Here is a 246,066-nt window from a genome sequence, read left to right as displayed (position 1 = left end):
TCTCCTCAGCATTTTGTTAGCTTAGGTGGCTCCCTGCTCAGCATGCTGGCTTTGGTGAATCTCATTTTTAGGCACCTAAATTTCCCCATACATTGTACAGGGAGCCTGGGTGCCACACTTAGCATTGCAAATTCTGCTAGGCAGCAGGGTGCCTAGAAGTTAGGGGCTGAAGTGCTGTGTGAGTGGCAGCACCTGTGGCCTACTTGTGAATTTACTTCAACGGGCATTGGATCAGGCCCTAGGAAAGAAACGGGATTGAAGCCACCAGCTCATTTCACCAACCAGAGGTCAGATTGCAACTACTTTCAGTCTTTACTGACATTGGCTGAATTCAAACCAGAGGTGAGAGGCCCTGTGCCCCCTGCACAGAGCCACCCAAAACCATATTCATCTTTAATCTGACTGCCATTCTAATCCACAGAAAGCGGCTCAAGAGATGAATCCATTCCATGTGTGCGGTGTTTGTTTTTTTTTAATTTACCTAACTCTCCTTTGCTCTCCTGTATCTCTGGGTTTAATTATGTCGTCTGAATGAACTCCCAGCTACTATATCTCCTGCTGTACTTTGCTCTGTTTTTTGTGGCCTAATGAAGGGCTGTGATTCTTGGAAGCTTTCACTTCATTTTTAACATGGTTAGAACAACAGTAGGGAATCACCTTCAATTGCTCCTTGTCTTTTGACCTTTGAAAAAAGAAATAGATGGGGAAGGACGGAGTTACCAGTTTTCCTGATCAAAGGTTCTTTTAGATTCATAGATTTTAAGGCCAAAAGGGACTCTTATGGCCATCTAGAACATGAAACTCTTGGCAATAATCCATGTTAAGCACAACTGCAGCACTTTTAACTTTTCCTTTGTTATTGAAAAAAATCAACACATGAGAAGTTAAAGCCAGTGCAGTAATGACTGTGAGTTCAAAATGGCTTGGCCGCAGATGAAAAGCCAAAGAAAGCTGCAGCAATGCTCACACCAGACAAGCAGTCAAGAGCAGTAAGGGAGATCAAAAGGAGCTTCTGTGCAATTGTTGGCTGAACAGGCGGAGCAAAGAAGAGTAAATTAAACAGGTAGACATGCCTAAAAATGTACCTTGCATTACCTCCCATCTCCCCCTACTCTTCTGGGTATATGTTGTCTATTTAGATTGTAAGTTCTATATGGCTCTGGCCTCTTCCATATATTTTCAGCTAGTACACTCTGGGATACAGTGATGATAATAATGTTGATTGTGGCAGTGTTGAATTGCCATGCAGGGATCATTGTTGGGTTCCTAGACATAGATCTTTTCTCTCAGCTGAAGGGGAAATCCTCTGCTGGATCCTTACGCCACTATTAAGTCTGCTTGTGACACTGGAGCACCACAAAGCAGATTTAGCTGGGTTGAGGATCTGGCCTATAGGATTGGAGTTTGACTTAAGTAAACACCACAGACTAGTTTTCAATACAGCATCAGTCTTCATGTGTTAGATTGTGGCTGAGATTTTTCAAAAATACCTATGACTTAAGAGCACAAGTCCCATTGCCTTTCAATACAATTGGTGCTTCTAAGTCATTTAGATGCTTTCAAAAATCCCGTGTGTCCTCATGACACTGAGATTGACAAATGAGGGGTCCTCTAGTTCATGAAGGCAAATTTGATATCTAAAATTAAGTTATTACATAAACTATGTATGGGGAGACATTGAAAGTGAGCCGTAATGACATACAAATCATGAAAAATTTCTAATGCTGTACAAAGTACTGACATGTTTAACTCTATATTTCAGTAGTATGCCCTAGAATGCTATGGCAATGAAAACTGTGGGCTTTAATGGGGCTGTTATGAACCATCCCTGCTGGAGGATTACAGCTAGAGAGCCATTAGGGATGTCCAAACTGTAAGGTTGCTGGAGTGACAGCATCCAGGAAACCTCATACTGTGGAATGAGTTGTTAATTCCATACTACAATCTAACTTTGCCTATTCTGTTTTTAAGGTAATATTGAAGCTCAGTGTTGCCTCATAGAAGCAGAGCGTGGGATCACTGGGGTCCAGTGAACTCCAGGGTTCACACAGCAAAGGCATGAAACAGTTGTAGGTACTAAAGAATTTTATTGAAGACTATGTGTGAGGTCACTAACTGCTTGGTGCCCCCTCATGGCCAGGTGTGGCATTGCAGCTCTTTTGATTGGCTAACGCCCCATGCTGACAGCTGCTCTGGCGCTGTGGCAGTTATCTGCTTGATAACTAGCCCACTGGCTGGATCACCATCTTTAATCCCAGTGTCCCAAACTAGAAGTCCAAAAATTTCTTTGAAAGAAACAAAAATCTTTCTGTCCTCTCTGAGGCTCTTCCTCAGCCAGCCTTTGGGTCAGTCTGCTGCCTCCTTTCTGGGCTAGACAACCTTTACAATGGGCTTGTAAACCCCCTTCCCTGGTAGGGGAACCCAGTCCCACTGTCTACTCTGGGTTCCAGCCCAGGGCCCTGTACTGAACAGCTAGGTCTGCTCTTCTCCCTGTGCTGTGGTTTTCCCTGCACCAGGCCACTTCCTACCTCTCTTCTCAACTTCCTTTCCCAACCCTCCCCAACATAGCCAGGGTCTCTCCCAGGCTTTCCTACCTGGAAAGCTTTTCTTGCTTACTGTGTTCGCTGAAGCTTTCTTTCCTGTTCTAAGCTTCTTCCCTGCTGACTTGGGAACCCTACAGGAGATGCCTTCTTCTTTTTGAGTTTTATGGAGAAACGGACTCACTTGCTGAGTCTATGCCCACCAAGCACTGGCCACCACAGCTAATTCAAGAATTAAGTCTTTTCCCTCTCCCAGTATTCTGAAAGAATTGCTGTATTTCCCCTCCCTCCCCCAGTACCCCATTGTCCTGATGCTCTTACTAGGTGTTGCAGTGGACAAAATTTTTTTTCATAAATATCCCCTTTAAATGGTACACTCTTTACACTCCCACAGGAGATGATTAACTGTTTCCTGGACCTTGCATGTCTCACATAACCCATCTTTATGTTTATTAGAAACAAATTACTATTTAAGCCACCATGGGCAGTTAAAATTCTAAATAGAGCCACTTCGCTCTCTCACTGAGGGTGTGGACTATATCAGCAATTTCATGGAATCTTTTCCCCTTCATTTCTTTTGCCCATAGTTCCTGCCATTCCTCTCAACTCATTTTTAATGAGATTTTTAAGATAGCTTACTTAAAGAGTTTCTAGATCAACTTGCTTTCACAGCATTTTTTGCCACTTTATCTCCCAACTCATTGCCTATTACCCCCACGTACACTGGGATCCATGTTATTACTATGATTCTGACCAGCTGCATCAATTCTGTTAACGGTAATATTTCATTATGTATATCATGTCTTTTATCTGAAGTGCCGTTTCTGATTGCAAGTAGTCCTGATAAGGAATCAAACAGGATGACCACGGCGGCTGGGTGCACATCTGTGACTCAATTTAATGCCAACATTATCCTTGCCAGTTCAGCCATGAAAATGGCTACAACATTTCTTAGCCTTACAACTTTCTTGATTCCAAGCGAAGGAACACAGAATGATGTTCCCACTCTTCCTGTTCTTACATCTTTGGAGCTGTCAGTATACATTTGCCAGTAGCATTCCCACTTATCACAAACATATTGATTTGCTATATCTTGCATTTTTAAATACTCCTTTTCCTCTTTTAATTTCATTATATAACTCCATATCTACCTCAGAAGGTATATTTTTCCAATTATGATGCATTTTCCTAAAGGTATGGATTTTAACCTCTTAGGTTTTTCCCCCCACTAAAATCCTTTGTCCATATTTAACTCTCCTTATATGAGGCATTTTGAGTTTTTGCGCTACATGTTGACCACTTAATTCCCAGCATTCATCATATATTAGCTTCGTATTTCTATCTTCACTGTTTCCAATGTCTTTAGCCCAAAAGTTTAAGTCTACAAGTAATAGGCATTTCACCTGCAGCTATCTGCAGTACACATAGCAGTATTATGATGAAGGCACCACATCCAATTCACAACACCTGAGTGTGGATTGAGTCAAGCTTTCTCAAATTTGTTTTTGATTGCAAACTGAAAGCCTGGCAGCCATCCTCAATGGTCTTATTAATGTTCTGCATAGCATCACTGCTTTCTTAGCCATACCCCAAGGAGTTCTAGAAATACTTTTAAAGTAAGTTCATTTTGCCTTTTCTTTTCTCTAAAATTTTCAGTATGATCCTTCCAAATATCAAACTCCTAAACATTTGAAGCTTTTAACTATACTTATTTGCTGTCCATTTGGACACAATTTATATATTTTTTAAATTTTCTTTTTTGTGAACATCATTCCCTTAGTTTTGTCAATTGAGACTTTAAAGCCCCTAATTTTCCTTATTCCACACCTTCCTTAGAGCTTCACAGTACTCTTGCCAGCAAGTTAAAGAAGTATGAATTGGATGAATGGACTATAAGGTAGATAGAAAGCTGACTAGACTGTCGGGCTTAATGGGTAGTGATCAATGGCTCCATGTCTAGGACGTGCACCTGGGGTTGGTCCTGGGGCTGGTTTTGTTCAACATCTTTATTAAATGATCTGGATCATAGGTACTAACTCTGTGGGTGCTCCAGGGCTGGAGCACCCATGGAGAAAAATTAGTGGGTGCTGAGCACCCACCGGCAGCTCCCCATGGCCCCACCCTGCCCCAGGGCCCGCGCTTCCAGTAGGCGACCCAAGGCGGTCACCTAGGGTGCCAGGATTCGGGGGGAGGCGTTTTGTGTGCTCCCCATGGGGCGCGTGGGAGCTTCCGGTTCCACTCCCGTCGCGCCGCCGAAGAAGGACCTTCTGCCAACGTGCCGCAGAAAACAGCGGCAGGCAATTGAGCAGCTCAATGACTGCCGCTGTCGCCTGCGGCATTTCGGCGGAGGGTCCTTCTTCAGTGGCGTGATGGGAGTGGAACTGGAAGCTCCCGCACGCCCCGTGGGGAGCGCACAAAATGCCGCCCCCTGAATTCTGCCTAGGGCGCCAGAAACTCTGGCACCGCTCCTGCCCTGCCCCCCGCTCCAGCTCACCTCTGCCTTCTCCGTGAGCCTGCCGCCGCGTCCTGCTTCTCCTCCCTCCCTCCCAACACTTGTGCCACGAAACAGCTGTTTTGCAGGCCAGGGAGGGAGGGGGGAGGTGGGGGAATGAGGTGCGCTGGGGGAAGAGGCGGGACTGGGGCGGGGATTTGGGGAAGAGATCCAATAGGGGCAGGGAGGGGACTTTGGGGAAGGGGTTGGAATGGGGGCGGGACCAGGGACAGGGAAAGGGTGGAGTTGGAGTGGGGCGCGAGCACCCACTGGCGCTGGAGAAAGTTGGCGCCTATGAGCTGGATGATGGGATGGATTGCACCCTCAGCAAGTTCGCAGATGACACTAAGATGGGGGGGAGAGGTAGATACTCTGGAGGGTAGGGATAGGGTCCAAAGTGACCTAGACAAATTGGAGGATTGTCCCAAAAGAAGTCTGATGAAGTTCAACAAGGACAAGTGCAGAGTCCTGCACTTAGGAAGGAAGAATCCCTTCCTACAGACTGGGGACCAACTGGCTAAGCAGCAGTTCTGCAGAAAAGGACATGGGGATTACAGTGGACAAGAAGCTGGATATGAGTCAATGGTGTGCCCTTGTTGCAAAGACGGCCAATGGCATATTGGGCTGTATTAGTAGGAGCACTGCCAGCAGATTCCCGTCTATTTGGCACTGGTGAGGCCACATCTGGAGTATTGCGTCCAATTTTAGTCCCCTCACTACAGAAAGGATGTGGACAAATTGGAGAGAGTCCAGCAGAGGGCAATGAAAATGATAGGGGCTGGGACACATGATTTATGAGCAGAGGCTGAGGGAACTGGAGTTATTTAGTCTGCAGAAGAGAAGAGTGAGGGGGGATTTGATAGCAGCCTTCAATTACCTGAAGGGGGGTTCCAAAGAGGATGGAGCTTGGCTGTTCTCAGTGGTGGCAGATGACAGAATAAGAAGCAATGGTCTTAAGTTGCAGTGGGAGAGGTCTGGGTTGGATATTAGGAAACACTACTTCACTAGGAAGGTGGTGAAGCACTGGAATGGGTTACCTAGGGAGGTGGTAGAATCTCCATCCTAGGAGGTTTTTAAGGCCTGGCTTGACAAAGCCCTGGCTGGGATGATTTAGTTGGTGTTGGTCCTGCTTTGAGCAGGTCATTGGACTAGATGACCTTCTGAGGTCTCTTCCAACCCTAATATTCTATGATTCTATAATACTCTTTTAGCTGCTATTTCAACGTTTCTGTTTTGGCCTATATGACACAGCCGTCCGCAAATAAAGTGATGCCCATTCCTGCACTCATCGTCCTTTGGAAAATCATTAATCATGACCTTGAATAAAGTAGTACTGAAGACACTCCCCTATGGAGTGCCATTTATAAGTGTATATATACACTGTTGTAGGCTTTCCCTATTCTGACCTGCATAATTCTTTTACTTAAGGAATTCCTTATCCACCTAGACATTCTTCCTTTTATCCCCAAGCCCTCTCTTCAGATCATACATAAGCTTTTGAATATCCAGAAAAGTTACTTTCATATTTTTTGTGTGCTTCCATTTCTATCTTTACAATATGATCACACTCCTCCTCCTCCTAAACCTACTCTGTGTGCTGAATCTAATTCTCTAAGTATGAAACCCATCTCTAGGTTACCATTTTCCCCTGACTTTATCTACACATGCTGTCAAGGCTGATTCCGCACTTTGGTACTTCGAGTGCAGAAGGTGGGGGCCCGCAAGGATTCTAAAAATTAATACAGGCCACTGCAGGCTTGTATTAAACTTCCAAGGATTTTTCTCTGAGCTTTTCTCTGACCTTGGATGCGTAGATGCTGCCAACACCCAAGTGCAAAAAATCCCCCTTTGAGAACTCAGGAAGGAACACTTGGAGAATTCCTTCCTGTGGGGTACCCTCAAGCCCCTTCACTGAGCTGAGAAAGAAAACAAAGAAAATCAGCTGTTGACACCAGCTAATTAAACAATATGTGCACAAAACTCTTAGGACACAAAAATCCAATCCTGTTCTTAAAAAAAGGCAAATTTTATTAAAAACAAAAAGAAAGAAATTACATCCAAAAACTCAGACTATTGCTAGATTTAAAAAAGAACCACTTATAAGGATTAAGCATCAAAATAACTTTCTTGAGGTCCAGCTTAAAGGTTACAAGCAAAACAAAAGCACCCGGGTTTAGGACAGAGGAGTCCACAAGCCTTACAGAAATAAGAGAGATAAACATAATCAGGTCTTCTTAAACATTTCCTGATCTACTTACATATCTGGGGTTTCAAATTAGTAGTTTCTAGGTATGATTTGATACCTGGCACAAGCTTCTTGCAGCATTGCTGCTCTGTCTCCTCTCCAGAGAGAACAACCACAAAGAGACAAAAGGGGAGTCTTGTTTCCATTTTAAAGAGTTCTAGCCTTCCCATTGGCTCTTTTGGCCAGATGCCCACTCACTTCCTTTTACCTATGCATAGCAGTGAGACTTTTTAACCCTTTACTAGTAAAGCAAGTAGAGAACAGCTACCAAGAGGAATTTTATAGCTAACTGTCTGACTGGGTTTCCAGGGAGCTACCCCTCCACCCTTCATTTATCACACATGTTATAAGGGCAATCGGCCTATATGCATCAATTGTTGATCACAGCTTGTTTGGATTCCTTACTGGAACAATAACCACATGCTTCCAGTCCATTGTCATCTCACCTTTTTCCCTATATGCTATTGTACAAGATTAGTACGACCCTCAGCCTCCCTTCGGCTAGGAATTAAAGCATTTCAAAGCTTACACCACACTTGCCTGGAGCCAAATTTTTGCTCTTTATTATAGCTTTGTGAAGTTCCCTCATACCAACTTTTTTATTTAAAATAGTTTCCCCATCGTCCTCCCACCTCTCCCATATCTCACTTTTCTTCACTGAATTTTCTTTTCCTCTCACAGATCTCTATACTCTGATTCTCATCATTATTAACTCTCAGACATTTCTGCCAGGGTTTCCGCTTCTCTTACATTGGAGCATCTTTCTCCATGGCCTTCCACGATGAAACTCTTACACCATATGTCATTCGTTTTCCTAGTCACCTATACACCTCCGATCTCCATTAATTTTTCCACAGTATTTTCCCTAGCTTTTTATTTTTGCCCTTTTTATAGTCCATTGGCCAACTGCCTTACTACTTTTATATTTCACTAAGTCCTCATTATTCATCATAGTTTTTGCTTGTTTATATGCCTTATTCCTTTCCTTAGTTGCCATTTTACACACACATTCCACCATGGTACACATCTCCTATCTTTAGGTTAAGTCAGTATTCTAGGTATAGCTGGGCTTGCTGCCTTTAGAATTCCCTTTGTGACATTACTACTGAACTCCTCGGTGTCCTCACTTATACACTGCTCATTTACATATTCCAAACTTTTTGTTTGTAAAGAGTTCCTAAACAGCTCTTTTTAGATCCCAGGTAAGGAGACAATCGACGTCTTCAACCCTTTGCTTGACATAGAATGAGCACTGGGAAGTGGTCACTTCCTATTCTCTCCTCTTTAGAGATTTCCCAGCTACATTTGCTTGCTATTCCCAGGTCTAGACAGGAGAAACTTCCATCAGCTGCATTAAACCTGGTAGGTGCTCCATCATTCAGAATTACTAATCAATGACTTGTTGTGGACATTTTTCCTTATTATTAATTTTCCTACCACCCCACAATCTGTTATGGCTGTTTAGATCCCCACATATTATATGCCGGCTTGTGGTACGTGCAATTATCTCTTTCAGTTCCTTGGACACTAGTTTTCTGCATGGATTGTACATGTTATATATTCTTAGTTACACAGAATTATTTTGCATTGGCATCTCAATAGTGTTATACTCAATATTAAACCTTTTCACCTCTACTTCAAAATAATTTAGATTCTCCTTAATGAAGATACACCCCTTCCTACTTCTCTATCCGGCCTATATCCACCATATCCACCAGGGATTCTATAGTCTAGATTCCCTATTAGCCATGTCTCTTGAATGCATATGTCAGGATTAGTTTTCATAAACAATATTTTTCCTTGACTCCTGCCCATGAGCTATCAGGCTGTGTGCATTCCAACCTAAAATTGTCACCATTATTCAATTACCCATGAACATGTTCTTTGTTTAAGACAGCATGGAATTATTCTACTGATAGGCTGCTAACATGTACATATTTTTCAGCTGGTGTAATTGAAACTTTCTCTTTTCTGTCTGAGATGTGCATTTTATTGCTTCAATCATAAACGCTATTAACCTCTTTCTCCATAAACAGCATTTCATCTCGGCTATCACTCTTATCACCCATATCACTGATAACAAAGCAACAAAATAATGGAAAGGGCGTTATTTCTTGTTGGGCTTCCTTTCTTCGTCCTTTTTAATTTGATGTCCTCTAACAGTGTCTGCATATGTCAGTAATGATTTTAGGGGTTCTTTTGTATTTCCCTAGGCTGCTTTGCTAAGGTACATTCCCCCAAATGCTGACCTGTTTTCCTCCCCAGTTGCTACACTTGAATGTTGCCTCTTCCACACAGTTGTCATAGGAATGCTGTCTGCACACTTCCTGCACCTCATTTTCCCTTTATGACTACTTGACTCATGTCCAAACCTTTGGCATCTGTAGCATCTCAAAGGGGGATGAAGATAAGGTTTATCCAGCAAGTGTGGTACCAGATTGTCACGCTGATTGTCACATACTCTCCTTTACATGTGACTGAGACTGTTGTTGAGGGCTTTCTTTCACCTCCTCTCCGCCGGTTAGCTACTTAGCATAAGTCACCTTATCGCCTATGCCTTGTTTTATTTCACCTTAGTCATTTCAGGCAGGACACCATCATCTACTCCTCTTGTTTCTGTCAGAAATTTGGGCAGCTGAGAGCTTAGCTTCAGTTTTCCTACAACCTTAGGCCATAAGTAGTTTCCCCATTTGTTCTTTGTTTGTACATTCCACTAATAAATCACCACCTTGTAATTTCCTAGCTCTTACTATATCACCAGCACATTTTCTGATCCACTTTGCTACTCCCAGGGGATTAATATTCCCTGTCTTCATATCTTTTGCCAGTGATTTCACAATTATAAAGTTTTCCCCACTGCTCATTCCTGTGCTCCTACTTGTTACTCCTTCTTCCGAGTCAGGCAGATCCACCCTTTTCTTTTTCCTAACCTGTAACTAGTCTTCCTGCCAGCCCTATCATCATTTTCTAAACTAGCTTCAGTATCATCCATTAAATCCACCATCTCTATTTATCTTCCCTCCTAGTCCTGTGGCCCAGCAGCCTCCTTCTGCCTCTTCAGCCAGGTGCCTTCTTGTTCCCTGAAGGATCCTCTTATACAGGGACCACCTGATTCTTCTCAGGTGGGGCTCATCTTGTAATCAGGGTTGGCTTAGCCCCCTGGCTCTGCAGCCCACAGGGCAAGTTACCCTGTTACAATGAACTCCCAAACTCCTTGTTTCTCCAGGGGCCCTAGAACCACAGTCCCGGGAGTCTAGAGCAGACCCTCTGTGCCTATTGGCAGAGGTCCTCTAGGTTCAGGCAAGATAGGATCTTCTCCCATTATTTGGGCACTTGGTTCAAAAAACCTGTTTCCTTAATGGCTCCTACTGCCAGCTCATGCAGTCCCTCTGCGGTGAGGCGAGTGTTTTTCCTCCTGCAAAAGGAAGTGCAATGACCCTTCCCACTCCTTGTGGAGGGGGAGAGGGTATATAAACCCCGTCACAGGCATCTTTTCCATATCACTGTGCTTTCAAACACAGTATGGATATGGAGCACTGCCATTCCCTGATCTTTTGGGTGATATAATCCCATATATGCGAATGTTTGCAAAGACTGAATAAAAAGGGCATAAATGTGCTCAGATTCAAACAGCTGTTTGAACAAACACACATACCAAAGGCGCTTTATATGGAGTATTTGACCAAGTGCGAGCATTTGGTTTTTTGCTAGTAAACAAAACGGAAACTTCTCTTATAGAAGCTGCAAAAAACCCACTGCACTGGTTTGTCTATTGTGATCAACAGTTCTCCATAATTATTTACATTTATTATGCAGGGTGCTTACAAACATGTACCTTTTTCTTTACTTTGGTAAACAGTGCATGAGCCAGGGATGTCGAAAGGAAAATAAAAAGTGAAGCTGCTTTATGTGCTGCAATAGGATTTACACTGTCATTCAGGCTTAATTGACTGACTCATTATTTTTATTCATTACCAAGAAAGCATAATAGTGATCCAAGGACATCTGCTAAAACTCCTCAGTGCAAAGAAGAAATACAGCAGTATGTGTGTATGAAGCAAAACTGGCTTTTTCCTGGGGATTTTTCTTCACTATTAATCATAGCAAAGGCCTGATCAAAACAATGATTTACATTATACAGTCTCCAAAGCAATTCCACAACTGGTCCAAGTCTCCCCTTTCTACCAACATCTTGATTAGACACAGTGATCCTTGATAGACTGGAGCAGCATGAACACCCCTTCATTCTTGCTGCCGTCTTTGCAAATCTCATAATCTATAATTGCATATGCTCCAGACTCATTCACGTCACTTGTAGCGCTGCACACTGATTGACCAATTAGTGACATAAGCTCATTCTGTAACCTAGGAGATGAGAAGGCAGCTTTTTTAGAAGATTCAGAGACATTTATTAACCCATTGGCTCTATTTAACACACTAAAATATCAGCAGATTTGCAGCATAACCAGTGAAAGCTAGGTATGTATCTTGCACTATCTTTCTATGTATTACTAATGTTGCCCCCGTTACCATAGTATCTGAGTGCCTTACAACATAGATAAATTTATCCTCACGACAACCTGTGAGCAAGGGAAGTGTTATCCCTGTTTTACAGATGGGTTGCTGAGGCACAGATAAATTAAATGACTGGCCCAAGATCAAACAGGAAGGCTGCTGCTCAGAGCCAGGTGTTAAACCACATTTTTTGAGTCCCAGTCGAGTGCCTTACCCAGCCAGGCGGCCATCCTTCCTCTCTGCAAAGAGGATTGGTTCAACCAGGCTTCAGGTTAAACCAAAATTTCCACAAAACTATTCTTCTCCAATGGTCAGAGAGGGCAATGAACCCCGGGGTAACTTATTGTGATGATGTTGTCAGGGCATCCTGACTTCACTACATTAATATGTAATAAATCATGTAAGAAAAGATTATTGACAATTTCAGTTGTATAAATTTGTATGCATATAGTGTATAACTGTGTGAAGCACTCAGAGGTTTCCAAACAACATTATATAAATCCATTATAACAGTGAATGATTTAATCAATTAATTTTATTTAGTTAATTAAAATTCCTGTTTATTTCTGTAATTCTGTATGGCTGGAGCTATGCTGACAATGGGTTAAAAAAAGCAAACACTACATCTGTAGTAAAAATGGTAATACGCTTGTTTCACAATTAAAAACTTCAGCTGAGCAAAATGTTCAACCACACAGTGCCATTACTTTATATTACTGTCCATACTCTTCTCTTTTCCTAGTTCAACACAAGCCTTTCTTCACTAAACATAGTGCTAGATTCTATACCCTGCCCTAGTAGGGTCTGCTATGTGCAGGGAGGGGAAGGATAGGTTCAGCCAAGGGGATGCAAAGGATGGTTGGGCTTACACTGCAGGAAGCAGTTTTTGTCCATGCTGAGATGTTTATAGATAACTCGCCAGTGGTGGCAACATGCTGAATCAGCACATCCCCTGGCTATGCTACCTACTGGTCATTTGTCAGGCTTTGCTGGGGCGCCTGAAAGCTCCTGGCGGAGGCTGCCTTGCACCAACAGAATCTTCCTCCAGTGGCTTCTGCTGGTAGAAAGCCCAAAGTAAAGCAAGGTTGAATGCAGACAAGGATCTGTGAACCGGAGGCCAGGGTGCTAAGGGCTCCTGTTCTCCTGAGAAGACAACACCACTATGGTGCTACAAGGTAGACTTGTTCTGTGCAAGAGAAAAGAGAAGCCTTACGTTCTAGGATTTTTTTCTTCATTGTATTTGAAAATAGCTATTACAATATGTTGCTATTTTGATTACAGAGTTCCTAGAAAACAGGCAAACCACCCTGTCCCACAGATTGCTTAACTGCAATTACTGCATAGTGACTTCAATGGATGGGAACTGATGTTCTCATTATTATTATTCTCCACTTGTGGCCACATTGTGCTTCCAACAATCAGTGAAGGCAGAGTCTCCAAGGCCATCAGTCTGACATTTCGAGAGAGTGCACCACACACAGCATATTTAAAACAGCAGTGACTGGACACGTCAGAAGCTCACTGACTTTTGCTTAGAGCCCAAGACTTGCTTTCCACGCACAGTGACCTATAGCATATGTCGTGGGTCACTTTGATCCCACCTGCATATTTCATTCGACATGGTCAGGAACCCTAGTGATCCTCACTCCAGGGAGGAAGGGCTCTCTATGGCAGAGTGGCAGCAGATTATACCTGAAGAGATCCTTGAAGGATAAGATATGAATTTATAAATCTTTGAAGATAAAACTAGGTGTTTGAGCCTAGCTTCTCAGTGAAATAAGACTGCCCTAGATTTCTATAGGAGCAGAGTGATCGAGTCCTTATTGTTAATCACTGAGTGGGGAAGCAACTCCAGTGGTAAGAAAACCTCATTGATGGGAAGATGCTGTTTTGTTTTTTTTAATGTCCTCTCCCTGGAGAATGGGGCTGATGTTTTGGAAAATTTCTTGTTAGGATCCAGGAAGAAGTGGAAACAATTAAATCATCCCATAAAGTGCTGGCCAATGAACTGGCTAGTGTATGTGTGTCCCACTGCCCTCTATTGGATAGAATTAGAATGGCTCAATGATGTGCCCTACGCCCTATGGAGGTTCTCCTTTTGGAGCCAGAGGACCTGCATATTATGATCACCCCTGCTGCAGTTAAGACCAACATGACCATGATATACACAATAAAAAAACCACCATGAAGTCCTATGTGGCCACAGATTTGTTCCTACAGCCAAATTCTTAATGGTATTTCAAAGGCCAGGGAGTTTGCATCTTTAGTGAAAGTGAAGTCAAAATCATAGGCAACGATTGATGTTAACCTCAACCGGGTGTCCTGTCAAGTATTTGCTCTTATAGCGCAGTGGGGAACAGCATCCAAGTGGCTGGAATTGATCATAAATCATTTCCATTTGACTGCCATGAAAAACCCTTGGCTAAATACCAAAGTAGGCAGATTCCAGTCTTTGGTGGGCCCATGCGCCTTTATTCTGCCATTTTGGGCACCCTGGGGGACATCTCACTTCCTTCTCCATGGACACAGAGGGCACCTGAGCTGCAGAACCAGTGTGGCCCCATTGCTCAAGGGAGGGACTGGATGTGGGGTAGAGGAGGGGGAGAGGATAGGGGAATGTACTGGATAAGGATGAACCAGGGGAGGGAGATCCACTGCCAGGTGTATCTTCATGTGCACTGGAGAAGCCTCCCAGAAACAGGAGGTTGGGGAGATCCAGCTCATCCAGCACATTGCCCAGCTATTCAGGCTGGATACTGGGCTTTTGCTTTCAGCCTCAGTATTTATTTAACAAAATAGGAGTGCCCTGCAGTTTATAAAATTCAAGGTGATGAACCAATTCTTCATGAGCATTTATATATATACTCCTTAGAATAAGCCACATCATGTACTCATGCTTATATTTTACTCTGACATACATAGGAGCCCTAGGCAAATGCTCCTATATTATACCCCTATGGAGAAGTGGACAAATTATTTGTGTTTTCAGTTCAAGCACACAGGAATAGAAATGTCTAGGAAGTGTTGGGTTTTTAATGGGTTTTCTTTAAGTAATGTCATGGGAAAGATTGCAAATTTGGACCTTTATTTTTAGAGATTAGATTTTGTTCTATAAGGTAGAATTTATTTCAATAATGCTAACAAACCCAGACAACACATGAATAAACTTTTGAAAGTAACTTATCTGTCTGCACAATAAAACTCCTGAATAGGATACAAAACAGGATCAAACAGAGCGACTTCACTAATAACAGACATGGTTATGTCAGCCAATTGGTTAGACAGGACTAATCCATGCGTCTCAGGCCAAATTTATTCACCTCAGCTTAATATTCATTGTTGATCATGGCGAGAAGCTATGATCCTGAGAGACACTTTCTGGGCATTTATGTGCATTACTAGTACTCTGCAGAGGGACACATTAAATTCTGAGGAGTTTTTGGCAGCTAAGGAAATGAAAAGAATAATGAGCCACTTTTGTTATTCAGAGGTTCACTCGCCCGTGGGATACGTATTGTTTGAACTGCCTGTGTTGTTGCTGTTTAACTAATATTTTATTGACTCTTATAGCTCTTTTGTACTGAGCAATCCTTCTACTGATTTCTAGTGTTATTTATGCTTTGTATGAGGATAGTGCCTAGCGGCCCCAGCTGAGATCAGGGCCTCACTGTATTAGACACACCCATAAGAAGATCTAGTCTCTCCCTGCCGCAGAGCTCTAACAGATGGCCCAGACAAAGGGTGGGAAGGAAAAAGGAAGCACAGAGAGGAGAAGGTGAAGGTCCATGCCAGAACTAGGAATAGAGCCTAGGGCACTTGAGTCCCGGTCCAGTTCCCTAAACTCTAGACTGCACTGCCTCAAAGATTCTGAGATTAAAGTATATTTGCTTTATTTTTTTAGGAAATCAATAAAGATTAAAAATAATATTGCTTCTGCTTGTACTAGCCACAATCTTCAACAATGATGCAACAGGTTTCTGAATTACGGGAAAATATCCCGGTACATTCTGCATTAGGGTAAATAAATGTGGCATAACAGAAGCCAGATGTATTAAGCAGGATTTTGAGAGGATTTGAACTAAATGAAGCTATTTTCTTGAGTAAGGGTAGCAGAGTTGGGCTCTAATATATTTTAACAGGTGAATTAAAATATTTCCAGTACTCTACATTAGAACATCCCAAACTTTTTCCACAATCAAGACCAGAGCTTAATAGAGAGGATGTCTCATGGATTTCCCCCCTCCTATTCATGACTACACAAACCTCTTCCCCTCCCATTCACAACAGCAGCAATTGGAAAGCTATATTAGGAATCTCCATGGATCATTGTTTCAGGGCCATCACCCGGCACCAAACATACATCCTTAGAGGGCTTTGTTCTTAATTCAAAGATTGGAGTTTTAGCCTGACTGCTCCCATTACTACAAATGGAAGCTACATCTCTGCATTGAGCTACGTCTCTGCGTTGAGCTGAGACTACATGCCACAGGGTTTTCCCTATACCGTAACCACTCGCTTCACAATGAAGCTAACATGAGATCAGATGAAAACCAGAATCCTGAGGGGTGGTCAGAGCATGTGATACTGTTATAGGGCCTGGGCCAAGCCGCACTAAAGTAAATGGGAGCCTCACCCTGGATCTTAATGGGAATTGGAGCTAGCTCATAATTAAAGACCTATTGAAAAAGATTCATTACAGAATATTTTGACTTCTACTCCAGTGTCTTTTGTTCATACTAATAACTGTGGTTTTATTAAAAATTTCTACCATCCATCACACAACGCACACTGATAACACCACTCCATACATTACAGAAATACAAGGATATTGCAGCTTAAGTGAGCATGTAAAATGACTACCAGATGTAACTCTTGGATACTGACATCATGGGCTGCTTCATAGCTCTTCGCAAGTGACCATGCCTAGAGAGAGAGGTAAAGCATTACCTGCTCCATGTGTATAGTGACCGGTCTTGCTTGGCCCAATGCAGTGGTTTTGCAAAACAAAGCCTGGGGCAGGGTACCATTCACATTGCTGCTGATTAGCTGGATCAAGTCATCATTCTTGGTAATAAGCCATGAGTTTATGGGTTTCAGCTGTTTTGGCATTTGTTTTAGGGAAGGAGAGAAACATCTGCCATCACCATGAATGACTTCTCAGTTGTGTTCAGCAGAATAGACTTTAAGTTGTTCAGTGATATTCTGGTCTATTGAGATTCATGGTTTTGATTAAAATGGGAAATCCTGAGATATAGTAGTTCAAGAAAATATATTTAATCTCACACACTCTGTTAAACATTAACAAGGCACTGAGATGGTTTGATATTTTCCTTACCTCGTGCAGGAATGACCTCACACCCTGAGGTGGTATTTCAGTTTCTACAGCTCATCCATTCCTCTGCCTCCTTGCTGAAAATGCCAACAGGAGCAATGCTCTTAATGTGTGGACGCTTGTCCATAAGGAACTAGACTAAGCCATTTACATTTCACAGAGATGCAAACACAGCCTTCAGATGGCAATGACTCCACTAGCTATCATCCTAAGACACATTTGAACCAGAGACGTACAAGTGAAAGGCTTCATATCCCTGTGTCATCCTGTCTCCATCAACACTCTTCTAAAAATTGAACATTACAAAAAGTGTGCAACCCCTCCCCCCCACCCAAGAATTAAAAATCTAGTTGGTAATTGCCTCCTTTTGCCTTCTGGGAGTGGAGGAGGAGGAGGAAAGAAAGCAAGTGAGCCTACAGAATCATCACTGAATTTTCCAGTGAATGTTCATGGCAGCCAGACACTTAAAAAAGCCATAGCCAAGTCCCCATCCCTCTCATTTTGAGGCTGGACCATACTTACTGCAGGCTAAGTTCTCTGCAGGTTTATGCAGTCTTCCACCAAACTAACCAAGGCACAGGGCTCCTGCTGCTAGAACTCTGCCCTGGGAGAGGTTGGTGTCAGTGCACTGTCCTTCTAGCTGGGTCCTGTAGGCTGTAAGTGCAACCCTAACAGTGAGTGATGATATCAGGGATGGAAGTCTGACCAGTGTCTAGGGGCAGTACTCATTCAGTGCAGCAATACTGTAGCTCCACTAACAGGGCCTCTGAACACATCACTTGCCTTCCCCCCTAAGGGTTAATCTCTCCAGAGAAGAGCAGGCCCATCTAGCACTGGGAAGTGGAATTTGCACCTTTCTGCACCAGGAAGAGTGAATCCACCTGCATCCCCAGCAGTCTATTGAAGAAGCGTCTGCTCGGACTCAGGCAGGGAGAAGTGTGGAGGCAGTAACTGGACCTCAAAACAGTCCTTGATTCTCTTATATCCAGTATTTTAAAAGTCTCCAGAGAGTCCTAGCAGGTTACAAAGTCACACTTTACCTTACACAAAGATATTTATTTAATTGCATAAACAAGCAGCCCCTCCTGAGGTAATCTCTTTTATTGGACCAACTTCTGTTGGTGAGAGAGACAAGCTTGTCTCTCGAATATCCTGGGACTAACACAGCTACAAGAACTCTGCACACAGACCCTTAAAGTGACAGCAGAGACCTGGAAAACACAAAATTAGAGACTAGTACAGTTAAAGTTGGAGTCATGAGCTGACACTTGTTCATTTGTGGGGTTTTTTTTGTTCTCTCTTGCTAAAGCAGCATGCGTCAAGGCCAGATTCAGTCTAATGCTGCCTTACTCTGTTTGAGCCATGAAGAGGTGGGGATGTAAACAGTGCCTGATTCCTCCCATGAGTCAATCCTGCCCCCACCCCAGATGCAGCCTTTCCTGCTAACGTAAGGGGTAATTTGCACCTGACCCTCCACTACACCAGTATGGGTGATTCAATTAATTCAAGCTTGTGCTGTTGACCTGTGAGAACATTGTGGCTCCTTTTGTCTTCTCTCTGCTGCCTGGAAGAATTTTTAGTTCACAGATCAGTGACCCAGATAGATTGTAACAAGAGCTTCTATGGTAATTCCTCATGCTAGAGCTCCTTACAATGCCTCCAAAAGTCACTGCACATATTGGAGACTCAAGTGCAGATTCTGGGCAGCAGCACTAGGAACTTCTGTGGTTTAGTATTCATTGTGCGTATCTCCCAACATGTCAGCATGTACTATAAAGAATTTTCTTCATATTTTGGAGTCTCTGGCTCCTCATGAAGCATCTGATTTAAAAAAGAATCAGACACTATCTGACAGTGTCAAAAGGAGACAGATTAATGAGGAGGACTATGGAACAGAGAGCCTTAGAGTTACGAAGGAAGGCATCATTAGTGAGTTTGTGAGCGCAGTTGCAGTGGTAGAGAGATGGTGGAATCCAGAGTGGAGTGGATCTAGGAAGGAGTTGAAGGAGAGGAAATTGGAGCCTTGAGCATATCCAGCCTATTCAAAGAACTTGGGGATAAAGGGGGAAAATGTGATGGGACAATAAAGGGAGGCATGGGGTCAAGTTAGGACTTCATCAGGATACAGAAAACAGCCTACTTGGATTCAGAAGGATGGAAACCAGAGGGAGTTTCCAGCTATCCCTCCCCCAGCATCTTGGGAGGGATAGCTCAGTGGTTTGAGCACTTGCCTGCTAAGCCCAGGGTTGTGAGCTCAATCCTTGAGGAGGCCATTTAGGGATCTGGGGCAAAAATCTGTCTGAGGATTGGTCTGGCTCTGAGCAGGGGGTTGGACTAGATGACCTCCTGAGGTCCCTTCCAACCCTGATATTCTATGAGTGACTGAATGAGAGGGGGGTGGAAGGGAGACTAGGAGCTGGAGGAGTATGAGAGAGTTGACAAGGTGAGATGCTTGCTGTGGGTACAAACTTGGGGACCTCAATGTAGAACACAGGTTTAGATGAAGTATCAAGAGAGAGCACACAAGAGAACTGTAACAAAAGAATGGCTCCCATCAGCAAATCTTAGAACAGATTTGAGTGAGTCTGACTTGCTTCTATGCCATGGAGAGAAGGGGGGAAATTCTATAGTTCACATATCTTAGCCAATACACCAAAGCTTTTGTGCTGATTTTTATGCAGTCTTGTCTTACATCATCCAACTGCTGTATCTTGTCTGATTCCCACCTTGGGGAAACACACATGCACTAGCTCCACTCAAGCTAATGTGCTAAAAATAGCTGTGGTGGCCAGGGCAGCAGCTGAGGCTAGCCACCCGAGTACGTACCCAAGGGATCGGACGGGATTGTACTTGGGTGACTTGTCCAAGCTACCACCTGTCAGTCATGGCCACCCTGCCATTTTTAGCATGCTTGGTCAAGTAGAGCTAGCGTGTATATGTTTACCCAGGCTGGGAATCACACCTCCCAGCTGTGGTGTAGATGTACTCTTAGATAGTAACTTCTTGGGGCAGGGACTGTCTTTTTGTTCTGTGTTTGTTCAGTGCCTACCACACGACTTGGACTCCTAGGTGATACAGTCACACAAATAATAATTTGGGGGAATGTTTAATTTAAATTGTCATTCCAGTAGCGCTGCTCACGGATGTACAAAAGAGACTACATTTGAGAAGTGAGGGGACAGGCAGGAAGAGGAGGAAGATTTGTCCCAGGTGCTTATTATCATTTTGTTTTTTCTGTCCTGTGACAGGGAGGTTTCAGCTAGTATCCAGTTTCATGTGTTCACTAGCTTGTAATACAGTTATTTTCAAACTTATATAATTTCAAAACAATTTGATTTTTCATATAAATTAATTTCCCAGTTGCAGATCTGGTCTCACCAGAGCTGGGTCACCACTGTCAGGGGTTTTTGGTCAAACACTATTTTAGCTATCATGAGACATTTTATATAGGAGCAAATCCTATTCCCTTTAGTTCATTTGCATTAGGGGAGACAGGATTTAATGGAAGCGCTACAGGTGGTGTATGACCTCTGCATGGTGCGCAGCTCTGCTCTTTGGAAGCTTCCAGAATACCAGCACACAGGGAAGGGGCAGGGTAGGAGAAGCCTACTTGTGATAGGGTGTATTAGAGCCACGCCACAGGAGCCACTGTTGTAGTGGCAGCCATGGAGTGGCTTTGCAGCCACTCTATTTGGGGAGGATTCCTTCCCTTTCACCTGCCACTTATCCCCAGCATTTGAGCTCTGTGCTGGATGGGAGGATTTGGGCCTCACAATAAGCATAAGTAAAGCTGCGTGTCTGTCATGGAGATCACGGAAAGTCATGATTCCATGACCTCAGTGACTTCTGCAGCGGCCGGTGCTGGCTCAGGGGCTGACCTCAGGCAGCCCCTGGAACAGCAGCAGCAGTTTGGATGTGGGAGGGGGCTCAGGGCTAGGGGCAGGGTGTTGGGGTGCAGGGGGGTACTTACCTTGTGGTGGGGGGCTCCCTGGCTCCCACCGGCATGTCCCTGCAGCTCCTAGGCGGAAGGGCCAGGTGGCTCCACGTGCTGCCTGTGCCCACAAGTGCCAGCCCTGCAGCTCCCACTGGCTGAGGTTCCCGGCCAATGGCAGCTGTGGAGCTGGTGCTTGGGGCAGGAACAGCACATGGACCTCCCCCATCCAGCCCTCCCCTAGGAGCTGCAGGGACACATGGAGCCAGGTAGGGCACCTGCCAGCCCTGCCAACCCTCTCTCCCAGCACCTGGCCCTGCCCTGCACTCCCTCCCTCCCAGAGCCAGCAGGGGTCCTGGGCCATGTGATGCTGCCAGACCACCCATCCCAGCACCCGTAGTGTCCCCAGATCGCCACCCCAGAGCACCCATGCCCCCCACCCCCTGCCCAAGTTTTAGTCAGGGGCATATAGTAAAAGTCACAGACAGGTCACAGGCCGTGAATTTTTGTTTACTGCCCGTGACCTGTCCATGACTTTTACTAAAAATACCCATGACTAAAATGTAGCCTTAAGCATAAGGAATAGGCATGAAGTGGGATCACAGATGCTAACTGCAATATACATGTGTGTGGAAGAGAGTATGTAGTAGAGAGATTACTTGGCACTCATGCAGAGCCACACTGGGTACTACAGTAGTTTGAACAGAACAGAAATACTTTTCAGCACTAAACAGATTGTTTTGCCTTTTAAGAGACTATCCCTGTCAAGAGGTGCTACACTCACCACTGGACTGGCACCTCCTCCTGGTCCCTCCTGAGATAGACACCCTCATCTGTGGTTGGCATGTCATCACTCTGACTCTGGTCTGCAGTGCCTCTCACTCCAGGACTCGCAGCATTTCCTTCATGACTTAGCCCCCCAGCTAGGTCACTCAGCATTCCCCCTTCCACGGTACCGTCCATCAGTAGCCCTAGGCAGTCTCCCATTCACTGCCTCTAGTCTATGCCACACCCTCAGTGGCTGGTAGAGGAACCTGGACCCACACTCTTCCCTGGGTTCCAGTCCAAGGACCCTCAGTTTAGCAGTTCAGTGCTTCCTTTCTGCCCTCACTGCTTCTTCCCTGATTGATTCCTACCTTCTGGTTCCCCTTCTCTCTCTGGGTGTACCAGCTCCAAAATCCTTCTCCCTCTTCCCAGAGAGAGACTGCTGTCTACCTTCCTGTTACCTTTCCCAGCCACCTAGTCTGTAGATCCTCTGCTCTTCAGCCTGTGCCTGTTCCTGCCATGATCCTTTGTTCAACCAGCTGCTGGCAGCCTGCCCTGGCTCCCAGCTCCTGTAGCAATTGGCTGCTGCTGCCTGCCTAACCCAGCCCTCCCCCAGTGCAGAGAGGGTCTCCTCCCTCACACTCCCTCCTCTGCAAGACTGCAGCCCAGGGGCGAGCAGGTATTCTCCCACTCTGAATCACCTACCCTACACCTGCCGCAGATGGGCTCTCAGGTCATCCCTCGCTTGTCTCAAGTTCCTGATCATGCGCTGCAGACTGTCCTGTTCCAAAACTGGCTAGATAGTCAGGCACAATGGGTAGTGATCAAAAGCTCAATGTCTAGTTGGCAGCTGGTATCAAGCGGAGTACCCCAGGGGTCAGTCCTGGGGCTGGTTTTGTTCAACATCTTCATTAATGATCTGGATGATGGGATGAATTGCAGCCTCAGCAAGTTCGCAGATGACACTAAGCTGGGGGGAGAGATAAATAGGCTGGAGGGTAGGGGTAGGGTCCAGAGCAGTGGTGGGCAACCTGCGGCCCGTGGGCCACATGTAGCCCGTCAGGGTAATACACTGGCGGGCCGTGAGACAGTTTGTTTACATTGACCGTCCACAGGCACAGCCACCCGCAGCTCCCAGTGGCTGCAGTTTGCCGTTCCCAGCCAACGGGAGCTGCGGGAAGCAGAGCAGGCTGGTCAGTTTTCACAATGGAAAGAGGTAAATAGCAGGGACTTGCAAGGATCTGTAATGGGGCCAGACATATTCAACATACTCATAAATGATCTGGAAAAGGAAGTATTAACAATGAGGTGGTAAAGTTTGCAGATGATACTAAATTACTGAAGATTGTTACATCCTAAACTGACTGTGAAGAGTTACAAACAGATTTCACAGAACAGGATGACTTAGTCTTTATATTATCATATCTCTTATCTCTTTTTCTTTGAAAAGTCCCAGTCTTTTTTTTCTCTCTATATTATAGCTGTTCCATAACCCTAATCATTTTTGTTGCCCCTCTCTGTACTTTTTCCAATTCTAATACATCCTTTTTAAAATGATGGAACCAGAACTGCACACAGTTTTGAAAACAGGGCAACAAAATGGCAGATGAAATTCAATGTTGATAAATGCAAAGTAATGCACATTGGAAAACATAATCCCAACTATGCACATAAAATAATGGGGTCTAAATTAGTTGTTACCACTCAAGAAAGAGATCTTGGAGTCATTGTAGATAGTTCCCTGAAAACTTCCACTCAATGTGCAGCGGCAGTCAAAAAAAGTGAACAGAATGTTAGCAACCATTAGGAGAGGGAAAGATAATAAGCCAGAAGGTATCATAATGCCACAATATAAATCTAAACAGCTTGAAAACTGTGTGCAGTTCTGGTTCCATCATTTTAAAAAGGATGTATTAGAATTGGAAAAAGTACAGAGAGGGGCAACAAAAATGATTAGGGTTATGGAACAGCTTCCATATAAGGAGAGATTTAAAAGACTGGGACTATTCACTTGGAAAAGAGATGACTAAGGAGAGATATGATAAAGACCTATAAAATCCTCCTCCCAGTTTCACCTCACATCTTTATCTCCCTCTTGGGCTTCTCCACCATTCTTCTGGGCTCCTTATGGGCCTCTATGCTTTTCCTGGCTCTCTTTCTTTTCCCCGTGGAGGCAATGCCTCTTTATATGGCCCTTTTCCCCACACCAAAAGCAGGTCCTCCTCCGACCCAATTGCATATTGGATGTGACTCTCTGGGCCCTTGTCTTAGTGCTTGCTTTCTAGTAAGCTTCTTTCGTTTGTAAATAAGGGCACTCCCTCTTCATGTCCCGTGTCCCCCCCCATCCCGACTCCCTAAGCCATAGCACCTTCGGGGTTGGGCCTCTGGCCTCCTAGTCCTGAGTACCTTTCCCATTCCTGGTCCTTACGTCTCTTCCTGCTTCTTTCCTGCAGGATTCTGTACAGCTGCTGCTGTTGAGCAGCCACCCACACCATACAGTCTTGCAAATACACTTGGGCTTCCCATAGTCTCTGCTGGTTCTCTAATATCTGTCCCCACATAGCATGGACTCATCCCTCTGCTTTACTCTGTGGGAGCAGAAACTCTGGCATCCACCCTAGTAGGGGACATTTTCCCTCAATAAAGAAAATCTGTACTGTAGGCATCTCTGTCTTCAATTCCCTTGTATCAGGGCTGATCACATTATGCAGTCCTTCACAGTACCTCCCCTCGGGGACAACCGAATGCCCACATTCTCCACCAAGTTGTCACAGGGTGCTCCACTCACCGCTGGCCGGTGCCTCCTCCTAGTCACTCTGGGGATTAGCTTCAAAGGTAGATACCTTTGATGTGGTTAGCATGCCATTACTCTGACTTAGGTCTGCACCTCCTCTCGCTCCAGGACCTGCAATGTCTCCTTTGTGACTTAGCCCTCCGGCTAGGTCACTCAGCGTGCCCCCTTCCATGGTACAGTCCATCAGTAGTCCTAGGCGGTCTTCCCATTCACTGCTTCAGTTCTATGCCACACGCTTGGTAGCTGGCAGGCAAACCAATCCTCTTCTACGGGTTCCAGTTCAGGGACCCTCAGCTCAGCAGTACTGGGCTGCCTCTCTGCCCCCCCCCCCCGCTCCTTCCCTGCACTGCTTCCTACCATGTTGGTTCCCCTTCTCTCTCTGGGTGTACCAGCTCCAAAATGTTTCTCCCTCCTCCCAGAGTGACTGTTGCCTGCCTTTCTGTTACTTTTCCCAGCTGCCTAATCTGTAGGTCCACTACCTGGCTTTCTAGGTCCCACCTGTTCGTGCACAAGTGAGCCTTGTTCCAACCAGCTGCCTCTGGCCTAAAACTCTCCTGTTTGCAGCCTAATTAGTTGAATGGGCCCACCTAGCTCTTTGAGGGCTAGTGTGAGAAACTCACCCCATCCCAGCCCCTTTCTACATTTTATACTAGTGTTGATAGTTAAGATTTAGCTTCCTATGGCCCAGTGTGGTACCTTTTGAAGTCAATGGAAGTTTTGCCATTGGCTAAAATGGGAACAAGCTCAGTGCATTAAGTAAAATTGTCCCATATCGCAGCTCTGGTCTGTTGCAGTGGGTAATTTAGCAAATAGATGGTTCCCATCTTTTTCAGACCAGCCTATTGTCCTGATGCCATAGACCCAGTTATTGCTCTTTTAAATTGGTGTTTGAGGGCACCTACCAATTGCTGTACATTGAGATACCATCTCTCCATCAAGGAACAAACCAGGCTTGGGGCTGGTCTACATGGGCGTGTGGGGGTGGAATCGATGTAAGATATGCAACTTCAGCTACGAGAATATCGTAGCTGAAGTCGACATATCTTAGATCGACTTACCTCCCGTCCTCACGGCACGGGATCGACGGCCACGGCTCCCTGTTGACTCCGCTTCCGCCTCTCGCCCAGGTGGAGTTCCGAAGTCAACGGGAGCGTGTTCGGGGATCGATTTATCGCATCTAGACAAGACGCAATAAATCAATTCCCAATAGATCGATCACTACCCGCCGATCCGGCGGGTAGTGTGGACGTACCCAAAGTCAGACTTTTGACATTTCTTGTACTCAGTTAACAGAAACAGGTTTTCAATGAGATTTATATCTCTATATGGACCATAATTTACTCTCTCCCCTTACAGAAGGCCTGGGAGCTTACTTTAATTGTGAGCTGGTTTGTTAAGATGGCTTAGCAGGATAATTACATTTTCCTTTTGGCATGTTTATCTATTAATCTATCATATGAATGGCAATGGGTAACTTTGCTGGAAAGAAGAGATGTTTTCAAAGTATTTATAAAATAAATGTAAAGACAATTTCCAGTTAAACAAAACAATATGCTTTTCCGTATGTATGTTAGCTAGTAAAATGCTTTCACTAATGCTTGAGGCAAATAAAAAGTATCATTAATGTGAAAGAAATTTGTTGAAGCAACAAGTGTTCAATACACAGGTGAAGAAGTGTGGGCAGATGGTAGAAGTCCCAAATTGCAAAGCAGAATGTACATGGTCAAAGGAGCAAAATGGCTACAACAAATCCACAAGAGAGGCTTAGAACAAGTTTAATATATTCAAAAGATAGCTCTCAGATAGAAGAATTCATCAGAAAGAATATAAAATATAGGTACTCAGGTGTTAGTGAACTATATAGATACAAAATTACGTATTTCCAGCTCAACTGTAGTGTTTGAATTGAGAACTGTTAACTACTTCAGTTAATGATGGTCTTTCCTTTGACTATATCCTTTACCATTTTAGTATTATACATTTGGATAATTTAATATATCTATATACACAAACACACTATTTGTTCTGTGTATCAAGTTTGATGGTTTGTTTTGACACAAACAGTTCTGTTTTAATATAATGGGAACTGTTTTATCATAGGATGCAAGAATATATTTGCCTCTAATGATTATTTACCTAATTAAGGGTACATGGCATTAATTTATTCAGACTGCAATTGATGGAGGTTACAGAAACTTTGATAGAAATAGATGCAGCTAGACACTGGTTGTAAAATATCATTGATGTTTAGGATACAATTTTTTATGAATAAGGTATTCAAGCTTTTAAGTACAGGGGCTTGTGAAGTGGCAAAAATAAGCTGGTTTGGGTACTGGTCACTAAGAGTTTTCTGTTTAATGGTGTAGCTGCATACTCATATATGCATGTATGATTTGGAGGTTAGGCTAATGCCAGAATTTATTTAATCATTGTTATGTTTTTCCATTGTTTTTAATGTTTGTGTTTTGTTTCTCAACAGCACCTCTCAAATGGCCCTTAGTAAATTTAGCTGTAAAGTAACAAAGTTTTTGTTTTGCAAATTCCTTTGTTTTATGAAAATATCTAATTTAATGATGCCAGACTTCTGTTGCTTCATGTGAAAAACTGTCTGCTGTCCAGAAGAAGCCTGAGCATTGGGTAGAGCTTTCTGTGTCAGGTACGCAAAGTCTTTTCCCCCCAGAATAATAATTAACAAATAAATAAATACCTAACTTACATAATGCTTTTTGTCAGTAGATCTCAAAGCACTTCACAAAGTAGCTCTGATTGTTTAACCAGCTACCTGCTGGCTCTAATCTGCTTTGCCTACTAATGGTCTGAAGAGGTTGAAATAGCAGCCAAAGGTAATGCAGTGTAGGGGTATTCTGGCCATGCTTTTTTCCCCTCTAGTCCCATTCCCTATGTCAGTAACAAGAAAGGAAATGATTTAAGGAGTTTCTATGCTGGCTGCACTCTACTCGAACAAATGTCTTATACTGGGGTGATCCTTCTGATGCTGGGCATGCTTCCTTTATAGCTAAAACCCACTGGCAGTGAAGCCCAAAGTAGCTGTACTGAAGTCCAGCAGCTGACCCTTCTGTATTAGCATTTTTAGAAAATGTTTCAGTTTTACTCCATTTGTTCATTTCTAACTAATTTCCCACACCCACACTTTGTTTGTCACTTCACTACAAATGGACAGTTCATCATATAAGCAAATCAAAAGATGTAATGAATAGAAGACAAACAAAATTATAATATAATTATATTATGATACAGTTGTGACCAATACCTATGTCCACAAATGTCAATGTTATTAATACAGTAATGCCGGTAGGTTCTGAATTACATGCAACTACTACAACTAGCATGTACATTAAAGAGCCAGACTCTGCTTCTGATATGGTATACAGCTGCCACTAACACCAGTGGAAGTTGTGTATGCACATCTGAAGGCCAAATTTGGTCCCTAAAGTGTCAGCTCAAGCAAAAACAAGTAATCAGCACTATAATATATATATATATATATATATATATATATATATATATATATAGTGAGAGAGAGAGAGAGAGAGAGTTCATTTTAACTTTTAGCTATAATATATGGGACCTGCCCAATCCTTGGTAAATATTGTTTCAAAATAAGTTCCAAAGAATATTTTCCCCAGGTTTTTGCTATTATTCTTTGTGAAGAGAACATACAGAACATATAATATTGTTATAATATCTTCTCAGAGCAGAAAGCTGAAAATTAAACTTTTATTGCTCTCACTGAAGTAAAATGCATACATTAACCTCTCAGTATACAAGAGGAGCTGTTTAAGAACTACAGGTAATAACTTGCTTCACTATTGATGAATAAAAAACGGTTACCCACCTTTTAGTAACTGTTGTTCTTCGAGATGTTGTTCATGTCCATTCAAAGTAGGTGTGCACGTGCTGCGTGCATGCCAGCCGGAAGATTTTCCCTAGCAGCATCCGTAGGGTCGGCCCGGGCGCCCCCTGGAGTGGTGCCACTGCGGCGCCCTATAAAGGGGCCCGCCAACCCTCCACCCCCTCAGTTCCTTCTTGCCGTCTCTCCGACAGAAGGGTAGGAGGGTGGGTGTTGGAATGGACATGAACAACACATCTCGAAGAACAACAGTTACTAAAAGGTGGGCAACCGTTTTTTCTTCTTCGAGTGGTTGTTCATATCCATTCAAAGTAGGTGACTCACAAGCCTAACCTTAGGAGGAGGGGTCGGAGATCACTGCTGACTGGAGAACTGTACGAGCAAAGGCTGCATCATTCCTCGCCTGGTGTGTGATGGCGTAGTGAGCCGAGAATGTGTGGATGGAGGACCACGTGGCCGCTCTACAAATCTCCTGAGTCGGGACCTGAGCCAGGAATGCCGCAGTGGAGGCCTGCGCCCTAGTGGAGTGGGCCGTGACCGGAGGGACAGGGGTCTTAGCCATACGGTAGCATTCCCGGATGCAGGTCGTGATCCACAAAGAGATTCGCTGAGAAGAGACTGGGAGCCCCTTCATCCTCTCCGCTACCGCGACGAAGAGCTGAGTTGAGCGTCTGAAGGGCTTGATACGCTCTATGTAAAAAGCCAAGGCCCTGCGGACATCCAGGGAATGGAGCCTCCGCTCCTCACTGGAGGAGTGTGGTTTAGCATAAAACACCGGGAGAAATATATCTTGGCCCATGTGGAACTGGGAAACGACCTTATGTAGAAAGTCCGGGTGAGGTCTAAGTTGGACCTTGTCCTTGCAGAAGACAGTGTACGGGGGCTCAGATGTTAGCGCCCGAAGCTCCGACACCCTTCTGGCCGAGGTGATCACCACCAGGAAGGCGGTCTTGTACGACAGGTACAGCAGGGAGCACGAAGCCAGAGGCTCAAAGGGAGGCCCCGAGAGGACGGAGAGGACCAGGTTCAGGTCCCAGGCGGGGGCCGGCTGACGAACATGCAGGAAGAGTCTGTCCATGCCCTTCAGGAAACGCCCAACCAGTGGGTTCGCAAACACCGAGGTACCCCCTTCTCCCGGATGAAAGGCGGATATAGCCGCCAAGTGAACGTGAATGGAGGAAAGGGAGAGGCCCAGATGTCTTAGGTGGAGCAAATAGTCTAGGACAACTGGGATTGGGACCCCCAGCGGGTCGTGACCCGCTGACCCGACCATATGGAGAAGCGTTTCCATTTTGCCAGGTAGGGGGCCCTAGTAGACGGTTTCCTGCTACCTAGCAGCACCTGCCTGACCTGCTGGGAGCACTGCAACTCCACCGGGTTCAGCCATGGAGCATCCAGGCGGTGAGGTGGAGGGATTCGAGGTTCGGATGGCGGAGGGAGCCCTGATCCTGCGTGAGCAGGTCCGGCAGCAGGGCCAGTGTCAGGGGCGCCTGAACTGACATGTGCAGGAGTGATGTGTACCAATGCTGGCGCGGCCACGCCAGAGCTATCAGGATCACCCTCGCGTGGTCCCTGCGAACCTTCAAGAGCACCCTGTGTATCAGGGGGAACGGAGGGAAGGCGTAGAGCAGACCGACCACCCAAGACCATAGGAAGGCGTCCGACAGAGACCCCCGAGTGCGGCCCAGGAGGGAGCAGAACCATTGGCACTTCTTGTTTTCCCTCGAAGCAAACAGGTCTAACTGGGGAAAGCCCCAGAGCTGGAAAATTGAGCGTGCCGCATCCCGCCGGAGGGACCACTCGTGACCCCGGAACGAGCGGCTGAGGGTGTCTGCCAAACCGTTCTGCTCCCCTGGAAGGTAGAACGCCGTCAGGTGGGTAGCATTGAGAATGGAGAAATCCCACAGCGCGAGGGCTTCCCTGCACAGGGGAGAGGAGCGTGCACCCCCGTTTGTTGATATAGAAAACTGTCGTTGTGTTGTCCGAGAGGACTGAAACACATCTGCTGGCCAGGTGGGACCGGAAGGTCAGACATGCCAGGCGCACCGCTCTCAGCTCCCTGACATTGATATGCAACTCGAGGTCCTCCAGCGACCACAAGCCCTGCGTCTTGAGGTGACCCAGGTGCGCTCCCCAACCTCGATCCAAGGCGTCTATCACCAGGGAGAGGGAGGGCTGCGGGGCAGCGAAGGGGACACCCATGCAGCCTTCCCACGGGTCGAGCCACCACCGCAGCGAGCTTAGCACCAAACGGGGAATGGACACCACTAAGTCCAGGGAGTCCCTGGCCGGGCGATAAACTGTCGCTAACCAGGACTGTAGCGGGCGAAGCCGGAGTCTGGCGTGGACCACCACATAGGTGCACGCCGCCATGTGGCCCAACAGCCGGAGGCACGCTTGCGCTGTGGTTACCGGGGCGTGGCGCAGACCAAGGATAAGCTCGGAAATCGCCTGGAAGCTGGATTCCGGCAGATACGCTTTGGCGTGAGTAGAGTCCAGAACCGCTCCTATGAACTCTATGCGTTGCGTCGGAGACAGGGTGGACTTGGCTTCGTTCAAGAGGAGGCTGAGGTTGAGAAAGGTCCACCTGATGGACGACACCTGTGTCTCTACCTGCTCCTTGGAGCGGCCCTTTATGAGCCAGTCATCCAGGTAGGGGAATACCTGGATGCCCCTCCTGCGCAGAAGGGCAGCCACGACTGCCATGCACTTCGTGAATACCCTGGGAGCGGCTGACAGGCCGAACGGGAGCACTGTGAACTGCAGATGGGCGTCGGCCACGATGAACCAGAGGTACTGATGGTGTCGGGGAATTATGGCAATGTGGAAATAGGCGTCCTTTAAGTCGAGGGCGGCATACCAATCTCCTGGATCCAGGGAGGGAATAATGGAGGACAGGGAGACCATGCGGAACTTGAGTTTCCGTACAAACTTGTTCAGCCGCCGCAGGTCTAGGATGGGCCTTAGGCCCCCTTTCACCTTCAGTATTAGGAAATATCGGGAGTAGAAGCCTTTGCCCCTGAACTCCCGAGGGACTTCCTCCACCACCCCTGCCTCCATGAGGGACTTCACTTCTTGAGTTAGAAGATGCTCGTGAGATGGGTCCCTGAAGAGGGATGGGGAAGGGGTTTGGTGGGGCGGAAGGGAGGAGAACTGGATAGAATATCCCCTCTCTACCGTGCGGAGCACCCATTTGTCCGACGTGATTCGGGACCAGGCACGGTAGAAGGGGAACAGACGTGACCCAAAGGTAGGGGTGGAAGGATCCAGAGTCTCGATTGGTAGGTCTCCCTCGACCGTACCATCAAATAGGGGGTCTAGGCCCTGATGGTGGCCTCGACTGACCCGACGCCTGGTCGGAGGAGTGGCATTGGTGACGCCTTCTGCCATTCCTGCCCCGCCTGTGCCCCGGCTCCTGGCGAGTCTGTGTTTGCTATGGGCGAGGGGCCGTCTGCGGCCTAAACTGTCTGCGCTGGGTCGCAGGGGTATGCAGGCCCAGCGAGCGAAGCGTGGCCCTCGAGTCCTTTAGGCTGTGCAGACGTTTGTCCGTCTTCTCCGAAAACAGCAGCTGCCCCTGGAAGGGGAGGTCTTGAATCGTCTGCTGGACCTCATAGGGCAGGCCCGAGACCTGGAGCCAGGCTCCCCGCCGCATGACCAGGCCCGTGGCCATGGTGCGCGAGGCTGAGTCCGCTAAATCCAAGGCAGCCTAGAGGGAGGCTCGGGAAATCGGCTTCCCCTCCTCCACCAGGGCCGAAAACTCTGACCTCGAGTCCTGGGGAAGGAGCTCCGTAAACTTCGACATGGCCGAACACGTGTTATGACCATATCAGCCTGTTGGTTGGCAATGCGGAGTTGTAGGCCAGCCATGGAGTACACCTTTCTGCCAAAGAGCTTGGGTCTTTTCTCGTCCCTGTTCTTTGGCGTTGACCCTTGAAACCCCTGACGCTCCCGCTGGTTGGCCGCATCCACTACCAGGGAGTCCGGGGGTGGGTGGGTGTACAGGTGTTCACGCCCTTTAGAGGGGACGAAATAGCGCCGCTCCGTCCTCTTGGCAGTAGGGGCCAACGAGGCTGGCATTTGCCATAGGGTGCGGGACGTATCCGCTATAGTCTTTATCAGCGGGAGAGCCACCCTGGATGGCCCTGAGGGGGCCAGGATGTCCACAACAGGGTCCGGGTCCACCTCGATTTCCTCTGCCTGGATTGCGAGGCGCTGAGCTGCTCGCCGGAGCAATTGCTGGAGGATACGAGTGTCCTCTAGGGCCGGTGCCGCAGCCGTGCCCGAGACCGCTTCGTCTGGGGAGGATGACGAGGAGAGTACCTGGAGCGGCCCTTCCTGCAGTGCATGCAGTCCCTCAGGGTCCTGCGGCACACGGTACTGTGGTTGCGGTGCCAGTTCCGAGTCTAAATGCGGCACCGCGACTGGTACCGGGGTCGCCAGTGAGCGGCTTGGCGTATCATGCGGTGCCTGCGGAGCCCAACCTGAAGCCGCTGCCGGTGCCGCTGCCCTGCTAGGGGGTGCTGAACTTGGAAATGGCAAACCCCTGCCCGGCGCCGGTGGAGGAGGCAGCTGCACCGGGGACACCGAGGTCGAGGACACCGAGGCTGACCTCGATCGAGGGCCCAACGCCTGGCCTACCGACTGATGGTAGGCCCAGGGAGTCCAAAACGGCCACTGCGAGGGTGGTTGCCATTGTTGCTGCCACTGCGGGTAACAGTGGTGGCTCGCCCCTGACACCGATCTCCTGCTCCACGACCTGCTGGAGCGATAGGAGTCTGCCTCCGAGTCTGAGGTCTCCGAGTATGAGGACCTGGGGGGAGCAGCACCCGGTGCCGATGGAGAGCGGTGCGGAGGCGGCGGGCCTCTTGTCTGGTCCGGTGCCGTCCTCGTGGTGCAGTGTTGGGAGGGAGGCGACAGCATGGCCGGCTTGCCCCTTCATGCACTGAGGGACGGACCACCGTAGGCAACTCCTTGTGGTGTGGGGAGGCCGGCGCCGATAGTCCCATCAGACCTGAGGCCGCCTTGAACACCTCTGGTCTCGAAGGGGGGCGTAAGTCTCCGCTAAGGTCCGGGGAATTAGGCCGGTCCAGACTCGACCACCCTCTCTGCGGTGCGGGAGTTGACGGAGCCGCCGAGGGCTGCAGCCCGGCCTGCCCGCTTGCAGTCGCGGACGGTGTCGGCCTCGGATCCTGGTGGGGTGACCTATCCCTCACCGGCTTCCTACTCTTGGCGGGCACCGGCGAAGGTGAGTGGTGCCGCACGGAGGCCGACTTCCTATGACCCCACTCCGTCCGGTGCCGGGTCTTTGACGACTTGGGCTGGGCCCTAAGTCCTGATGCCAGTGCCGGGGCGCTCCGCACCGAAAAAGACGTGCTGGGCACCGCCTCGGCCGGCTCCAGGTCCGAGGGTGGCTGTAGGGCCGCCTCCATCAGGAGGACTCTAAGTCTTTGAGCCCTGTCCTTGAGTGTTCGTGGGCGGAAGCCTCTACAGATAGAGCACCAGTCCTTTTGGTGGCTCTCTCCGAGGCACCTTAAACACGCAGAGTGTGGGTCACTCTTGGGCATGAATTTCCCGCAATCCTTGCAAAGTTTGAATCCAGGGGACCCGGGCATGCCCCAGCGGGCAACGAAAAATCGGGAGGGGGACCCCCCAACTATCTAAGAACTATATACAGAGAACTAATCAGCTAACTTTAATACAACTTTATACACGGACTGAGCGGTAAGGATAGGACACTGCCAACTTGCTATGCGCAAGAGAAGTTCCAGCTAGCCTTCACCGGCGGTAAGAAGGAACTGAGGGGGTGGAGGGTCAGCGGGCCCCTTTATAGGGTGCCGCGGTGGCGCCACTCCAGGGGGCACCTGGGCTGACCCTACGGACACTGCTAGGGAAAATCCTTCGGCTGGCGTGCATGCAGCGTGCACAAACCTACTTTGAATGGACATGAACAACCACTCGAAGAACTACTGTAGGTTATAACTCAAGCCTAAACTTTCTGTGTTTCCCTAAGAGTGTAACTGGGAGAATTCTTACTGGAAAAATTAAGACGATGCAGCATGAAAAAAAATAGGGAAATAGTCCAATCAATAAAAGTTTACCCATCAGTCTCTGGATTAATGGATTTTCTCTAGTATTGGGGAAAAGTGTATAGTAATTCAGATTTCTTTTGCATTTTTGACGTGTGACACACTCAGACAAGAACAGCAGCACAAGTCTGTAAGAAAATACCTGTCCTCCTTGCTCCCAAAAAGAAAGAAAGGGTTTACTCCAAAATTGTCCTTGTTAACTGTTTAGAGTGGCAATACACATTATTTTTGCATTCCTGTAGGCTATAGCAAATTCTCTCTCTTGACTGCCATTGTTTCCTATGGAAGCACAATGGTTTCCATTTATCACAAGCTGACACCATATGGTGTGTGAAATCATACCCTACACTGCAGCATCCAAGGAGATAATGCATGTCACAACTATATATGTTAAAATAACAGCAATAAAACCAAATATTGTAACTGGTGTTTCTATTATTGAAAAAAAAGTACATTTTCAAGAATCATAATCACTTCCACACCCAAAAGTGTTAATTAACTCAAACTCAGACTTAATACAGAATATATATGATCAAGATGATTGTGTTCAGCCTAACAAGAAAATCAATTCCACCTTAAAAAACCAACCCATAATTCTTATAGGCATATAGTTTTCTACAAACATCAAAGTACAGTGCAGCTGTTGTGTTGTCAAAGGAGTACTGTGTTCCCGCTGACACCAGTGAATTGTTAGCTTGTGTTTAGTATTATTGATATTAGACCAAGCAAATGCATTAGCTTGCACAGTGATTCTAGGCTCTCTTCATTTTAGTGACTGATGGTGGTATCAGTGATTCATATGTTTTTATGTGCGGGAGGTAACTTATCCAGAGATTTATCTAGAGGACCTTTCATTGCTGGACATAAGGACTCTTCCCCAGCAGGACGGATAACATCCACTTCAGTTGCCTGAGAAATGTCTGAACTCTTCTGTGCTCTCACAGGGATTCTGGGATATGCCTTGGCTGCTTCTCTGACGTCTGGTTTTGATAAGTGAGTTTCACAGCCTAATGTCTCCTGGGAATTCTGCAGGCAGAGACTGGGTGAGGTCATTTGGCTTTCCACTGAGTTTCCTTTCTCTGTTTTTGGCTGCTCCAGTGAGCCTGACCCTCTAGCACTCAGGAAAACTTCTGTTCCCTGAGGAACTATTGGTCCACTCACTGGTTTTATCTCTGTCCACACAAAAGCTCCATGTCGCTGGAAAGGGAAACAAGGTTGACGTTAACCAGGGGAGCATAAACAGTTAGTAAAAACAGCTGTGATCTGAGTTCATTTATTAGCTCAACTGCTGGCAAAACATCCATCTATTTCTTGGTCTCTCTACTGGCCATCAGCCTAGGTCCCTTCCCAATAGCTGCAGGCAATGGAATAGTGACTAGCCTGTTGGCCTTTTTTATTCATGAAATGGGGCACAGCAGGAAAACTTGGAGAGAAACAACAAATAAAAGAAAAAATGCATCTTATTTTCTCTGGTTCACAACCATTCTGTCACTCTGAGTGTGTGACTTGCATATAGCTCTCCTGTGCAAGTCTAATCAGATCAGATTTCATTTCTTGCTACATGGGTTGCTATGGATACAATTCTAAACTGCTGCTTTTGTAGGCCAGGAGATTTATGATTGGAACCCAAATGACTTTGTCCATTAAGGTCGCACAGAAAGGTTCTCTTTTTTATAAACAGAAGTGGGAACAAACAATAGGCTGTACTCTTCAAAATGTTTCCAACAATGGAATTCTGCATTTTGGGCCTGATTCAAAGCCTACTGAAGTCACTGCAAGTCTTTCCATTGATTTCAGTTGCTTTTGGATCAGGCCCCTACACAGTTAATTATTGATTTGTAAGAATCACACACAGAAAAAACTTGTAGCAACAAAGACTGACATAACTTTTGGACATTTACTTATGGAATGGCTTCAAAATACACATTGGGCCTGGTTCCGGCGGCACATCATTTTTACTCCACTGACCTCAGATGTAAGTGAGAGCGGACACAGACCTACTGCAAATCCAAACTGTGTCATATATCATTTGGGCATTTATTATTATTATAGGTGCCGGAAACCACAGTGTTATGATGCACATAAACACAAAATGACATGTTTATGTTATAATATTAATGACACTTTTTAATAAAACCTGGCAATTCTAAAGCATGTGACAGTATTTCTTAACTTTAAAACAGTCGGAAGTTTGGGAATAAACGTACTCCTCCAGCTTCCTGCATGCTATTAATCATACAGGATGCACATTGTCTTACCTTTCCTCGGATGGGTTCATTAGGAGATTTTCTGGCATTGTACTGATGAATAAAGGAGGTCCGCTCCTGTAAAATTTTTGGAAGGCTTGTTGATGTTCTAGGCATTGCAAGTGGAACTGGGGAAAAAAAAACAACAATATTGTTGTAAAGTCAGGGCAATGAGTATGGCGTGGCCTCATGTTGGACAGCACAGAATCACTGTTTAACAGCACTTACAAATGTACTAGATGTTGCACAGAAACACAAAAGAAAAAGAAAAAAAAAAGACAGATGCCTGTCCTGAATTGCTTAAAAAATAAATGATGGGCTTGACAGACAAGTGAAGATGTAACATATATCAGGAAAGGCAGGCGCAAAGAGAGGCATGAATTAGTTACGTGACTGTATGGACACTCCGTTTTACATGCATACATCCATCATGTTGATTCAAGGCTTTTTGGAGTGGAAACGAACTCATTTTTCAAAGGCAATGCTGCATAAGTGTTTTGTTTTGTTTTTAAATGAGTGATTTGGATGAGGTGACAATGGACGCCAGACAAATAGAAATTGGAAGGGCATTCTGAGTATAAGAATTATCAAAGTGAGATATAGAAAACACTTGTTAGATCACCTAGTACGTACAGGACTGTTCCTGACAATACAGTTCCTCGTGCTTAATATTAAAAAGTCCCAAGTGAAGTTATAATTCTGTATCACAAGAACAATCTTGGGCACAGATTGCAACTGGCCTGCCTGTGGGTGGGTGTCAGGAGGGAATGCAAAGAAGCCTTCCTCTCCTGGTGAGTCCTCATGAAGGGGAAAAAATGGACCTGCCCCTCTTCACACTGAAACACAGAGTGGGCCTGGCACATCCAGGAAGCAGTCAGCCCCTTAAAAATAAATAAATAAATAAATAATGGTGCATACTGTAAACTCCTCCGGTGCACCAGAGTACCAAGACCAGATATCTCACAGATCTCTGGGTACCTGTTTAGACACTTGCCCACAATTAGATATATTGCCATTTAATTTTACTCTTTATTGGATTCTGTCCAAGCTAACTGGAATACATTTTGCAGTTATTACTTCATGACACAGACTAAAATGCTATACTGAAATATGCTGCATGTGTACAGTATAAATGCATAATTTTAAAGCATAATTCAATTAAACACACCCTAAATTTTCAAATAGGACTACAGATTTTGAGTGCCCAACTTGATACAATTTAAAGGGGCCTGATTTTCTGTGAACAAATGCTTCATACTTTGGGCAAATCAGGCTCCTTAAAGGTATCCCAAATTGGGCACCCAAAATCACTAGTCACTTCTGAAAAATACAGACCATATGTGCTTTCATTTGCACAGTGTTAACAAATCTAAATTGCTGCAACAGTTAGGGCACACATTTTGAAAATAGCGACAAAGAGTCCTGTGGCACCTTATAGACTAACAGACGTATTGGAGCATAAGCTTTCTCCAATACGTCTGTTAGTCTATAAGACTCTTTTTGTAACTTTTTACAGATCCAGACTAACACAGCTACCCCTCTGATATTTTGAAAATAAACACTAAATATGGAGCGAAGAGCTGAAATCTTATGTTTACAGCAAAGACCCTTATCATGTGACTTGTACCATATGGGCAGATATGGACTTCATGCTATACGTTACAGGATCAAGGCCTAAATTTGGCGGAAATTCAATTATTCTTAAAGGGTATAAGTTAAAAATGATTTTGTTCTTTGTGTTAAGAAAAATTTAAAGACAATTGGTTAATTGGCCCTACCTATTGATAACAACATTTAGCTCTTATATAGCACTTTTTGTTTAATGATCTCAAATATCGACATTTTACAGACGAGGAAACTGAGGCACAGTGGTGAGCTGGCTAGGATCTTTGTTGCATATCAAGTCAATGGAGAGCTGGGAACAGAACCCAATATTTTCCCATTGTGCCAAGATGTCTGAAGTTGCTAATGTTCCATCTTCTATTTCATCCAGTTTTTACTTGGATATACTCATAAGAGAACACAACACATAATTTAAAATATTTTTAAAATATCCTCCATATAACTGTCTGATAAAACAGAATGATACAGAAGTTTCACAACAATAAAGGACCTGATCAACTTTTTCTAACATCAATGGAAAGACTCCCGTGGACTTTGGAGGGAGATGGATTGGGCCTTTAATCATTAAAAGGAAAACAGTAAAGAGGTCAGGCAAGGAATAAAGGGGCCAATGGGGGCTGAACTATCCTCTCCACCCTAGAGATGGTCCCTTCTCATCACGGCCCAAGCACACTAGCAGGAAAGTGTGAACAAGTTTATGTTAATGTTGCCCATGCTGTGTCTGTTCTGGGGATAAACAGAGAAACCGAGTCAGCTGGGCACTGGTCATGAGCACTAAAATTCACATAAATACACTGAGGAAATTGTACCCAAAAATGTCAGTACACCAATGAATACATCAATACATTCACCCTGAGGGCCTGTCTACATTACCTGCTGGACTTATGGGCAGCGATGGATCCAGCAGGGGTCGATTTATCATGTCTAGTCTAGATGCAATAAATTGATTGCCAAGCGCTCTCCCGTCGACTCCAGTACTCTACCAGGGCGAGGTGGAGTCGACGGGAGAGCGTCAGACGTCGACTTACCGCAGTGAAGACACCGCGGTAAGTAGATCTAAGTATGTCAACTTCAGCTACGTTATTCATGTAGCTAAAGTTGCGTAACTTAGATCAATTCCCCACTCTAGTGTAGACCAGGCCTAACTCAGAATACATGAACACAGTGTACAAACAGTGTTCACAGGCACCATACAGAGGCAAAGGGCAAATCAGGCACAAAGATGATAACCTACTGAGTTTTGGTAGAATCATATTCGAGGAAACAAAATACATCCCTGAGTAGACATGGAAACAGAGGTCAATAATGTGTTCTGGAAGATCAGCATAAGGTGGATTTTGAGTCTATGTTTAAGTGCTTTGATGCCAAATATATCAAGTTTAGATCAATAGGCAGACCACTTTGTAAAATTAATCTTCCACTCTTTTTGAAAGTTGCAAACTCTTTCAACTAGTTTTTAGTTACTGGAGGTTTAGGATCCAGCTAGTATTTAGCAGTACATTGTTCTGGCACAAGCTATCAGTATTACATTTTGCTGATGTGTTAAAAGTGGCAAGTTAGCACTCAAAAGATTCTGAAGAGGAATCAATTGCACTATTTGAGGGAGCAGTTTCCAGTGATTAAAACTTGGGACTGGGAGTCTTGCTTGGTTGCTGCTTTGCTGTGAGACTTTGTGTAGGAAATGTAACCTCTTGTGCCTCAGTTTCCCTATCCACAAAGGGGGAGTAATGATACCTACCTTCCCCACAGAAATGTTATGAAGCTTTGTGAATTGTCATTGTGGTTGTAAGGTGCATTGAGGGTTTGAGTGAAAAGAGCTATAGAAATATTGCTATTATTTTTCTGATACATTTCACTTAAGAAGCCTGGAAACATGTTACTTTAGGACAATTGCAAAAATATGCATTGAAGTGTCCATAATATATTTGTGGGGCATGTAGTGGTGTTGCAGTCGTCTCCCACTTCTGGGTCAGAGGGAGGCCACACCACCTCACTACATAGTTATGATTGCTGCCTAGTATCAGTGGAAATTAGCAGACCAGATGTTAGCATCCTGACTGGTCTAGTGAGGCTGAACCCCAAATAGTCTATAGGCTCCGGGCCCTTAGGCAGGGGCAGAGAAAACACCAACAGTCTATAGGCTACAGCCCTCAAGCAGGGTAGAGCTAGCAAGTAGCCTGTCATCCGAGTTCTGGCAGATGGTAGGTGAACCCCAGCCACCTGGCCTACAGTGGGGAGGCTCCCACCCTAAGGGTGGGGTGGCAAGGGTTAGGGGGACCCAGGCCCACCAGACTCCACCGGGTCCCAGCCCAGGGCCCTAACAGTGGCAGAGTGGTCCACCACTGGGTCAGTGGGGAATCCAGCCACAATTCAGTGACTGTTTCAGGCAGCACTACAGCCAGACTGGAGTTGGCTGCCCCTGGGCCACTTCCTCCCCTTCCTTGGGGATGTATCTGGATCAAAGGGGTGTCCTCCATCTCCCCAGGGTAGGTGGCCAGCGCCAGTCCCAGCAGCTGCCCTGCAGACACAGGTTCCTCTGCAAGGAGGGCATCTCTGGGCTTGGCAGCAAAGTCAGTCAGGAGCAAGCAGGATGCATCCATCTCCCTCAGTGTTCCAGACCCAACTGAGTTAGTGGCTCTGCCTTTTATACTACTTGTCCCACCTATCTACTTTCAGTGGGAGGGATGAGGCTGGTCTGACTCCGCCTACCTGGGCACAGAGGGTGATTCCTCCCCTTCTGGGTCAGAGGGAAGCCACAATGCCTCACTACAGGCACCACAAATACATCTGTAGCTATCCTCAGATGCCATGATTTTAAGATTGACTGGGACACACTATAAGCTGCTATGCTATTTTCTGTGTAATGCACCAGCAATCTGTTCAGGTAAAGAATATAGGTATGAACTGCATATCTAGCTTCCACTTTCAGTACTTCATAACTGGATCTGGGAATTCTATGAATGGAGATTTTATTGTAAGTCTGAAAAATAAACTTATACAAAGAATTACATTACTTCATGAGTTTTTTACTGGAATATAAAATAGCAGCACATTCATACAAAATGTGCTAGAAGTTGTGAATAACATCATTTTAAATTCTGTAGATTGTGTTCTTGTTACAACTGAGCAAAGGTTATACTAGTTCCCTACAGAATTTCTTGCAAAGAAAAAAAAAAGATTCTCTCAATGTTTAATTTCTGGTCAATTAAATATGGATGGTATATTTTTATTGGAACCCTGAACAGTGGTATTTTCTAGTGATAAGATAGAATTTGAATTGGCCAAATAATTCAAATGAATATCTCCACTGATTTTTTTTTCTTGTCAATCCTCAAATAAATTAGTGATCATTTTTCTCAGTATGTGACCACCTCTATAGGTGAACAATAATGTTTGTCAAATATTCACAAATTATTTCTCTAAATTGATGAATTATTCACAAATAATTTGGTTCAGCATAAGTCTATCAATAAATTCAATAAAGTGATATTAGTTCATGAGTTTTCTACTTGATTATTAGATAACAGAAGCACACTCATAATAGATTATATAATATTCCAGTAGAAAACTCAATAATAATAATCCCAATTTTTTCCTTCATGTGACAGAAGAGAAGAGAACCAAATTTAAGACTCACTTGTAATTTAGCAACATGTGATCTGATCCCACAAACACAGATATGCTTTACTTTAAGCAGGTGAGTAGTTCTGTTGTATGTGTGTGAGCGTTCTGCGGGATAAGGGCCATGATGATGACGACCACAGTAGTATTTCTGTAAGTGCTCAGATACTGCCATGGTAAAATGCCTAGACAAAGTTTTAGAATACTAAACCATCTACTTCTCTGGATTTGTGAGCTATCCGAATATAGCATGCCTGACAGTCATTTGATGGAGTCTTTGAGTCAGATCCCCAGCGACTGTAAATAGGTGTACACAAATAAAACTCACAAATAGGACAAATTAGCTCTAAAGTTATAAATTATAGCCAAAAATCGCTGTTGTCAACCTTAGCTGCTGAAATGGCTGTAGGAGACAGTGTAAGGAGGAGGATCCTTACACGGTTCAACAGGCAACAGTTAGTGCAGTTATGTAGCACATAGGAATACACTAGCTTTTTTATTATTATTCTTTTACGTGGCAAAACTAAGGTATGCATAAAAATCCCCCCCTATTTTTTATCTCTGTAAAGTCAAACAGAAAGGAACCATACATTACTTCCCAGAGAATATCTCGGCATTTATAACCTTTTAAGGAATTGAGCCATTTAACACACCAATTCCAAGGCATAATCTTCCATCACTTACAGAAGCCTAATGCCAAAAGACAACTGGCTCAACCTCAAAATGGCAAACATGCCAACACACGGAAACCATCACTTTCCTTATTAATGGAATGGCATGATGTGAAATTAGATGATCTGGGTTTGTGAGCAATATCCCCACAATCAATCGTCCAAAATAAACTGCTTCATTATTTGTATTTAAATATACAGGAGGAGTATTCCGAAGGCAGAACTCTAGATCCACCTATGGGGAGAAGCAGAGGTACTGGCACTCCCCAGGAAGGAGAGAGGTTTCTGCCAGCACTGGCTCTGTTATACCAATATAATAAAAACCAGCAGATCTTATTAAGAGGGATAAGGCAAAGAAACAGTTAGCCAGCTCTATAACTGAAAAATACCTGGAGATGGCTTGCACCTTTTGGATGACTTGTGTCATATCTGCCACGATGGGGGCCATGGGTATACTTTTTTTGTTGATTTTCCTATAATTAATGGTTAGTCTTCAGGATTGCCCGTCTGCTTTCATGATTGGCCAGACAGGGAAGTTAAAAGAGGAGTTAGTTTTTTAAATCACTCCCTGCTCTTCCAGATCCTGAATGATTTGGATGACCTGTGTCTTTGCTTTCCTGGGATACCAATATTGCTTTTGTGGGGACACCAGTTTACCTACAATTTTAACACAAGCGTTATTTGCTGCCAACCTCCAGGAGCATCAGGTGCATCGGACACAGACTCGACTCCATCCTCATGACCAAGATACCTGGCCAGTAACTTGGCATGAGCAACTTCTAGGCTGGTAACTATAACACCTATAGAGAACTTAAATAAATAATTGTGTGAATTAATATGTGTGTGTGTGTGTGTGTGTGTGTGTGTGTGTGTGTGTATAAAAATAAGTAGTAATAAAAATAAGTAGTCAAACAATGTTGTTTACTTTTATCTTTTGCTTTATTATTATATTTACAATAAATGTGGCAGCTTTGCCTTATCCCTCTTAATAAGATCCTGCTGGTTTTTATTATATTGGTATAACAGCTCTTCAGGCCACATTAAATACCCTACCTCACCTGACCTAGCAGAAGATTGCATTCCATGCACCAGCTCCGATGCTGCTCTACTGTTTAATACACCCTCAGTAGTGAAAGTGGCTGAAGTGTTGGCTTCCCACCCTGCTCTTTGAGGCTTACACAGCGAGGTTCTGCCAGCTGCTTCTCAAAGTTGGGACTAAAGGGAGCCCTACAAATCAAGCATCTTGGCAAGTGAAGGGGGTAGGAGAGAGGGTTCAATAATAAATAATGGGGCCAAGCCTCCACTCTGTGATACTGGTGTGATGGCAATGTTACTCCATTGGCTTTAATGAATTTACACTGATATAAAACCTGTGTAACCTTCTATTGTTAAAGCACTGCTAACACAGACATCCTTGTGCTCTGTCTGTATATAAAAGGGAGCAGAAGCTGCTAATGCAAGGACAAAGCCTTGTGATAAAAAGACAGGGAAATCTCATTTTTTTAAATTGTTTAACTCAAACAGGGTGCTCAGCACTACAGTACAAGAAACAAAGGCAGCCTTTGCACCAAAAAGTTTACAGTGTAAAAGGGAAAACTTGCAGTGCCTGGTTCTGAACCCATTCACACCAGTAGTAACTCTGTTGCATTCAATGGAGTTATTCTTGATCAACAGTGGTGTGAGCTCAGAACTCGACCCACGCAGGATAAGGGATGAAAACCTGACTCTACTGAGGTCAAGGAATGTTTTTCCATTTATTTCAATAGGGCCAGGTTTTCACTCAGGAAGTACGTGAAATCCAGTTGTGGGGATGGCTCAGTATTTTGTTGTGTTTCAAATTCTAAATTCATTTCTTGTGGGCTTCACAGAAGTGAGTTTTTCATTTGAATGAAGACAAGGTAGAAGCATAGTCCGGCAGTAATATATGGCAGACAGAGGAACAAACAGTCATGCGATGAAGGATGACTTTCAGTGAGACTTAAACTCTTCAGTCACTTTTAGGCGCTTCTGAAAAAGTTAGTTACCCAAAGTCTACTACCTCAAGAGTCCGTGCTATATTCACTCACTAAGGCCTTGTCTATACTACAAAGTTTTGCGGACAACAGCTGCCTTTTGTCGACAAAACAGTGAATGTGTAAACCCTGCGATGTGACTTTTGTCAGCAAAAATACCCTGTTTCGGCGACAAAATACAACCACCCCAACAAGAGACACAAATCTTTTTCCTCTAAATTTTTGTCAACAAAGTGCCAGTGTAAACACCACGCTTGATTTCATCCCTTTAATTAGCTTCCACGAGGTGTTCCACAATATCCATTGTGACCGCTCTGGTCAGCAATTTGAACTCCGCTGCCCTGCAGCCAAGTAAATGACCATCCACCCCTCCCCCTTAGAAGCCCCAGGGATTTTTGAAATTCCATTTCCTGCTGGCTCTGCATGGAGAGGTCTCATCGCATCTTCCCAGGTGACCATGGCATGTTATAGCAGCAAACACTCTCCTGCTTGGACCACTATGGAGCTGGTGGATCTGCTCAGTATATGGGGAGAAGGCTGTGCAGTCATAGCTGCGCTTGAGCCATAGGATTTGGGATACCCACAGGTACATTTCTGAGGCTTGTACGAGAAGGGCTATGATTTGGACACACTGCAGTGCACAGCGAAGATAAAGGAGTTGAGGCAGGCGTATCATAAGGTAAGGGAGGCAAACTGTCATTCCTGCTAAGACCTGCCAGTTCTATAAGGAGCTGGACACTATCCCCGGTGGTGACCCCACCTCCACCGCCGAGAGTCCTGTAGATACTTCGGCGGGCCTGGAGGCGGTGGAGAGGACCTAACCTGGAGGATGAAGTAACTGATGAAGAGGTGGAGTTAGATGCCAGTGGGACAGGCAGCCAGGAACTGTTCTCCACTCCAGAGGTGTCCAGCCAGTCTCAGCAGTTGCTCTCCGGCAAGCAAGAAACAGGAGATGAGACTCCTGGTAAGTGGCTGTGGCTTATGTAGTGCGGAGGTAGGTGCAGGGCATAGAAATGTGGGATGCTGGATGCGTTTCTGTGAGCTGGACATTTCTCTGTGTAGCTAATCAGCACGTCAGAACAGGGTGTTGATGCATTCCGAGATCTCACAGGAATCCTCCAGCGAGATCTGTTTCCTGGAGGTACTTGGTAATCCTCTGCCGCAGGTTCCATGGCAGAGCATCTTTGTTCCTTCCCCCATGGTACAAAACTTTCCTGCGCCATTTGGCAATCACTTCTGCAGGGACCAAAGAGTCACATAGGCAAGAAGCATAGGGAGCAGGGTGGAAGCCATAAGCATGGAGTATATGTACCCTGGTTTCCCTGCTTACCCTCAGCAGTGAGATATCTGCTAGAATGACCCTCACCTGTGGAAAAGTGTGGGAAATTTTAAATTTTTTCCCTTAATCAGCTGTACCACAATCCTTGCAGATTGCATGTTCTTTTCCCCATGTGGAGCGCCCCACCCTCCACCCCCACCACTCACCATGCTTTGGGTGTTTGCAGAGATTTGTGCTTCCCAAGGGTCAGTGAGAAAGTGATTGTTATGTTGCAAAAGATGTATTTAACTGAAATGTTTCAAAGCTACGTGTGAATTTAACAATCCTGCTTCTGTACATTGTCACTTGTGCTTCAGCAGATGTGGCCTTCAAGAACACCCCCCCCCCCCCGCACACACCAGCCGAGCATCGTCGCCAGATAAGAAAGTGCCCAAGACGCAGCAAAGACAACATGTTCCAGGAGGTACTGAACTGCTCCAATGCAGAGAAAAGGGAATGCAAGAAGTGCTAGGAAACCAAACGGCAGGACAGAAAAGAGAATCAGGAGTTTGTTAAGGACGCTACCGAGAGGATGATTAAAGTAATGGAGGAGCAAACGCAGATGCTGAAGTCCTTAATAATGTTGCAGACTGAGCAGATCTGTGCTGGCACCCCGCTGCAGCACATTCAGAACTCTTTTCCATGCCATTCCTCCCCCATCACCCCCAAATCTGCCCACACATTCCTTTCCACTTTCCAGGACTTCTCAGTTTTCCCTTCACTCCACCCACTCGGACAACTTTCACAATGATAGCTGGATCTACACACAGCTCCGAAAGTCTGCCCTTCCCTGGATTCTCCTTTCCCACCAAGCATCTTTGTGTGTATTGGTTTTTGTGCAATAAAAGCAAAGTTTTTGAATGGTAACTCATCTTTATTTGTTTTCTACAAATTGAGATAGCAGGCACTACATACTCAGGCAGTTTATTCATGTGCTTGCTGGATTGTAAGGCCCAAATGTCACCATTACTTCCTAGGAAAACATGTAATGTAACACTGCAGCACCAAACACAGATATACGTTACTGCTTCTCATTTTCAAAAAGTGTTGCCTCAAAGCCTCCCTGATTTGAATTGTCCCCCTCTGGGCTCCTCTGATAGCCCCTTCACCCTTTGCTTCACAGAGATTATACAACATAAAACATGCAACTATGACCATCAGAATATTATCCTTATAAAGATCTAACCTGACATAAAGGCATCGCCAGTGCACCTTTAATCTGCCAAAGAAACATTCAACTGTCATCAGGCACCTACTCAGCCTGTTGCTGAACCGCTCCTTACTGCTGTCCAAGTGTCCCGTGTAAGGTTTCATGAGCCACGGCTGTGAAGGGTACGCCAGGTCTCCGAGGATCACTGTGGGCATTTCAATATCCCACACTGTAATCTTCTGGTTTGGAGAAAAAGTCCCCCTTGTAGCTTTCTATAGAGGCCAGTGTTCCCAAAGATCCATGCATCATGCACCACTCCACGTTGATGTCAGTGAAATGTCCATAGTGATCCACAAGTACCCCTCCCTATTGATGTAATCCGTTGCAAGGTGGTCTGGTGCCAAAATTGGAATGTGTGTGCCATCTATTGCCCATCCACAGTTAGGGAAATCCATTTCTGCAAACCCATTCACTATTTGACACACATTTCCCACAGTCACAGTCCTTCATAGCAGGATGTGATTTATTGCCCTGCATTATGCATTAACACAGCCCCAACGGTCAACTTCCTGACTCCAAATTGATTCTCAACTGACCAGTAGCAGTTTGGAGTCACCAGCTTCCACACAGCGATCACCATACACTTCTCTACCGACAGAGCGGAACTCTCATTATGGTGTCCTTGCGCCACAGTGCTAGGGCGAGCTCCGCACACAGATCCAGGCAGGTTCTGTAGCCACTGCTCATCATGCCACACCTGCATGACGATATGATCCCACCATTCAGTGCTTGTTTCCTGAGCCCAAAAGCAACAGTCTACCCTATGCAGCTCTTCTGTGAATACCAAAAGCAATCTAAAGTTGCTCCTATCAATATCACACAGCATGTCAGGTGACTGGGAGTCTTTTTCAGTTAGGAACTTTATGATTAACTGCACTGCCATCCACAATGTCTTCATGACAGTTAACAGAGCACAGAAGAGCAGTGCAGGATCCTCCCTTCTCACAAAGATGCCGGGGTGCACAGCAAAGAAGGGCCATTGAAAAATGCCGCAAAATGCTGGGAGCCCATGGAGCACTGGGACAGAAAGCAATGCATCATGGCACATTGAGCCCGGTCCCAGGATGTGGGATAGGTACCCACAGTGCACTGCTCACACTATCAATGATAGTGCCCCAACTGTGGACGCCCTCTGCTGACAGAGGGAGCAAGTGTGAACATGATATTCCAATTTTCATTAGGCTGATTTTTGAGTGTCGGCATAACCTTTGTCGACAAAACTTGTGTGTTAGACCTTGTCTACACTACCAACTACTGAACTCATTTTTGCTCTTTCTAAAATTTTGAAAAGTAGAAAATAATGAGGGGAGAAGGAGGGGGAACACTTAGCACTAACTGAAACAATGGCAAGAACACCAACAAGGCTGGACTGGGGTTCAGGAGACCTTGGTTCCATTCCCAGTTCTGCCACAGACTTCCTGTGAGACCATGGGCAAGTCACTTAGGTGCCTAAATACTTTTTTAAATCTGGTCCTAATGAAACAGATATGCACCTAGTGGCATTAATAAATAAATAAATAAATAAATAAATAAATAAAGTGTATCTTAGCAGGTTAGGTCCCTCATCCTATGTCTTTCAATAGGAGTTAGGCCCTACCCTGCTTAGGTGCTTTTGTAAATCCCACTAAGTATCTATATGAATCTTTGTGCGCCTAAATACCTTTGTAAATCTGTCCCTTAATCTCTCGTTTCAGTTCCCAATCAGTAAAATAGGAACAATAGTACTTCCTTTGTCTTATCTATTTAGACTGCAAACTCTTTTAAGGCAGGGCGGTTTCTTGATGTTCGTCCATCGTTGTCGATGAAGACCTCAACAACTCATTCTTTCGATGACCAGACTCTGTGCGTCCGAAGATGACTCATCAGTCCGATTCGGGCATGGAACGTCCTGTCACACGTTGGGCAGACATGTGATGGCACTGTCGATGATGTGCGGGCAGCTCTGGACTTGCGCAGCTCACGCTTTCTTTCAGCCTCAGCAATACGCCTCACCTCAGAGGTATTACTGCCTGTGTGAATGAGGCTGTGCCATGCTGGACGGTTCAGTGCGAGGGTTTCCCATGTGGCGGTGTTAATCTCAAAGGACTTCAGAGAGGTCTTCAGCGTGTCCTTGAACCGCTTCTTTTGTCCTCCATGGGAGCGCTTTCCCTGGGCGAGTTCTCCGTAGAAGAGCTGTTTAGGAATGCGCTCATCTGACATTCTCATGACATGTCCAGCCCATCTGGTCTGGGCTCTCATCAGCAGTGTGTGAACTGACGGCAGACTGGCTCTGATAAGGACTTCAGTATCGGGCACTTTGTCCTGCCATCTGATTTTTAGAAGCTTAGGAAGTGTGGAAGTGATTGAGCCCATGACTCCGATAGACAGTCCACGTCTCGCAGGCGTACAGCAGAGTTGGAAGCACCACTGCTCGGTAGACCTTCAGCCTCGTTGGTAGTCTGATCCCTCGACGTTCCCAGACGTTGGAGCGCAATCGGCCAAATGCAGAGCTGGCTTTAGCAATTCTGCACTTTACTTCTTCATCGATTGACACTGCTCGAGAAACGGTACTGCCCAGGTACGTGAAGTGGTCCACTGCCTGAAGTCTCTGTCCATTTACAATGATGGACGGTTCTGAGTACAGAGTGTGGGGAGCTGGCTGGTGCATGACCTCAGTCTTCTTGATATTAATGGTGAGGCCGAAGCTGTTGCATGCAGATGAAAACTTGTCCATACTGGCTTGCATTTCTGGCTCTGTACTAGCATTCAGAGCACAATCATTGGCAAAGAGAAAGTCTCGAAGTACAGTTTCCTTCACCTTGGTGATGGCACGCAGTCGCCTCAGATTGAATAGTTTCCCATCGGTTCTGTACTTCAGGCCTACTCCTTCAGTGCAGTGTTGGAAGGCATCAGTAAGAGTGGCAGAGAATATCATGCTAAACAAAGGCCTGGTCTACACTAGGACTTTAATTTGAATTTAGCAGCGTTAATTCGAATTAACCGTGCACCCGTCCACACCAGGAAGCCATTTAATTCGACATAGAGGGCTCTTTAGTTCGAATTCTGTCCTCCTCCCCGACATGGCCATGTCGAATTAGGCTAGGTGTGGATGCAAATCGAACTTAGTAGCTCCGGGAGCTATCCCACAGTGCACCACTCTGTTGATGCTCTGGACAGCAGTCCGAGCTTCGATGTTCTGACCAGCCACACAGGAAAAGCCCCGGGAAAATTTGAATTCCTTTTCCTGTCTGGACAGTTTGAATCTCATTTCGTGGTTGGACATTGGGGCGAGCTCAGCAGCACCGGCAGCAATGCAGAGCTCTCCAGCAGAGGAGTTCATGTAATCTCTGAATAGAAAGAGGGCCCCAGCATAGACTGACCGGGAAGTCTTGGATCTGATCGGTGTGTGGCGCGAGGAGTCTGTGCTTTTGGAGCTGCGCTCCAAAAACGGAATGCAAAGACCTACGAGAAGGTCTCCAAAGCCATGAGAGACAGAGGATACAGGCGGGATGCCGTGAAAATCAAGGACCCCAGACAAGGCTACCAAAAAATCAAAGCAGCAAACAGACACTACGGAGCCTGCCAGCACTGCCCCACCAGTGACCATGGACTCTGACGATGGGACAGTGTCGACGGACAGTTCCTCGGCGATGTTCACGGACGGGGAAGATGAGGAAGGGTTTGTGGAGAACAAGGCAGGCGACAGCGCTTACAACGCTGGTTTCCCCGACAGCCAGGATCTCTTCATCACCGTCACGGAGATCCCCTACCAACCCTCCCCGGCCATTAACCCGGACCCTGAATCAGGGGAAGGAGCATTCGGTAAGTGCTTTAAACATGTAAACTTTTATTCTTAATATAACAGGAATCTGAAGTATGTGAAAAGGAGGTCTCTATATATCTGGGGATAGAACAGAAATCCTCCTAGGAGATCTCCACGAAGCTCTCCTGGAGGTAATCGAAAGCCTCCGCAGGAGGTTCCTGGGGACAGCTGCCTTATTGGGTGCTCCGTGGTAGCACACTTTTCCGCGCCAGGCTTTCATGAGGTACTCAGGGAGCATTGCCTCCCCGAGCACGGCTGCATAGGGCCCTGGTTTGTGCTGGCTTTCACGCAGCATGCGCTCTCTATCTCCTTCAGTGACTGTCCTCAGGGTGATCTCGCTCGGAGACTCCTGCATCTAATTAGGGGAATTACTGTAATGTTACGCCTGGTCCAAAGTATTTTTAAAAAATCTCCGGACAGACGGCATAGCAGAGACTCAGCACGCTGCTGCATGACAAGCGTAACGGAAAGCCAAAGAATCAAATGGACGCTCATGGAGGGAGGGGGGACTGAGGATGCAAGGTATCCCACAGTTCCTGCAGTCTCCGAAAAGCATTTGCATTCTTGGCTGAGTTCCCAATACCTGTACGGTCAAACACATTGTCCGCGGCGGTTCAGGGTATAGCTCGTCAATGTACAACCACCCCCCACCCCCAGAAGGAAAAGGAAAAAAAAACGTCTCTTGACTCTTTTAAATGTCACCCTATGTGTACTGAATGCTGCTGGTAGACGCGATGCTGTGGCACTGTACTGTAGCATCCTCCCCCCCCATGGGTGGCTGACGGTGCAATATGACTGATATCCGTCATCATCATCATCAGCCTTGCTGTAGATGGTGTAGGGCAATACGACTGGTACCCGTCCTCGTCATCAGCCCATAAGTAGACGGCCTGCTAACCGTCTTCATCATAGCAACAGGGGGCTGAGCTCCATCAGCCCCCACCCTTCATGTGTAAAGAAAAGTTTCTGTACTGCCTGGACTGTCATAGCAGCAGGATGCTGTTTTCCTCTCCCACACACTGCTTAATGTCCTGTCTGGACAATCATAGCAGCTGGAGGCTGCCTTCCCCTTATTTCATTTCAGTAACAAGTCACTGTTTCTTATTCCTGCATTCTGTATTACTTCAGCACACAAATCAGGGGACACTGCAACGGTAGCCCGGAAAGGCTGGGGGAGGAGGGAAAGAACAGGTGGGGTTGTTGCAGGAGCACCCCCTCTGAATGTCATGCAGCTCATCATTCCTGAATAATCTGACATGGAGCGGCTGTGCTCTCTGGTTCTCTGAAACACTGGATCTTTACTACACTAGCCCCATATTCTATGCAGGAATTATTCTATTTTTAGATACCATAAAGGAGGGATTGACTCGGGGAGTCATTCCCAGTTTTGTCTTTTGCACCCCCGGCTGATCTCAGCCAGGGGCACCTATGACAGCAGCAGAAGGTATAATGCAATACGACTGGTAACCATCATCACCTTGCCAATTTACAATGGCATGGTAGATGGTACAGTATGGCTGATAACCATCTCTGCTGTCATGCAAAAGCAAATGAATGCTGCTGTGTAGCGCTGCTGAATCGCCTCTGTCCGCGGCATCTAGTACACATACGGTGACAGTGACAAATGGCAAAACAGGCTCCATGGTTGCCACGCTATGGCGTATGCCAGGGCAATCCAGGGAAAACGGGCTCAAAATGTTTGTCTGGCGGTGCTTTCCCGGAGGAAGGAATGACTGACTACATTTACCCAGAACCACCCGCGACAATGAAATTTGCACCATCAGGCACTGGGATCTCAACCCAGAAGTGCAAGGGTCGGGGGACACTGCGATGGGGTAGAACAGGGGCAGAGTTTATGCTTTCAGGATTGCCTGCAGCAGGAGTGCGCACGAGATAGGTGCTGTGCATGCTCTTGTTCACAGACACGGACTAGACTGTGTTCATTGTTCGCAAAAATGTATCTTTGCAAGGAATTCACTCCCTTTTTCCCATCACACAGCTTCGACTGTCTCCAGACCTGCCACAGCATCCCCCTCACAGAGGCTGGCAAAGATTAGGCGGCGAAAGAAAAAGACACGGGACGAGATGATCGCTGAAGTTATGGGGTGCTCCCGAGCCGAGGCGGACCAGCAGAGGGAGACCCTCTCTCTGTACCAGCGCTCACACAACGAACGGGAGGAGAGGTGGCGTGAGGAAGACAAGCAGGCGACTCAAACGCTGCTTGGACTAATGAGGGAGCAAACGGACACGCTCCGGCGCCTTGTGGATGTTCTGCAGGACCGCAGCCAGGAGGACAGAGCCCCCCCGCAGTGTATCTGCAACCGCCCTCCCCCGCCACAAAGTCCCATACCTCCCGTCACCCAAAGTAACCAGAAGGAGTGGCGCCAGGGGCCGTGAAAACTGTCACTGCACCCCAGCAGAGTGCTCAAGTACCCAAAAGCTCTCATACCCTAATTTTTGAGAATTCCTTCCCTTCCTGACTCACCCAGGCCCCAATCCCAGTTTCATCCCCTGACTGTCTGGTTAATTATTAAAAATACTTTACTGTTAATTACTGTTTCCGTCATGCTTTTTTACACAACGCTGTGTTTCAAGGGGTGGGTGGGTGGGTGGGTGGGGAAGGGGGTAGGGTATTGCATAGGACAGTCACCTTTAGCAGGGTACAGAGATGGGGGCAGGATCAGCAGCAGGTCACACACACAGTGCAGTCAGTAGGCACCCTGGTCGGTATGGGAGGTGGTTTGCAGGTTCTGTGTGGGTGGGGGGGTTCGTGACTTTGTAGCGGGGAAGGGGGGTTACAGATCTCATGCAACGGTCCCTGTCCTGGACCACAGAGCCACGCAGCAGAGGAATCTGTATCCGTCCTCCCCCGCCGCAAGGCCACATAGCCCCCGCACACAGAGTCCCAAAAAGGAGGGATGGCAGGCTCCGTTGAAACAACCAGTCCGGCACTGCGGACCGCTCTGGGAGCAGGAGCCTGTCATTCCTCGAGTTTAGAGGCGGTCTTTACATCACCGCACACCCTACCCAGCACAGTCTGAGTCCCAGTTTCAACCCTTTAACGCAAAGTCATCAATAAAGAAACCTTTGTAAAAGTCACAGTGGAACATGTGTTTTATTTTTAAACATGTGTTGGAAGTGGGGGAAGCGGGGTGGACGGGGTATGTAACTGCAGATGCTAGTCAACAGTAACTTGGTAAAGAAACAGGGGCAGATTCAGCTTCTCTGTAAAGAAACTGAACAGTCACAGGTCACGCTGCTCGCTGGTACTTGAAGAGTTCCTTGTCGCTGTGCAAGGCGCCTGCACAGAGCTTCACGAGCCAGGGCATTAGCGGGTAGGCTGGGTCCCCGAGGATCACTATAGGCATCTGCACATCCCCAAGAGTTATTTTGTGGTCCGGGAAGAAACTACCTTCCTGCAGGCGTCTAAACAGACGAGATTTCCTGAAAACACGCGTGTCATGAACCTTGTCCGGCCACCTGACGTTGATGTTGGTAAAACGTCCCCCATGGTCCACCAGTGCTCGCAGCACCATTGAAAAGTAGCCCGATTTCTCAGCAGCTGACTGTGGAAGAGGTGGACGATAAGGTGCGAGGAGTTGACAACGGCCATAACTGCAGCGGGCTCCGTGCTCGCAGTGCTGTGGCGCCCACGCTGTCACTGAGCAGAAAAGTGCACGAACAGATTGCCCGCAGGCGCTTTCGGGGAGGGAGGGAGGGCGTGATTGACGGTTCAATGATGACAGTTACCCAAAACCACCCTCGACACATTTTTCCCCCCAGCATGCATTGGGGGGAAATCCCAGAATTCCAATGGGCAGCGGGGAGTGCGGGAACTGTGGGATAGCTTCCCACAGTGCACCGCTTTCAAAGTCGACGCTTGCCCCGTTACTGTGGACTCACACAGTCGAATTGGCGTATTTAGTGTGGATACACAAATTCGACTTCATAAGGACGATTCCACAAATTCGACTTAAGTTGATTTGAAATAGTCTTGTAGTGTAGACATACCCAAAGTGGGTGCTAAAACACACCCTTTCTTGACGCCGTTGGTGACTGGGAAGGCCTCAGATGTTTCACCGTTATCCAGGACACGAGCCATCATACCGTGATGAAATTGATGTACCATTTGTATGACTCGCTCTGGACAGCCGAATTTCGACATGATCCTCCACAGGCTCTGGCGACTGACAGAGTCAAACGCTTTCGTGAGGTCCACAAAAGTTGTGTAGAGTTCACGGTTCTGCTCTTGACATTTCTCCTGTAGCTGACGCACAGCGAAGATCATGTCAATAGTCCTACGCCCCTTGCGTGCCGTGATGTTATCCAGTAGCGTGCGCATATTCCATGTGCCAATGGTGATCGGTGTCACTCAAAGTTTTGTTTTTGTTCGACCGCTTTTATGGGATCCCCGCCAGCCGCGGTATGCTGGCCAGGGTAAGATGAAGCAAGCAATGTTTAGGGCACCTTTTCTAGCCCCCTCCTCGTTCTATGGAGGTGAGCAGTGCAATCCTGAATAGGGCTGCTCAGTCGCTCAAGAAGATGCCGAGCTCCACCGCTGCTTCGGTCAGTGAGGAATGACCATTATACCTGAGCCGCCTGTGTGCAGGTCCGCGGCTACAGCTCCCAGTGTATCCACACCTGCTGCTTCGTTGCTCGCCCATCGCCACAGGACTGGATATGATGTGATATATGATATGATATGATGTCGAGACTTGCGCGTGAATTGGATTAAAGTGAGGGAGAGTTGCGCAACGTCAACCTCACTCTCTCTTCCCAGTTCCTATCTGTATCCAGTGGCAGGACAAGAGTCGAGACTGCTGGAGATAGGGCAGGGCGCAGTGGATGACCAGGACACCTATGTGTCTTGTCGTGCTCTTGAGCGTTCCACAACGCTTGCTGTCACCGCCTTCCTGACCATTGAACCAGGTTTCCTCAGTCAGCCGGATCCAGCCTTCGTGTGCAATGGGTAGACAGGCCCTAACTCACCGAGGGTCTTAGACTCATTGGCTACCCTCACCTGGTTTAGCCCGCCAGTCGAGACGGTTTCTGGGGTGTGGCCGCTGTCGCATGCTGATAGCTACTTGGAGCCACAGGTGAGAGCTGGGTGTCAAGTGGGGACCAAAGTGGATGAGCTACTCCTAGGAGTACGACTGCTCCCCTATCAGAGGTACTACCCCTCCCTGACAACCCCATACACCCCAGTTTCTTACTATTTGTCTGTACAGCACTTAGCACAATAGAGCCCAAATGTTAGTTGGGGGTCTCTAGGCGCTACTGTAATCAAACTACAAAATCAGATTCTGCTCTCTGTCACACACCCAACACTTCCATGTAAGTAAATGGGAGTTGTGAGCACACATCTAAGTGCAGGATTAAGCCCCCCGAACAGTAATAGGAAAGAATGTGCTGCATGACCAAAATAGGCAGAGTGCCCTGTCATGTCTGACAAATGCTTTGAATCTATTTTCTGGTAACTCTGATAACACAGAAAAGTTTCTAATATGTATACTGCCTAAGCTGATGTCCAGCCATGGATGACTGTTTTCACAGTGGCAAAAGGGGTCTTTGCTTCAGTGGGATCCATACAGTTTATCTGCCCTATACTACAGAAGCCACTGCTTAAAATAAACTTGTCAATAAACATTTCCAGGCTAGATTCTGCAAACCTTATTCATGTTGGCCAGCACTTACTCATAAGACTAACACCATTGAAGTGAGCAAGAAATTCCTACCCAATGAGAATAGGGGTTGCAAAATCAGGCACTTTGCTGGTAAAAACAAAGCATGATTATCTCAGTGCATTCCTTGGTTTTGGTTGTGTTCTTTAATATAAAATAAAATTAGAGGGCCAGATCCAGAGCCGATGTAAATTACTGCAGATCAATTAAAACCAACAGACCCAGGCCCATTTATACCACATGAGATGTGGTTTGCAGATTTGACTCATCACTACCTCCAATTTACTGTACTATTTCATTTATGCTATTAAAATATATAATTTTCAATCTTACAAATCTACCTTTTAATAGAGTGATTATATTACCAAACCACATTCTAGCAAATGTGCTCTCTCTGTGTATATGAGTCAAAAGAAACCTGAAAGAGAGCTGAGAAGCCAACTTGCATATGACATATCAAATGCTAACTGCACAGGATGAAAAGAATATGGCTTTTAACTCATCTTGGTTTAAAAAAACCAGAAGTGAATAATTATTTTCCAGTAGATACAGCTCTGCTGCCTGAGAAATATTTGTTGATTTTACAACGGATAGCAGGCAGACAGTTGTTGGGTGGTGTACTACACAAAGAACACTTTCATTCTTGACATGGCATGGCATAGCATAGCTGAAATACCAGAGTCCATGGCTAATTAAGTGGGTTGATGAACGAATGATTAGATAAGATTTAATTGGTATGAACATTCTTATAGACTGGTTATTGTATCTGTCTTTGAGGGCCAGACCCTCAGTCGCAGCTGAGCAATACTCAGTGCAACTGAAGGGACATAGGGGCACAGTGGTGCCCTTTGCACTCCTTTGATCTTGGGACTGCCATACACCAGCCTGGGCCCTTGGCACAACTTATTGTAGACTGAGGCTACTCTAACTTGTGCCAGCTCCCAATGGCCCCAAGGAGCTGTTACAACCAGAACACAGGGGAACCCCAGTCACATTATTTTGCTCTAGTTATGCCCCCTCCCCCCATTGGCAGCTGGGGATGAGAGAGTTACACAGGAGCAGCTGTAGCAGCTCTGCCCCACCCAATGAACTTCAGAGGGGAGATTTTCCAAGGACCAGACCCACCAACCTTAGGGCCACTTTGGAGCAACAAAGAGCAGATGAAGCAGGGCCCACGATCAAACATTTAATCTAAGCTCTGTTGCCTTTAGTTGTTTATTGTCTTTTACACTTAAGAGTTGAGTATCTTAATAATAAAATAACACCTTCATTTTTCATTTAATATTTGCGTTTGGACACTACCACTTGGAACTGAAGAAAGTGCAAGTTGTTTTAGTGTTTTGCTAATGCAGTGGGGCAGATTCTCTGTCCTGATCTGGTCCCTTTGCACCACCTGGGAGCAGAAAATTCCCACAAATTCCAGACCTTGGGCTAGGAAGCTCCAGCAGTCCCCAGCTAGTTATGGGGAATTACAGTTGGCTGGTATAAATTTGAGCAGCTCCCCAGGCTGCTTCTAAGCTCCCTGACAGTTCTCTCAGCTCTCAGCAGAAGCTGTATGCAGCAGAGACTCTGTTCTTCGATATTCCATCACAAAAGCTAAACTATACACAGTAACCTTTAAACAATTTTTAAAATAAATAAATCCTTTTATGATTTACTTTGGGGTTTGTATTCAGTGCAAAGCTGTCTACACCATCAAAAAACTGAAGCTGTCAATGATAGGAGCTATCTGACAACTTAACATCATGGTATTAAAATTAAAGTCTATAATTTAAAAGTACCTAAGAGCACTTGGCCAACTGTATTACCTTCAGTCATACCATCTTGGGCTGTGATCTTAGCTCTTATAAGCTAAGTATGGTCAAGTGGACAGTATTTGGCTAGAACAACTCCAGGAACAGCCACAGTGTTGGGGATACCACAGTCCCAACACAAGGCTAGGAGGAGATTCTCTCTTTTGGGTGGACACTAAAACTGAGGTCCTGAGCATCTGTAGTCAACAAAACACCCACGGTGCTTTTTTGCAATAACAGGGGCATTCGTGGTCAAATTCTAATGCGGTAATAACAATATGCCTATCTAAATTAGAGTGCCTTTGCAGTTTCCGTTGGATATATCATCTATTCTCATTTCCAGTCCTGAAAGGTTGTATTACATTGCTGTGCTTTGTAATATAGCTACTGTTCCACACCAAAGTTGAATGCACTATAATGGTTGGGAACAGGGGTTAAAGAAGTTCAAACTAGTCAGAGAAACTCATCACTTCTGGTGGATGCCATCATGGGTTTTGATGACACTTGGGGATGCAATGCAGCGAAGAGAAGAGAATGGAGACAAGAAATGTATCCCAAAGGAATTCACATCCCAAGCAGGTACATAGCCAGCCAAAAAGAACGTGTGTGCATGTGTTTGCAAGCATGACACACAGCAGCACACTCCATTTTCCTCCTACCCCTATTCCAACAGATGCAAGAGTTTAGACTTGACAAGGACAGAGAATGTGTACCAAAAACTAAACAGAAGTTGGAGGTTTGGCAGCTTCTTGCCTCCAACAGTTTGCAATACCCGATGCAATTTCCTGTAAGTTGAAAGTTGCAGGATTTAAAAGATTTTGAATATATGTATTATGTGCTACTTTTCTATGTTTCCCCAGAGGTGGAAGAAAGCCAGCAGTTGCAGGTGTCTTTCCCCTCTCACCTTTGAAGGAGAAGAGTCAGCAGGGGCATAGATCTTGCTGCAGAGGAGAGGAAATATATAGGGAACTGGGACACCTTCTTCCCTCAGGTGCTGTTGCTACTGCATGGGCTGCTAGAAAGATTGTGAGCACCACATTCTGCCCAGCCAACTACTAGCTTCTACTGCTCTGACTTCAGATTCTCTTGCTGAGTGTGCCCCCCTCACCAACTAAAGAGGAGAGAGCCCCAAGTGTGCAGCATTGTCTCAAGCTAAACCAAAGACAGTGAATTTTTCCTCTGCTCTTAACAGAGAAGGCGAGCTGTGCTTGCCCCGTTCCCATTTTTAATGCCAGGTAGAGAAGTGACACCTATGCATACAATAGCTACAATGATTTGGAGTTTTTCAGCACTACATAAACCTAAGAGTCTCTGGCCTGTTCTACTATCTTTGTGCTACTCAGGCTCTATAGAGAACAGGAACTAGTTAAACTCTCCAACTGGGTAGTCCCCTTGCCACATTTTAAAAATTGTCCATGTCCAGGCTCGCTGTTGGCTTGTGGGAACTCAGTACAGCAGAGCATCTGGGCCAATATATTTTTATTTCAATGATATCATTTCACTAATTGTACCAAAGATAGTAGAAAAAAATGCTGGGTTGTTAAACAGAAAATACTTTGTTGCATTCGGTCATGTTTTCTGACATTTAAATAGTCACTAAAGTGATACATCGTTTTTTGGTGGAGAACCATGCAACTCACAAGTAGTACACTGACAATACTATTCTTCATGACTGCTGCTAAGTTCTTGTCATTGCAGTATTCTTGGATACCATAAAGTGGTAAGTAACAATCCTGGCATATCCAACAAGGGTGTTGATCTGAGGACCAGTTGCCCCCTTAGAAGAAATATGTATGGAATCAGAAAATGCAGCACGGCAGCTGCTATTGAATGAATTATCACAGTAGCATGAGGACAGCCCTGCTTGCTGGTACCACAGTTCAAGAGAGAATGTAGAGAGATCCAGGCATGAGACTATCACTAATGCAGATGATATGGCCAGTTAGCTCACTCCAGGCCCCTCCCACATATATGTGCACACTGCTGGTTGCCTCATGCCTCTCTATTTGATTTTATGGAGGGTAAGAATCCTAAGAAGTCCTGTTGCCAGGGTTAAAGTTCCAGTCATTATTATAACATTGCATGACGGAGGTTCAGCTCCCACTTGGGCAGTTTTAACAAATTTGGCGAAGGCTCACTTTTATTACTTTGTTCTACAACACAGCTGGGGGAAAGGTAAGGGGGTTACTTTACACCTGTTTTGGGGAACAGCTCAGACAATTTTCAATCTTATTCATTCTTTACCTGACTGAACCTTTTTAACAAAAGAACAATCAATGAGTAGAAACACCGCCACTTAGGTGACGAACCACAAAACAAAGGGAGAACAGTCAGAGCAAATAGCTTCTTTCTGATTGAAAGTATTCACCCAAAATATCTGCAGAACAATTATGAATACCAAATACATTTGCAACTGATGGAAATAGTTCAAGGATTGTTTGCAATTCACTCTCCAGCTATATTAAAAAATTAGACATTTCCATAATTTGTATAATCTGAATTTGTTTGCAAACTGCAGAAGAGGGGGAGCCAATAGGAAGTATTTGTATGTATTCTATACAGTGGTTGTTATTAAATGGACAACATTTACCAAGTGTTCAGACATCATAATGATAAGTGCAAGAAAGATGGATGGATAGTTAGCTAGAGACTCAGCTCTTAGTCTGGATTTACAACAATGCAACTAACTCAACTGACTTTAATGGAGTTACTCCAAATGTACACTGGTGCAACTGAGATCAAAACTTGATCCAAAGTCAGACAGCAAAAGATCCCATACGAAAGTACCTGAATTACCAGTTATTGTTTATTCTGAATAGAGAGAAAAAAAACTACACCTGCCTTGGTGTATGGGGGGGGGGGAGAGAAAGGGGGAGGGGAAAAAAGAGCTTCCCTACAGGTTCTTACCTATTCCACAGGAAGGCTGTAGTTTACTGCTGTATTTAGTTGGAGAAGACAATGTACAGGTTGGCTTCTGGAAATCATTTCTTTGAGTGCTCTGTCTGTCGTAAGGTGGACTATAATGATATACACATGGTTCCCCACTTGGCCACCAATGATGCTTTAAAGTCAAAGGGAAGAAAAATGTATGTCTATCCAAACTGTTAGGTATAAAGCAAGTACTGATAGAATGCTTCTCCAACTCTCCAACTCCCCCCGCCCCCCAATCTACTCTCACTATTGCTTAGCACATTCTGACTCCTAAATAGGAGAAAAATCAGCCTAGTCTGAAGTTTGATTAACATGACTCCACTGACATCCAGCATCTTTATTCCCCCTTCTTCTGTCCTGCACTGAAATTCTTCTCTCCCCCCTTACTGTGTCAAGCAAAGGCTCCGGCAAGGGGGAGGCAACGGAGAAAGGCTCTGTCAGCAGGGAGTCTCCCCCCGCTGCAGCCTTTACCTGCTGCTGGAGCCTTTTATTACTGTGGAGAAAGGCTCCAGCAGTGGGACATTACACTGCTAAAAATAGCCATGTGGACATGGGAGGCACTACTTGGGTGTGTCGAGAGCTATGTATATCTATGCCCTGGGGGTTCAGGCCTGTAGAGCACTGTACTCTAAGCCAGCATTTCTCAAATGCAGCCACCATGGTCACATGTGACCACCAGGGGCTTTTCTTGCGGCCACAGCCTCCTGTGATGGGGGGGAGGGGGGAAGTAGCGGCCCCTCCCCCTCTCTGTTGCTCCTGGATGCACTGCCTTGGTATTGATTGCTGGGGGCCGCCATCAAGGGTTGTGCCCTGTCCCCCCGGAAACACCTGGGGGACAATGCTGTAGGAGCAGGCAGGCAGTGAGTTCCCCCTCTTCCCAGAGGCAGTTGGGCTCAGGCTTTGGGCTTCAGCCCTGGGTTGGTGGGGCGGCAGGCTCTGTCCACACAACTTCAAGCTCCGCCCCAAGGCCCTGTCCCCTTGCTGCCAGGCTTCGGGCTCTGGCTGTGGGGCTTCAGGCTCCAGCCCCCTGCTGCCTCCCCTGGCCCCCAATCCCAGGCTTAAGTTGTCCCCAGGCTTGTCAGGGCTGAGCAAGTGTGCTGTGAAAAGTGATACTTCTATGTTTATTAATATCACTTTTCACAACAGACTTACTAGCTAGCAATAAATAAATTACAATGATTTGGACATGTATTATGTGCATATTTATTTGTTTTTCTCTAAAGCTAATTAAGTATTTTAGGAAAAAGTGTGAGAGCAGCCACTAGCAAGAATTGGTGGCCGCACTCTAAGGCCACCAAAATATGTCTCGAGAACCCTTGCTCTAAGCTATGTCTCACTGTCTACACTGCTATTTATACCTGCTACAGCTGGGCATGCAGTGTCTGCACTCCGCATGCCGCCACAAGTGTAGGTGTAGCCACAGAAATGAGATATACAAACACCCTTTTTAAGAATCACTGTTCTCTTTTAATACTAGTACACAAAAAGAATCAAATTAAATTACAAACTAGTGTGCTAAAGTAAATCCAAGAATCTGACTTAAACTTACAAAAGCAAGGACAGTCAGAGTTTAGCAACTTGCCACATTGTGCCTGGCTAATACAAGTATCCTCACACAGTGAATGATTTTACATGGCATATATGCTGCAATACCTAGGCACAACAGAGTAAGTTAAGCAGAGATTTTAAGGCGTAATACTCTATTTCCTTACTAGTGAGGGATTCATTCAGATCCTTAAGATTAGTTCATTTAGTTCTTTTATACAACATACATGTACATATTATTTAGAATGTTACCTTAATTTGAAAGATAATGCAAAATGGTCCTACCTTTTTAGCCACTGTGCCTTCTGTTTCCATATAGTATATTGGTTCATTTAAGAACCTTACATTGGTGTTAATTAATTTTGCATAACGTGGTTGGGGATTATTGCGCCACTCTGGTAAATACGAGTGCTGGAAAGACTGTTTATTCTTTTTAGGTATATATTCACTGTTGACCTTTTCTATTCTCATGTTTACTTCTGGTATATCAGTATTAAATATTCTATAAGTATTTGGGCTGAAAGACATAACATGACGAAGATTGATTATTTCCATGCATATATACCAATATTTGTTGATGGTATAATAGCTATATCACATAGAAGAGGATAATAAAATACCTGCTAAGAACTTAGTAGGCCTGATTCTGATTTCACTCACTACTTTCCAAATCCAAAATAAAACTGATTTCAATGGAGTTACTCTAAATTCACATGGTCAAAGGACAGCAGAGCTTAACCCTAAATCCTGATTAGGATCACTCTCACTAATGTATCTACTACCTTCAATGGTGTTACTCATGATAAATACATGTGCAGGTGAAATCAGGATGAGGCTGTACAAATAAAAAGAACGAGGAGTACTTGTGGCACCTTAGAGACTAACAAATTTATTTGATCATAAGCTTTCATGGAATAAAACTCACTTCATCGGATGCATGCAGTGAAAAACACAGTAGGAAGATACACACACAGGAAATGAAAAAATGGGTGTTGCCATACTAACTATAACAAGAGTAATCAATTAAGGTGGGCTATTATCGGCAGGAGAAAAAAAACCTTTGTAGTGATAATCAGGATGGCCCATTTCCAACAGTTGACAAGAAGGTATGAGTAACAGTAGGGGGAAAAAATAGCATGGGGAAATGGGGAAATAGGTTTTACTTTGCGTAATGACCCATCCACTCCAAATTAGGCTTGAATAAAGACTGGGTATGGATGGGTCATTACACAAAGTAAAACCTATTTCCCCATGCAGGACTCTGATCCCCTTTAAATAAACTTGTATCAGACTTACGGATGTATTTTACTTGATAATTGAGAGCTCAAGACCATTTCACACTCTAAATTCTTGAGCTGGGATGCCTATTTTCAAATTCTTCCTCATTATGTCCAGCATTCTATTCCTGATCCTTCATAATCCAGTTTTTGCCATGGACATTTTACCAACACAATCCTCCCTAGAATTATTAATGACTTACTTGTATCAAATTTCCAAATTCTCACTTCTTTTCTGATCTTCCTTGACTTATTAGCTCCTTTTGGCACTGTGGATCCCTCACATCTCTATCACCTTGGCACATATGGTTTTTCTGACTGGATCTCCAATGTGTTTCTTCCAACTTATCTAATAAATCTTTCACATCATACTAGGATAATAACCTTTTTTTCCTTCATCCTCTCTCAGCTGGTGTCCCCAAGGGATCTGTTCTTAGTCGCCTCCTCTTGTCTTTATATTTTGCCTACATTATCTCTGATCACAGTTGACAATATTATCATTCGCACATTAATGACACTCAAAATGTCTCCTTTCCTTCTTTTTTTCCTGCAATCTCTCATTCAGGCTTGTCTCCATTTCCATGAAATGGAATAATAAGTTGAATATTCCAGTTACAAAGAAAACACCCCAATTCAAAAAACCCAGACTACCTCAGAAGTATTTCTATGTGAATAATGAATAAAGGGAATAAATACTTTATTAGAAAAATAAATAATAAATAGAACAGATAATTAACATAAAAGATATAGCTAGTGTTTCAACAAAAAGTGTCTTCCTCAGAACCAAACATGCCCATAGCGTATAGGAAGAAATTTCTTATTTATGCAATAGCTTCAAATCATGAACAGGAAATAAACCACCACATAATACTACCAATGGATATCAATCACTTATCTCATACTAATAATTGCTGGATTCAGAGCAATTAACAAATAAGGAGTCATTGAGGAGCCTTGGCTCTGACAAGACACTTTTGTATGCAAACATTAATAACAACTTTATTAGCATGATAGTAATGCCTAGAGGCCTGATCAGGATAAGGACCTATTGTGGGGAAGCTGTACAAACACACAGTAGAAAGACACAAATGACAATCTTTCCATTGACTTCAGTTGAAACGGCTCAGCTCTCTGAGGAGTTTACAATTTCATTTTGTGCTAAACATCATTTCTGTTCACTAATACAATAGTCTTTATTTCAAGATATTTTGTTGGACTGGAAAAGTTACCAAACAAAAGGTAACTTTTACCTGTAGCAGCACTTGGCAGGATATCCCAGGATATTAGAGAGACAAGGTAGGTGAGGTAATATATTTTATTGGACTAACTTCTGTTGGTGAGAGAAGATTTTGAGCCATACAGAGCTCTTTTTCTGGTCTGGGAATGGTGAGCATCATAGTTAAATACAAGGTGGAACAGATTGTTTAGCATAGGTAGATAGCACGTAGTCTAAGGACCCATTCAAAGTGGAGTGGCCTATTAACTCCACCTTGAATGGTCCCTTGGAATATGTACTAACTACCTATGCTAATCAATCTGTTCCACCCTGTATTTAGCTGTGATGCTCAGGGCATGTCTACACTACAAAATTAAGCCAACCTAATTTATGCCAGCATACAGTTGCTGCAATAGTTACATTACTTGTGCGTGTCTACACTTTGCTTCTTGTGTTGGCAGTGCGTGTCCTCACGAGGAGCACTTCCACCAACTGAACTGTCAGTGTCGGGCACTATGGGACAGCTTCTGAAAGCCAGCAACAGTTGATGTCAGTCTAACTCAGGGATGGGCAAACTTTTTGGCCTGAGGGCCACATCTGGGTATGGAAATTGTATGGCGGGCCATGAATGCTCACAAAATTGGGGGCTGGGGTGCAGGCTCTTGGGTGGGGCCAGAAATGAGGAGTTCAGGGCTGGGGTGCGGGGGCGGAGAGGGCTCCAGCTGGGGGAGAGGCATTGGGGGTGCAGGAGATTGCTCTAGGCTGGGACGGAGAGGGTTAGAGGTGCAGACTCCAGGCAGCGCTTACCTCAAGCAGCTCCCAGAAGCAGCAGCATGTCCCGCCTCCAGCTCCTACGTGCAGGTGCAGCCAGGCAGCTTTGCATGCTGCCTTGTCCACAGGCGCCGCCCCTGCAGCTCCCATTGGCCATGACCACACAAGCCACGTTAAAGCACTACCACGCTGTGCTTTAACGTTGCCAGTGTAGACTAGCCCCAACTCTGTAGAGTACACCAGGGCCCAGAATACCTTTTGCAGACCTGAAGATCTCAGTGTAGCTTCAAAGCTTGTCTTGTTCAGCAACAGAATTTGGTCCAGTAAAAGATATTACCTCACCTACCTTGTCTCTCTAATATCCTGGGACCAACACAGCTACAACACTGCATACAACAACAGAAATTAAAAGGAACAATCACAAGGGTGAAATGCTGCAAACTGCATGGGAATTATTTAAAAATACCATAATAGTGGCTCAAATGAAATGTATACCCCCAAAAAATTTAACCAAACAAGCAAAAAAAAAAAAAAGCCACCATAGCTAAGCAGCAGAATAAAAGAGGTGTTTAGAGACAAAAAGACATCCTTTTAAAATGGTTGTAAAATCCTACCGAGGGAAATAAAAAGGAAACATAATTCTTCAGACCATAAGACCTAAGGAAGTGTAAAAGCATAATTAGGTCATCCAAAAAAGGACGCAAAAGACAAAAACTAACAGCAAAACCATTTTAATAAGGACATCAGCAACAGGAAGCCTGCCAATCAGTGGGGCTATGAGACAATCAAAGAGGTAAAGGAGCACTCAAGGAAGACAAGCTGTTGCAGAGAATCTGAGGAACTGAACCAGACAGAGGCACCAATAGAGGAGGTTTTGGAACAAACGGATAAATTAAACAGCCATAAGATAGCACTGACCCAAGAGTTCTGAAGAAATTGCAGAACTGTGGTATGTAACTTACTGCTTAAAATCAATCTCTGTATCAGATGACTAGAGGATAGCTAATGTACCACTGATTTTTAAATAAGGGTCCAGTGGCAATCTTGGCAATTACAGGCTGGTAAGGCTAACTTCAGTACCAGGCAAATTAGTTGTAATTAGAATGATCAGACATAGATAAATGCAGTATGTTTAGGAAGAGTCAACATAATTTTGTAAAGAGACATCATGCGTCACCAATCTATTAGAATTCTCGGAGGGTATCAACAAATGTGGACAAGACGATCCAGTGGATATAGCATACTTGGACTTTCAGAAAGCCTTTGACAAGATCCCACACCAAAAGCTCTTAAGCAAAGTAAGCTGTCATGAGGTAAGATCCTTTCATGGATCAGTAACTGGTTAAAAGATAGGAAACTAAGGGCAAGAATAAATGGTCAGTTTTCACAACAAAAAGAGGTAAATAGCAGGGACCTGCAAGGATCTGTAATGGGACCAGTCCTATTCAACATATTCATAAATGATCTGGAAAAGGGGGTATAGTGGTAAAGTTTGCAGATGAAACTAAATTACTCAAGATTGTAACTCTTCAGTCATCTTAGGATGTAACTAATAGATTTCATAGAACTAGGAGACTGGGCAACAAAATGGAAGATGAAATTCAATGTTGATAAATGCAAAGTAATGTACATTGGAAAACATAATCCCAATTTTGCATATAAAATAATGGTGTCTAAATTAGCTGTTACCACTCAAGAAAGATCTTGGAGTCATTGTGAATAGTTCCCTGAAAACATCCGTGCAGCGGCAGTCAAAAAAGTGAACAGAATGTTAGGGACCATTAGGAGAGGGATAGATAATAAGCCAGAAAGTATCGTAATGCCACAGTATAAATCTAAACACCTTGAAAATTCTGTGCAGTTTTGGTTGCATCATCTTAAAAAGAATGTATTAGAATTGGAAAAAGTACAGAGGGGGCAACAAAAATGATTAGGGTTATGGAACAGCTTCCATATAAGGGGAGATTAAAAAGAATGGGACTGTTTGCTTGGAAAAGAAATGACTAAGGAAAGATATGATAAAGAGCTATAAAATCATGAATGGTGTGGAGAAAGTGAATAGGGAAGTGTTGTTTACCCTTTCACATAACACAAAAACCAGGGGTCATCCAATGAAGTTAATAGGCAACAGGTTTAAAACAAACATAAGAAACTAGTTCTACACACACACACACACTCACACTCTTAACCAGTGAAATTCATCGTATGGGGTTGTTGTGAAGGCCAAAAGTATAACTAGGTTAAAAAAAGAACTGGGTAAGTTCATGAAGGATAGGTGTACCGATGGCTGTTAGCCAAGATGGTCAGGGACACAACCCTATGGTATGGGTGTCTCTAAACCTGACTGCCAGAAGCTGGGACTGGATGACATAGGATGGATCATGATCTCTTCATTTCTTCTGAAGGATACTGGGCCAGATGGACCATTGGTCTGATCCAGTGTGGCATTGTGTGTCTACAGCCTCCTAAGGTGCACACATGATTGTAGGCACATAGCACAGGGTGCAGTGAGACAGAAAGATCAAGCAGTTCAGCTAAATACTTGGGTCCCATTCCTGCAAATATTTACTTATTTGAGGAATACTTGGCTCCCAATCAGAAGACTGCAGGAATGGTGGCTACTCAGGTGAGCGAAGGCTGGCAGCATCAGACCCTGGGGACAGAAGGTCATTAAGGGCTCAGTCCCCAGGGCCCTGAGCCCATGGCAGGACAACACCCAATAGCACAGGACCAGGTGCTACCCCCTCCAGCACCCACTGAGGGCCAAGTTTCTGCAAGGACTGTCCCTCAGGGCTGGCCCCCTTGGGCCTTGCACATCCAGAGAGCCCATAGCAAAGGCAGCACTTACAGCTGGGGCCGGGGCGCCTTCTTCCTGGAATGCATGCTGTCCTGTGGAGTCTGGCGCATGGTGCCTAGGGGAAGAGGGGGAATGGGGCAGTGAGAGGGTACGGAGGGGGTGCGTGTGGGGAGTGGGCAGAGGGCATCCAGAGGGTGCATGTGGGGTAAAGGGGATGCACGTGGTGGCAGAAACACGGGGCAGGGCACAACCAGAGGGTGCACCTGGGGGCAGAGGGTGCATGTGGGGGAGGGTGGAAGCACTTGAGAGCGTGTGTGGGGCAAAGGGGAAGGAAGAGGGGGTGGGGAGCCAGGAGGAGTATGCGGGGGACAGGAGGCAGGGGCGCAGCCGGAGGGGCTGGGGTGAAGCAGGCCAGGGCCGCAGGGGCGGGGGGCAGCGAGAGGGGGGAGAGGGGGCGGGGGTGAAACAGGCCGACGCAGGGGGTGCGCGGGGCGCAGCAGGCAGGCGCAGGAGCTACGAGGGGAGCAGCCGGAGGGGGAGGGGGCGGGGACGCACCGAGCAGAGGCAGCGGGCGCGCGGGGGACGCTCCGAAGCCCCAGCCCGGCTATTCTGTTGCCGCGTGGTTGCTAGGAGACGCGGGCGGGGGCACGAGGGCAGGGGCGGCTCTTGAGCCTTCTTCCGCCCTGCGGCCCCGCCTGGGCCCCTCGCTCCGGGGGAATCCCCCCCCCCCGGCTCCCCGCTGGTTCCTCTCGCAGGCGCCGGCCGAGCCCATCTCGCCCAGGCTGCTGCCCCAGCCCCAGCCCCGTTGTTGGCGGCGCTCTCACTCAGCGGGCCTGCACCCCCCTCCCGCCGCCAGGTGCTGCAGCCTGGTTTGCTGTGGGAAGCCCACCCGGGCTCCCGGTGCAGCCGGGGAATTGCTTTGTCGATTTCTGCAGCGTAGGCAAAGCCCCAGGCAGATCAGACCTGCCAAAACCAGACAGCGCTGGGCGGGCCAGAGCAGAACTAGGTCCTGGCTACGGTCAGAAGCTGAGCAGGTTCCCTGAGCTGGTATTGAAAAGTGTTTAAAAAACAGTATAAACAAAATGTTTTTCCGTTCCATTCCCGCTAATAATCCTCGCTCGGTTTTATAAAGCCTGGCAAGAGCTGCGGTTGAAAAGGGCTCCAAACTAACTTATTTCAACACCAGTTTAAGGGAGCCCAGAGCTGAAAACCATTTTCCAAAGCCCTTCAAGTGCCTGTCACGGGTGGGTGACAACAACACAACATCTACGGTACTTTTTGAATTATTTGCCCTTTTTAAAACGAGGGCATTCAAGTTTGTCTGCCTTCTTCTCCGAAAATTAAAAATGTAAATTCTGGAAATTGTAAATCTGCACATTGTATGAATTCAGTAACTTGACCGATGTAGAAGAGACATTTATTTTAACTGTGGTTTTTAACCATGAGTTAAAATTAAATTAAGAACTTTTTACGATTGTTTGATGAAAGGTTTTGGATATTCTGGTTAGACTGATACAGAGATTACGTCCTAAAGTCAAAGGATGATAGTAACGAGGTGGGACACTTGGTTTTCCAATTGTTTACTATAAATCCTTTCAAGAACAATTGGATTTTAGGAGTTATCTAGAGAAGGATTTTTCATTATTTTAAGTTTAGAGATCTCCCTGAAACTAAATTAGGTAGCAGGTAGCATTGCATTTAGTTACCACAAAGTGGCTTAAGAAAGGGATAAAATTGATTTAAATTTAATCCAAGAAAAGTAGACTACAGATCTCCTAAATCAACCAACCTATGTCCTTAAACCAGTTTAATCTGATTGGTCAATTCAAAAGCTTCATTTTTCCCTTCCATGTGTGTAAAACATTTTTTTTAAAATCCTAATGTTAAATGTTTATAGTGAGAGGAATTATCTGATCTATTAAAAATCATTATCTGCCTCTAGGGAAAAAAAAATCAAACAAACTTTTACGCAAAGACTTCCATACGGAAGTGAACTACCTCTAGTCAATAAACGTTAACTTCACTAATTTCAAATAGCTGGAAAGGTTGACTCTTCCTCGTGTGCCATTGCAAACAGTGCTCACTCAACTCATCACTTGCAGACTTATTACCCAGCACTTCTCCTTATATTTACATAATTATAGTTGTGGCACATGTGCTGCTATAGTGATGGCCATGCCATCACTTTCCCTATAAACTTGGTGTTTAAAGGATTTATAATTTGTCCCTTACAATTTGCCCCTGGATAGAACTTGCTCCACAAGGTCTCAGGCTGGAAGAAGGAGAAAGTGTTCCATGCCACTGAATGTGAGAAGGAGAAGCACTGGTACAACTAGGGCTGTTATATCCCAGCATTTTCCTGTAGCCGTCAGCTAAAGCTACAAGACCGGTGTGGAAATAAAGAATGTTTTAAATATTCCTATGCAGGAAAGGACTTTAACGTGAAGGGAAAACAGCACTTTAGGATCAGTGAAGTTAACCCAATCTCCACCTCCAACTGGTATTTTACAACACTTTCTCTTTTCTGCATGCCTGGTTAAGAGAATCCCCTAGGGCCTTACACTGTCAGAGAACATACTTCACCTTCTGGATCAGTGGCAGTGCTAGCCCATTGGGGGCCCTATGCAAGAATGTTCCCCCCTGCCTCCACACAATACAAAGTGAATAGGGGCCCCCTTTGAGCTGCTAGGGGACCTAAGCAATTGCTTAGTCTGCTTAAGCCCGGTACTGTCTTTACACTAGATTGTAGAATAAAAGCAGGAACTCCATAGAGAAGCCCTGACTACATTATAGTGAGATGCCAAAGCCATCCACTGTTGCTACCAGCTACAGCTGAGCAGCTAGAAAAGAGGAAGGAGCGGAAAAAAGCCAAAACAAACAACCAAAAAAACCCCAGAAGCTGTGCCTAGAGCAGCATTATAAGAGAAGCTGCATCCTGATCAGCTGTGAAGCTTAAATGAAAATTCAGAGGCAAATCCCAGAAGGAAAGGAGAGAGCTGCAAGGGCTTCTGGGCATTTGCAGACTAAAACTCTGGCTGACCTCAGACTCAAGGGACTTGAGAGAAAGTCAGTGGGAAGAGAAGTGCCTTGGCACAGGCAGTTGGGTGGCTAAACCTTAAGTGGGGAGGGGGAAGAAGTGCCAAAGAATTGAAAGAAGCCTGAGGGTGCTGAACATTCTGTCTTTTGGAATGAGATGTTGTAGTTATCCACATTTCCATTGTGTGTAATAAGCTACCAGGGTCTGAGAACTCCCATCTGATTTCAGGGCTCTCTAATCCCCCACACCCAAGCTTTGTCATGCTCTCTGGCGTGGCTCACAGCCGTGAGTGCCAACCTCAGGGTAGAAAGCAGGGCAGAAACTCCAAACTGGCTGTATGGTCTACAATTAGATTTCACCAAGCCAGTAACAGGTGTAAATGCCTAAAGCACTATAACAGTCTTACCATGGAGTCACAGACAGGTAGGGCTGCTACAAAGTAGGCTGCCGGCGCGCCGCCGCCTCCCCCCCGCCGCCCGGTCCGTCCCGCTTCCCCCTCCTCCTGGGGGGGGGGGAGCTGGGAGGGCTCCCGCCTCGCGCCGCGCCCGGCATGCCGTCCACCCGGCGCGCCGGAGCGGACCTGCCGCGCGCCGCCGCCGCGCGGGACCGGAGCGCCAAGCGGCGGGACGGACCGCGCGCAGGCGCGACGGCGGCCGCGCAGGTCCCCGGCCCGTGGACCTGCGCGCCGCGCATGCGGCGAGCTCCACCGAGCCAAATGACGCCCCTCCCAGGGATGCGCGCGGCGGGCGGCCGCCGCTGGTGCCTAGAGCCGCCCCTGGTCACAGACCGTCCCCTTGAGCCAGGGCCGGCTCCAGACCCCAGCGCGCCAAGCGCGTGCTTGGGGCGGCATTTTGCCGGGAGGGCGGCAGGCGGCTCCGGCAGACCTCCCACAGGCATGACTGCAGAGGGTCCGCTGGTCCCACGGCTCTGGGGGAGCATCCATAGGCATGCCTGCGGGAGGTCCACTGGAGCCGCGGGACCAGCGGACCCTCCGCAGGCACGTCTGCAGGAGGTCCCCTGGAGCTGCGGGACTGGCGACCGCCAGAGCACGCCCCGCGGCGTGCCGCCCTGCTTGGGGCGGCGGAATTCCTAGAGCCACCCCTGCCTTGAGCACACCAGTCTGTCTTGCCAACCAGGCAAGCTGGGCTATATGATAGATTGTCATTTTAAACCAAAAATCATAACAATATTCAGGTTACTCCCCATCCCAAAGGACCAGTCATTTTTTGGAATATGTTGAGTCAGACATATGTAAATTATACCAGTAGAAAGAAAAGTAGGTGCTGCAGAAGTACAGCCTACCCCTTTATATAAGATGTGGAGTGGCCAGGTAAAATCCTGTCTCTGAGTCTGAATCCAAACCAAGTTTCTGGATGGCAAGCTATCACTTGCCTCTGTATGGTTTAGGCATTACTGGTCTTGGGCTCAACTGAAGTTTAAGTCCAGCGATATGTTGTGAGGCAGAGGTGAGGCGGGGGGGAGTGGAGTTGTACCACATAGTGGAAGCTCCAGTGGGGATTGTGCCTCCCTGGATCTTAAAGGAAACAGGAGGAGGATCTTCTGCCCCAGCCCTTAGGGTGCTGCAGCCTATTCCCCACCATGCACTGGGCTAACTCTTCTGGCAGGTGTAAGGTGGAGAGATGTCCATGGGCCCACCTCCTCCCTGCCTCCCCCCTTTCAGAGGTGGCTAGTGCAGATAATCAGGAATGGACTGTCATAGAGCTGGAAGGGGAAGAAGGATACCTACAAGCCAGTGGGGAGGGGATCTCTATTAAATACATAAATGTATGCTTTCACAACACTTTGCAGAAGCAACTTCCCATTAATGTAAAGAATTACAGTTTACTAGGGTTACCAACTGTCTATCACACAAACCCCGCCCCCTCCCTGTCCCTTCTCTGAGGCCCCACCCTGCTCACTCCATCCTCTCTCCCTCTGTCACTCACTCTCTCCACTCTCACCAGACTGGGGCAGGGGGCTGGGGCATAGGAGGAGTTGCAAGATCAGGGCTGGAGCCAAGGGGTTTGGAGCATGGGAGGGGGCTCTGGGCTGATCCTGGGGCAGGAGGTTGGGGTTCAGGAGGGGATGTGGGGTGAAAGCTCTGGGAGGGTGTTTGGGTGCAGGAGGGAGGTCAGGGCTGGGGCAGAGGTAAGGTATGGGAGGGGGTTCAGCATGCAGTAGGGGGTTTGGGGTGCTGGCTCCCGAAGGGGGCTGGGGCAGGGGGTTGGGGTATGGGAGAGGTGAGGAGTCTGGTCTCCCCCGGGTGGTGACACAGCAGGGCTAAGGTAGGCTCCCTGCCTGGCCTGGCCTCGTGCCACTCCCGGAAGCAGCTGACATGTCCCTGCGGCCCCTGGGAGAGAGCTGCAGTTCCTGGCCAATGGGAGCTGCAGAGTCAGCATTCAGGGTAGGAGCAGCATGTGGAGCCACTCTTGCTCTTGCCCTCCCTCCCGAGGCCGCAGGGATGTGCCGGCTGCTTCTGGAAGCGGCACAGAGCCGGGACAGGTAGGGAGCCTGCCTTAGCTCTGCTGTGGCCTGAAAATCTCCTGGTTTGGCTTTTGTAGCCTTCGGGTGATAGAGCCTGATTCCAGGAGACTCCTGGTGTAACTGGGAGGGTTGGCAACCCTAACAACAGCCACTAGTTAAGCCAGGCCAGAGCCAGAGAGAAAGGGTGACTGCCTGACTTTCCTTTGATGTCTCAATCTCACTGAGGAGGATGGGGATCCCAGAAGGAGAGAGAAGAAAAAGGGAGATGGGGGGAGGGGAATCTACCTCAATTCTCACCAACACATTTTTCATTGAGTTGCAGCAGAGGAAGGGGAAGAGGGAGACCTCACCAATCATATCTATCCATAGATGACTACCAGCTGGGGGATGTAGGGGGGGGGAAGGGTGAGAGAGGAGGTGAGCAGGTATCCAGTGACTAGGGCATTGGATTGAGAGATGGAACACCTACCTTCTGTTTCCAGCACTGTCACTGACTCAGCTAATGAATTCTCTGTGCCTCAGTTTCTTATCTATAAAATGGGCATAATAATTCTACCCTCTTTTGTAAAATGGTTACAGGTGAAAAGTGTTGTGCAACTGCTAAGTCCTGTATATTTGATATAAAGGATTTACCGGCTTGTGTTTGAGATGACCTTATTACACCAAACAGATCAACTGAAACAAATGCCAATCAACTCCTCACACCCCACCATTCTGTATTTTGATTTAACCACATTTCTGAAGGAAACAGTCTTAGAAATGCTATAAGATGTTTATTGATACTATTTTTCATATCACTCCACTTGAAATTCCAAGTTGTCATAGTATCATGAGCCCAACTGTGTAGGATTTGGGTGGAGAAAAATGATAACTAAGATCATAACTGAAATTCCACACTGGTGTGGAAATAAGTTTTAGTGGCAGATTGTCTGAAAGGAGTTCAAAGGTTTGAAATATGAAGTAGTTCCAGCAGAGATGAATTAGTGGGCAAAGTGCACAAATGAAGCAGTCAAAGCAGAAAGACAAATGCAGTTTATCCCAGGGATATAAACACCATCTGCGTATTAAGATAATGTACATATAAATTAGTCCCCTATCTAGCATCAGATGTCCATAGATATATAGTTATCCTAAAGCATAATAGATATGACAGTAGAGTAATTTGGAAACATCAGGACAGCAGTTCACATTAGATTTGTTCACCTATTTTTTCACCAGGCAGCAGTAAGATTTTTTCTGTCTTTGTTAATATTTGTTTGAATTCTTTTAATTGGTTGTGTCAGGCTATTTATTAGCAGGACTTTATCCCAAGTAACTTGTCAGATAGCTGTAGGTCCTGGATCTGTTGTTTTCTTTATGTTTGCGGCCTTAATTAAGTCATATGCTTTTTGACTATCACTTATGCATTCTTTTTTGTTGACCTTCTCTGAGGCTATTTGCCCTTACATCCAGCTAGATAGATATATCAGAGCTTTCAGAGTCTAAATATGCATACAATTGATTTTTTGTGTGTGTGTGGCTGTTTCAGTAATTTACTCTCAACTCTGATTCCTAGTTTCCTAAATTGTGATGCAGGATGAAAACTATTATTTACGTCTCTTATCAGCTCGACTGACAGATCTTGCAATTTTTTCTTGTTGAATTCATCAGAATTCCAGCTTTCTAGTTCATGTTTTGATGAAATTTTGCTTTTTGGTATTACCTCCATTCGGGGATCTCAATGAACTTTACAAATAAATTAAGCCTCAGAGTACATGTATGATGTAAATAAAAAGTATCACCCCCTTTGGGCAGATAGTGAAACTGAAGCACAAAGATTAAGTATGGGATTTTCAGACACACTTAAGTGATTTAGGTATTCAAGTTCCATTGAGAGTTTGTGGGGTCAAATGAGCCTAAGAGAGTTAGGCACCCAAATGTCATTAAGTTTCAATGGTATTTGGGCACCTAGCTCCTTAGGCTCATTTAAAATTCCTAGCTTATGCTACTAACTCACATTTGGAAAAGCCCACCTGATGTTACTTCTCCCCAGATTCCATGGGCCCTTTCATTATATTGTTCTACTGCTCACTTGGGACCAATTTATTAGAATTTTTTTCTTATTACTATGAGAAAAAAAACATGCTGTGTGCTTTAAATCAGTGCTTCTCAAAGTCGGGCCACCGCTTGTTCAGGGAAAGCCCCTGGCGTCCGCAGGTTTGGCCAATCGCAGGTCCCACTGACCGCGGTTCGCCGCTCCAGGCCTATCGGGGCTGCGGGAAGGGCGGCCAGCACATCCCTCGGCCTGCGCCACTTCCTGCAGCCCCCATTGGCCTGGAGCAGCGAACCGCGGCCAGTGGGAGCCGCGATCGTCCGAACCTGTGGATGCGGCAGGTAAACAAACCAGCCCGGACCGCCAGGGGCTTTCCATGAACAAGCGGCGGACCAGCTTTGAGAAGCAAATAACAATAAGACATGTCCTGTAGGACATCTGTACAACTAATTCTTCCAGTTCTTTTGAATCTAGACTTAAAATTTCTATTTTAATTACATTTAGACAGCATTGTTTTGTCTGATGGGTATTTTTCTGCTATGCTACTAATTTCTTTGATGGCATTTATTTGTTACTGATTTGTTACTTTGATGCCTGTTCCAGAAAACAATTAAAACCTCAAGCTTCTTTTCGTGCTGTGCAAGCAAGTTTTCAGTCTTAGACTAAAAAGTATGTTGTTGGTTTTCTGATGCTTGTTTCTTTGGGGCAGCTCTGGCAAGCAATGAGGGAGTTTACACTCTGCCACAGGTATGTCTATATGTCCAGCGGTGCAACTGTACCAATACACATCTGGTGAAGATGATGTATACTGAAGCGAGAGAGTTCTCCTGTTGGCATAAAAAAACCCACCTCTCCAAGCGGCATATGCTACATCAGCAGGAGAAGCTCTCCCACCAACGTAGCGGTGTGCACATGAATGCTTATGTTGGTGTAATTTATGTCACTCAGAGGGATGGATTATTCACCCCCCCCCAGTGACATAAGTTTTGCCAACATAGGCTGTAGTGTAGACATAGCTTTAGTCTATCTAATTAAAGTTATTGAGGGAGACTTGCTCCCTGAGAACCAGATGTTGGTATTTTGGCTGAGATTGCCAAAGAAGGGATTGCCTGCAGGCTGCGTCTAACCATCTCTGTTCAAGGACTGGTGTATGTAATGTAAAACAAACAAGCTGTACTAAGAATATATTCAAAATTCATGTAAAAGATTTCTCCTCCAAGGGGAAGGTAACCTGCAATGCCATGACCTCAGTTACCCCTCAACAAAGAGGCTGCAATACAAATGCAGAAGAGTGCCTGCCCTGAAGGCAATTTGTATGTTCCATTGAATTTAATTGGTGTTTTGCCATTTACTTCAGAGAGAAAAGCAAGTTCAGGGCAGGGACTATTCTGCATTTGTATTGCCTCAAGAACTGAGATGACTCCACAAAGCAAGAAGTGCACAAGTAAATAGACACCGTCACAGAAGTTAGAGTAAAAACTGACATGCAGTGTCTTTATCTTGTACTCTAGAAAGCTATCACTACGATTCCAGTCATGTGTAACATTTGTCATAGCACCAAGTTAACCACAGAGGCCCACCTGGCCTATCATGCAACCCATTGTAAACAAACCAGTGAACAGGTGCTATCTTAAAGTGTGTTCATCAACCAGTAGGTGTAGGTTATGGGGTTCTTTAGCTAAGCAGTGGGAGCAGAGATCTGGGATTGTGTACCTGTAAGTTAGACACTGCTAGGAAGCATTCAGAGGAAGGAGGCAAAGCAATGTTAGGTGATGCACAGGTGGGGTGGATAGAGCAATAAGACAGGTGGGGCAGGATTTTCAGAACATCCACAATTCTAGCTGACATCAATGGGATCTACGGGTGATCAACACTATTCAAAATTAGGCCCTGGGTTGAAAGGGTGAGCAGCAGGAACAAAACATGGTAAGAGGGCTAGCTTGAGAAGGTCTTAGTAAGAGTGTCTTCAAGGCATTTTTGAGCTGGAGAAGATATTCCCAGGAGCAAAGGCACTGGATATATGGTTAGAGTAGGCAGGGGGGAGCATTATAGCATATAAAATTAAAGAAAGAAACTAATAAGAGATACAGGCCTCTCAGTGTTCTGGGCATATTACACTCAGTGAACACTTAGGGCTTATTATAAGGTCCTTGTAATGTGCTATCATTTATCATTGGTATTTTGTAGTGGCTTTTTCCCTCCAATTCAGACACAACTAAAGTCATAACATTCCCAGGGAAAACGGTGCTTAACTGTATAACTTATGCATGAATGGACAGTTTAACTACGTCAGTTATTCAGGAGGAAAATACAGTGTGTTGATTATATGGCACATCTCTAGATTAAGAAGGTATTATAATTGTAGCATCTTTCTTTTGCCTATGAGAAATATCTGTATGCACATTAGCAAATATGCAGACGAAAGATTCTGCAGATGCAGTTAAAATCCAATAATGAGCCACTGTGTAACTCAAAGAGAAAAAAACCTGTGCAGTTATCTAAGGCTGCTGACACTTTCAAAACAAAATGATGACTAAATAGTAATGTGTACTCAAAACAATGAGTGATATAGCAAGATCAATAGGACTTTAGGCACTATTTAACACAGTAAAGCCATAGCCTGAATACCATAATGCTGATTACTTAAATTTATTATGCAGACAGTATAATCTAGCAGTCAGTAATATGTCTGTGAGGAGGAAGACACTTATTCTATCATTTTAAACTGAGTTTCAGGCAGAGTGATTTACAAGATCACACTTTTTCTAATTGCCCAGATAGATTACCTACATTTGTTTGTAATTATATATTATTCATCTTAACTGAGGTTTATTAAACTGATTTTATTTGCCAGTTGGCTAAAATGATAAAAGGCTCAGCTTTTGGCCCAATGTCAACCTCCCCTCTTTTAACAGAGTAATGGCATTGTCATGGTGTTGAATGAAATTCTCATGACCCAGAAATGAGTGTAGATTTCAGATATATTTCTGAGCATCCACTGCTTTCAGTTACAAATGTCACACCAAATCTGCCTTTCCTAGTGCCATGATGCTAATAATTAAGCACTTTACACTTATAGTGTCTTTCATCTTAGAATCAAAATGGTGTATGAGGGTGGATAAGCATTGTTATATCCCTACTTTATACATGTGGAAGCCACAGCAGAGAGGTAAAATGCCTCACCACAGTCACAGACCAGCCATGCAAAGGGATCTATAAAACCATGCTGAGTTCTGCTGAAGTAGATGGGACTGTGCTCAGGCATAAGTGTGAACATGGTGGCTCCCTCTGCAGAATGTGGGCATAAGTCAGAGAGAGGACTGGAACAGAACCTAGGTGTCCCCATTCTTGTCCCTTGGTTGAACCACTGTGTGTTTGGAAACAGTAGAAACAAGAAAGTCACCATGGAAATGAAAGGCATGAATAAATATAAGCCCAGTCTCCACAGCCTAAGTATGTGCAAGGCACGCACTGTCTGCTTCCCTTCTAGCAACCCCAGCCTGGTCCTGGAGAGAGTATTTTTCTGTGGAGGTAATAGTTCCATTTCCATGGTATTTATAATGCTCAGGCCTAAGACTCTCTTCACTTACACATGATGTTTTTATGTATAAGATATTCAATAGACCACTTTAGCATAAACTTGCATGGCATCATGACAGGGGAAAAGGGACCTGCACCAGCAAGCTCCTTTGCTCTTTTCTTTTTAGAAATTAGTTGTTTTAGGCAAATGAAGATTTTAGGAAAAGGAAGTCAGCCAGGCAAGAAAATAAAAAACAAACAAACAAAAAAACCCAGAGCTTGCAAGTTTCTTAGCTAAGAACAAAGACACTTTAAAAACACATCTTCTGATTAAAGGCATGTAAAGGGGAAGCCAAAACAAAACAATGTCCCCTTTAAGCAGGTCTGAGGGTATGTCTTCACTACCCGCTGTATCGGCGGGTAGCAATCAATTTCTCGGGGATCGATATATCGTGTCTCATCTAGACGCGATATATCGATCCCCGAACGCGCTCCTGTTGACTCCGTAACTCCACCAACCCGAACGACGGTAGCGGAGTCGACATGGGGAGCCGCGGACATCGATCCTGCGCCGTGAGGACGGTAGGTAATTCGATATAAGATACTTTGACTTCAGCTACGTTATTCACGTAGCTGAAGTTGCGTATCTTATATCGATTTTCCCCCGTAGTGTAGACCTGCCCTCAGAGAAGGAGCAATCTTCGCATTCATAAGGTCCTGACCTCAGAGCCCTAGTTCAGAGCTCCTAAACTGAGAGGCAGCAAGCAAAAATCTCTGGGCTCACCCAGGCTAGTCCCACTGGAGAACACAAGCAGACCAGGCAACCTACATAGCCATTAACACCCTCTCTTAATCCACTTCCTTTTCCTGTTTAGATAGACCCGGCTTAGGGTGGGAGAGGGGTTTCCTTGATTACACCCAGGCTGTTTTGGTTGTAGGCTCCAGCATGTCCCTTAAAGGGGTACTACACGTCTTCACAAGGCCCACTGTCAACCTTAATTCCTTAAATAATGTCTAGATTTTAGAGGTCCACCAGTATAGAGCCACTTGTGGCACTGGAGCCTGAAAAGGGTTTGATCCATCGTTCTCAGCCTATTTAGCATTGTAGGCCTCATATGCAGCTCTGTGTTATATGGGCTGCATCCACACAATATATACATAAAATTAGGGTTGCCAACTTTCTAATCACACAAAACTGAACACCCTTGCCAGGCCCCTTCCTCAAGGCCCCTCTCCTGCCCTGCACCTTCTCCAAGGCACCACCCCCACTCACTTCATCTGCCCTCCCTCCGTCACTTGCTCTCCCCCACTGTCACTCACTTTCATCAGGCTGGAGCAGGGGGTTGGTGTATGGTAGGGGGTGAGAACTCTGGCTGGGGGTGTGGACTCTGGGGTTGGGGCAGGGATGAGGGGTTTGGGGTGCAGGAGAGGACTCTGGGCTGGGGCAGAGGAGTTGGGGTGTGGGAGGGGGTGCAGGAGGGGGCTCAGGGGGTTGTGGTGTGTGGGGGGGTGGAGGTGGGGGTGAAGGCTCTAGGAGGGAGTTAGGGTGCAGGAGGGGGTTCGGGGTGCAGGCTCCGGCCAGCCGGCATGTCCCTGCAGTTGCTAGGCACGGGCGGCCAGTGGACTCTGCGCGCTGCCCACGCCTGCAGCTCCCATTGGCTGTGATTCCTGGCCAATGGGAGCTGCAGAGCCTGCACTCGAGGCAGAGGTAGCGCGCAGAGCCCCATGGTTGCCCCTGTGCCTAGGAGCCAGACATGCCGGCTGCTCTCAGGAACCATGCAGAGCCACGGCAGTCAGGGAGCCTGCCTTAGCCCCGCCACACCACTGACTGGACGTTTAACAGCCTGGTCAGCAGTGCAGACTAAAGTCCCTTTTCGACTGGGACCCTGGTGGCTACAAAAAAAAAGTGTAGTATTTGTTATATGACAGCACTGCCATTCAAATCGATATAGTACCTTTCAATTCAACAGTGGTAAATGTCTACCAGAGCATTTTAAATTAGCAAAATAAGTCAAAACATTAACTGTTCAAATTAATTAATTTACTCTAAGGATGGCATGGCATGGTATATTGCCACCCTCACTTCCATGCTGCTGTTGGCAGCGCAGCTGGGCTGAGTGCCCAGAGAGCACAGCTACAGAGCCTGCCTGCAAAGATGGGGAGCCCTGCTGGGTGCAGGATAAACCCCCAGCCAGGGATTGCCCCCCCCATGTACCTAGCCCCCCCGCCTGCGGCTGCCCCCCCAGCCAGGGACTGTCCCCACCCCCCCATGCACCCAGGCCTCCAGCCAAGGGCTGCCCCCCATGCACCCAGCCTCTCCCCAAACTGCCCCCGGCCAGGGAATGCCCCCATCACACAACCCTCCTGGGACTGTCCTCCCAGCATTCAGACCTCCCAACACTGGGCTAGCACACATGTCTGCCCTGCATAGACAGGATGCCCTGTCCAGGGCAGAACAGCCTCCCAGGATCTGCCCTCTCCGGCACCCAGTCCCCCACCTAGGGACTCCTCCCAGTTCAGAACCCAACCCCCTTAAAGACTGCCCTGATCTGGGGATTGTGCCCCAGTATGGAGCCCCCCCATCCACCAGTAGCCCACCTAGAGTCTGTCACCCATGCACCAATTGCATCTTCAGCCCCATGCCCCAGCCACCTGCACCCTCCTCCCAGTGCCTGCTGGTCTCCCACCTTGGCTGCAGGTAGCTCAGCCATGCACCCTGCCCTGCGATACCAATGCTGGGGAGCCTGCTTCAGCCAAGGTCACCACAAACCCATTGGGGGTGGGGGGCTGAGCACCCTGGTCTCCTGCTGCTGGGGGATGGAGCTGACACTGATGGGCCCAAGCCTGCTGGGGGCTAATACTGGGCCTGATCCTGCACCACCCCATTTCCCCTCTCCCCTGGCTCTGTGCCTGGGACAGATGCCCCGCCTGCCCTGCCCTATATATGGCCCTGAGGCTAGCACATGGGCCCCAGCTGTGTGCTGATGGAGATGCAGGTTGAGAACACTGACTTTGATTCTGCATTCCTTACTGAGACAAAACTCACAGTGATTTTGCTCAACTAGGGACTGCAGGACAAGTCTGCTCCTGCTTTCTAATACTCTACTAAATGAACCAGACCAGTAAAGTGTTTGGTTTCACTGCGCTTTCTTTTGGACAAGACACTTGAAGTCATCAGTGCTCTATGAAGGTGCAGGGACTGCTTGCAAGATTGGCCACCATGTGTAAAGGGAGGCTAGGAGCTTTGAACCTTTCAGATCGTTCTAAAGCATGAACTAGTTCAGTGCTTGACACAAAGGCCAATCAATCTTTGTTGTATTACAGCTGCACAAACAGCATCAGGTTAAACACAGTGGGGAAAATTCTGTTGTCATTTGTATCTGTGGAAGTCCATTGACCTCAGTGCAGCAGGGCAGAATGTAGTCTTCTGCCTTCAGCTTCTAGTTGGTGGTGTGCTCTATTCCCTAAACCATTTACTCCTGTTGATTAGTCACACACATTTTATCCTTTTCACCAGGGTAACTAGAAAGAAAAGTTAGAAAGGGCAAACAGAAAGATTACTTACTGGTTGCCTTTATGCTCTATTTATATGACATTTGTACGGTTGGCAGTGCAGTCAGGTTAAGTGTGCACCACGTGTGCACAGCTGGTCATTAAAGCAAAGGAAAACACACAGGAGAAAAGACAATTTTTAAATGCTTAGTTGCCTTTGTTTTTAACCCTAGTGTTTCTATTTATTTATTTTCATTTTAAAAATACTGCCTTGAGCATGCACAGAGACTAATAGTCGTAGTAATCTGTAATCGCTCTGATAAGGAACATAGTTTAATTTTGCTTAATACAAACTCGCCCCATAACAAATATTGGAATAAATGTAACTCCCCTCTCATCCCACAGGTAAAATTCTGAATAAAAAGCTGGGCTTTGCACCATGCCCTGAAGGTTAACACACTCCTGCTCTGTTGGAGCAAAGAAGGAACAGATTCCAGCGTTTGAGAGCCTTCCACTGAAAATGGCCCTGAAGTATTGAATCTTAGCAATGTTACTAAGAGCATATCAGCCAATGTCAGTGCCACTGTCACAGGTGTAAAAGTGGTTTTAGGGAGCTAAACCTTAATACTGCCAGCTTGAATTACACCTGAAAGCAAATAGGAAAGTCTATTGAGCATTGGTGTATCATACTCTCAACTCTACTAAGCATTCTGGCCAATACAAGCCACAACAGCTATAGCTTCTGAGTACAGCTGGTTGGAACATTTTGACTAAATATATTTTTATCAAAAATGCTGTTCTGGCAAAGCTGAAACATTTTGTGGAGACTTATTGATTTCAGCAGAATCTTCAATGGGAAGGTTTCTGAAGTGTAGGGTGGAATAGCTGATTGCTTCTGATGAGAGAGAGAGAGAAGAATAAAAAAGCTGATCATTTCTATCCAAAAATGGACAGGTTGACACAATTCTATTGTTCATTCCAGTGTGGAACAAAAAACAAATGTAGAAACAAAAAAGAAGTCACACAATGGAATTGTTGTTCCTCAGCCAGTTCTACTTCTGAGCAAGTACAAGAATCCAATCAAGTGTCAAAGAGACATCAGTAATTGTGGCAAGGTACACAACCAAGAGAAATGACTGAATTCTTCTCACCAAACACAGATGAAAATGTCAACAAGGTCTCCATCCTTCAGTGGAAAATGAATCACGTACCATACAGTTTACGCATGGGAGTCTTTCAATTGATACCTGTCATGGAAGATCCCAATGTGCACCGTCATGGAAGATCCAGCGGCATATTATCGCCTAGGCCAACAAGGCCTAGGCCTAGGGCGGCAAATTTGCAGGGGCGGCAAATTTGCTCACACCCCCTCCCCAACTCCACCCCTTCCCCAAATCCTTGGCCCACCTCCTCCCCCAGGTGCGCTGCGCTTCCCTCCTTCCACCCTCCCTCCCAGGCTTGCTGCGCGAAAGCGCTGGGAGGGAGGGAGAAGCAAGTAGCGGCACTCGGAGGAGACAAAGCAGAGGTGAGCTGGGGCCCGCAGGCGCGGGGAGTCACCTGGGGGGGCTGGGAACCAGCTCACCTCCGCTCCACCTCTGCCATCTCCCGAGTGCGCCGCAACTCCCCTTCTCCCCACTCCCTCCCAGGCTTGCTGCGTGAAAGCGCTGGGAGGGAGGGAAAAGCGAATAGCGGCATGCTCGGGGGATAGCAGAGGTGACCTGCCGCTCCCTGCCCCAGCTCACCATCACTCCACCTCCGCCATCCCCCGAGCGTGCCACAACTCCCCTTCCCCCGCCCCCAGGCTTGCTGCGGGGGAGCGGAGGTGAGCTGGGGGGGTGGGGCAGCAACTTTTTGAAGGCCTAGGGCTGGCAAATTTGTTAATCCGCCACTGGGAAGATCCCAATGTGCTTTTTAAAGAGCATGTATTTGCCCGTGTCCTTAGACAACATTTCCCATTCCCATTCATAAATGTTGTCTAGTGTGAGGAGAATGGGAAATTGTGGCCAAGGACACTGAGGAAAATACCCACTCTTTAAAAAAGCACCATGGGATTTTCTATGGTTGGCAAATCAGATGGCTGCTATGCTCCATTCTAGAGGTGGCTGCATTTCAAAGCTGGTGTGTAGTTTATTGATTTGGAATACAAGGCACTATATATATAAATATAAAATATTGGTAGTAGAAGCAGCCTCCCTAATTGTGGAAGCAAACCGTTAACATGTTCACAAGTATCCAGGAGTTCATTCTTGCCAGACTTGGATATTTACATGATTTTTAAAACTAGCGAGATCCCATAGTCTAGAAAACCAGCTACTTCATCATCCTTTGAGAACAGCTATTTTAGCCAAAATAGCTTTCTTCTACCATGACCTTGCATGGTAAACCTTATTCAGCTATGTTTGCATCTGTGCAATATATTCTAATTCTGAGGTAGGAATAATAGAATCACTTCTGACCCCTGAAGTAAATGCTAGTGTTAGATACGTACCACACAAGGGTGTGGTGAGGATTAATTAGTTAATAATGTTAATGTAGTGCTTTGAATCTGCCCAGTGCTAAAGGAATGCTAAGTACAGTATTGCTATTCTGTACAGCATGCAGTAGTTTTTTAATTATGGCCCCTTTAGGGCTGTTTCCTCTTTTCTTTCAGTACATGCCAACGTCCCTCTCAAATCAGTATCACAGTACTTTTCAGCTTGTAGTAGTGTGCAACTATGTATTAAGCAGTAAGCTGTTTTGACTGATCTGGTCCTCTCTGACTAGTAAGAAGATTCTACCAGCAAACATGCATACAGTAGTCTAAGAATAAAGAATGCTGGGAAAGGCAGCTCCAAAGGACATCAGGAAAATAACAAGTGACAGATTGGTGTCACGTAAGAGAAAGTATGACAGTGAATACCATCATGCTTTCTGTGTAACATGGCTGAAGACTGATCAGGTGCAACATAATATTCATATTATCTCTGATAATAGTACACAGTAAGGACTGACAATAAGCAGCATAATAGAAGATTACTCCATCTTCCATCTGCTAAAATGCTTTCTCACTTTGAGTCCAGAGCTTAATGGTGTTTGTTATTCCCTAATCCTGTATATCAACATTATCTCTGTATTGGAAGTATTAATAGTGGCATTTGCACATCTCTGGCTAACATGACTGGTCGATATTTCCATTTGGCACCCTCTTTTTTCAAGTGTTTATACTTTAGTAATGAGAATACTCCCTGAGCTAAATTGTGCATACAAAAATCTCTCTGCATATATATATGTTTGTGTGTGTGTTCTGGCTATTTAGCAGGACGCTCCCATTTTCATTAACACAGAGCTCATAATTTATTTTTTAGTTTAGTCCTTAGAGTTTCATGGTACATATATGAATCCATTATGAAAGAACACAAATAGAACTAGAGCCAGAATTATGTGAAGAAAATTAACACTTTGCAGAGAACTTTGCTGTAAATTGTAAATAGGGAGGGCAGACTTTAAAACAGTTCTAACACCATTTAAATAGTACCAATTTCCAGGGTATGGAGATTTTTTAAAGTTATATGTATATGTACTCAGCCATTATCTACTTTCTGGATTTTCAGAGCTGCTGAGAGAACCCATGGCTCACATGGCCAGTGATGGAGTTTTTGGGTGCTCTAAAAATCAAGCCTTATAATTTTTTTATACGAGTGAATGGAATTGTGAGGAAAACTGGGGTAGGCTCTTGAACTCTATGTATCTAATCTAATCTAATCTAATCTAATCTAATCTAATCTGTGTTTTATATCACTGCCCATCACTGCAGTACCTGAGCAATTTATAAAATCGAGTAACAATAGTGAAGTCATTAAAATCCACAGTTTCCAACATACATGTAGGCTGCGATTTTCAAAAGCACTAACTGCTCCCACTAAAGTCAAAGATAAAATTGCTACTGAAGTCCATGGGAGCAGAGTTAGGCCAATGCTGAACACTTGAAAAATCCTACCCAAACGGAGCCCTGGCAGACTTCCAGCGACAGGCAACCACCTCCTCAGGGCAGGGCCGGCTCCAGGCACCAGCTCAGCAAGCAGGTGCTTGTGGCTGCCAAGGGGAAGGGGCGGCACATCGGGCTCTTCGGCGGCAATTTGGCAGCGGGTGCCTGGGTCCCTCTCAGAGGGAAGGACCTGCCACCGAATTGCCACCGAAGAAGAATGCGGCGCAGTGGATCTGCCGCCGATTGCGAGCGCGGCTTTTTTTTTTTTCTGCTGCTTGGGGCGGCAAAAACCCTGGAGCCGGCCCTACCTCAGGGGGCCCTCCTCAGGGTTCCAGTGATGGGCCACAGCCTCGCAAGGGGGAGAAGGGAACCCCACAGCTCTTAGCCACCAGGGTGGCAGGAGAAACCATGGAGCAGCAGCAGCAAAAGTCACAGACTGGTCACGGCTTCTGTGAATTTTTGTTTATTGCCCATGACCTGTCTGTGGCCTATACTAAAAATAACCATGACAAAATCTTAGCCTTAATAATAAGCCATGTTAACAAAGACAGAGAATTTTTGAAAAATCATTCTTTGGTAGGCCCAGCTCTTCATCTGGCATAAACAGATGTAGCTCTATTGACTTTAATGGAACTATACTCACATCTGCTGAGAATCTGTCTTAAATATATGTCAAATTTCTTGTTGCCACATACAGCATCTTTATCAAACAAACTGTGTAAAAATAAGCATTTTTAATTTTAACTGAGTGTGATCTTAGGTCCATGCAAGTCATACATAGGCCTCCGTTCAGCATTTGATTAACTAATTAGCAGTTGTCCTTGATTTTCTGGGGTTATCGCTATCTCTGATTTCTTTGGTTCTCAAGGTCACTGCTGTTTTCAGTAACCCTCTGATTAATACAATGCAAGCCTTCTCTGGTATTATACACACTGTATAGCTCATACTTCTGAAGGTTTTGGAGGACATCTGAAATATTCAGACAATTCAGGGATTAGATAACTGAGATCTATAGGAACTATATATGGACATTGGGGGCTGTGACTGCACTTTGGATACCTGAAGATGTTGGTTAACTGACATGTGGAATAACAGAGTTTGTGTGACCCATTCCACTCAGTTTGGCTGCATAGACTACTACAAAAAGTAATCCAGTAGTCTGTAATTGTTACAGTAGCAGTAGCTTTCTTCCTTTCTCATAGGGCAAGGTAAGTAAAGGTGACAGAGAATGTGAGAGTTGTGAACTATATTTATTAGGCAACTTTTTGCACAGTGCTGTTCATTTTAATGTTTTTCACAGATTATGCAAATATTTTGTTAGCATCAGGGTGTGCTAAGCAGGGCCCAGATCCACCAAAATTTGGAGGCCACTTTTCCAGACTTTTCCAGCCCCCTGAATGGATCTTAGAATCATAGGACTAGACGGGACCTAGAGAAGTTTTCTAGTCCAGTCCCCTGCACTCAAGGCAGGACTAAGTATTATCTAGACCATCCCTGACAGGTGTTTGCCCGACCTGCTCTTAAAAATATTAAATGACGGAGATTCCACAACCTTTCTAGACAATTTATTCTAGAGCTTAACTACCCTGACAGTTAGGAGGTTTTTCCTAATATCCAACATAAACCGCCCTTGCTGCAATTTAAGCCCATTGCTTCTTATTCTAGCCTCAGTGGTTAAAAAGAACAAATTTTCTCCCTCCTCCTTGTAATAACCTTTTATGTACTAGTGACACAGGGCCAGAAAGGGTTAAGCAAGTTGCAGGCTAAATGACCCAAATTCTACCGCTAAAGACATATTAGGAAAGTATATAAATAGTAATTAGGGCAATTTCTTATAAATAGCTAGCAAAGCCATGTTAGATAGACTAGAGCTTTGCAATGTAGACTTGTATTGTTAAAGAATTGGAAGAAGGTAGTGATTGTAGTAGTCTATGTTTACCTATATCTTGTTAGAGGTTAATAATGTAACCAGACAGTTCCTGTCTGTCACTATGTTCTAATGATTCAAAGATCAAAAGGAAATATTGACATTTAGATGAACTGTGAATGTAGTAATAGCATTGTCTTCCTTGCTCTTCAAAGTATGTAATAAATTACCTGTAAATGGTGGGAGATGGGCAGTGGCCTCATGCCAATCCATGTAGCTAATTACGGGTGGTGTTTAGGAAATAGGTCTTGCTTCAAGCCACGATGATTGCCTATTGTTCACCCAAAGACAGCACGCTGTCAAAAGGGTGCCATAGAACTTTAAAAAGAACTCTTGGGCCCTGATCCTGTTACCTCAGATCTGCTTAAACTTCATCAGGGGAAGTTTGAGTCACAAGACTGAGCTTCCAGTTCCATTCTGGATCATCCTGATATTGGTCATTGGACTATAACTTGATGAACTGATGCTGGAAAGGACTCTTTGCAACTCTAAAGCTCACCATCTCTACTATGAAACTGACCTAAGAATGGTATTCATGTCTGTATGTATAATGATCTTTCAACCATACTCTTTCTTTTTTAGTACATCTTAGTTTAGTTAATAATTGGCTGTAAGTGTGTATTTGGGTAAGATCTGAAATATTCATTAACTTGGTGGGTAATGTGTCCAATCCTTTGGGATTGTAGAATTTTTTATATGAAGAGCAAGATTTTCAGTAATCCTCATCATATTTGAGTTGGCTGTCTGAGTGGGAGCCCAGAGCTGGGTTGCTTTAAGGGAACTGTATTTCTAGTTTCTGGGTAACCAGGAAGGTATTGTAGAAGCTGTTTTGTTGCTGGTTTGGTGAATCTAATTATTAGAATAAATACCTGTGTTGGGGAACATCTGCCACATTCTTTGCAGTTTGCCCAGATTTTGAGCAATCTCAGTGTGGCCACAGTTACAGCACTTGAAAACTGTTATCAGGTCCCTCCTCAGTCTTCTCTTTTCCAGACTAAACAAACTCATTTTTTTCAGTCTTCCCTCACAGATCATGTTTTCCAGACCTTTAATCATTTTTGTTCCTCTTCTCTGGACTCTCTCCAATTTGTCCACATCTTTCCTGAAATGTGGCACTCAGAACTGGACACAATACTCCAGTTGACGCCTAATCAGTACGGGGTACAGCAAAAGAATTGCTTCTTGTGGCTTGCTTACAACACTCCTGCTAATACATCCCAGAATGATGTTTGCTTTGTTTGCAACAGTGGGTACGTCTACACTACGGAATTATTCCGATTTTACATAAACCGGTTTAGCAAAACAGATTGTATAAAATCAAGTGCATGCAGCCACACTAAACACATTAAATCGGTGGTGTGCATCCACGGTCCGAGGCTAGCATCGATTTCTGGAGCGTTGCACTGTGGGTAGCTATCCCGTAGCTATCCCATAGTTCCCGCAGCCTCCCCCACCCCTTGGAATTTCCGGGTTGAGATCCCAGTGCCTGATGGGGCAAAAATCATTGTTGCGGGTGGTTCTGGGTACAGCCTCACCCCTCCCTCCCTGAAAGCAGCAGACAACCGTTTCGCGCCTTTTTTGCTTGGTGAACTGTGCAGACGCCATAACACAGCAAGCATGGACCCTGCTCAGCTCAATACCACAATCGTGGATGTTTTAAACACCTCGCGCACTCTCGTGCAGTTTATGGTGAACCAGGACCTTCAATCCGAGGCGAGGAGGAGGCGGATACGGCAGCGCGGCGATGACAGTGATGAGGACGTAGACACAGAATTCTCTCAAACTGCGGGCCCCTGCACTTTGGAGATCCTGATGGTAATGGGGCAGATTCTATCCATTGAACGCCGATTTTGGGTCCGGGAAACAAGCACTGACTGGTGGGACCGCATTGTGTTGCAGGTGTGGGACGATTCCCAGTGGCTGCAAAACTTTCGCATGCGTAAGGGCACTTTCATGGAACTTTGTGACTTGCTTGCCCCTGCCCTGAAACGCCATAATACCAAGATGAGAGCAGCCCTCACAGTAGAGAAGCGAGTGGTTATAGCCCTGTGGAAGCTTGCAACGCCAGACAGCTACCGGTCAGTCGGGAATCAATTTGGAGTTGGAAAATCTACTGTGGGGGCTGCTGTGATGCAAGTAGCCAAAGCAATCACTAAGCTGCTGCTACGAAAGGTTGTGACTCTGGGAAACGTGCAGGCCATAGTGGATGGCTTTGCTGCACTGGGATTCCCTAACTGTGGGGGGGCGATAGATGGAACCCATATCGCTATCTTGGCACTGGAGCACCAGGGCACCCAGTACGTAAACTGGAAGCGGTACTTTTCAATGGTGCTGCAAGCACTGGTGGATCACAAGGGACATTTCACCAACATCCATGTGGGATGGCCAGGGAGGGTTCATGACGCTCGCGTATTCAGAAGCACTACTCTGTTTAAACGGCTGCAGCAAAGGAATTACTTCCCAGACCAGAAATTAACAGTTGGGGATGTTGAAATGCCTGTCGTTATCCTGGGGGACCCAGCCTACCCCTTGATGCCATGGCTCATGAAGCCATACACAGGCAGCCTGGACAGTGGTCAGGATCTGTTCAATTACAGGCTGAGCAAGTGCAGAATGGTGGTGGAATGTGCATTTGGCCGTTTAAAGGCGCGCTGGCGCACATTACTGACTCGCTCAGACCTCAGCCAAACCAATGTCCCCTGTGTTATTGCTGCTTGCTGTATTCTCCACAATCTCTTTGAGAGTAAGGGGGAGACCTTTATGGTGGGGTGGGAGGCTGAGGCAAATCACCTGGCCGCTGATTACGCGCAGCCAGACACCAGGGAGATTAGAAGAGCACACCAGGAAGCGGTGCGCATCAGAGAAGCTTTGAAAATGAGCTTCATCAATGGCCAGGGTACAGTGTGACTGCTGTGTTTGTTGATGAACACCCACCCCCCTTGATTGACTCATTCCCTGTAAGCAACTCACCCTCCCCCTTCGAGTACAGCTTACTTATGCAAATAAAGGCACTATATTTTAAAAATCATGATTTATTTATTAATTCATTATAAAAAGAGGGAGAGAAGTAAGGGTGTGGTTTGGGAGGAGGATAGGAGGGATGGAGAAGGGCAGTAAAAACATTTCACAGTAACGACAGCCTTCTGGTTGGGCTGTCCACGGGGGTGGAGTGGGCGGGTGCAGGCCTCCCCACGCGTTCTTACACGTCTGGGTGAGGAGGATGTGGAACATGGTGAGGGTTGAGGGTGGTTATACAGGGGCTGCAGCGGCACTCTGTGATCCTGCTGCCATTCCTGAAGCTCCACCAGGCGGAGCATGTCAGTTTGATCACGCAGCAGCCCCAGAGTTGCATCCCGCCACCGCTGATTTTCCTGCCGGTCTTCCTGCCGCCACCTCTCATCTCGGGTGTCTCTCCTGTCCTCACGTTCACTGGCATCTTTCCTGTAATTTGATACCACGTCCTTCCACTCATTCAGATGAGCTCTTTCCTTGCGTGTAACTTCCATAATATCCGAGAACATTTCATCTTGCGTCTTCTTTTTCCTCCGCCTTATCTGGGCTAGCCTTTGGGATGGAGCAGGGAGGCTTGAAAAATTGCAGCTGCATGAGGGAGAGAAGTATTTAAAAGATACATTTTACAGAACAATGGCTATACTCTTTCACAGTGAACAGCACTATTCACCTTACATAGCACATGTGATTTCCCTACAAGGTCGCATTTTTCATCTTAATACTGAGTGCCTGCAGCTCTGGGGTTACAGATCTCACAGACACAGGTCCGGGCATCAGAATTCAGCTTGCATGCGGCCATGGTAAGCCACTGTCTTTCGGCTTCTGCAGTGATTTACCCCTCCCCCCAATGCATGGCTAATACCATGCTAGCTCCTGCTAATCAACACCCTTCCCCACTGCCTGTCTGGTAGCTTGGGGAAGATCCCCACTGACCAAACACGAAAAAGATCATCGGCATTTCACTCCTCCCCTCCCCCCGCTTGGCTACGTGCAGGAAAGGGTTTTCTTTTAAGGTGCTGCAGTCCACGAACCCAGTAGGAAAATGGCCATCCCCCTTACTTAAATTCCTGATTTTCAACCAGGTTACCCTGAACGATATCACTTTGCTGAGGATAACACAGCGAGATAAAGAGCGGATGCTTCTTGAATGCCAGCAATCACCGGGACCATACGCAGCTATACTTTGCCATGCAATGATACCTGATTACTTGCTACATGCATGGCGTGGTAAAGTGTCCTACCATGGTGGACGGAACAAGGCTGCCTTGCCCAGAAACCTTCTGAAAAGGCTTCTGGAGTACCTCCAGGAACGCTTCATCGAGATGTCCCTGGAGGCTTTCCGCTCAATCCCCAGACATGTTAACAAACTTTTCTAATTAACTATACTGTCAGTGAATGCATCCCAAGTCCTCAGGGCAAATCAATCATTAAAAAACGCTTGCTTAAAAAACAATCTTTGATATTTGCAAAGGTACACTCACCAGAGGTCCCTTCCATGGCTTCATTGTCTGGGGTAGTGGGTTGGGAGGGTAATTCTGTCAGGGTGAGAAAAAGCTCCTGGCTGTTGGGGCTCACGGAGTGCTGTGTGCTCTCTGCAAGGTCGTCCTCCTCACCTTCTTCATCATCATCTTCCCCATCCGCATAATCCTCAGCCATGGCAGAGATTACAACCCCCACCTCAGAATCCACGGACAGGGGTTGGGTACTTGTGGCGCAGCCCCCTAAAATAGCATGCAGCTCAGCGTAGAAGCGGCATGTTTTTGGCCCTGCCCCGGACCTTCCGTTTGCTTCTTTGGGTTTCTGGTAGGCTTGTCTGAGCTCCTTGACTTTCACTCTGCATTGCAGTGAGTCCCTGGTGTGGCCTTTATCCATCATAGACCTTGCAATTCTTTCAAATACTTTTTCATTTTGTCTTTTTGAATGCAGTTCTGTTAGCACTGAATCCTCTCCCCAGATAGCGATCAGATCCAGTACCTCCCGTGCAGTCCATGCTGGGGCTCTTTTTCGATTCTCAGGAGACTGCATTGTTACCTGTGCTGATGAGCTCTTCGTGGTCACCTGTGCTGATGAGCTCTCCACACTGGGGAAGCAGGAAATGAATTTCAAAACTTCGCGGGCTTTTCCTGTTTATCTGGCCAGTGCATCAGAGTTCAGAATGCTGTCCAGAGCGGTCACAGTGGTGCACTGTGGGATACTGCCCGGAGGCCAATACCGTCGATTTGCGGCCACACTAACCCTATTCTGATATGTTAATCCCGATATTAGCGCTACTCCTCTCATCAGGGAGGAGTACAGAAACCGATTTAAAGAGCCATTAAAATCAATATAAGGGGCCTCTTAGTGTGGACGGGTGTGGCGTTAAATCGGTTTAACGCTCCTAAAACCGGTTTAAACGCATAGTGTAGACCAGGCCAGTGTTACATTGTTGACTCATATTTAGCTTGTGATCCACAAGCTCTTCGTCCATCTCTAGAGTCCTTGAACTTAATATCCCATGTGCCAGCCCAGCCAAACTTTGCAGGAAGCTAGTAGGCAGAAATTGCCACCACCTTGCTGCCTTGCCTCAAGCCTGCTGTTAAGTCTGCACCTGTTTTAACTATTGGCTCATATCTTAAACAACCCAGTTTTGAAAGATATTTCTGACTAGAAGTCAGGGAACAGTAGTTATTTTAACAGTCTTTGGGTAGCTATCATGGAAAAGGTCAACCACCCAATTAAAAAACCAAATGGCAGCCCTCTTCTCCAAGCTTTTCAGGGTCCCGTAATAACAAAAGGTATACAATCTATTTTCCACATCATCCATTTTTTCATGTTTAACTGCTTCGCATAACCTGCAACCTGTTCATCTTCTGCATCCAAACAGCACTAGGCTCCATTTGTGTGCAGACTTTCCCATGCATATTAGAACTGAATCCCATCTGTTTGTTAACTCTGATATCTGATATCTTGGGCCAGATTTTCAAAGTTCCACATGCTTGTGTTTGTGCTTACCTACCATATATGTGTTGGTGTGCACAAATATGAGGAAATTAGTTAAATAGAAATTAAAAGGTACAGTGCCAAAAGTGAAATCCTTGCAAGCTATATGGAAACTTTTTAGACACCAGAATAGAGGTTCAACTTAAATGTATACCTCAAATTAAAAAAAAAAAGTGCCACCATGGCTAAACAACAAATAAAAAAAGCAGTGAGAGACAAAAAGGCATCCTTTAAAAAGAGCATGTTAAATCCTGTTGAGGAAAATAGAAAGGAGCATAAACTCTGGCAATGAAGTGTAAAAATATAATAAGGAAGGCCTAAAAAGAAGTTGAAGAACCGCTAGCCAAAGACTGAAAAAGTAATAGCAAATTTTTTTAAGTACATCAGAAGCAGGAATTCTGCTAAACAACCAGTGGGGGCTGGACGATCGAGATGCTAAAGGAGCACTCAAGGATGAAAAGGCCATTGTGGAGAAACTAAATTAATTCTTTGCATCAGTCTTCACGGCTGACGATGTGACGGAGATTCCCAAACCGGAGCCATTTTTTTTAGGTGACAAATCTGAGGAACTGTCCCAGATTGAGGTGTCATTAGAGGAGATTTTGGAACAAACCGATAAATTAAACAGTAATTAGCCATGGGGACCAGATGGTTTTCACCCAAGAGTTCTAAAGGAACTCAAATGTGAAATTTCAGAACTAATAACTGTGGTTTGTAACCAATCATTTAAATCAGCTTCTGTACCAAATGACTGGAGGAGAGCTAATGTAATGCCAATTTTTAAAACGGGATCCAGAGGTGATCAGTCAGTAAGCCTGACTTCAGTACTGGGCAAACTGGTTGAAACTATAATAAAGAACAAAATTGTCAGACACATAGATGAACATAATTTGTTGGGGAAGAGTCAACATGGTTATTGTAAAGGGAAATCATGCCTCACAAATCTAGTAGTATTCTTTAAGGGGGGCAATAAGCATGTAGACAAGGGGGATCCACTGGATTTTTCCCACTCCCTCCAAACTGCTACTTTTTGTTAATTTTACACCCAGCTCATTCTTCTTTTTTAAAACAACTAACAAAATCATCCAAACACAGGACTTGGTGGTGATGCGGGACTTCAACTACTCAGACAGCTGTTGGGACAATAACACAGCAGGGCACAGATTATTTGACAATTCCCACATGTATCTCCTGTCCTTTCTGCTCTCTGTCCTTCTCTCCATAACTTTGCTCAACACAATAATAAAGCAATCCAGCTGAAAATGCTTTGACCTGTGTGGTGTATCAGTGTAATAGGTATTGTCATAGAAGTTGTAAATCTTTAAGGGCTTGGAAATGCAAGATATACTCATCAGACAGAGGATGTATCAGCTATTGAACTGATATTACACTTGGACTTTGCCATTTACAATTTGAATTGAACAAGGATTATTCATGATGGCTTCAACAAAGAGTGCTTGTGGACAATCACAAAAGCCGTGTGTAGTTTGAACTATAATAATCTATAAATAACTCTTGCAACACTAGAATGAAATCTTCAGAGACTTATGTACAAAAGACCCAGTGAAAATAAATCTAGTTGTCAGCAGAAATACAAAGTTCTATATACATCTTGTGGTTCACGTGATAGACAATCTCAAATATGCTGTGTTATGAAATAAAAAAATGAATTTAATGCTTGATGATGGTGGTGTATCAATGCCATCAGGACTGACTCTATATATCTCTAGAACATGTATGGATCAGCCAGTGGAGATGGATTGTAAATTTCCACACAAAGCCTGCCAGTATGTTTTACTCCTGATTTAGAAGGACCATATCTAGGATTGAGGAGAGTTCAGTCTCTGTAACAATGTATTTCTTGGCCTCTTTGCCTTAAATACCAAAAAAGATGAGAATTAGGCATCAGTCCTACCAAGACTTATTCAAGTGCTTAACTTTAAGCATATGAGCCTTAACTTCAGTGGGACTATCGATGCTCAATATGACGTACTTGGCTAAGTCTGTGCAGGATCAGGTCTTAAGTGATAACCCTAGTTAGTGGTGATTTTTGTGATGCAAATGCTTGGCCATTAGCTATCAGACTAAAGCCATTAACTAATATCATATAGGTCACCATAAAGAAATCAGATGGAAGAAACTTAGTCAATACTGATCGTGGCTGGGATTGAACAAAAGATCTATGAAAGACTATATATCTCTATGTCCCATATCCTGAGCTACCCAGACATCATTATGGAAAGTTTTTAATCAGACTTGACTGGGTATGTTTTATAGGGCAAAACACATTTATTTTAGAACACTTGCTACAGCATTAACTAATTATTACAAATAATACAAGAGAACTTTACAATTCATAGCATATAGGATATACTCCTGAACGTTGCTGTGATCCTGTTTAAAGATTACTTAAAGTATTTAAACATTTTTAATTATGTCACAGTGAAATTTAAGTTGTTTTTTATTTGTTTGTTTTTTAATATATATAAATCAAATATTTTATTGGGCAAAGACTAGGTTCTGTATGATCATGTCTTACAAATTTCACTGTGCAGTAGTATTTTCTGATTTTGCAGTTGTATGTTTTTATTGATTTTTTATACTTCCTTCTAAGTAAATTATATATAAATTGGCAATGTTGGTAAAGATTTACATTGTGAAATTTCTAATAGAGTAACTGACAGTCCTGCATTATGTAAAAGGGGTATTTTTATACTTTAGTATGAAGCAGACATCAAAAAAGTGCTGTCGTGCTATTTTACGGAGACACATAAATTACTATGCAGCTGAAGCATTATAATTTTGTGCTTAAAGATTTCTTCCTCCATTAGTATCTAGTGCTAAATCCTGAGAAATCAAGCTTGGAGATCTCCTTTTCATTAAAAAAGTTGGTTCGGTCTATGCGAGAACTGGGACTTCCAACTTTACTCAGCCAGGCCTTCCTGAAAAATAAAATAAAAATAAAAGCATGTTAGAATAAAATGAACTGTATGTGTGGCATTTGCTCTTCTGTCATGCTTTCTATTTAAAGGGCTTATGAAGCTCAGCTTTTCAAAGAGGAAATTAGTCCTGATAAATGGTTTCCAAATATGTTATCTCCCTCAGCAGTTTTTCCCCTTTTCTCTTTACAAGCAAGATAAAATTATTTAAATAGTAAATAAAATTGTCAGTGTTTCAAAATATATTGTAGAATATTACATAGAATTAAATCTTGACTCTGAACAAAATTTTAGCTGAAGTAGGCTCCTTAAAGGTGCATTATTAAAACGAGTACTCAGTTTTACCTACTTTAATTATGTCATTCATTATAATAGTATGTGTTTACAAAGTTAATAGAGTACTCATTGCAAGCACCCGAGCACTATATACAACAACAACAAAAAACAGTAACAAGAAAGGATTATAATACCCTGGAATGTTTGAGGGGGTCAGAGAAACCTTACATCAAACTGCAACTCAATAACGTTCTCTTAATGTAGTTTGTATGCTAAGTCAAGTATTAAAAAGTTAGGAAATGCCAGAATTTAGGCTGTCTGTGCAACATTAATTCTGCCCTTGCATGCATGTGCATAATGAACAGTCTTTAATTACATAAACACATTGTTTTTCCTTCACATGACACTGAAATTAAAGGACTACTCCTGGAGTAAGGCACTACTCAGTGTGAGTAAGAGTGGCAGAATCTGGCCTTTAGTTAATACTTTGTTCCAGATAAGAATTAGCAAACCTTTCCAATTTGCTATTTTCACAATACACTGTATAAATATGGTGCAGAAAAGTTTTCTAACTTATCCTTCTCAGCATCACTCACGGTAAATGGATCTGCAATGATTTATCAGCACTTAAACTTCCTAAGGGTTTAATTTCTCTTATTTATTTGAGGGAATAAAATATGTTAAAGTATTTTTATTTGTTGTTTATTTTTTTTAACCTTGCTATCAGATACCTGTGACACTGCACTCCATATTCTTCATAATGATATTCTTATAATATGATTATAGCATAATTATGATGCATTTTATGCAAGACAGGTCACATGAGATGTCATTGAAAATGTTGTTATTTGCTGAATATTTTTATCCTATTTGTATGCAAGTATCATTTTTCTATCTGAAGTTATGAATATTGACTATGTATCTGTATTTCAAATGTAGTTACATTTGGGTAATGCTCACTAGGCAAGATGTTTTCAGTCTAGCTAGCTGGTTGGGAAAGGCGTATTCAGGGTAATGAGCCATTAGGGAAAACAATAGGCCTTAGGAAAAGCTTATTCCCCACCTGGTAAGCCTTCCTGAGAGTACTCCAGACAGCCTGTAAGTAATGGCTGCTATGACTCCACAGGGTCATGTGACCAGGCCACATGACTCTGGACTTCATTTTGGGGCGTCAGTGTTTTTCCTTAGTTTGGGACAAAGGATTCCCGGCATATGCTAAAGCTATGTAAGGCAGGGAATGACGTCATCTGCTGCTCTTCACTCCCCACACAAGAAGACTCCTGGAAACACCTGAGGAATAAAGACTGAACTGGGGGAAGTGCTGGACACAGACTAAAGGGATTTCTAGCTTGCATATGAAAAACCTGGGGATTCTAAGCTGTAAAGCAAGTGCAGCTCGTCCCTTAAGAATCTGCAAGCCTGCTTGTACCCCAGCAGTCAGGGTGAGAAACTGCTAATTCATATCCAATCTATCTAGTATGTTAAGTTTACTTAGCAAATAAACAAAAAACGCAAACTAATCTGCTTTGAGCTGTTTGATATCACTTATAATCACTTAAAATCTATCTTTTTGGAATTAATAAACTTATTTTATGCTTTAATCTAAACCAGTTAAGTTTGGAGTGAAGTGCTTGGGAATCTTAGCTCGGGGGCCTGTTACATTTCATCTCCACATTGAGGGAGGGATGAACTCTATGAGCTCATACTGTACAGTTTCCTGTGCAGTGCAAGATGGTATAATTTTGGGTTTATACTCCAGTGGGAGGCTGCGTACCTGGGTTATCTTGGCTGTAGCCTCTCTATTGTTGGTCAGCAGTACAGTGTGAGAGGCAGGGCCGACTCCAGGGGTTTTGCCGCCCCAAGCAGCCCCCCTCCCCCCCAAAAAAGCCGTGATTGCGATCTGCGGCAATTCAGCAGGAGGTCCTTCGCTCCGAGCGGGAGTGAGGGACCCTCTGCCCAATTGCCACCAAATACCTGAACGTGCCGCCCCGCTCTGGAGTGGCCGCCACAAGCACCTGCTTGCTAAGCTGGTGCCTGGAGCCGGCCCTGGTGAGAGCCAGGCTGGTGGGTCACAGGGCTCAGTGGTACCCCAGTTCCAGGTGGCACCCAGGGGCGGGCGGGGCGGAAGCCTGTCACAGTACCTGTTACAGCAAACTCCTGTAAAGTGTAAGCTGACTTTAACCAGAGCTTCAGGCCACACATTGTATAGTATTGTAAAAGCAGCAAAGAGTCCTGTGGCACCTTATAGACTAATAGACGTTTTGGAGCATGAGCTTTCGTGGGTGAATACCCACTTCGTCAGATGCATGACATGCATCCGATGAAGTGGATATTCACCCATGAAAGCTCATGCTCCAAAATGTCTGTTAGTCTATAAGGTGCCACAGGACTCTTTGCTGCTTTTACAGATCCAGACTAACACCGCTACCCCTCTGATAATTGTATAGTATTGTGCTTTTTGTCTAAAAATGAACACCTGTGCTCCACAAAGTACAATACATCCTGTGTGCACACTGACAGGATATAAAGATAGGTGACTGACTGTTTTTTAGGAACTTACAGACATGAAAATAATGCAGATAACTGATGTGAGATTTAATAATCAGTTTGGGTTTTACTGCTAGAATGGCTCTACAAAAATTTACTTAAGGATCAAATTATTTCTCAAGATTCTAGATCATAATAGAATGCACTAAAGCAAATGCAATAAAAAAGTAGAATTCATTTTCTGTGTACTGCTTCTAAAGAGGAATGCATTTTACATACATTTTTATCCATGACTAAGACTGTCTTAATTAAGTAATTGTTCACTTAACAATGCAGTTAAAATATAAGATTTTATTCAATTCTATATGAATTTGAAGAGTTAAAGCAATTAAATTGTTGATTAGTTTTACTGAAAGTTACACTCAGCATTACACAAATAAAATATTCTTGCACTGAGACTTATCTTGATATCTCCACCATGAGAACCACAAATCCATGGAGGCTTTAGACCTTGAGCCAACACATGAAATACACCTGGGACATAGGCCACTTTTTATTATAGCCCTATCAAGAACCTGGGAAAAGTGCTGATAGGAGATCTTTTTATGTTGAATTTCTGACAATTCAATGTAATAGCTGAAAGTGCCTCAGAGACCTTTGCTGGCTGTATGGAACAAGAAACGAGTTTTCCATTACTTGTATTACAGCTGTAGAAACACTTCAGTGTTGCCACCAAAATGGTTAAATCAATGCTTGTATTAATGGCCCGGCTCTGGACAAATAAACGTTATCCTTGAGGGCAAGTGTACAGATTCCTGGTTAGTTAGGAATCTCTATTTCTAAAGTTTAGTTATGAAAGCAACTGTGTGCCTAGACCTCAAGTGTTTTGGGATATAACTGTCGGAGCTGTAAGAATGCACTTGGTGGGTTAGTGAAGCATGCATCCAAGATAGAAGTGCCCTTATAGGAAGGCTCAAGCGAGGCTAAGTGGAAAGGGAAAGATCCCTTACAAAATACCACACAGAACTAGGGAGGAGTATGTGTGTTCAGAAGGAACTAGCTGTGAAGGCAAAAGCCTACATTTGGTCTATAACTGTTTATTGTAGATCAAATTAATATCCAATTTCTACTAAATGTTTACACACATTTAGACCCAAAAGAGATTGCTCCCAAGGAGCTATGTGGGTTGTTAATTGTGTGACTCCAGTGTGGTCAGAACGTGTTTACACTGCCACCCTGCATAAGCCTTGAAAAATTTACTTTGAACCAGTGTTTGTAACGCATAGGTTTTGGTGCCCAGAGGAGGACTCTGTAGGACCTTCCTATCTGCTATGCTTCATTTCAAAATCCAATGGTATCTTTCGTTATTTTTTATAAAATAACTGTTTGTTCTTTCAGCCCTTTGCCAAGCCACCTATCTTTAATTAAAATTAACCATAATCTAGGGAGCAGACCCTGGGAATCCCTACAATTGTCAGACATATGAAGTGTACAGAATCTTTGATTTTTTTTAAAGATCTCCTTCAAACCCTTTATACGTAACTATAATATCATGTATTCATTTGTAAAACACATTTGACTAGTATCAAAGTGCTTTGTAGAAAGACCCACGGTAATGCAAATGTGTAACAAGAATAATCGAATAAGATGGGGGGGGGGAAATATTTTCAAAGGGACTTTAAAAATGGAAAGAGACATGATAACATGTATATTGGCTAGTTTGGTGAATTGTTGGAGCTCATGGCCAGTCTGACTGGGCAAGAAGCAGCGTGCATGAGTCTGGTTATTAATGCAGATAAAACTAAGTCCCTGGTCATTACTATCACAGTCTCCAGCTCCAGATTACAACCAGCTCAGTATTAACCTATCCAGATGCAATAGTGAGCAGATGGCAACTGTCAAATACTAGGGCAGCATCACAGACGAGTGCTGGAGGGTGCTTGAAAGATGTGGACACTTGTGTAGCAGCAGCTGCTGTCAGGCTTTAGGCCCTTTGGTGGCCTTTGTGGCACGTTATAACATCAAGCTTGCTTTGAAGCTGCAGACCTGTGAGCCATGGTTACATCACCTTTATTGTATGGCAGTGAAACAGGAATGTGAGGAAGGCTGAGGAGTGGCCACTTGGTGTTTACAATTCTCATCGTCTTTGTCAGCTGCTCCATATTAAGTGACAGGACAAGATTCACAATGAGGTTGTTCATAGCTAAACCCGCTAACCATCTCCATCAACACTGCTTTGGTTTTAGCAACTTTCTTGATATGGACACGTCTCATTTAGTAGGATGGAAGACCAATGAATTAAAATGTGCTTACCAAGGAATACCGCTACATAGCCAGCGGTCATGTGGTCACCAAAAGATTCAGTGGATTCCAGTAAGATCACCAATTATGAACATTGTGACCAAAAACCTCTTAATGACCATTGTCAAGGGGGTTACAGGAATATCCAGATTGTGTTATGTACTCTCTGGTTCACCAAAGAATGTCATATGAGGCTCAAATGAAAGCCAGTGTCACACTGGTTATTAGTATCATTGTGAAATTTATGTACAAATACCATGTATTATGCCCCAAATTGATGTCCATAGAAGAGGTTTTAGAACAAATTGATAAACTGAACAGTAATAAGTCACAAGGACCTGATGGTATTCACCCAAGAGTTCTGAAGGAACTCAAATATAAAATTGCAGAATTACTATTGGTAATATGTAACCTATCACTGAAATCAGCCTCTGTACCAGATGACTGGAAGGTAGTTAATGTAATTTTAAAAATGAGACTAACTTCAGTAGTGGAGACATTGGTTGAAATTATAGTAAAGAATAGAATTATCAGAAATATAGATAATCATGATTTGATGTCAAGTATCAGAGGGGTAGCCGTGTTAGTCTGGATCTGTAAAAGCAGCAAAGAGTCTTGTGGCACCTTATAGACTAACAGACGTTTGGGAGCATGAGCTTTCGTGGGTGAATACCCACTTCGTCGGATGATTTGATGGGGGAAGACTCAACACAGCTTTTATCATGAGAAGTCATACCTCATTAACCTATTCAGATTCTTTGACGGAGTCAACAAGCATGTGGGTAAGAGTGATCACTGTATTGACTGGTACTTGGATTTTCAGAAAGTCTTTGACAAGGTCCATCACCACAGACTCTTAAGGAAACTAAGTAGCCATGGGATAAGAGGGAAGGTCCTCTCATGGATCAGTAATTGGTTGAAACATAGGAAACAAAGATTAGGAATAAATGGTGAGTTTTCACAATGGAGACAGGAGAACAGTGGAGTTCTGTACTGGGGCATATGCTGTTCAACATATTTATTAGTGATCTGGAAAAGAGGATGGAAGTTAAATCCTAGTGAGGAAAATAGAAAGGATCATAAACTCTGGCAAGTGAAGTGCAAAAATATAATGAGAAAGGCCACAAAAGAATTTGAAGAACAGCTAGCCAAAGACTCAAAAAATACTAGCAATTTTTTTTAAGTACACCAGAAGCAGGCAGCCTGCTAAACAACCAGTGGGGTCCCTGGATGACTGAGATACTAAAGGAGCACACATGGGCAGTGTGTGCATCACCGGCTGGGGGAGGTTAGCTCCCAGCCCCACCCCTTCATCCCGAGACCCTTCCGTGCCCCCACCTGAGCCCAGAGGTCCCCCCACTGCAGCGGCCAGCCCCTGCCCCAGGCTAGTGCTCCCAGCTCCAGAGCACCCCCCAGCCTCTCCCCCCGCAACCCCAGAGCAGGCAGGATGGCCTCAGTCTCCCCAGCCCTGGAGTGCAGGGAGGGTGGGCGGAGCGGCCCAGGCCACCCTGGGAGACTGGAGCCGTGCCGAGTGGAAGCAGGATGGGGGACACGTGGGGGCAGAGCATGGGCGGGCCACACCTGGCTGTTTGGAGAGGCACAGCCTCCCCCAGTTTATGATATCCACTGCCCATGGAAGCACTCACGGATAATAAGGTCATTGCGGAGAAACTAAATGAATTCTTTGCATCGGTCTTCATGGCTGAGGATGTGAGGGAGATTCCCAAACTGGAGCCATTCTTTTTAGGTGACAAATCTGAGGAACTGTCCCAGATTGAGGTGTCATTAGAGGAGATTTTGGAACAAACTGATAAACTAAACAGTAATAAGTCATCAGGACCCAGATGGTTTTCACCCAAGAGTTCTGAAGGAACTCAAATGTGAAATTGCATAACTACTAACTGTAATTTGTAACCTATCATTTAAATCAGCTTCTGTACCAAATGACTGGAGATAGCTAATGTTACGCCTATTTTTAAAAAGGGCTCCAGAGGTGACCCCGGCAATTACAGGCCGGTAAGCCTGACTTCAGTACCGGGCAAACTGGCTGAAACTATAGTAAAGAACAAAATTGTCAGACACATAGATGAATATAATTTGTTAGGGAAGAGTCAACACAGTTTTTGTAAAGATAAATCATGCCTCACAAATGTACTAGAATTCTTTGAGGGGGTCAACAAGCATGTGGACAAGGAGGATCCATTGGATACAGTGTACTTAGATTTTCAGAAAGTCTTTGACAAGGTCCCTCACCAAAGGCTCTTAAGCAAAGTAAGCTGCCACGGGATAAGAGGGAAGGTCCTCTCTTGGATTGGTAACTGGCTAAAAGATAGGAAACTAAGGGTAGGGCTAAATGGTCAGTTTTCAGACTGGAGAGAGAGGTAAATAGTGGTGTTCTGTACTGGAATCAGTCCTAGTCAACATATTAATAAATTATCTGGAAAAAGGGGTAAACAGTGAGGTGGCAAAATTTGCAGATGATACAAAATTACTCAAGTTAGTTAAGTCCACAGCATACTGCGAAGAGCTACAAAGGGATCTCACAAAACTGGGTGACTGGGCAACAAAATAGCAGATGAAATTCAATGTTGATAAATGCAAAGTAATGCACACTGGAAAACATATTCCCAACTATACAAACAAAATGATGGGGTTAGCTGTTACCACTCAAGAAAGAGATCTTGGAGTCATTGTGGATAGTTCTCTGAAAGCATCCACTCAATGTGCAGCAGCAGTCAAAAAGCTAGAGAAAGGGATAGATAATAAGGCATAAATAGCATATTGCCTCTATATAAATCCATGGTACGCCCACAACTTGAATACTGCGTGCAGATGTGGTCGCCCCATATCAAAAAAGATATATTGGAATTGGAAAAGGTTGAGAAAAGGGCATCAAAAATTATTAGGCATATGGAAGAGCTTCCGTACAAGTAGAGATTAATAAGATTGGGAATTTTCAGCTTGGAAAAGAGAAGACTAAGGGGGGATATGATGGAGGTCTATAAAACCATGACCGGTGTGGAGAAAGTAAATAAGGAAGTGTTATTTGCTCTTTCTCATAACACAAGAATGAGGTCATCACCAAATGAAATTAATAGGCAGTAGGTTTAAAACAAAACAAAAGGAAGTATTTCTTCACACAATGCACAGTCAACCTGTGGAACTCCTTGTCAACCTGTGGAACTCCATGTTGTGAAGGCCAAGACTATAACGGGGTACAAAAAAGAACTAGATAAATTCAAGGAGGATAAGTCCATCAATGGCTATTAGCCAGGATGGGCAGGGATAGTGTCCCTAGCCTCTGTTTGCCAGAATCTGGGAATGGGCAACAGGGGATGGGTCACTTGATGATGACCTGTTCCCTTCATTCCCTCTGGGGCACCGGGCCTTGGCCACTGTCAGAAGACAGGATACTGGGCTAGAGGGACCTTTGGTCTGACCCAGTATGGCTGGTCTTATGTTATGATGAATAGTGAAGGCGCAAAGTTTGCAGACAATACAAAACTTTTCAAGATAGCAATGGAGTGAAACTTTAGACATCTGCCCTGGCATGTGGTTAATGCACAAAATCATGATTTGCAATAAGATAATGGAATTGACGTATGTTATTAGAGTGTCTTTAGAACTCAGTTTGTACTAGAACACTGATCCAAAAGGCAATATCTCCAGGGTATGGCAATGGGTTATGTACCCTTTTATCTCTAGGTCTCTGGTTCAAGTCCAGGCTAGATCAGTAAGGACTGATGGCTCATCCATGGCTCAAGTGAGAGGAATTGGTGGTGTCCACATAATAAAAAAAGAACACAACTGGTGGACTCAGAGGCATACAGCATGGAGGTCGAACTTCCCTCTTATGCCTTTAGGTGGCCCTTCTGGACATGGGTTGAAACATGCTTATGGAGTGGTAGGAGTTGTGATATTGGGGACTGCCTGTAAGGGCTGTGTATCCCAGACAGAGTCTGGGCAGCATGCTATGAACCTCTTAGTGTCATGCACAGCCAATTGGAACCAGATATAGAATAAAGCAAAGCTCTTGCAAGCACTTTAAACACTGAGTGATCAATGAACACTGCAGGAGGGAGGAACACTTAAATTTCAGCCGCATGTGTTGTACTTGCTTCAGGGACACAGGGCTTCTCCAGGCCTTGCAGCCTAACATCTTTCAGGAATCTTATGGTCACTTACAATTAAAAAGAAAATGAATCTATCAAACGTGGGAGAGGTTGTGGGCAGATCAAATTTCAGATATATATATAGTGCATTTGTCCCATGATGAAACAAGCATGGAGGCATTTTCATACCCAGACTGATTTTTACAGTATTTAATCATTGACTTGTAAAAAGAGCCCAGCTCATTTTCATCCTGAGGTTGTGGAGAGAATCCTAAGCCACCTAAGTACTAATGTAAAAGTCTGTGGAATGTAGGGTGACCAGATGTCCCATTTTTAAAGGGACAGTCCCATACTTAAGCCCTCCTGCAAGTATCCTGACTTTTTCTTAAAAACAGGCAAACTGTCCTGTACAGTATTTGTCTCTGCTCCCCATCAGCACTGGCAGTTCCTGCTGCTGGACGGATCCCTGCTTGCCAGGCGCCTATCCACCAGCGGTGAGTGTGTGTGGGGGGAGTCCAGTGGCCAATGAGTGGGGTGGGTGTGCAAGGCTGATGGTGGGGCGAAGGTGCAGCTCGCGAAGCCAGCTGCTCCCCCTGCTGGTCCATCAGCACAGCCCCCGCTGCGTGCCAGCTCTCGGCCAGCAGGCCCCCCGCCCCGTGTCATTTCCAGCCGGCACTGGCTGCACACTGCAAACCCACCCACTGGCCCTTTATGTGCTCCCCCTCTCACTGTCCTCTCCCTGCTTTGCCCCTTCGTCCCACTGTTCCTCCATATCCCCCCTGGCGGGACGCATCCCACTCCCAGTGCTGTGCAGAGAACCAGCCCCTGGTTGGCGCGCTCAGCTCACCAACAGCCTGGCTGGTGGCAGGCTCCTTCCTTTCCCCACTGCCTCTGGCTGGGCCAGCAACCCAGGAAAGCTCAAGACCCTGCGGCCTGGGGCACTGGCCAGGAGGAGCTGAGCCCTGCATGTGCCAAAGGCCCGCACAGCGCTGGCATGGGGAAGTCTCTCCACCCCTCAGCTAAGCTCTAGAGTGGTGGTGGGGAAGCGATTCCCAGCCTGTTTGCACCCCGACCCTGTGGGCTCCACAGCAGCCCCCCAGGCAGGGACTTAGCACCCTCTTCACCCCACTCTGGATCCTGCCCCCAAGGAGCATGGGGCTGATCCATCCTGTCCCCTAGGCACCCTCATCTGCTGAGCCACCTCTCTGGCCGGGTTCGCTGAAGCTCCTGGAGTCAGGTTCCCTGGGCCCTGGTGCACAATGCATCCTTAGGGCTTAACCCCTTCCTGCCCGCACTGTACTCAGGGGACAGGAGGCGGATGGGTTATGTTGATGGCCAGCAGCAGCCTGGAGGTGTTAGCTGCCTTTTGACACTGTGCAGGTAGGAAGGAAAAAGCTGCTTCTAGCCATGGGGGTTGGGGGAGAAGAGATGAGCTCTGCAAAGACACAGGCCAGGTCATCCCTCCCCCCACATCCCTCCGCCCCTTTGGCTGGAAGCAGCTCCCGTCCCCTCCCTCCCGCACAGAGCCAAAAGGCTGCTGCTGGACACATTCTGGTGTGAACCCTGACAGAAATCTGGGGAGGGGGGTCATGTGACCCTATGTAGCCCCCCCACTCCCACCCCGCCACGTGTTGCCTCGGAAAGACGCAGTGCCAGGTACCAGGAGAGGCATGTGGCCCAGCCAGGCATGGAGGGTGGAGAGCACTGGGCAGGGAGGGTTGGGTCAGTCAATCACCACTCCCCGTGTGAGAGAGGGGTGGGGGTGTGGGTGGGTGTGGGTGTGTGTGTGTGTGTGTGTGTGTGTGTGTGTGAGATCTCTCTCTGTGTGAACCTTAAAGATAAGAAGGTAAATAAAAAGAATCCAACTACACAGTATTTCTTTTTAACAGGGGCTCAGCCAATTTGATGTTAATTTGAACATTTGTACTGCATAGTTCTGATGGATTGCTGTTGAATTCACTTGAATATGAGTAATTTTACCAGGTGTCCCATATTCAGTATGGAAATATGGTCACCCCAGTGAAATGAAATGGAACCAGGTTTTGAAGGTGATCTAAGCACAAGGGTTGGGGACTCCAGGCTTTAGAAAGGGCTACCTAGGTGTGATTGTCTCTTTCATGGTAACATGGGTGGCAGGTGAACCCCCACTTTGGGTAGACTAGCCTGCTGGCCACGTCCCTTCCACCTGAGGCCCCGCCCCCGCATGCCAGAGCCCAGAACCATGCTCGCCCTGTAACAGGAGGAGCCCTGAGGGGCCCCCGGCGACTGGAAGAGCCCCGGCCTGCCCACCCCAGCCACGACGGGCACCCCCCCCCAGCTTCAAAGTGCCAGTTCAGTCCCAGCCACACCGAGCCAAGCCACCACCATCACCACCCCAAGCCACTGGGCCAAGCCACCAGCTCCCCTGAGCTGCCAGGCCAGCCCCGGCGCACAGCCGAGCCACCTCACTCCCCCGCCAGACCCTCCCATCCACCGCTGGCTCGCCACGTTCCCTCCTCACTCCCCCGACCTCGAGGAGGGATGTGGCGAGCAATGGCAGGCAGGCAGCAGCAGTAGGCAGTGGGGGCCTTGGGGAAGGGGCAGAGCCAACGCAGCCCAGGTGTCCAGAGGTGGGTTCGTGGCTTAGCCTTCCCTGGCCTACTGTACCCGCTGCCCATGCATGTTAACTACAGTGGTGTTTACTAGCACAACAGTGTAACAAGAGGTAGATATGCACTTTTTTTTAGAATGAGAAATAGAATCGGAAAAAGGGAACACTGAGCTGTTAAACTTTACTCTGTTTCCAATTAGCAAGGATAGAATATTTGAGATTGCATGTTGAAGATTGTATTTTTAAGTGAGTGAGAGAGAAAACCAACATTTCAAATATTTCAGTTCTCCCATAGTGTTGTCTTAATAGAAAACACCATTGCCAACCTCAAGCTTTCAAAATTCATGACTCAGGCCCCCAAATCATGAGATTGGTTTTAAATAATGAGACTTTACAAATAATAAATGTGGGGTTCTTTTTCTTTGCTTTCTGAGTCCTCAGGATGCATTTGGTTCATGTTTGCAGGCTCTTCCCAACACTCCTGCGGGCTAGAAACTTACTTTTATTTTAAATAAGAGTGGAGATTAGCATTTCATCAATAGTCTCCAGGAACTTGGGTTTAAAAAAAATTTTTTTGGAACTCTGACAATAAAGCAGTGAGAGTTAACAGCACTATGATAAGCTTGCTTTCTTTTTTTTTTTAAATGAACATTATGTGTGCATGTGCACACACATACACACACAAAAAATAAGGCAGGACCAAAAGATGTTATGAAACCTTCACATAAATTGAGCATTAATATTTACAAGAATATCTGCATAACAGCTTTTGGTAAAGTTAACATGCTAGAGATGTTGACCCCATCTATACTACAATTCAAACTTGGTCAGAGAGGATCAAGTTTTTAAATACAATTCTTGCCTGCAAACATGGGCAACAGATATAATAGGCCAGAAGAGGCTCTGCCTCCCCTGGCACTTGCTGCAGGACACCCGGTTGCAGGTTTGGTGGGGGAAGTTTTTGCTTTATTATGCTCCATGCAGCTGAGGAGGCCATATGTGCTATTCAGCTTCCTGAGTTCATCAGTAATCTCCCTGGACTCCAGAGAGATTACTGATGGACCCAGGAAGCTGAGTAACACATACTGCCTGCTCAGCTGCCCCAGAATCTGCATGGGACATATCAAAAGCTCAGGTTCTTCTTCAGGAAGAGAGACTGTCATGCTGCAGGTTTTCCCGAGTGACTTGGGGTCTGGGGAGAGGTGGAGAAGGGAGGCGCGGCATGGCTGAAGATGGCTAAGGGATCCCCAGGCAGTTGTGGGGGAGGGTTCGGGGCTCCTCTGGCTGAGTGGAGAGTGCTCGGGGCTCTGGCCCGGGGGAGTGCAGGCAGAAGGATCAGATCTGGGGGCTCCACCTGCCCGAAGGGGGGCTCCACCTGCTGCCCATGCCTGCAAGGCACTAATTTCAATTTCCTGGCCAGAAGGGCAGCGCTTCTCATGGGCCTAGACATCTTCAAATTTTAGTCATCACCTACGCTGAATGCAGCAAGACGGCTGGAGGCTGAGTTGTTACTACACCAAAGACGCTGCTGAGCCAGCTGACATGCATTACTTCCTCTGCCTCCTCCACAGATTCTTCAGGTTTTATATAAAGCGGAGCAGAGGAGGCAGGCGCAGTGCAAATAACACATACCAGCTGGGTCAGCAGTATTGGTGGGTTAAGGATGGGAAATGACGTATAGGCCCCACATAAACTGCCCCAAAAGCTATGCCTCAGAGCAATCCTCTGCCTCCCCCTTCCCCTGGCTCAGGGGCATAGGATATTGAGTCTGCTAACAAAAGAGGAATCTGGGGACAAAGCTGAGAGGATCCAGTGTTGGTGTGAAGAAAGTAGCAGGAGGGAGTGAAGCAGTCAGGGACGTCTCATGGGCAGTAAGCTGGGGAAGACAGACTCTCAAATGCAAAGCATTAGTGAAATCTGGAATGGCTGAGGGGTCCCAAGAGAAAAGCTTGAGGAGAATTATTAATTGCTTGAAAGAGGAGACAGGGCTGGCTCCAGGCACCAGCGCAGCAAGCAAGTGCTTGGGGCAGCCAACGGAGAGGGGCGGCACGTCCGGCTCTTCAGCAGCAATTCAGCGGCAGGTCTCTCACTCCCTCTCAGAGTGAAGGACCTGCCGCTGAATTGCCACCGAAGAATGAAGCGGCAGCAGTAGATCATGGCTTTTTTTTTTTGCTGTTTGGGGCGGCAAAAACCCTGGCCCTGGCCCTGGGAGGAGAGCATGCAGAACAGGGTTCAAGGATCTCCAAAATACACTGAGCCTAGCAACCTTATAAAGTGATTTACAAAACTGTGCTCTAAACTGTGTGGACCTGAAGCCTGTTGAAGCAGAATGCATCTGTCTACAGAGCCTTTGAAACTAAAGTTCCCTCTACTGTTGCTGCCATGGAAACTAATGCATCCGATCAATGAAAGTGGGTCAGGGTAATTTTAAATTACCATGCCTACTGTATTGTAAAAAAAAAAAATTGTTACAAACAGAAAATGCTAGGTCAGGATCAAAGGGCATTATGTAAGTGTGTATGTGTATATCGATCCATACATATAGCACATTATACTGTATATATGGAGAAGGGAGAGGGAAGTGGCAGAGAGAGAGAGAGAGAGAAAGTGATAGAAAGTGCATTACTCCCTGGAGGTGAAATACAATTTTGACACATTTGATCAGGATGACCACATCAGCCACCACTACAAAGCAGAGTCACAAGTCTGGGACTAGATCACCTTAGTGAGTGAAAGGAAAACAAAAAATACAACCACAACTTGGACCAATTGACAGTCCAAGGAGAGAGGCCAAGAACTGTGTGGGCGTGGAAACTGAAGTATTCTCTCATCGGGAGATGGGGTGAGGGGTTCAGTCAGATCCTACTGCAGTTATGGTTGGCACATCTCTATAGACTACCCAGTGAGGAATTTCTTTGAGGTACAATTTGAAAGTAATGTCAACAACAAGGGCAAATGAGCAGAGTCTTTGACATGGCAAGGATATAAATTAGGTGTGACATCCTGAGAGTACTGAATAAACAGCAAGATTATACATATCTATTTAGATGTCACATATCTATTTATAATGTTATGAGAAAAATGACTTCTATGTGCTCATCAAATCCTGTATACGTTACGAATACTGAGCCAAATTTTCTACTGGTGTAAATTAGCATAGCTTTGTTGGTTTCAATGGAGCTGCATCCATTCACATCAGTAGTCTATTACGTACACATTCCTTAGCCCCGGTCTACACTTGGGGGGCGGGGGTCGATCTAAGTTACGCAACTTCATCTACGTGAATAACGTAGCTGAAGTCAACGTCCTTTGATCGACTTACCGTGGTGTCTTCACCGCGGTGAGTCCACTGCTGCCGCTCCCCCATCAACTCTTCCTGCACCTCTCGTGGCGGTGGAGTACAGGAGTTGACAGGAGAGGACTCGAGGGTTGTTTTATCACGTCTAGACTAGACGCAATAAATCAATCCCTGCTGGATCGATCACTGCCCGCCGATCCGGCGGCTAGTGTAGACATATCATTAGAAACCTGCTTCATTAGACACATTTGACCCATATTGAAAGACCATACCTATTGTTAATTCTCAATCAAAAGGGAGCAATTTCTCAGCTAGAAGGAACTTTAAACCTAAGAACAACTTGCTCTGTTCTGATACCCACTGCAGATCTCTGTTTCACACACTGACTAAATTTATTTTTGTAAAGTTTGAGCAAAATTGGTTGACCTGTTTTTGATATGTGAGCAGAAAAAAGCATTTTCCCCATATGTTCTCGTCAGAGATTTTGCTCCGCTTAAATAGCTTCAGCAACAAACTTCAAATTTGTCTTCTTTGACAGATCTCACTGAGATCTTAAAAAGCAAGCTACGTTTGCAGAAAATTAGGTAGTGTTAAAGTCATGTTTTTACACAACGCATAGTCAATCTGTGAAACTCATCACCATAAGAGTTCATTGCGAATGGTAGTGTCCCATTTTGCTCTGGTCTAAATGACTACATGAGGCATTGGGCAACCGAGAATCAGGCCCTAGTAGTGCTTCATGCCCTGCTGCTGTAATGGTACACTATTGGGGCTATCAGGAGAAAGAGGCTTCCTATTAGGGTTGCCAACTTTCTAGTCACACAAAACCGAACACCCTAGCCCCACCCCTTCCCTGAGGCCTTGCTCCCCACTCATTACATTCTCCCTCCCTCAGTGGCTCGCTCTCCCCCACCCTAACTCACTTTCACTGGGCTGGGGCAAGATGTTGGGGTGTGGGAAGGGGTGAGGGCTCTAGCTGGAGGTGTGGGCTCTGGGGTGGGGCTAGGGATAAGGGGTTTGGGGTGCAGGATGGGGCTGCAGGCTAGGGGGTGGGGCCGAGGGATTCAGAGTGCAGGAGGGGGCTGTGGGTTGAGGCAGGGGTTGGGGTGTGGGAGGGGTTGAGGGCTCTGGGCTGGGGGTGCTGACTCTAGGCTGGGGATGAGGGGTTTGGGGTGCACAAGGGAGCTTGAGGCTGGGGGCTGGGAATGAGGGATTTGGAGTGTGGGAGGGGGCTGTGGGCTCTGGGCTGGGGATGAGAGGTTCAGGATGTGGGAGGGGGCTCTGGGCTGGGGCAGGGTGTTGGGTGCAGGGGGGTAAGGGCTCTTTGCTGGGGCAGGGGATGAGGGGTTTGCGGTTCAGGAGAGGGCTCCAGGTTTGTGGGGGGGGGGCTCAGGGATGGGACAGGGGGTTGGCACACGGGGTTGGGGCATGGGCTTAACTCGGGTGGTTCCCAGTTAGCAGCAGACTAAAGCAGGCTGCCTGCCTGTCCTGGCAACGCACTGCGTGCACCCCAGAAACAGCCAGCAGGTCCGGGTCCTAGGTGTGGGGGCCAGGAGGCTCCACGTGCCGCTCTTGCCTGCAGGCACTGTCCCCCCGCACCTTCCATTGGCTGGTGCTTGGAGTGGGGGGAGTGCGCGGAGTCTGTGGCCCCCCCCACCTAGGACGCAGACCTGCTGGCGCAGCCCAGTGCCAGGACAGGAAGGGACTAGCCTGCCTTAGTGCCACAGCACCACCGACAGGATTTTTAACGGACCGGTCGGCAGTGCTCACTGGAGCCGTCAGGGTCCTTTTTCAACCGGGTGTTCTGGTCAAAAACCGGACACCTGGTCACCCTACTTCCTGTGCCCCCTCCCCTTCTAGCACATTTGCTAACTCAAGGTAAGACTTAGGCCCATAGTGCAGACTGAAAAAGGGGTTTGGCTTTCCTCCTCTGATGCTGGGGGCCTGGAATAAATCAGCCCCATTCTGGACAGTGTTTATTCTCCCACTTGGGGGTTTATTTCCAACAATTTCTGGGCAGGCCCAAGGAGTGCCCCTCCGCCAAACAGAAAAAGGAACTAGTTCCAACACAAAACAAAGAGGAATACCTTCCCCTCCGCCACACACACATTCTGAGGCTGTTTGGCTTTGTTATTGACCCTGGGGTGTCAGTCCTTACCCTACTCAGGCAGTTAGTTTATGTAGCTTTCCCTGTAGGCAGGGCCAGTTCCAGGGTTTTTGCTGCCCCAAGCAGCAAAAAAAAAAAAAAAAAAGCTGCGATCTACCACTGCCGCTTCACTCTTCGGCGGCAATTCAGCGGCAGGTCCTTTGCTCTGAGAGGGAGTGAGGGACCTGCTGCTGAATTACCGCTGAAGAGCCGGATGTGCAGCCCCTCTCCATTGGCTGCCCTGAGCACCTGCTTGCTGTGCTGGTACCTGGAGCCGGCCCTGCCTGTAGGGAGGAGAGCAGCCATTCACCCTAGGGCAGCCTTTCTCCCTGCTGCCACTAGCCCTGCAGCAGCTTGTCTCTCCTCCCTCTCACCAGAGGAGCAGTTTTGAAAGATCTCAGGCAGCCCTTAACTGGACTCAAGTGTCCAAAGTAGCCCCTTCTTAGCTTCTAGAGAAAAGGGATTTTATCCTTCTAGGGCTAATAAGAGGCCTGCCACCCACTGTCTTACCACAGTCCAGCCAGACTTTGTCACAGGCTATATTGTCATTTCATGAAATCTGATTACAAATTATTTTTCACATTGAGCCTATTCAATCACAAAAGACAGAACGATGTTTGAATGAGGAGTTTTTATGCCATTAGCTACTGTACCAATCCAAACTGTAGGAAAAGAAAGGAGAGCTCTGACATCTGGATGCTGGTTGATTAGCACATGTCAAAGAACATTAAAAAGTGGATGTGTTTAAAGCAAATGTAATGTGCATAGTTATGCATATTACAGAGCTTGTGCAAAGAGTGAAGTGTAATTATTTCTAACCAAGAATCACATAATTAAGATCCCTATGACTAATTTAGTCAAGGAAAAATAAGTTGGTCAAATCCCCCATTGTAGGCATTTTCAAAACCATCCATGTGGAGGGCCATTCTGAGCCATCAATTATTCATTGATTCAGATGGGGAATTCTGCTTAAAATGAATGTCAAATGGCACCAAGGAAGTAAATCAGCTACTTTCTAGGCAGGAAATACTGTAAGATTGGTCCCAGCAACTACCAATCTGTGCGCCTTACTTCACTCTCAAACAGACTTGTTGAAATGATAGTTAAAAACAGAACTTTAAAGCACCTAGGGAAATGTGGTACAATAAGGAACAAACCAGCACAGCTCTGAAGAAGAGCTCTGTGTAGCTTGAAAACATGTCGCTCTCACCAACTGAAGTTGGTCTAATAAAAAAATATTATGTCACCCACCTTGTCTGTCTGGGACTGACATGGCTACAACTACACTGCATACAAGAATAGGAATTAATAGTCAGTTTTCAGCATTGTAAGAGGTTAATTGTGTGGTGTCCAAATGTTCTGTACTAGGACTTGGGCTAATATATTTATCAGTAGCATGGGAAAAGAGATGAACAATGAGGTGGCAAAATGTGTAGCTGGCATAGTTATTTAATTTAGAAGCTCAGCAAGAACTCACAGCCCAGGGAATGGCGGGGGCTAAGCCACATTTCCACTCTCCTGATACTGAGCTGCTCTTGTGGCTGGAGAGGCCTCCTACGTAACTAAGAGAGCCCTGTGGGCCTGTCTACGTTATGGCACCTCCCTAGGGCTGCCTATGAGCTGCAGCACTGCCCAGAGTTCCCTCAGCATTGTCTGCTGCGCCCCACCCCTGACACATCTGGCTTAGGAGGAGTCCTCCACAGCAGGGAGAATTCTCCCCAGCCAGAACCAGAGCTCTTATGGCCCCTTTATGCTGCTCCAGCCCTTTTACGTGGCATTTAGGGACAGCAGCAAGGATGAGGATTTCTCCTGTTATGTTGTTTGTCCTTGTGCCAGTGCAGTAGATATGGAATTTATACTTCACTGGAAGCTTGTGTGCCTGCAAGATTTGTGTCTTAGGGCTTTAGCCAGATGAAATTAGCCACTGTCTTCCAGGCCAGGGAGGCTCTATATACTAGCTGCACAATGAGATGATCTCTCTAGGGGAGTAGTTGATCAACTACACAAGGCCAAGACATACACACTAAAAAGCTCAGCAACAGGCATTTGCAGTGCCACACCCCAGTAAATGAGCTGCCTCCCTTCTCAACACTGCAGCTCTCTTTGCTGGTTCCTCTCCAAACCTGCTAGTGCAATGTGGCTCAGTGGGAGTTACTGCCATCTTATGGGTGGATTAAAGCTATGTGCCCACGCACAACCCCCTCTGGGGATGGGGGAAGGAGAGAATCATAGGACTGGAAGGGACCTTAAAAGTCCCATTGGTGGTGCTGGCCAGCTAAGGCAGGCTAGCGTGCCTACCTGTTCCCACACCACGCTGTGCCCCGGAAGCGGCCAGCAGCAAGTCCAGCTTCTAGGCAGAGGGGCCATGAGGCTCCGCGTGCTGTCCCCGCCCCGAGGGAGTCAATGGGGGTTGGGGGGGGAGCGATGCCTGTGGGCAAGAGCCACACGGAGCCACTTGTGCGCCTCCACCTAGGAACCAGACTTGCTGCTGGCCGCTTTCAGGGCACAGCATGGTCCTTGGAGCCAGGACAGGCGGGACGCCTGCCTCTGCACCCCAGCTGCACTGCTGACCAGGAGCCATTGAAGGTAAGTCTGCACCCCAACCCTGTGCCCCAATCCCCTGCCCATCCCTGAGCCCCCCCAAACCTGGAGTGCATCCTGCACCCCAAACCTCTCATCCCTGGCCCCAGCCCAGAGCCTGCACTCCCAGCCCAGAGCCCTGACCCCCTCCTGCACCCCAACTCCCTGCCCCAGCCCAGAGATCCCTCCCACACCCTGAACGCCTGATTCCCAGCCCCACCCTGCAGATCTCATCCCCACATCCCAACCCTCTGCCTCAACCCTGAGCCCCTCCCACACCCCAAATCCCTCATCCCCAGCTCCGTTGAGTTGTGGGCATCAACAATCCCCAGAAAAAAGGTTTGAAAACCACTGATTTAGGCTACCACCAAAACACTGATGTTGTGGAGGGTCTTCCTGATCAAAACAGGAAACTCACTCCCTTTACAGTCACTATAGGTCAGGAATTTTTCAGCCTGAAGGACTATGTTTCTCCTTGTTTGGGAATGAGACTGAGCTACATGAACCTTTTGAATTAGTCAGCAAAGGGAGGACCAGCCCTGTATTCACATGCTCAGCACATCCCCAATGTCATTCCCACAAGTCTGACTTCCATAGAAAAGTACAGATTCATTTGTGATACAAGAAGTAAAAACCATTTCTGACTGAAATGCAGTGAATTCTACAAACAGCACTAGGAATTCTGAATATTTTTTCTTAAAAGTCCCCCTTTGTTACAAGTGAAGTGTGATGAGTTAGGTAATAATTGGAGATATGCCAATCTCCTAGAATTGGAAGGGACCTTGAAAGGTCATTGAGTCCAGCCCCCTGCCTTCACTAGCAGGACCAATTTTTGCCCCAGATCCCTAAGTGGCCCCCTCAAGGATTGAACTCACAACCCTGGGTTTAGTAGGCTAATGCTTAAACCACTGAGCTATCCCTCCCCACTTGAAACACAAGAAAAGTAGTAGAGACCAAAGGGTAAGTTTACAGCCACTTCAACTACTTTCCTGGCTGTTTTTCAGCTGATAGCACTAAATATCTTATAAAAGGTAAAATAGAGACTTTTGAAGGGAAAAAAATCCAGAGCTGTATGTAGGAATCAGTTTAAATTCAAGACTGAATGAGAGCTTTTAGTATTCACAAATCTTGCAATGATTTTATATGCTTTAACTTTCCCTCACCATCCCCGTTTTTGAATATTGCATTGACCAACATTTCAGCAGACTTCTAACTAGCCTCCAATTTTGTGCCTGCAAAAACTTACGCACAAATTCTGTCCTGTCAAATTACGTGATCTGTGCATCCACATGTGAGAGCACCAGTTAGGAAGCTGGCAGCCCAACTACTTAATTTTCACATGCAAAGGTATACATATACAAAGCAATGCACAGACATTGTGTAGAAAAAAAAACATGCGTGCTAATGTATGCTGAAATGTTTACTCCGGATATTTTGATTCTTTTAATTTATTTTCTCATCACTTGGCAAACTGATTAATTCACGTTAGTTTTTACAAGGCGTCTTTAAAGAAAAGTAAACTACACTGTGGTGCCTAGGTACTATGACCATGGATACATCACTGATAAACAGACTCACAGAATTTGCTATATCAGAATATCAACAACAAAGTGAGAGAAAGAGAAAACAGAATCTGTAGCAATTGTTCTTTCAAAATGTTTCCACTTAATAAGCAACAAATTAATTTCCTGTAGTTTGACTTCTTTATGTACCATTGATTGACTCTTGCATTACATGATTTACCATTTAAATTAAAAGATTAAATGCTGGCCAAGCAAGACCTATATGTTTAACCTTCAACCTTTACCATTTTTTAAAGCAACTGACACAGAGGATACATTTTAATAATTGATACTCTATTAGAGGATGTAGCTGTTCAGAAAAATACTTATTACAAAAGCACACCACAGTAGATGTCATTGGCAAGCAGCCCCAGCAAACTCCTAAATGAATTTTGCATGATAAAAAACCCTAGCATTGTCAGAACTAATATTAAGCTATATAATATTTCTTTAAATACAGTTACAACACTGAGGCAGCAAAGAACTAATGTGCGCATACATTATACCTATCCTCTTCTGCTCTTTATTGTAAGAATTGTGCATTTCTCATGTAGCCACTAACGCCACTGAAGTGAATTACAGTTGTGTGTCTATACAAGGAAGGTGCATTTGACTGTTATATTCTATATAACAGTCCTTAGATCTGATTAGATTTGTGTCAAGGATTGAGATTCAAGCCTCAAAGAATTCTTTCACACCAATGCTGACACCACCCACATTTATCATATCCCCACAGACAGAAAAATAAATCATCTGACTGGACACTCCACGTTCTTGATCATCACATTGATTGCTTCAGGAAAAAAATTTACTGTGAAATCCTTAACAAACATCACATCCACCACAAGACTTCCAAGAGGTCAGCTATACAGTCCCTGAAATCCAACCACCACACAGTGAGCAAACCAACAGACAAGGAAGGTGCCCTCGTAGTACTCAACCATGATGACTCCATTAATGAGGCCGACCAACAACTTTTTGACATCACCTACTATGAAGAACTCAAAGAACACCCCACATCACAATTTCCCCAGGAATCTAAGGAGATCATCAAATCCTTCCCCAAACAACTCCAAGAGAAACTCTATAACCTCATTCCTCACAAACCCACCTGTAGCAGGGTGGACCCCTGCTCTGGCCCTGAAGGGGTTAAAAACAGCCCTGGGAAGGGGCCGAGGCTTGAGAAAGCAGTTTTTAAGCTGGGCTGATTGGGAAGTGGCTGCAACTGGGCCATGCCCCAATCAGGCCCAGCTGGCCCCTATAAGAAGGCCAGGGAAGCCAGAAGCATAAACAGTCTCTCTCCGCATTCAGAGGGAGATGAGCCTGGCTGCAGGGAGCTAGACTGGGTACCTGAGTGGAGCAGGGCTGGGGAGCTCCAGCCTGGAAAACCCCAGGTTGCTGCCTAGCAGAGGGCTAACAGGTACTGGGGGTTGCACAGGCAGCCCAGGGGTAGGCCAAAGCAGCAGGTCCAAACCCTCCTTGCCAGTGATGAATAGGCTGATACTGCAGTCTGCCCCAGGATGTGGGGCTAGACAATGACTGGCAGTGGCCATACACTGAGGCAAGGTGGGGATAGAGGGTGGGGGTTCCCTGAGAGGGGAAACCCTGGTAGCACCCCATGTAAAAGGGCACTGGGGTCCAGGGAGGGACTCGGGGCCAGAGAACAGGTGGATCACTGGCCTGCAGAGGGCGCTCCGTGCTGGAAACAGAGCTAATTCCCCGGGATCACCAGCAGGAGGCGCCGCAGGGGTGAGTCCGAGCCGTTACACCACCCCAGGGACCTTCTACATGCTTCCCAAGATATACAAACAAGGGAACCCAGGCAGACTCATCATATCTGGACACAGCACTCTTACTGAAGGAATATCGGGACTCTCAGAAACCATCCTCAAACACAAAAACCTTCAAAAGCTGAGCCTGGGAGCTTAAATTCAAAATTTTGCCAGAACTAAAAATCATGGAGTGAACAGAGACACTGGATTAATGATTTATTATGACAATCTGTAACCCACTACCCACCAACCCTCATTTGTTTTCCCCCTCCTTTTCCTTCTATAACTGGAGAGGTGTTAACTGGCCACTTCATCTTGAATGGTTTCAGAGTGTTAGTCTGTATCAGCACAAACAAAGAGGAGTCCTTGTGGCACCTTGGAGACTAACAAATGTATCTGGGCATAAGCTTTTGTGGGCTAAAACCCATGTCATCAGATGCATGGAGTGAAAAATACAATAAGCAGTATATATATTACAGCACATGGAAAGATGGGAGTTGCCTTAGCAAGTGAGGGGGTCACCTTGATTGAATTGGCCTCATTAGCACTGATCCCCCCGCCACGGTCAGTAAGTCAACAGCCGCTAGAAAGTCCTGAGTGGCCCACTACTGTTTTTTACGATTCATATCGCATATTTATAGTATCAACTATTTGTATTACTGAATCTATCATGTCTTGTACCAGTAGCATTTTAATCTCTTGCCTTCACACTTCATCTGACATAGCTCATCAGTGAGCCATGATAGTCTGTGAAGTGATGTGGAGGAAGGGTGTTTAGGAGCCAGCACATTAATGTTTGCAGTCAACAAGTGGTTGTAGTATTGAACCAAACTAATAACATGCTGGTCCCAGAACTGGGCACCATTCTCTCCAAGGCTATTCTGCATTAGGTTTAGGGATGGAGTAAAACACTGGTCCACCTTCCGAACAGGAAGCAACAAAATCTCTGATTTCTGCTCGACACAGGCAGGCTTACAAGTTTTTTTCTGTTTGGGTTTTGCTCAGAGAAGCTAGACTGTGTTTGTTGGGACTGATGGGGTTAATATCCAGAAGTCACTGCTATATGAAACAAACTCTTTAAGTCAATGGAGAGACGTGGGGATCAGAGATCTCTGTATATGAGCAAGTAGTGATTCCCAAGGCAAAATGAAAAAGGCCCCAACCATTCTGTATTTTCCAAGTCCAGAGCAGGAAATCTCCCCCTTAATTCCCAGAAGTTATTAATTTTTCAAGTTATGACTTATTTCTACAGCAGCCTCTGGGACTTTCGTGATGGTAACTGTTCTTTTAAGAATAGGGAAAACGCCTACTCTTAAAAGAAATACCATGAAATCTTTTATGTCCACAAAAGCCCCTGTTTTTATGGCCTTATCCAAAAACATAAAAAACACCCCCACACATTAAACTGCATGGTATACAATTCATCTACTTCAGTAGGACAGAGGGTTCCATTCATTCTGCTGGGATTTGAATATGTTGTTTCAAGGTTCCAATACACTGACTGTGAAGCTACCTGTCTTGCGGAGGGCTTGAACTATATGTGTAAACTGTGGCTAAGCAGAACCTGAATTTCTCACAAGGTTTACTAAGCTAAATAATTTCTTTTGGTTGGTTTCCACTTCATTTTCGGAAGAAGCATGAATAAGGCCCTAACAATTTAGGCTCCAATCTTCTAGTAAAATATTATTTAGAGACAAATTTTTAAAATGAGCAGTAAAAATCAGGTGAAATCAGCTTTCTTCTTTGCTTATTGGTGTAATTAAACATTTATAAACTGTTAGTTTTTCCTGTGGAAAATTGCTCAAGCAATGCCAACTTGCCAAGTATAATTTATGTATTTCAGTAATAATGGCTAATACTACTACAGTAACTGAAAAGTATAATTATCTTTTTTTTCTTAATGTATAGGTTTCTAGTTTTTATGGTTATTTAGTAGTAAATCCTTGATTTTTTTAGAAGTACAGTTACTGGTGAAGTAAATATAAACTTATACCAATACCCACACATTTTACACACATTTTGGCCTTAACTATTCCCCTTCCCTGAAGCTTCACTTGTCTGCCAAAAATCTCATTTGTTTTTCATAACTTATGCCATTTGTTTCCTTTTCCAAATTTCACTCATCTTGGTCAGTAAAATCAGTTTCTAACCAGCTTCACACTGCTGCCGTGATTAAGTAGTTAATATTTGTACTGACTTTGAACTGAAAATGTAAAGCACTACATAAGTGCCACGGACTTACAAACAATGATAGGAATCATTTCATTTTGTTTAAAAGCTGTTTTCACAGATTGTTTTTTAAAGTTATGAATAAACATTTGTAATAAAATGTTTTATAAACCCTACATTTTGGGCCTAATCTACCAGTGCCACATTAATAAATACAAACATGGACCAGTATCATGGCTCACTGTGTTAGTTCATAAACTCCTGAGGATTACAAGTTGTGGAGCAGAGCTCTTGGTTGGCTTGGTATTTTGAGACAAATTTTGGATCTTTTCAGAAAACTTGAGTAAATGGACCTTCACAAAGGTGTAAGTCAGGGAGCTGGAATCATTCCCCATCTCCCCAGGACATGTCATGGAGAACCAACAGAACCACTCTGCTGCAAGAGCTGGGCCTCCTTCATTCAGTATTTTTTTATTTTTTTTGGCTAGCAAATTTGCATAGCCATAGAGCAGCTGGTCGGGTCCCCAGAGCTGCACTCCACCACTTTTGTGCTGACAAGAAGTAACAGCTCTGGCCTGTGAATGCCCCTTGTGCTGCATGCCCTTCCTGCATAGCTGAATCACAGCAGGGCTGCTGAATTTAGATCCTTCCATGCATGTGGCTGTGTGCAGGATTTGGCTCTTTGTGGCTAGTGTTTGCTATAATATGATTTTCAACTCTGCTGGCATTTATCTTGAGATGAAATTTGAAACATATCCACAAAGTTACCAGTTTCTCAAGGAACTAAAGGAATAAGACTGTTTGGAATAGCTAATTTCAAACTAAATTTTCAGTTACTTAGTGCGGCCATCACCAAGAGTTCCATTGTTATTATTCTAAAAGCAAGTATTTAAGATTGACGGGATTTTATGGAATAAAGCCTCTCAGGGAGATGTACTGTAATATACTCTGGTGGAAAGATTTTGCTTGTCTGTTTTCTAGAGTATATTTACATAGAGAATACAATTTTTTTTTCTTTTTGAAAAAAATAGAAATCAGGAGAATAAAATAAAACCAATCATTTTGGGGAAAAGTTATGACATCTCATAACCATCAGAGGAATATGTTTTGATGAGAACAGTTCTAGACCAACTTGAAACACTTAGTCAAGGCTATTCTGTGCTATCACACATTGTATATAACCTAACGTATGCTACATCCTATGCATTTTCAATAAGTAAAAAATAAAATGTATGTATTCAGAACCATTTACGTCAGCTCTGTCAGTTAAATGTGAATTTTAAATTACAACAGCTGCAATGAAATTCAGGATTATACAGTATAATTTACAGCAAATAAAGAGTGTTCACCTCTCAGAAAAAAAGTGGAGTTAGGGAAAAAAAGCAAAGAGTATCGGAGCTCCATTGTTTTCTGTGACACCATCATGACTTTAAGTTTTTAAGCGAAATATGATTTTGACCTTTTACTTTAAAAGAAGTCAAAGTCATAGTCAAGAGATTACATTGAGAGGAATATGAAATAATGATAAACACAACTCTTGAGTTAAAATAGGCCAGGAGCCAAATACTGTACTTTTGTTTAACAAACTGCTCCCAGCATAATCCCTTCTGCTGGCTGAGAAACAGTTTAACATAGGCACCGTCTCAATTTATATATTCATATTACAGACAGAAAACTATGTTAAAAGAACATTATTAAGGTTGTAAAGTCAAGTGTCCAAAAGTTAGGAAATATCAGAATCAAGGTTGCCTAAACTTTGAATGCTTGACTTTACAACCTTAATAATGTTCTTTTAACATAGTTTTCTGTGCATAATTTCCTAGGTTTTTAAAAAAGAAAACTGAAAAAAACAAAATTCCATCATGTGTCATCATATTGACACCACATGGTTCATCAGCAGGTTTGGAACCTTTAGATGCACCTTATAGACCTCTGCCACTTGAGCTAATGGAGTAACAGATAGTTACAGACAGTCATGTAAGTCAGTTGTCATCCTCTTACATGAGGGGTGGGAAAACTTTTTGGCCTGAGGGCCACATATGGGTATGGAAATTGTATGGTGGGCCATGAATGCTCATGAAATTGGGGGTTGGGTTGCAGGAGGACAGGAAGGCTCCAGCTGGCGGTGCAGGCTCTGGGGTGGGGCTGGGGATGAGGGGTTGAGGGTTCAGGAGGATGCTCCAGGCTGGGACTGAGGGGTTCAGAGGGCGAGAGGGGGATCAGGGCTGGGGCAGGGGGTTGGGTCACGGGAAGAGGTCAGGGGGGCAGGCTCTGGGCAGTGCTTACCTCAAGCAGCTCACAGAAAAAGCTGCATGTCCCCCCTCCAGCTGCTACCCGGAGGTGGTTCCCGGCCAATGGGAGCTGTGGGGGCGGCACTCGGGGCGGGGGCAGCATGCAGAGCCGCCTGGCTGCCCCTATGCTGAGGAGCTGTAGGAGGGACATGCTGCTGCTTCTGGGAGCCATGCGGAGTGGGGCAAGACCCCACCCTGCTCCTCGGCTGGAGCGCCAGAGCAGGGCAAGCCCTGGACCCCACTTCCTGGCAGGAGCTTGAGGGCCAGATTAAAACGTCTGGAGGGCTGGATGTGGCCTTTGGGCCATAGTTTGCCCACCCCTGTCTTATATGGACCAGCACTAAAGGGGGATGAGGCACATACTTTGCTAGTGAGTTTGTGATAAATGAAGGGGGGGGCTCCTTTTTATGAACACCCAGCCAGCACCAGCCAGCCAGTTAGCTATAAAATCCTGTTAGTAGCTGTTCTCTACTTGCTTTACCTGTAAAGGGTTAAAAAGTCCACAGGTAAAAGGAAGGGAGTTGGCACCTGACTAGAAGAGCCAATGGGAAGGCTAGAACTTTTTAAAATTGGGAAAAAACTTTCCCTTTGTCTGTCGGGAGAGCAGGGATAGAGCTGGAACTATGCTGTAAAAGCTTGTGCCAGGTATGAAAATCATCAAATCATACCTAGAAAGCACTCATTTGAAACCCCAGATATGTAAGTAGATCAGAAAATTTTTAGGAAGACATGATTAGGCTTATCTCTATTATTTCTTTATGGCTTGTGGACTCCTCTGTGCTAACCCCAGGTCCTTTTTTTCTTGTAACCTTTAAGCTGGACCTCAAAAAGCTATCTTGATGCTTAATCCCTGCAATTGTTTTTTTAAACCTAGCAAAAAGCCCAAGTTCCAGATATATTTTCTTTCTTTTTGTTTTTAATAAAATTTACCTTTTTATAAGAACAGAATTGGATTTTTGTGTCCCTAAGAGGTTTGTGCACGTGTTGTTTAATTAGCTGGTGGCAACAGCTGATTTCCTTTATTTACTTTCTCAGCTCTTCCCCGGAGGGGGTGTGTGAAAGGGCTTGAGGGTATCCCACAGGGAGGAATTCCCAAGTGCGCCTTCCTGGGTTCTAATAGGGCTTTTTTTTTTGCACCTGGGTGGTTGCAGCATCTACGCATCCAAGGTCAGAGAACAGCTGTAATGTTGGGAGCTGTAATGTTGGCCTGGAGTGGCCAGTATTAATTTTTAGAATCCTTGCTGGCCCCCACCTTCTGCACTCGATGTGCCAGAGTGGGGAATCAGCCTTGACATGGTTTCACAAATATTTGCTGATAGCAGTGAAATGGTAAGACTCAAGGATCTTAGGTTCCATTCCAGGCTTTGGAGGAGCATGTATTATAGTGGACACAGACTCCTGAGGTTTACCCCAAAATTGACCCCTTCTGCCCCATCCCCTCCAACCCATCCATTCTCCTTGCCTATCCAATCCCAGCCTCCACTCCTCAAATTTCTCATCCTAATCCCAGACTCTTGCCAGCCAGTCCTAGTCTTGTCCTCTGGGCTCACTGTCCGAGTCCTAGTCTCTTCCCATCCCATTCTATCCCCCTCCCTATACTCAGTCCCACTCTCCTTGTCTAGCCAGTTCCAGTTTCCCCCTCCTGGCTCCTAGTCCGATCTCTTTCTCCCTTCCCTCAGGCTCCCACCTCATTATCCCACTCTTCCCACTCTCCTTGGGTCTTTGTCCCAGCCCCAGTTCTCCACCCACACCCCAATTTATTATCATATCTGTCTCATCTTCCCACCACCATTGTTATCTCCCCACTGGTTTCTAGTTCCAGCTAGTCCCACCCTCACCAACCTCCTCATCCGTTTGCAGTCCCACCCTCAGTCAACTGGCTCCTAGTCCCCCTTCCCACTGTTTCTCTTGTCCTAGTTTACTCTCTCGCATCTCCCAGTCCCAGTATCCTTACCTGACCAGTTCCAGCTGCCCCTCCCCACCCTCTCCTTGCCCACAGAGCATGCTCAGACATTCTATGAGGTTGGCATATGCACAGTCTAATCAGCGCTAAGAGAGGCTCAGAGATGCTCAGTGAGGATGGAATATTCAGAGATTTTAGCTGCTAAAATCAAAGAAGCCTCTACTGAGCACATGCAATATGTGGCTGTTTTTTTTTTCCAGAGGTTTATAACTTGGCCAAATTTCAACAGATTTTCACTGGAATGGCAAAAGGCAAATCCCTGACACAATAATCACCCTATTGCAAAATTTCAAATCCTTGCTTCAAAGAGTGGGGCACTAGAGTATTTTGAAAAAAGGTTACCAGATTTATTTTAACAGGGGCAAAACAATGATTTTTCCCATTTTTGCTGAAATTTTCTAAAATAATTCAGCATAAGATAGGCGACTGATATGGAAAATTTCAACCCAAACCATTTACATTTGCAAAGTTATAAGCAATTGAACACAAGTTTTTTTAAACGGAAGTGTTGGGCAACCTTGCTGTGCTATAAGTTTTTTAATGCAGTTATGTACCAGGCCAACTGATTTTCTTATATGTAACCAGCAGAGCAGATGAGATAATTAACCCTGAAGTAAAAACCCAGACCCCTCAAGTGGGAGCACATCAGGTAGTTGAATAGATATTTCTGAATAACTTTATGCTTAGGCATAAATGGGTTAGATTTTTGTCAGTAAACATCAATTTGACCATACACAGACAAACTGATGAAAAAATATTTCCATCGATAATAATCAAAATTCGCAGGTAGGCAAAGTAAGAAAAATGCTGCTTGAGAACTGCTGTTTGATTTTAGGATATTTACGTTGTATATTTTAACATGTGATATTGACAATTTGTATTTTAACAGTTATAGAGCTTTTAACTTTTTGAATCTCTACATCTACTGTCATTAAATAATTGTCTGACCCTCCCATTGTCTGCAACTGTGAAAATTTAAATTTCTTGCAACTGTGAACATTTAAATCAATAAAAATAAAAAAGTTTAAAACTCATTATTTTGCACAGTTGTGAAATTTAAATAGATTAAAAAAATCTTTAAAATAATCTATTATCCACAGAAGTTATACAAAAATTCTAATTCTGCCAAACCTATATTAAGATAGACAATATCTGTTCACCACAGTCTTTAAAAAGAGTGATTACAGTACGTTTTCTACCTGATAATTCAATCCCAGTGATGGAACCAGTGCGGGGAGGATTCCCCTCCCCGCCCCCAGCAGACTTTAGGTGTATGCATGGGGCCTTTTCAAGCCACTAGATATAACTGAAGGTGGCACCATCAGTGACCCATCACCTCTCACCGCCACTGCTCAAAACCTGGCTCTGCTACGGCTTCCATCCACACAACCAGTGGTGTAGTCCTGAATTTGCAAGTACTGGTACTACTGGAACGGTATGACCCTGCCCCTGCCAGTGTGACCTCACGCCACATGGAGAATGCCATTTTGTAGAGCAAAATGGCATCCTCTGCACAGCATGACCTCGCAAAAGTGAAGGACAGTGTTCTGGCACATTCCAGGTCCACTACACCACTGCACACAACCACAGGCACTGACTTCCCCTCTGCCCCTTGCGTGCTCGAACCTGCTCCCGCCCCTGGCCCCACCCCTGCACTGCCTCTTCCCGCCCCTTCACTGCCCTCAGCCTGCCCCATTCCATCCCTTCCCCAAAGTCCCTGCCCCCTTCCTGCCCCCATTCCACCCCTTCCCCCAAGTCCCCGCCCCTGCCCCGCCTCTTCTCCGCCTCCTCCCTCGAGTGCCCCACATCCCCACTCCTCCCCCTCCCTCCCAGAAAGTCTAAGTGCCGCCAAACAGCTGTTAGGCAGTGGGTGGGTGGGGGCGGGAAGGGGTGGGAGGGATGGGGAGGAGCAGGGATGCGGCACGCTTGGGGAGGGAAAAGAGGTGAGAAAGGGGGAGCTTGGCTGCCAGTGGGTGCAGAGCACCCGCTAATTTTTCCTCATGGGTGCTCCAGCCCCGCAGCACCCACAGAGTAGGCGCCTATGCACACAACTGTATCTCTGTCTATATATCTTAGGGACAAAGTTGGTGTCACTGAGGTGAGACAGTGGGTTTGTCTATGCAGTTTGGCAAAATGTGTTAGAGAGGGTCTGATCAGCGGTGCAGTTAAAATTTGCCTAAGGAGGGAGCCTAAGCTCCACATACACCTTTTGTAGTGACCATTGTTACTTGGCAGGTAAGCCAAGCCAGGTTACTCACCTGTAGGGGGAGATGAGGAGCCCTGGGGCAGCTGAGAACCAGCAGTGTGGGGGCAAAGCGGGAGCTGGGGTGTAATGGGGAGATTTGGGAGAAGGGTAACAGCCCACAGAGCCTCTCCCCTGCCCACCTCCTCTACCTGTTCTCCCTGGGCAGCTGCTCTCACCCAGCTTTTAATATCATCCATCTCTGGCTCCTTCCTGGGCTCCTGACAGCAATGGCCCCTGTGCTACCCTGCCTGGTCCCAGCTGCAGTGTCCCCAGCTCCCACCATACAGACCTGCCATCAAGAGCCCCCAGCACAGGCTCGACACAGACCGACTCGGAGGACGCTCTGCAGCTGGGAGGGAAAGGGCCACCTGGCCTGGAACTGGCTACCCCCACCAAGTACAGGTACCCTGCAGCTGGGGCCTGCTGGTGAAGCGGGTCACTCTGGCCCCATCCCTCCATGGCCCAGTTTGCCCCACTCTGGGCTCTTGCCCCAGAAGCTGCAGGGGGCGGGAGGTGGAGGGAGTGAGAAAGAGGATACAACCCCAGCTACAGAGACAAGGGCACACACTGTACAGGGATATGCAGCATCTCTGGCCTGCCATTGCAACCCTGGGTTGATTAGGGATAAAGCTGGTTTCACTGAGGTGAGATTGTGATGAGTAAGACATCCATCTCCTTGTTACCAGATTTGCCTCTTACTTTGAGATATGCTCATTTATTAGGGTTACTCTTCTGGGGGCAGCAGGGGGGTTCTGTAATTCTATCAATGTACTGCTTGTGTCACTTGTGTTCTCATACAGAGCTCTACTTCTCCCTGCTGCAAGTTCCCTCCCAATGGAGCTATCTATCCTGCAGGACCTAGGTTCCCCAGGGCTGGGTTCTTCCAGCCCCAGAATCAGACAAACACACACACATTAACAGAGTGCGTCTGAGAGGACTGGGTTAATCAGCACTCCCAAACTTATATGTCCCTGGACTCAAGTGGGCTGGGTCGACCTGCACCTCCAAGCTGTCACCTGCATATGCCAGGGGTACGGCACCGGAATAGAGCACGCCTGAGAAGGCTGGGTTGAGCAGCACTTACAATCTGCCACCCTTGTATGTCCCAGGTTCAGCCCGTCCCTAACTCCACTTTCACATTACAATTATTCTGGTAATAACCCACTTGATAAGCAAACTCCACAGGATTTTTGGGTACTGCAGGGATCTTTAGCTTAGGTACGAGGAGCGTTGCTGCAGAGCAAATGGGGAAGCCAAAAAACACCAATGGCGGGGGAGGAGAGAGAGAGAGAGAGAGAAGCAACCAGCTTAACCATGAAAGTTATTTATTGCCAGGTAATAACCATACAAGGGGAGCCAAACAAACAAAACAGTTACAATATTAAATCTAACTTGATTATAAAAGGCAGGTTTAGAAAACTATAACTGAGCACACGAATCAGGGACAGAAGGCTATATCTAGAGAGAGCGAGCGAGCTGGAGTTGATATGGCAAGTAACCAGAACTATGCGTAATATTTTAAATGTGGGATTAGTTCCCACTACAGCACAAGATTAAGTCCCTCCGATTTATAGTCTTCTGTATATTCCAGATTTTTGATTGCTTGTTTTAAACTGCCCTTAATTACTGTGTGTATATATATAAGCAACTTTCCAGATACTAGATCAAACAGTGTTTTGGATAAATAGTGCAACAGTCAGCATCAGTATAGTGAAAATAAAAACTACTTTCTCCTAGACAAATGTAGGAAATGTATCTTTTAAATGTTCACTGTTTTGCTTTCCCTTTCACAAGTGTCCTAAATCTGTCCCTCTAGTCACATAGGCAGATAATGAGAGCAAACTCCTAAAGGGATACGGTTGCTAAAATTACGTTTGAGGTCAGTTGGTCAATAATACTGTGCTGTGCAAAAGGCAACACTAATATACCTTACTAACAGTCTAGGGAATATTGTAAAAGAGTAATGTTCTCATCTTGATGCATGGGGAATTACACAAACAAATATTTGCATGTTGAAAGGAAAATATATCCCAAAGATTTTATTTTAATGATTTTCTGTGGAAGGTGTAGAAGTCCTGCATTAAAAATATTTTTTAATGTTTTTCAGTTAATCATACTTTTTTATTTTAAGACAGAAATATTCTTAACAAAAGTAAGAACCAAAAGACACCACCAAGGAATTCCCTTTTAGTAGATATGTTCTTCTTGTCTCTGAATTACGTATTAAGAATCACCAAGTCAGAAAAAGAGCCATGCCCTTTACTATATATGCAGCACTGCACGTAATGGTGAATCTGATTATTACCATGACAATATTGAACATCAGAACTTTGTTCTTTTGGTTTCATACAGACCTGTCATGTTAACATCCCATGCCAAAAATCATTCTTATATATGGAAAATTTTATAATAAGAATGTAGGTAAATTCTCATTGTTCAACTTACTTTTTCCAGCAAAAAAGTTTAAAAATACAATAAATGTAGTCTTATTTTCATGAAAGTTTGCATAGGCATAGATTTTGGAACAGAAGGGGAACATGCTTTTAAAAAACTTTATGGCCTATTTCTTTTTTATAAGTTTTCCTGCCAGTTCTCCATTGAATGTTTATGTATCTCTTAGGAAGTATTTTGTTGTTGTTGTTTTTGCCATGCTTCAGTCTCTCTCTTTGTTATTACACATTTTATATGTTACAGTTCGAGCTTTATGATATCTTTAATTCGGTTGGACGCCCTTATGGTTGTGATAATAGAAACTTCCAAGCATGAGCCTATTGTAAATCAATGAATTTTTGACTTTCTGAGTCTACAGGCAGCCCGAAATATCAGAAAGAGAAATGTGAACTGCCCCCCCCCCATTAATCTAATGGGAATATTAATGCTGAAGCCTAACAATAACATTGTTCCCATAAAAATGGAACACTGTTGCAGTGCAGTTTATTTTAGTAGAGCGATGAAATAAGGAATGTTGGGGGTTGAGGATGGAATGTGGAGGTAGTATAGTAACTTGTTTCTACCTCCTTCTAACATGCAGCCTGGGTCCTGCAGGGGGGACCACTGAGAGCAGAGCAAGGACAGTCACTCTGTCCTGTTCCTGAGTCCTGAGCCACACCAGCCCCTGGCTGCTGGGAGAAACAACTGCAGGAGTCCTCCTTAATCCCTGTAGCCATGGGGTAGAGCAGCGGTTCTTAAACTGGGGTCCATAGATCCAGAGGGTCCACGACTCATGTCCGGGCCACCAGCCCTGCTGATAATTAACTCCTCCCCCTCCCTCCCAGTGTCTCCTGCACACCATGGAACAGTTGTTCAGCAGCGTGCAGGAGGCACTGGGAGGGAGGGGGAGGAATGGGGATGGGGCATGCTTGGGGGAGGGGGTGGAAAGAGGTGGGGAAGGAGGGGCAGCGGTGGAATGGGGCCGGAATAGGTGGGATAAGAGTGGGACCTTGGAGGAAGGCGTGGAGTGGGGGCGGGGCCTGGGGCTGAGCAGGGGTTGAGAGCCCCTGGGGAAAATTAGAAGCCGTCTTAGGGGGTCTGTGATAAATTTTGAATCAAAATGGGGGTCCTCAGGTTGCTAAAGTTTGGGAACCACTGGGCTAGAGCATCTCCCGTTACCTTGTGGGGATGGTGCATGCACAGTCCAGTTAGCATGTAGGAGCTGTGAGGGGATGGAGAGTGCTCATGTGCAAACTGAGTTTTCCAGAGGCTCATAAATTGGCTGAATTTAAGTGGATTTTCATGGGGCCTGCAATCCCTGACACCAAGGTGACTTCTCTGCTAAATTCGAAGTCCTTGCTTCAAAGCACGTAACTACTAAAGCAGTGGTTCTCAAACTTTTGCATAGGTGACCCCTTTCACACAGCAAATCTCTGAGTATGACCCACCCTTTTAAATTAAAAACACTTTTTTTATATTTAACACTATTATAAATGCTGGAGGCGAAGTGTGGCAAAGCATCACAAAGCCAATTTACTCAGCTGCCCATGGATTCACCCTACACAACTCCTACACTACCTCTTACCAAGTTCCCAGAATAGGGGATGGGTCTGGGGAGCTGCTACTGCCAGTTGATCCCAGGTTGCTGTAATAGTCCCTTGGGAGTTCACAGAATCATAGAATACCAGGGTTGGAACGGACCTCAGGAGGTCATCTAGTCCAACCCCCTTCTCAAAGCAGGATCAACACCAACTAAATCATCCCAGCCAGAGCTTTGGCAAGCTGGGCCTTAAAAACCTCTAAGGATGGAGATTCCACCATCTCCCTAGGTAACCCATTCCAGTGCTTCACCACCCTCCTAGTGAAAAAGCTTATATCCAACCTAAACCTCCCCCACTGCAACTTGAGACCATTACTTCTTTTTCTGTCATCTGCTACAGAACAGTCTAGATCCATCCTCTTTGGAACCCCCTTTCAGGTAGTTGAAGGCTGCTATCAAATCCCCCCTCACTCTTCTCTTCTGCAGACAGGTAGGCGCGTAAAGGCGTTTAAGGCGTAAAACTAGGTTTAAAAAAGATTGGCGATTTAGCAGGCTTTCACACTCTTTACTGGGTTTTTAAACTCCTTTTGCTGTTCTCCTCAGCTTCGAGTGTACCGAGAACTCGCTAGTATCGGTCGGTATTAAGGTTTAGATATCGGACTGATCGCCAGTGTGGGCTGGGTGTGCGGCTAGTATCTCGGATGCAGTGGTCACTCGAACAGACCGCTGTGGCGCCGCAATCTGAACTCGGAAGAAAGCAGGCAAACAGGAAAACAGGAAAAACAGAAGAAGCCCCAGAACGGGTGGCCGGCTGTGCGCTCCGGCGATCCAAAATCAAAAAAAAAAAAAAAAATCAAAAAAAAAAATCATGCGGATGTGATGGGGATCGATCCGCTGGATGGCGCTTCATAAATATCCGTTCTATCTTCTCTATCTCAGACAAAATTTTCCAGACAAGGACAAAAACAGCGCAGCAGCGGCAGCAGGCAGGCAGCGCAGCAAGCGAGCCAAAAAAGCATGGATGCGCATGGGATGGAGGATCAGATGGATCCTGATTCCTGCAGCCTCCTCATGCATGGCTGAAATTATTTGGGCTCTTGGCCTTCTTGGGTCAAACCTCGGGTCAAAACACAGGGTCAGGTGGTCAGGGGCACCCCCACCCCCCACCCCACCCACCCCACCCCACCCCAAACCACTCCGTACTCTTTACCTTTATCTTTTACTGACTCTTGCCTGAAGATATCAGACTGTGCATCCTGCAGCAGCACAGCCATCTATGCTCCCCACCCCCCCCCCCCATGCTTGAATGACAAAAAATGGAATCCCATCCATCATCATCCATCATCTGATCGAATCAAATGAATCAAAAAATCATGAATGAAATGATTCAGCTGATGGGCTGAAGGACTGAAGGACTCATGGTCATCAGCTCATTGGCCTAATTTTTTTTGGTGGGTGATGGATGGCTGGATCTGGGGTGTATCCATCCTCATCAGGGGCTCATCATAGCTCATCAGCTCACCCTTCATGTGCCAAAAAGAAAAGAAACCCTTCAGACTGTTGCCCTGGGGCTGGGCAGCTGGGCCTGCTAGCTCTGGTAATGTCTGTGCTGTCTGTCTAGCTAGCAGCTGCCTGCTTCCACTTTCTCACTCCACTCAAGTCTCACTACTCTGTCAGTGTTCTTTATTATTTCATCATTTATTATTTCATCATCACACAAGTGGGGACAAGCCAAAAAAGGCTGAAGAAGAGGAGACAAGGGAACAAGTAGACAGGGCTGAGGGAGCAGCATACAGATAACATATAGATAATTTCTACAGAGCAGGTGGTGGTTCTAGAGCACTTGCCTCTAGCCTGCATTAGGATATTATTTTTTAGAGAGATTTTAGAAGGGGAAAAGAGGAGGGATGAGTCATGTCATTCCCCTATTTGCTTTGCCCCTGGGGGATCGGCAGAGGGCAGCCAGGCATACATCAATGGTACAGGTACAATATATGGAAGGTAACCACTCTTGGCACTAGCCCCTGGCTGATTGCTGATTGACTGGGGCAGCACACAACAAAAGTACAAAAAGCCATGATCATCCATCCATCTCAGTTCCAATTTATGGAAGGGTTTGGATGGTGCAATATGGCTAGTATCTCTCTGTGCAAAGCAAAAGCAAAAAGCATGCTTCTGTGCGCTGCTGAATGCGCTCTGTGGCATCATCTAGTACACACGGTGTGAGATCACAAACGGCAAAAAAAGCAAAATAATTCCATGCTATGGGCATCTGCAGGGGCAATCCAGAAAAAAAAAAAAAAATGCTTGTCTGTTGTTGCTTTCCCAGAGAAGGTGTGACGACATGACTACCCAACCCCACCCGCGACAATGATTTTTGCCCCATTGCATCAGGAGATCTCAACCGGAAGTTCCAGGGGCGGGGAGGGGGGGGGAACTATGGGGGAACTATGATATAGCTACACAGTAACACTCACAGAAAAAGAATAGAAATCTCGGACCATGGGGACACACCACACACGATTTATTGTGTTGTGTGGTGGTGCGCTTCGATTTTATAAAATCTGTTTTACAAAACCGGTTTATGCAAATTCGGAATAGTCCCGTAGTGTAGACGTACCCTAAATAACCCCAGTTCCCTCAGCCTCTCCTCATAAGTCATGTGCCCCAGCCCCCTGATCATTTTCGTTGCCCTCCGCTGGACTCTCTCCAATTTGTCCACATCCTTTCTGTAGTGGGGGACCCAAAACTGGATGTAATCCTCCAGATGTGGCCTCACCAGTGCCAAATATAGGGGAATAATCACTTCCCTTGATCTGCTGGCAATGCTCCTACTAATGCAGCCTAATATGCCATTAGCTTTCCTTGGTAATAAAGGCACACTGTTGACTCATATCCAGCTTATCATCCACTGTAATCCCCAGGTCCTTTTCTGCAGAACTGTTGCTTAGCCAGTCAGTCCCCAGCCTGTAGCAGTGCATGGGATTCTTCCATCCTAAGTGCAGGACTCTGCACTTGTCCTTGTTGAACCTTATCAGATTTCTTTTGACCCAATCCTCCAATTTCTCTAGGTCACTCTGGACTCTATCCCTACCCTCCAGCGTATCTACCTCTTCCCCCAGTTTAGTATCATCCGCCAAGTTGCTGAGGGTGCAATCCATCCCATCATCCAGATCAGGGGTCCTCAACGCAGTGCCCATAGGCACCATGGCGCCCGCTGGGGCGTCTAAGTGTGCCCGTGTACTGGCCGGCAGACGAGTATCCGCCGAAATGCCACTGAATTTCGGCGGCGACGCCTCTGGATGACACCGCTTGTTGGCGGCATTTCGGCGGATGCTCGTCCACCGCCACGGTCCTCCGTGGCTCGTCATCTGGCGACTGCCAGACGAAAAAGGTTGAGGACCACTGATCCAGATGAGTAATGAAGATGTTGAACAAAACTTGCCCAAGGACCGACCCTTGGGACACTCCACTTGATACCGGCTGCCAACTAGACATCCAGCTGTTGATCACTACCCGTTGAGCTCGACGATCTAGCCAGCTTTCTGTCCACCTTACAGTCCATTTATCTAATCCATACTTCTTTAACTTGCTGGCAAGAATACTGTGGGAGACCATATCAAAAGCTTTGCTGAAGTCAAGGTATATCATGTCCACCACTTTCCCCATATCCACAGAGCCAGTTATCTCATCATAGAAGGCAATCAGGTTGGTCAGGCATGACTTGCCCTTGGTGAATCCATGTTGACTGTTCCTGATCACCTTCCTCTCCTCCAACCCCAAGTTCTTCAAAATGGATTCCTTGAGGACCTGCTCCATGATTTTTCTGGGGACAGAGGTGAGGCTGACCGGTCTGTACTTCCATGGATTCTCCTTCTTCCCTTTTTAAAAGTTGGTTACTATATTTGCCTTTTTCCAATCGTCCGGGACCTCCCCTGATCACCACGAGTTTTCAGCGACAATGGCCAATGGCTCTGCAATCACATCAGCCAACTCCCTCAGCACCCTTGGATGCATTGCATCCGGCCCCATGGACTTGTGCATGTCCAGCTTTTCTAAATAGTCCTTAACCTCTTCTTTCACCACTGAGGGCTGTTCACCTCCTCCCCATACTGTGCTGCCCAGTGCAGCAGTCTGGGAGCTGACCTTGTCTGTGAAGACCAAGGCAAAAAAAGCATTTAGAACGTCAGCTTTTTCCACATTATCTGTCACTAGTTTACCTCCTACCCCCTATTCAGTAAGGGTCCCATATTTTCCTGACCTTTTTCTTGTTGCTAACATACCTGTAGAAACCCTTCTTGTTACCCTTCACATCCCTTGCTAGCTGCAACTCCAATGGTGCTTTGGCCTTCCTGATTACACCCCTGCATGCTCGAGCAATATTTTTATACTCCTCCCTGGTCATCTGTCCAAGTTCTAAGTTGTAGTTAGTTGGTGCAACTTAGAGCTGCCCTGAGGTCTTGGCAGCCCCAGAGCAGAGGATGTGTGAAAGTGGCTTAAAGCATCCTTTTTATCCTCCCCTCCTGAGAGGCAGAAGGGTCAGACATGAAGACTATGATCTATTATTTGTATTGCAGTAGCATCTAGAAGCTCCAACTGAGATTAGACTCCATTGTGCAAAGCAATACAAATGCATATAAGAAGACAGTCACTGTCCTGAAAATCTTACAAGACAAGACAGACACAGCATGGAAGAAAGGAAGGATTACTAAACCCAATTTACATATGGGAAAATGAGGCACAGACATTAAGGGACTTGCCTAAGGTCACACAGGAGGTCTGTGACAGAGCCAACAAATGACCCAGAACTTGAGTCCCAGTCCATTACTTTAGTCACGACCATCCTTTTTGTCTGACTCACAGAGTATATACCCAAATATTTGAACTGTGTGGGCCACACCATGTGTAGCAGGAAAATTTGAAGTCCTGATTATCAGAAGTCAATAGGCAAGAGGAACCAGTCAACAGGAACTTGTGCTGGCAGTTCATTAGATAGTAGGTCTGAAAAATGCATATTCTGTTAATAGGCATTATTCTATACCTACACAATGCTATAAACTATTTAATATATAACTGTGTACTATATTCATAAATGTATATTTTCATAAAAATGCAGGTGATTTAGCTACACATCTTCCATTAAAAGTAAAGTAAAATGTACGACTAACTGCCCTGCACTACTGTAAAAAAATCTCAACCATGTATACTGTACAACAATCTTAAAATAATAAAGCTGAATTATAAACTAATAAAAGCAACGACATTCTAAACTGGTTGCCATGACATTTTAAATTCAGCCCTATTGTTCCCCTGTTTTGCAGCATAAATATAGCATCTAAAGTAAGAGAATAATCTATACTATGAACAAGTTGCCTGAAAAATATAACTTTAAAAATCCCCATCCATTTTTGTGTTATGGGATCATAATATTCCCTCCTATAATCCAAATGGCAAAAAGAATTCTAATTTAATTTAAAAAATAAATCTTTTCTGTCTTAAAATCTAGTACAGGAAGTTATAATCCAGCAAAAATATTTTGTGGCTCAGTTACAAACCTCTATAAGTAAGATTCCAATGCAAGTGATTTACTATTGTGGTAAAAGTGTTCTGCTCTGATTACATCATTTTCCTTTCTATTCCTACTGGAAGAACAGCCTTTATTTATTTATGTTAGGTTGCCTCTTCATGCAGATATTGTATCATAAAAGAAATATAATCTGACTCCGTCCTGAGTCCATTACTGCTTAAATGCTCTTATTTTTTTTCTTTTTGCAAAGCAGAGCAGGAATGGCTTTTAGACATTTCCGTTCTACCTTGAAGGTGTTTATTCCCATAACTTTTCTTTTGTTTTCATAGTTGTGACACAGAGGGTCCATTTGTTGTTCACTACTCTGAGTCATCAAGCCTGACATACTCACTATACCTATCATAATGTTGTCATAATCTATATCTAAAATGGGGCATGTAAGATGATATTGGAAAACTAATAACTCACTGATCATTAATATTCTTGTATGATGTATGCACAGGGTGTTATGAATATGTATCTAGATGGTGCAATTTAGAGCTGTCCTGTTATGAATATGAGCTAGAATTATATTCTTAACATGTGCTTGGCAAGCAATGCATAAGCACAGTCTAAAGCAAATAAAGGAATGTGTATTTGCTTTTCTGACCACTCTGGTTTTCAGGCAGAAACAATGAAAGTCTATTTACATATAAGGTAAACACAGCTATCAAGCTAATAAGTGGGGGAGGACACAGAATGGTGTCTATATCCCAGGAGAAGAGAGAAACTTTATCTGGGCTATAAAGATAGGGGGTCTGAACCTCAAATGATAAGTAATGGAATCAACTGAATATATACAATATTACTGTATTATAAAAGTGTATCCAATAAGGTCTTTTCTGAAAGCTAATGACACTCTGATGATTCATATCACTGTGAAATTTATGTATTAAGGAAATATGGATATTTAATGAGATTATGCTTTAAAGTCTGTGACCAAACACAGGGAGAAAGAGATTCCCTCCCAGATAAGAGGGAAGAGGCTATCTACCTGTCTCCGGTGAAATTAAGCAAGGTGTCGCCAGAAACAATGAGAGCCCCATTTATATAAAAATCAGCAGAGGGATGCAAAGACCACAGGAAGGGAGGAACAGCATGAGGTCATCCTTCCTCTTGAGATAAGGTAATTGAACTTTGGAAGATGCTGTATAAACAAGGACAGAGAACTTGCAAGTTCTCCATCAGTAGACAGGCACGAGGGGCCAGAGCTCTTGCAAGATGAGAAAAATGAGTCCTTCAACGAAGGGCCTGAAGTCTCTGGGAATGGAAGATTGCTAAGGGAACTACCTTAAGCAAAGACTGTAGTTTGTTAAATAAGGCCTTAGCCATTAGAAAGCATATTTTTACTTTTGTTTCTAACCCTTTCTAATTTTATTCCTTCTACTTGCTATCATTTAACATATGTCCTTTTGTTAATAAACTTGTTTTATTTTTACAATAAACCAACTCAGTGCTGTGCTTGAAGGGAAGGGTATATTTACTCATTAAGTCAATAAGCTGTAATTTGTTTTTGTCTATTTAAAGTAGCAAACAAACCTTATTATTTCTCTGAGTATTCCTGGAGATGGCTGGACTCCTCAGGGCCCACAGTTTTGGGAAAATTCAGAACTGGAAGTGTATTGGGGTCAACCTGCAAGTAGTAACCAAGACAGGTGGAAGCCAGGGAGGGGCTGGTGTGCTGGAGGCAGACTGCTGGAGTCAGTGTTGCTAATCCAGGGATGTACTGTGCACATGCACTGCAGGCTCGTAGGCTGGCTGCTGATGTCCAGGTTGTGAGCCATAGCAGCAGTGCGGTCAAGGCATTCAGATTACAGGGCAGGCGGTGACACAACCCCTCACTAGTCTGGACTGCACCCAGAATGTGACAATAGTATTATAATTTTATGCTTTTATTCATGATGTAAAATTCTTAAGTTTATAAGACAAAGCCAGAAATGAATAAATACTGCAAGTTCCCATTTCCATTCTAGTGATTATTGTTAACAGTGCATCATCTGTTAAATCTTTTAAGGATGATGAGTTCAAGTAACATATATGGAACATAGTTATGAAGGGTTAGAATCCACTTAACTAATGTCCTCTTCAGGTGTTAATTTATAGGACTTAATTCTAGAGTCTGATTCATTGCAAAAGTATCTATGCTGCTGGTAGGATATTTATGGCATACTTGATTCACATAGTAAGTGCCTTAAGTAAACAGATGTGCAAGGTTTGGATGTAGCTACTTAGACAAAGAAATCAAACATGGACATGAAGAGGGAACACCCTTTTTAATCTAGACAAAGGCAAATTATATGATCACAGCTGGGACTTGGCAGGGCCTAATTCAATTAAATATTAATATCTACTACTTTGCTTCAGCAGCAGTAAAATAATTTTTTTAATGAACAAAATGCAGCAGGAAGCTGAGAGGAACCTAAAGATTCTCCCACTTATACACTGATTGTAAAGCAGCCAATTTAGTCTTCAATTTATCGTGTTGCTAATCCTTAGATCTGCTCTGTACAGGTTATGTTTGAGGAGCAGGAGGACAGCCCAAAATGCTAAGACTGGTTCTGTCTGACTCCAATAGTAGCAAATATGTTCTATATGCAGGGCTGGATTAACTTTTTGTGGGCCCGGTGCCAAACATATTTGTGGGCCCCCCCTAGGGAATGATTGTAAAAGGGACTGGGGGCAAAAGCACAGTGGGGCGGGAGCTAGGGTTGGTCCCTGGAGCAAGGGAGGGGTCAGGGGTAAACTGCAAGTGCAGCAGGGCTGGGGAGGGGGTAAACAGCCCCCCCCCCCCGCCCCTGACCACATAGAGCGGGTACCTGCCTGGTTCTAGCCCATTCTCTTTGTCTCTCTATGCACTGAGCTGCCCCTCCTCCCGCAGCAGCAGGACAGGTTCTCTTCCAGCCCTCTGGGGTGGGTGTTGGGAGTGGGAGGAGCAGAGGCTAATGTGGTTACTCCTATAACTGGATATTTCGTTTCCAGTCAGCACTGCTAACAGGACATTCAGGTACCGTTTTCTACTGGAGTTTCCAGTCTAAAACTGGATACCTGGCAACAGGGCTGCCAGAAAAGCCTGGGAGTGGGGGGAGGGGCAATCAATCATTTTTAAAAGTGAGAGGGCTAAGCCTTAAGCGGGGGCGGGGGGAGCAAGTGGTGGGTGGGCTAGGGAGTGGAGAGGAGCTAGTGGGCAGGGCCATGTCTGCTGTACTGCCTAGATAGGTTGGAGACTGTGCGGATCAGCTGACACAGTATCCCCAGCCCAGGTGATGTGACAGCCAGTGGTGGATTTAGAGTTAGTGAACCCCCCCCCCCCCGGCCCTGTGCTCAGCTTCATTTTTGGGGCCTCTCCTTGGGACCCAGCCAAGAAAAAGAACATTCTCTCTTATCTCCCCCTGCACCTGTTTTTCATTCTTTTTTTCTTCATCCTCGTCCCATAAGTAATAGACTACAAGAACAATCAAGGTATCTCACTTTATTTTCATTTACTTGCTAACTTATTTTTCTACAGACCACTTGAAAATTGTGGAGGGTCTCGACAGATCACTTAATGATCTTTCCAAATATTGTAAAAAAACGTTGGGGTGCAGGGTCTGCCCAGGAGGTAGGGTGAGGGCTCAGGATTGGGGCAGGAGGTTGGGGTGTGGAGCGCTTACCTGGGGCAGCCCCGTTTGGTCCAAGGGGCACAGGTGGGAATGGGGGGGGGTGCAGGAGCTCCCGTTTGGTGCTCAGGATGGGGGTGAGGATGTGGGGGTGTGTGTGAGGGAGGCTGGGTATGTGGGCGGGGGTGCAGAAGTCAGGGCTGGGGGCTGGGGAGATCTGATGGGGGTGCAGGGGTCAGGGCAGGGGATGGGGGTGTGAGGGGTGCAGGAGTCAGGGCAGGGGATGGGTGTGTGAGGGGATGCAGGAGTCAGGGCAGGGGCCTGGGGAAGTGTGGGGGTGCAGGAGTCAGGGCAGGGGACTGGGGGGTTAATGAGGGGGGTGCAGGAGTCAGGGCAGGGGATGGGGTATGTGATGGGGGTGCAGGGGTCAAGGCAGGGGGCTGGGGGAATGTGTGAGGGGGTGCAGGGGTCAGGGTGGGCAGAGGGCTGGGGGTGTGGGCTGGGGTCGTAGGGGTGCTCATGGCAGGGGGCTGGAGGGGGTATGCCCCGATTCCAGCCCCTTCCCCAAGGCCACGCCCCTGTCTCTTCTCCTCCTCCTCCCCAGAGCGGCAAGCATGCTGAGGCTCTGCTCTTCCCCCTCCCTCCTGCTGGCAAACAGCTGATTGGCGGCAGGGAGAGTGGGAGGGGAGGGAATGTAGAACGCTGGGGGAAGAGGTGGGGGAGGAGCTTGGCTGCCGGCAGAGCCTGCCCTGCTGCAGCAGGAGCCCCAGGAGCTGATAGCATCAAGCTTCTGCCGCCACAGGAGAGAGCAGGGGGTGAGGGTAGAGAAGAGCAGGCTGGGTCGAGGCCTCTTTGGACCGTGGGCCTGGTGCCATGGCGTCAGTGGTGCCATGGTAAATCTGGTACTGCCTATATGTACCAAAAGGTCAATTGTATTTGATAACTGAATATGGGAACCACAGGTTTTCTCTCCTCTCACAGAATTCAAAAGCACGTACTTTGATCAGAAAAAGTATGTTGTGCATTTCTACCAAATAAAGAGTTGAATTATTGATGGCAGTGGTAGTGCATGTATGTGCCAAATAGAAAACATGTAGACAAAGCCATGCAGCAGCAGGGTGCTTGGTGGAAGATAGCCAACTTAATTCTGTCTCTGAAACACATGCAGAGATTCTTTAGGGTTTCAGAAACAAGCATGGTGGAGAGATAATTGGGGGGACAAGGGGAGTAGACCTCATGCATACAAATATGTAACTTGCCAACCCTAGCACTGTACGCTATGCACCATCTCAGCACAAATCACTTCTGTGGTGAGCAAGAGAGATCTGAGAGGTGTGAATCATTATGTTGCTTTAATATAAGCCATATACAGTGCACAAAGTCACTAGGTTTAAAGTGAAGAACAGTGACTGTTCTCATAGGAGCTTGGTTGGGTAAACAGACGCACATGCTGATCTACATCCTGAGCTGCACCCAAGAAACATTTGTCACAGGTGAGAAGTAGGTGTACAAAGGTGGCCTCTCACTGACCTTAGAGCTGTCTTGGCCCTAGTCTGTACCACAACGCAATTTAGAGCTGCATGAAGGCCGATCTAATTTACGACTGCCAGTGGACCCAAGGGGCAATTTTGGCAGTCAGGAGTCACTGTGTTGTAAAGATTCACCAGCCATACCTCTCTTTTCCCCAGGCCAGGCTTGTCCACAGTTCTAGAGGCCAGAAGAGGGGGTAGATCCTGGGCAGAGAGAAAAGAAGGGAACACAAGAGGAAGTGTTTTTCAACAGAATCAAATGTGGCAAAGAGCTGCCAAGGGTCAGATAAATGAGAGTGAATAAGAAAGGACAAATAGGACTGATGAGTCTAGTAAGAGCAAAAGTGAAGAAAGAGGGAACAAATTTACAGGGACACTCTGATAGTCATCAGCATCTTCCCTCATCATCTCTTTCCTCTTCACTGTCTCTTTGAGAGGGATCATAATCTACATGAGCAATGGTGGATATGAATCCCTTAAAAAGAGGACCTCTTCCTCAAACATTTGAGGTGGAGATCTAGGTGGGTCTACAGATAATCTCGCAACTGGTTGGTCCCTAGATGGTTAAACAGAAGAAGACAGTGTATAAAGCCCATCAGGATAACAGACTTGCAGTGGAACCCCATAATGGCGGAACTGTAAGGCAAAACATCCCTAGGGTAATCTGGAGAATCTATAGCTGAAGTGTCAGGTGATGATGAATGAGCCTTTCTTTGGGAGTCGTCCATAGGCTCAAGAGTGGACTCATGAATCTGAGAGCCTCCAGGCTGAGACTCAGACCCAATCACAGATGAAACAGAGACCCGCAATGAAGGACTGCGGTAGAGAATGGTGCCTTGATTGCTGATTCTCCAAGCTCACAGTCACAACTGAGAACACTTAGATCAGCACTGTGAGAGAGAAACAAACACTTTCTGTAATGGATTATGTGGCACCTGCTGTGTCTTCTTGGATCTAAGTAGGGTCATTCATGTAGCTGTAATAGTAATTGATTTCTAGATGGTTCCAATTCATGGCACCAAGTGAAATTCTCCAAAGAGTGCGGATCCACAGATGCAATTCTTGATAAGAAATATCTAGCAACACTCTGCTGGTTAAAGAGATTTAAATACCTGGAGACGTTCAAAAAGTATATTAAACATTTTAACCAATTAGTAAATTGAAGGATTCCAAATGAAAAGAAATTACATGTTATTAACAGACATATCAGTGAATTTCAAAAGCACCCCTGTTTGCTTGTGAACACAAACTCTTAACTCCTGACAGAATCTTTTCAAGTAATGATGAAACTGCACTGTGCTGTCTGCTATGGGATAAAACTATTTCAGTTTTGGAAAGTGGAAATGTAATTTTTTTTTAAAGAAAACCCTATTTGCATGAATAGCTTTATGTACATCTGCTACTTGGCTTTTCTAATATTTGGTCTTTTTTTGATAAATTTATTTTAGATGAATCGTGTTCAAAAGAGATTTTTGTGGTAGGCATCCATGGAATGTGGCCAACATGATTTTTACACTCACCCTCTCAGCTAGAAGGAGCTGACAGAACAGCAGAGGCACCACCACAGATCATTCAGTAGTGTTCCCCTGTGGTTAGATGTTGATAGATGTTTGGCTGCATATGCATGTTCCCTCTGTGTGCCACTCCAGCCCTGTGCAGACAGCTGGCATGGCAGACCTTGAGAAAACCTCCCAATGACCACAAGATCCATTAAGGATGAAGGCACCCAGCCAGGTTTATTGTTGACAAAGCATGGTACTAGTATCCCACAGACTCTAACAGGCTACTAATACATGTAAACCCATAACAATGGACCAGCTCAGTAAACGGTGGGACTTTCTGTTCCTCCCTAGGTCAGACAAAAATACTCCCTCTGAGATACATCTTTATACCCCGATATAATCAAGTTAGTACTGCCCCTCTGACATAGTTAGTTACTGCCCTCTGATGTGGCTAGTTATTATCCACCACCTTGTACATGTTGGTTTAATTAAAACATCTCTATTACGTGCTGTTACCCTGACCTTATCTTTTAGGAAGGCTCAGTGTGTTCCTGTTATCCTTGGGGAATGTTGTTGTACCATCCTTGATATCGTAATGTTCTGGTACCACTTAATATCGGGATGTGTTTGCGAGAGTACTTTGTGACAAGCACTTCTTAGAAATGTGTATTTTTGCAATTTCAGCCCTATTCTTGCCAAATTCTGTGAGCAGGTCCTGCCTCATACCAGGCCTCTGATACAAGGGCCTATGTCTCAGGCTCTCTTCCTACTACATTCCCTTTGGTCAGCCAAAAAGAAACACTGGTGATCCTTACCTGGAGGGGTGATCTGAAAGGGTGTGAAGTGCCTCAGAGAGTAACATTAATAATGAATGAGGCAGAGCTGTGCAGGAGCAACTTCTACAGAACCAGACATTTTAGGGGTGGCTAGCAAAATAGTTACAGAGGTGGAATTTCTTTATAAAAAACTAAGAATTTCTATTCTGAGGGAACATTAAAGGTACTGTTCAGCACTCAAAAGTTAGAAAAAGTTAGACTATGCGAACAATGCATATGCAACCTTACGTTTCCCCCTGTTGCATCTGCATTATGATGCAATCTTTAGACCAGATTCAAAGCCTACTGAAATCAACGGAAAGACTCCCAAAAGATTTGGATCAAGCCCTTTAAGTATAAGCTCACATATTATTTGTCACATAATACAATACATTATCACTTCTTTTCTAAAACCTTATCAGGCATATCTTGTAAGGCAGGCAGTGAATGAGAAAGGGCTCTGCAGGAGACTTTGAAGCATTCAGTTCATATCTAGTGTCTAAATCAATGGGATTACTGACATGCTTGAAGTTAGGCAAATGCTTAAGTACCTTGATGAATCAGGGCCTACGGGCCCAGTCCTCCAAATACTCATGCACGAGTTATTCATTGTGCTCAATAGGTCTAGTAACATTAATAAAGTGTTACTCACATATCTAAGTGTTTGTAGCATTGGGCCCAAAATTGCTAAAGTTTTTAAATTTATTTATTATATCGTTTTAAAATGTTTGCATACAGTTTTTCTAGGAATCTCACAACAAGGATCAAATGGTAAATGTTTGATATGGAAGCTACTTTTACTTTCACTGTCTTACTAATCAAATGGGTGAAATTCTGGGCACACTGAAGTCAATGGGAATTTTTGCCAGTGAATTCATCAGTGGTAGGATTTTCTCCCAATTTCATAGAATCATAGACTATCAGGGTTGGAAGGGACCTCAGGAAGTCATCTAGTCCAACCCCCTGCTCAAAGCAGGACCAATCCCCAACTAAATCATCCCAGCCAGGGCTTTGTCAAGCTGGACCTTAAAAACCTCTAAGGAAGGAGATTCCACCACCTCCCTAGGTAACCCATTCCAGTGCTTCACCACCCTCCTAGTGAAAAAGTTTTTCCTAATATCCAACCTAAACCTCCCCCACTGCAACTTGAGACCATTATTCCTTGTTCTGTCATCTGCTATCACTAAGAACAGCCTAGCTCCATCCTCTTTGGAATCCCCCTTCAGGTAGTTGGAAGCAGCTATCAAATCTCCCCTCATTCTTCTCTTCTGCAGACTAAATAATCCCAGTTCCCTCAGCCTCTCCTCATAAGTCATGTGCTCCAGCCCCCTAATCATTTTTGTTGCCCTCCGCTGGACTCTTTCCAATTTTTCCATATCCTTCTTGCAATGTGGGGCCCAAAACTGGACACAGTAGTCCAGATGAGGCCTCACCAATACCGAATAGAGGGGAATGATCACATCCCTCAATTTGCTGGCAACACTCCTACTTATACAGCCCAAAATGTCATTAGCCTTCTTGGCAACAAGGGCACACTGTTGACTCATATCCAGCATATCGTCCACTGTAACCCCTAGGTCCTTTTCTGCAAAACTGCTGCCTAGCCACTCGGTCCCTAGTCTGTAGCAGTGCATGGGATTCTTCCTTCCTAAGTGCAGGACTCTGCACTTGTCCCTGTTGAACCTCATCAGATTTCTTTTGGCCCAATCCTCTAATTTGTCTAGGTCCTTCTGTATCCCATCCCTACCCTCCAGCATATCTACCACTCCTCCCAGTTTAGTGTTATCTGCAAACTTGCTGAGGGTGCAGTCCATGCCATCCTCCAGATCATTAATGAAGATATTGAACAAAACCGGCCCCAGGATTGACCCTTGGAGCACTCCACTTGATACCGGCTTCCAAATAGATATTGAGCGATTGATCACTACCCATTGAGCTCGATGATCTAGCCAGCTGTCTATCCACCTTATAGTCCATTCATCCAGCCCATACTTCTTTAACTTGCTGGCAAGAATACTGTGGGAGCCCATATCAAGAGCTTTGCTAAAGTCAAGGAATAACACGTCCACTGCTTTCCCCTCAGTCACAGAGCCAGTTATCTTGTCATAGAAGGCAATTAGGTTAGTCAGGCATGACTTGCCCTTGGTGAATCCATGCTGACTGTTCCTGATCACTTTCCTCTCCTCTAAGTGCTTCAGAATTGATTCCTCGAGGACATGCTCCATAATTTTTCCAGGGACCAAGCTGAGGCTAACTGGCCTGTACTTCCTCGAATCCTCCTTCTTCCCTTTTTTAAAGATGGGCACTATATTAGCCTTTTTCCAGTCAGACGGGATTTCTCCTGATCGCCATGAGTTTTCAAAGATAATGGCCAATGGCTCTGCAACCACACCACGCAACTCCTTTAGCATCCTCAGATGCAGCTGGTGCTCATCCAGCTTTTCTAAATAGTCCTGAACCACTTCTTTCTCCACAGAGGGATGGTCACCTCCTCCCCATACTGTGCTTCCCAGTGCAGCAGTCTGGGAGATGACATTGTTCGTGGAGGCAGAGGCAAAAAAAGCATCAAGTACATTAGCTTTTTCCACATCCTCTGTCACTAGGTTGCCTCCCCCATTCAGTAAGGGGCCCACACTTTCCCTGACTTTCTTCTTGTTGCTAACATACCTGTAGAAACCCATCTTGTTACTCTTAACATCCCTTGCTAGCTGCAACTCCAAGTGTGATTTGGCCTTAAATAAATTTTATTTAAATGTTTTAACATAGGGATCTCTGCTCCAAATCTTATAACAGAAGATTACATAAATCCTCAACATATCATGAGCAGTAAGTACACAGGAGGGATTGTGCTAGGAGGTGAATAGAAGCATTTCTGAAATGTTCAGGTACCTCTGGATATGTGGTAGTAATTCCAGAAACACTGATGAGATGGCATTATGAGTGACTGAGTTCCTAAAAGTCTTCCTTTCGCAAAAGGATATCTCAATGCAATGGTTTCAATCTGCTGTTATTCTGATTAGTATTTGTGGGTACCAGGGATTGCTGCTAAAACAAAACAAAAATCCACAATAACTACTGTGTTCTTTAGCCTTAAACTGTCGAGAAGAAAGTTTAATTTCTCTTTCCAGACATTTTATATTCACATCTGGTTTCTTTTATATCTCTGTGAGGTTAGTTCAGGGTACCTATAACACTGCCAGAATGGTGCTTCAAGAGTATTTTAAGTATTCAGCTTTGTAGTTCAAACCTGTTAAGTAATCAGAAGGCATCACTTTGATAGAGTTATTGGTCCCTGAACTAGTCGCACCAAGATATTATATAAAGATATTCCAAGAAACAGCTAGTGTAAGATAATAAATTCTACAGCGATAACATAGGTAGAAATTTAAACTCCACAGATAAAATAAAACACAAGAAATATAATTTAAATTAAAAAACTGCATAGCTTTGATATTCAACCGTTATCCAGCAGTGCAGCATATTATATCTTGTAACTCTTTTTGTTGGTGTAATTTAGGGCACAATTCTGCAAAACTTACTACTGAGCATAATGGTTACTACTATGAGTATGAGGTCATGAAAGTCATGAAGTTATGGAACTTCTGCCAGGAAATGAACTAGTTAAAATGATATATATAATATAGATAGATAGATAGATGTAAAATTAGCCACCAAGGAGTATATCTAAACTAACCAAGTCACTGCATGATTTTATTTATATAGCTCTGTCCTTCCTCATTCCACCCCATTTTCACTTGTTTTTTTCCTCTCTTCTGTGCTCTTTGGAACAAGGATCATCTCTGACTGCTTGGCTTGTGAGGCACCTCCCAAAATTTTGGATGCTGTTCACATAATGAATAAATAATAATACTCAAGGCACCAGTTGAAGCTCCATAGTTGAGTTCCACTTTACATTTAAAGTGGGAATTAAACCTCTGTTATGTATGAAAAATATAATATATCCTTTCCAAATTTAAAGCACTTTCTCTCTGAGCATAGAATGAATTTTCTGAGTGCTTACAAGCAAATCCATTAATAAGTTGATGAGTTAAAGTTATTTAAAATGTAATTCTTTAAGAAATTTAGTATCCATGGTCTTTCTTTAATCTCAAATTATTTTAATAACTGAGTAACAGATTCTTCAAGCTTTCTGTAGAGTTATAATTCTTTGAAATCTTGTGCACAGGTTATAGTTGAAGAATGTAGGTCATAATCAAGCTAAGTTATTAACTGTTGTTGTATCTAAGTGTTATGATTATATAGGCGACAGATAGAGTCAGATCAGCAGCTCAAGTAATTAGAGACATTGGTCCTAATCTCTGAGGTTACAATCACCAACCTTCTTCCACAGCTTATTTGCATGCAACTATCCCATTCACGGTAATGAGCTAGTGTTATGAGAGAGACTGGACACATTTGTCAAAAGTTCTTACTGGTAGAATAATTGGCCTATGTCACTGCACTTTAAATATTCTGTGTGCACATTAACTTGGGCATCAATGGCTGGAAGGAATCCAATGTCACACTGCCTAGGCTCTGCTGTGCACTGAGGTAGTATTGCCAGGGGAGCTGAGATGGGAGCATAGTTAAGGAGGAGTCCTTAAAGTGCAGAGACATAAGCCTTTACATAGTGCCAATTTCTATTACACAATCCACTAAACCAATAAGTAAATTCAAAGTTAAGCGTCACATTCACCAGTACACTCTGCTTGCTTTGAACTGCTGTGGTATACCAGTAAATTTGCTTGTAAAAAATCTGTTTACCTTACTTAAGGTTGATACAACATATCTTCAAATCATTAGATATATGTGGCATTTTTAATAACTATTAAAAAGCCAAGGAAATTCTTAGACAAAAAGTTATATTAAGATACTGATAAGGCTGAGGGTAAATATCGGTAATTTAAGAATAAATATATTACAGGGATGTTGTAATAAATCCAAATCTAATCATTATAAACCCAGGTGTCGTGAGGCGGTGTGGCTCCCCGCCGCCCTGGAGGGGGAAGAGCCCATCCGGAGGCCGGAGTGGGTGGAGCTAGGGAGCTCTGAGCCCGCCCCTCAGAGGGTCAGGCGGCGACCCGGAACTATAAAGGCCGGCCCTCAGAGCTCAGTAGGAGCCCAGCCACCGGAGAAAACAGACATCTGTAGCCGAGCCTGCGACTAGTTGCCCCGACTGGCTGGGCCTGCCCTGCGCCCGCTATCCGGAGGAGTTGCCGGACCTGCCCTGCGCCCGCTATCTGGAGGAGTTGCCGGGCCTGCCCTGCGCCCGCTATCCGGAGGAGTTGCCGGGCCTGCCTATCAACCCTTGCCCCGAAGAACCCATGGTCCTGGATCCCCCAGAGGCCAACACCAGGACCCAGGTATGGCCCAAGGGAGAGCGTGGAAGTAGCCCGGGGGCAGCCGATCCCAGTCTGGCTGCAGCACTGCCAGAGCCCATGTCAGTGTGTTGCGATCCGGATCCCTACTGACTAAGCAGCGGGTCTTCCGCCGCTGCTAGGGCCCCGGGCTGGGACGCAGTGGAGTGGGAGGGCCTGTGTCCCCCCTGCCACCCAACTCCTGGGTGGCAGACACCCCCCCTCCCCGGCCTGAGGAGGCTGGGCCTTGTTATTGCTTAGTCCTGCCTGAGGGCCTGAGTTCCTGAGTTCAGCGTTTGTTGCCTCGCCCTTACCTAGGGTCTGGGCTTAATACTGGTATACTACTATTGCTCCACCCTGACTGAGGGCCAGGACCCTGACTTAGCATTGTTGTCCCACCCTGAGACAGGGCCGGGCTGACCGGGTTCTGCCGGCTACAGCAAGGGCTACCGAGGGAGACCCCACAGTCGGACTAATTCCCCGGGATCAACTGTGGGTAGTGAGCCGATGTGGCTCCCCACCACCCCGGAGAGGGTCGGGCCCTGGCCAACCCTTGTACACCAGGAAATTCAGAGTTAAGATTACATTTAAAAGAAATTAAAATATATTGAGATATGGAGAGACATAAAAAAAAGAACAAAATCTATTGTGTCTTCAAAATTAGTTGTGTCTATCCTGGAACAACAGCACTAAAATGCCTTAATCATTATATGGTTAAATCATATTTAAATCATAATATGGCCTCACTACAGGGCAAAGTTAAGGTTGTTTGTGTACCTCAAATGTACATAATTACAGCATAATTATAAGGTACTGAATTTTCATAGTGGGATTTGATGGAACTTTTATTGCTAATTTCATGATAAATACTATTTACAGGTGAGAGCAGAGACTGAATTTCAGATGCAAGCTGGAATAATGAACAGTTTTTAAAGTCCTGACACTGAAATGTAATTCTACATTTTTTATTGTGGAGACACACTAATGAGCAAACCTCAAAAGGCTTAGTGGTTTAAGTCAGACAGACAAGCAAATATTGTTATTTAGATTATATCTGAATCTCCAAACTTGTACAAGAAACTTACTGCCTCATTTAAACAAAATACACTGAAAAATGCAATGTTTTTACTGAAACCTTGACACAAATGACTGTTTTGTTACTTCCCAAAGATCTTCTCAGATGCCACACTCCTTAACCTTCTAACGAAAGCTAACCTATTACAATCAGCATTTGGCAAAAAATAAAGATTTAAAAATTATTGGTGAGAAAATGAACTTTGTAAGCAGGATTTTGAGTAGTATCGTCTTTCTTTAATGAATTCTGACTCTTGCTTCTCTTCTCTAATAAGCACACACACACTCTTTGCTGGAGGTAGTGAATGAAAAGCTCTGAGAATAGTTCAATCCATTTTAGGATGTGCAATCTACCATCCTGTTAAGATACTAAATAGTGCATTTGCTAGGAAGGACTAATCTGTCACTCTCAGACAAGACAGAAAAGTGATAATGCTTAAATGACCTTTACATTCTTCTTTTTTTCCCTTCCAAGAATTAGAGTCTATGCATCTCTGTGAGAGGCCTGTAGATTACTCCATTTTACTCTGATATATAGCCTCTGTACTAGATTTAATGTGCAGTGCAGCCACCATCATTCTGGCAATGAGCGTTGGCTCACAGCAGAGATAGGCTCAAGGTGCAGAGTTTGAATAAGTAAGTACCCATATCCAAACTTTCACAGTCTTCAGCTGCCCAGGGTCATGAGGGCACAAATGGTAGCTTAGAGTCACTTTAGTACCCCGCCCCCCGGCTCTTACACTGTGAGTTCTGTGTTGTGTTAGTGACACAGCACAGAATCTCACCCCAGTTCTTGTGAAAAATCTCACTACAGTAAAAGCCATGTTATCCGGCACTTTATCAATCAGAAAGCTCTATTAACTGGCATTCCTGATATCTCTCAATACAAATCTTCAATCTAGTAACCGGGACTAGTATTCTGACCAGGAGGTTATGCATTGCACATTCTTCACTCTACTTTTATGCAAAAGAGCCAGAAGACAAGTAAGCCAGCTGATATCCGGGATTTATTCAAAAAAGCACCTTCCAGGATGTGTCATAGGGTCATTACAGGTTCAGCCCACTCTCCTACACTCTCCTAGGGTTACCAACTTTCTACTTGCACAAAACTGAACACCCTTGCCCTGCCCTCTTCCCTGCTCAGTCCATCTCACAGAATATCAGGGATGGAAGGGACCTCAGGAGGTCATCTAGTCCAACCTGCTGCTCAAAGCAGGACCAATCCCCAGACAGATTTTTGCCCCAGAACCCTAAATGGCCCCCTCAAGGATTGAGCTCACAACCCTAGGTTTAGCAAGCCAATGCTTAATCCCCTGAGCAATCCCTCCCCTCTCTCTCTTGCTTGCTCTCCCCACCCTCACTCACTCGCTCTTTTTCACCAGGCTAGCTCAAGAGTTGGGGTGTGGGACGGGGTGAGGGCTCCGGCTGGGGGTGTGGGCTCTGGGGTGGGGCCAGGGATGAGGGGTTTGAGGTGTAGGAGGGTGCCCTGGGCTGGAACTGAGGAGTTCAGAGGGCAGGAGGGGATCAGGGCTGAGGCAGGGGGTTGGGGCATGGGAGTGTGAGGTCTCCATCTGGTGGTGCGGGCTCTGGGTTGGGGCTGGGTATGAGGGGTTCGGGGTGCAGGATGGTGCTCTGGGCTGGGACCCAGGGGTTTGGAGGACGGGAGGAGGATCAGGGCTGGGGCAGGGGGTTGGGGTGCGAGGGGGTGAGGGCTCTGGCTGGGGGTGCAGGCTCTGGGGTCGGGCTGGGGATGAGGGGTTTTGAGGTGCAGGAGGGTGCACCACTGGGATTGAGGGGTTCCAAGGGTGTGAGGGGGATCAGGGCTGGGGCAGGGGGTTGCAGCAGGGTGGGAGTCAGGGGTGCAGGCTCCGGGTAGCACTTACTTCAGGCAGCTCCCGGAAGCAGCGGCATGTCCCACCTTTGGCTCCTATGCGGAGGCATGGCCAGAAGTGGCTCTGCGTGCTACCCCATCCGCAGGTGCCAACCCTGCAGCTCCCATTGGCCGAGAACCATGACCAATGGGAGTTGCAGAGCTGGTGCTTTAGGGTGGGGGCAGCGTGCAGAATCCTCTGGCTGCCTGTACACCTAGGAGCCAGAGGGGGGACATGATGCCACTTCCGGGAGCCACGCGAAACCATGGCAGGGAGCCTGCCTTAGCCCCATTGCGCCACCGACTGGACTTTTAATGGTCTGGTCAGCAGTGCTGACCAGAGCCACCAGGCTCACTTTTTGACCAGGCGTTCTGGTAGAAAACTGGACACCTGGCAACCCTACCTACACCTTCTACATCTACAATGATAATTGATGTTGATAATGATGACCCTGAGGCACTGCAAGACCCTGAAGTGCCTTCTGAATCATCAAACAAAGATTAAATTGTGTTCAGTCTAGTTTTAGTGTTAAGTGTATTTTTAGTGATCTGGGAGTACGCCATGTGCTGCCCATAGTGATATGTAGTGTCATAAGATAACCTACTTTATAGAAAACTTTACTTGTATACACCTAAGTGCTTCAAGAAACCAACCACTCTGCAGTGCAGTACTGCCACTGGATTGGTGAGTACCTATATACTATTTTATACTTCATTCATTTTATTATATTGTAATTCTTTGAAAATTGGTATTCCATTGGTAAGTACCACTCTTAGTTAACCGGAACCCATTTCCCCAACATGCCGGATAAAAAAGCCTTTACTGTGCTTATTCTGGTGCCCAAATAGAGCTGAGTTCTTTTGAAAATCTGGGCTGTAACTGTTGTGCAGTACTACAGTACTAGCTTACCAGGCCAGCTTGAGCCAACACTTTTTGCATATGATATTAACAATAGTTTCCTACCATGCTATATTTATTTGTGTCAAAAGAATTAGGTAAACTATTAGCCCAATAAACTATCTTTTTTTACAGTGCTTAAAAGTACTTCAGGTGCTATTCCAAACAAGCAGATGCCCAAGGAAGCTTGCAAACTAATTTTAGACATGACACAATAAATGAGGGTATGAAGAGTGAGGAAGGACAAGAGTTACGTTAATAAGATCACCATTATTAATGTTGGGCCAGAAACTGAAACTATAACTTGCACTGAGCAGTATCTTACTCCTTAAATAGTTCCACTGATTTCAAAGAAACTATTAATGGAGGGAATACAAAAGGTAAGTAAGGGTGGGAGAACATGGCCTTTGACAGTTTGGTTACCTGTATATATTTATATCTATCTTTTAGCTATATAGGGCCCAATTGAACTAAGGTAACTTTGTACACTGACACTCTAAGAGGCCTTAAAGTGATTGCAAATGTACTTTGCAGTCAGTTTAAGGTCCCTTTGTACTGCCAGAGATGGGTAAAGGGGACTTAGTGTAAATAAGAATCAGGCCCACAAACTTTGTGATGCTTAATCACTTTGAAGTGCCTGAGAATTTTGTTTGCAAATCACAATTTAATAATATTTATATTGAAACCTATGGGGCAGACATTGTGTGTGCATGTTTTAAATACTGTAAGCTTCTTGGGAGAGGATCTTTGCATATGTTTGTACAGTGCCTAGCACAAGCGGCCGAAGTCCTCATTGGAGCTTCTGGATGTTATTGCAACATAAATGCTACATAATGACAACTTCCTTTTTCTTTATGTGTTGAGATGCTTTACAGTCTTTTGAAAGTTACTCTGTTCATTTGCTTTGCCAAGCTGAGTAGCTATTGTGACATTTTGGGGGTCACCCAGATCAGTAAAGGGTTCTGTCACTGCCTGCCCTGCAACCTTGGGGTGCCTTAATGCTGTGTTGCTCTGGCTCGGATCCCGGACACCAGAAACCTGCCCACAAGCACATGCTCTCACCTACTTACACCAGGCTACTTACTCCACGCAGGGTCTCACCAAATCCGTCCTCCCTGAATTCTTAAATATCAGACACTCAGACCATTCCCCTCTGGTTCGTCATCGTCAGAGGCATGAAACCAGCCCCCTGGTTACCAACTCACTTTGGAACCCACACTCCACACAATTTGCACAACAGAGACCACTTGGGGTAAAAATAAACAACAGGTTTATTTCATAGAAAAACCACAGGTTCAAACATGAATGAGCAGGAAAAGCAAATATATACAAGTTAGACAGAAAATAAACAAAGATGCAGGCTTTACTCTTCCACATTAGATAAAAACCCTTTTCTAACAAAAGTTACCTATTTCCTTTGCAGTTTCCCAGTGTACCCCTAGCCATAGCAAGGATCCAGCATGTCACGGACAGCACTCACCAAGTAACTGTCCCTCAGGCCTGGTCCACACTAGGACTTTAATTCGAATTTAGCAGCGTTAATTTGAATTAACCGTGCACCCGTCCACACCACGAAGCTATTTAATTCGACATAGAGGGCTCTTTAGTTCGACTTCTGTACTCCTCCCCGACGAGGGGAGTAGCACTAAATTTGACATGGCCATGTCGAATTAGGCTAGGTGTGGACGGAAATCGACCTTAGTAGCTCCGGGAGCTATCCCACACTGCACCACTCTGTTGACGCTCTGGACAGCAGTCCAAGCTTGGATGTTCTGATCAGGCACACAGGAAAAGCCCCGGGAAAATTTGAATTCCTTTTCCTGTCCGGACAGTTAGAATCTCATTTCCTGGTTGGACATCGGGGCAAGCTCAGCAGCACCGGCAACGATGCAGAGCTCTCCAGCAGAGGAGTTCATGCAATCTCTGAATAGAAAGAGGGCCCCAGCATAGACTGACTGGGAAGTCTTGGATCTGATCGGTGTGTGGGGCGAGGAGTCTGTGCTTTTGGAGCTGCGCTCCAAAAAACTGAATGCAAAGACCTACGAGAAGGTCTCCAAAGCCATGAGAGACAGAGGATACAGGCGGGATGCAACGCAGCGCCGCGTGAAAATCAAGGACCCCAGACAAGGCTACCAAAAAATCAAAGCAGCAAACAGACACTACGGAGCCTGCCACCACTGCCCCACCAGTGACTGTGGACTCTGACGATGGGATAGTGTCGACGGCCAGTTCCTCGGCGATGTTCGCGGACGGGGAAGATGAGGAAGGGTTTGTGGAGGACGAGGCAGGCAACAGCGCTTACAACGCTGGTTTCCCCGACAGCCAGGATCTCTTCATCACCCTCACGGAGATCCCCTACCAAACCTCCCCGGCCGTTAACCCGGACCCTGAATCAGGGGAAGGATCAGTTGGTAAGTGCTTTAAACATGTAAACTTTTATTATTAATGGAACAGGAATCTGAACTATGTGAAAAGGAGGTCTATATATATGGGGATAGAACAGAAATCCTCCTGGGAGATCTCCATGAAGCTCTCCTGGAGGTAATCGAAAAGCCTCCGCAGGAGGTTCCTGGGGAGATCTGCCTTATTGGGTGCTCCGTGGTAGCACACTTTTCCGCGCCAGGCTTTCATGAGGTGTTCAGGGAGCATTGCCTCCCCGAGCACGGCAGCATAGGCCACTGGTTTGTGCTGGCTTTCACGCAGCATGCGCTCTCTATCTCCTTCAGTGACCCTCCTCAGGGTGATCTCGCTCGGAGACTCCTGCATCTAATTAGGGGAATTACTGTAATGTTACGCCTGGTCCAAAGTATTTTTAAAAAATCTCCAGACAGACGGCATAGCAGAGACTCAGCACGCTGCTGCATGACAAGCGTAACGGAAAGCCAAAGAATCAAATGCAAGGAATTCACTCCCTTTTTCCCATCACACAGCTTCGACTGTCTCCAGACCTGCCACAGCATCCCCCTCACAGAGGCTGGCAAAGATTAGGCGGCGAAAGAAAAAGACACGGGACGAGATGTTCGCTGAACTTATGGGCTGCTCCCGAGCCGAGGCGAACCAGCAGAGCCAGTGGAGGGAGACCCTCTCTCTGTACCAGCGCTCACACAGCGAACGGGAGGAGAGGTGGCATGAGGAAGACAAGCAGGCGACTCAAACGCTGCTTGGACTAATGAGGGAGCAAACGGACATGCTCCGGCGCCTTGTGGATGTTCTGCAGGACCTCAGGCAGGAGGACAGAGCCCCCCTGCACTGTATCTGCAACCGCCCTCCCCCGCCACAAAGTCCCATACCCCTCTCACCCAAAATAACCAGAAGGAGGGGTGCCAGGGGCCGTGAAAACTGTCACTGCACCCCAGCAGAGTGCTCAAGTACCCAAAAGCTCTCATACCCTACATTTTGAGAAGTCCTTCCCTTCCTGACTCACCCAAGCCCCAATCCCAGTTTCATCCCCTAACTGTCTAGTTAATTATTAAAAATACTTTGCTGTTAATTACTGTTTCCGTCATGTTTTTTTACAGAAGACTGTGTTTGAAGGGGGGGGAAGGGGGTTGCTAATTGCATAGGACAGTCACCTTTACCAGGGTACAGAAACGGGGGCAGGATCAGCAGCAGGTCACACACACAGTGCAGTCAGTAGGCACCCTGGTTGGTATGGGAGGTGGTTTCCAGGTTCTGTGTGGGTGGGTGGGGGGGACGTGACTTTGTAGCAGGGGAGGGCGGTTACAGATCTTATGCAGCAGTCCTTATCCTGGACCGCAGAGTCACGCAGCAGAGGAATCTGTATCCGTCCTCCTCCACCACAAGGTCACATAGCCCCCGCACACAGAATCCCAAAAAGGAGGGATGGCAGGCTCCGTTGAAACAACCAGTCCGGCACTGCGGACTGCTCTAGGAGCAGGAGCCTGTCATTCCTCGAGTTTAGAGGCGGTCTTTACATCACTGCACACCCTATGCAGCACAGTCTGCGTCCCAGTTTCAACCCTTTAACGCAGAGTCATTAATAAAGAAACCTTTGTTAAGTAACAATGGAACATGTATTTTATTTTTACACGTGTGTTGGAAGTGGGGGAAACGGGGTGAACGGGGTATGTAACTGCAGAGGATAGTCAACAGTAACTAGGTAAAGAAACAGGGGCAGGTTCAGCTTCTCTGTAAAGAAACTGAACAGTCACAGGTCACGCTGCTCGCTGGTACTTGAAGAGTTCCTTGTCGCTGTCCCAGGTGTATAGGGCTTCATGAGCCAGGGCATTAGCAGGTAGGCTGGGTCCCCGAGGATCACTATAGGCATCTTCACATCCCCAACAGTTATTTTGTGGTCCGGGAAGAAACTACCTTCCTGCAGGTGTCTAAACAGACCACAGTTCCTGAAAACACGCGCGTCATGAACCTTGCCTGGCCACCCAACGTTGATGTTGGTAAAACGTCCCCTATGGTCCACCAGTGCTTGCAACACCATTGAAAAGTAGCCTGATTTCTCAGCAGCTGACTGTGGAAGAGGTGGATGATGAGGTGCGAGGAGGTGAAAACGGCCATAACTGCAGCGGGCTCCATGCTCGCAGTGCTGTGGCGTCCGCGCTGTCACTGACCAGAAAAGTGCACAAACAGATTGCCCGCAGGCGCTTTCAGGGAGGGAGGGCGTGATTGATGGTTCAATGATGACAGTTACCCAAAACCACCCTCGACACATTTTTTCCCCCAGCAGGCATTGGGGGCTCTACCCAGCATTCCAATGGGCAGCGGGGACTGCGGGAACTGTGGGATAGCTTCCCACAGTGCACCGCTTCCAAAGTTGACGCTTGCCCCGTTAGTGTGGACTCACAAAGTCGAATTAGTGTCCTTATTGTGGATACACAAATTCGACTTTGTAAGGTCGATTCCACAAATTTGACTTAAGTTGAATCGAACTACTCTTGTAGTGTAGCCATACCCTCAGTTTCTGAATGCAGATTTCAGTTTCAAGTCTCATTTTTAAAAGGGCTTTTTCCTTTTCTTTCCCCCCCCCATCCCACTTCTGGACTAGTGACTCATGGTTATTCAGGGTGGGAAAATTCTAGCTAGGGTGTCTCAGTGTCTTCTCATTAACTCTAATGGCTCATCATTCATCTTTTCCTGGGTTGTAGATGGCTAGGTGGTTGGAGCTAGGCTCATCTCTTTGAGGAGGCAGCCCCACCCTGCCTGACTGTACCACAAATTATAAGCATTCTATATACACGAATACATAAATTCATAACCACTGTCTGTGTATGTATCTCATAAAGACCATTGAGTTCAGCACATTATGAACTTTAATAAAAGACCTTACTCAATATACTTTTATAGTATGATAATACAGTTTGCAATCAGTTGCTTTAACGGTTTATTTTTGGGGGGTTAAAGTGCCTGTTCTCCCCTTGGGGTGTCTGAACGCTGATTGTCATAGCTCTGGTAACAGCAATAAAGGTTTTGCATATTAATGACTAGACAAACAATGCTGTTTCAAGACTTTAAATCCCTGATGTCCTTTTTGAAATACACAGGCTGGAGTTCATCTATTATTTTTGTTTTGGAGCCAGGGGAAGAAGGAGTGGACTTCAGCTAGCAATGAACCATGGCAATGGAAGTTTGTGACATCAGTGGAATATGCAAGATTATTCAAAGAAGAATTTGAAAAATCATGAATTTTAAGGTAATTGGGCAAATGCTTCCCATGAAAATACTTAGAATTTTTTCCAAAAATTGGTGCAAAGTAGCTTAAAGCTTCATCATGTTACATATATTTCCTATAAAATAATTTAACGAACTTACTGTACATCCCTTGAGTTTTATTCTTCTCTTTTCCTCTCCCTTTATCTTCCCTCCTTCCAGGGCCAGCTCCAGGGTTTTTGCCACCCCAAGCAGAAAAAAAAAAATGCGATTGCGATCAGCTCTACCGCCGCCGCTTCAGTCTTCGGCGGCAATTCGGCGGCTGGTCCTTCGCTCCAAGAGGGAGTGAGGAACCCGCTGCCGAATTGCCGCCAAAGAGCCAGATGTGCCGCCCCTCTCCACTGGCTGCCCCAAGCACCAGCAGGATTGGGCCCAGCAGCATCAGGGGTAGGCCAGGGTGCTTAACATCTCCTCCACCCCACAGGATTGCAGGTCCGTCCAGTAATCTTGGCTGGAGCAGGCTCCCCAGCTCTAGGATTGCAGTGGCTGGCAGGCAGGGCAGGCTGCACGGCTGAGCTACATACAGGCAAGGTAGAAGACCAGCAGGCACAGGGAGGGAGGTACAGGGGACTGGGGCATTGCGGGGGGGAATGCAGCCAGTGCCTGGGGAACAGTCTCAGGGGGATTAGGTCATGGCTGGGGGCATTCCCTGGCTGGGAAGGCAGGCTGGGGAGGGGCTAGAGGCAGTCTCTGGGTCGGGAGCTGGGTGCAGTCACACTCTCCGGGTGCTCCGGACAGCCACACCACCAGCAGCAGCGCAGAAGTGAGCATGGGAATACACCATGCCATGCCATTCTTACAGTAAATTCATTAATTTTACTGGTTAATGTTTTGACTTGTTTTGCTAATTTAAAATGCTCTTGGTAGACATTTGCCAGTGTTGAAATGAAAGGTACTATATCAGAGGTCCTCAAAGTGTGGGGCTCGACCCTCTAGGGAGGCGTGGAGGAACGTCCGGGCAGCACAGTGGGGCTCAGGCCCCATGGGACAGGGAGGGAGCGCCGCCCAGCCCCTCCCTGCCCCCAGTGCTGCTCTGGTCCCACCCCCAGCTGCGTCCCCGGCTGCCAACCCCATGCCTGGCCCGGTCCCCAGCCTCAGTGCGGCTCCACTCCCGGGCCCATGCCACACCCCCAGCCTTGGCCCAGGGCTGAGGCTGGGGCAAGGCCAGAGGCAGAGCTGCACCTGCTGTGAGCCCAGCTGTGGCTCCGCTCCCCTCTCCCCTCCCCCAGCCTCGGTTCTGCTCCTGGCCCCAGTCCCACTCCCAGCTGTATCCCAGCCTCATCCCCTTTACCCCGTTAGCATCCGCCTCCCAAGTCGTGGCCCTGATCCTGGCTGTGGCTCCTGGGGGGCAGAGGGGGCATGGACAAGGGTAAGTGGGGGTGCGACCCTCAAAAGTTTGGTTACCAATGCACTATATCGATTTGAATTGCATTGCAGTCTTATAACAAATACTAACCCTTATTTTTTGTGTGCAGATGACCAGAAGTCACAAATGAAATTAATAGGTAGCAGGTTTAAAACAAACATAAGGAAGTGCTTCTTTACACAATGCACAGTCAAACTGTGGAACTCATTGCCAGATTATGTTGTGAAAAACCAAAAGTATAACTGGGTTAAACAAAGAATTAGATAAATTCATGGAGAATAAGTCAATGGCATTAGCCAAAATGGTCAGGGACGCAACCCCATGTTCTGGGTGTCCCTAAACCTCTGACTGCCAGAAGCTGGGATTGAACAACGGGAGATAGATCACTCGATAATTGCTCATTCTGTTCATTCCTTCTGAAGCACCTGGCACTGGCCACTATTGGAAGATGGATACTGGGTTAGATGGACCATTGGTCTTATGTTCTTATGAGAATCCGGAATTTGTTCTTGAAAACCCAAGATTTTCTGAGACAAACAGTACACTGTTAACAGAGATTTGTCCATTTTGCTCAGTTTATCATTCTTTATGTTCACATAGCAAGAAGAAGTTATCAGGAACAGATTTCAACATGAAATTGAAAATTACAGCTGGTCAGAAAATGGAAAAATAAATTCACTAAAAAAATTTCAACATGTAAGTTCCATTTGATGCTGAAATTTAATTTTCAATCAAAATTCTCCAACCAACTTTACTGAAAGTACTTTAATTACATTTGGCAATTCTGAATCAACTACTGGTGACAGCTATCTTGCTAAAAAGTGACATCATATTCAATATTAGCCACCAAAGATGCATATTTGAAACTCTGATTCAGCCCTTGCTCTGCATAGTGATCTAAATCCCTTTCCAAATTAGGGGGGAAATAACAGACAGTCCACTGGGTGAAACAAAAATCCAGAATGCACAAAATATATACACTACCTGCTACATATGCAAGTAGATTGACATCTAGTGTGAAAACAGAGAACTACGCATTCTATACAGCAAACGAAGTAGGATGATTACAACATTAGTTTAAAAATTATAGCCCTTTAAAACATAGATAAAGAGAGACATTTCCCCACGTTTAAACTCTGTTTTTTTAGAAATGATTACAAGGAAGCCTAAATATTATGGCCAAGAAGATTCTTACTTAAGTCCCCATGCAGCAGAGATGATTCAGAGTCTTATATACTTACTTAAAATGGGAAAATGGCTACCTTGCCTGTACACAAACTATTTGGTGTGATGTTCAGTTGGGATATTGAACAGATATTCAGAGAATCTGCAAGCAGCTGGTGAAAATATTAGTGACTATAATGACTATAAAAATCAACATTACTCCAAGTGCATGGAACTGTTCACATGCTCACAATTCCATCAAATTCATAACTATCCTAGCTGATTAATACATTATTACCAAGTAGTCCTTTCAGAACTTTTACTAGGTTTCTGTCATGTTATGCCTGATTCTGCCATATATAATTACATCATCCAACATATGTTCACATATGCCACCACACTATATTTATTGAATTGTCTGTTGATACCATACATCTGATGTGCTGAAAATGTTTAAAGAAATCTTTCACATCTGTAAAATTAAGACAAAATTGATAAGATGCAGTTTTAAGTCAACTGTATTTGTGTTTCCTCCCCTTCCTTCTGTTTTTTGTTTGTTTTGTTTAAGAGTCTCGTATATTTTGCACAGAATATCTCTCTAACAAAGCTACAATAATGACTTACCACATAGCAACACACACAAATATCACCAGTCTTTTGTAACTCTCTTGGAGAGAACTCAGTGTGTCAGACCTTGAAGTTTCTTAATTATGACCACATGCTGAGCTAGCTGCTTTGTCACTTGTCAATGCACATGATACGCATCTTGTGAATTTTCTTTACATCTGGTCGCAGTGGGGGCCAAGATTTATATTTGGAAACCTCTAAGATTACCAGTACCTAAAAAGCACTCTAAGAATTTATTTAAAATATCAGATCTGCTTCTGTGAATTTTGATACAGTTTAGTGTGATTTGCTAATAATAGTCGCAGCTGTATATCCATGTGTCTCACAACTAGAGATTTACTTTTGCCAGCTTCCATACTCATAAAACACCCTGAAAATGGTAATGGACATTGAGTGTTTTTGTTGTTGTTGATATTCAAGGAAAATACAAAAAACAATGCAATGAGCATGACATTTAATTACAACAGGGGTGGCCAACCTAAGCCTGAGAAGGAGCCAGAATTTACCAATGTACATTGCCAAAGAGCCACAGTAATACATCAACAGCCCCCCCATCAGCTCCCTCACCCAATGCCTTCTGCCCACTGGCAGCCCCACCAATCAGCGCCACCTCCTCCATCCACGCACCTCCTGATCAGCTGTTCCGTGGCGTGCAGGGGGAATGGGGAGGAGTGAGAGCACGGCAGGCTCAGGGGAGGGGGCGGGAAGGGGTGGAATGAGGGCAGGGCCAGTGGCAGAGCCAGCGGTTGAGCAGTGAGGACCCCCCAGCATATTGGAAAGTTGGTGCCTGTAGCTCCAGCCCCGGAGTCGCTGCCTGTACAAGGAGCCGCATATTAACCTCTGAAGAGCCGCATGTGGCTCTGGAGCCACAGGTTAGCCACCCCTCAAATACAACAATCATTGTTACTTACATCAAGACCAAGGAATGTAAACATACAACTCCATTGCTTAACACTTTTAGCATTTTGTTTTGTTTTGTTTTGTTGTTTTTTTAAATACAGGAGCCATCTGTAATTTTACACACACAATTTTAGTATGAGCCAAACGTTACTTTCACACTGCCTCATTTGTGTGCACAGGATGAAATCCTGAATCCACTGTAGTCAGTCAGAGTTTTTCAATTAACTTTAATGGGGCCAGGCTTTTACCCACAGCCATTTGCATATAAAATGAGGTATTGTTAGGGAGTGTAGCGAGGAGGTGTGGTCTCCCTCAGAGGCGGATGCAGAGGGAATGCTGCAAGCCGCTTTGTGGGTGGAACTAGGAGGGCCATGACCTGCATGCCACAAGCAGAGGGGCAGGACAGGAAGAGGAAGTAAAACAGCCAGCCCAGCCGCTCAGTTGAGAGGGAGCTGCCGAAGGAGACAGATGTTTCTTCCCCGCTGCTGGAGTGGGACACCAAGGAGAACTGCTGCTGCCCCGAGGACCTGCATGAGGTTCCAGAGGGCCCTGCCACTCCCGACGCTGAGGAGCTACTATTGCTCCCCTTGGCAGTGTATCCCAGAGAGACTGAGGATGAGAGACTGAGGACAACTCCCCCTCAGGTGTTAGGGCCATGGGCTGGGATGTGGTGGAGTTGGGTGGGTCCACATCCCCCTACCCCTGCCACCCCCACCTCTGGGGTGGCAGTACTCCCCCTACTTAGGCCAGGAGGCCTGTGCTCCTCAGGCATCCCTGCCGGAGCCCCACATAGGGTTGCCAGGCATCTGGTTTTCAACCGGAATGTCCAGTCGAAAAGGGACCCTGGCGGCTCCGGTCAGCATTGCTGACTGGGCTGCTAAAAGTCTAGTCAGTGGCACAGCGGGGCTAAGGCAGGCTCCATCTGCCCTGGTTCCACGTGGCTCCTGGAAGCAGCCAGCATGTCTGGCTCCTAGGTGCGGGGGTGACCATGGGACCTCTGCGCACTGCCCCCACCCTGAGCACTGGCTGTGTAGCTCCCATTGGCTGGGAGCTGTTGGCCAATAGGAGCTGTGGGGGTGGAGCCTGCAGGCAGTGCACAGAGCCCCCTGGCCCCTCAGCCTAGGAGCTGGACATGCCAGCTGCTTCTGGGAGCCACCTAAGGTAAGTGCCGACCAGAGCCTGCATCCCACACCCCCTCCTGCACCCCAACCGCCTGCCCCAGCCCTGAGTCCCCTCCCACACTCTGAACCTCTTGGCCCCAGCCCAGAGCCCTCTCCTGCACCCTAAATCCCTCAGTCCCACCCCAGAGCCTGCTCCTGCAGCTGGAGCACTCACCCCCTCCTGCATCCCAACCCCTTGTCCCAGTCTGGTGAAAGTGAGGGAGGGAGGGGGGATTGAGTGAGTGGGAGCAGGGCCTTGGAGAAGGGGCAGGGCAGAGGCGGGGCCTCAGAACAGGGGAGGGGCAGGGCAAGGGTGTTCGGTTTTCTGCAATTAGAAAGTTGGCAAACCTAGCCCCTTAGACTGTGCTTGGTGCTCATCTCTGCTGGGCTCATCCCCTAATTCCCTCTTTCTTTGTTTGTGAGAGTACTCCAGCAGACCAGACTGTGAGAAGACATGGATGCGAAGGGATGGCTACGCACACTTACAGTTATATTCTCTAACAAAATTCTAAATGATATATGTAGGTAGCATTGTCTCTGTTGTATAGGCCTCTGTTTCAGTTGTGGGTTATGACAATTTAGCATAACAGCAGCGACACATAAGACACTGATTTAGACAGAAAACTCCTTTTATAACTTAGCCCTAAATTGTGATATTAAGCACAATTCTGTGGTTGGCAAAGAGCTCCTATGCCCCAGTGCGAGCTCCAGAATACAGGTTCTTACATCCTAACCCCTCACTGATGTATATGAGTACCATCGGCCCTGCTTTGGAGAGGCACTCTGCATCCCAGAGCTCCAGAAGGTTCAGTGTATACTGCCCTCCACATCCATCCATTTCATAGCCAATGGAGAAGGGAAGAGCCTGGCCGTAGCTCTCCTCCTTCCCACCCATTTTACAGAGGCGAGTGATAACCAGAGAGCTAAATCTGCAGAGCCCTCATATATGGCAAAGACTCCCCATGTACCAAGCCAGTGTACAGGGGATACAAAGAGAGAAGAGGATACTGTGCCCTCTTTTCCCCATATGCACAGGAGCCAGGAAAAAAATCTGTCTCAGGGCAGGGATCATGTTTTATTTTGTGCCTTCTACAGTGTCAAGCACACTGTTGGCACTTCCATTATAATTAATAATTGGTAACCTATTACTAACAACTTGTGTATTTTCCTTTCTTTTCACCATACTGACACTTCTGTGCCACTTGCAGGATTCCTCTCAGGGCAGAGGGTCTCTATTATTTTTATCTGAATTATTTACCAATACTAAGAATCTTGAGTTCATTTGGTTTATGTGTGGGAAAGGGATCTGAGAGGCTATGAGATCCCTGCACACAGCTCGTATGTTCCTCATCACACATACCCCCATGATTGAATGAGGCTATCTATGCAAGGATAAGTGAACACAGGGTTTACTTTCACTGTCCTTTGGTGTGTATGTTGTAACTGCTATTTTCCTCTGTGTGTTCCTCTGACTAACCAAGGAGTTAGTAGTATTTTGTTAACTTGCCCTTTTAACCCACTGTGGATCACATCTGCATCATTGGGGTTTTTTCCCCATTGAAAGGGTTTTTTGTAATTTTGTAATTAGATGTTTACCTGTGGAGACAAGCTAGTCTCTTGGAAGAGTGCCTGGATTTTTCTTTGCTTTGTGGGATGATTAGAGGTCTCTTATTACAGATCCAAAGCTGTCCCTCTGAGTAATGAGTCCTTGATTTTTTTTTAAATCCAATCCCTGTGATACTACAATCTACACAGCTGTTGTATGTTTTCCTCTTTTATATCAGTCTGTAGGTCTTTCCTCCTGTTTATATCTTAGAAACCTCCATGACAAAATTTTGTCTCTCTCAGTATTTTTCATTGTATAGATTTAATCATTCCTAATTTTTTGCTTTTGTAAACTAACAGTAAAACAGATGTGTAATTTTGACACCATTTTATAACTTCAGTTTGACACATGCTTTAAGTCTGAGACACTTTATTCCATGACTGCAATGTCCTTCATTAATAAGCTGACAATTTCTCACCCATTATTTCAATACTACTTTCCATTTTTTCCAGCATAGTGTCCAACACTATTGTCAATCTGGCAGAGATTTTCCTGGCCATCTTGATTCTGATTTTCCCACCCATGTGTGTGCAAGTCTGTAGAACTGGTTTCTTTCTTCCCCCCACCCCCTCCTTTCTTCTGATTTTGTCCTGAATTTTCCATTTGTTTTCAGTCACGTCAGAAAGAAGTATTTTTCCTTGTTAAGCACTGATACATTTGATTTGCATGCATTTTACCACATTTAGGATATAAGTGGTAAAAAGGACAGAGAAGCAGCATGCTCAACAGGTGTGACTACTCCTTCAGTGGCATCATGTAAAAAACTCACTTTATAGTCATTTTGAGTCCCAGACAGATAAGGGACAAATTTCCAAAAAATGTTCTCAACAGATGTACCGACATATCCCACATATGTGCACCCAAAAGGAACTGTACTTGCAAATGGGCACTTAAACATGAAGCTTCTTGTCTTGCAGAAAGGATATGACAAGCACAGCAGGTATGATTGTTGTTTGGAACTAGGGTGACCAGAAAGCAAGTGTGAAAAATCAGGACAGGGGGTGGGGGAGTAATAGGAGCCTATAAAAGAAAAAGACCCCAAAATTGGGACTGTCCCTATAAAATCGGGACATCTGGTCACCCTATTTGGAACTAGTAGTTATATAGCTACCAAGGGCAATAAAACAATTCTGAGGTATTTTTGACAGTGCTGTTCCCCCATTAAATCAATGACATCTTATAAACTGAGCTTTTAAAACCTCAACTTTGGATTCAGGAATACTAGATCTGAGGCTTTGGAAAGGAGTATGCCTGCGTGCATAACTCTAGGACCGTCACACACAAAAATAGTAGTAGTGTTTTTTGCTGAGAGAGGAGGAGAAAACGATCAATGTTTTGGGCCTAAACTGTCAGAGCACATGAAAGGTGATTTGTGATTAGTGTTGACTACTGTGATCTGAAGAATTACTAACCTTGATTTAAGGCCCAGTAATGAGTTTTTGGCTGTTTTACTCTATTTTGTGATTATGGATTAAAGCAGATGAAATAAAAGGGTAATACGTTAATGACTCACTATCTTTGTTATTTTTAGCAATTTAAAGGCAGCTTAATTATACTTATTTTTCCCATTGTTTCTTTTTATTGATAGTAGCACACTATTTAGTAACTAAATTTCAGACCTCATGACAGATCTTTGACCACATCTTAGCAACAACCTGGTCAAAAGAGCAAAATTCTGTGAATGGCCTTTCTTAGAGAAATTAAACGTAATGCATTTTACACTTTTGTATCCAGGATGTATACACCTTAGAATGAATAAGGCTGTTAACAACATTGTCAAAACAGTATCAAATGTCTGCCAAATAATTTAATAAACCTTGGGGTGAGGAGTCCTCAGTAATTGGCAGAATAAAACTGCAAATATAATCAGAAAACTGGCAAAAACTTCCAGATGTTTTACTCTTAGAACTTCCAATGTCCTCAAGGACTGTGGATTTTCTAATAGTTTCGTCTTTGTTTTATCTGCACTAAATATTAAAAACTATGATTTGGAGGAGGTCTTTCAGCATAATTACAGTTTCTTTGCATATACTTGGGATGAAGGATTTTACTATATCAATACAAAGCTGGCCCAAATCTTGAAAGGTGCTGAACACTTGCTACTCTCATTTAGCACTTTATATGTAGTCTGGGACTTTTTAAACTGCAAGTTGAGGAATAATTATATTATAACGAATTCCTGTCTATTTGAAAGTTAACTCAAGCACACTGAGAGGAGATTCAATTAGATGTGAGTAATTTTCACAGGAAATAATTCCCAAAGTCTTAGGATTTCTTTTAAAGGCTAACTGACCAAAGTGCAGTCGTATTACAACTCTCAACCTGCTTATGATTCATGTGATGTCTTTTTAACAGTTTTATTACTAAGATTTGGCCCTGTAGCCTTTACATTTTCTCCTAAAGCCAGTTTGGATTAAGTATATTGAATTTCTGAAAGGACGGCTGACTACCCCTTTATTTGAGTCCCCACTCATGTCTGAGAGCCCTGTTTGGCTGATATTTTCTGCAGTGTGACTGAACACTACGTAAACACAATTAGAATTTTTAAATACACTATAGCTGAGATTCGTTGGGAAAATCAGAAAGCAGATGCTTTTCACCAAATTAAAGGCTGATAGTATATGCCTAAAAAACCCACACACAATCCACAAAATCAGTAATGGACTCACAGTTAATAAACTGCCTACTTTGTAGCCACAATTTTTTAAAAAAGCATCCTAATAAATACTACGGAGATTACTTGAATGCCTATTGAAAGTGATGGTAATTATTTTTATTTTTATGCATGAAAAGATATTTCCTGATTCCAAAAAAAATTAACATAAAAATATAAGACCTGCCATGTTGGGTCAGACCATGGTCCATCCTACCCAATATCCTGTCTCCAACGGTGGCTCTTACCAGAGCTTCAGGCAAAGCGTAGGGAACAAAGCAATTATGGAGAGATACACTGCTGTCTTCCACTCTGAGCTTCCAGTAGTCAGAGGTTTAGGGTCACTTTGAGCATGGGGTTGCATCCCTCACCATCTTGGCTAGTGGTCATTGATGGACCTATCCACCATGAATTTATCCAGTTCTTTTTTCAACCCAATTATACTTTTGGCCATCACAACATCCACTGGAAATGTATTCCACAGTTTAGATGTGCATTGTGTGACAAAGGACTTCCTCTTGGTTGTATTGTAACCTGCTGCCTATTATTTCATCAGGTGACACCTGGTTCGTCTCTATTTGCTTTTTCCAAACCGTTTATAATTTTATAGCCTTCTATCATATCCCCTGTAGTCATCTCTCTTCTGAGTTGAACTGCCCTAATCTTTATAGCCTCTCCTCTTATGGCAGCCATTCCATACCCTGGATCATCTTAGTTGCCCTTCTCTGAACCTTTTCTACTTCTAGTATATCCTTTTTTAGATGGGGTGACCAGAACTGGCCACAGAATAGATTAATATAATGGAATTATAATATGTTCTTTTCTATTTTCTATCACTTTTCTAATAGTACCTTACATATTGTTAGCCTTTTGGATTTCTGCTGCATGTTGGGTGGAAGTTTTAGGATTTGACTTCCAAATTTTAAAGACTGCCTTTTTGCCTCTAACAGCCTCCATCGCTCTGCTGTTTAGCCATGGTGGCATTCTTTTGGTCCTCTTTGTCTTTTTTGATTTGCGGTATAGAACCTATATTATGATGTTTTTAAGAAATCTCCATGCTACTTATAGACATTTTACCCTTGTGACTGCTCTTTTTAATGTCCATCTAACGTCCTCATTCTTGTGTAGTTCCTTTTTTTAAAATTAAATGTTACTGTGATCAGGTTTTTTGGTATATTCCCCTCTACAAGGATACTAAGGATCTTGTTTCACAACTAGTTGAAAAGAATGAATATGGTCAAGCAAATTACAAACTATGGACTTGGATTTAAGCTTTATTTTTATTTTTAGTAATGACCAGCAAAAAACTTTAAATTAATATTCTAAGGACCCACACTAGAAATAGTCTGATTTCACTAGTAGTTTTGCTTGGGTAAGGTTTACAGGAACTGGCTGTGAAGTTTTAAAAGGCTATTTATTTCTTATGCCACCAACAGAAAGTCCACACTGAAATGAGAAATTGACGAGTTGTAATGTGAGACAACATGGGTGAGATATCTTTTATGGATCATCTTCTTCTTCAGAGCTCTATGTAGCCTGAAAGTTTGTCCCTCTCACTAACCGAAGCTGGCCCAATAAAATATATTACCTCCCCCACCTTGTCTCTCTGATATGCTGGGATCAACTTGGCTACAACACTGTATATAGTAGTTGAAACAGGAGCCCAGTGGGTGGGCTGACATGGAAACCAGGACCCCTGTGAGAAATATTTAATTGGATGTAAACAGATTTAATTTTTACTACAAAGTTTGCTTTCTATCTAGCAGACTTTTAGTTGCAAATATTAGTTTACATCTAGAAGGAAAACCCTATATGATGTATTATTTATTGCATGTCTTACCAGCATATATAAATGCATTCAGCTTGATTTAAAATGGGTAGGTGATACAGTACAGTCCTGTTAAGTCAAATACACCATGTGCATTATTATTCACTATACCCTCATTCAGTAAGAGCCAGATTCCAGTACACTTACTCTTACTGAGTAGCCCCTTATTCTACCCACTGAGTTAAAAAAAAAGTACTATTCAACACAAATAAAGACATGAGAATCTGGCCTTCTAATCTGAGCCCAATATTTTCTACTTTCATTGTTGTTTTACCTTTTGTACAAATAACTAGTATAAAGACAAGCTCTTTTTAAAAAAAAATCAAACAAATACAAATAATAAATATTTTATGTTTTGGTGTTTCGGGAAGAAATATACAAATTATATACAATTTCTGGAATGTGTTTGAAATAGAAATATCAGATCAATATAAATGCAATGGAATCATGTCATAAGTTATTATTCTGTAACAACTGACATAGGCATGGGATAGTTTTACGTATGTATACTTTTTTATTGACATACCAAGTAATACATGTCACCATGAAATTTATGCCGATTTAACAGGTAATAGCCGGAGCTCAGATTATAGGGTGACTGGGTGGGGGGAACACAGAAAGTATCTAAACAGATTAAATAGAAAAGATGCAAGTCTTACGTTTGACTACAAGCTCTATATCTTTGAAACATGAAAAGTAAAGGATCTAACATGACAGTACAATTGTCAGAGAATGGTATGTTATTTTTAAATACAAATCAAATGTCTAATCTTGCCCTCATTGAAGTTAACAGCAAAACTCCCAATTACGGGCTGTTATTTTCTGAAACTGATATTCAATAATGTTCATTCTTTTTTTCTGGGGTAATCCCCTTAAGAGTTAGATTGAGGACTAACCACCAGGAAACCAGTTCAGCCAACTCAGTTAAGGTTTTTTTTAAAAAAACTCTATGTGCAAATTGGCTGTTTAAACAAATATATTAATGGATCATTTCTATTTTTCTTTTAGATTTTCAGTCAGCTGGTTGTACTGTTGCATGCTCACACGCGCACATGCGCACACACACACCCCACACACAGACACAAAAACAACCCCCAACACTTTAAATTATTATCCCTAGACTCTGGAACTCGCTCCTCCTGCTGGTCTGCAAGTAACCAAAATTGTTAGTTCTTTCATTATTCTCTGATGCCCTATATATTTAATTATGCTTTTGCTTTTGGGGGTTAGATTTCTTATTTTCAGGGGAAATTATTTGGATTTCTTTGCTTGACATTGACTCAATTTATCAACCATTAAACCAATAGCTTAATTAATGTGTTTCTAATTTTGTATATGCAACCAAATCCTTGTTTTTACTCAGGAAAACTGTTGACAACTATGGCATGGGAGTTTTGGCTGATGAGTAAAAAGTGCGTAATGACTACAGTATTTGACCTAGAAATCATAAGTGCATTTAGTAAATCAAATAAACAAATACTTTCAGTGCCATTTTTCAAAGGGTACAGAGCAGAAAACTTAGCCCACATGCTAAAAGATGTAAAACTTTTCTGACATTAACTATGTTTACACACTGCAAGTCAACCAAAAAATAGTTTCTTGGCTATTTAATTTAAATCCTACAACATTTTAAAGAAGAATTTAAAAAGAGATTACTCAACAGCAAAAACGTTGCCAACTCCATACCCGATTTTATTCCCCTAGGAAACTGGGATCCATGCAAAGGAGCACAAGCTGAGAAAAAACATGACTTTTGTAAACCTTTTCCTCTGCTAACACTACAACAATATGAAACTAACTGGATAAATGTCAGTTAACGCAAATCAGATAACAAACCCTTGCTCTCCATCCAGGATAACTACTTTGGAAAAAAGAGAAATGGTGAAAATTACACACGTATACAACCCCAACATTAATCTTGGTACTTATAGTAGAAAGAGAGCCTGAGACATAAGCCCTTGTATAAGAGGCCTGGTATGAGGCCTGAGCTACTTACAGAATCTGGCAAGAACTGGAACAGAACAGAACAGAAATGCATATACCTAAGAAGTGCTCGTCACAGAGTACTCATGCAAACACATCCTGATATCAAGTGGTACCAGAACATCCTGATATCAAGGATGGTACAAAAACATTCCCCAAGGATAACAGGAACATACTGACTCCTCCTAAAAGATAAGGTCAGGATGACAGTACGTAATAGAGATGTTTTGACTGAACCACCATGTACAAAATGGGTGATAAATAGCAACAGAGGACGGTAATTAACTATGTCAAAAGGGCAGTCCTAACTTGTTTGTATCAGGGAATAAAGATGTATCTCGGAGGGCAAGTCTTTGTCTGGCCTTAGGGAGGAATGGAAAGTCCTGCCGTCCACTGAGCTGGTCCATTGTTATGGGAATACATGTATTAGTAGTCCAGTAGAGTCTTCAGGATACTAGTACCATGTTTTGTCGACAATAAACCTGGCTGAGTGCCTTCATCCCTTAGTGGATCTTGTGGTCATGGGTGGTTTGCTCGAGGTCTGCCCTGCCAGCTGTCTGCGCAGGGCTGGGGCAGCACACAGAGGGAAAACACACACACACACCCCTATTAACATCTAACCACAGTTCTCTTATGTATTTGCCAGATCTTGGGACCAAATTTCCCTATATGTACAGAATAAGAAGTGACTCCAGCTAAGAGGCCTTGCACATTCAGAAAGCTAATAGAGTTGACTACGTTACCTGAACAGCTGCAAAAGTAATGTCTTATAAATAGGGCTGTCATGTGATTTAAAAAATTGATTCCACAATTTTAAAAATTGATCACACAATTAATTGTGTAATTAAACAATAATAGAATACTATTATATAAATATATTTGGATGTTTTCCACATTTTCAAATATATTTATTTCAATTACAACACAGAATACAAAGTGTATAGTGCTTTATATTTATATTTTATTTTAAATATTTGCACTGTAAAAATAAAAGAAATAGTATTTTTAAATTCACTTAATAAAAGTACTGTAGAGCAATCTCTTTATCATGAAAATTGAACTTACAAATGTAGAGTTATGTACAAAAAAAACTGCATTAAAAAATAAAACAATGCAAAACTTTAGAGCCTACAAGTCCACTCAGTCCTACTTCTTGTTCAGCCAATCACTCAGACAGACAAGTTTGTTTACTTTTGTAGGAGATAATGCTGCCCACTTCTTGTTTATATGTCCTGAAAGTAGGGTGACCAGATGTCCTGATTTTACAGGGACAGTCCCGATTTTGGGGTCTTTTTCTTATATAGCATCCTATTACCCCTCACCCCCTGTCCTGATTTTTCACATTTGCTGTCTGGTAACCCTACCTGAAAGTGAGAACAGGCGTTTGCACAGCACTGTTGTAGCTGGCGTTGCAAGATATTGATGTGCCAGATGTGCTAAAGATTCACATGTCCTTTCATGCTTCAACCACCATCCACAGGACATGCGTCCATGATGATGATGAATTTTGTTAATAACAATCCAAAGCAGTGCAAACCAACGCATGCTCATTTTCATCATCTGAGTCAGATGTCACCAGCAGAAGGTTGATTTTCTTTTTTGGTGGTTTGGGTTCCATAGTTTCCACATCAGAGTGTTGTTCTTTTAAGACTTCTGAAAGCATGCTCAATGTCTCATCCCTCTCAGATTTTGGAAGGCACTTCAGATTCTTAAATCTTGGGTCAAATGCTGTAGCTATTTTTAGAAAACTCACATTGGTACCTTATTTGCGTTTTGTCAAATCTGCAGTGAAAGTGTTCTTAAAATGAATAACATGCTGGGTCATCATCTAAGACTGCTATAACATGAAATATATGGCAGAATGCAGGTAAAACACAGAGCAGGAGATATACAATTCTCCCCCAAGGAGTTCAGTCACAAATTTAATTAACACTTTTTTTTTTAATGAGCATTGTCAGCATGGAAGCATATCCTCTGGAATGGTGGCCAAAGCATGACGGGACATATGAATAGTTAGCATATCTGGCACGTAATTACCTTGAAATGCCAATTACAGAAGTGTCATGTGAACATCTGTTTTCACTTTCAAGTGACATTGTAAATAAGAAGCAGGCAGCATTATCTCCTGCAAATGTAAACAAACTTGTCTGTCTGAGCGATTGGCTGAACAATAGGACTGAGTGGATATGTAGGCTCTAAAGTTGTACATTGTTTTATTTTTGAATGCAGTTATTTTTGGTACTTAATTCTACATTTGTAAGTTCAACTTTCATGATAAAGAGATTGCACTACAGTACTTGTATTAAGTGAATTGAAAAATACTATCTTTTATTTTTCCAGTGCTAATATTTGTAATAAAAATAATATAATGAGTACAATATACTTTGTATTGCGTATTGTAATTGAAATCAATATATCTGAAAATGTAGAAAAACATCCAAAATATTTAATAAATTTCGATTGTTTAACAGTGTGATTGAAACTGCGATTAATCACGATTAATTTTTTTAATTGTGATTAATTTTGTTGAGTTAATCGTGTGAGTTAACTGCGATTAATCAACAGCCCTACTTATAAAGTTAATTTTTCGAACCAGATCAGTCTGGCTCTGACTGATTCTCTCTGATTCTCCATGTACAGGAGCTCCCATGCTCACAGATCTCCACTAACATCAGTATGCTGTATATACACAGATACCCATTTATGACTGGCATTATAAAGAAAGGTCTAGATATTAAGTGTTGAAAGTCAAAGGAGATTTTGTATGTAACAACTATAGGCCGAAAAAAACCCTGAATGCCATAATGACAGCCTGGGAGAAAGGTGCTGCAGGAAGCCATTTTGATGCCAAAGATTTCTGCAGTGCAAAATAATGTTAATGTGGAAGGCAGGAGGATAATATTTTCCCCATTTATTAGAATAAAAAAGAATGAAGATTATCTGCTTTTTAAGTCCTGGCTTTAGTTTCTATATCTGGCTGGGTCTACATGAAAAAAGAAACCATAACCATAATTAACTGTTCAATCAGATGATCGCACGATAATTTCAATAATCATAACCTCACCTAATTTAAGGGATATCATGTAACTCTTTTAAAATATTTTTATTTTAAATATATTCAGCTGGATTTTATTAATAAAGGAACAATCTTAACCATAAGCACTTTCTCAGGTAAACAGTAACCAGGAAATTAAGGTGATCTGAACTCCATTGCAAAGCCATTCCTTTGAGCCCTCTCTCCACCTCCATGATTTTTTGTGCAATCTTCTCCTACCTACTATACTTCAGAACCATGCCAGATACTGTGTACATGTGTAAAGATTGCAGTTAAATCCCACTGGGTAGATGAGGCAAAAATGTGTCTAGAAGTGGTGCATTCATTTTTCCCTCTGAGGACTTAAGTTTCTACCTAGTGTTCAAATCACGAATCAGTGTATATTGCACACTATACTATACTGGTGTATGAGCAGTAAACATTACACTATCAGGGCTGGTCTACACTAAGGGGAAAAATCGATATAAGATACGCAACTTCAGCTACGTGAGAAGAAGAAGAATATATATATATATATCTTACCCGCCCTCGCCGCCGATCGCGGATCGATGTCGGGCTCTCCCGGCGCCGCCGCCACCCGCCGCGCGGTGGAGTTACGAAATCGATAGAAGCGTTTTCGGATCATATATATCGCAGATAGAGATGCGATATATCGATCGATAAAAAAAAATCGCTCGACGCCCCACGCGGGCGGGGTAGTGTAGACGTAGCCTCAGTTCATTCTGCCTCCTCCCTGCGGCTTCAGGTTTGGCAGCACTTGCTGAACTGACCTCATTACATCCCAGAAGAACAATTCAAAATTCAGTCAAAACTACTTTAAAAAAATCACCTTTGTAAATCTAAACATTATCTCAAGAATTTCACAGGGCCTGATTTAAAACAAAAACAAAAAAACACGAGTCAGGATTGTTATTCCCTAAACATAATTTTAGATGACTTAATACTGAACAAGTATTATCTCCTTTACTCACTCTGTTAACCCTTTTATTTACTAGCCCTAAAAAGGTGTCAAAAGATGCTAGGAATAACAGAGTTCTGATCATCTTGCTATGGATCTGGACAGAAATGGCACAGAACAAGAAAACATTCTAAGTTGCTGGAACCCATTCACAGTAAGTATAAATATTTCCCTTTCAGTACACAGTACTGCCAATTCCATGAGTTCAAATCATGAGATTGGCTAAAAAAAAAAAACCATGAGATTTAAACAAAATAAGGTTAGGGTTTTTTTTTTTATTTGCCTTCTGAGGCTTTGGTGTTCATGTTTTCAGCTTTTCTTTGCAATCAGAAAGGCTAGAAACTAAATGAAAGCCGAGATCCTAGTATAACATCATTCCAAGAACTGGGGCTCTAAGAAAAACATGAGATATTACAAGAGTCATGAAAAAAATGTGAGAATTGGTAACGCTGTCAAAAAGGGCCTGATCATTGAACCCTTACTCAGGCAAAGCTGCCATTGATTTAAATGGTACAAAAATGTCTGAAGAGTGGCCATTGAGGATCCTCATGACACCAGCAAATTTTTTAATCAATTACATCCTTATAATTACTCACCTAAAAGTAAATTCCCTTTTGTTGCAGAGTGCAGGGAGTTAACAGGTAAGCCTGCACTCTGATCACTCTGACACTCTTTAGTTCCCCCACAGAAAGCTGCCTGCGGTAATTACAGGTAATTAGCTAACCAGGATGTTGGGCTGGATGAGACAATTAGCCCATTAGCTCAAGGCTGATAAAGCAGCTCGGGAAGCAAGTGCCACAGGATAGAGGAACAGGGTTGGCTGAACCCAGTCTCTCAGAGCCTACAGGGAAGGAAAATCTCTGGGCCTCTCAGGCCCTTAGGAGAGGGCCAGAAGTACAGAGGATGTTGTAAATAGTTCTATTGCATGGGACTGTAAGGCTGTTAGTGGACAAAATTCAAATAAATGGCACAGTGGATACATAGCCAATGCAGTCTAGGCCAGTTTCTGTGGTGCTAGAAGGCAGGAGCAGACCACACCCTGGTACATCTTTCTATTTACTTTCTAGCTATTCCCCAGCTATAAAGCGTCATAAAAAATGGTTACCTACCTTTTTGTAACTGTTCTCTGAGATGTGTTGCTCATACCCATTCCATTCTAGGTTTGTGTGTGTCCACGTGCAAAGTTGTCAGAATTTTTTTGCCTTCATGGTATCCATAGGGCTGGCTGTGGCACCCTCTGGAGTGCCACACTCATGCGCTGGTATATTAGGTGCCACCACCCCTATGCCCTCTCAGTTCCTTCTTGCCAGCAACTCCAACAGAGGGGTAGGAAGGTGGGTAATGGAATGAACATGAGCAACACATCTAGAAGAACAACAGTTGTGAAAAGGTAGGTAACCATTTTTTCTTCTTCACGTGTTTGCTCATGTTGATTCCATTCTAGGTGATTCACAAGTAGTATCCCTGGAGGTGGGCTTGCAGTTCACATTCATGGGGCTTGCAATACTGCTCTCTTTCTTTTCTCCTAAAGGAGCCTTTCCGAGAAGGCCAAAAACTAGGAGCCGGGGGGTGAACAGAACTGTTTCCTCGCTGTCTGCGGCATATGAAGGCTCTGCAAGCAGAGTGTGGCTCAAGAATCCTTGATTCCATGCAGCCTCGCATCCGTCTGTTCAAAAAAGAGCCCATTATCCTCGAACAGAAGATACTGGATGGAGGACTGCATTTCCTGGAACAGACCCAAGGACTGAAGCCAGGAACTGCTTCTCATTACTATGGCCAAGGTGACGACCCTAGCCACAGAATCGGCTGCATCCCAGGCCATCTGGAGAGAGCCCCTTGCTACAGTGATGCCCTCCTCCAGGATGGTAGTGAACTCCTGGCTCATGTCCGGAGGCAAGAAGTCTTTAAACTTTTTAAGGGAGTTCCACAAATTAAAATTGTATCTCCCGAACAAGGCTATTTTTTTCAATACTAGAAACTGAAGTCCGGCTGTCAAATAAACTTTACGTCCAAAAAGATCCAGCTTCCTAGCATTTTTGTTCTTTGGCGTGGAACTTACTTGCCCTTGCCTGTCCCTCTAATTGGCCAACGACATGACTAGTGACTCTGGCTGTTTGGAGGTGGGAGGAATAGAGGAAGGAGTTTGCCACAGGGCTTTGGCTATTTTTAATACCCCCTCAGGGACAGGCAGCACCACATGCGGGTTGCCGCAGTTAGGACGTCAAACTGGTTGTCCAACTGTTCCGCCAGTTCCTCCACCTCCAAGCTCAAGTTAGATGCCACCCTTCTAAGCAGGGCTTGGTGTTCCTTAAAGTCATCAGGCGGGCTGGCATGTGAGGGTACCACCACCACCTCTTCAGCCAATGAAACTGAGGACTGCACCACGGGGGGTGGGACATGGGGCACTGTCCCCCACAGGGGAGGGCTCCCTCGGAGTGGGTACCCGCACCTCTACCCCAGTGTCAGAGTCTGTGATGTGCAGCGAGTCCAGAGCCAATGGTCTGGGGGTTGCTTCTCCAAAGTGACCTGGCAGAAACGGTGCGAGAAGGGCAGTGGCATCATTGGTATGCCCCATGCATTCCAATAGGGTCGTTGGGCTGGCTACTGGCTCGGCTGCCATGCAGCCACCACAGGAGCTGAGCCCGTCTCTGGTGCCCATGATGTTTGCTGCTGCCAGGGTGAGGGGCTAAAGTCCCGTTCCAAACCCAATGACTCCCTTTCCGGTGACCAAAGTGGGGCAATGGACACTTGCATCTGGCGGATGACTCTAGGTGCGGGGGACCGGTGCCCTGAGCGTGGAGATCGATGCCTCTCCGTAGACTGGTACCAGGGATGTGGGGATCGGTACCGTGGTGGAAAGCAGTCCTGCACCAGCTGGGATCTATGCACTGATGGAGACCTGCCGCCGGGGGAGGGGTCAGCTGGAAAGAGGAGGATCGGTGCCAGGTGTATGGAAATTGGCACCTCGCTGCAGGTGACCCGCACCACGTTGGTGGAGACCAAGAGCACAGTGCCGGCGACCTGGGCTGTCTAGCCAGAGACCGGGGTTGCTGAGCCGGGGATCTCAGTTGCAGAGTCAGGGAACAATGCCTCTGCTAACGGGACCAATGGTGTTTCACCGCTATCTGAGGTGGTCCCCTGGCTGCCTTGCCTTTGGCTGGGGTGCCTTAGTTGTAACAAACACTGTACATGGTGCTGATGGTACTGGAAGGGCTCTCAGGTCCCTAGCCGCCTGGAGAGGCTTGGGTGTCAAAGGCACAACTAGGTGCCATGGTCCCCTACCCCTCCCAGGAGTCAGAGTCAGATCCCTGAGGGAGCTGTGGTGGCCAGCTGGAGAGGTACCCCCTTGAGTATCCAGGGTGGGCGGGTGGCCCAAACTGAGTCCTTCGCCCAACACCCATTGGTGCCAGGGAACATCGCTTTTTCAGGCACTGGTGAAGGGGAGCGGTGCCGGGCAGAGCGGTGGGCTCCTCACCAACACTGAGGTGCTAGGCGTAGAACTGGAGTGGGAAGGCTCCAAAGCCAGACAAAGTGCAGCCTCCATGAGGAGGGCCCTTAAACAAACGTCCCGCTCCTTTTGAGTCCTGGGCCGAAAGTTTTTACAAATTTGACACATCTTTTACGTGCGACTCTTCCAAGCACTTTAGACAGCTGCTATGGGAGGCGCTGACAGGCATAGGCCTGTTGCAAGCTGACCAAAGCTTGAAACCCGGGGACTCTAGCGTGCTAAACTAACACTAACAACTCAGCACCTAATTGCTAATTAACTACTATCAGCAACTATGTACAAAGAGAAGTCAATAGGTGCTGGAAAAACTGCTATCCACTTTTAAGGCAAGGGGAAGGTGCTCTCTGACACACCATTATGGGCAGTAAGAAGGAACTGAGAGGGCGTAGGGCTGGCAGCGGCTCATATACCAGCACACGAGCGCATCACTCCAGAGGGTGCCATAGCTGGTCCTACAGATACAACTAAGGCAAAAAATACTGACAACTGTGCATGTGGGCGCACAAACACCTAGAATGGAATCAACATTAGCAAGCACTCAAAGCAGAACTACACAATCTGGCTCCAATACACTATTACACATACTATTTCTTCAGTTATGCCAGTCTCACTCCAGAGATAAATATACTTCTCTATTTCCTTCTGATCCCATGCCCACCCTTATTCCGCCTTATACTCCCACCCCCCCACCCCTTGAGAATAAGAGGGGAAATGGAATAATTGAGGTCATTTGTCTCCTAAAACCAGACTGCCTCCTAACTCCTAGAACACACTCCCAATGATGGTTTATCAAGCATTCACATCTTCTGCAATGGTCCCAAATGAGTTAATATTTATGATATAAATGATACATAGAGAGAGTGTACACAAAGATATGCACATGCCTATTGGTACCCATGACATTCTTCTCCCCTCTCTATTGTTATTACCCTCACTCATCAACTCATATCTATAGTGTTAGCTCTTCTGGCCGGAGACCAGTCTTTCTGCAAAATAATAAGTAATAAATGGAACAGTTTACTAATCAAATTACAAATGTTTGTATTTTGCTTCTTATATTATGCAGACATTTAGTGTAGTTATAATTTTGCTGCATTTATTACTAGTAATCGTATTTGATATTTCTTTAGCAGCTTTAACTCACTGAAGCCCAAGGCACTTTAAAATAGTCCTGATATTTAAAATGTCACCAGCACACTTTAGAGTGAACATCCCAATTAGATTACATGGGGGTAGAGGAGTACATGCCTCTCAGAGTTACTGTTTCATGCTCTCCGCAGACTTATGAAGACAGCACTGCCTTGGTTCATATTTGGATGGTGATTTTTGCAACCATGAAGGCTGGAAACTTGATTTTTTTAAAAAATGAAAGGTTAGATTCTGCTCTTACATGTATCCCACACACACCGGCAGGCACTCAGAATACTGGCACACACCTTATTCTACAACATTGTGGGGGATAAAAAACAGGAACCGATACAAATTGCTTTGTTATGTCCCTCTCCGTCTCCTCTTAAAAAAATAAACACTTTTACTGAGATTATGCTGATTGGAAAACTATAAATTTGCTATAATTATTTTAAAAGATACAGTACATGCCTAAATAGTTTGAATTCATACAGCCTGATTTCCTAGTGGCCTCTGGTCACCTGGTACCATTCTGGTGGCACAAACAGGGCCGCCCAGAGGACTCTGGGGGCCTGGGGTCTTCGGCGGCGGGGGGCCCCGCTTCGGTGGTAATTCGGCGGTGGGGGGCCCTTCCGTTTCGGGACCCGCTGCCGAAGTGCCCCGAAGACCCGCGGCGGGGGCCCCCTGCCACCAAAGCGGGACCCGCCGCCAAAGTGCAGCCAGGTCTTCGGCGGTAATTCAGCGGCAGGGGGCCCCCGCCGTGGGTCTTCGGGGCACTTCGGCGGCAGGTCCCGGAACGGAAGAGCCCCCCGCCGCCGAATTACCGCCGAAGACCTGGCTGCATTTTGGCGGCAGGTCCCGCTTTGGCGGTAATTCGCCGGCGGGGGGTCCTTCCGCGAAGACCGGGAGCGGAAGAAGCTCCAGGGGCCCGGGCCCCGCAAGAGTTTTCCGGGCTCCCCAGAGCAAGTGAAGGACCCCGCTCCAGGGGCCCCAAAAAACTCTCGTGGGGGCCCCGGCGAGCCTGGGGCAAATTGCCCCTTTTGCCCCCCCCCCTCTGGGCGGCCCTGGGCACAAAACAGCCATAATCCCGGCCTCATTTACCATGGGAGGATTTCCTCTGCATAGAAGAATCTTTTGGGTGATGATGACCCCCCTGCTGAGCTCTATCCCCCCCCCACACCAAGACACCTCCCCCGCTGCACCCCAACCATCTCCACCTGGACCCCACTGCAGAGTCCCATTACCATTGCACCCAGAACCCCCTAACAAGCCCCTGTGCATGCAGATCTCCCCCCCCACCAAGATCCCCCACTGAGCCACCCACACCCAGATTGCCCCACGCAGAACCCTCTCAACCCACACCTGGATCCCCCACACTAAGGCGCTTCACACTTGGATCCTGCCTTGCTGAGCCTGCCTGTCCACATCTGGTGCAGCTGGCATGGAGGGGCAGAGTTTCGGGGGCAAGCCCAGTCCTTGTGCTGTGTCAGGGTTGGGTGCAGCCTCACCACTGAATCTATGTCCTGGGGCAGGGGAGGGAGCTGCACAGTGATTTCCCAGCTCTGTGCAGTCAGTGGCCTGTGCTCCCCAATGCCATGCTGGAGCCTCCACATTTATTTGACAAATAAAATTTGCAGAATTTTAAAATATGATATGCAGAATTTTTTGGTGCAGAATGCCCTCAGGAGTATTAAATGTATGCATTTTAAACCCAGGTAAGAGTCACAAATTATCTTGCCAGACATATCTCTTGGCTCTCTTGAAATACGTGGCAAGAGCAACGTGTTGTTATTGGTCCTACAGCTAAGGGTGTTAAAATGGAAACATTATTCCATAAACTTGAACCATGGTACACAGTGCCTCCCCTGATAGCTGGGAATAGATGGCAGATAGCCCTGCCATTTTGGAGTCTTGCATTTAGATGTGACCTTGAGAGTGGTTCCAAAAGCCACTGATACGTTAGTGTTGATTCACTTTGAGAGAAAGGGAGTGGTTGAGAGAGGGGGTAAGGGGTACCGACCACTATGCTTTAAATGACCAGCATTAACCTGAACTTGGAAAGGACTGTGTGTTCCACCCCCAAGCTAGGCTCTGTCACCTCTATTCGTGTTTATTTCACTGTTCCTAAGTTTCACTTGAGGATTTGCCTAAACTAATCTTGTGACCTGCTGAACATAACTATTCTGAATTGCATTTTAGGAGCTGCAGATGAGAGAACTTATTACCACCTAAAGGCAGCTGTTTAAAATTAACACTTGCTTCCTATCAGATATGGCTAAACTATTTTATTGACATCAGTGCATTATTGAAAGCACTATTAATTCTCTGTCCTTCCTGACTCTGTCCTTTGAGCCTATTCCTGGGGCCAGTAACAACCACCAACTGGCTGCCTACCAGGGGAAACTGCTGCTGCAAACAAATAATACTCTGTGCAACTGCTCACAGCCTTTGAAACACTGGCTCACATTAATCACAGCGAGTTGGTATTTCTTGTCTTCTGTGTTCTGAGAATTCTGTTTCATTTCTTTTAATTGGGTCAGATGGTCCATCACACAGAATGACCATAAAGAATGGGAAAGTTTGTCTTAGGTACAATATCCCACACCACACATCTCAGCGTTCCCATGGCACTGGGTTTGAACAGCAAGTATGAACAGATTAAGGCAAATACCTTTAGTTTTTATGTATACAGTTTAACAATGGTTCATGAAAATAAATGCCCTGATCCTACAACGGGTATCACATGGATGGGGCCCTTATGCCTGTGCTGAATCTCACTGAAGTTAACTCAATGTCACACTGGTGTAAGGATCCATCCATGCAGATCCCATTGCAGGATTAGGGTCATAGTATGCAGTATCCATATTAGCCAGGAAACAGTATTTAAACCATAGTAGTAAGATCTGTTTTTAAACCCTGCTGTAGCATTGCCCCTCTTCTACAGCTTTCTGCAGGGAGTAGATGTTCTCTGTGGAGTGTTCCCCTTGGGACCAGACACATTTCCATGCAGGACTTTACTCTAAAATCACTAACGCCTCCTCACCTTCTATCCCGTATGGAACGGGGGTTTACAGGCATGGAGAGGCAACCAATAGCAGCATGATTACCATAGGAGGAGTATAGTATGCCCTGCTTCATGATGTCAAGCTGGGTCCAGCAGGCATGGTATTCATCCCTGACAGCTGGAAAAAATTTTAAGTGATAGATAATGTGTAACTTTATTTACATAGCACACCCCCAAAGGAAGAGGCAAAGCCTGTGACGTACTTTCAGCTTTTCAAAACCTGTATGATTCATCATTTAGGGCCTGATCCTTCTCTTGGGGTCTACTTGACTGGGGCCAATAGCTAAACTCCATCTGAAAACGCGCTTGAATATTATTTTAACAGACTTATCATTAACACAAATATGGTGAAAAGCTGGCCCTAAATTCAGGCACAAGGATAACTGATAGAGTGTAAGGCATCTCTTTATTTCAGGAGTGGGTGGGTCAACTTTTGTGGCCTGCATCTTGCGGGAGGTCAGACTAGATGATCATAATGGTCCCTTCTGATCTTAAGTTCTATGATTCTGTGATCATTCAATATGCCAGGAAAGGATCAGAGTTTTGTTTTTTTTAAATGTTGGTAACTTATATAGGGATTTCCGATGGTGAGAAATCTGCTGTACAGACAACAGCACGGCAGAGATAAATCCTGTCTGCTGTGTGGGTTCTACACCAAGACCCTTTAAAAAGGATAATGAAGACACTATCACATTTCATAAGAGATCTCCTGAATGCCTGCTGAGCTGACCCTGTTTACAAGTACTCACTGAAATGATTAATTGCTCATATGTGCCATTCTAAACTGCTGTGGTTCAGAATTTACTCCCTATACTATCAGCCAAATGAAATTCTCTATGCAATTATCAGATTTGTTATTATGAATTGTTAGTGTTTGATAACAAGGAAAATGAAAAATTTGCCAGCTGATATACATAAAAAATAACCCCTTTATACAGGTTTCAGAGTAGCAGCCGTGTTAGTCTGTATCCACAAAAACAACAGGAGTACTTGTGGCACCTTAGAGACTAACACACTTATTTGAGCATAAGCTTTCGTAGGCTACATCCGAAGAAGTGGGCTGTAGCCCACGAAAGCTTATGCTCAAATAAATTTGTTAGTCCCTAAGGTGCCACAAGTACCCCTTTATATAGTTCATAACTGCTTTATATCTGTTACTTACTGTACATGTAAGACCATTAAAAAGGCATTCAGTTACTTAGGGATAGATATTCAAATACAGATAAATGCTTATATTTTCTAATATAATTGAGGACAGGTGCAAAGAGAGGAAGGATGATCCTCTGGTTAAAGAACTGGACTGGGATTCAAGAGACATGGGTTGAGTTCACATGCATGCAATAGACTTGTTATGTGACCTTGGCCAACTAATTTCATTTCTCTGTGCTTCAGTTCCCCCTCTGTAAAATGAGACTTATACCTCCCACTTCTTGTCTGTCTTGTCTATTTAGATTATAATCTCTTTGAGGCAGGGGCTGTCTCTTATGAGTTCGTACAGTGCCTAGCATTATGATACCCTGATTTTGGTTGGGCCTTTAAGCACTAAATGTCATACAAATTAATAAGACATATCACGAGGACTATGAGAAACTAATAGTGTTGGGGCATTCTGATATATTTGAACTAGAGCACACTCATGTCTATTTCCCCCACTTTCACATGAAAATACTATTTGTCTAAACAGTTTTCTTACTTGTACCAAATGTACCAAAACACCAAACTTATCATTACTCAAAATAACCCAGACAATACACTGCTAATATAATAATGCAAAAATGATCATTTAATTTGATACAGATACGCAAATGTACTACTGAAAGCTTCAGATGAATAAACATGTTGTCCCATCCTGTAACTTAAATCAATATATTTTTAATAGTAGTAGTAATATTTAGGACTTCTAGAGAATTTTTTTAATTTTCAAAGTGTTTTACCAACATTAGCTAACTAATCCTCACAACTCTAAGTAGCTAAGCAGGGCCGGCTCCAGGGGTTTTGCCGCCCCAAGCAGCCAAAAAAAAAAAAAAAAAAAAGCCGCGATCGCGATCTGTGGCAATTCAGCGGGAGGTCCTTCGCTCCCAGCATGAGTGAGGGACCCTCCGCCGAATTGCCGCCGAATACCTGAAAGTGCCACCCCGCTCCCAGTTGCCGCCCCAAGCACCTGCTTGATAAGCTGGTGCCTGGAGCCGGCCCTGTAGCTAAGGAAGGAGATGTGGTTTAGTGATTAGAGCATGGGATTAGAAGTCAGGAGTTCCTTGTTCTATTCCTAATTCTGCCACAAATCTGCTGTGTGATATTAGCAATTTAAATAATGAACCTCTCTGTGAATCTGTTTCTCCATCTAGAAAATGGGAACAACACATGCACCTCTACCTCGATATAATGCTGCCCTTGGGAGCCAAAATATCTTACCGCGTTATAGGTGAAACAGCGTTGTATCGAACTTGCTTTGATCCACCGGAGTGCACAGCTCCCCCACACACACACCCCAGAGCACTGCTTTACCGTGTTATATCGAGATAGCGGTGTATTTAGCTACTTCACAGGGTTGTTACAAGCTTTAATTAATGTTTGTAATAGGGATTTAAATATCAGATATTTACAAAAATACTCCTTAGCAATCTGTTTCAAAGAAAATATAAATATACAAAATATTTCTGGGGATCTAAGAATCAAACCAAGTTCCATTAACATTTTAAATAAAAAACAAATAAATTATATTTGTGCTCTAATAAGTACAGTAAATAAATAGAGTCAAAAATACTCTTTCTGTGTTTACAAATGTGGGCCAGGACACTGATCTTTGCAGGCAGTCACATGAGCCTGTTGAGAGCCCCACTGGGGTTATATGCCTGGGTAAGAGATCACATGCATGGGTCAGCTTGCAGAACCTGGGTCATAAAATACAGTTCATCATGTTCTTATGAATGATTTTCCAGTAATACTGCTAGTGCATTTAAGGAAAGTTTGGATCATCATTCATGCAACAACAGATCTCCATAGTCTTCTATCCTGGGCACTGCAGTGCCTGTCTGGTGATGTTGGTTGGCTGGTTGTCCTCCAGGTTTCAGCTCCATACAGTAAGACTGATTTCACGTTGGAGTTGAACAGTAGATGTTCTTGAGCTGTATTGATCCTAAGGATCTTGGTCTTGTCCTTGTGGATGTTGAGGCCAACCTGTGAAGGTCATCAAGCTGGGTCCACAATGACCATTGGATTCCATTCGTGGATGTCTTCATAATCGAAGTGGTGACAACAAGCATCCTTGTCTGACTTCCGTGGATCACTCTACAGTGTATGCCGTCGTATGAATTCTTGATCAGGTTGACCACCTTTGCTGGGATGCCATAGTGGGAAACCTGCCTGTTCATCTCGTAGCTGTGGATCAACGGCATCCTTCATTCTCTAGTGTGATTCCTCTATAGTTGGCACAGTTGCTGAGGTCTCCTTTCTTGGGGATTTTGATGAGATATCCGCATTTCCACTGAGGCATCCAGGTCTGCTTTCCTGTTCTTCATCATGGTGATGGCTTTTCTGATCCAATGTCTGGTGGATTTGGTGGTGCTGGTCTGTTCAGGAGTTCCTCAAATCTGTTCATCTGTAGTTCTATTCCTGTTATAGACTTTCCCTGCTTGTCTTGCTGAACTTTCCAGACAGTCGCTTGGTAGTATCGTACAGCTGTTTCATGTTACCGCTGTATGCTGCCTGCTCTGCTTCTGCTGCCAGTCCATCCACATAATCTCTCTTGTCCTTCCTAATATTCCTCTTCACTGCTCTGTGGGCTTCAGCATACTCTTTTTGAGCTTTGGCCTTTGCTGCTCTAGTTCTGCTGTTGTTGACTGCTGCCTTCTTCTTCTTTCTGTCTTCTATCTTTGTCAAGGACTCTGCTGTGATCCACTCTTTCTGCTGGTGTTTCTTAATTCCGAGCACTTCCTGGCATGCTGACCTAAGTGTGTCTCTCACTTTCTGCCATCTGTTGAGTACACTGTCTTCCTCTTCCTCAGACTGATCCTGTAGTACTGAAAACTTATTCTTCAGCGTCAATCCAAAATCTTCCTTGGTCTTATGGTCCTTCAGAAGTTCTTCTTCAGCTTCAGCTTCAATCATCTGGTTTTCTGTCATGCCTGCTGCGATACCCAGGTACTCTTGTGGATCAAAGATGCTGCCTCCTATGACCAGATTGTTAAGTGCACACAGATCCACAAATCTCTCTCCATTCTCACTCATCTCTCCCAGAGCATGGGTCCCCATGACTCATTAAAGTCTCCCATAAGGATGGTAATGTCTTTGTCTGGGAGAGTCTCTAATATTTTCTGGAGTCTGTTGTAAAAGTAGTCTTTGTCCTCCTCTTCACTGTCATTGGTTGGAGCGTAGCACTGAACAACATTCATCTTAATCCTCTTCATTTTAGTTCTGAAGGATGCTGTGATGATCCTGGGACCATGTGCCTCCCAACCAATCAGTGCTCTCTGTGCCTGCTTGTTCATGTCCTGAATATAGCAACAGCTCTCCTGTCAACAGTCGTCTCTGTCCAGCTTGCGTCCATCTTGTCTCGCTAATGCCTAGTAGGGTCAGGTTGTTGCTCCTCATCTCGATGGTAATCCTCCTGGCTGCAAGAAGGGTGATTGACTTGGGACAGGCAGATGGCCCCAAAGGACCTCTCTGGTGGAGTTAAAGTTTGGATACAGCATTTGAATTCTGAAATTATTTTAAAAACCCCACCCACATAAGAAGGGTTTGCAAGATTAGATTCCAGTCAGTAATAGTTTAAACCAGCAGTCAGCATACACCAGAGGAGCTATCCTTATAGGGTCACTCACTTGATATAGATACAAGAGCCACTTATACCAGTTAATCAAATTCCTCTAAAGGAATTTGAAATAAACCATTTTATCACTCAACCTACTCAGAAAGGCATCTCTCTCCTACACTCTTTGAGCAGGGACATAGATTTAAGCTACACTTTGTTTTTAGTAATAATTTTTAATTTTGTGCTATCATTTTTCCCTTTTAAATTCCCTTCCTCTTTCCTCTACTGATTCCTCTAAAGCATTTATTAATTATGATCTAAAGGACAGGAGAGACAGACAATTAATTTAATTATTAATCTGCTAGAGACCACTACGTAATGATGGGACTGCACTCTGTTCTTCCGCAAATCCAAAACAGCTACATCAGAAAGCTTAATCAAGCTTGAAGAACTACAGACTTACAACTGTTCTTCAACCTCTGTTTCCTTCATGTCTCTTCTGTCAAATCCTTCAGAAAAACCATATGGAAGGCAAGTGAACTCTGTCTTTATAACCAGCCAAGCAAATCTGTGTTTATTATTTAGTAGGAATATGTATTATTCTTTTAAAATATACATTTTTCTAGCTTTAAAGGGCAGGATCCAGACTTCCACTCTGTGACACTGCTAATGATCACAAAAGCATTTTAAACAAGGAAAATGTGCTGGGGTAGGAGGTAGACTAATAGACTAAGAGGACCTTGAATCATGACCTGACACTCTTAGCATGCTAACTTCTTTGCTCTTAATATTGAGCAGTGAGTTTCCTCATTTCACTCATGCCAATATTCAGTATTTTTCCTAGGTGAGAGGGAGAAACAGTTCATTAAAGCTACTGGAAATAACTATTGGAATAATAATGACTGAGTTAGCAGAGTTCATCACTGGGACTACTGCATTTGATCAGCTTTGCTCCCACAACATCTTGTGTGGATTACTACTGAGATTTCCTGAGGGCATTGGGATAATATGATAAAACGACAAGTAATACTATAAGAGAGAGATCTGGAAAAGCAGCCAACTGTAATGCAGTTTGTAGCACAGGCTCACTGGAACCCTATTTGCATACAGCTCTTTAAAAAACAGAGCATATCTAGTTTAGACAACGGGTTTTATGATAAACAGACTTAACACATGAACGCCTGTCTGGGACAAACAACAGGAAACAGTGAGCATGTGTTTCGCTATCTCTGAAGTTTAACAGCATTGCTCAGGAGCAATCCCTCTGGCTGATTAAGGAGTGGCATGGATGGTGGAGCTTCCCTCAATGACAGGATAAAAAACCTCTCTATTCCTAGTATGAGTAGGGTGAGGGTGGAAGTGGGGATGGATGGCGGTTGATAAAACAGCATAAAGAGTTTCATTTCCAGAGAGGAAGTGAATTTGATGACAACCTTCACAGGCCAAGCAGCTTTCAATTTACCCCAAGTTCCGAAAAGTGCTGTCATCCATCACATTCCTTTCAGTAGTGCCTCCTTAAGGCAATCCAGCTTTTGCTCTTGCACATTACTGCTGTTTATAAATCCCAGCAAACAACAGTCCTTTCTGTTGGATATGAAAGGAGTATTATTAGCCCTATAAAAATGGAGCTTTCCATCTGGAAGAACTGTATTTCTCTGATTGAGGACAGAATTTAGATAATCAAAGCTTTCTTCAGTTAATATATATGAAAAGTATGGTGTCCTAATATTAAGAGATTAAGGCACCAGGATTTAGAAAGCACTTCCCTCTGAGAAATGCTAACTGGGTGGTAAATGGTAATCAGGAATGAATCCTAGTAATATGTCACAAGATTCAGTATTAAGGGTCCATCTCTGTGAAGGACCCTTAGCTCCCAATGGCTCAGCTCAGTACCTTGCAGGATTGGGCCCAAACTGAAGAGAATTGCGAAATACGTTAAAGAGAGAAGGAGAATCTTTCACACAAAATTTAACTTTTGTATTTAAAAAAATTTTTTTACACAACTAAACAATACATTAAATGCTCATTCTTCCAATGAAAACAATTGTTAAGATTTAGAAACACAGAAATTGCCATATCAGCTAAGAATAGAGTTTCCTCTAGTCCAGAATTCTCTCTCGGACAGTGGCCAGGTCTAGATACTAGAGAAAATCACCACAGACGTTTCTTCCTAACACCAGACAGATAGTGGTTTGCTTACAACCTAAAGCATAAATAGTTGTAATTATTGTACATTTTTATCCTATCTTATGTAACTGTGATGTTCTTATTATCCATATAAATGTCTAATCCTTGTTTTGAATCCTGTTAAACTTTTGGCTTCAAAAATACCTGGTGGCCCTTATTTCCACAGATTAATTAAACATTGTGTGAAAAATTGTGTGAAATTTCCTTCTGTCACTTATTTTGTTGCCTTTCAATCCGATTGACTATTCCCACATTCCTGTATTATGAGAAAGGGTAAACTGAGAACACCTGATTTATTTTCCCTGAGAACACCATTCATAATTGTATATACCTCTATCATATTCCTGTTTATTCATTTCCTCTCTAAATTAAGCAATCTTATGTTTTGTTTCTATGTCATGATTTAGATATTAACCTGCAGCACAGTGCTAATGCATGAAAATAAAGTAGAAAGTGAAACCAAGAAAAATAAGTGAAAATGTCTGGCATGTTTCTATTGGTGAAGTTGAATTAAATATAAAAAGCAAACAAACATCATAAACATGGAACAGCAAGTAAGATTTTTACCATCCTTTACTACTGAACTGTTGCTCACTACTACTTATGCAAAGAGTGTATCGGTTGCACAAAATATTGCAGAGACAATCTTTGTCCTGCAAGCAGCAGCAGTAAGGGCCTTGAACTGGTCTACATTCTACTGTATGAGTGCTAACATCTTCAAACTGGTTCCAGAATGTTTTGAAAACATGACCCAGAAGCATTACATTGGGTCCCAGCAATGTATCAACTGTAAAGAAGATTTTTCAAAGGCACAAATGGCTTTCAGTGGAAGTTAGGAGCCTGACTGACATTTGTGCCTTGTAAATTTGCCACTTGAAAGTTCAACAAAAGCTTTATATAAATACTTCATTCTCAAAATTTAAGGGAGTTCTCAACTTTAAACTAGTTAATGGGGGTTAGAGATTTATTAACTGTTGAAATTAGTATCTTAAGATGTTCAATGTGGGTTAAAGAAAAAATATTTACCCCTTCTAGTTAGCTAAGAAATTTTCTAAATCCAGTTTCCAGATGAACAGCTGCATTATCTATTGTTTACGAGACAGTCTGATTCAGCCTTACAGTACAAATTGCTTTTACCTCTGAAATAGAAATGGGGTGGTCTAAATGTTATTTGTTCAGCTGGTGACTACTACTAAAAAATAATAGTTCACAATTCTACAGCATTTTCAGCTGAGGACCACTTTACAAAATTAATTAACTCTTGCAACATCCCTATAAGGTAAGCATTATCTCCATTTTAACTGGGGAAACTGAAGCACAAAGGCTAAATGACTTGCCCAAGACCACAGAACCAAAGTCTTGTAGAGCTTGGAACAGAACCCGGATTTAGACTGTTTGTTGTAAAATGCTTTGTGATCCTCAGCTGGAAAATGCTGGTCCTTATGTGGGGCGTGACAGCAGAGGCGGATTAAGATTTATTGGTGCCCTGGGCACAAAGAACATTTGGGCCCTCGACACCCTCGGAGCCCAGGGGGGCCAGAACCAGGGGGGGGGCAGAGAGGGTCATGCCTACTCACTTTTTAACATGGGCATAGTAGCCTTGGGCAGAACATCAGCGGTATGGGTGTAGTTTGGGAGTTGGAGGGCATTGCCCCCCCCCCCCAACTGCAAGTCTCAAGCCAAAGGTGACAGGAGGAACAGTGCCTCACATGGTCCCTTGGGGACAAAGCTAAGCCAGCAGTGGGGGCAGCCTGGCAACAGTGAGACCCAGCAGGGCAGCCTGGTAGCGGGAGCCGGAACTAGGCACTGAGCGAGCCCAGGTGGAGTGCAGCAGCCACTGAGGACGAGCCAGTAAGCAGCAGGAGCTATGCCGGGGGAGCCCTTCCGTCTTGGCTTTTCGCGGCCTGTGACCTTCCCGGGGCTCCCCAATTCCTCCCAGGGCCTCCCCTCCCTGCAGAGCGTTTCTGCAGGCCCCAGGGAGAGTACAGGAGGCCGAACCAGAGCCTCCGCTCATAGGTCCCACCGGCAGCCCATAGTCTCCCTGGGCAGCTCTTACCACTGACTAGCTCTGGCTTTTGGCCTGGCCAGAGGGCAGGGCCCAGGGGGAAGAGGAGGAGCATGGCCACAGTTCTGGTGCCGGTGGACCCCCCACTGCTAACCAGATTCCAGCACTCATATAGGGGCCCCCTAATTTCCTGCGTAAAAGGGGTGTGGGGGCCAAAATGAAGAAAGGTTAAAGACTATGCATTCAACCTCCACCTTCCTTTTCCTTCCAAAACATCACTTCCTTCAGCCCATATAATGGGTATTTCCAAGTTATTCTGGAACAAGATCTGTTGTATGCTAGTATAGAATGTGCAGGGCCGGTGCAACCATTTAGGCAAACTAGGCGGCCGCCTAGGGCACCTAGTGGTTGGGGGCACCTAAAAGCGCGCTCAGGCGAGGAGGTGGAGTGGAGGTGAGCTGGGGCAGGGGGGGAAGAGGCGTGGGGAGGGCCGGCCGCAGTAACAGGGCGGGAGCAGGCACAGGGGAACCGCTCCCCGCCCCAGATCACCTCCATTCTGCCTCCTCCACTGAGCACACAGCCCCCGCTCTAAGTCTCCTCCAATCGGCGCCGCAAGCCTGGGAGGGGAGGAGAATTAGAGCGACGCCAGCATGCTCAGAGTAGGAGGCGGAGCCGAGGTGAGCTGGGGCGGGCTCCCCAGGCAGGGTTAGCTGCCGTGGGGGGGGGTCTCCCCAGGCGGGGTTAGCTGCTGCTGGGGGGGGGTCTCCCCAGGCGGGGTTAGCTGCAGAGGGGAGGTAGCTGCTGCAGAGGGGGCTCCCCGGGTGGGGGCCTTGGTTAGCTGCCACGGGGAGTGGGGTTAGCGGGAGGGGCGCAAGATGGAAGTTTCGCCTAGGGCGCGAAACTTCCTTGCACCGGCCCTGAGAATGTGACTCCTTATCAAGCCAGATATAGTTGAAACATAATATGAAATAATAGTTCAGTGCACTATAAGCTTGTAAATAAACTATCATAACATTATGGAAAATGTGTGTTCAGGAAATATTCATTAACCTGTAAAATCTGTAAAAATGAGATGAGTTTTCAGTATCAATGGTAAATGCAATGAACACATTCCCTATACTTCATGTGATAAACAGCAGACATTAATATGGGAATTATTTTAACTGAAAACCAAGTATAACTTGCAACTTCTCTTTCACGCCTGTATGCTTCTGCACTCAACTACTGATTGTCTCCTATTTTCATCTCAGTCCATCCCTTTCTGACTTGGGTATAAAATATAGGAGAAAGATGCTCACTTGTTTGCAGGTTCACAGGGTATAGCGGGGTATAGTAAACCGCACAGGTGTTCAATAAATCATTTGTGGTGTATTTTTCCAATTTTTTAAAGTATAATTTTGATAAACGATACACACACCTGTAAACTCTAAGGCTATTTTAAAGACAATTGCATGTAGTTTTGCAAAACTATAAGATTGCTTCTCACAATCTGCTTGAAAATGTCCTTTAAAAGTACTTACACAAAGACGATATAATCTTTTCCTTGCCAAATCCTCTTTGCTACATTTGACACTATAGATCATCCTTTCCTTTTTGACATGTTATCCTCACTGAGCTTATGAGATATCTCCTCTCCCGATTCTCCTGTCTCTCCAAACATTCCTTTAACGTCTCTTTCTGTGATATCTCCTCCTCCTCCATCTATCACCACCACTCCCCCTTTTTCTGTCATCTCTGTTGATGCCACTGCTGTCTTCCTTGTCATTCAGCTCACAATTGGGAAATTATTTTTACTCCTTCCCTCTCCTTTGCTCACACAGCCAGGCTATTTCCAGACCCTGATTCTCTTCCTCAACATCTTCAAAATCCACCCTTTTCTTTCCAACTTCAGAACCAAATCTATCACTCTGTTCCTTTCTATATCACATCTTGACTACTGAAATATCCTCCTTTCTTACCTCCTAGACACACACATTTGCACCCCTTCAGTCCACACAAATTATAGCCACTAAAGTCTTCTACCTTGCCTGTTGTTTTGATTGTGTCACTCACTCCCCTCTTTGAATCCAGTAGTTTCCCATCCATTATCACATTGCCCTATTTATCCTCCCTAGTCAAGCCCAAATTGCTTTGCCCCCCACCCCTCATTCTCCCTCTATTCTATTTACATTCCCACCCTCATTCACTCTTTTGTCAGCTTTTCAAAAATCACCTCTGAGTCTTCTTTCATGTTCTCCCCTATGTAAGATACAACCTTCCTATACTCATCTCAGTACCTCCTCTGTCCACACAAATTCCTCTTAAAGTCCCATTTCTGCTTTCAGGCCTACAGCAAACTTAACTGATGTGTATAAAATACCTTAGTACTTGTCCTCTTCCCATAATCTGTCTATCTGTTCTTAAACTGAGCTCAAGATAAAAATAGCCCTTCTAAAACTAAGAAAAAATGTCTAAGGGCATGGCTACACTTGCGAGTTAGAGCGCAATAAAGCAGCCCTGTGCGCTCTAACTCACGATGCATCCACACTGGCAAGGCACGTAGAGACTCCGCGGCTAGAACGCTCCTGGTATTCCATCTCAGCAAATGGAATAACATTTGATGCGCCCCCGCTGGAGCACCGCGGCACCAGTGTGGACGCCCTGCTCTGTTAACGTGCTCTGATCGGCCTCCAGAAGTGTCTCACAATGCCTGTTCTAGCCACTCTGGTCATCACTTTGAACTGTACTGCCCTGCCCTCAGATGACCAACCGTCAGACTCGCCCTTTAAATTCTCTGGGAATTTTGAAAATCCCCTTCCTGTTTGCTCAGCCAAGATTGGAGTACTCTCAGTGAATCTTTCCCAGTGACCATGCTCCACGTGCCAGGGAATCCCCAATATGGAGCAATGGTGAGGTGCTGAATCTCATCAGTGTTTGTGGGGAGGAAGCTGTCCAGGAGCTGCGCTCCAGTCATAGGAATTATGATACCTTCGGGCAGATATCAAGGGACATGATGGAAAGGGGCCATGACCAGGATGCACTGCAGTGCAGGGGTAAAGTGAAGGAGCTTCGGATTGCTTACCGCAAAGCTCGCGAGGCAAACTGCCGCTCTGGTGCTGCCCCTGCCCGCAACTTGCCGTTTCTACAAAGAGCTGGACTCAATACTTGGGGATGACCAGGAGCTGTTCTCAAGCCAGAACTTCCAGTTGCGGTGGCCGGTGCTTGGGGAAGAACAAACACCAGAGGAGGTGCCCGGTAAGCGGCTTTTATTTTGGGAAGAAAGTTATTCGGTGCAGGCTCTTGGGGCGAGGAGGGTTAGGGCTGCATGCATGCCTAGATGCAGAACAGGGCATCGTGATAATCGGCCTCAGTGATCTCTTCAAAGGTCTCATCCAGAACTTGGGCAATGCGCTTATGCAGTGGGAGAGCCACTGTGGTCCTTGTCCCAATCAGGCTAACATGTCCATGCCACTGTGCCATGAGGGGCAAGCTGAATATGGGCCAGGGCGGAAGTCGCATTGTAGTAGAAGACCCTCCCTTGCTTCCCAGGTCACCCTCAGCAGCGAGATATCTTCCAGGGCAAACTCCTGTGGAAAATGTGGGGACAGTGTTCAGTATAGGGGCCCTCTGAAGCTGTTGGCTCTCCACAAGGCTCTCCTCCAAAACCAGAGGACAGTACAGCCATGAAACAATCAGTCCCCCTTGACCCTGTGCTTACTCATCATTTGGGGGCTCCTGTGGGTTATGTGCACTTGCTTTGGGATGGGCAAATTATACTATTGTGTAGACTGTGCTTGCCCGTAAGTATGGGGGAATCATTGCTCTGTCTAGTGTGAACAATGTTTCCTCTGTTAAGTGTTGCATTTTGCCTTTACAGATGCAACCTTGCCGTGTTATCACCAGCTGAAAGACTGCAAAGAATTAGGAAAAGAACATTTAGAAACAAAGAAAACATGCTACATGAGTAATGCAGCAGTCACTTAATGAGAATCTAAAAGTGCAGGAGTGGAGGCAGAGTGAAAGGAGGATCCACCAGCAGAATGAGGAGTGCTGGCACAAAAGCGCAGAGCTCTGGCAGCAAAGCACAGATCGGCTGATAAGCATCATGAAGCGCCAAGTGGACTCGATCCAGGTGCTCATAGCCATTCAGGTGGAGCACTACTGCGCCCGCCCCACCCTACAGCCCTTGACCCAAAACTCTTTCCCTTGTGCCCCACGTCACCTCCAATCCTCTTTCCCCAATATCCAGGTTCTTATTGCCACCAGCTGCCTCCAACACCTGTAGCTTCACCACCCAGCCCTGAAAACTATGACTGCACTCAACCCCCATCACCATGCAGTATAGCCATCCTGAAGTGCAGCACGCATTGCACAGCACTCCAGACAGGAAGGCTGAGTATGATACACAACTCTGTGATTGTACCATTCCCCACACCACCCCCTTGCCCTTTCTGTTTCCCAAGCAGCTGTGTTTCTTTTCAATAAATGAATTTTCTTTTCAATAAATGGATTTTTTTGGCTTTGAAAACATTCCTTATTATTGCATAAAGTAAAAGATACCTTAGCCGAGGAAAGCAACAGGCACTGCATGTCAGCATAGCAAACACAGATTTCTACTAACATTGGAACCATTGCATTTCACTCCTGTGCAGGGCACCAAACATTGCTGGTGGCTTTCAGCCTCAAATTGTTCCCTCAAGGTATCCCTAATCCTTGCAGCCCTGTGCTGGGCCCCTCTAATAGCCCTGCTCTCTGGCTGTTCAAATTCAGCCTCCAGGTGTTGAAACTCCGAGTTCCATGCCTGAGTGAATCTTTCACCCTTCACTTCACAAATGTTATGGAGGTTACAGCACGCGGATATAACCGTGGGGATGCTGTCATTGGCCAGGTGCAGCTTCCCATACAGAGAGCGTCAGCGGCCCTTTAAACAGCCAAAAGCACACTCCACAGTCATTCTGCACCAGCTCAGCCTGTTCTTGAACTGCTCCCTGCTGCTGTCAAGGCTCCCTGTGTAAGGTTTCATAAGCCATGGCATTAAAGGGTAAGCGGGGTCTCCAAGGATCACAATGGGCATTTTGACTTCCCCTACGGTGATCTTCTGGTCTGGGAAAAAAGTCTCAGCTTGCAGCTTTCTGAACAGGCCAGTGTTCTGAAAGATGCATGTGTCATGCACCTTTCCGGGCCAGCCTGTGTTAATGTCAATGAAATGTCCACAGTGATCCACAAGCACCTGGAGAACCATAAATACCCTTTCCAATTAATGTACTCGGAGGCTAGGTGGGCTAGTTCCAGAATTGGAATATGCATCCCATCTATCTCCCCTCTGCAGTTAGGGAAACCCATTTGTGCAAAGCCAGCCACAATGTCATGCATGTTACCCAGAATCACGATTCTTCTGAGCAGGATGAGATTAACGGCCCTGCAAACTTGCACCAACATGATTCTAACAGTTGACTTTCCCACTCCAAACTGGTTAGCGACTGATCAGTAGCTCTCTGGAGTTGCCAGCTTCCAGATTGCAACAGCCACCTGCTTCTCCACCATCAGGGCATCTCTCAATCTCATGTCCTTGTGCCACAGGGTGGGGGCAAACTCATCACACAGTCCCATGAAAGTGGCTTTTTTCATCCGAAAGTTCTGCAGCTCTGTGATCCCACCACTTAGTGCTTGTTTCCCGAGCCCAAAAGCAGCTTTCCATGGTGGTGAGCATGTCTGTGAATGCCATAAGCAATCTCGTGTCGTATGCGTTACTCGAGTTGATATCGTTGTTGGAGTCCTCACTGTCAGTTTGGATCTTAAGGAGTAACTCGACTGCCAAACATGACGTGCTGGCGAGATCCATCAGCCTATTCCTCAGCAGTTCAGGTTCCATTCCCGCAGACCGAAAGGGAAGACAGAACGCACAGTACAAAAAACATTGAAAGATGGCGCCAAATGTGGACGGAAGCACAGGGAGTGCTGGGATGCAAACCAATGCATCACAGGGCATTGGGACAGGACCCAGAATGCCCCGCACTCCTTGCCCCCTTCCCACAAGCCACAGAGCCAGAATGGGAAGAGGTGCTCTTTAGGATAGCTGCCCAAAATGCACCGCTCCCAATGTCAGTGCGCTTGCAGCTGTCAGTGTGGACAGACTGCAGCACTTTCCCTACTGCGCTCTCCAAAGGCTAGTTTAACTCAAAGCGCTCTACATCTGCAAGTGTAGCCATGCCCTAAATGTCCTCAAAATATAGATTGGAATTTCCATTCACTTTATTTCACACCTCCAACTAAAACAAATGAGGAATAGGAGTCTGAATTAATACCAGAGATGTTGCCTTACTTAGGAAAATTAATATTACATAAATTTGGAGATTTCAATCATTTAGTCAATATTTTGCACACGGTGATGGAACTCATTCATGGCTTAAATATGACACTTAATAAAAACCATAACCAATGGCTTTCAACCAACACTCAGATCTATTTCAGACTACTCTGGCTATTGTTTGGGAATGTATTCAAAATGTTAATACAGTAAAAACATGCCTACTTTTCAAGGTATGGTTTTCAAGATATCAAAAGTCTGTTATTTTTTGGAAGAAAGGATTTACTCTAAATGACAAAATGATAAATAGCACTTTGTTACCTGGCATCTGTGGAATGCATCTATGGAATACTGTCAACATTCCAATACTTCCCTGAACTCCAAACACCTGACATCTAAGTTGACTAACTCATATCTAGCTAAATACAGACAGAATGGGAACAAATATACTTATCTTCCCCTGAACCCTCCTTCCCCATTTTCGTTATTGTAAGGTAAAAAAATCTAGATACTCTTGATAAGGGCACATACTGAAATTTTACCTAAGTAGCTCTTGTGTTGTTTGTACTAAGTGTATATCCGATTTTCTCTCTTCTTAATACTCATTAGTATTTTTACTGAAAACTTCAAATATTAAAAATAATTGTGAATTCAGTTTACACCATTTTTATCTATTAAAAAATCCATCGTTCCAGGACAGGGAATATTATACTTAATACAACACTCTCCCCTCTCCACAGGAAGGAAAAATATTTAAATACTATTGTTATTTACTAATGGTAGTTGCTATTTAAAAATTTATATCAGGTATTATTTCTTAAGAGTATGTCAATTCCTTTAACCTACTTTAACAAGGCATCATAATTTTTAATAAATTCTAAGTTTAGCCATCCACATACGCTTATCTTTACTCTTTTTTGTAAATTAATAATTGCAAATGAGTAATGTTATAATTCAAACTTGAAAAAATCCACTAAGAAAAAGAACTATTCTGTCGCTGTAAGTTGCTATGGCAACAACTACAATGTCTATAAAGACTTTAGCTTCATTTTATGAATAAAGAAGAAGGATCACAAGATACTGTAAGGAAACATATTGTGTTTATACAGTTCTCTTTTGTGCAAAAGGAACAATAGATGTTTTTATCTCATTTTTTAAAATAACATATTTTGGACTGGTAGGAAATCCTTCAATCTGTTTTAAAACTGTGTAACATTGTGTCTCAGTTATTCATTGCTATAGGTCTAACTTGGCTTTGAAAGTGACCTTACTATTCTTGATTCACAGGCTCAATGACAGGTGAAAACTCTGTGAAATGAAGCTTTTTGTGACTAAGGGTAATGGTATGCTGTCCATGTGGACATGTAATAACATGGGGAAACAGGATTATAAAATATTGTGGAGGAAAAAGCCCCTAACTAATGGAAGGGATTCTACAGAATAGTCTAAAAATAGCCTTACAGGATTTCAAATGAGGCATGAACAGTTGAAAAGTACAAATATCTACAAAACAAACAGCTCCACCTAGAGTTTAAAAAGTAGGCGTTATTAAATAAAAGAACAACATACTATTAGCAGGGTCTTATGTACAAGACTCGTATAAAACTGCCAATGCACCTGTAGCTACAATAAATGCTAGTGTTAAACAACGATGCCTTTTATATAATACAAAATGCTGTTATCTAATAATAGGCATCAATAAAAATATTTATTTTCAAGGATACTTTGCACAAATATTTAACCCAATGATATAAGGTTTTGGTATATTACCATCTGGAAATGGTTCATAAGGTTTTCCACTTAAATTAAAATATATTTTAAAAATACATACTTTTTAAAGACTACCCTGCAATATAGAAATTACTTAATCTTTTTCTTCTGAGAATTTTTTAAAACTTAATTCTCAGAAAATAAACACGGATGATCAGACTACAATAATGCATGAACGGTAAAATCCTGCCCTCATTCACACCCTGCTAATCCCACAGATTTCAGCAAAGATATGCAGGGCAAAATCCTGGGAATTTCACCATTGATTTCAATAAGGGCATGATTTCACCCACAGGGTGTAAAACAGGGAAGAATTTAGCCCTAAAGCCCTAATCCTGCTAAGATTTACACACACATTAAACTTTAAGCAAATGAATAGTCCAACTGAATACCCTGGGTCTTCTCACATGCTTAAAATAAAGCACATGCACAAGTATTTGTAGTAATGGGGACCTGAAAAACCAGTTAATTATTTTCACCTAGTTCTATTAAATGGCCTGATCCTGGAAGCAGTTACACCCATGAGAAGTGCCATTGTGCAGGAGCAACCATTTGTCACATTGGTCTCAAAGTTTGTTTCTTTATATGAACTTTCCTGTTCTGTTTTTTTAGAGTGCTGGGAGAGCTGCGCCATGACCACACAAGCCATGTTAAAGTGCTGCCGCGGCAGCGCTTTAGTGTTGCCAGTGTAGACTAGCCCTAAGTGTCAAGTTCTCAGCTTGCCTGGTTGAACTCCCTCACCTCGGGCCCTTTTTGCTTTCTTTCCTCTGTTTATCCTCTTCCACTTGGTCTCTTGTCTGAGCTCTCATCCCATTCTCTTCTCTTTTCGCTCATTTCATCTTGCTTTCTCTATATTCTTTTTCTTGTGCCACATTTTCCTCCTGCCTCCCTGTCTTCTTATTCAGTCTCCTCTTCTCATTTCTTTCTGCCTTTTGCTGTCTGTCCATCAATCATTTCCTCAACACACTGTGTTCCTACTATTCTCCCTTTCTTTTCTGCTTAGTCTTCACCCACATAAACAGATTTCTCTGTGGTGCCTTCCCTTCATTTTCCTTTCTCTCTGTTATCACAATTTCATCCTCTGCACTATGGGTTAGGAACATTGCTTATGCCGTTGGTTCTCTTACCTACTCTGCTCATATGCTTCAAAGAGAGCAGAGCACTTAAAGGAAGTGAACTAGCACTCCAAAAACAGATTGTTTCAGAGATTAGGATTAGGATCATAATTTATATAAAAATATTACATAATTTAAATGGATTTGGTAGAAATCTAACCTTTTTACTAAAGAATTGTGTTTCTGACCAGTCTTGCACAACAGCAATTACACTTTGTTTAATTTATTGTACTCCATTTCCCAAAGCAATGTTACTCAGCATTCTGTCTACTTCATTCGCAGCACCAGACTGGAATAAAGATTCTAACACTTATGACAACTCCCAAACCTCCTCCTTGTGCCATATACTGTCATACCTTTCTACTTACTGATGTTTGCATTTTAATGTTTTTCTTAGATGTATACATCTCTGCTGAACTACAATCAACTGTAACTAAGACTGAGGGAGGTCGTGCATAAAGAAAGATTTATTCTTATGACTAGATCCTCTGGGGGCCTCTACAGTTCTAAAAAACCTAATAATTTTTTCCAGGTTGGGAGGCACAACCTAAATTTCACCAGAGAAAGCTAAAGAGAACTGCAAGATGCTCCATTCCCACAAGGACTGAGCACAAGGCTTGCAGAGCACTCCTATCTCATTCTCCTGGGGAAATCGAAACCAGAGCTCCTTGTAAAATTTAATAAAGTTTCATCAGTCAACAGCAATTTCCTTCACTTCCTGTCCTAGATGGACATACGAATTAAATGGAAGATAGTATATTGGAGAACAGAGTTCCAAAAATATTAGATTTCATATTCAGAGGGGAATCACAAAAAACTCATTCTACTAGGACTCATACTGATGGTACAATCTATTCATTGTAATACACTTGAGTCTCTATGGGAAAGTAGTGAACAGTATAACAAAATAAAACAAGGAAAAAATAAGTCTACTTATATTAGGCTGAATGAAGTACACAGAAGGTCATTATCTATAAAGTAAGTACTATGTAAGTAATTACATTCCTCCTCCTGTATTACTGTATGGTGGAATTAAAGATTTTGGGCCTGATCCAAAGCCCACTGAAGTCTATGGGAATATTTTCTTTGATCTCCATGAGCTTTGGATCATGGCCTTAAACTATATCTAATACAAAAAATTATAGCAGTTATAAAAGACACTTATTTTATAAGACTAGGGACCGAATGGCTGGGCAGCAGTTCTGCAGAAAAGGACCTAGGGGTTACGGTGGACGAAAAGCTGAATATGAGTCAACAGTGTGCCCTTGTTGCCAAGAAGGCTAATGGCATTTTGGGTTGTATAAGTAGGGGCATTTCCAGCAGATCAAGGGACGTGATCATTCCCCTCTATTCAGCACTGGTGAGGCCTCATTTGGAGTACTGTGTCCAGTTTTGGGCCCCACACTACAAGAAGGATGTGGATAAATTGGAGAGAGTCCAGCAGAGGGCAACAAAAATGATTAGGGGGCTGGAGCACATGACTTATGAGGAGAGGCTGAGGGAACTGAGATTGTTTAGCCTGCAGAAGAGAAGAATGAGGAGGGATTTGATAGCTGCTTTCAACTACCTGAAAGGGGGTTCCAAAGAGGACGGATCTAGACTGTTCTCAGTGGTAGAAGATGACAGAACAAGGAGTAATGGTCTCAAGTTGCAGAGGAGGAGGTTTAGGTTGGACATTAGGAAAAACTTTTTCACTAGTAGAGTGGTGAAGAACTGGAAGGGGTTACCTAGGGAGGTGGTGGAATCTCCTTCCTTAGAGGTTTTTAAGGTCCAGCTTGACAAAGCCCTGGCTGGGATGATTTAGTTGGGTTTGGTCCTGCCTAGAGCAGGGGGTTGGACTAGATGACCTCCTGAGGTCCCTTCCAACCCTGAGATTCTATTCTATGATTCTATGATTTAAAGAGTTAACTCCACTGGATCAATAAGGGTCAATATTGAAGGATAAACATTTGGCTAAAGATTAACATAATGTTTAAAGCAAAAAGTGATTAAATCAGAAAACAAATGTATGACATTTGTATAATAGGCAAGAAATGCAGATTCAATATTTTGGGTCAAAAGCCTTGTGGGGATAAAATGGCGGAGGAGCCATGCCAGTATTTCTTAGGGTGACCAGATGTCCCAATTTTATAGGAACAGTCCTGATTTTGGGGTCTTTTTCTTATATAGGCTCCTATTATCCCCCACCCCCTGTTCCGATTTTTTACATTTGCTGTCTGGTCACCCTAGTATTTCTCAACCTGGCCTTGCTGAGGGGAAAATCTCTGCAGCCTGCTCAGCCATCCTGATGTAAACTTTGTTTATATGACAGCCAGGAACAGCTGATGGGGAGGAAGAGGACACATTTCTTGCCTTTCCACTTCAGGCTGTCTCTGCCTTCCATTTCTACAGAGAAAGAGGGGGAAAGAGGGTACTGCACCATATACCTTCTTCAGAAATCCAAAAGAAAAGTTTCTGAAAGTAACAAGAATTAGAAGAAAAAAACCTTAAAGCCAATGAACATTAGAAAAAAATTAGTTTAAAATTTTGTCAGAATCCTGTGAAAGGCTCCATTAAAAAAGGGACATGCAGAATCTTCCATCTGCACAGAATTTGAGGCAGAGAATTCTGAAGAGGCCTTCCTGGGGAGGGTGGGGCTAAACCCAGGCTCAGAGCTAAGATCTGGTCTGCCTCCTTTTGCCAAGGAAAAGGGGAAATGCAGTGCTGTAAAGACTGTTTAACAGGGAGGAGACAGAGAATGCCCTAAACAAAACTTTTCTAATAAAATGTAGCAAGACAGTTTATGCTCTTTGAAATATTGTGATCCACAAAACTGACAATTATTTATACTAGGCAGCAAAGACTCAATCCTGAACGCTGTTGAACACTGCTGAAAGAAGCATGGAGAAAGTGTTTGCCAGCATTTGTACAGGGAGACATTCGCACAGTGCCGAGAACTGAGTGCTCATCATGTGAGCAATCATCTATTTCTACAATTAGCTAAGCAATAACTAATACAGAGGAGGGAGAAAAGAGTGTGCGATGGAGACTGTAGGAAGATGGCATGACCTAGGCATACAGAGGTGGTTGTTTAAGTGTAATCTGTAAGTGAGCACAAATTTGGTACACCATACATATTGTGGGGCCCGGGCCGGGGCCCCGGGCAGGGTCACCAGAGGCCCCTACCAATGTTTGGGCCAGGCCCTGCCCCTGGGCCCTGCCCTGCAACAGGGTCCTGGCACTCTCTCACACACCGCTCTCACTCTGGAGGAGCCTCGGGAGGGGAGGGCCTCTCCTGGGACTGGACTCCCAGCCGGGGAGGAGCCCCAGCGGTGGGGGGGAGCGCCTGGCCGCGCGCCCACCCAGGGAGCGGGAGGGAGCAGGAGGGAGCTGAGCCACTGGGCGAGCTGGGAGCAGCACACAGCAGGCAGCAGTGGGGGCACAGCCGAGAGCACACCAGGCACACAGACACACACGGGAGGGCACACAGGGGGTTTGGGGCAGGGGGACAGACTGGGGACACACAGACAGACAGACACACAGGGGGACACACACACGGGGGTGGGGGGCAGACACACACCAGGGGGGGTTGGGACAGACACACACACAGACCAGGGGGCAGAGACAGCAGGGACGACAGACAGGGCAGGGGACAGACTGACACGACACCGGGGGACGGACACACAGGGGCAGCCAGGGGGGGTGGGACAGTGACACACACAGGGGGCAGCCACACAGGGGGACAGACAGGGACACACACACAGGGGGGGGGACAGGGGGGCAGGGGACGGGGGGGGGACAGGGGACACACACAGCCGGGGGGGTGGGGGTGGGGGACACCAGACACACACAGACACACACACACAGACAGGACGAGGTGGAGACGGGGACAGGACACAGCCAGGACGGACAGACAGAGGGGACAGACACAGGTGGGGGGGAGCAGATGATGACATGGGCTGGAGGGGGGATGGAAGGTGAGGGCAACAATGGTGACATGGCCAGTATAACCCAGACACAGGATGCAGACTTGCAGCTGGCCAGCCTCCTCCCCCCCCAGCTCCACAGCCCCCCTCCACCTCCCCTCCCTCCTCCTCCCCCCTCCCCTCCCTCCCCCCCCCTCCCCCCCCCCCCCCTCCCCCCTCGCCCCTCCCTCCCCCCAGCCTCCCCCTCCCAGTCCCAGCCCAGCCCCAGCCAGCCCAGGCCAGCCAGAGGGCAGGGAGGCTGAGGGAGCTGCACCTGGCTGCAGGTGCCTGCCTGCAGATGCAGGACTGCCCTGAGGGAGCCAGAGCACTGCCTGAGCCATCATCATCCCACAGGCCTGGCACATCATATCATCATCATCATCAATAATTTTTCTGAATAATTTCACTGAGGAATTTAATGTTGGCAAAATTGAATGCATGAATGATTGACCATTATCCGTTGTCTAAGTCAGTAATTTGTTTTTGTCTGCCTGCATTGTCATTGTCTGGTACTGCCTACCCCTTCAGTGGTACCTGCAGGGGTGAAGGGTACAGGGCCCCCAGGTGTGTACCTGATTGGACTGGGTGATTAGTGCTTTTGTATGTGGATATGTTGGAGATGTGTATGTACTGATTGGATGTTAGGGCCTGGGAACTGGGGACCTGACCTTCCTAGGGGGAACCCTTCCTGGCTGTGTGGGGCTGGAGGGCAGCCCTGTGCCCTTCAGCCCCCACCCTGCAGTCCTTGCCCTGCACCCCCCAGGGGCAGCCCCCCCCCATCCCCCCCAGAGGAGGTGTGAGGGGAGGTGGGCAGAGGGGTGGCCATGGGGCCATGGTGAGGGGTAACGGCAGGGGTGGAGCCCCATGGATGGGGGGAGAGGGACCCTAAGGAGGACCCTAGGAGGGGGTGGGGAGACCTCTGCGGGGAGAGAGGAGGAGCTGGTGGGAGGCTGGGCTGAGGAGAGGTGGAGAGCCCTGGGGCCTGGGGCAGCCACCTGGGGTGGAGGTCCCCCCCCGCCCCCCTATCCCCAGCTCCCCCCCAGAGTCCTTCCTCCCGGCAAAACCCCTTTGGAGAGTCCTCAAGTGGAAAGTTTGAGTATCAATAGAAATAGGGGGGGAAGAAGGTCCTCAGTCAGTAGAGGTCACTCATTCTCACCTCAGGACCAATTCAGCACAAATCATCAAGCCCAGGCTTTGTCAAGCAAGCATTAAAAGGAAGGAAGGACCTCACCCACACCACCACCTAGGTGTCCCATTCCCACCATTCCACCCCTCCTAGTTTCTCCCAGTTAATACTCAACCCTCCAATCAAAACCTACTCACTCCTTGTTCCTCTCACTCTCCTCCCCTTGTTCTGTCCTCTACTACCAGAGAACCATCTCCATCCACCCCTATGTCACCCCCAGCAGCAGCTATCAAGAAAGTATTATTCTCTCTCTCTGCAGACTAAAAACCATCCCAGTCCCCAGCCTCTCCTCCTCAGAAGTCTCATCCCAGCCCCTAATCATTTTTCCCCTCTCTCATTTTTTTTTTTCTTTTTTTTCCATCCCTTTTTGCAAATGGGGCAAAACAAACGCGTAGTCTTTAGTATGATGCTCTAACCAATGTTGAATAGAGGAGAGAAAGAATGTCTCATAATCAATGGCAATGCCCCAACTTATACATACAAAAACTTATACATAGCCTTCCTTCAAAGGGGCAAAGGCCAGAGGAGGGAGTGGAGTGCCTGTGTGGAAGTGTGTGGGGGTGCATGGGGTGGTGGGAGATGATGGATGCTCCCTCCACCCTCAAAGCCAGTCAGTCAGAGAGGGAGGCCTCTGAGCCTCTCTCTGCACAGGGCTGTCTCACACACCTTCTTCCTTCTGACCTCAGCATTCAGAGCATGCCCTTCACACACATGCACATCTTCGCAGTGAGTCCCGCCCAGGCGGGCGGTGGGGGGCAGCCAGGCACCCCCTGCCCCCAACTCTCAGAGTCGACAGTGACTCTCAGCCAACACAGAAAACAGAAGGTTTGTTTTTTGAGATGAAAACAAACAGTTGTTGCAGGTTGGTACAACAGAGAAAACAAGAACTCTCTGTCATGGGGGTGGGGCGGGGGGGGAGCCAAGTTCTCAGTTCTGAGTCTCCCCCCCCCCCCCCCAACCCTCCTCTTCCTCCCTCCTCTCCTGTCTCTGTCTCTTGGAGGACAAGGAGGCCACCTGATCTCTTTGTCCCCAACACCTTCAGTTGGCATCAGGCAATGCAGAGCCACACCACACACAGTAAAGAGAAAAAATAGAGACAACATTCCTTTCACAACACACACAACAAACAATATAATATAATACTGTATAGAAGTGCTGCTGCTGGCTGCTTTTGACTTTTACTTTTAACCTTTAATCTTGTGGTGCTGCTGGAGCGTTAGCTTCATTTATATCGCACACAGGGCGGAGGGGGGGGCACCACCATTTTGGGCCCCACCAAAAATTATACAAACCTGCCGCCTATGCATATTTTTAGAACTTTCAGTTACTCTGACAGCCAACCAAGAACAAAGATGGCTGTTCAAATGCACTTAACCACTGCTCTTAGAAGAAAGTGAAAGCAGGGCAGCTGTGAGGGCCAGTCACTGACACAGAATCTACCCAATGTTTCTCCCAGCTAGCTGATCAAAGCCACAGGGCATATGTTGAGCTCAGTGTTCTAGTTGGCCCACAAGCCTCTGGGATCCAGCCCCATCAGTTTACCTCACCTTACAAGGTCACTTGTAATGCAGTATGCTCAGCAGTCCTACTGGTGGCTCAGTGGCGCTCTTTTGAAACCTTTAATTATACCCCTGAAAGACTGAGGCACAAACCCTCAGAGTTGCAAAATATAAGAGACAGAAACAGTAAGAAGTTGGGAGAAAACACAGTAGCAGCAAAACCAGTCAAACAAACAAGAAATAGTAAAGCAAATATTTCACCAATTTTAAGTCTGAAAAATCTTATGGAATGGAAGCTACAGGTGCTGCACCTCTGAAAAAAAATCAGGCCACTTATTTAAGAGCCAAAACATAACTTTAAGCACCTATGTTTTAAAATGTTGGGCTGAGGTAATAGAACTAAGAATTATGAAAAGGTTTATAATGAGACTATACATTTTTTCAATATATGAAGTACGTAAATGTGGACCATAATACCACCGATTAGGCAGATTGCTTTAAAATGCCTGTCTTGTGCCTTCTTGCTATTATATTAACCCATGTATTCTCTTTGAGGTATATTATAATTCCTGAGCACAAAGACCTTCTCTTTTTATGAATTTTGAGGAAGTGCCACGTAAACATACAGCACTCTGAAAATACTAAATATAGAACTGAAAAATTACTAAATTATTTAAGTTTCATGAACAATCTGTTGCTGGAATTACTCCTATTTCCATTATTTAGTGTCCTTACTATAGAAATATTGTGTTTAGGTTTGATCTACCACATGCACTAACCACTGCAGAAGAGAAGGTTCCTCACCCTGTCGTGTAACTGAGGTTCTTCAAGATGTGTGTTCCCCTGGGTGCTCCACTTCAGTTGATGGTGCATCCCTACACCTTTGATCTGAGAATTTTAGCAGCAGTGTCCGTTTGGGTCATGCATATGCTCTCCCTGTCTCGCGGCACCACTGGGGCCTCATCCAGCGTGCACAACCTGACCCCCCGCCCTCAGTTCCTTCTCTACTGGAGAGTCTGAAAATTGAACTCCAAGTAGAGAGGAGGAGGGTGGATAGTAGAGCACCCAGAGGAGCACATATCTCTAAGAAACTCAGTTACTGCACAGGGTGAGTACCCTCTTCTTCTTCAAGTGATGTCCCTGTGGGTGCTCCACTTCAGGTGATGGTAATGAAAATGGCCTATTTCCAGCAATTGACACGGAGATGTAAAGAACTGGGGCAGGGCGAGGGGAGGGAGATAAGCATGGGGAAATAGTTTTACTTTGTGTAATGGCCCATCCACTCCCAGTCTTTATTCAAGCCTAGTTTGATGGTGTCCAATTTCAAATTAATTCAATTTAATTCAATTTAATTTGCAAATTGGACACCATCAAACTAGGCTTGAATAAAGATTGGGAGTGGATGGGCCATTACACAAAGTAAAACTATTTCCCCATGCTTATCCCCCCGCCCCCTCCTCCCCAGTTCCTTACTTCTCCTTGTCAATTGCTGGAAATGGGCCATTTTCATTACCACTACAAACAGTTCTTTTTCTCTCCTGCTGCTAATAGCTCACCTTAACTCATCACTCTCCTTATAGAGTGCATGGTAACACCCATTGTTTCATGTTCCCTGTGTATATATATATCTTCCTACTGTATTTTCCACTACATGCATCCGATGAAGTGGAGCTGTAGCCCACGAAAGCTTATGCTCAAATAAATTTGTTAGTCTCTAAGGTGCCACAAGTACTCCTGTTCTTTTTGCGGATAGCGACTAACACAGCTGCTACTCTGAAACCTGAAGTTGAAAGGGATCGGGTAGAGTGAGTTCTGATCTCCAATGGGGGTTTTAGGTTCTTTTGTTGATAGCAGAGGTGAATGCACCCGGAGATCCATTTTGATAGTCTTTGTGTGAAGATAGCGGAGCCTTTAGAATGTTCTGCAGTGGAAAGGAAAAGCCTCAGAGAGGTAAAATGCTAGCGCGCCTGACGTCAAGAATGCGTAGTACTGAATCTTGTGTACTCTTGTGTGGTTTGGGGAAGAATGAGGGGAGATGGATTGGCTGATTTATGTGGAAAGAATAGATATTTTAGGTCGGAATTTTGGATGAGGTTTTAGGTGACCTTGTCCTTGAAAAAGTTGGTATAGGGTGGGTGTGCCATGAGGGCCCCTAGCTCAACCACGACAGGCTGATGTGATTGCCATTAAGAATGCTACCTTCATTGATAGGTGTGTCAGAGAACATGTCACTAAGGGTTCGAACAGAGGCCCAATGAGGCTGCATAATACTAGGTTCAAGTTCTAGCGTGGCATGGGTGTGGTTGGGGGCAGGAGGGTTGCAGGAAGTAGATTGCAGGAAGCAGCCTTGTCTCCCACCGCATGTCTAGACTGAGCAGCGGAACAAGCTGTTGATACACTCCCTCACTTCACAGGAATCTCCCTCAGAGATCTCCAGGAAACTCTCACGGAGATACTGGGCAATCTGCTGCTGCAGGTTCCTCGGCAGAGCTACTTTGTTTCTTGCCCCATTAACGGTAACTTTCCCATGCCACTTTGCGGTGACAGGGGGAGGAGGGACACCATTGCTGCACACAGGCTAGCTGCATAGGCGCTAGGGTGGAAGCCGTAGGCTTGGAGAAGACCCTCCCCCTTGATTCCCTGCCCACCCTCAGCAGCGAGATACCTTCCATAATGATCACCTCCTGTGGGCAGTGTGGGGACAGAAATTACCAGGCCCACCCTGCAGTGCTAGCTCTCCCTAAGAACCACGTGCCAAGTATACAGCAGGGTCCGGGAAGAGTGATTTACCCTGCCCCTGTGGCTACTCACCATTTTGGGGGTCTTGTGGCTCATGTGTTCTTGCCTGGGGTCAACCAGTTAGTGACAGGCATGTGAGTACTGGCTGTGTTTGTAAAGCACTGAATCATTGTTGTCTGTGTGGCAAACAATACTGCTTCTGTAAAATGTTGCATTTAAACTTCACAGAGATGACCTTGGGAAGCCAGCCTCCCTTATTGGCGGCAGAACAGCTGCACAGAATTAGAAAGCATCCAAGAAGAACTAAGGAGGACTTTCTGCTGACAAACAGGAATTGAAGGCTGAGAAACGGCCGCTGAGAAACAGGAATTGAAGGAGTGGTGGGAGAGCTAGAAGAAGGACCAAAAGGAGAACGCAGCATGCCAGAATGAAGCCACGGAGCAGCTCCTAACAGTTATGGAGCGCCAAGTGGACACGCTTCAGGCAATACTAGCTCTTCAAACTGAGCAGCTCTGTTCCCACCCTCCCCTTCAGCTGCTGTCGCAAAACTCTTTCCCACGCGCCCCACACACACCGCCAACGCACTGTTATCAAACTGCTGGCTCCACTCTCTACTCGCAGCATTCCACTCCTCCCTCCTCAGAGTTCAGCACTGGGGATTCCCACTTCCCACTGCACTCAACACCCATCCATCTGCAGTTTGGCCCTGCTGAAGTACAGCACCCGCTACATTATACTCCAAAGGAGAAGGTTGGGTATGATCCCTAGACATACACAAATCTGTAGCTGATCTCCTCTTGAGAACTTCCTTTCCCCCATGTCCCCTCCCCCTCCCTGCTGATGAATTTTTTCGTTTGACTCTCTCCTCCGGTTGTTGTCTTTTAATAAAAGAATTGTTTTTGTTTGGAAGCAATCTTTATTCTATTAAGTGAAAGCAAAAAGAGCACTGCAAAGCAACATACAATAATGTTAAGGACCCTCTTGCATCATGTGCACCAGTCACCTCCTAGCACTGCAATCCCAAGCATAGCAACAAATATTAGTGTCTTTCAGCTTCAAATTGCTGCCTGATCCTTATGGCCCTGCGCTGTGCCTCTCTAATAGCCCTAATCTCTGGCTGTTCAAAGTCAGCCTCCAGACGCTGAGCCTCTGCAGTCCAGCCCTGAGTGAAGCTTTCATCCTTCCCTTCACAAATATTATGGAGCATACAGCACGCAGCTATAAGCATAGGAATATTGTCATCGGCAAGCTCCAGCTTCCCATAGAGTCAGCGCCAGTGGACTTTTAAACGGCCAAATGCACACTCCACAGTCATTCTGCACTTGCTCTGCCTGTTGTTGAACCTCTACTTGCTGCTGTCAAGTTGTCCCACATATAGCTTCATGAGCCATGGCATTAAGGGGTAGGCGGGGTCTCCCAGGATCACAATGGGCATTTCGACTTCCCCTACGGTGATCTTCTGGTCCGGGAAGAAAGTCCCTACTTGCAGCTTCCTGAACAGGCCAGTGTTCCGAAAGATGTGTGCACCATGCACCTTTCTGGACCAGCCTGCGTTAATGTCTATAAAACGCCCATGATGATCCACAAGCGCCTGAAGAACCACTGAGAAATACTCTTTGCAATTAATATACTCGGTGGCTAGGTGGCCTGGTGCCAGAATTGGAATGTGTGTGCCATCTATCACCCCTCCACAGTTAGGGAAGCCCATTTGTGCAAAGCCATTCACGATGTCAAGCACGTTGCCCAGAGTCACCGTCTTTCGGAGCAGGATGAGATTAATGGCCCTGCACACTTCCATCAACACGACTCCAAAGATCAATTTTCCCACTCCAAACTGGTTAGCGACCGATCAGTTGCAGTCTGGAGTAGCCAGCTTCCACAGTGCTATTGCCATGCACTTCTCCAGTGACAGGGCAGCTCTCATTCTTGTGTCCTTGCAGGGCTGGGGCGAGCTCATCACACAGTCCCATGAATATGGCTTTCCTCATGCGAAAGTTCTGCAGCCACTGCTTGTCATCCCAGACGTACATCACGATGTGACCCCACTACTCAGTGCTTGTTTCCTGAGCCCAAAAGTGGCATTCCACTGTAGTTCCACCTCCGTGAATGCCACAAGCAATTTCGTGTCGTAGCTACTATGCATGGCGAGATCAATGTCGCACTGTTCTTGCCTTTGTAATTTAAGGAATAACTCCACTGCCACTCGTGACGTGTTGGTCAGAACGAGCAGCATACTGGTTAATAGTTTGGGATCCATTCCTGCAGCCCGAAAGAGGCAGGGCGCACAGTACACAAACTGTTGAAAGATGGCGCCAAATGCAGATGGAAGAACAGGGATTGCTGGGATGCAAAGCAATGCATCACGGGGCATTGGGACTGGACCCCGAATGCCCTGCGACCCCCTCCGCCTTCTCACAAGTCTTGGCGGCAAAAGAGAAAGAGGTGCTCTGTGGGATAGCTGCCCAGAGTACACCACTCTGAATAGTGCCGGAAGTGTGAACATGCTATTGTGCAGGCAGCTGTCAGTGTGAACACACAACAGCAGTTTCCCTTCTGCGCTCTCTGAACGACACTGTAACTTTGCAAGTGTAGACGTGCCCTGAGATACTAAGGAATGGACAACAGCGTGATTATTGGGTAAGATCTGAGTTATATACTGACCTGGCTATGTGGTTGATCTCTTGGGATTAGAGGACCCTATAAGTGATTAAATTGGTTTTCAATAACCACTCATCATAGAGTCCAGTGTCTGAGTGATGAAACAAAGGCTGAAATAACTGCATTTTTTATTTCTTGTTAACCATGTATTGAGACAGAAGTTTACTTTTGTTACTGGCTTGGTATATCTGATGTTAGAATAACCACCAGTTTGGAGGTGAGTCTGCCCTATTTCTCAGCAGTTTGTCCTGAATCTGGTATTCTCAACTGTGACCCACTGAGGCACGATGACATTAGGTGACATAGTGCATTCCCTCTCCCAACTGCATTCCCAGGACCACTAGCAGCTGATAGGATAGATGATAATCAGGGGGCAAATTATGCTTGCAGTTACGCCAGTGTGTAAATTTTAGAGTATTTCTACTGACTTCAGTGGAGATACTCTAAATTTACATCAGTTTATGTGAAAATAAGTGCAAAGTTTGTCTGTCAAACAGATTTCTAATATGGGTGTGGACAATTCCTGTCTGGTTTTGTTAATTTATTTTGCAACCCCAAAAAATCAACTTGACATTAAATCACCAGGACAAAGACCATAGTTACTGTGCATAATGCAGTCATATTAGTTAATCACACATAAATCCCTAAAGATGCAACTTTTAAATGGTTTATCGGGAAATGCAACATTATTTTTCCATCTTCTTTTACTTTGCAAAAAGTATATTTAACTTTAACAAAACAATAGTTTTGAAACTATTCATATAAAAGAAAATGTCAGAAACTGCATTCCAAATTGGCTACATGTAATGAAATTTGCAAAAGAAAGCTTTCACCATCAATCATCCTTATTACAAGAATGAGGCAATGAAGGAGAAAAAGAAGACACAACACACATGCAAAATGCCCCTGAAAGCTGGCCTGGGAACAACTGAAATGGACTTCTGTGCTTCCAGGCAGCCCTCCTAACGATAACGGCCACTGCTGAATTCAAGATTTCCATAACTTTAAGGAAAACCACACCCATGTTTTTAAAGACATTGCAGCATTTGACGTTTTCATTTCCTGATGGTAGAGGCTGCAGGCCTTTTTTGAAATCTAGGTTTATACGTTTTTATTTCTTATCATACATATTATATGAAAACCATTTTTAAAAAATATGAGTTAAAAAAGCAACCTAAAAAGTTCCTCAGCCAATTTCTTCACAGAACTATTTCACAAGAATTAAAAAATACATTTACAACACATTAGGGTTTGCCAATGTTCCATTTTAAAAATATCATAATTCAAGGACATATAAAAATTTTAATCAATTGCTTTAGGCTAAAAATTGATATAGGCTGAGCCTATATGCTATTTTTTTAAAGTTTAGGAAAAGTACAAAGGTTTTAAATTATAGGAAGTGAACACACCTCCACAACTATCAGCTTACCAAATAAAAAGTGTTTTTTATCTTTGTACCTCAAAAAGGTCCAAGATAAAACAAGAAATGTAACCTTGTTATTCCATAACATCAACTAGTGATTTGGATAATTAATCAAAGGAAAATAAGGTCAAGATACAGAGGTTTAAAAAACAACTAAAGGGCAAAGTACCTTGTATACATCCATCTGTGAGTTAAATACAAAATCCAATACGGCTATGTAATATTTTAGTATATATATAATTTACTTACACTACATACTCCTAATTTAAATAAAGTAATTAAAAATATAAGTACCAGATAGAACTACTACTGCATATATACAGTATAGTTACTTTTTTACAAATTACCTAATAAGTAACATTACACTATAATGCACCCAACCCAGAGTACACTTTCTTACACAAATCTTTACACAAATCTTTCCAATGAAACAATGGTTGTTCTACGCTACAGTGTCATAAAGCCATGCAAAATATTTCCCAAAGCACACAATCACAATCTACTAAAATGGTTCCACAACAGTCCATGATTTATAGAAGTACCTACTTTTTGGGTTGTGATACTCCTGCCATTAAAAAATACTACTAACAATGAAATGCACATAAAACTTAAATTTGAAATGTCTGTGCTTCTGTAGGATTAAGTTTGAAGCTATGGCCAGGCCTACACACAGTTTTTCAACCATAGCTATTTTGTGTGTGTGTGTGTGTGTGTGTGTGTGTGTGTGTGTGTGTGTGTGTGTGTGTGTGTGTGTGTGTGTGTGTGTGTGTGTGTGTGTGTGTGTGTGTGTGTGTGTGTGTGTGTGTGTGTGTGTGATTTTTTTTAATGAAATTATACCAGTAAAATCTCTTTTTAACAACATAAAGGTGACTTACATTGGTATAGCTTATTCTCCTTCTATGCGGTACAACTTTTGTGTGTAGGCAAGCTCTATGTCTTCAACTTTGCCTATAGTGATTTGGTGCTACAGCAAATAAAGTATGTACAACCATATACTGCGATTAGACTTTTGTAATGCCTCCCAACTAAAACAAACTACAGTTACTGTAATAAGCTTTACCTCGGAAGCTCATATGATACCATCAGAGCTGCATCATATCATTTGTTGTTAAGTATATTATAGCAGTTTCCACACAAAATTTCAGCTCCACTGGCATGACACTGTCTTGCATAAAGGGACAGATATCAAAATGTAGATGTTGACTGTGTGTGTCAGGAAAGCCTTTGAAAGTGGAATAAATTAAGTAATAACTATAACAAATAATTTGGCTTAATCTTTAAGAACTTCATATTTCTGGAATGAGCAAAATAGGTAGTTTTCTTTTAACTATTTCACAATAGCAAGTATGAGTTAAAACATTGAAATGGAAATTGCCTATCCAAAATATGTGATGGACTAGCAATATTGTGTGGCATACTGTCACACGCATCTGGAAAATCAGAAGCTTGCCACCCACCTGATTGTTTCCTATGAAATACATCTACAGAAGGTAGTACTCTGCAATAAACTAGCAAGTGACTTTTCGGAGTCACTTTGTCCAGTTTCCTTATCTTCCAATTTGAGAGTTATCACCTGCTTCTCTTTGGGAAAGGTAATCTTGTTTGAGAAGCAAGGGTGTGTCTGAATTAAGGAACATATGACAGAAGTGACAGGTTTTTTGCCACAGAAACTATCTTTCTTTTTAAAAACCTGTTCCTTTAGGTCTTGCCTAAATGAGGGTGTAATGGGGTGGTTACCCTGCTGCTGCCCTGGAGGGCATAAAACAGCTCTGGGGGAGGGCTGCAGTGCGGAAAAGCCAGGGTGATTGGGGTAAGCAGCCACGCCCCAATCAGGCCACAGCTGGCCCTATAAGAGGGCTGAGGGCCAGAGGCTAAGACAGACATTCTCTCTCTCGCTCCTGAGAGAGAAGGACCTGGCTGCCTGGGAAGCTGAGGAAGGTATCTGAAGTGGAGCAGGGCTGGGGAAGGGCAGAGGGAGCTCCAGCCTAGCAAAGCCCCAGGCTGCAGGCCAAGTTAAGGGCCCACAAGCGGATACTATGGTTGCAGAAGTGTAGCCCAGGAATAGGCAGAGGCAGCTGGTCCAAACCCCCTTGCGGGTTTATAGACTGCAGTCTGCCCCAGGGAGCGGGGGCTAGATAGTGACTGGCAGTAGCCACTGAGGCAAGATGGGAATAGAGGGTGGGGGGTTCCCCAGGGTAGGGAGACCCAGATTGTGGGTTACTGCCAGGGACAGAACCCTGTCGTAGAGGGGCACTGAGGACCAGGAGGAACACGGGCCAGCGGCAGGCGCAACACCGGCGTGCAGAGGGCACTCTGGATGCTGGAGAGCTAATTCCTGAGACAATCAGCAGGAGATGCTGCGCCAGCGAGACATCGCCCTGCCACACAGGGGTTGAGAGCAACAGTCATTTCTGTTGAGCTGCAACAAACACGTGTTCTTCAGTTTAGTTTTAAATGCCAGAACATCCTGAGAAAATTTTGAACATCAATAATGAACAAGTTTCTGAACAGTCTTTTTTCTCCCATTCATGACTGTGCCTTTTGTTAACTCATTATCCTTGCCTAACACATCTTTCCTTTTTCTTTATACCAAGCAACTGCCATCTGTCTCTCTCTCTCTCTCACACACACACCCCTACCTACCTACAACTTCTTTTGGTTTGTCTTCCATCACTAAACTCAACACCAGTATCATCTGTCACATCTCACATTTGACACATACATAAAAGTGAAAACACTCCAAAACCCCACAAAACTGTAGCAATGTTAGTGTGGTCCAGGGGATAGGGTGCAGGACTCAGAAGATCTGGATTTTGTCACTTATCTGCTGTAAGATCTTAGGCAAGTTACTTCATCTGTCTGTTTTATTTTGATTGTAAACTCTTCTGGATAGGGAATCTCTCTTACTATGTTTTTGTAGAGTGCCCATCACAACAGGAACCCAATCGCAGTGGAGGGCAGTAAGTACTATTGTAATACCAAAATATAATAGTGTCACTTAACTGTGTGAGGTAAGCAAATTCTACTATGTGCAACTGTAACTCATCCACTCATAATGCATCATCATCAGGGTTTGAACTCTGGACCTCCAGCACTGCAGCATAGTCAGCACTCACTACAGTGAAAAGAGTAACTCCAGTAATGGGCAGCAGGAGTAGGCTGTAATCATTTGTAGACCACCTATTAGGGAATGCACAACATACAGAAACAACGATTGCATATGTATGAGTAGCCTCATTTTACCTACAGTATCATCAGACACATAGATTTGGGAGGTTCTTAAAAAGAGGCAGTGTGGCTAATGAAATAAGACTTTTGTCTGCCATATTCTATTTCCAGCTTCTGCTGCTTCTCAGGGTGGTATGAGGCCTTGCTCAGTAACAAATATTGTGAAAGGAACTGAATTACCAACAGCAGTTAGAAAACATGAGTGTAAGGCCTCATTGATCCTAGTCTGGTGCAAATGCCCCTAGCCCAACGTGTATTTTGATAGGGCAAGTGGGACAAGGAGGAGGATCTATTTTGTCTGATTCCCATCTGGAGATACATATGTGCCATGCTAAAAAGAGACACTGGGGAGCATGCCCAGTATATGTAGTATCTTGAAAAGTTTTAGCAGAGAGCCTCCAGCAACCTCTGCTGGGCATAATACAGACTGGAAATGGCAAATTTGACATTTTATAATTCAACCAGATCTGAATGAATTTCCATGTGGGCAATGAAAGGCAAGTCTCTGACACGAGGACTATCCTTCTGCAAAATCTTGAAGTTCTGCTACAACTTACAAAGACACTAGAGCCCTTGAAAAACAGGTCAGAAACGTTTGTATACTGAGATTAGGCAACTTCCATATAAGGGTATCTACTACTCTGTTCATAATAATTTATGATTTAAGAATCAAAGGAAAAGTAAGTCTATTTTACTGAGCCAAGCAGTATAAAAGCTGACAGGATTAGCACTTGTCACCAAGAACAAACAGTTCTAATTTTTTTTAAAAGTTTTAAATTTAAAATAGTATCTCAGAGCTTAACGCTATAGGCAGACATCTTGGTAAAAATTGTATCATTTAGGGTACTAGCTCACAGAAGACCAATGGAAAGTACTATTACATTGCAGCAGTGGTTCCAAATCTTTTTTGTTGTTGTTGGAGGGGAAGCCCCTACTTACAGTGGACAGGTAGGCAGACACATTCCTCCCATCACCACACCATTTTCCCTTATCCTATGTCCTGGCACAATTGATGGTCTTTTCTTTATATTGTCCATTTCTTTCTTTCTAATCCTATTAATTTGTCTAGTCTGTTTTCCTCCTTCTAATTTTATGTTTTTTCACTTAATAGTCTCTTTTTCGTTTTTCTATTTTTTAATATTCCTTTTGGCTCCTCTTCCCAGCTCTCCGATACACCAGAAGGATAACTATTGCTCAGGAGTCAAGATGGCATGTTTCTAACAACCTTGATTTGTTATTGTTACAGTAAGTCACTGATATCTAAATCTAATTTTACATTCTCTTCAGAATCATTTTAACAAATTTGACAGGTCAATGAGGCTAACACACATTGACACAAAAGTACTTACATCGCATTTACTTTATCTTCTGGGCCCTGAACTTGGCCAGTAACAGTCCCTTGTCTGGTATTTTTAACCCAGCCAACTACTCCCATTTTCCTAGCTTCATCTTCTGTGTACTGATTTGGAAAATAAAACAAAAAATACATATAATATATTCAGTACCAGCAGTTATGACACACAGAGATTGTGCATCAGTAATCTTAAAGCCACAGTTTCATTTCCACAACTTTCTTAAAACCTACTCTTCCTAAAAAGTATCTGTAGATATTAAAGCACCTACCCAAACACCAGGATTTTCCTGCCGGTTCTGGACTTGCAGCAGAAGCAGCCAATTTTTCAACAAGAAAGTGAGACTTATCCCACTTGTGCTTATCAGTGTTTACCATAACATCATCCCTTGGCTCCACTTTCAAGTTACACTGCAGGCAATAAGCAAGTAGCAGTATAGCTTCTTCGGGACAGTTTTCTCATGATATGTCAGAACCTATTGATGGTTGCATTTGTGGGAGAAGACAAAAAATCGACACTCTCCATTTTAAGAATTTTCAACATATATCTTATCTTCTTGTGCAGAGGTCAAGGGTCTTCCACATCACCTCACAGTTACCACTTCGAAGAAATAACACTGATAGCAAAAAACAGAAGGCTGTAAAAACTTCATCTTTTGTTAAAGCACTTCTGAATTTGCTACACTTCCTTAAGGAGCTATGACATCCCATCTTCAAGCAAACTGTCAAAATAATTAGCAACTTTCCTTGAGAAGTAAATGAAGAAGAACAAAACACTTGAAGAAGAGGGAATTGTGGTAGCAATAAAGATTGAAGTCCAGTTAAATGTTTGGGTTGTTAATATGGCTCTTTTTGCAACACAGTATTATTGTGAACTTATGCTGATTGCCTCTTATTCACTTCCTGAACTGACTTCCGCCACTTCAGTTTATCTCCACTTTTTTTTAAGTTTTGCCATTCTATATTATCTGTCTTTCTCATACCTAAGTAACATATGTCTATCTTTAAATATACATGTTTTAAAACCACAAAACTGCAAAGAATAGGAAGTCTATCTCTCAGAAATCCAGCAAATAATTATTCCACCCAAAGAACAAAGAGTAAGTCAATCAATATTAGCCAACACATGTTCTTCTACTTCTCATACATCAGTTACATAAATATAGATGTCACAGGTATTTTAACTATCTACATCTTTTCTAACTCAATCAAGACGAAACAATCTGTGTGCAAGCATGCATCTCATGTTTATATGCTGCACTGCAGAGTATAATCAGACTCGCCACAATTGTAAACTTTAATGCAGTTCAAAGATATAGTTGGGAGTTTTCCACTCTATGTTTTAAATTTTGCTCAATAATACACCAGAGTATGCATAGAGACTCTCTCTTTTATATATATCTATCTTTATCCAGTTGCATATACTGCACTCAGATTTGGCTATTAGCCTCTGGGGACAACATTTTAGTATACTTCATATACACTCAACTGGGTTGGCCTAGGCTGCTATTAATGAATAGTCATTATTGATTAGTTCACTAGAGAACTGTTCCTGTTTAGACACTATCAGCACAATTTCAGTGTTTTACGGTCTTCTGTTGCATCTGTTAAACAGTAACAAAGGGCATTTTTAAATTGTCTATTTGGTTACATTTGCCTGCTGATAAGGCATCAAAATATAAGAGAGGCTCATTGTTTCCTCACACAAAACACTCAATGCTCACGTCTCTCCACTTAAATATAAAGCAGGCATGGGATGATGTCATGACTTTCAATCACACACAGACATAGATTCGCACTTCCAAGTTAACAGTAACTTAGCACAAAGCAATGAACCATATATCTGATAGAGCGGCAACTCAGCATAATAGCCCAAAGTACCTGGGATAGACCCGAGCTGACTTGGTAGAATGAATGATGTCCCTAAATTTAAGACATATGTTATACCCTAAGTCCTTCAGCAATTTCATTTTTCAGCTGTTTCACAAGTACACCTCTACCTCGATATAACGCAACCCAATATAACACAAATTCAGATATAATGTGGTAAAGCAGTGTTCCGGGGGGCGGGGCTGCGCACCCCAGTGGATCAAAGCAAGTTCAATATAACGCGGTTTCACCTATAATGCAGTAAGATATTTTGGCTTCTGAGGACAGCGTTATATCGAGGTAGGGGTGTATAATCATATACTGAAAAAGCTTTATATTTAATAGTAAACAGTCAATATTTTCAGAAAATACAGTATTCTAGCTATTTTGACTCTGTGCAACATGTGTCCTCTTGTTTTCTGAGCTTCTGCCTTTCTTTTGAATTGTAATGCTCCTGCTGCAGTTTCAGAACTGGTGGAGAAGCTTGGCTGGGTTCTGAGCTGCAGAGACCAAACTTTCACATCATGTGATTACTAGACATCATCTATCAGAAAAAAATTATAAGCACTGTAAATTAATTTCTATAATTCTCTGAAGAATTAACATTGCACTTTTATTTTCATGAAGAAAAATAAAAAGAGAATACACATTGCTTCAGTAGCTCAAAACTAACATTTTCCATTCAACACATTGTTAGGCCCTTGTGATGTTTAAATTCAGTGATTGAAGCCTCTAGATATTACTATGATACAAACAAATTAAATATCAATATGAATAAACTCTTAAAAGAAATTCTGTTTTAACAGTAGAATTATTCTATACCATGTATCTACTATAAAAAGAACCCAAGATTAAAAAAAACAACAACAAAAACGCACAATACTTAACTGTCCAGCTAAGGACTGAAAACGTCAGCTGAATGCCTTTATACTCTACTATAGGCCTCCTACAATATTTTTAGCATTGGAAATATTACACTGTTGTAATGTAAAATTAGCATAATGCATGCTGCCTTACCATTCTGAAACAAACGCCTAGAAAAAAAGGAAAAGAAAAGAGAGATTAATTTGACAGAATTAATGCTATTGCTAACAATTTTACCTAATTTGAGTCTCTGTAAACTAAACTAAGTACTAGAGGTTTGTTCTAGTCATTTTCTATGAAACTTTAAAGAACGGTTATACCTATTCATCACACTTCTAAAATATGGATAGCTACTTAGGAGTCAGGTTTATACATACATACATATGTTTTGACCTTATTATTAGGGCCCTACCAAAATCATGGTACATTTTAGTCAATTTCAAGGTCATAGGATTCTAAAAATTGTAAATTTCATTATTTCAGCTATTTAAAGCTGAAATTTCAGAGCTGTAATTGTAGAGGTCCTGACCCAAAAAGGAGTTTGGGGGCAGGGGGGTTGTTGCAAGGTTATTGTAGAGGGAGGCTGAGTTACTGCTACCCTTACTTCTGCGTTGCCAGCAGCAGTGCAGAAGTAAGGATGGCGTTGTATGATATTGCCACCCTTACTTCTGTGCTGCTGCTGGCGGGGCACTGCTTTCAGAGCTGGGCTCCTGGCCAGCAGCCACTGCTCTCCACCACCCAGCTCTGAAGGTAGCACAGAAGTAAGGGTGGCAATACCATGATCCCCCTAAAATAACCTTGCAACCCCCCTGCAACTCTCTTTTGGGTCTGGACCCCCAATTTGAGAAACACTGGTCTCCCCCATGAAATCTGTAGAGTACAAGGTAAAAGCACACAAAAGACCAGATTTCATGGTCCATGGCACGTTTTTCATGGCCGTGAATTTAGTATGGCCCTACTTATTATGGTCTTCCTTAGGACAAATAATGACAGAGAAAATATCTTACTTGTAATTCTGCTTCTCTGAATATATCCTTTTGAAGGATTCTCTAACCCTAGCCTTAACTTCTTAGCAATACAGCGGAAGAACACTCCTAGAGCTTCAGGTTTTAATCCTTGAGGACAACTGTAGGAAGGTAGAAGATAAGCCAGGCCCCCTTGATTCTTGCATCATGTACTTAATTTTTCTGCAGGCATCCCAGAAGCACCCCCCCCGCCCTTATTTATTTTTTTTAAAACACCTCATGGTGAACATCCAGAATTGGCATTTTCTTTCTGGGAACTTTGCCTACCATGCTATTGAAGAAACTGAGTGGAATGTTCAGAAGGCTCACAAGGACAAGTAGGGGATATGTCTTGCACTCCATCCCACTACTGCTGCCCTCAAGACTCACAAACTAGGAGAATTCCATCATCTTCTGCTAAGGAGATAAGACCTGTAGTCAAAATCCTGCACAGATAGTATCTTTAAAGAATGCAGAATGTCAACAGTCTCCAAGTACGAAATAAATGCTATATTATAAAAACATATCTCCAAGCTTTTAGCTACCCAATTGGTGGCCTACTCCCACCAAAACAATTAAGGTTGCTAAATTTATGTATGAGAATATATATATAAGTAATATATATATATATAACCTTTTATGCATTTGTTTTTAGAAAACTACACAATACTATCTGAACAGAGACAGTTTATACCATCATGGAGAAAGTACTGAGTCCTTAGTTATGCAGGATAGATAAAAGTCATATGATGCATTAAACAAACAAAAACAAGAATTCCATTATTATATACTTGCATTACAGTAGTGTTTAGTGGCCTCTGCCAATATCAGCCCCCATTGAGCTAGACATTGTACAAACAAGTAGTAACATGGATCTCTCTCATTCAGTTTATGAGGTTTGTATTTTTATTCCTGTTTACACCTATATGATCCATAGCCTTCCTTCACACCATCCACTCAAGCATGATCAAAAAAGATATCAGGCCAACTTTATCACTGGTATATTCCATCAAAGTAAGTGGTGTTATACCCATTTCTTACCATGGTAAATTTGTTCCATCAGCTGCTAGATAATATGGTTTGTGATTTTTATAATTTAAATTTGACACAGAACTAAATAATGTTTTGCTGATCCTTTATTGCTGATTTATCTATGGTGCATATTCTGACACTCTGAGCAAGTTGTCAATACTTTCAGCTAACAACAATGTACTTTAAATGTAGTTACAATATAACAGAACCAAACAGGAGACCTGCACTTGTCAGATAACTTACAAAGATACTCATGTTTGCTGTGTTGCTATAGCCATGTTTGTCCCAAGGTATTAGAGGTACAAGGTGGATGAGGTAATATCTTTTATTGGATCAATTGAACTATGGCATTCTGAGTACCTTTCCCAGACCTGAAGAAGAGATCTGTGTAAGCTTGAAAGCTTATCTTGTTCACCAACAGAAGTTGGTCAACTAAAATATATTACCTCACCCACCTTCTCTGTCTAAAGATATTCATGTAATTTAAACAATGCCCTTGTTGTTTGCCTTGTATTATTGCCAACATTCCTTCTCTATTCAAACTGCCTTAGTTAAATTATGTAGAAAAAACAGTTACTTTTCGTAACTGTTGTTCTTCAAGATGTGTTGCTCATGTCCATTCCTTTGTAGATATGGGCATGCCCTGTGCACAGTTGTCAGAAACTTTTGCCTTAACTGTATCCATAAGGTTGGCTGTGGCACCCCCTTGAGTGCCATGCTCATGCATCGGTATATTAGGCACTGCCGACTCTCTGCTCTCTCAGTTCCTTCTTGCCTGCAACTCTGACAGAGGGTAGGAGGGCGGGTAATGGAATGGACATGAGCAACACATCTCGAAGAACTGTTATGCAAAGTAACCATTTTTTTCTTTGAGTGCTTCCTCATGTCGATTCCATTCTATATGACTCACAAGCAGGATCTACGGAGGTAGGCTCGGAGTTCACAGTTTCACGCTTGCAGTACTGCCCTAGCAAAGCTGGCATCATCCTGGGCCTGCTGAGTCAATGTGTAGTGGGACGTAAACATATGGATGCATGACCCAGGTGGTCACCCTGCAGATGTCCTGGATAGGCACCTGGAACAGAAAAGCTGCCAAAAAGGCCTGCACTCTGGTTGAGTGGGCGGTGATGATCGCAGGGGGCAGCACCTTCACTTGATCATAGCAGAAGCGAATGCAGGTGGTGATTCAAGAGGCACTTCTTTGGGAGGATACAGGGTGCCCTTTCATCCTGTCAGCCACAGAGACGAACAATTGCGTAGACTTAGGGAATGGCTTGGTCATGTCAATGTAGAAGACTAGAGCCCTTCTAACGTCCAAGGCATGCAGTCTACACTCCTCCTCTGACTTATGCAGCTTAGGAAAGAAGACTGGTAAGTAAATGTCCTGGGTTGAATGAAACTGAGAGGCCACCTTGGGCAGAAAAGCCAGGTGAGGTCTCAGCTGTACCTTGTCGAAAACTGTATAACATGGCTCCGAGGTGAGCGTCCAAATTTCCAAGACCCAACAGGCCAAAGTCACTGCGACCAGGAACGCAACCTTCCAGGACAAGAGAAGGAGAGAACAGGAAGCCAAAGGCTCAAAAGGGGGACCCGTGAGCCACAACAGCACCAGCTTCAAGTCCCACAGAGAAACGGGATCCTTTACATGTGGGTAAAGGTGCTCAAAGGCCCTAGAGGAATGTCCTGGGTGAAGACTGACCTGCCCTCGAGTGGCAGATGGAGTGCTGAGATGGCCACCAGGTGGACTTTGATCAATGAAAGGAACAAACCCTGGAGCCTGAGATGCAGAAGGTATTCCAGAATGAGCTGCAACGAGGCCTGTTCAGGCTAGACACCTTTCTCCGACGTCCAACAAGTGATGTCCACTTGGCCAGGTAGATTGCACTGGTAGAGGGCTTTCTACTTCCCAACAGGATCTACTGAACATCTGCTGAGCACTGCTGCTCCGGCTTGTTCAACCATGCAGCAGCCAAGCTGTCAGGTGCAGTGCCGCCAGATTCGGGTGCAGAAGACTGCCATGGTTTTGGGATAGAAGTCTGGCCTGAGAGAAAAGGTTCAGCAGCATGCTGTACCAGTGCTGGTGCAGCCAGGCCGGCGCTATGAGGATCGCCCTTGCTCTGTCCTGCCTTATCTTTGCGAGGAGCAACGGCACCAGAGGAAAGCTGTATATCAGAGCCCCCGACCACGGGAGTAGAAAAGCATCTGACAGGGACCCCCTGTCCAAGCCTCTCATTGAGCAAAAGATGTGGCATTTCCTGTTCTGTCTGGATGCAAACAGGTCTAACTGGGGAGTTTCCCACTTGCAGAAGATTAAACTCACCACCTCTGGATGGAGGGACCACTCGTGGTGAGACAAGAAGGTCCTGCTGAGGCAATCTGCCAAGGTGTTCTTGGCCCCTGGAAGGTGCGCTGCAATGAGATGTATACCGTACTGCAGACAGAGGTCTCAGAGTCTAAGGGCTTCTTGACAGAGGGCCGTTGACTTGGCTCTGCCTTGCTTGTTGATATAGAACATGGTTGCCATATTGTCCGTAAGTACCTGAACCTCTTTGCCCTGTATATGAGGTGCGAAGGCATGGCAGGCTAAGCAAACCGCCCTGAGTTCCCTGGCATTGATATGCAAGTAGCGATCATAACTGGACCAACAACCTTGCGTACTGAAATCACCCAGATGGGCTCCCCACCCCAGGTCTGAAGCATCGGAGATGAGGGTCATCAATGTGGCAGGAGCCACAAAGGGGACTCCTTCTAATAGTGGCGTGGAATCTTGCCACCAGGTGAGAGATGACAGTACACTGTCCAGAATTCTGACCACCCGATCCAGGCTGTGCTGCTTGGGGGACATAAGCCTGTAGGGGCCTGGGGCGAAGCCGCGCATACCAGACCATGTATGTGCATTCTGCCATGTGTCTCAACAGTCTCAGGCACGTGTGGGTGGTAGTGAGCGGATTGGCTCACATACACAAGATGAAGTCCACCTTGGCTTGGAACGGAGTCTCAAGGAGGAAGGCCCTGGCCTGAATGGAGTTGAGAACCACTCCGATGAATTCTATGCATTGCACTGGAGTTAAGGTTGACTTTTTCCTCATGTATTATCAGTCCCAGGTCACAACAGGTGGAACAGACCAGCCCAAGATGCCTCCACACTTAGTTTCAGGACCAGCCCCTTATTAGACAGTCGTCGAGGTACGGATACATTTGGAATCCCCGATGTTGCAGGTAAGCAGCCACCATCGCTATGCACTTTGTGAACACCCTCGGGGCTGACCAGAGGCGAAAGGACATCACCATGAATTGGAAATGACAGTGGCCTAGCATGAAATGGAGGAAGTGCTGGTGCCCCCGGAAAAATGGAAATATGGAAGTAAACATCCTTTAAATCGAGGGTGATGTACCAGGCTCCCGGATCCAGGGAGGGGATGACAGAGGCCAGGGAGACCATGTGAAACTTCAACTTCTTGAGAGAACTGTTGAGGCAACATAGGTCCAGAATGGGTCTGTGGCCACCTTTTGCCTTCGGAATTAGGAAGTAATGGGAGTAGAACCCTTTTCCTTCCATGTTCTGAGGGACCTCCTCCACTGCCCCCAGATGCAGGAGGCTGTTGACCTCCTGAATGAGGAGCTGCTTGTGAGAAGGGTCCCTGAAGAGGGACAGGGAAGGGGGGTGGGAGGGATGGATTGTGATAAACCTATAAAGGGTATAGCCTGACGAAACTGTATTGAGCACCCAAGGTGAGACAGGACCAGGCCGACCAGAAAGGGTGGAGGCAGTCAAGGAAGGGGAAGGATGGATCCTACAGATTGGCTCAGGAGCATCCTCAAAACAACTGTTTTTAGCCTCCCTGGCCTCAGGGATGGTCAGGTTGTGAAGCCGGGCAGGAAGACGACAGGTATCGCCACTTATGCCCTTTGTCTTTATCCTTTCTCCTGTAGAAGCCTGCTCTGGGAGTTCCCCAGGACCTGGACTGCTGAGGGGGAGGAGGCAGAGGACAGAAAGGCTTCCTGGACTGTTGCGGGGTATGAAGGCCCAGGGAATGGAGGGTAGCTCGAGAATCTTTAAGGTGATGGAGACTTGAGTCCGTGAGCTCAGAGTATCCTTGAAAGGGAGGTCTTGGATCGTGGCTTGCATCTCTTGGGACAACCCAAAGGACTGCTGCATCTCATGGCCACCGCAGATCTGACCATCCTGGCCACTGAGTCAGGGCCATTTGGAGGACCATCTTCGGCGACTGACGTGCCTTCGTCCAGCAGCGCAGCAAACTCCTGGGCATGATCTTGGGGGAGGGCCTCTTTGAATTTATTCAGGAAATCCCACAGATTGAAATTATAGCATCCCAGCAGGGCCTGGTGACTAGAGACCTTGAATTGTAGGCTACCCATTGAATAAACTTTTTGCCAAACAAATCAAGTCTTTTGGCCTCTTTGTTCTTCGGTGTGCTGCTAACTTGACCCTGTCTGTGCCTTTTGTTCACTGCAGACACGACCAGTGATTCTGCAGGGGGATGTGTATAGAGATATTCAAACCCCCTTGCAGGGATATAGTATTTCTTTTCCATCTTCTTAGAGGTCGCGGAATAGAAGAGGGGGTTTGCCACAGTGTCTTGGCAATTTTAAGGACCCCCCCAGTTGGAGGGGCAATGCGATCCGAGCAGGGGAAGCGGCCGAAACGACGCCAAAGAGGTCATCAGCTTCCTCCGCATCCTCCTCAACCTGGAGCTTTAAGTTTTCACCCACCCGTTAAGGAGGGCCTGGTGCTCCTTGAAGACATCCGGGGGACAGCTGGAGTGGAAAGGCCCGGCCATCGCCTCATCAGGGGATGATGAAAAGGACTGTCCCACTTGAGGAAGAGCGTGTTCCCCCTCCTTATCTGGGGAAGGCTCCTTTGGTGCCAGGGTCCAGTGCATTGGTGCCACATCTGGCTCGGTACCATGCTCTGACTGCGGCACCAGCGGTGCCATGGCTGGCTTATCCGAGGCAGCCAGAGAGGGCTAGGAATATGTGATCGGCATCACCAGCACTTCCTATGGGTTCCAGTATGGCCACTGAGTAGGCCACTGTCCCTGCTGTGATGGCACTGTGGTCAGTGCTGCCACGGTCTCCCACGTTGAGGATAATTCCCTTGTCGGGGTGAAGGCTAAATTCTTGGTCCGACCCGGACCACTGTCCCTCTGGCAACCAGGATGGAGTCGTCGAGGCCTGGGTTTGCCTGCTGACTTTGGACGGCAACCTGCGAGGCGAAGGTAAGTAGTGACACCTGCTGGAGGAGCAGTACTAGGGCTACTGGGACTAGCACCGTGATTCTGAGCAGCCCCTCCAGGACAGTGACCAACGTCTAGGAGACAGGGCCTAGGTGACCTGTGGCCGGAAGTTCGCCAGCATCTGCAGTACAGGGAACAGTGTCGCGGCTCTGGCATCCTGCAGCTAGTAGGTGGGGAACGCGTCAGAGACCTGGGTCGTCTGACCGGAGAGTTAGAATATGGTGCCAGCGTCCGAGGTCGCGGAGATGGGGATGTGTGTCTGCGGTCCGGTGATCGGGGTGCTCCGCCCTCCTGTGAGGCTGCACTCCCATAGGCTTCCCCTTCGGTGCTGGGGTCACAGCCAAGACAGTCACCCGTTGTGGTGCCTGCGGAGCCGGCTGGCTTTGCTCTTTGGCCACTTGGACCACTTAGGCCCCTGATGGCCCTGGCAGAAGCCAGCGACCTTTGCAACTTCTGCGGGTCGGGGGTGGATCCCTGGCCGAGCTGGGAGGTCTGAACTCAGCGATACCCCCGTGAAACCCCACAGTGGACGTATGGCCTAACAAAGGTCCTTTTCCCACAGCCCCCTTGTCCTTCACTGCTGAGGGGCTCCTCTTCTTCTGGGGGTTCTTCGGCACCAGCAAGGGGGAACAGTGCCAGGTGGAACCCGGTGCCAGCGGTGCCCTTCACTCTGAAGCCTCGCTCCTTTTGTGTATGAGGACAAAAGTTCTTACAAATGCGACACTTGTCCTTTCTATGGGCTTCCCCCAAACACTTCAGGCAGCTGTTGTGGGGGCCACTGTCTGGCAATGGCCTGCTGCATGACGCACATGGTTTGGAGCCAGGTGAGTGGGGCATGTCTCGCTCGGAGACAAAGTCCCAGCGGGGACTCTAAGTACTCTAACTTAACACTATAAAGACTAACCAACTACTATTAACTATGTACAGATTAGGTAGAACAAAGGACTATGAAGAACTGCTAACACTCTTGCTAAAGGCACTCCAACCAACAGTCATGGGCAGTAAGAAGGAACTGAGAGGGTGTAGGGTCGGTGGCGCCTAATATACCAACGCATGAATGTGGCACTCAAGTCTCCAACAACTGTGCACATGGGCACGCACACACCTGGAATGGAATCAACATGAGCACACTCTTGAAGAACTGATACTTCCATCTAGCTTTATCTGCTTCAAGATATCAACCTCCTATCTAACTTTCACACATACTGAATGAAAATAAAAATAATGTAGACTACACTTGACCATTATAGTATTTTAAGTACATTTTGTACTTATTTCCATACACCATTTATTACATCCTTATTTCTTAGAATAAGCTAGGTCTGCCCCACAGAACTATATCATGGGCTTCCTGAAATCACTTCAAAACAGTGCGCTTCTAATTATCAATTTTTAACATCTTTAAACTTTTCTGTTTATTATGCTGGTTCACCTAATTACTAATGCTGTGGACCTCTTTTAGTATAAAGCCCCCCCGCTCCTCCCCCTCAAACAACATTACTCCATTGGTGGAGCTATAATTTGCAAAAGGTGCTTCGATCAATAGGAGACTTACAAGGTGCATCATTACACATGAAATTTCATTGCCTCCAAGTTCATCGTAAAGAGATACTATTATTGCACATCTCTGGGAAAGCTTCTGTTCTTCACACACAATCCAGCCTCCTCATTCGGCAGCGTATGGCTGTGCAGCTCAAGCACTCATATTTTAAAGTTATAGCTCGGAGAGAGTTCGAAGCTTTTATAGAATCAGAACTGGAAGGGACCTCGAGAGGTCATCTAGTCCAGTCCCCTGCACTCACAGCAGGACTAAATATTATCTAGACCGGTGGTTCTCAAACTTTTGTACTGGTGACCCCTTCCACATAGCAAGCCTCTGAGTGCAATCCCTCCCCCCCACCTCATAAATTAAAAACACTTTTTTATATATTTAACATGATTATAAATGTTGGAGGCAAAGCAGGGTTTGGGTTGGAGGCTGACAGCTCACAACCCCTCACGTAATAACCTCATGACCCCCTGAGGGATCCCAACCCCCAGTTTGACAAACCCTGATCTAGACCACTCCTGACAGGTGTTTGTTTAAGCTGCTCTTAAAAATCTCCAATGATGGAGATTTCACAACCTCCCTAGGAAGTTTATTCCAGTGCTTAACCATCCTGACAACTAGGAAGTTTTTCCTAATGTCCAACCTAAACCTCCCTTGCTACAATTTAAGCCCATTGCTTTTGTCCTATCCTCAGAGATTAAGAAAAACAATTTTTCTCCCTCCTCCTTGTAACAACCTTTCACACACTTGAAAAGTGTTATCATGTCCCCCGCTCAGTCTTCTCTTCTCCAGACTAAACAAATGCAATTTTTTCAATTTTCCCTCATAGATCATGTTTTCTAGACCTTTAATCATTTTTGTCGCTCTTCTCTGGTCTTTCTCCAATTTGTCCAATCTTTCCTGAAATGTGGCATGCAGAACTAGACACAGTACTCCAGTGGAGACCTAATCAGTGCAAATTAGAGAAGAATTACTTCTCATGTCTTGCTTACAACACTCCTGCTAATACATCCCAGAATGATGTTCACTTTTTTCGCAAGAGTGTTACACTCTTGAGTCATATTTAGCTTGTGGGCCACTACGACCCCCAGATCCCTGTCGGCAGTACTCCTGCCCCCAGGCAGTCACTTCCCATGTATGCAACCCTCTGGAAAAATTACATGGATGGGAGGGGCAAGATTACATTTGACGGGCACTAACAGGGCCTCTACAAGCCCCTTATTGTACACACCGCCCGCAGCCAGACCTCAGACACATGCTGAACTTTAACACGTTTGCCCAGCGGAGGCCACGCCTGCAAGTCATAAGGAAAAGACTAGGGGCCTAACCGCCCGCTCCCTCCCGCTCTCTCCTGGAGGAGGGCGGGGAGAGTGGGGTCCCCTACCCAGCCCCTCTTCCCCGGCCGCGGGTCTCGCCGCTGCAGGGCCCTGAGGCCGCAGCCACCTACGTGCATTCGCGCAGGGAACGAACTTGCAGCTCCGCGCATGCGCACCCAGCCGCGTCAGGCACCCGCCCCGCCCCGCACTTACCCTGCACCCGGCCAAACACTTCATAGTCCACTGACTTGAGGACGCCGGAGGCCTTGGCGAGGGCGGACATGGTGGGATGCAGGCGCCGGCCTGCTCGGATCCGCCGCGCGAGTGCCCGGGACCTACGGAGCCGGGCGCGCCGCGCCAGCCCCCTGGGCTCGTTTGGAGGGGCCCGGACGGCAGCGCGCGGGGCTCAAGTTTCTTGGAAAAGCGGCCGCGTGCCAGGCTGAGCCTGTGTCGGGCCCGAAGCGCCCTGCCCAGGCCCGCTGGTGGGAGCTGTGAGAACGGTCTGGCGGCAGCTGCCGCACAGCGCCCCGCCGCCCGCCCCTGACCGAGTGCTGGGGCACAGCCCGGAGGGCGGCGGGACCGCTCACCGGCGTGGGGGAGGCGCCTAACTCCTGGGACCCCCACCCTCCCCAGGCAGGGGAGAGCGCTCCAGATATTGAGCCCACCCCCACACCCGGCCACTGAACCCAGAGACAGCCCCTAGCGAGGGGGAGAGGCCCCCATAAGGACCTCCAGGCAGAGCCGCCCAGAGGATTCAGGGGGCAAAGCGGGGGAGCAGACATAAAAAAAGGTGCCACCCGCTGCGGCACTCGTATTCACCGGGCGGCGCTCTGAGTCTGCAGCAGTGGTGGGCCCTTCACTCACTCCACGTCTTCGGCAGCCCTGAAGGACCCACCGCTGAAGACCCGGAGCAAGTGAAGGGCCTGCTGCCGAAGTGCCAACGATGACCCGGACTGCCACCGGCTGAGTAAAAATTAAAAAGGCTCCTTTAGCCAGGGCTCACGGGGCCCCTGCGGGACCTGGGGCAAATTGCCTCACTTGCCACCCCGGCAGCCCTGCCTCCAGGAGTGGGAGAGACCCACTGACCCTCCCAGGAAGTCCCCTCCCCCAATACAGCATAGTGTTAACCCCCACCCTCACTGAAGAACTCACCCCCACCTGGAAAAAGTGAGGAGTGTCAGGGCACGCCCTGTGTGAGGGGATTTGGACTAGGGCCTGTATAGAAGAGTCTCTCCCTTCCCTGGCCTGTCCACGAAGCAAGGGAGCTTGGGGCAAAGACCCCTTCCAACTTCTCCAGTGAATATGGAGACTTGGGGCAGCCTCTTCAATTGTTCCTCATTGGGTGGAGCACACCTTTATAGAGTCTAATGGATCACCTTCCTAATCATGCGGGACATCTCCTTTTCCATTTGGGATCAGGTAACGTGTCAATTGCTAACATTGAAAATAACTTTAGGAAGGTATTTAAGGTACAGCAGAACCTTAGAGAGAGTTATGAACACCAGAGCTACTAATTGACCTGTTAGTAGGGCTGTCAAGTGATTTAAAAAATTAATCATGATTAATTGTGCTGTTCAACAATAGAATACCATTTATTTTGGATGTTTGCTACATTTTCAATCATATTAATTTCAATTACAACACAATACAAAGTTTACAGTGCTCACTTTATTACAAATATTTGCACTGTAAAAAACAAAAACAAAAATTTCAGTTCACCTCATTCCAAGTGCTGTAGTGTAATCTCTTTATAATGAAACTTACAAATGTAGAATTATGTACAAAAAAAACTTCATTCAAAAATAAAACAATGTAAAACTTTAGAGACTACAAGTCCACTCAGTCCTACTTCTTGGTCAGCCATCACTCAGACAAACAAGGTTGGTTACAATTTGCAGGAGATAATGCTGCCTGATTCTTGTTTACAGTGTCACCTGAAAGTGAGAACAGGGTTCACATGGCAGTGTTGTAGCTGGCGTTGCAAGATATTTACGTGCCAGATGCTCTAAAGATTCATATGTCCCTTCATGCTTCAACCACTATTCCAGAGGATATGCTTCCATGCTGATGATGGGTTCTGCTTGATAACAATCCAAAGCAGTGGGGACTGACACATATTCAATTTCATCATCTAAGTCAGATGCCACCAGCAGAAGATTGATTTTCTTTTTTGGTGGTTTGGGTTCTGTAGTTTCTGCATCAGAGTGTTGCTGATGTTAAGACTTAACTAAGACTTTAGTTAAGACTTCTAAAAGCATGCTCCACACCTTGTCCCTCTCAGATTTTGGATGGCACTTCAGATTCTTAAACCTAGGGTCTAGTGCTGTCGCTATTTTTAGAAATCTTACATTAGTACCTTCTTTGCGTTTTGTCAAATCTGCTGTGAAAGTCTTCTTAAAAGGAACATGTGCTGGGTCATCATCCCAGACTGCTATAACATGAAATGGGTGCAGAATGCGGGGAAAACAGAGCAGGAGACATACAGTTCTCCCCCCAAGGAGTACAGTCACAAATATAATTGACACATTATTTTTCTAATGGGCATCATTAGCATGGACGCATATCCTCTGGAATGGTGGCCAAAACAGGGAAGGGGCATATGAATGTTTAACATATCTCGCATGTAAATACCTTGCAATGCTGGCTACAAAAATGCTATGCAAACGCCTGTTCTCACCTTTAGGTGACATTGTAAATAAGAAGCAGACAGCAGTATCTCCAGTCAATATAAACAAACTTGTTTGTCTTAGTTATTGGCAGAATAAGAAGTAGGACCTGAGTGAACTTGTAGGCTCTAAAGTTTTACACAGTTTTGTTTTTGAGTGTAGTTATGTAACCAAAAATGAAAAATCTACATTTGTTAGTTACACTTTCACAGTAACAATTCAGTATTTGTATGAGGTGATTTGAAAAATACTATTTCTTCTGTTTAGCATTTTTACAGTGCATATATTTGTAATAAAAAATAATATAAAGTGAGCACTGTGCACTTGGTATTCTGTGTTGTAATTGGATTCAATATTGAAAATGGAGAAAAACATCCAATTTTTTTTAATAAATTGCAATTAGTATTCTATTGTTATCAGTGTGATTAATTGCAATTAATTTTTTTAATCACAATTAATTTTTTTTAGTTAATCGCGTGAGTTAACTGCAATTAATTGACAAGCCTACTGACCAGTCAACTACACGCCTCATTTGGAACCGGAAGTATGCAATCAGGTAGCAGCAGAGACCAAAAAAAGAAAGAGTCAAGCACAGTACAGTGTTAAATGTACACTACTAAAAAAAAAAGTTTTAAAAAAATTTGACGAAGTAAGGAAACTTTCTGTGCTTGTTTCATTTAAATTAAGATGGTTAAAAGCAGCATTTTTCTTCTGCATAGTAAAGTTTTAAAAGCTGTATTAAGACAATGTTCAGTTGTAAACTTTTGAAAGAACAACCATAACATTTTGTTCAGAATTATGAACATTTCAGCGTTACGAACAACGTCTATTCCCAAAGTGTTCATGATTCTGAGGTTCTACTGTATTTATATCTATCTGTAATGCAATTTATATGCAGTGTTGATGTAGTTGTGTCAGTCCCAGGATATTAGAGAGACAAGGTGGGTGTGGTAATATCTTTTATTGGACCAGCTTCTGCCAGTGAGTGAGACAAACTTTTGAGCTTACACAGGAAGCTTGTCTCATTCACCAGCATAAGTTAGTACAATAATAGATGTTACCTCACCCACCTTGTCTCTTTAATGCAGTTTAGCAGGTAGAAACAAAAGCTAGCACCTTATGAATAACCATCTCTCTACAGAACCCCAGAGATCCACAGGCCACAGTATTGTTGCATCTCTGCGATGTAGTAGTAGATGTCAGGGCGTTGTTGTGGGAGGAGAAATCAGTGATGTGCTGTCTAGGCATATTCTTAGTGCAACTTCCTTATTTTACACTATATACAGCAGCCCTTGAACGGAGTTACTCACAAGCTGCTTGCATATACTCCTCTCTTTCATGGAGCTCAGTTTAAACACAACCGGCTGGTTTCTCTCCCTCAAGAAGTGACTCTAGTTAGAGAAGTGGTGGGCAACCTACAGCCCGCGGGCCACATGTGGCTTATCAGGATAATCTGATTGCGGGCCACAAGACATTTTGCTGATGTTGACCGTCCGCAGACATGTTCCTCCGCAGCTCTCAGTGGCCGTGGTTCACCGTTCCCAGCCAATGGAAGGTGCGGGAAGTGGTGGGCTGCAGGGATGTGCTGGCCGCCGCTTCCCACAGCTCCCATTGGCTGGGAATGGTGAATCGCAGCCACTGGGAGCTGCGGGGGGCCGTGCCTGCAGACGGTCAACGTCAGCAAAAGGTCTCGCGGCCCGCAATCAGATACCCTGATGGGCAGGCCGCAAGTTGCCCATCAATGAGTTAGAGAGATTAAAGCATAGAGCAAATTCCCTTGCTATTTGCCGTAGCTCCCCCAAAAAGACAGCATATCACAAAACTAACAACAATACAAGAACTTCTTTAAAGACTGTATGCTGATTGCATGATAAAAAATATATTCTTAAGACTGTATATAATTGTACCAGATGGTGAATCCCACCTTAACAGAATGAAATTTGATTACTTTCTGCCAATCCTTCTAATTTAGATACCCATGCAATCAATTTGCCTACGTTTTTATTTGTGCCTTATATACCATTGTGTTATAGTAAAATTTATTGTTTTCCCTGACTGTGCAACAATTTTTGTAATGTAACATGATTGTGAACGATACTCATTGTTCAATAATTGTATAACTATACGTCCTATAGGTCAGATTCTCCTGTGTCCAATAATTTAGTATCACTCTGGTATCAGGAAGTGGTTGGAAAGCAGCCAAATCTGGTCATCTGAGAATTCCACTAGTGTTGGAGAGTTATCAGCTGATGGAGAGCTGGTGTAGCTGTTCCTAAACCACCAGCATTCCCACAAATCCAGCCCTAGTCAAGGGGTTTGTTGGGAAGAGCCAGGAGTGGCTACTTAAAATTCATGGAGAAAAGAGTGTTACCTTTTCCGTAACTGGTGTTCTTCGAGTTGTGTTACTCATATCTATTCCAAATAGGTGTGCATGCTTGCCACGTGCACTGGTGCCAGAAGTTTTTTCCCTAGCAGTACCCATAGGGGAGCACCCCAGCGACCCCTGGAGTGGCGCCTCAATGGCGCAGTATAAGGGGTGCTGCGCACTCCTCCCACCCTCAGTTCCTTCCTGCCAGGCAACTCCGACAGACGGGAAGGAGGGCAGGATGTGGAATAGACATGAGCAACACATCTAGAAGAATACCAGTTACAGAAAAGTTAACTATCTTTTCTTCTTTGAGTGATTGCTCATGTCTATTCCACAATAGGTGATTCCAAGCTATATCTGTTGGAGTTGGGTAGGAGCTCACAAATTCTCAGGACGGAGCACAGCCCTGCCGAACCCAGCGTCATCCCTGGTCTGGGAGACAGTCTCATAGTGCGAGGTGAACGTGTGAACTGAAGACCACGTAACAGCGCTACAAATGTCCTGAATGAACATGGGCCAAAAAGGCAACTGACGAGGCCTGTGCCCGAGTTGAGTGCGCCTTCACAATTGGTGGTGGAAGGATTCCCACCAGGTCATAACAGGTACAGATGCATGAGGTGATCCAGTTGGAGAGCTGCCGAGTGGAGATCAGCCAACCCTTCATGCGCTCGGACAAGGTGGTGAACAGTTGCGAGGACTTTCTAAATGGCTTAGTCTGCTCCAGGTAGAATGCCAGAGCCAGTCTCACATCCGGCGTGTGGAGGCGGCGCTCCTCACTGAATGCATGGGTCTTGGGGCAGAGGACCGGCAGAAAATGTCCTGATCCATGTGATAGGCGGAGACCACCTTCAGGAGGAACGAAGGGTGTGAGCAGAGCTGGACCTTATCTTTATGAAACACCATATACGGGGGCTCAGAGGTCAGGGCCCTGAGCTCTAAGACCAGCCTAGCCGACGTGATCGCAGCCAGGAAGGCCACCTTCCACAAGAGGTGTGACCAGGAGCACGTGGCTAGCGGCTCAGACGAGGGCCCTGTGAGACGGGCCAACACCAGGTTTAGGTCGCACTGTGGAACAGGGGGCCTAACATACGGGAAGAGGCGATCTAACCCCTTAAGGAATCGGCCAGTGATAGCATGGGAGAATACCGTATGGCCCTGCACTGGTAAATGGAAGGCCAATATGGCCGCCAGGTGCACCTTGACTGGCGAGGTGCAAGGCTCTGGGCTCTAAATTGAAGGAGGTAGTCCAGAATAAGCTGCTCGTCCGCCCATCTGGAAAACCGAGACCACTTTGCCAAGTAGGCTCGGTGCATGGAGGGCCACCTGCTTTCTAGGAGGATGCGCTGAACCCCTTCCGAGCACGTCCTTTTCTTCCGACCTAATCACTGAGCAACCACGCCGTGAGGTGGAGTGCTGCTACGTTGGGGTGGAGGAGGCAGCCCTGGTTTTGAGAGAGCAGGTCCGGGCAGGACGGCAATGGCCATGGCAAGGCAACCACCAGGCCCATGAGGGTCCTGTACCAGTGCTGCCTGGGCCATGCCGGGGCAATCAGAAGGACCCGGGCCTTGTCCGTCTTTATCTTTTCCAGGACCTTGCCAATTAGCGGGAATGGGGGAAGGCATAGAGAAACTGGCCTGACCAGGACAGAAGGAAGGCATTGGAGATAGAGCCCCGTCCCAGCACCCCCGGAGCAGAACCAGGTTCTGGCGAGTCTCAAACAGGTCCACCTGGGGAGTTCCCTACACTTGGAAAAGTCTGTCCACCGCCCCTGGGTGGAGAGACCACTCATACTGAGAGGAGAAGTCCCTGCCCAAGCGATCCACCCGTGCATTCCGGTTGCCGGGCAGATGAAAGGCCTGTAGGCAGATGTCATGGGCTATACAAAAATCCCACAGAGGATCGGGCCCTGCCTTGCCTGTTGATGTAGAACATCAAGGCTGTGTTGTCCGTGAGGACCCTAACCACCCGGCCCTCCAGGTGCAAGCGGAAGGCCATGCATGCCAGCACGCCATGAGCTCCTTGACATTTATGTGGAGGGTCGGATCCTGAGCCGACCACAGACCTTGGTCTGAACATTCCCCACATGGGTCCCCCATCCCAGGTCCAATGCGTCAGACACCAGCTGCAGCAACGGGACCCTGCCCCTGAATGGGACACGTTGGTATGTTTCTTGGGAAGGACCACCACCGTAGGGAGGTGATCACTGGCTCGGGTACCATGAGGACTTTGTCCATCCTGTCCCTGGCCTGAGAGAACTCCGAGGCCAACCAGAGCTGGAGGGGCCTCATCCTGAGTCCAGGGTGACGGACCACATATGTGCATGTCGACATGTAACCCAAGAGCTGGAGGCTGTTGTCACCAGAAACCTTGTGACCGTGTCGATGAGCCCCTTCAGGGTCTCAAACCTGTCCGGTGGGAGGGAGGCTCTGGCCGACGTGACGTCCAGGACTGCCCTGATAAACTCTATGCGTTGAACCGGGATTAACATGGACTTGGTGGTGTTTATCAACAGACCCAAAGTGGTGCACATGGACAGAAGGAGCACCACGAGATCTCCTGCACCTGTGACCCGGAGCTGCCCTTGACCAACCAGTCATCCAGATAGGGGAAGATCTGGAACCCCTCAGTGCCTGAGGTAGGCCGCCACCAGCGACATACATTTCATGAATACCCTGGGGGCAGTGGACAGGCCAAACGGGAGGACCGTAAATTGGTAGTGTTCCTGCCCCACCGTGAAACGGAAGACGTGTCTGTGCCCCTCGAATATATGAATGTGGAAGTACGTGTCCTGCAGATCAAGGGCGGCGTACCAGTCCCCGGGATCCAGAGAGGGGATGATGGAGACCATGCGGAACTTGAGCTTCACCATGTATTGGTTCAGGCCTCGCAGGTTCAAGATGGGCCTGAGCCCCACTTTGGCCTTCGGGATAAGGAAATAGTGGGAGTAGTACCCCTTGCGCTTGAACTCCCCAGGTTCCGCTTCCACCACTCCTAGGCCTAGGAGCTGCCCCACCTCCTGCTTGAGCAGAGCCTCGTGCAAGGGGTCCCCCAGGAGGGACGGGGGTGGTGGTTGGGCGAGGAGGAAGTAAACTGTAGGGTGCAGGCCTGGGAGATGGTGTTGAGGACCCATGGGTCTGAGGTCAGCCACGACCACTCCGGGAGGAAAGCACACAACCTCCCGGAGAAGGGAAGCTTTATTGAGGGTGGATCCCTGATGAGAACTGGCAGGGCACCCCTGGGTGTCCTGTCAAAACCGCCTTTTCCCTGCTTGCTTGCCCTTGGAGGACCCAGTCTGAGGGGCAGGCCGAGACTGCCTCTGTGGGTGCCTCTTATAGTCCCACGACTTCTTATAAGCGGTCTCGTATTTTGGGTAGGTGGCCTGAGTGGGAGTCTGCTGCGGCTTGAACTTAGGTTTAGCTGCAGCCGGAACATAGAGACCCAGAGTCTGGAGAGTCGTGCGGGAGTCTTTCAGGCCATGCAGCTTTGTACCCGTTTGTTCCGCAAACAGAGCTTTGCCGTCAAACGGGAGGTCCTGCAGGGAGGTCTGCACCTTGCTGGACAGCCCAGCGAGCAAGAGCCACGACACCCTTCTCAGGGACACCATGGAGTCTAGGGACTGCGTGGCTGTGTCCGCTGCATCTGAAGTTGCCTGCAGGATTGCCTTGGCAGCCGCTGTACCCTCTTCCACCAGCGCTTTGAACTCTTTCCTGTCACGCTCCTGGAGGGAGTCCTCAAACTTGGGCAGGGAGCCCCACAGATTAAACTCATACCAACCCAGGAGAGCCTGGTGGTTCGCCACCCGCAACTGGAAGCTCAAGGATGAATAAATTTTCCTTCCAAAAGAGTCTAGCCTCCTTGAATCTTTATTTTTCAGGGTAGGGGCTGGCCGGCCCTGCCATTCCCTGTGGTTGACCAACTCGACCACCAGGAAGTTAGGAGCAGGGTGGGTGTATAAGTATTCATGCCCCTTGGCAGGTACAAAATACTTGTATTGTGCTCTCTTAGAGATGGGAGCCAATAAGGCCGGGGTTTACCACAGGGCATTTGAAATTTTTGCCACCCCTTCATGGAGAGGCAAGGCCACCCTGCCCAGTGTCGCAGAGGACAGCACATTAAACAGGGAGTCCGAGGGCTCTTCCATCTCCTCTGCTTCGAGGTTGAGGCTTGATGCCACCCTTTTTAAGAGTTCTTGGTGGGCCCTAAAGTCCTCCTGTGAGATAGAGGAGGAGGGGCCATAATGGCCTTGTACTTTGGGTGGAACTTTGGGTGTCCACCGGCACTGGAGGGTCCACCACCTGGTCGGTTTCCAGGCACGGTGCCAAGGATGTACGTCCCACCACCTTCTTCCTTGGAGGTTTGGAGAGGGAGGCCGATGGTCCTTCTGAGGTTCCGGCCACCGAGCGAGCCCCCACTGGGGGCTGCGTTGGGGGCCACAGTGCCTACTGGTACCATTGGGCCAGCCACAGGGCCCATTGATAATGCATCTGTTGTGGCACCAGTGGAGCTGGCTGTTTGGCCTGGCTGGCCTGGCCCATCGATGGACGACTACGAAGGGAGGCCAGGCTGACATACGACCTGCCGCTGTCCTTGGACCAGGAGAAGCGGTGGTGCCGGGAGCGATGCCGACCATGGGACTGCGATCCCAATGTGGAGGACCGGTACCGTCGGTAACAGCTGCTCCACTATCAGCTCCAGTGGGTGGACCTGCGATGGCGAGATTCCGGCGATCGATGCCTGGGGCTATGGAGACGGTACCGTGGTGGGGTCTTGGAGTGGGACACCGAACAGGGACGACATCGACATACGTGCCGTGACCAGCTGCGATAGCCCCTCTGAGACAAGGACCTTTGGCGATGTCTGCCTTGTTCCCATCGGTGTT

The 246,066-nt window shown here is 45.3% G+C and overlaps 2 protein-coding genes and 3 long non-coding RNA genes across 13 annotated transcripts; 2 read left to right on the top strand and 3 right to left on the bottom strand.

Moving 5' to 3' along the window:
- Positions 1–11,147: 11,147 nt before the first annotated feature.
- LOC120402152 lies at positions 11,148–17,190 on the bottom strand. Its single transcript, XR_005597021.1, has 3 exons — positions 17,127–17,190; positions 12,761–12,977; positions 11,148–11,641 (listed from the first exon to the last, which is right to left on the bottom strand). It is a non-coding gene; the product is annotated as an uncharacterized LOC120402152 (long non-coding RNA).
- Positions 17,191–34,987: 17,797 nt separating this feature from the next.
- Positions 34,988–69,762, bottom strand: C3H2orf73 (chromosome 3 C2orf73 homolog). 4 transcript variants are annotated; one of them, XM_039531348.1, is made up of 6 exons: positions 69,640–69,762; positions 69,136–69,199; positions 63,309–63,540; positions 61,455–61,608; positions 36,829–36,944; positions 34,988–35,767 (listed from the first exon to the last, which is right to left on the bottom strand). In XM_039531348.1, the coding sequence occupies exons 2-6, from the start codon at positions 69,192–69,194 to the stop codon at positions 35,366–35,368; spliced, it is 963 nt and encodes a 320-aa protein (XP_039387282.1). In that variant the 5' UTR covers positions 69,195–69,199; positions 69,640–69,762; the 3' UTR covers positions 34,988–35,365. The 4 variants fall into 4 exon arrangements, with proteins under 4 accessions (XP_039387282.1, XP_039387281.1, XP_039387283.1 ...); XM_039531347.1 differs by lacking the exon at positions 69,640–69,762 and having other exon boundaries at positions 69,136–69,456; XM_039531349.1 differs by lacking the exons at positions 69,136–69,199; positions 69,640–69,762 and adding an exon at positions 64,685–64,885.
- Positions 69,763–97,842: 28,080 nt separating this feature from the next.
- On the bottom strand, positions 97,843–236,566 carry ACYP2 (acylphosphatase 2). 3 transcript variants are annotated; one of them, XM_039530317.1, is made up of 5 exons: positions 236,367–236,565; positions 226,148–226,164; positions 223,260–223,369; positions 221,686–221,862; positions 98,400–98,472 (listed from the first exon to the last, which is right to left on the bottom strand). In XM_039530317.1, the coding sequence occupies exons 1-4, from the start codon at positions 236,434–236,436 to the stop codon at positions 221,733–221,735; spliced, it is 327 nt and encodes a 108-aa protein (XP_039386251.1). In that variant the 5' UTR covers positions 236,437–236,565; the 3' UTR covers positions 98,400–98,472; positions 221,686–221,732. The 3 variants fall into 3 exon arrangements, with proteins under 3 accessions (XP_039386254.1, XP_039386251.1, XP_039386252.1); XM_039530318.1 differs by lacking the exon at positions 98,400–98,472 and adding an exon at positions 183,843–183,914 and having other exon boundaries at positions 236,367–236,566; XM_039530320.1 differs by lacking the exon at positions 221,686–221,862 and having other exon boundaries at positions 97,843–98,472; positions 236,367–236,562.
- LOC120400951 lies at positions 166,602–181,404 on the top strand. Of its 2 annotated transcripts, none has more exons than XR_005596192.1 (3): positions 166,602–166,821; positions 179,458–179,574; positions 180,952–181,404. It is a non-coding gene; the product is annotated as an uncharacterized LOC120400951 (long non-coding RNA). The 2 variants fall into 2 exon arrangements; XR_005596191.1 differs by lacking the exon at positions 166,602–166,821 and adding an exon at positions 167,285–167,338.
- On the top strand, positions 202,709–215,466 carry LOC120400950. Of its 3 annotated transcripts, none has more exons than XR_005596189.1 (4): positions 202,709–202,842; positions 205,631–206,211; positions 208,066–208,184; positions 214,830–215,466. It is a non-coding gene; the product is annotated as an uncharacterized LOC120400950 (long non-coding RNA). The 3 variants fall into 3 exon arrangements; XR_005596190.1 differs by lacking the exon at positions 214,830–215,466 and adding an exon at positions 214,277–214,624; XR_005596188.1 differs by lacking the exon at positions 208,066–208,184.
- Positions 236,567–246,066: the final 9,500 nt, after the last annotated feature.

This window comes from Mauremys reevesii, linkage group 3 (genome assembly GCF_016161935.1).
Source record: "Mauremys reevesii isolate NIE-2019 linkage group 3, ASM1616193v1, whole genome shotgun sequence".
NCBI lineage: Eukaryota > Metazoa > Chordata > Testudines > Geoemydidae > Mauremys > Mauremys reevesii.
This window is presented reverse-complemented; position numbering and strand designations above follow the sequence as displayed.

Excerpts from the sequence above, each read along its gene's own strand:
- C3H2orf73 (XM_039531347.1), bottom strand. The coding sequence starts at position 69,284 with ATGCACCCTCTGGATGCCCTCTGCCCACTCCCCACACGCACCCCCTCC. Across the intron at positions 61,609-63,308 it reads AAGGCACAGTGGCTAAAAAG|CATCATTGGTGGCCAAGTGG; the intron begins GTAGGACCATTT and ends TTGACTTTAAAG. Across the intron at positions 35,768-36,828 it reads ATGAACCCATCCGAGGAAAG|CGACATGGAGCTTTTGTGTG; the intron begins GTAAGACAATGT and ends TTCCCTTTCCAG.
- ACYP2 (XM_039530318.1), bottom strand. The coding sequence starts at position 236,436 with ATGTCCGCCCTCGCCAAGGCCTCCGGCGTCCTCAAGTCAGTGGACTAT. Across the intron at positions 221,863-223,259 it reads GAAGATAAAGTAAATGCGAT|GTGGTCTACAAATGATTACA; the intron begins GTAAGTACTTTT and ends ATTCCCTAATAG.